At 46.1% G+C, this 286,089-nt stretch overlaps 4 protein-coding genes, 2 long non-coding RNA genes, 4 other non-coding genes and 3 pseudogenes across 15 annotated transcripts; 6 read left to right on the top strand and 7 right to left on the bottom strand.

Moving 5' to 3' along the window:
• Positions 1-11,092, top strand: part of LOC135975735 (paxillin-like) — a 15,296-nt pseudogene extending 4,204 nt beyond the window's left edge.
• A 30,885-nt stretch (positions 11,093-41,977) lies between these two features.
• LOC135975878 (U2 spliceosomal RNA) lies at positions 41,978-42,165 on the bottom strand. The gene has a single exon (XR_010592951.1). It is a non-coding gene; the product is annotated as a U2 spliceosomal RNA (small nuclear RNA).
• Positions 42,166-52,317: 10,152 nt separating this feature from the next.
• Positions 52,318-57,693, top strand: LOC135975804 (uncharacterized). The gene is made up of 3 exons (XR_010592852.1): positions 52,318-53,027; positions 53,511-53,579; positions 54,426-57,693. It is a non-coding gene; the product is annotated as an uncharacterized LOC135975804 (long non-coding RNA).
• Positions 57,694-65,144: 7,451 nt separating this feature from the next.
• Positions 65,145-74,050, bottom strand: LOC135975803 (uncharacterized). The gene is made up of 2 exons (XR_010592851.1): positions 68,005-74,050; positions 65,145-66,233 (listed from the first exon to the last, which is right to left on the bottom strand). It is a non-coding gene; the product is annotated as an uncharacterized LOC135975803 (long non-coding RNA).
• Positions 67,783-67,973, bottom strand: LOC135975882 (U2 spliceosomal RNA). The gene has a single exon (XR_010592953.1). It is a non-coding gene; the product is annotated as a U2 spliceosomal RNA (small nuclear RNA).
• On the bottom strand, positions 72,375-72,565 carry LOC135975872 (U2 spliceosomal RNA). Its single transcript, XR_010592945.1, has one exon. It is a non-coding gene; the product is annotated as a U2 spliceosomal RNA (small nuclear RNA).
• A 1,797-nt stretch (positions 74,051-75,847) lies between the features above and the next one.
• Positions 75,848-76,000, top strand: LOC112060105 (U2 spliceosomal RNA; annotated as a pseudogene).
• An 888-nt stretch (positions 76,001-76,888) lies between these two features.
• LOC135975877 (U2 spliceosomal RNA) lies at positions 76,889-77,071 on the bottom strand. The gene has a single exon (XR_010592950.1). It is a non-coding gene; the product is annotated as a U2 spliceosomal RNA (small nuclear RNA).
• A 14,378-nt stretch (positions 77,072-91,449) lies between these two features.
• On the bottom strand, positions 91,450-91,615 carry LOC135975880 (U2 spliceosomal RNA; annotated as a pseudogene).
• A 1,189-nt stretch (positions 91,616-92,804) lies between these two features.
• Positions 92,805-99,694, top strand: RPLP0 (ribosomal protein lateral stalk subunit P0). Its single transcript, XM_005288699.4, has 8 exons — positions 92,805-92,943; positions 93,404-93,509; positions 95,368-95,543; positions 95,638-95,725; positions 96,045-96,191; positions 97,913-98,098; positions 98,823-98,963; positions 99,471-99,694. The coding sequence occupies exons 2-8, from the start codon at positions 93,456-93,458 to the stop codon at positions 99,621-99,623; spliced, it is 945 nt and encodes a 314-aa protein (XP_005288756.1). The 5' UTR covers positions 92,805-92,943; positions 93,404-93,455; the 3' UTR covers positions 99,624-99,694.
• A 1,702-nt stretch (positions 99,695-101,396) lies between these two features.
• Positions 101,397-159,600, top strand: GCN1 (GCN1 activator of EIF2AK4). Of its 4 annotated transcripts, none has more exons than XR_010592742.1 (58): positions 101,397-101,540; positions 105,048-105,150; positions 107,508-107,571; positions 108,211-108,342; positions 109,980-110,088; positions 110,835-110,933; positions 111,028-111,162; positions 111,670-111,738; positions 111,824-111,932; positions 112,363-112,437; positions 113,080-113,208; positions 113,441-113,491; positions 113,981-114,079; positions 114,714-114,887; positions 116,282-116,434; positions 117,390-117,482; positions 119,645-119,720; positions 119,898-120,057; positions 121,113-121,302; positions 121,436-121,560; positions 122,019-122,197; positions 122,373-122,466; positions 124,300-124,413; positions 124,684-124,882; positions 125,766-125,921; positions 128,552-128,730; positions 129,951-130,031; positions 130,554-130,697; positions 133,357-133,484; positions 133,678-133,867; positions 134,187-134,257; positions 135,494-135,659; positions 136,821-137,015; positions 137,489-137,735; positions 138,430-138,551; positions 138,860-138,974; positions 139,392-139,571; positions 139,969-140,189; positions 140,915-140,983; positions 141,208-141,346; positions 141,464-141,660; positions 142,030-142,172; positions 142,945-143,062; positions 143,205-143,420; positions 144,083-144,247; positions 144,717-144,878; positions 145,370-145,462; positions 145,712-145,855; positions 147,094-147,363; positions 147,648-147,761; positions 148,254-148,484; positions 148,863-149,056; positions 149,598-149,712; positions 151,001-151,097; positions 152,204-152,525; positions 153,193-153,300; positions 155,554-155,772; positions 158,904-159,600. XR_010592742.1 is itself a non-coding variant. In XM_005288700.3 (58 exons), exons 1-58 carry the CDS (start codon positions 101,523-101,525, stop codon positions 159,027-159,029), a joined length of 8,013 nt encoding a protein of 2,670 aa, XP_005288757.2. In that variant the 5' UTR covers positions 101,397-101,522; the 3' UTR covers positions 159,030-159,600. The 4 variants fall into 4 exon arrangements, 2 of the variants coding, with proteins under 2 accessions (XP_005288757.2, XP_065423909.1); XR_010592743.1 differs by having other exon boundaries at positions 152,204-152,577; XM_005288700.3 differs by having other exon boundaries at positions 152,204-152,352.
• A 5,185-nt stretch (positions 159,601-164,785) lies between these two features.
• On the top strand, positions 164,786-183,251 carry RAB35 (RAB35, member RAS oncogene family). Its single transcript, XM_005288701.5, has 6 exons — positions 164,786-165,173; positions 169,254-169,304; positions 170,113-170,236; positions 178,053-178,177; positions 178,275-178,399; positions 180,611-183,251. The coding sequence occupies exons 1-6, from the start codon at positions 165,122-165,124 to the stop codon at positions 180,737-180,739; spliced, it is 606 nt and encodes a 201-aa protein (XP_005288758.1). The 5' UTR covers positions 164,786-165,121; the 3' UTR covers positions 180,740-183,251.
• Positions 183,252-185,607: 2,356 nt separating this feature from the next.
• On the bottom strand, positions 185,608-270,675 carry BICDL1 (BICD family like cargo adaptor 1). 3 transcript variants are annotated; one of them, XR_010592744.1, is made up of 11 exons: positions 270,092-270,633; positions 264,400-264,615; positions 213,864-213,980; positions 210,233-210,379; positions 207,367-207,546; positions 206,211-206,429; positions 204,650-204,793; positions 199,180-199,310; positions 196,688-196,808; positions 195,477-195,585; positions 185,608-187,854 (listed from the first exon to the last, which is right to left on the bottom strand). XR_010592744.1 is itself a non-coding variant. In XM_042841674.2 (10 exons), exons 1-10 carry the CDS (start codon positions 270,503-270,505, stop codon positions 187,654-187,656), a joined length of 1,890 nt encoding a protein of 629 aa, XP_042697608.2. In that variant the 5' UTR covers positions 270,506-270,675; the 3' UTR covers positions 186,170-187,653. The 3 variants fall into 3 exon arrangements, 2 of the variants coding, with proteins under 2 accessions (XP_042697608.2, XP_065423910.1); XM_042841674.2 differs by lacking the exon at positions 195,477-195,585 and having other exon boundaries at positions 186,170-187,854; positions 270,092-270,675; XM_065567838.1 differs by lacking the exons at positions 195,477-195,585; positions 204,650-204,793 and having other exon boundaries at positions 187,522-187,854.
• Positions 270,676-286,089: the final 15,414 nt, after the last annotated feature.

The following is a 286,089-nucleotide window of genomic DNA, read 5'->3' as shown; positions in this document are numbered from 1 at the left end:
GTTTGGTTTTGTTTTTTAAATAATTTTGGTTTCATAAATACAGTAACTCCTTGCTTAAAGTTGCAGTTGTGTTCCTGAAAAATGTTACTTTAAGCGAAATGATGTTAAACGAATCCAATTTCCCCATAAGAATTAATGTAAATGGGGAGGGGTTAGGTTCTAGGGAATTTTTTTCGCCAGACAAAAGACTGTGTGTGTACACACACACACACACACACACACACACACACACACACACACACACACACACACACACACACACACACACACACACGGCTTTAGGCCGATTCGGCTGAATTTGGCCCCGCGCTGCAGATCTCCACCCCGCCCCCAGCTCACTTCCCCGGCCCCTCCTCCCCTCCCCTGAACACCCCGCCCCCTCCCCTGATTCGCGGGAAGTCTGAAAAGAAGCAGGGGCGGGCCAGCAGCACAAGGTAAGCTGGGGTGGGGGTGCGAGAAGGGCTCCGGGGAGGCACAGCCCGTTCCCGCAGGCCCCAGTGGCTCTGGCCCGGCCCGGTCCCCACGGCTCGGGTTCTCTTCCCCCCCCCCCCCCCCTCCGCGGCGTGGCTCGGGTCTCTCCCCGTCCCCCCCGCGGCGCGGCTCGATTCCTGCAGCAAGCCCCGCCCCCAGGAATCGGGCCCCGCTCTTGCTAAAGCCGGCCCTGTACACACACAATATAAGTTTTAAACAAACAATTTAATACTGTACACAGCAATGATGATGGTGAAGCTTGGTTGAGGTGGTGGAGTAAGAGGGTGGGATATTTCCCAGGGAATGCCTTGCTGCTAAATGATGAACTAGCACTCGGCTAAGCCAACAAGGGTTAACACATTGTTGGTAATGTAGCCTCACACTTTTCAAGGCAGCACAAATGGAAGGAGGAGACACAATAGAGGCATGGCAGTGGCCGCAAACATTCCCTGCGGAAACTGAACGTGATGATGAACCCACGCTATCCCGCTGGACCACAGCGCACTCTCCACTTTCCAAAGGGTGGGGGGGGGGGGAGTGTGTGTGTGTGAGAGAGACAGACACACAAACACCATGTGTGTGAGAGAGACGCACATTGCCCTTTTAAGTACGCTGACCCCATTCTAAGTATTCTGCCTTTTTAAGCAGATCAGCAAGTTGAGACAGCAGCTGCTGCCAGCAAGCTCCCTAGGTCCTCTCCCTCCCCCCCGCCCGCTCTGTGGTGGTGGGGTACAGGAGCCGGGGGAGGGGGACACCCTGACATCCGCTCCCACCCCCCTGCACACAGGAAGCAGGAGGCTCCAAGGAGCAGCTCCAAGGCAGAGGGCAGGAGCAGCACACGGCAGTGGGGGGAGGGACAGCTGAACTGCTGGCAATTGATAACCTGCTCGTCTGCTGCTGCACAGGGAACTTAGGGGAATGGGAAGCTGATGGGGGGGCTGCGTATCTGAAACTTACAGCTACTCCAGTGGTGTCGAGACTCCATAAACATCTCCATATCTATTTCTCTTTATTTCCATTATGAGAATGGCCATACTGGGTTAGATCAATGGCTCGTCTAGTCTGGTATCCTGTCTTCCTACAGTGGCTGGTGCCAAATGCTTCAGAGGGAGTGAACAGAACATGGCAATTTATTGAGTGATCCATCCACTGTCATCCAGTCCCAACTCCTAGCAGTCAGAAGTTTAGAGACATCCAGAGCATGGGGTTGCATCCCTGACCATTTTGGCTAATAGCCATTGATGGACCTATCCTCCATGAAGTTACCTAACTCTGTTTTGAACCCAGTTATGCTTTCGGCCCTCACAACATTCCCTGGCAACAAGTTCCACAGGTTGACTGTGTGTTGTGTGAAGAAGTATTTCCTTATGTGTGTGTTAAACCTGCTGACTTAATTTCATTAAGGGGTACCTGGTTCATGTGCTATGTAAAAGGGTAAAAACACAGCTTTATTCGCTTTTTCCACACCATTTGTGGTTTTATAGACCTCTATCATATCTGATAGTTTTCTTTTCCAAACTGAGTCGAAAGACAGGATTCTGGACTAGATGGACCTTTGGTCTGACCCAGTATGGCTGTTCTTACGTTCAGAGACTGCAGAAATCCCTGAGGAGCTGAACAGTGCTTGCCTTACAGTCTCTGGGTTTTTTCTTTGCAGTTCATGGCCCAGGGGAAAGCTGGGGGCAGCTCCCCTCCGTCTGCACCCCCAAAACCTGTCAGCCAGTTGGACAGTATGTTGGGAAGCCTCCAGTCTGACCTGAACAAACTGGGAGTAGCTACCGTTGCCAAAGGTGTTTGTGGAGCCTGCAAGAAACCAATTGCTGGACAGATGAGTCTAAGGCAGCATCTTGTTGCTAAGCCTTGGCTACAGCAAGGAGTAACTGGGAGGGCTGTATCATGAGGCTGAAGGGACTGGCGATGCTGAAAAAACTGAAGTACTCTATTTATCCACTGGCCAGGTACGCTGTAAGCTCCTCCAGTGACCTCTACCCTGCTCTTGAGGGACTGCCCTCTCCTGAGATGATAGGTAATTCAGTTTTCATGCTACCCCAGTCCAGGGCTCCCTTGAGTAGTAGAACGTGTAGTTAGTGCCAAACTCTACCTGGTGTGTTGTCACGTGAGTTGCCACAACAAAGAAGTAGAGTCGTCCCCCATAACTGCTCCATCTTCCCTATAGGTCGTCACAGCCATGGGAAAAACCTGGCACCCAGAGCACTTCGTTTGCACCCACTGCCAGGAAGAAATCGGGTCACACAACTTTTTTGAACGTGATGGTCAGCCCTACTGTGAGAAGGACTATCATAATCTCTTCTCCCCTCGCTGCTACTACTGCAACGGGCCCATCCTCGACGTGAGTCCCTGAGCCAGCGCGTGTCAGTAGGAGTCTCCCTTGGCCATGCACGGGGGAGTCTGGTGCCGTACTGTCGAGTAGAAAAGCGCACATCCATCTACCCCAATAACTCTTCTCTTGTAGTTTTGGGATCCCTATTCGTCCTTCACCCTAGTGCTGTAGGGGAAATAATTGGACCCAGTGCAGCGATCTCCCTCCATCTGCTGTAGGGTCCTGCAATGAGAGGGCAGGTTCTACTGAACTAAATTTGCCCCATTGCAACTCTACTGAACTCAGTATTAGGATCTAGCTATCTTCACTGCAGTAAGGATCTCCTGATTTTCCCCAGTGGGATACCATGGTAGGTGTTGTACTTAAAGTACTGCACAGGATCTTTTCAGGGGGAATAAGACAAAACGCCATATTTATTAGTAATACATGTATTTATTAACACTGTATCATATGCATATAATATATTACACTTACACTCACACTCCGTCTTGTTGTTACCAATTAGTTGCTCCCCTTAAGTTCACTGGCCAGGTGAGTTAGATGGGGGAGGGGGTGGAGCTGGGCTTCTGCCGATCCAGATCGATGCTCCCATGTTGACAAGACGAGACCCGGGGTCCTTTGCAAGACACCTCACTTTTATAGCAGCTTTCCTCTTACGCAAATCTATACCAGATTCAAACTCTGTGTCTGTGTCCATTGGTCCTTTGTGCTGCTTTCTTTTGAGTGTTGTCCCAATGCTGCAAAGAGGGTGTTTCCAAAAGAAGATGCTTGCTTCTAACCCCCGAGGCCCTTGGTATGTCTGCTTGTCTTTAATGAGCCCACTTGACACGTTTTATTGTTCCTGGGTCTGGCTCCCAACCCCTCTCCAACAGTTGAGGCTGTCTGGAGGTGCTGCCTTCCATGCCTGGCTCATCCACACCTCATTCATTCAACAGGGCAATTGATTAAGAGTGCGGGGGGGTGGGGGCAGCTCTTGTTCTACTGCTAGCAAAAAGAAATTTTTCTTCTATCTTATTCTATCCTTAGGGGCTATAACATTATACAAGGGCAATGCAAAGTTTCTAAACGAGGCCTTGACACAAAGTCCCATGAAAACACAGGTCACACGTGGGTAGACCCACCACAAGGCCACATGAAGAGGCACAACGCAAAGTCACATGAAAATCATCAGAGATTTATCTACATAGGAGGCATTCCTGCTGAGTTTCAGAGTACTGCATGGGACTGTGTCCCCTTCTCCCCCGGGTCTAGAGGAAGGGAGTGGTGTGTCTGACCTTGTTAGGGTAAAGGGAAGTGGGGGGGATTGAATCCCCAAGGAGGGGGTTTGGCTCAGCTCTTTAAGCACAGTTGATGTTTGCTGCGCTCACTGTTTGTGGTTTCTCCCAAACAGAAAGTGGTGACAGCCCTGGACAGGACATGGCACCCAGAACACTTCTTTTGTGTGCAGTGTGGCGCTTTCTTTGGACCTGAAGGTACTATTGGTTTTTGCAGAGAGAAGCCACTCTGGTGAAGCAAGTAAGGGGTGGGGGTGGAGGCAACATAAAGGGCTGTGATGGGTCCTTTCCATAGAGCAGTGGTCCCCAAACTGTGGGGCACGTTTGGGGGGAGCGCAGGGCCCGGTCTAGCTCCCGTAGGGGGTGGAGAGGAAGTGCCACTCAGCCCCGCTCTGCTCCCAGCTGTGGCCCTGTCCTCTGGCGCTTGGCCTGGCTGCGGCTCTGAACCTGACAGCAGCTCCGGCTGCAACTCCATTCCCGACCCGGGCTCCAGCCCCATCCTCGCCCCCCCCTTAGCCTGTCCACGCCTCCCTCCAGGAGTCACAGCCCCGCTCCCGACCGCAGCTTCGGGGAGTGGGGCGCGGACAGGGTTAAGGGGGGGCACGACATGAAAAGTGTGGGGACTACAGTCCTAGAGCAAGTGATGTAGAAAACGAGGGGTGTGCGGTTGAGAGGGACTGTGGTGTTACTTAGTGGATGGGAAGCTAACAGTGATTCCTATTTCCACATGGAGACTACAGGAGGTGTAGCATGTGCTCCTCCTATAGCAGAATAAGGGATACCTCTGGTCTGTGACTGGGGATCCCAGCCACCCTGTTAGCCCCATGGAGTCTGGCTGGGTATTCCCATGAAGGAAGGTCACAAGCTGATGCTGTCTGGCTCTGTTTTTTCCCTTGTGTCCTTGGCAGGGTTTCATGAGAAGGATGGCAAAGCCTATTGCCGCAAGGATTACTTCGACATGTTCGCTCCGAAGTGTGGGGGCTGCGCCCGGGCCATCCTGGAAAATTACATCTCTGCCTTGAATACCCTGTGGCACCCTGAGTGCTTTGTCTGTCGGGTAAGAGAGCCTGTGCTGCCCACTGTCACCTGACCCCTCTCCCAAGTCCCCTAGGTGGTTCCCTCGATCAGAACAAGGGGTCTGTGCCAGCACAGGACAGCCAGCCCCACAAAATACATAGTGTGATAGTGACCACGCACCCTCTTGCTTCTCTGCCTGTTTCCATTCAGTTCTCTAGGGGCTTAATTCCCTCCCCCTGCCCCATAGCCACAGTTATGGGCTTCTGCAGCAGTTCACTGATAAGCACAGAATTTTTCCAGTGGTTTCTTAGTAATAGTGAGCTAAGCTTTCGAAGCACTCCGCCTCAGCACCCTGATTTGAAGAGCTTCCTCGTGTGCTCACTCTGGAAATGTCAACTTAACGAGACTGACCTATTTGGATCAACTTGGAAACTAATGAAATAGCTGTAAACTGAATATGCAGCTGCATAATGAACTGTAATGCTGCAGAATAAATACTTAGCACCTCTTCAAAGAGCCTTGCAAATATTTACCCATCTCCCAGGAGCAGTGTAAAGATTAATATCAGCCACGTGTTACCGAGACACAGGCAGAAGGCGGAGTTCAAAATGGGGGTCAGAACCCATAAGTTCCTGTTTCAAATCCTGTGCTCAGACCACTAGTCTGCTTTCCTCTGCTGCACAGCAGCCCGCGTGAAAGGAGTTGGCTGAAGCTGTCCGTTTGAAACTCTCCATCACTCAGAAGGCCCCTGTGAATAGAAATTCTTGCAGTCTGTTGTGAGCAGCTGACCAGCTCCGTCCCTGCCTGGACCTGGGTTCAGGCTCTTCTGCTCAGGAGATGTTGCTGGGCATCCTTCACGCTGCTGCCTGTTAGTGGGGGCAGCAACTTTCGGGCAGATTCTGTCTTTCTGTTGTTAGTCAGGCCAATTTCCAGTGTTTGTTTTCGAATGGAGGTGGATGGCTTAGTAGTCTCAGCGTCAGGCTCCCAGGAGCCTGCTGCCTTTCAATGCTGCAGGCAACTGGAGTTCCTTGCAGTTCACTGTGTGAGAACATGCCTGGATATGCACTTACTGTGGCTGCACCCTGCTGGATGCCTGCACGCAGGGCTCAGTTTGCATCTGCCTGTGACTAAGTAGATGTCCAACCATGCGTGCACTTGTGGTAGTGTGTGTGTGTGTGTCCCTAGGGAGGAAGGATGGGCTGGACGTTCAAGTACAAAACTAGGACTCAGGACATCTGGCTTCTGTTCTTGACTTTGCTGCTGACCCATGTGACCCTGGGCAAGTCCCTTAATGGCTCTATACCTCAGTTTCCCCACCTGTAAAATGGGGGGGATTCCTCCTAACTTCCCATGACTGTAGTGAAGGTACAGCCATTAATACCTGCGTGGGGCTTAGACAGTGATAACCATTATAGAGAGATGGGTGCCTCTTAAAAAATTGGTCTCTAACAGCTTCTCTTCCTAGACATTAAAGACCCAGTATCGCTTTTGTAAGGGTATGGACTTGTCCCCCAGGGTCCTTGCCCAAACTTTCTCCCCCTCCACGTTTCTCCAGTGGCTGTCACCTTCTGCCTGCCACTGTATTTCAGTGGTGAAGTGACTCTTGTATGTGTATAGTTTGGGATGAGTCAAGGAGGAGGGTGCTGTCCCAGGGAATATGCATAATATCTGGCATTCTAAATGAGTAATTTAAAAAAACCCCTACTGGCCATCACCTTCTTTTTCACTGATATGAGCGTAAGCAGGACAGATACAGCTAAAGAAATGAAAACCAGCCCATTGTGACAAGGTAAAAGGTGCTCGTGATGCCCTGGAACATAAGGAATTCTTCCCTGCCTATCACCTGGGTGAGCTGGGGTGGATGGGCTATAAAAGCTGTTATGGTGGCAGCTGTCTCTGTGGAAGGGGGTGTTCTCTTCCCTCCCAGCTTATTGGAAGCAGGAGAGGCTCTGGTGTTGCTTATCAAGTGTTCTCAGTAGTTTTGCTCTTGGGTTTGGATTTTCTTTGTGTTAATAAAGCCAGCCTGGAGTAAAGGGACATGAAGTATAGTTGAGGGCTTTATTTTCCCTCCCAGTTGCTGCATCTGCCTGCTTATGCTCAGTAACCCTGTGTCTGCTGGGCACCCATCATCTTTGCAGCAGTACTTCTGCAGCCCCTTTCTGCTGGATGAAGATGATTCACCCTGCCCACTTCCTGCAGGAGGCAGCTAGGGGCATGGCAGGCGAAGGCATGGATTGTGGAGTTGCCTGTGTCCCCAGCTTGCCATATCAATCTGTTCCCTTTTGCTTCCACCTCCTGCAGGAATGTTTCACGCCGTTCATCAACGGCAGCTTCTTTGAGCACGATGGGCAGCCCTACTGTGAGGTGCATTATCACGAACGCCGCGGCTCGCTGTGTTCCGGCTGCCAGAAGCCCATCACGGGACGCTGCATCACCGCCATGGCCAAGAAATTTCACCCAGAACACTTTGTCTGTGCCTTCTGCCTCAAGCAGCTCAACAAAGGAACCTTCAAGGAACAGAATGACAAGCCCTACTGTCAGAACTGCTTCCTCAAACTCTTCTGCTAGACGCATCCTAGCTGGGAACGGAGCATCTTTCTGCCACCTCACTAGGCAGCCGAGTCTCTCTGAGCATTACTGTGATTTAGAAACCTTGCCGGGGGAGGGGGGAGACGGGGAAGGGGGGTGCTAAGTGCTGCTCCAGAAAGACGAGATGGACCATTAAACTGGAAATGCCCATGCTGTGTTTCAGTGGGGAGATGCTGAGCCCCATCATTAAAGCGTTGTATGATTGTTGACAGCCGAGAGGAGCCTGAAGCGCTAGCGAGGAGATGCCTTTCTCAAGGAGAGGGCTGGATAAAGCCTTGAGTCAACTCTCCCTGAGCCAACATGTGACACTTCCAAGCCAAACGTCCTTGGCTTTGGTGACACTTCTCTCTCGCTGGGGCAGTTAAGTGCTGTGTGACCCAAGCAGTAGCTCTGCTGCTGCACAGCAAGGGCCATGCTCTGACCTCTGCATTGCCCGGGCTGTGCACGGTCGAGTCCTGGGGCACACGGGATTTACTACGATTACAGCAGCAGCCCCAGAAGCTGTAAAGACCCTGCAGTGGAGTCTTTCCAGTTCAGTAACACTGCAGGGAATTGATGCCACTTATTTTTTAGAAAGGGGAAGTAGGGGGCTACTCTGTTTTTCTAGCTTGTGATTCTCTCCCCCTCCTGAATGGAGTGTCCCATTTTGTGCTGGACTCCCCCAACTCCCCAGGAGTGGGTAGGGCAAATGCTCCTAATTCTGCTGCTCCTCGGAGAGGAGGAGGAGACTGGCACCAATTAATTTTAAAAGAAAATGCAGAGAAATTTGAGGGCCCAGCCCTCCCCTCTGAGCGAATGTGGCTTATGCTGTGTGTCTGGCCTGCATTTTACTAAGGGAAGGGCCTGAAAAGCCTCTCTAGGTTTTTTTAAAAAGCAAGGACAAAGTAAAGCTATAGACTTCGTATTCCTTGTTCGTCTTCTTCTCTGCTCTTTGCTAATCAGGCCGGCAGTCCCTCTTCTTTGATACTGTCCTGTTCCTTGCTCTTGAGAAACACGTTCTACTGAGACTCTCTAGAGCAATAACCTTTGATATTGACTGTTACTGGTCTAACAAGTCCCCGAGGTCTGGTGTATCTGACCCTTGGAGTTTTGCTATGGAACTGAATACTGTATGCTTTGATAAAAACTGTAGATTTCTACACTGAGGTTTGAGTTCAGAACTAATTTACTTTTAATCCTCTTCTACAGAAATTGGTTTTGAAGTGATTTTAAGAAAGCTACTTTTATATCTCACACTGTGTTGTTCTAGGCAGTGTACCAGTTGTGCTGGTTACTGCATCTGTAACCTCAATGCTTGGGTCTAACAAACTATTAACATGAAGTATTTTCTTTTTATTGGGGGTTGGGAGGGCTCTGTGTTTTGCAGGGGAAGGGAATGTGACTGGTATTGTTTTCTAGCACAAGCAGGTGAGCTGTGAATAGCTCTTTTAATGATCTCAGATCACCTGGAAAGTTTATTTTGTAACCTGTAAACTGCTGTATTTGACTTACCTGCTTTCTCCAAAGCCCGACTTCCAGGGTAACAAAGTGAGTCTTAATTCAGTGCCACATGCTGCAGAGATGGAGAACCCAAAGTCCACCCTCATAGTTTTATTCCTCTTCAACCATCAGAAATGAGAGCAGAGGGTTAACTCGGGAAGGGGAGTTCTCCCCTTAGGTGGGAAGGATGGTCCTGGGGCTGAAAAAAAGGGCTGGGAGTCAGGAGATCTGGAATCTGTGCTTGATTCTGCCACAGACTTGCTGTGTAACCTTAGGCCAGTCACTTAGCCACTCTGTGCCTCATCTGCAAAATGGGGCAATATTCCCGCCTTGTAGGATTTTGAGGTTGAGTTCGTATTTTCAAAGGCACTTTCAGATCTTCAGAAGGAGGGTGCTGTAGAAGGACAAAGGATTGTGTTAGAAACAACCCTACAGTGTTCTACACTAATGGTGAAAGTGGTGCAGTGAGAAGAGGGTTTTAAAATATGACTCTAGAAGATTCTAGATCTTTGGTTATTAGGGCATGGCACATTGGGGTGGCTACAAAATGCTCAAAATGGAAAAGGCATAGGGAGTTCTGGGATTAACAGTGTAAGAAACAAACCCTCACTTTAACAGAGGGATCCTAGCTTACTATTTTAAATAACCTTAGCTCGATGCTTCACTACCTCCCTTGAATAAGTGGAACTGTTTTTCACTGGTTTCCCATACAAATGAGCCTCAGTCTGTGGTTGTGAAAGCAGGGTTTTGTGGAACAAGTGGTAAAACAAAAAGCTACTCCAACTGGGCAGAGCACAGCTTTTGGGAGGTTCCCAAGGCAAGAAACTGTCTAAATGGTCATTTTGGAGTTGAAATTAGTTTTACTTAAAATTGAGATTTCTGAGCTTCCTGCTGAAACTGACACTTGTTCTGACCCCGCTGCTTGGGAGAACGGTCCTGTGTCCAGTGCACAGAACTGGGAGTGTCTCTGCCACTGCATTTTTGTGTGATACTGAGGGAGTTTATAACCTTCTGTGCCTCAGTTTCCTTATCTGTAAAATGGGGATAATACTTAACCTACCTCACTGGGGTGTTGAGGCTTAATTCACGGATATTTCTGAAGGGCTTTGAGACCCTTGGAGGGAAGGTGCTGTAAAAGGGGAAAATCTTGTTACACTATCCCAGTGTCAGAGCAAAACCGTTTCATCCCCTTTTAATAATGGTTTAGTAGTCTCCATGACCAGTACTGCCTTAGCAAAATGTTGAGAGCTTTCCTGATCAATTGGGATTTAAACTGGTTTGGGGATGGGTCCTATGCTCATTGCTGCCTCCAAATGTTACTTTCCCTCAAGATGGCTGCTGCCAGTAGGAGGGTCAGAAATACCCATTTTAAATTTCCTAAGGTCAAGTACAGTTTAGACTGGAACATTTGAAATGCTGTACAGAGCAAACTGGGGAAAGGGATGTGTTAAGATTGCCCTGGGTGATTTGCAAGCATACTTCACAGATACTGATGGTGCTAAAGTGCAGACCAGCAAGTTGTACTACTGCACTGTTGCAGGTAGTGGGATGTGTCCCAAGGAGTGGTTGGGGAGAGGGGTTAGGCGAGAATGTGCTTTTGGAAGGCTGAGATGGGTAATTCAGGCTTAAACTGGACACAGGAGGCAGGTGTGTACAGTACACAACCGCTGAGGAGCTACAAGACTGCATGCAGAGGCCTGGCAGCTGCCCATTCAGAGGCAAGTTAAGCTCTAGATACACCCCTGTTTCTTTGAAAGGTTTTGTGTTAGGGTTACTATAATGTTGTCTTGAAAGGCCTCAGTGCTCTGTTTACAATGATCTCCTCATCTGATGAACTCTGGCAGTGCAATCAAAGAGCTATCAGACAAGGTGGGTCTCAATCAAATCACACCCCGAATAGCTTGGGGGGATTTCCCTCTGCGTCGACAGTTACTTCATTTGGTTTTCCTTGTAAATGTCTAACTCTGCTTTTTCCGTTTACAATCCCTGTGATTATGCTAATAAAATTGTACCATTATTTTCACTTGACTTGGTTCCAGTCATTTCTAGGCTTGTGGAAATGGTTCAAAGCATCCATCCTCTGTAGCTCCTCTTGCCTTCCACGATGGAGAAACCAAAGGCCACACTGGCAAGAGCTGACGAGGGGGGTGTTTATTAGTAGGGTTTCGGCCGTAGCCTGGACAGGGCAGAGATGTAAAACTGAAACTGTCACTTGTGCAATAAGCAGACGTGAATCCTGACACACTCACTTCATCCTTCTCAGCACAATACGCTGGCGTTGCCACACCCTAGGGCCAATCGGCCTTTGAGGTTAGGTGGGGCCTTCCAGAGAGGACGGAGGCTACTAGTTGTCTCCTGCTATTTGTGCTGAAGGCTGGGGCTACTAGCTAATGGGGCTGGGGGTGATTCGACCTGCACGCTTTGTCAGTCCCTGCCTGTAGCTGGTTTACATAAAGCATCTGAACTGCGGCAAGGCATGTCCAATACAATAGGTATTGTAGGATAAGTCCAGGGGTGTTTCTTCTGGAATATGAGCTGTGACTTTCTCTACATACTGCCCACTAAACACACAAATGGAGTTCAATAAATAATGCCCCTACTGAACACTGCCTTGACTGAGATTTCTAATGCGATGTCTGGCAAACGTTCTCTCACCCCCATCTAATCCCAGTAACAACCGGCTCCAGGCACGTCAAGACACCACACACACAGGTGCAGCATGTACAAGCTCAGTTTGAAGCTGAGGATTAAGACGAGCAGGCCCCAAGCTCTGAATATTTACCTCATGATATCCAGGGATTGAGCCCAGATGCCGCACAGGCTTCAGGAAGAACAAGAGGCTTGTGTTTGCCACGGATGAGAATTTGGTAACCAACCTATTACGAATGGTACCAAACACATTTTTAAACCCAGACGGGCTGATCTGTTGGATTGAGCTTCAGGCTTGACAAATACTGCAGGGGTGATGAGTGGAATACCACAGAGTTTGCTCTGTGTCTTCAGCATGAGCCAGGAAGGAGGGAGATGCTACATCCCCTGTGCAGCTGGGAAAGACCCCTTGCTTTTTTGGTAAGATTAGAAACGTGTCCCTGTTTGTTTGGGCAAAAGGTCTCTTCCTTCTGCAGGGCACTGGCTGTTATAGTGGTGTCATGTCTCAAACAGTGAAACCCTTCGGTCGGAAATGGGCTTTAGTCCTTGTCTACATGAGAAAGTTGCATCAATTTTATCTGTAAAATTATTTTTTTAAACCACAATCACCCTGGGTGGAGACTTAAACGAAAATAAGATGTTCTTATCTTAAACCTCTTCCTAATCGGCTGAATGGCAACAACCACTCCCGCTTTTGCAGAGGTTTATAAATCACACCTTTAAACTGAGTCGCTTTTCTGGTGTAGATGAGCCCATCTAAACATACAATGGTGTTAATAAAAGAGCTCCTCACAAACCAAGCCCTCCTGTCACCTCATGGACTCTTAGCCCAGCACTCAGGTGTTGGGGTGGCTGACCAGAATTTCCAGCTGCATAACTAGATCCCAAGGCTGTTCTAAATGAAAACAGCACCCCAAACCCTTTACTCTCCTGCCCAAACTGCTCCCTGCTTGGCTGACTTCAAATCAAGCCAAAATGCAACAAACCAGTATGCGTACGGAGAGCAGCTGCTCCTCTATTGCACCGGCATCCATCTGACACTAGTTTTAGCAGAAGTGATTATAATGAATGACTGAGCCAGGATCAACTCCGCCCTCCCCTGCTTTGCGCAAAAAAAATAAAAAAAAAATCTGCCTCTTGCCAGCCACTTCCTATAAATCATAAATGTCTGCTTTGCCTCAACATGGATGTAGCAGCAGGAGCCCCTTTGGCCGTGGGTGAGTCTAGTGCCCTGACATTTTTAAAATATTGGGTTTCAGAGTAGGAATCTGGACTGCAGCGACTCAGAAATTACTAAAATTACCAGCCTGCCATGGAGCTAAGACCCATGGATATGTTAGTTCTATTCCAGGCTCTGCCACTGACTAGCTGTTTGGCCTTGAACAAGTCAGTTATGTCTCTGTGCCTCTGTCTCCCACTGTAAAGTGAAAGCGTCTCAGCGCAGGGGCTGTGGTTCCGATGCTGCTCTCACACTAACTAGGTTTACGCGTCACTGGAGTCACTCCTCATTTACACTGGTGTCACAGGAATCAGACTCAGGCTCCAGCTCTTTAGAAAGAGAAAATACACTCTGGACAATGCCAGCACAATATACAACTAGTAATAAAACGGGGATAATACCTTGCAGGCGTGTTGTGTGAGATCATTAGGGCCTAAGGTGCTTTGAAAATGTAAAGCATTTATAGTTGTGCTAAGCCTTATTATTGGAAGAACAGCCCCCGGTCTTAGATGAACTAGTCAGAGCCAGCAAATAGTTTTTCCTAGAGGGAAAAAACCATCACCAACTACTTGAAAGGCAAATTTCCACTGGGAGGGACCCTTTCACCCATGTCGCATTCATTTCTCACCAGCTTCTTTCCTGCCTGTGTAACAAATGACCTATTTGTCTCCACACAAGCAGTGCTCCCTCCCATAGTTATGGTTTCTCCTTGAGCTATAAGTGGAGTCATAAGGCCAGATTGTGACATCATAATCCCTCCTATGCCAAAAGACTATGAGGCCACAGTGACAAGAGCAGTGAACATGGGTTTTGTATCCTCAGGGGAGAACGGTGCCATTTAGTGCTGTTAGTGTGGAGTCTGGGGGCTGAGGGGGCAAGGTCTTATTCCAACTTAGTTATCTGTGATATTGGCTGGGGAAATAAACTGTGTGCGCGTGAGAAAGTGAGTATTGTGTGTGCCAGAGCAATTGCTTAGGCCTCTTGACCCCATTTGGTTCCTTACAGACTCACCCAGTAGAGGAGCCTCAAGGGTCACAGAGCTGTTGTCATGGTTCCTACAGTCTCACCAACCTCAAAACTCGCCAAGAGTTCAAAAATCATGCGAATCTCCCAAATTGGGGTTAATACATTTCATAGTACAATTTAAATATCAGGATTCAAATATTCAGATCCATCCCTCACAGGAAGTTCTACTAGGGGCAACTTGCAGAGAATAAATACGTTGTCCCTCAGTAACTGGGAATTGAAAGTAGGTTGTCTGTGAGTAAATATGATCCACTAGAGAAGAATTTCAGTCCTATGGGCACTGTAGCTCATTTCTCCTGGTATTTCATGAGGTGGTCAAGGGACATTTATTTAGAACGCATCACCAGACATGGGCAATACCAGGAGAAATGAGCTACAGTTTCAATGAGAAGCCAAGACAGGTAAGTAGCCAAAATAATTCTTTAATTGACCGTATTTATTCAGGGACTAAATTCCTGATTACTGAGGGGTAATTTACACTCATGACATTTACTTTTCACAAGCTACTCCTAGTATAACTTTTCATAAGACCAGCAGACTGGCCATACTGGGTAAGACATAACTGTTCGGTTTTATGCAAGTAGAAAGTTGGCAACCCTAGGGTAGGGCTACTCAGGGAGAACAAGGCTTTAAAAAGCCTGCTCCTAAGGCCTGGTCCCCACTAAGCCCCCACTTCGGACTAAGGTACGCAAATTCAGCTCCGTTAATAACGTAGCTGAATTCGAAGTACCTTAGTCCGAACTTACCGCAGGTCCAGACGCTGCAGGGAGGCTCCCCCGTCGATGCCGCGTACTCCTCTCGCCGAGCTGGAGTACCGGCGTCGACGGCGAGCACTTCCGGGATCGATCCCAGAACATCGATTGCCTGCCGCCAGACCCTCCGGTAAGTGAAGACGTACCCTGTGAGACCAGAGGAGCTAGAGAACAGGAGAGTTTTATGAGGGAATTCTCCAGGTGAAGGAGAAACAACTAGGTGACCTTTAGGGTGAGCCTATTGTCTGTAGTGTGTTTGTGGTGTGCTTACTACTTGATTGAAGTATATAGTGTGGTCTGTTTGAGGGACCTTGTGCTGAGGCTAGCAGCCTGCTATGCAAGTGGAGAGCTGCATAAGGAGGCTTTCATCCCCAAGCCCTTTACCACCCATCAACCCCTAACCAGGGGGTGGGGCTACTCAGGGAGAACAAGGCTTTAAAAAGCCCTCTCCTAAGGGATGAGAGAAGCTAAGGAACAGGAGTGGTTAATGTGAGTTTTACGAGGCAGTTAACCAGGTGAAGGAGCAACTCCGTGACCCTTGGGATGAGTTTGTTGTGTGTGGTGTAGTGTGGTTGCTACTTGACTGAATTATACAGTGTGGTTTGATCCTTGGAGGGAACTTGTGCTGAGCCTAGTGGCCTGCCAGGCAAGCTGAGAGCTTTTTAATGAGGTTTTGGTGGCCAAGCCCTTTAGCACCCAACAAGCCTTACCAGCTGGTGGGGCTCCTCAATATGATGTCCCTGCACAGCTTACCTCTTAATTCTTGTTTGCCTGAGTTGAGCACTGGAGTAGGGAGTCAGGTCTGGGTAGGGTGTTTGTGCAGCGGTAACACAAGGAACTGGACTGGTATTGCAAGAAACTGTAAGTACCTTATGTGTGACTGACTATGTTTGAGATAGTTATGTGAGAGCAGAAAAGAGCATTGGGGCTACCGTATAGCGCAGGGGTGAGGGTTGGATTAAGGTGGGGGCTTTCAAACCGGGGGTTGCGAGGTAATTACATGGGGGTCATGGGCTGTCAGCCTCCACCCCAAACCCCACTTTGCCTCCAGCATTGATAATGGTGTTAAATATATTGAAGAAGTGTTTTTAATTTATAAGGGGGTGGGGGCCACACTCAGAGGCTTGCTATGTGAAAGGGGTCACCAGTAAAGTTTGAGAATCATTGGATTAAGGCATATACTAACTAAGCTACAGGTTGGGGCCTAGCACTACGAGGAGTCTCTTAAAAAACAAACAAAAAAATGGACTCCATTTCAAATATTATCAAAAGTGGTTGATAAATAAAGGAGATACAGGAAAAAGAAGATTCTCTCTAAATATAGACATTTTTATTCAAATATGACAAATATATACATCTGCCTACACAAATACCCATACCCATACCCTACCTCTACCCTTCACTAATTGTTCATTATTGACAGGCAGGAGGCCAGGGCTGAGAAAAATCAAGATAATTGCACTTGTAAAATGAGTATTTCTACGCAGGAGTGTGCTATCAGTCTCCTAAGGCAGCATTTTGTTGGCCAGCTGCTGCTGGTAAAATTCTGACCTTGCCTTCAGAACTTATTCATAACTCCTCAAGAGTGCATAGGCTGTCGGAATGGGAGTAGGACCATTCAACTGTGTCCCAGAAAGTCGCATCAATGTGCCTCTGTTTCCCTTAGCTCCTCCAGTTCAGCCACTCTGGTCTCCGAATCCCGTACATGGTCTCTGAGCGCCAGGAGCTCCTTGCACCGAATTCTTACATATGCCACCTGCCCATAGGCCAGCTAATCCTGCATGCTGCATTCAGTGCAATAAACTGGATAGCCCCCACTCTGGTGCTGGACTTCTGCCTGCAGTCTCTTCTGCCGCTCTTTCCTTTCTTGTTGTTTTATTTTTATCAGGGTTTTTTTTATTGCCTTAAGTTTCATAGAATCATAGAATCATAGATTATAGGACTGGAAGGGACCTCGAGAGGTCATCGAGTCCAGTCCCCTGCCCGCATGGCAGGACCAAATACTGTCTAGACCATCCCTGATAGACATTTATCTAACCTACTCTTAAATATCTCCAGAGACGGAGATTCCACAGCCTCCCTAGGCAATTTGTTCCAGTGTTTAACCACCCTGACAGTTAGGAACTTTTTCCTAATGTCCAACCTAGACCTCCCTTGCTGCAGTTTAAACCCATTGTTTCTGGTTCTATCCTTAGAGGCTAAGGTGAACAAGTTCTCTCCCTCCTCCTCATGACACCCTTTTAGATACCTGAAAACTGCTATCATGTCCCCTCTCAGTCTTCTCTTCTCCAAACTAAACAAACCCAGTTCTTTCAGCCTTCCTTCATAGGTCATGTTCTCAAGACCTTTAATCATTCTTGTTGCTCTTCTTTGGACCCTTTCCAATTTCTCCACATCTTTTTTAAAATGCGGCGCCCAGAACTGGACACAATACTCCAGCTGAGGCCTAACCAGAGCAGAGTAGAGCGGAAAAATGACTTCTTGTGTCTTGCTCACAACACACCTGTTAATGCATCCCAGAATCATGTTTGCTTTTTTTGCAACAGCATCACACTGTTGACTCATATTTAGCTTGTGGTCCACTATAACCCCTAGATCCCTTTCTGCCGTACTCCTTCCTAGACAGTCTTTTCCCATTCTGTATGTGTGAAATTGATTTTTCCTTCCTAAGTGGAGCACTTTGCATTTGTCTTTGTTAAACTTCATCCTGTTTAACTCAGACCATTTCTTCAATTTGTCCAGATCATTTTGAATTATGACCCTGTCCTCCAAAGTAGTTGCAATCCCTCCCAGTTTGGTATCATCTGCAAACTTAATAAGCGTACTTTCTATGCCAATATCTAAGTCGTTGATGAAGATATTGAACAGAGCCGGTCCCAAAACAGACCCCTGCGGTACCCCACTCGTTACGCCTTTCCAGCAGGATTGGGAACCATTAATAACAATTCTCTGAGTACGGTTATCCAGCCAGTTATGCACCCACCTTATAGTAGCCCCATCTAATTTGTATTTGCCTAGTTTATCGATAAGAATATCATGCGAGACCGTATCAAATGCCTTACTAAAGTCTAGGTATACCACATCCACCGCTCCACCCTTATCCACCCTTATGTTTAAGGAACATCAAGGAAGTTTATCTATCTCCCCCCCACACTCCCAGCTATAATCTCCCTCAAAACTCTCCTGTTCCCTAGGTCCCCTGGTGGCTTAGGAGCCGGGTTTTAAATACTGGTTCTCCCTGAGTAGCCCCCACCCCCTGGTTAAGTGCTAAAGGACTTGGCCATCAAAGCCTCCTTAAGAAGCTCTCAGCCATGCCTAGCAGGCCCCAAGCTGAGCACAAGGTCCATCAGACAGACAGACCACACTCTAGACTTTAGTCGAACAGTAAGCAAACCACAAACACCCACTACAGAAACCAAACTGACCCCAGTTGCTCCTCCTTCACCTGGAGGAAACCCTTGTAAAACTTGGAGCTAGAGAACAGCTAATGCTCCAGAGAGTCAGCACCTATGGTCCGTAGCTGGTGTCTGGTGTGTGCTTGCTATTAACTGAAGTATACAATAAAAAAGCAGGAGTACTTGTGGCACCTTAGAGACTAAGGTGCCACAAGTACTCCTGTTCTTTTTGCGGATACAGACTAACACGGCTGCTACTCTGAAACCAGAAGTGTACAATGTTGTCTGTTACTTTAAGGGACACTGTGCTAAGCCTAGAGGCCTGCTAGGAACCTTGAGAGCTGCTTAATGAGGCTTTAATGGCCAAGCCCTTTAGCACCTATCAACCCCTAGCCAGGGGGTGGGGCTCCTCAGGGAGAACAAGGCTTCAAAAAAGCCTGTTCCTAAGCAGCCAGAGGAGCTAGAGAACAGGAGCAGCTCACCTGAGTTCTGTGAGGGGGTTCTCCAGGTGAAGCAGGAGCAAGGACATGACCCCTGGGGTGAGTGTGTCTGTATTGTGTGTTTGTGGTGCAATGTAAGCCTACGTAAGGCTGATGTGAAGTAGTGTCTATAGGACAAAGATGTCAAGTCTGTGGATGAAAGAGCTTTTTTTAGCTGATGCCTTCAAACAGAATCAGGCACCTATTGAGGGCAGGCCACAGAAAGAGGGGTTTAAAACTGGGGGGAAGGGAAGGTCCCTGGGAAGACAGAAGGGGGCTGGGACCCTAGAGCCCAGAAGGTGCCATCAGTGTAATTTCACTGATCACCTGAGGAATAAATGCCCTGTGCTAGGAGGAAGCAGGCAAACAATAGCTCCTTAGTTCTGCTGTCCTCAACACAGAATTCCCCCAAACAATTGAAACCTATCACATTGGTTCTGTGAGGTTAGCCTCTGTAGAATCAGCTATGGAGCATGTTAAGGCTGTCTAAATTGCTGGTGGGTAATATCTGGGCCCCTGTATCTCTCTGCCCCAAGTCTCTCTGGTTAAGCAGAGTGTGGTCCCAAAGGCCAATATGTTGCCTGGCCAAATGGCAGTGGTTGTGGGGGTGGGTGAAAGCAGATTCCTCATACCGCTTGCTAAAATCCATGTGGTTTGGAAAGTGTTTTGACTGGGGGCAGGGGGGAGGTAATGGAACACCTCCTATTTGATCTGCTCCTGGGTAATGATTTTTTCCGTCTAGCTCAGGTTAAAGCATTTGCCTGCAGCAGGAGGCAATTTTATGCTGGGATCCCCTGAGGGAAAGGGTAAGGTCTTAGGAACTGCTGAGAGAATGGGAGAGTCTCTCCTTGATTCTTCTGCAGCTGGGGGAAAGCCACATGCTTCCAGGTGGGAGGGTGGTTGAGACCAACTCCTACACTGCAGCTGGAGGCAACACCACATCAGGAAGGGATGGGGGTGTAATGCCTGCCAGGGAGAGAACTGTTCAGATTGCAGCTGAACCAGAGACAAACCCGGCTCTAGGGAACAGAGTGAAATGTCCCAGAGGAGAGCCCAGAGAAGGGGCATGGAATCTCAGAAACCACTGAGGTGGGTGAGGATTCCTGTGTCTCCTAGCACAGAGAAGCAGGGTGCTTCCAAGTATGGGAGGGGCTGAGACTAGCTCCTTTCCAGCAGAAGGCAACATGCCCTCAGGGCCAGGAGAGGTGTTGTCCATTGATTAAGGAAACTGTCCCAGTTGTTAGCTGGTAGAGTTCTGCAGCTGAAGGAGGGGGCCCAGAGGAGGAAACTGGGGAAGGAATAGTCAGGGTACAGGAATGTCTCCTCACTAGTCACTTGGGGCAGGATGCCCAGGACACTAGGAGGATGGCTGGGTCAGCATCTGTTTACCCAGGCACTCAGCCTGTGACCCAGGTTTTGAGAAGGAACCGTGCAACTCTCCTCCTGGAGGGGAGCAGTCACACAGCTGACTTCTCAGGGACAGAGAAAGGGGTGGCAGAGGGTACCCCAATCCAGGTCCCAATTTTTCAGGATGCTATTTCTGAAAAGTTTTTGGAAAGTAACTCTTGCTTTACATCAAGATGGAGTTGAGACCAGGAAATTGCCAGGTGGTAGTCTGTCCCAATAGAAATGACCCAACTGATCAAGAAGGGGTGTGTTTTTCCCCCATGCTCGTGGAAGACAAGGAGCAGTTCTGGGAAAGCTGCTGGGAAGAAGTGCAGGGTAAACACATCTTCAAAGGGTAAACACATCTAGCCCAGATCACAGCCCTCTAGGGGGCAGGGAAGGACTCAGTGCAGGGAGGGGGAAACACAGGGTAACCCCGAAAGGGAAGTAGGATTTCCTACATATGTACAGTTCTGGGGTTGGGAGACGGCTCCCCAAAGAGCCAGCCAATGTGCAGGATCCCCCTAGACCCTTATCTTGCCAGACCCTATCAAAATGCTAGAAATAGGATGAAATTAAGAGCCCACACAAAGTGACTGATTACATGGGAGAGAGTCAAAGGACATCATGGGTAATGAACAAACTAACCTCAAACTACACTAATTGAACACAGGGCATGGTATCAACGATACTTGTAAACACCCATATTTGGTTAAAAAAAAATTGGTATTAATGTTAAGATTTGGGGATAAGAATCTTGATACAGAAGTTAAACCTTATGAAAATGCTATTTTTCAGTTAACACCTGTAAACAGGTTTAAACCTTATCACAGCAGAGAAACCATTAGAAAAAAAACCCTGGATTGCTGTGTGTGAATGGGGAAACTGAGGCACGCAGCCTCATGGCCTTAATGGCTGGATGCCAAGAGAACTATAACAACAAACTGCCTTCGAAATAGTTTACTGCAAGAGGGTTAGTCACTGACTAAGAGGGGAGGTGTGACGCTCTGTACCTCAGGGGAACACCCTACACACCATGTTCGGCTTCGAAAATGATTGTGTGGTATCCAATGCCAAGTTTGTCATGTTGGGTGTCTCTGGAAGGCTCGTAATGCACTGAGCATGGCTGTTATGGTGATGTTACTGTAATTGTTAGAGTAGTGTTATAGGTTATAATTTCATGTCTATATTTATGAGGCTGAAAATGTATCCTCATGGCTTAAAGCAAGCCCATGCAAAAACTCTCCAAGAACAGAGAGGCAGTTCACACCTCGTCAGGGCATGGATGGGGCCTGCTATGCAAGTGAAGAGCTGCATAAGGAGGCTTTCATCCCCAAGCCCTTTACCACCCATCAACCCCTAACCAGGGGGTGGGGCTATTCAGGGAGAACAAGGCTTTACAAAGCCCCCTCCTAAGGCAGTGGTCTTCCGCAGTTTGGGTGGGGGTCCGAGTGCCTTCTTTATTTTATTTTTTTCCTTTGGCTTGGGGTGGCAAAAATGGTAGAGCCAGCTCTGCGGCGGGGCACGGGGGTGCATGCTCAAAAACTGTGTACTGATAGGGGTGCGTGATCAAAAAAGTTTGGAGACCACTGTCCTAAGGGATGAGAGAAGCTAGGGAACAGGAGTGGCTAATGTGAGTTTTGCGAGGCAGTTAACCAGGTGCAGCAGCAACTCCTTGACCCTTGGGGTGAGTTTGTTGTGTGTGTGGTGTAGTGTGTTTGCTGCTTGACTGAATTATACAGTGTGATCTGTTCGTTTGAGGGGACTTGTGCTGAGCCTAGTGGCCTGCCAGGCAAGTTGAGAGCTTTTTAATGAGGCTTTGGAGGCCAAGCCCTTTAGCACCCATCAACCCGTAGTAGGGTTTGGGGCTACTCAGGGAGAACAAGGCTTTAAAAAGCGCGCTGCTAAGGGATGAGAGATGCTAGGGTACAGGAGCTGCTAACGTGAGTTTTGTGAGGGAGTGCTCCAGGTGAAGGAAGAGCAACTATGTGACCCGTGATCAGTGTTTCCTCTACTTTCTCACCCATGTGTGGAATGAATTTTATGTGCACCGATATGGAGGTGATATGACACATGTCATATCACTGCACATAACAAAATTCATGTGGTGGGGGTAGGGCCAAGGGGTTTGGAGTGGGGGATGGGGCTCAGGGCTGGGGCAGAGGGTTTGGGGGGTGGGGGGAGAGCTCTGGGGTGGGGCTGGGGATGAGGGGTTGGGAGTGCAGGGGGGGGCTACAGCAGGGAGAGAGGACTCCCCCTGCTGTCTGCCTGCAGCAGTACCTGGGCAGCAGGGGGAGAAGCACCTCTCCCCATCACAGCAGCTCTGGGGCTGAGGCTGCAGGATATGCGCCCGGCCCGCGCAGGTCCAGGCCATGGCCTGGGCAGCGCTGTGGCCCATGTTCCCTGAGTGCCTGTGCGGCCCTAAATGGGCTGCTCCGTGGCCATGCAGCTGTGCAGTTTACAGGAAACTTAGCCCGTGGGTGGTGTGTGTGTTTGTGGTGTGCTTACTCCTTGACTGAGATATATAGTGTGCTCCGTTTGTTTGAGGGACCGTGAGCTGAGCCTAGCGGCCTGCTATGCAAGGCTGAGAGCATGTTGAGGAGGCTTTCATCCTCAAGCCCTTTAGGACCTGCCAAGCCTTAACCAGGGGTTGGACCTAATCATGGAGAACAAGGCTTTAAAAAGCCCACTCTTAAGTGACCAGAGGAGCTAGCAAACAGGAGAGTTTTGCAAGGGAGTTCTCCAGGTGAAGGAGGATCGACTACGGCACCCTTTGGGTGAGTGAGTTGTCTTTAGCATAGGTGCTGACTTTTTTTTTGGCCGGTGGTTGCTTTTGAAGAGGTGTGTGTGTGTGTGTGTGTGTGTGTGTGTTTGGGGATGGGTGGGGGGGCTGAAGGGGCACTCTGCCAGTTTTGAGGGGAACAGGGGCGGCTCTAAGCAATTTGCCGCCCCCAAGAAGGGCAGGGAGGCCGCTTTCGGCGGCATGCCTACGGGAGGTCCGCCGGTCCTGCGGCTCTGGCGTACCGACTGCCACAACTGCAGGACCGGCAGACCTCCCGCAGACTTGCCGCCCCAGGCACGCGCTTGGTGTGGCTCTGACTGGGAGCCTGTGCAGAGCAGAAGGGCGTGCTGGGGCAGTGGTCAGTGTCTTGGGGCAGTGCTGCGTTTTAGGGGCAGCAGGATGCATCTCGGGGCATCATTAGCTCTTGTAGAGTAGTAGATACAGTGTATTGGTATAGCAGCTCATCAAATAAAAAAGATTAAACTGATAAGAACACATACTATGCATGATCTTAGCCATGAGGTTAGCCTCTGCAGACTCAGATATGGAGCATGTTAAGGCTGTCTAAACTGATGGCGGGTAATACTTGGGGCAGAGGGATTCAGGGGCCCAGATCTCTCTGGTTAAGCAGAGTGTGGTCCCAAAGGCCAGTATGTTGCCTGGCCAAATGGCAGTGGTTTTGGGGGTGGGCGAAAGCAGATTCCTCATACCACTAGCTAAAATCTATGTGGTTTGGAAAGTGTTTTGTCTGGGGGCGGGGGGGGAGGTAATGGAACACCTCCTATTTGACCTGCTCCTGGGTCAATGATTTTTTCCGTCTAGCTCAGGTTAAAGCATTTGCCTGCAGCAGGAGGCAATTTTATGCTGGGACCCCCTGAGGGAAAGGGTAAGGTCTCAGGAACTGCTGAGAGAATGGGAGAGAGTCTCCTTGATTCTTCTGCAGCTGGGGGAAAGCCACATGCTTCCAGGTGGGAGGGTGGTTGAGACCAACTCCTACACTGCAGCTGGAGGCAACACCACATCAGGAAGGGATGGAGGGTGTAATGCCTGCCAGGGAGAGAACTGTTCAGGTTGCAGGTGAACCAGAGACAAACCCAGCTCTAGGGAACAGAGTGAAATGTCCCAGAGGAGAGCCCAGAGAAGGGGCAGGGAATCTCAGAAACCACTGAGGTGGGTTAGGATTCCTGTGACTCCTAGCACAGAGAAGCAGGGTGCTTCCAAGTATGGGAGGGGCTGAGACTAGCTCCTTTCCAGCAGAAGGCAACATGCCCTCAGGGCCAGGAGAGGTGTTGTCCATTGATTAAGGAAGCTGTCCCAGTTGTTAGCTGGCAGAGTTCTGTAGCTGAAGGAGGGGGCCCAGAGGAGGAAACTGGGGAAGAAATGGAGGGGGTGGGGCTCCTCAGGAAGAACAAGGCTTTGAAAAGCCTGCTCCTGAGAGACCAGAGGAGCTAGAGAGCAGGTGAGTTTTATGAGGGAATTCTCCAGGTGAAGGAGAAACAACTAGGTGACCTTTGGGGTGAGCCAATTGTCTGTAGTGTGTTTGTGGTGTGCTTACTACTTAATTGAAGTATATAGTGTGGTCTGTTTGAGGGACCTTGTGCTGAGGCTAGCAGCCTGCTATGCAAGTGGAGAGCTGCATAAGGAGGCTTTCATTCCCAAGCCCTTTACCACCCATCAACCCCAACCAGGGGGTGAGGCTACTCAGGGAGAACAAGGCTTTAAAAAGCCCTCTCCTAAGGGATGAGAGAAGCTAGGGAACAGGAGTGGATAATGTGAGTTTTACGAGGCCGTTAACCAGGTGAAGGAGCAACTCCGTGACCCTTGGGGTGAGTTTGTTGTGTGTGGTGTCGTGTGGTTGCTGCTTGACTGAATTATACAGTGTGGTCTGATCCTTGGAGGGAACTTGTGCTGAGCCTAGTGGCCTGCCAGGCAAGCTGAGAGCTTTTTAATGAGGCTTTGGTGGCCAAGCCCTTTAGCACCCAATGACCCTTAGCAGGTGGTGGGGCTCCTCAATATGATTTGCCTGCACAGCTTACCTCTTAATTCTTGTTTGCCTGAGTTGAGCACTGGAGTAGGGAGTCAGGTCTGGGTAGGGTGTTTGTGCAGCAGTAATGCAAGGAACTGGACTGGTATTGCAAGAAACTGTAAGTACCTTATGTGTGACTGACTATGTTTGAGATAGTTATGTGAGAGCAGAAGAGAGCATTGGGGCTACCGTATAGCGCAGGGGTGAGGGTTGGATTAAGGTGGGGGCTCTCAAACTGGGGGTTGTGAGGAAATTACATGGGGGTCATGCGCTGTCAGCCTCCACCCCAAACTCTGCTTTGCTTCCAGCATTTATAAGGGTGTTAAATATATTGAAAAAGTGTTTTTAATTTATAAGGGGGGGTGTCGCACTCAGAGGCTTGCTATGTGAAAGGGGTCACCAGTACATAAATTTGAGAATTATTGGATTAAGGCATATACTAACTAAGCTACAGGTTGGGGCCTTGCACTATGAGGAGTCTCTTAAAAAACAAACAAACAAACAAAAAAACAGATTCCATTTCAAATATTATCAAAAGCGGTTGATAAATAAAGGAGATACAGGAGAAAGAAGATTCTCTCTAAATATAGACATTTTTATTCAAATATGACAAAAATATATACATCTGGCTACAGAAATACCCATACACATGCCCTACCTCTACCCTTCACTAATTGTTCATTATCAAGAGGCGGGAGGCCAGGGCTGAGGAAAAAAAAGATAATTGCACTTGTAAAATGAGTATTTCTAAGCATGAGTGTGCTATCAGTCTCCTAAGGCAGCATTTTGTTGGCCAGTTGCTGCTGGTAAAATTCTGACCTTGCCTTCAGAACTTACTCATAACTCCTCAAGAGTGCCTAGGCTGTCAGAATGGGAGTAGGACCATTCAACTGTGTCCCAGAAAGTCGCATCAATGTACCTCTGTCTCCCTTAGCTCCTCCAGTTCAGCCACTCTGGTCTCTGAAGCCCATACATGGTCTCTGAGAGCCAGGAGCTCCTTGCACCGAGTTCACACACCTCACCTACCAGCTAATCATTCATGCTGCATTCAGTGCAATAAACTGGATAGCCCCCACTCTGGTGCTGGACTTCTGCCTGCAGTCTCTTTACTTCTGCAGCTCTTTCCTTTTTTGTGGTTTTATTTTTATCACAGAGTCAGCACCTATGGTCTGTAGCTTGTGTCTGGTGTGTGCTTGTTACTTAACTGAAGTATACAGTGTTGTCTGTTCCTTTGAGGGACTCTGTGCTAAGTCTAGAGTCCTGCTAGGAACCTTGAGAGCTTCTTAATGAGGCTTTAATGGCCAAGCCCTTTAGCAGCTATCAACCCCAAGCCAGGGGGTGGGGCTCCTCAGGGAGAACAAGGCTTCAAAAAGCCTGTTCCTAAGCAGCCAGAGGAGCTAGAGAACAGGAGCAGCTCACCTGAGTTCTGTGAGGGGGTTCTCCAGGTGAAGCAGGAGCAAGGACATGACCCCTGGGGTGAGTGTGTCTGTAGTGTGTGTTTGTGGTGCAATGTAAGCCTACGTAAGGCTGATGTGAAGTAGTGTCTATAGGACAAAGATGTCAAGACTGTGGATGTAAGAGCTTTTTTTAGCTGATGCCTTCAAACAGAATCAGGCACCTATTGAGGGCAGGCCACAGAAAGAGGGGCTTAAAACTGGGGGGAAGGGAAGGTCCCTGGGAAGACAGAAGGGGGCTGGGACCCTAGAGCCCAGAAGGTGCCATCAGTGTAATTCCACTGATCACCTGAGGAATAAATGCCCTGTGCTAGGAGGAAGCAGGCAAACAATAGCTCCTTAGTTCTGCTGTCCTCAACACAGAACCCCCACAACCAATTGAAACCTATCACATTGGTTCTGTGAGGTTAGCCTCTGTGGAATCGGATATGGAGCATGTTAAGGCTGTCTAAATTGATGGTGGGTAATATCTGGGCCCCTGCATCTCTCTGCCCCAAGTCTCTCTGGTTAAGCAGAGTGTGGTCCCAAAGGCCAATATGTTGCCTGGCCAAATGGCAGTGGTTGTGGGGGTGGGTGAAAGCAGATTCTTCATACCGCTTGCTAAAATCCATGTGGTTTGGAAAGTGTTTTGACTCGGGGGGGGGGGGGGGGGGAGGGGTAATTTGACCTGCTCTTGGGTAATGATTTTTTCTGTCTAGCTCAGGTTAAAGCATTTGCCTGCAGCAGGAGGGAATTTTATGCTGGGACCCCCTGTGGGAAAGGGTAAGGTCTCAGGAACTGCTGAGAGAATGGGAGAGAGTCTCCTTGATTCTTCTGCAGCTGGGGGAAAGCCACATGCTTCCAGCTGGGAGGGTGGTTGAGACCAACTCCTACACTGCAGCTGGAGGCAACACCACATCAGGAAGGGATGAGGGTGTAATGCCTTCCAGGGAGAGAATTGTTCAGGTCGCAGCTGAACCAGAGACAAACCCAGCTCTAGGGAACAGAGTGAAATATCCCACAGAAACCACTGAGGTGGGTGAGGATTCCTGTGACTCCTAGAACAGGGAAGCAGAGTGTTTCCAAGTATGGGAGGGGCTGAGACTAGCTCCTTTCCAGCAGAAGGCAACATGCCCTCAGGGCCAGGAGGGGTGTTGTCCATTGATTAAGGAAACTGTCCCAGTTGTTAGCTGGCAGAATTCTGCAGCTGAAGGAGGGGGCCCAGAGGAGGAAACTGGGGAAGGAATAGTTGGGGTACAGGAATGTCTCCTCACTAGTCACTTGGGGCAGGATGCCCAGGACAGTAGGAGGATGGCTGGGTCAGCATCTCTACACCCAGGCACTCAGCCTGTGACCCAGGTTTTGAGAAGGAACCGTGCAAATTCTCCTCCTGGAGGGGAGCAGTCACACAGCTGACTTCTCAGGGACAGAGAAAGGGGTGGCAGAGGGTACCCCAATCCAGGTCCCAATTTTTCAGGATGCTATTTCTGAGAAGTTTTTGGCAAGTAACTCTGTCTCTTTACATCAAGATGCAGTTCCAACCCCTGTAACAGCAGGGCAGTTGAGACCAGGAAATTGCCAGGTGGTAGTCTGTCCCAATAGAAATGACCCAACTGACAGAGAAGGGGGGTGTTTTCCCCCAGGCTGGTGAGAGACAGGGAGCAGTTCTGGGAAAGCTGATGGGAAGAGGTGCAGCTGATCAAAGGGTGGGCACACCTAGCCCAGAGAGCACAGCTCACAGCCCTCTAGGGGACAGGGAAGGACTCAGTGCAGGGAGGGGGAAACACAGGGTAACCCCAAAAGGGGAGTTGGATTTCCTATCCATGTACAGTCCTGGAGTTGGGAGACGGCTCCCCAAAGGGCCAGCCAATGTGCAGGATCCCCCTAGACCCTTATCTTGCCAGACCCTATCAAAATGCCAGAAATAGGATGAAATTAAGAGCCCACAAATGTGACTGATTACATGGGAGAGAGTCAAAGGACACCATGGGTAATGAACAAACTAACCTCAAACTACACTAATTGAACACCGGGCATGGTATCAACGATACTTGTAAACACCCATGTTTGATAAAAAAAAAATTGGTATTAATGTTAAGATTTGGGGATAAGAATTTCGACACAGAAGTTAAATCTTATGCTAATGCTACTTTTCAGTTAATACCAGTAAACAGGTTTAAACCTTATCACAGCAGAGAAACCATAAAAAACCCCTGGATTGTGTGTGTGAATGGGGAAACTGAGGCACGCAGCCTCATGGCTTTAATGGCTGGATGCTAAGAGAACTATAACAACAAACTGCGTTCGAGATAGTCAGTGACTAACCGTCTTGCAGTAAACTAAGAGGGGAGGTGTGACGCTCTGTACCTCAGGGGAACACCCTACACGCCATGTTTGGCTTTATAAAATGATTGTGTGGTATCCAATGCAAAGTTTGTCATGTTGGGTGTCTCTGGAAGGCTGGTAATGCACTGAGCATGGCTGTTATGGTGATGTTACTGTCATGGTTAGTATCCTCATGGCTTAAAGCAGGCCATGCAAAAACTCTCCAAGAACAGAAAGGCAGTTCACACCTCGTCAGGGCATGGATGGGGCCTGCTATGCAAGTGGAGAGCTGCATAAGGAGGTTTTCATCCCCAAGCCCTTTACCAACCATCAACCCCTAACCAGGGGGTGGGGCTATTCAGGGAGAACAAGGCTTTAAAAAGGCCCCTGCTAAGGCACTGGTCTTCACCAGTTTGGGTGGGGGTCCGAGCTTTTTTTTGGGGGGGGGGGGGGGGGCTGGGGCGGCAAAAATGGTAGAGCCAGCCCTGCGGCATGGCAGGGGCGTGCATGCTCAAAAATTGTTTGATAGGGGTGCGCGATGAAAAAAGTTTGGAGACCGCTGTCCTAAGGGACAGAGAGAAGCTAGGGAACAGGACTGGCTAATGTGAGTTTTGCGAGGCAGTTAACCAGGTGCAGGAGCATATCCGTGACCCTTGGGGTGAGTTTGTTGTGTGTGGTGTAGTGTGGTTGCTGCTTGACTGAATTATATAGTGTGGTCTGTTCGTTTGAGGGGACTTGTGCTGAGCCTAGTGGCCTGCCAGGCAAGTTGAGAGCTTTTTAATGGGGCTTTGGTGGACAAGCCCTTTAGCACCCATCAACCCTTAGCAGGGTTTGGGGCTACTCAGGGAGAACAAGGCTTTAAAAAGCACGCTGCTAAGGGATGAGAGATGCTAGGGTACAGGAGCAGCTATTGTGAGTTTTGTGAGGGAGTGCTCCAGGTGAAGGAAGAGCAACTATGTGACCTGTAAGCAGTGTTCCCTCTAATTTCTCACCCATGTGTGGAATGAATTTTATGTGCACTGATATGGAGGTGATATGGCACATGTCATATCAGTGCACATAACAAAATACATGTGGTGGGGGTAGGGCCTTGTTCTCCCTGAGTAGCCTCACCCCCTGGTTAGGGGTTGATGGGTGGTAAAGGGCTTATGCAGCTCTCCACTTGCAGAGAGATGGCCCAGAGAAGGGGCAGGGAATCTCAGAAACCACTGAGGTGGGTGAGGATTCCTGTGACTCCTAGCACAGGGAAGCAGAGTGCTTCCAAGTATGGGAGGGGCTGAGACTAGCTCCTTTCCAGCAGAAGGCAACATGCCCTCAGGGCCAGGAGAGGTGTTGTCCAGTGATTAAGGAAACTGTCCCAGTTGTTAGCTGGCAGAGTTCTGCAGACGAAGGAGGGGGCCCAGAGGAGGAAATTGGGAAAGAAATGGAGGGGTACAGGAATGTCTCCTCACTAGTCACTTGGGGCAGGATGCCCAGGACAACCTCAAAACTCGCCAAGAGTTCAAAAATCATGCCAATCTTCCAAATTGGGGTTAATACATTTCATAGTACAATTTAAATATCAGGATTCAAATATTCAGATCCATCCCTCACAGGAAGTTCTACTAGGGGCAACGTGCAGAGAATAAATACGTTGTCCCTCAGTAACTGGGAATTGAAAGTAGGTTGTCTGTGAGTAAATATGATCCACTAGAGAAGAATTTCAGTCTCATTGGCACTGTAGCTCATTTCTCCTGGTATTTCATCAGGTGGTCAAGGGACATTTATTTAGAACGTATCACCAGACATGGGCAATACCAGGAGAAATGAGCTACAGTTTCAATGAGAAGCCAAGACAGGTAAGTAACCAAAATACTTCTTTAATTGACCGTATTTATTCAGGGACTAAATTCCTGATTACTGAGGGGTAATTTACTTTTCACAAGCTACTCCTAGTATAACTTTTCATAAGACCAGCAGACTGGCCATACTGGGTCAGACATAGCTGTTTGGTTTTATGCAAGTAGAAAGTTGGCAACCCTAGGGTGGGTAGGGTGACCAGATGTCCCGATTTTATAGGGACAGTCCCGATTTTTTGGGTCTTATATAGGCTCCTATTACCCCCCACCCCCTGTCCTGATTTTTCACACTTGCTGTCTGGTCACCCTAAGGGTGGGGCTACTCAGGTAGAACATGGCTTTAAAAAGCCTGCTCCTAAGTGACCAGAGGAGCTAGAGAACAGGAGAGTTTTATGAAGGAATTCTCCAGGTGAAGGAGAAACAACTAGGGGACCTTTGGGGTGAGCCTGTTGTGTGTTTGTGGTGTGCTTACTACTTGATTGAAAAAAGCAACAGAGGGTCCTGTGGCACCTTTGAGACTAACAGAAGTATTGGGAGCATAAGCTTTCGTGGGTAAGAACCTCACTTCTTCAGATGCTTCTGTTAGTCTCAAAGGTGCCACAGGACCCTCTGTTGCTTTTTACAGATTCAGACTAACACGGCTACCCCTCTGATACTTGATTAAAGTATATAGTGTGGTCTGTTTGAGGGACCTTGTGCTGAGGCTAGCAGCCTGCTATGCAAGTGGAGAGCTGCATAAGGAGGCTTTCATTCCCAAGCCCTTTACCACCCATCAACCCCTAACCAGGGGGTGAGGCTACTCAGGGAGAACAAGGCTTTAAAAAGCCCTCTCCTAAGGGATGAGAGAAGTTAGGGAACAGGAGTGGTTAATGTGAGTTGTACGAGGTAGTTAACCAGGTGAAGGAGCAACTCTGTGACCCTTGGGGTGAGTTTGTTGTGTGTGGTGTAGTGTGGTTGCTGCTTGACTGAATTATACAGTGTGGTTTGATCCTTGGAGGGAACTTGTGCTGAGCCTAGTGGCCTGCCAGGCAAGCTGAGAGCTTTTTAATGAGGCTTTGGTGGCCAAGCCCTTTAGCACCCAATGACCCTTACCAGGTGGTGGGGCTCCTCAATATGATTTGCCTGCACGGCTTACCTCTTAATTCTTGTTTGCCTGAGTTGAGCACTGGAGTAGGGAGTCAGGTCTGGGTAGGGTGTTTGTGCAGGGTTAACGCTGGTATTGCAAGAAACTGTAAGTACCTTATGTATGATTGACTGTGTTTGAGATAGTTATGTGAGAGCAGAAAAGAGCATTGGGGCTACCGTATAGCGCAGCGGTGAGGGTTGGATTAAGGCGGGGGCTCTCAAACTGGGGGTTGCAAGGTAATTACAGGGGGGTCATGCGCTGTCAGCCTCCACCTCAAATCCCGCTTCGCCTCCAGCATTGATAATGATGTTAAATATATTGAAAGAATGTTTTTAATGTATTGGGGGGGAGGGGGCGATGTTGCACTCAGAGGCTTGCTATGTGAAAGGGGTCACCAGTACAGAAGTTTGAGAATCATTGGATTAAGGCATATATTAACTAAGCTACAGGTTGGGGCCTCGCACTCTGAGGAGTCTCTTAAAAAACAAACAAACAAACCAAAAAACGGACTCCATTTCAAATATTATCAAAATCGGTTGATAAATAAAGGAGATACAGGAAAAAGAAGATTCTCTCTAAATATAGACACTTTTGTTCAAATATGACAAAAATATACATCTGGCTACACAAATACGCATACCCATACCCTACCTCTACCCTTCACTAATTGTTCATTATCAATAGGCAGGAGGCCAGGGCTGAGGAAAATCAAGATAATTGCACTTGTAAAATGAGTATTTCTAGGCATGAGTGTGCTATCAGTCTCCTAAGGCAGCATTTTGTGGGCCAGCTGCTGCTGGTAAAATTCTGACCTTGCCTTCAAAACTTATTCATAACTCCTCAAGAGTGCATAGGCTGTCAGAATGGGAGTAGGACCATTCAACTGTGTCCCAGAAAGTCGCATCAATGTACCTCTGTCTCCCTTAGCTCCTCCAGTTCAGCCACTCTGGTCTCTGAAGCCCGTACATGGTCTCTGAGAGCCAGGAGCTCCTTGCACCGAATACACACACGTCACCTGCCAGCTAATCATGCATGCTGCATTCAGTGCAATAAACTGGATAGCCCCCACTCTGGTGCTGGACTTCTGCCTGCAGTCTCTTTACTTCTGCAGCTCTTTCCTTTTCTGTTGTTTTATTTTTAGCACAGAGTCAGCACCTATGGTCTGTAGCTTTTGTCTGGTGTGTGCTTCTTACTTAACTGAAGTATACAATGTTGTCTGTTCCTTTGAGGGACTCGGTGCTAAGCCTAGAGGCCTACTAGGAACCTTGAGAGCTTCTTACTGAGGCTTTGATGGCCAAGACCTTTAGCACCTATCAACCCCTAGCCAGGGGTTGGGGCTCCTGAGGGAGAACAAGGCTTTAAAAAGGCCCCTTCTAAGGCAGTGGTGTTCACCAGCTTGGGTGGGGGTCTGAGCATGTTTTTTGGGGGGGGACTTGGGGCAGCAAAAATGGTAGAGCCAGCCCTGCGGCGGGGCAGGGGGGTGCATGCTCAAAACTTGTGTACTGACAGGGGTGCGCGATCAAAAAAGTTTGGAGACCACTGTCCTAAGGGACAGAGAGAAGCTAGGGAACAGGAGTGGCTAATGTGAGTTTTGCGAGGCAGTTAACCAGGTGAAGGAGCAACTCTGTGAGCCTTGGGGTGAGTTTGTTGTGTGTGGTGTAGTTTGGTTGCTGCTTGACTGAATTATATAGTATGGTCTGTTTGTTTGAGGGGACTTGTGCTGAGCCTAGTGGCCTGCCAGGCAAGTTGAGAGCTTTTTAATGAGGCTTTGGAGGCCAAGCCCTTTAGCACCCATCAACCCATAGCAGGGTTTGGGGCTACTCAGGGAGAACAAGGCTTTAAAAAGTACGCTGCTAAGGGTTGAGAGATGCTAGGGTACAGGAGCTGCTAACGTGAGTTTTGTGAGGGAGTGCTCCAGGTGAAGGAAGAGCAACTATGTGACCTGTGAGCAGTGTTCTCTCTAATTTCTCACCCATGTGTGGAATGAATTTTATGTGCACCAATATGGAGGTGATATGACACATGTCATATCAGTGCACATAACAAAATTCATGTGGTGGGGGTAGGGACAAGGGGTTTGGAGAGGGGGAGGGGGCTCAGGGCTGGGGATGAGGGGTTTGAGGGTGCAGGGGGGGGGCTACGGCAGTAGCTGGGCAGCGGGGGGGAGAAACACCTCTCCCCATCACAGCAGCTCTCGGGCTGAGGTGCAGGATATGCGCCTAGCCTCCGCAGATCCAGGCCATGGCCTGGGCAGCCCTGTGGCCCGTGTTCCCTGAGTGCCTGTGTGGCCCTAAATGGGCTGCTCCGTGGCCATGCAGCTGCGCAGCTTACAGAAAACATAGCCCGTGGGTGGTGTGTGTGTTGTGGTGTGCTTACTCCTTGACTGAAGTATATAGTGCGCTCCGTTTGTTTGAGGGACCGTGTGCTGAGCCTCGCGGCCTGCTATGCAAGGCTGAGAGCATGTTGAGGAGGCTTTCATCCCCAAGCCTTAACCAGGGGTTGGAGCTAATCATGGAGAACAAGGCTTTAAAAAGCCAGCTCTTAAGTGACCAGAGGAGCTAGCAAACAGGAGAGTTTTGCGAGGGAGTTCTCCAGGTGAAGTAGGAGCGAATACGGCACCCGTTGGGTGAGTTTATTGTCTTTAGCATAGGTGCTGACTTTTTTTTTTTTTTTTTTTTTTTTTTTTTTTTGCTGGTGGGTGCTTTCGAAGAGGGGTGTGTTTGGGGATGGGGGTGGATGAAGGGGGCACTGCCTTTGCCAGGTTTGGGGGGAGTAGGGGCGGCTCTATGCATTTTGCCACCCCGAAGCACGGAGGGCAGGCTGCTTTCGGCGGCAGGCCTGAGGGAGGTCCACGGTCCTGTGGCTCCGGCGTACCTGCCACCGAAACCGCAGGACCGGCAGACCTCCCACAGGCAAGCCGCGGAAGGCAGCCTGCCTGCTGCCCTTGCGGTGACCAGCAGGCCGCCCCCGCCCGCAGCTTGCTGCCCTAGGCATGTGCTTTGTGTGCTGGTTCCTGGAGCCGCCCCTGGGAGGAAGGCAATTGTCAGCATTTATAGGGCACCCTTCTTTCATATTCTAATTACTGAATGTGTTGATCATTGTTATCTTTGCTATTTTAAGAGTTAAATTGTTTTGAACGACAATTACATTATTATGAATGGCAGTATAATAAAATCATTGTAATTACTTAAAAGCTGTCTTCACTAACATCCCAGTTTAAAGATATTCTATATCACTAGCTTTCTCGATGAAACTGTCGGCAATCTTCTTTACATCCAGGTCCCTTGGTATTGTTTTGATGCATGTTAAGGTCAGCTACGTTATTCCGTTGTCTGTCCAATTGATGACTGGAGATAATTTTTAAGTCTTCGGAAGCTGAAGAATGAATTCAGGATGATACAGGCATAGCGAGAAGGCTTCTTACACATTTGCAGTAGGCTGGAAACATAGTGCTTTTCAAGTACTGCAAATGACTCCAAGATCTTTCTTGATGGGTAACAGCTAAATTTAGGCACCATCGTTTTGTGTGTGTGTGTGTGTGTGTGTGTATATATATTATAGTTGGGATTATATTTTGCCATGTGCATTACAGTGGAGTCACATTTTATGCGGGGGTTAGGTTCTAAAGTCAGCGCGTAAGGCGAAAATCGTGTATAGTCAAAATTACCCTTAAATCCCCCATAAAGTACAGTATACTGTACAGGGTTGTGTATACACCCCAGTACAGTAATATGTATACAGTAATGTACAGTATATGAGTACATATGCAAAATAAGTTTACAGTACTGTCTTTTTAATTACAGGGGGTCATCAGGGCTAGATGCCGATCCAGGAAACGGAGGTGACTGAGAACTTGGGTGACGGAGAGCGAGTCGTAGACGAAGTGGTTGGCTCTGGTTCAGCTCGAGAAGTTGATTGCGTAGGCTCATCTGCTGCTGGCTGTTTTTCCTTGAAAAACATGGTGATCGGTAACGGTCGCTGTTGTCTCTTGAGCTACTCAAACATTTCTTGATATGGTCTCAAATGGTCCGTAATACGTGATTTTTGAAGCTTCGTTCCATAGAGGGATCGTATTCAGAAATTAAATCATTCAAGGGTTTTGCTGCTTGGAACTCTTCAGGAAATTTGTGAAGATTCCAACTTGCTGGCTCTTCCTGTTAGTCGTCGTCATAGTCTTCTGTAGACGATTTTATCAGTTCCTCTGACTAACAGACAGTCAATAAAAACAACAAGGAGTCTGGTGGCACCTTAAGGACTAACAGATTTATTTGGGCATAAGCTTTCCTGGGTAAAAACCTCACTTCTTCAGAAGAGTTAATGCTTCTCTATGGCTCTCAATTAATTCTTCAATTTCTTCCTCAAGGATGTCAACGAAGCCATCAGCACCCACTTGCCTGGTCACCTGAACAATGCGTTTCACTTCTTTGTCAATGGTCGAGAAACCCTTAAAATCATTCACACATTCTTTCCATAGGTTTCGCAAACATGCTTTGACTGTTTCAGGCTTGATTGCATCCATTGCCTGTTTAATATAAGTGTTGCAATCAGCAATGTTGAAGGACTTCCAACACTGCATCACATTAAGATTGGGATCAGCATCCATAGTGCTATGTATCCATGATAACGTAAGCCTCCCGTATGTGGCCTTGAAACAGGGAATCACGCCTTGGTTGAGAGTTTGGAGGATAGAGGTGGTATTGGCCTGGGGGGGAGGAAGACGACTTCAAAGTCATTACGTGCAAACCGGAGTGCCGCAGGGTGGCCAGGAGCATTGTCTACAATCAGTAACACTTTAAAGTCAAGTCCTTTCTCTTCGAGGTACCGTTTGACTTCTGGAATGAAACACTTGTGGAACCAATCCAGAAATAATACTGCCGTCACCCAAGCCTTTTTATTTGATTGCCAGAACACAAGCAGGAGATTTTTGTTCTTGCCTTTTAGGGCACGGGGATTTGCACCCATGTAGAGCAAGCCCGGCTTTATTAAATGCCCAGCCGCATTGCCACAAAACAACATAGTCGCATGGTCTTTAGCTGCTTTGAAGCCAGGGGCTTGTTTTTCTGATTTCGAAATGTAAGTGCGGTTGGGCATTTTTTTCCAGAAGAGCCCAGTCTCGTCAGCATTAAAAACTTGTTCCGGAAGACAGCCCTTTTCTTCTTCTTTGATTTTCTTTAATCGTTCGGGATAGGCTTTTGCTGCCTCTTCATTGGCAGATGCAGCTTCACCAGTAGTCTGCACATTTTTGAGGTTGAAGCGGTTCCTAAAACTGTTAAGCCAACCTTGGCTGGCTTTGAATTCCTTCTCATCAGAAGGCTGTCCCTCTCTGGCAGGAGGTTTGAACAGCACGTAGAAGCTAAGAGCCTTTTCTCGCAACGTGTTGCCATCAATAGGCACACGTTTAAGATTCAGGTCTTCCAGTCATAAGTTTTATACCTGTTCAGTCTTCACTAAAGTCTTATCACGCACCTGGCTCGTCACCTTAGCCGTTATTGGAGCACTTGATGCCACTGCTTGACGAATTTCTCTCTCGAATCTTGATGACACGGATGCTAGATTCGTTGCGGCCATATTTACACGCCGCGTTGGAGACCGACATACCGTCTCTCAAGAAGTCCAAGACAGCCAGTTTTTCCTTCAGCGTTGAAACAGATCGCGGTTTCTTCGGTTGAGCACCAGATGAAGTAGTTGGCTTGCATTTAGGGGCCACATAGTACAAAAAATAAGTATCTTTAAACACTAGACTCGCACTCTGTGCAGCGAGCCGCTCACCCTATGAGAGGCACGCGGGAACTGAGACCGATTGAGGAACAGCAGATTCACGTCTCCCACCTCACGCTCACTCCGGGGCATAAAAGCTCATTGGGTGGAATCGCCCGCACTATTTACAGGTATCTTGTTCGTTTTTTTGCCGAGCGCGTATAGTTGAATTCACTTAAGTTAAATGCTCATATGATGTACTTGGCATTTAACATTGAATTTCATCTGCCATTTTGTTGCCAGGTCACCCAGTTTTGTGAGATCCTTTTGGAGCTCTTTGCAGTCTGCTTGGGACTTACAAAACTACTTAAGATAGTTCTCCTCTGCAAATTTTGCCACCTCACTGTTTACCCCTTTTTGCAGATCACTTATGAATAGGTTGGCTAGGACTGGTCCCAGTACAAGCCCCTCAGGGACACCACTATTTACTTCTCTCCATTCTGAAAATGGACCATTTATTCCTATCTTTTACTTGAGTGCCTGGTAATGCTTTCATGATCTAGTGATCATTAATTTAATAACAAGCCTTTTTGTTATCTTAATCCCCCTATCTCTGTTTACAAACAAACTCCCTGCCCAAAGGGCAGAAGTTGTTAGCAGCACAGAATTCATAGACTAGAATAATCGACTATCTGGGTTGGAAGGGACCTCAGGAGGTCATCTAGTCCAACCCCCTGCTCAAACTCATCACATTCCACACTCAAGCTCTGGCTCCTGGGTCCTGAGCACCCAGGGAGTCAGCACCTATGGGCTGTAGCTTGTGTCTGGTGTGTGCTTGCTGCTTGACTGAAGTATACAGTGTGGTCTGTTCCTTTGAGGGACCCTGTGCTGCGCCTAAAGGCCTGCTAGAAAAGCTGAGAGCTTCTTAAGGTGGCTGTGATGGCCAAGCCCTTTAGCACCTAATCAACCCCTAACCAGGGGGTGGGGCTCCTCAGGGAGAACAAGGCTTTACAAAGCCTGCTCCTCAGCAACCAGAGGAGCTAGAGAACAGGAGCAGCTAACCCAGGGGTTTCAAACATGCGGCCCGCGGGGTTATTATCTGCGGCCCGTGAGCCCCTTGCAGCCACCGCGCCCTACCCTGGTGCACGTCTGGGCTAGAACGTGGGGGTGGGGGCAGAGCGGCTGTGTGTTGCTGTTGCTTGAGGCAGCGCCCCCAGCAGCTCCCATTGGCCGAGAATACAGTGCCTCCAGAAATGGTGCACCTCCCCTCGGAGAGCATTGTGGTTATAACAAATAGAGAAACTAATTTCTCTAGCAAGGTTGATTTGTTGTATAGTTTCTTTCAATCGGAGCCTTAAATAACCTTAAATAATTTCTCTAGCGTATTCTCTAGCTCCTCTGGTTTCTTAGGAGGGGGCATTTTAAAGCTTTATTCTCCCTGCATAGCCCCACCCCCTGGTTCAAAGGTGATGGGTGCTAAAGGGATCAAAGTTTCCTTAAGAAGCTCTCAAGCGCTAGGCTCGGCATACAGTCCCTCAAAGAAACAGACCACACGGTATACTTCAGTCAAGCAGCAAGTACACCACAAACACACACTGCAGCCACTCAGCCCAGGGGTCACGCAGTTGCTCCTCCTTCACCTGGAGAACCCCCTTGCAAAATTCTCCTGTTCTCTAGCGCTTCTGGTCACTTAGGAGTGGGCTTTTTAAAGGCTGCTAGGCTCAGCACATGGTCCCTCAAACAGACCATGCTATCGGGGTGGCAGGCCACCCCCCCAATCTCTGTCCCCCACCTGCCTAAGGCTCTGGGAGGGAGTTTGAGTTGGGGGAGGTGGTCTGGGGTGCAGGCCCTGGGACAAACCCACCCTGCCCAGGGGCCATAGGGAGATGCTGGCAGCCACGTGGAGCAAGCAGGCAGGAAGCCGCTCAGTTGTGCTGCGCTGCCTGTGGTCAGTGGGTGGGGGCCTAACAGTGAGGTCGTGTATAGCGTCCCCCTTGGCTGGCGATAGCTGGAAGGGCGCCGTCTTTTGTTTACGGTCCAGCACGCTCAGTCGTATAGTGGTTTTCTTCATTTTCTTAAGTGTTCGTGGGTTTTCTTCTTTTGATCTGTATAGGTACAATTGTGTACTTCAGTGCACGCCCTGCTTTGCGCTTCATGCGCTATCCATGCTTCACATGACTGAGTTTGCAGGTGATCGTCTTATGGACGTGGGTCGAGCGGATCTTGTTTTGGCTTCCCTCCATCAGTTTCGGAAAACTTCACAGTAAATATCACAGAGTCCTGACGAAAGGATAGAGGGTTTTGAGAGAAGCGAAGGAAGATCTATCGATCTATCAATCAGTCAAAATATTCTGAGAATTTGGTGAGCAAGTGATTTCAAACTATGTGCATCTATGATTTGTAGGCTATTAAAGCCTAGAATAGTAGTTATTTTTTCTTGAATATAGGGTAGATTTTCTCACTCTCTCAATGCCTGCCAAACGATTACCATTATCTCTCTTTCACTTATATAGCTTGTCACTTTACGCTACAGGAAATAGTAACAGACTCCTAAAGACACAAAATATAGCCCCAGGAAAGGAAGGCATTTGGTACAACGACTCCTGGGAGGGGAAAAAAAAAAAAACACAGATCCTGGTTGCCTGGCGCTAACTGCTGTGGCAAAGGTACCACTCAACAAGGCAGACAGCTCCATAAGGCAGCTGGCAAAGAAGAGGATGTACCTCCCTGGAGGGCCAGTAACGAGCTGGTGTACGTCTCGCATAGGCAGGGAGGCAGCAACATCCCTCGAAGGGGGTGATCTGGCTGACGCTGCGGCGATCACTTGCGCCTTCCATCTTTCGACGTGCCTGGGTGCTATGGTGAGGAACTTTGGGGCGAGTGCTGTGCGTGACATCAGGAAGCGAATCGCCGTGGCCCCTTCCAGCCAAGATGTCGCCAGGTACCCAGGGGAGCCATATTCGGAAGAGACGACAGCATCATCACTCTGAGAGCGAGAACTATGCTGGAGAGGAACCTGGAGGATACTATCCGTGGGCAGTACATGGGAAAACCTGAGATGGAAGATGATGTTTTTCATCAAAGCAGAGTAGTAACTTTGGGGAACCAAGTTGCTTCTATTTGGAATAGCGTCTCCGTGGGGGAGTTACGCTGGAATAGGCACTATGCTTATAGCTATGATGCCAGTCAGACGAGCCCCTCGACTGCACGTCCCGTGGGTCCCAACAGCCTGCTCTGCTCGGTCTGCAGAGCAGGATTTCACTTTCCTCTCTCTAGGGTTGGCTGTGGAGCTGTGGTGCCACCTGCTGGTTCCGATTTCAAAGCTTGGTGGAAAAAATAAATAACTGCAAGGGCGGGAGAAGCAACTCTCTCGCTGAGTGCCTGACAGGGTAAATCGATCCCCACAAAAACAGAGTTTAAGAGCCGAGTACTGAGCAGCACTTCAGCGGTAAAGCCTGCCACAAACACTAGACAATGTACACTCCATCACAAAGCTCCTGTGAATGAGCTTAATCTTCACTCTGCAAGCACCCACCCCCATTAAGTGGCCTATCCCAAGCCACATCCTAAAAATGAGAAGTAAAGTATAATGATTTAGAATTTACAGTAGGTTTGGGGAGGGGGGGGGAACTGCATGCGGGGCCTCTGGGAGCAGAAGGACACCTCGTGCCTTCACATGATCTCACAAATTAAGATCCATGCAACATATGCTGGGTGGGGAGAAGAATATAACCAAGTCTATCTAATTCAAACTGTTGTTTAATACAAGTAGTATCACTTCATCAGATGCCTGGAGTGAAAAAGACAGCACATGAAAAGATGGGAGTTGCCTTACCAAGTTGGGGGTCAGTGCTAACGACGCAAAGGGGTGAGTATCAACAGAGGGAAAACTACTTTTTGAAGTGACCCAGCCACTCCCAGTCTTCATTCAAGCCTAATGTGATGGTGTAAAGTTTGCAAATTAATTCCAATTCTGCAGTTTGTCATTCAAGTCTTTTTTTATGAGGGGTATTTTTGTTGAATGGTCACTTTGAAGTCTGTTTGAATGTCCAGGGAGATTGAAGTGCTCTCCTACTGGTTTTTGAATGTTACAATTCTTGATGTCTGATTTGTGTCCATTTATTCCTTTGCGTAGAGACTGTCCGGTTTGGCCAGTGTACATGGCAGAGGGGCATTGAAATCAAGTTTACACAAGTTAAGAAGGAAGGTACTAGACATCTGGGGTCAGGCTTGAGTTCTGAGCGATTACAGGCATCGGTTACAAGGTTCACAAGATGCATACAACTGTCAGTGAATAAGTGACCTCTGGTATGCCACTCCTAGAATATATTTATAGTCTAAGGGTACGTCTATACTTACCTCTGGGTTCGGCGGTAAGCAATCGATCTTCTGGGATCGATTTATCGCGTCTTGTCTAGACCCGATAAATCGATCCCGGAAGTGCTCGCCGTCGACACCTGTACTCCTGCTCCGTGAGAGGAGTACGCGGAGTCGACGTGGGAGCCTGCCTGCCACGTGTGGACCCGCGGTAAGTACCTTGTAGTTCGAATTAAGGTACTTCGACTTCAGCTATCTTAGTTAGAAGCGGGGGGTTAGTGTGGACCAGCCCTAAGTCAGTATTGGTGTAACAAATTCAACAGATTCTATTTTTTCACCACAATAGTCTCCCCGAGGGGAGGTGCACCGTTCCTGGAGGTACTGCAATACCAGGTCGATGCGTGGAGTGGATGGAGCAAGCTCCTATTCAATCTCCCTGTTCCAAAAATCCATTTAATATATAGTCCTCAGATAGAGGGCGTATCAGATACTAAACTGAAAAGAACAGATTTAAAAGTTTATTAGATAATGATTAAAAATAGATGATACATAGAGTTTGAGAAGTCAGTTATTGGTCATTGGGGGTAACATACAGAGTATAGGAGGATGCTAGTATTTTGGTGTTGGGCAGCACACATAATATATACAGTCTGTAATGTTCCCAATGGGGGGGTAAACAGTGGGCGAGATCAAGATGCAGTCGACAAGCGGTGAGGGTCCATCATTCATACAGAAAGTACAGACAGTCATGGGTATAATTAAGCGGGCTGGGTAATGGGGATGGGGTGACCCTCATGTGGTGGGGTTCAGTTAGGTTCGGTGTGTTCAGGGCTCAGGGGATGAGGTCCATCAGGGGGCGTTTATAGGTCTCTTCCCCCTTGCGGGTGCACAAGGTCTCCCCGGCTCACTCCCGGTATTGGCAGTGGCCGGTGATGTGCTCTGTGTAGATGTCCCGAGACCAACAAATAGTTTCCGAGAATATTAGGCGTCTCATGAGCTGCGCGTAATGACGGCCTACCCCACAGGTCCTCAGCATGCGTTCGTTACATGGGTCCCAGGCACCCAGGGCCCCAACGAGCAGAGCGTCGGTGTGCACCTCGTAGCCCTTTGTCCGCAGGGCGTCATACAGGGGGGCGTACTTTTCAAGCTTGCGGGCTCGGGCTTCACGGAAGGCTGGGGTCCTGTTCTTGAATGGAATCATTACGTCGACCAGGATGATCTTTTTTTCCAACCTCGTCCGTGATGATCATGTCCGGGCACAGTGGGCTGTCGGTGCTGGGGACGGCGGTTGACTGTGACCTCTCCCAGGCGTGGGTCGATGGCCTTAACTAGGCGGTCCTGGACAGCGTTGTGGCGCAGCTGCCGGGCTCTGGCGTGAGGCTTGCAGCTGCATAGGACATGGGGCAGGGTTTCGGCGACGTACCCGCACTTCCTGTGGCGTTTGTCCCAGTTCCCGTGGCGGACGGCTCTGTTGAGGGGGACGCAATTCAGCCGGGCACGGTGTATGAACCGCCAGTCGGCGAACTGGGTGAAGCTGCCCATGCGGAGGAAGTGGTTGCTGGAGTGCCACTTGCTGGTCACCTCGAAGGCCTTACCCTGGTCCGTTTTGTTCTTCAGGGTGTCCACGTAGACCGCATGGACAGCAGCCTTCAGGGATCTCTCCAGCACGTCTCTCTGGCTCCGGGGGTGATGATGGTGTTGTCCTCCGTCCCAATCCGCAGCACCAGGACTCCCAGCTCCTGTCGTTCCTTGCGCCATACCCAGCAACATCCCAGACGCTTCCCCAGTTGGCGAGTGGCATTGCGGGCGCGGGACCACAGCAAGGCGATGACGCCCCTGTCTCGGGCGAACTCGCCGTCTACGGAGCCGCTCAGGAAGCTGGCCACATCCCAGTCAGAGGGAGGTCTGCCCATTTGCTTCCCTATGACGGCGCGCAGGGCGGTCGTCGCGATGTTCCTCACCTTCGCGTCCGGGCACGTCAGGAGGCGGAAGGCGTGCATGAGGACCGCGATGTCGCACAGGTCTCCCATGCGGGGCACGTTGGCACCACCGTGCCTGTGCGCGATATATACGAGCTCATTACTGGCTCTTTGGGGCAGGGACAGTCATTTCTTGACCAGCTGCCGGATGGTGTTGTCTGCCTCGTTGAGGAGCACCTTTGGCACGGCGGATCCTCTCAGGACGAAGGCGATGCGGGGGATCAGGAAGGTGTTGATGGTGTTGATTTTCTGCCACGGCGCTAGCAGGGATGTGTCGATCTTGGCGGCATCCTGCAGGATCTCACGCATGGTGCCCTCGGGAGTCTGCCGGACGCGGAAGCCTGTCGGCGTGCCGAGGTGCTGGTACGCCTGCCCCTCCGCCAGGGGAATGACGGACTCACCCTGGTTGAGGAACTCCATCGTCAGTATCGAGTCCCCCTTGCTCCCGTCAATGTGGAGGGACGCGCACTTCTTGGCATTGAAGCGGAGTCCCGTCCAGTCTGCGGCTCTCCCGATGGTGTCGAGCATGCCCTGGAGCCTCTCTGGGTCATCCGCGATCAGGACCAGGTCGTCCACGTAGGCCAAGACGCTCACCCTCTCGCCATGCAGGTTGAAGCCGTCGGCGCCATCGGAGATCGCCCGCAGGAGCGGCTCCATGGCGAGGTTGAAGACGATCGGACTGAGGGGGCAACCCTGCTTCACGCCGCTGCGGATCGGTATCTCGGCGGTCTCCCCTTCTACCAGGCGGACGCTGGTGCTGCAGCCCTCGTATAGTTCCCGGATCAGGTGAAGAAAGGTCTCTCGCATCCCAAACTCCTGGAGTGTGTCAAAGATATGGTGGTGGGGGATGGACCCGAAGGCGTTGGCCAGGTCGAGCCACGCTACCGTGCAGTGCTTCTGCGTTCTCCTGGTCGTCTGGGTGACGGTCTGGAGCAGGAAGTTGTGCTTGTAGCACCCCTCTGACGGCATGAAGCCCTTCTGGGTGGGGCTGATGGCTCCCCCGGTCGTCACCCACTCCGTGATCCTGGCTGCCAGGCAGCTGGCGTACAGTTGGTACATGGTGGAGCAGAGGGAGATGCGTCTCCAGTTGCTGGGGTTGTCTCGCTTGCCCTTCTTGTGGATCAGGTCATGGCCTTCTTCCAGGAGGTGGGAGATCGGCCAAATCGCTTGCACAAGTTGAAGATGCTGGGGAGCACGAGGCAGCCGGGGTCTCGCTTCTTTAGGAGGCTGTAGGGGATGCTGTCTTTTCCACGTGCGGTGTTCTTGGTTCTGGAGAGCCTGGCCGTCACCTCTTTAGGGGTGAAGTCGGCCTCCAGATCGTCCGCATCGGTAATGTGGGGCAAGGGGCGGAGGCACTACGGGCGCTGCGCGTCATTCCTGGGCACGCTGCCGAACACTCCGAGGAAGTAGTTGTAGAAGCGCTCGGGCGGGATCGTGCAGTAAGACGGGCCCGTCGAGGACCTCTCTTACGGCCTTGAGGCGGTTCGTCCGGTACCGCTTCTGGATCCTTGAAGCCGCTGCCGGGTCGTAGCGGCGGTTGGCGTTCCTTCTTCCAGCTCCTCTGGTGGTGTCGCGGTGCAGGATGGGCCGCCTGGGGGCAGGCCGGATGGTCTCCTGGTTCGGTGTCCTCCTGAAGGCAATCTCCGTGGACAGCTCGCGGGTGAGTCTGTCGATGAGCGGGTCAAATTCCGTGAAGGAGGTTGCCACTTGAAGCTCCTCGATCCAGGCGACCTGCCAAGGCATGGCTGGCCTAGCCGTCGGCCGCTGGTCCTCAGGCTCCTCGGTGGGCATGGGCAGTGAGTTTGTCGCGTGGTCAATGGGTTGTCTCGCTTGTGGTTTGGGGGACTTTTCGGTTGGTTTCTGGGGCATAGTCGCCCGTGGGGTAATATCATTGTTGGTTGTTGGTGGAATCTGGATCGGGTCAATGAGTGCGGGGGTGATGCTAGGTCTTCCGTGTGTGGCTGTTGTCTGGGGGGTTGCTGTGGAAGCGTGCGACCTTCTGGCGGCAGGGATCGGTCTGGTGTCTTTTGGGGTTGTACTGGCCCGTCTGACGATGGGGGTCTGGTGTTGCAGTCTGGTTGTGGCGTTGACTCCTCTGACAGTGGAAGTTTACAGAGCGATCTGGGGGGTGGACCCCGTAGCCTCAGCAGGTGGGGTTCGCCGTGCAGGCTGAGGAGTCGCGTTGGCTCTTCCTGTGGTTGGTGTTCGTAGGGTGGCCTGAGGGCCGGCGTCGGTTCCGCTGGAGGCAGGATTTCGGGTGGCCACGCGTGGCGGGGCGCTGACCCTTCTTGGGATGGGCGTCAGGAGGACACAGACGTCTCAGCTCAGAGAGCTTCCGGGTAACCTGGGAGGATGTGACAGGTCTCCTGCTGGCAGGGGCTCGGTCGACGTTTCCCGCTGCGGGAGGCGTCGTCTCGAAGGTGGGGCCCTGGTCCACCAGTTCGGGGACTGGAGTGGGGTTTAGGGTAGCGGCTGGAGGGGGTGCCCTGATTCCTTGCGGCGCAGGAGCAGCGGGCCGGGGCACAGGAGGGCAGGAGGCCGGAATCAGAGTTGTTGCTGCTGTGCGGGCTTACTTGCAGCTGGCCTGGTGCGCCTTGCATCTCTTCTGGGACTCGAAGGGCAGGCTGCAGAGGGCACAGCTGAAGGCGGTGGATTTGTTGTGGCACCTCTTCAGGTGCCTGGTGACCCCTCCGAGGAGCGGCAAACAGCAGAGGCTAACAGCGGGAGTTTGCCTGGGAGTTCGCCTAGGGAGAGCTCACTGAGGCTTTCATCTGTAGGTTTCTTTGAGTAGTTCCTGCAACAGGTGAGGAAGTTCTTAAGAGGATGGTGATATGGAAGTTGAGCGATCAGCTGTTGTAACCTGCACAGGTTGTGCCATGTTTGTCTTTCTTCCACAGGACAGAAGCGACTTTGTCTGTACAAAGTGCAAGCTGGTCTCCATATTGGAAGAGAAGGTTCGAGGGCTGGAGAAACGAGTATCTACAGGTACCAATGCGGAGAGTGGACTAGATGACCCATCTGAGGGAAGGGAGCAGAAGGAGACTCCACCGATTGGAAGGCAAAAGATGCACTGTCCTAGGGATGGGGGTTCCACGACCACCACTCCAAAGAGGAGGAGGAGGGTGGTCGGGGACTCCCTCCTCAGGGGGACTGAGTCATCTATCTGCTGCCCCGACGGGGAAAACTGTGGTCTGCTGCTTGCCAGGAGCTAGGATACACGATGTGACGGAGAGACTGCCGAGACTCATCAAGCCCTCGGATCGCTACCCCTTCCTGCTTCTCCACGTGGGCACCAATGATACTGCCAAGAATGACCTTGAGCGGATCACTGCAGACTACGTTGCTCTGGGAAGAAGGATAAAGGAGTTTGAGGCGCAAGTGGTGTTCTCGTTCATCCTCCCTGTGCAAGGAAAAGACCGGGGTAGAGACGGTCGAATCGTGGAAGTCAATGAATGGCTACGCAGGTGGTGTCGAAGAGAAGGCTTTGGATTCTTCGACCATGGGATGTTGTTCCAAGAAGGAGGAGTGCTAGGCAGAGACGGGCTCCACCTAACGAAGAGAGGGAAGAGCATCTTTGCCAGCAGGCTGGCTAACCTAGTGAGGAGGGCTTTAAACTAGGTTCACCGGGGGAAGGAGACCAAAGCCCTGAGGTAAGTGGGGAAATGGGATCCTGGGAGGAAGCACAAGCAGGAGAGCGCAAGAGGGGAGGACTCCTGGCTCATGCTGAGAAAGAGGGATGATCGATGAGTTACCTTAAGTGCCTATACACAAATGCAAGAAGCCTGGGAAACAAGCAGGGAGAACTGGAAGTCCTGGCACAGTCAGGGAACTATGATGTGATTGGAATAACAGAGACTTGGTGGGATAACTCACATGACTGGAGTACTGTCATGGATGGATATAAACTGTTCAGGAAGGACAGGCAGGGCAGAAAAGGTGGGGGAGTTGCGTTGTATGTAAGAGAGCAGTATGACTGCTCAGAGCTCCGGTATGAAACTGCAGAAAAACCTGAGTCTCTGGATAAAGTTGAGAAGTGTGAGCAACAAGGGTGATGTCGTGGTTGGAGTCTGCTATAGGCCACCAGACCAGGGGGATGAGGTGGACGAGGCTTTCTTCCGGCAACTAGCAGAAGTTGCTAGGTCGCAGGCCCTGGTTCTCATGGGAGACTTTAATCACCCTGATATCTGCTGGGAGAGCAATACAGCGGTGCACAGACAATCCAGGAAGTTTTTGGAACGTGTAGGGGACAATTTCCTGGTGCAAGTGCTGGAGGAACCAACTAGGGGCAGAGCTTTTCTTGACCTGCTGCTCACAAACAGGGAAGAATTAGTAGGGGAAGCAAAAGTGGATGGGAACCTGGGAGGCAGTGACCATGAGATGGTCGAGTTCAGGATCCTTACACAAGGAAGAAAGGAGAGCAGCAGAATACGGACCCTGGACTTCAGAAAAGCAGACTTTGACTCCCTCAGGGAACAGATGGGCAGGATCCCCTGGGAGAATAACATGAAGGGCAAAGGGGTCCAGGAGAGCTGGCTGTATTTTAAAGAATCCTTATTGCGGTTGCAGGAACAAACCATCCCGATGTGTAGAAAGAATAGTAAATATGGCAGGCGACCAGCTTGGCTAAACAGTGAAATCCTTGTTGATCTTAAACGAAAAAAGAAGCTTACAAGAAGTGGAAGATTGGACAAATGACCAGGGAGGAGTATAAAAATATTGCTCAGGCATGCAGGAGTGAAATCAGGAAGGCCAAATCACACTTGGAGTTGCAGTTAGCAAGAGATGTTAAGAGTAACAAGAAGGGTTTCTTCAGGTATGTTAGCAAGAAGAAGAAAATCAAGGAAAGTGTGGGCCCCTTACTGAATGAGGGAGGCAACCTAGTGACCGAGGATGTGGAAAAAGCTAATGTACTCAATGATTTTGTTTTTTGCCTCTGTCTTCACGAACAAGGTCAGTTCCCAGACTGCTGCACTGGGCAGCACAGTATGGGGAGAAGGTGACCAGCCCTCTGTGGAGAAAGAAGTGGTTCGGGACTATTTAGAAAAACTGGACGTGCACAAGTCCATGGGGCCGGATGCGCTGCATCCGAGGGTGCTAAAGGAGTTGGCGGGTGAGATTGCAGAGCCATTAGCCATTATTTTTGAAAACTCATGGCGATCGGGGGAGGTCCCAGATGACTGGAAAAAGGCTAATGTAGTGCCCATCTTTAAAAAAGGGAAGGAGGAGGATCCAGGGAGCTACAGGCCAGTCAGCCTCACCTCAGTCCCTGGAAAAATCATGGAGCAGGTCCTCAAGGAATCAATTATGAAACATTTAGAGGAGAGGAAAGTGATCAGGAACAGTCAGCATGGATTCACGAAGGGGAAGTCGTGCCTGACTAACCTAATCTCCTCATAGAAGGCAATAACTGGCTCTGTGGATGAGGGGAAAGCAGTGGATGTGTTATTCCTTGACTTGAGCAAAGCTTTTGATACGGTCTCCCACAGTATTCTTGCCGCCAAGTTAAAGAAGTATGGGCTGGATGAATGGACTGTAAGGTGGATAGAAAGCTGGCTAGATCGTCGGGCTCAACGGGTAGTGATCAACGGCTCCATGTCTAGTTGGCAGCCGGTTTCAAGCGAAGTGCCCCAAGGGTCGGTCCTGGGGCCGGTTTTGTTTAATATCTTTATTAATGATCTGGAGGATGGTGTGGACTGCACTCTCAGCAAGTTTGCAGATGACACTAAACTGGGAGGCGTGGTAGATACACTAGAGGGTAGGGATCGGATACAGAGGACCTAGACAAATTAGAGGATTGGGCCAAAAAAAACCTGATGAGGTTCAACAAGGACAAGTGCAGAGTCCTGCACTTAGGACGGAAGAATCGCATGCACTGCTACAGACTAGGGACCGAATGGCTAGGTAGCAGTTCTGCAGAAAAGGACCTAGGGGTCACAGTGGACGAGAAGCTGGATATGAGTCAACAGTGTGCTCTTGTTGCCAAGAAGGCTAACGGCATTTTGGGCTGTATAAGTAGGGGCATTGCCAGCAGGTCGAGGAATGTGATCGTTCCCCTTTATTCGACATTGGTGAGGCCTCATCTGGAGTACTGTGTCCAGTTTTGGGCCCCACACTACAAGAAGGATGTGGAAAAATTGGAAAGAGTCCAACGGAGGGCAACAAAAATGATTAGGGGTCTGGAGCACATGACTTATGAGGAGAGGCTGAGGGAACTGGGATTGTTTAGTCTCCAGAAGAGAAGAATGAGGGGGGATTTGATAGCAGCCTTCAACTACCTGAAAGGGGGGTTCCAAAGAGGATGGAGCTCGGCTGTTCTCAGTGGTGGCAGATGACAGAACAAGGAGCAATGGTCTCAAGTTGCAGTGGGGGAGGTCCAGGTTGGATATTAGGAAAAACTATTTCACTAGGAGGGTGGTGAAACACTGGAATGTGTTACCTAGGGAGGCGGTGGAGTCTCCTTCCTTGGAGGTTTTTAAGGCCCGGCTTGACAAAGCCCTGGCTGTGATGATTTAGTTGGGAATTGGTCCTGCTTTGAGCAGGGGGTTGGACTAGATGACCTCTTGAGGTCCCTTCCAACCCTGATATTCTATGATTCTATGGAAACGTCGGGGCGGCAAGCAGATGGGGCAGATGAGCGCACCAGCGGCAAGTGGGTATTTCAGGTAGATGTTATCGTCAGTCCCCTGTGGAGCGGGGGTCCCAGTGGTAGTAGAGGTTTCTCCAGTGAGGGTGTCCCGCTGGGGGTCGGGGGGGTCGTGTCTCAGCGGCGGGGACTGCTGGAGAGCAGGGGGTGTGCCTGGTCCCTGCTGGAGGACAGGGGAGCAGTCTTGTGACGGCTGGAGCTGCTGGGAGCAGGGGGCGTGTCCAGGGACCTTAGGAGAACAGGGGAGATGTCTCGTGGCGGCTGGGGCGTAGGGCAGAGTTCCCTTGGCAGCTGGGAGGCATCGGGGGACCTTTCAGTAGTTGCAGCTGCTGTGGGGCGATGGGTGGGTCCCTCGTCAGCATGAGCGTGGAGGGGGTCCCCGGCGGTTGCTGAAGCAGGGGAGTGATTGGGGGGTCCCCCGGTGGCTGGAGCGGCTGGTGGGCAGCGGGGGAGTCACTCAGCAGCTGCAGTGTCAGGTGAGGGGTGGGCAGGTCTCTCAGGTTCTGTAGCAGCCAGCGGGTTGGGTCGCATCAGGGAGCTCCTTGGGCACCGTGAGCGGTGGTGGCTGGAGCGCGGGGTGAGACGTCCCCGGTGGCTCGGGCAGCAGTGGCTGGGGCAGGTGGTGGGGATCCCCTGGCTGCATAGGCGTCAGCAGCGCGGAGCAGGAGATCCCCGGTGGCCAAGGCAGCCGCGACTGGGGCACATGGTGGGGCTCCCTGGGCTGCGGCAGCTGGGGAGCGGAGCAGGAGTCCCCCGGCGGCCGGAGCAACGGTGGCTGCGGCGTGCCGCGGGGATCGGTAGTGGCAGCCGGGGGGCGGGGCAGGCATCCCCCGGTGGTGTGGGCGGTGGGGGGGCTGTGGTAGAGCCCCCTTGTGTGGGTAGGTGCTGGGGCTCAGTGGGGCACTTACCTGGCATCAGGAGCAGCAGTTGAGCGACGGCTGGTCTCCCAGGCGGCTGGGACCCGAGGGGGCAGTCCCCCGGCGCCGGGAGCAGCAGCTGGGCGGCAGCAGGGTTTTCCGGCGTTAGGGGCGCAGGGGGGCAGTCTCTCAGCTACTGCAGCTGCAGGCTATCGGTCCGCGATGCTCCTGTGGTAGGCGCGGGGTGGGGCAGGCTCCCTGCTGCTGGTCATCGGCGCGAGGCTTCCCCGGCCGCAGGAGCGCAGCAGGGCAGACTCCCGGTGGCTGCAGCCGCTGGTGGTTGGCAGGAGAATGGCGGGGCGCCCCCTCTGCGGCTGGAGAGCAGGGTGGATGTTCCTCCTCTCCGTGATGTCCCGGTATGTGGGAGCTTTCTGTGGCAGCATCCCAAGGTGGGGTTCTTCCCACCCTTGCTCTTTCCTCTGCAGCTGCTGGTCCGCCGTGGCTCTGAGACCCCGAGGGTCTTTTTCGGGCAGCGGTCTGAGGAGCACTCAGGGAAGAACTGGGGGGCAACGGCCGGGAGCTTGTGACGTGCTGGGGCAGTGGCCAGTGTTTTGGGCTGTGTTTTAGGGGCAGCGGGATGCATCCCATTAGCTCTTTTTTAGAGCAGCAGATATATTGCATCAGTGTAGCAGTTTATCAAATAAAAAAAATGATGAAACTGATAAGAACAGATTTAAACGTTTATTAGATAATGATTAAAAATAGATGATACATAGTTTGAAAAGTCAGTTATTGGTCATTGGGGATAACATACAGAGTAGAGGGGGATGCTAGTATTTTGGTGTTGGGCAGCACACATTATATACAGACTGCAATGTCCCCAATGCGGGGGTAAACAGTGGGCGGGATCAAGATACAGCCGACAAGCGGTGAGGGTCCATCTCTCATACAGAAAGTACAGACAGTCATGGGTATAAGTAAGCGGGCTGGGTAATGGGGATGGGGTGACCCTCACGTGGTGGGGTTCAGTTAGGTTCGGTGGGTTCAGGACTCCGGGAAGAGGCTAGAACATAAGGTGGGGGGGGGGAGGCAGAGGGGCTGTGCGTTCCTGTTGCTTGAGGCAGCGCCTCCAGCAGCTCCCATTGGCCGGGAACGGGGAACCACGGCCAATGGGAGCTGCTGGAGGCGCTGCCTGAAGCAACATTAACACACAGCCCCTCCGCCCCCCTTCCCCACGTTCCAGCCTCATCCCGGAACAGCGCGGGGCGGGGCAGGGCAGGCAGGCAGGGAGCCTGCCCTGCCCCCGGTAGGCACTGGGCCAGATCCTGCCCCCGAACCCCTCCTGCACCCTGATCCCCTGCCTCTCCACACGCCCCTCCTGCATCCCAACCCACTGCCCTGAGCCCTAGGCCGCACCCCTGCCCTGAACCTCCTGCCTCACCCTGCCCCCCTCCCCTCTGCCCTGAGCCCCCTGCTACGCCCCGACCCCCTGCCCTGAACCCCGCACCCCTGCTGCATCCTAACCCACTGCCCTGAGCCCCATGTCGCAGCCCTCCTGTACCCCGACTTCCTGCACCCTGACCCCCTGCAGCACCCCACACCTCTCCTGCACCCCCTGGGGGCAGAGTTGGGGTGGGGATTTAAGAACATAAGAGAGGCCGTACCGGGTCAGACCAAAGGTCCATCTAGCCTAGTATCCTGTCTACCGACAGTGGCCAATGTCAGGTGCCCCAGAGGGAGTGAACCTAACAGGCAATGAACAAGTGATCTCTCTCCTGCCATCCATCTCCATCCTCTGACCGACAGAGGCTAGGGACACCATTCCTTACCCGTCCTGGCTAATAGCCATTAATGGACTTAACCACCATGAATTTATCCAGTTCTCTTTTAAACTCTGTTATAGTCCTAGCCTTCACAACCTTCTCAGGTAAGGAGTTCCACAAGTTGACTGTGCGCTGCGTGAAGAATTTCCTTTTATTTGTTTTAAACCTGCTGCCTATTAATTTCATTTGATGACCCCTAGTTCTTGTATTATGGGAATAAGTAAATAACTTTTCCTTATCCACTTTCTCCACATCACTCATGATTTTATATACCTCTATCATATCCCCCCTTAGTCTCCTCTTTTCCAAGCTGAAGAGTCCTAGCCTCTTTAATCTCTCCTCATATGGGACCCGTTCCAAACCCTTAATCATTTTAGTTGCCCTTTTCTGAACCTTTTCTAGTGCCAGTATATCTTTTTTGAAATGAGGAGACCACATCTGTACGCAGTATTCGAGATGAGGGCGTACCATTGATTTATATAAGTGCAATAATATATTCTCAGTCTTATTCTCTATCCCCTTTTTAATGATTCCTAACATCCTGTTTGCTTTTTTGACCGCTCTGCACACTGCATGGACATTTTCAGAGAACTATCCACGATGACTCCAAGATCTTTTCCCTGACTTGTTGTAGCTAAATTAGCCCCCATCATATGGTATGTATTTCCGGGAAGGGGTTGGAATGGGGGCAGGGAAGAGGCGGGGCAGGGGTGGGGCCTCATGGAAGGGGTGGAGTGGGGGCGGGGCCGAGGGCGGCAGGGGTGGGGGTGGGAGGTGTCAGTAATGCGGTCCTCGGGCCAATGTACTAATCCTCATGCGGCCCTCGTGGTCATTTGAGTTTGAGACCCCTGAGCTAACCTGAGTTTGGGAGGCAGTTCTCCAGGTGAAGGAGGAGCGACTACATGACCCTTGGGGTGAGCTTGTTGGCTGTAGCACAGGCGCTGACTCTTGTTTTTGCCAGCGAGTGCTTTTGAAGAGGTGTGTGTTTGGGGAGGGTGGAGGGGGCACTGTGCTAGTTTTGGCGGGGGGTGGAGGCTATTTTCAGAATCTTTATATACTTTTCAGATTCTAGTTACAGAATGTGTCTATCGTTGGTATCTTCACACTTTTAATGATGATTAAACTGTTATGAACTATATAACCAGGGGCTAGGGCTACTCAGGGAGAACCAAGTTTTTAAAAGCCTGCTCCTAAGCCACCAGAGGAGCTAGGGATCAGGAAAGATTTGAGGGAGATTAGAGGAGGGGGTAGATAAACTTCATTAACGTTCTTTAAACTTAAGGCAATGGAAAAAAAAACCCTGATACAAACAAAACAAGAAAGGAAAGAGCTGCAGGAGTAAAAAGAGAATGCAGGCACAAATCCAGCAACAGATTGGGGGGCTATCCAGTTTCTTGCACTGAATGCAGCATGGATGATTACCTGGCTTATGGGCGGGTGGCAGACTGCTATAACATGGCAAGCCATGCAGTAAGTTGTTGGACCGTCTCTTCCTGTTGTAGCTCTGAGGGAGTTGAGTGGGATGGAGGACAGAATCCTTCAATGACTTTGACCGCCTTGTAGACAGGCTCACTGAAGACCTGTCTGCAGAAATTCCATGAGGAAAGAATGGAAATCCAGGGAACACAGCGACTTCTCACAGAACCCCTGCGTCTAGCTATAACTACAGCCGGGAAGCCGGGAGAGGAAACACCCAAGTTCCGGCAGCAGATTCCAGGATCCAGAAGCAATAATGGTCAAACTGTCCTAAGGCGATGAGGAAGATCCTCGATGGGCCCTCATCCTACTGTGCCATCCCACCCGAGAGACTCTTCTCCTACTCCATGGCTGTGTTGGACCGTGTAGTCCAGAATGATGCACAGCGTTTGGGATGCATTTTGCCCCTGCCCCAGCTCAGCCATGAAGAGGGTCTGGAAGAACACTTTACGCTACAGGAAATAGTAACAGACTGCTAAAGACACAAAATATAGCCCCAGGAAAGGAAGGCATTTGGTACAACGACTCCTGGAAAAAACACAGATCCTGGTTGCCTGGTGCTAACTGCTGTGGCGAAGGTACCACTCAACAAGGCAGACCGCTCCATAAGGCAGCTGGCAAAGAAGAGGATGTACCTCCCCGGCGGGCCAGTAATGAGCTGGTGTACATCATGCATAGGCACTGTTACCTCGAGGGGAAGAAGGTAACGCTTCAAAGGAAATACTAGAGAGATGGTAGAGGGAAGATATAACAGGGAAAGCCCCTTTTCTCAGAAGCCCCTGCAGACTCGGCTCCCTTCCGTGTCTGTCACCGGTGGATTTAGCTACCCATAAAATATAATAAAATAAAGAAAAGACAAGATAATACAGTGCAAATAAAGGTAAGTGAATTAGGGATAAAAGGTACAGAAAAACTAGGGAGAATGCTGGGGAGAAATACAAGAATAACACAGTGAAACAGCAAAACCATAAATCAGTAAAATAGTGGATCAGTGACTGACTCTGAGAGCTTGGAGCTCAGGCCCATACACCCTTCCATGGGATTCTACAAAACAATAAACAATACCCCAACACGGAAACCTTTCTCCTATTGCTCTGATGCAGCAGATGTCACGTACAGGCGTGATGCCCAGGACCTACAACTCTTGGACTGATTTAGAGTCCTTGAGAAGGAACACTGGGGAGTCCAGATGACTGATGGTTCTCATCGCGGGCGAGGAGACCCTCTGGGATGATGGACACCAGGAGATGCAGGATATAGGAATGACGATGACAGGACTCCTCTTCCTCAAACACACTACGGGATAGATGTTGTTCTTCGATCTCGGCTCTGAAGCTCTGCGAAGACCCGACCGTGTACGAACTGTCGCTGGAATGGACAGCCCCGCGCAGGCGCTGAACAAGACCTTATAAAGCCTTTTTGGCGGGGAGAGTTCTGAGGTGATGGAACACTGAGGGTTGGACTTGGCGGGAAAAAACGGTTCTGACTGGTTTAAGCTAGAGTCTGTGTAGTAAATAAGTCCCCTCTCAGATGGAGTTCAAAGTTAGAGTTCATGTACTCCATTTTGAATTTCAGTTCAAAGTCAGTGATTCATTTCAGTATTTTAAAAACATCTTATTAATAGCTAATTGAAACAGTACATTCCATCTAACATATCCCCACCTTGGGACCTTTTTCCTTAACTACGGACACAAGGTTCCAAACAATTTAATACAACATCAAACATTAGTAACATGAATTACAACAATGCATAGGATAAATATTTACAGAGCATTCCAACCAGAAATATTGAAAGGAACTTGCTTATACTTGCTTTCTTATGTTTGCATATTAACACAGTTAACATAACCACATACACGATTAGAATAAATTGAGTAATTAAAAGAACCACAACTGGATGTAGAAGAATATACCACATTGATCTTATACTTCCCATGTCGGTATACAGGATAGATTCCCACCAATGGGCGGAGGTGGTTTCATCCTTAATCTTTTTTGTAATTTGTTTAATCTCGGAGATAGAATGTTGCACAGTGAGAATAGTTTTACTTCCTTCCAATTTCAAATTATTCAAATACTGAGCCAATTTTTCATGGTGTAACAACTTTCGAATAACCTCCAGATTTGCTCCAACATGGATGGGTGTCAACATATTGTACAATTTATATTCATCGAACACATCTTTGATATATACATTATGTACAGATACATTGATATCACAACCCATTAAGTGTATGACCTTACATATACATAAATTTCCTATTCCTGAATTATTAACTTTATACAAATTATTAACCAAGAAATATGGACATAAACTCTGGATACAAAAACAACCAGTATCCACTTGTACTATGGCAGAGGCTTTACTGAGGGAATGGTGAAACACTTCATAAAAGCAAGTTCCCTCTACAGGGTCTAGGCATGCAGAATCCTCCTCCCACACTTGGGTAGTGCAGGTATATCCCAAGTTGGGTTGATAGACGCATGCTTGCAGATTTATAGGGACGTACGAATTATTAGCGTTAACATGTACTCATTTATGGTCTTCTATAGGGACTAGTAGGTACTGGTTAGCATATGTCCCCAAAGCAACAAGAGGATATATGGTTTCTTGATTAGCTGATTTTAAAGTAAGAATCAAGGCCATGATCGTATCGTTGTGCTGGCAGTAAGTGAACGTCAATAATTGCCACCATTGGTGATGTATTTTCTCAAAATCATTGGCGTCCTCGTAGATGGTTTTCTTCAATTCCAAAGGTAGCTGCTGGTTAAAACCATCTCTGATGATAACCTTGGCTACCGTTATCAACCATTGCTGAGCTTCTACACATGCTAGGGCTTCTGAGATATTAGATTGGAGAATATTTAATGCTCCCAGTATTCGCGGGTGGTCTTGCTCTTGAATTTTAAGCCAATACGGAAGAATTTTAGTGATATCAAATGTTGTAGTTCCTAAAGCGTGAAATGCAGACGTCAGTGGTTCGGCAAGGGAGGCGGCATCATGACCTACCTGACCAATTCGATTTGCTAGTATGTGTTGGTCTACTGTGTTTAATACGCTTAATCCAGCTCCAGCTCTCCCTAGCACCTTTGCCACTAAATCACGTTTCTGCCTAGTAGACGAGTTGGAAGAAGGAGGGAGTACTCCTTGAACCCAGGCTCTCCATCCTACTAAAACTGGCTCTGTATATAGGGCACATTGATTATATACTGATGTTCTAGATAATTGTAGAGGTATGATAATCCTTTTGATTGAATATTGAGGATCTATCATTAAAGTTCTGGTTACGTCCTTTTTAATGGTTAGTGGTCCTACATGATAAATGGGAGGTGGCGTTACCACATGTATTTCCTTTGTATATTCAAACTCCAGCGGGCCTCTCACAGTCCATAGTCCAGAATGATTGACCATAACATTTATAGTATAATTTAGTTACACACAATTCCCTGAATTTATTCATGTCATTGTCCGATATACAATATCTTGAAGTAGTATGTTGTTTCAATGAAATGTTATAGCCCAACAAAGAGGAATTACAGGTTAATCTTAATATAGTAGTATTCTGATTAGGAGGTTTTATGGAAATATTTACAAAATCTATATGGGTCTGTTGATGGTACATTTTTATTGATATGTTCAGTTTTCCGGGTTTAACTAAAGAAGGAGATAAGATGTCAAATGCGACACATTGATAAAGGTCTTTATGGCAGTTGTCAAACGTCACTTCAGGCATACTCCAGGTACAACCATATCCTGGACGTATAGGTCCGAAACGCTGTACTGGGTTGTGGGTGGTAACAGTGTCAGGTAATATAACCGACTGATTCTGAGAATACTCAAAAACATCTAGGTAGCAACGTTTTCATGACCTTACAGGCTCTAAGGGTTACCCATTCCCAATTTTTATGATCGTTTGCCTCTCTTTTCCCTCTTCCGTGATATCCGATTCTGAAAACTTTAACTGTTTTTTAGTAGTCGCTGGAGGTACCTTTGTTGTACTACTTTTTGTAGAGCTTTCTTGTTGTTTTCCTTGGTTTTGAGGTCGTCTTGCATTTGGTGAGATTTTATCCTCCATTGATATATTATTTGTGGGTTAACCTGACATCCTAAATATTTGTTCATCTTAATAGGAAAGAATTTACTTCCTTTCAGAGTTACATTGAAAGTTGGTGGTAGATCCCGTTTCCTCCGGCGTCTGTAAATATTCTCTGGAAATGGCTTTGTAGGAGCTTCAGATGGTGCCATTCCTCTCATTTGAGTGTTAGTTCTTTCATTGACATATTCCTCATTTTCCTTTTGTGTTTCCAATTCCTTCCCTTGGTCATGCATGAAAGAGAGTTTTCTGTGTGCCTCGCATATCCAGTATTCATTTTTCTTAATTATTAAACTTAAACTTAACCAAGTTATAACTATGTACATCAGAAATCTTCCAGTAGTCTTCATATTTCTTTTGTTCAGCATCCTGTGGATGAAAACAAGACAATTAGTTGATCCTTATGGTGGTTTTTCATCACTCGTCCTATTACTTTCTGTTCTAGAGGGATTAGTACAGATGTTTCCTTTCCATAATTTTAATAGTGAGCTATGGAACCACTTTTGTACTTTACGTTTTCCGGTCTTCAATTCTAGTTGATAAGTTGTTGGACTGGCTTTATTGATGACAGTTACTGGTCCAACCCATCTTGGGCTCAATGGATGGTTCTTTTCAGAAAAATACTTAGAGAACTTGATCCCCTATGTTCCACTCTAAATGTTTTAAATTGTTGTTCAGTCTTTGATCCATCTTATGAATATTTCCTTTTAAATTAACCGCCACTGCCCTTTGCACCTCTGATATGGTATTTAACACTGATTTTATGTAATTGTCCGTCACCGCTCTAGGTCTATACTCGTCCGGTGGCACCCCTCCTGGCATCCACCATTGCTCAGGCGTTACCGTAGGTCTTCCGAAAAGCGCTTCATACGGAGTGAATCCATGGACGCTCGCTGCGGATCTGATTGCCGTCAGGATGAGAGGTAGATGTCTGTCCCAATTCTTTCCTGATGAATCAATTACCTTCCTTAGTGCAGTTTTTAAAGTGCGGTTTGATCTTTCTACTAACCCAGAAGCTTGTGGGTGACCAGCTACACGAAATCTTTGGTGTATTCCTAAGGCTATACACAATTGTTTAGTTAATTCACTGGTAAAGTGCGTGCCTTGATCGGAATCAATAATCCGAGGTAGTTCGAATCGACTGAACGTATTTTCTAACAGTAATTTTACTGTCGCACCTGCAGTGCAATTCCTAGTTGGGTACCCTTCTATCCACTTGGTAAATGGATCTATTACCACCAGGCAGTATACATTTCCTCGGTTAGTTCTAGGTAAGGGTCCTATCTGCACTCGAATCCATGGGCCATCTACTGGTTGATGAAGTAGAGGTCCTTTTTTTTTATCCTTATATCAGGATTATTGTGGGCGCATCTTAAACAGTTGTTAATAAAGTGCTCAGTATCTCGGATTATCTCAGGCCACCATCCTACCGTAGCTAGCCTTTGTAGGGTCTTTTGGAATCCAAAGTGTCCTTGTTGATGAGCCAGTTGGATTAACTCTCTTCGCAATATGTTTGGAATCACTAATATTGGAATCAAGGTATCGTTATCAGTATTTTCATGACTATCTTTTGTTGTCATGATTAGTCCAGATGTATGTCGAGTGATGAGGTATGTTTTGTGTTTTCCATCTTTTAGCAGCTTCTTAATTTCAGGATCTTGTTCTTGTAATTGCACTATGTCTTGATGATCTGTATGGTCCACAGGTTTATTTGCACTTATATTAGCTTCTACCTTGTCCCATCTTGTTTCAGGTCCCATTACCGCTGCTTGCTTTGCTAACTTATCCACTTTGCTGTTTAATATGGATATCTCTGCCTGATTCCTTCTGTGTGCTCTTACTTTGAATAGATAAGTATCTCCCCTCCTAGCTTCTGCTAAGTTCCATGCATGCATGAGAGAGCCAGCATATGCCACTGGATGATTATCTGCGGTTTTCATATCCCGCTGTTTCCATACTATCATCCAGTCTAACAAGGCCCTCGTAGCCCAGTCAGAGTCTGTACAGATGGTGATATTGGCAGTCGATTCAGCATTTTCTAAAGCCACTATGATGGCCACAACTTCAGCCGCTTGTGCAGAATGGTATGACACGGTTCCTTGCTAGATCTTGTCCAAAGCGACATGAAGCGCTGCATATCCGGTAGCAGCCTTCCCATCTTTAAAAAGGCTACTGCCATCGACTACCCATAATTCTTTCTTACTGGCTTTTGCACTTTCATAGCATGATTCAAATTTAAAGGGGGATACAATTTCTGGAATTTTGAAGTTAGGTAGAGGACAATCATGATTATTTACATATATTTCCTCAGTTATTGGCGGGCAAAGTGCGAAAGGTGCAGAAATAGGTGTGTTGATCTTCTCTACTCGTACCTCTTTATTCAGGAGGGCAAGTGTCCAATTGGCAAGTCTAGGGTGGCTGACTCGCCCGGCATTAGCTTTACCCGATAGAACATATTGCACTGGTGTATGGGTGGTTTTTAGTACAATAGGGGCCATTCCTATTAAATACTCCCAATGGGAGATGGCCCAAACTAATGGAAGTACTTCCTTTTCACAGGTTGTATACTGTTTCTCTACTTCTGAAAGGACCTTAGATCCATATGCCACTGGTTTTAAGGAGGATCCACTCTGTTGTAATAATATTGCACTAATCGCTGTCTTGGTTGTTGCCAATTGTAGATGGAAGGGCTGGTTGATTTGAGGGTATGCAAGTGCCGGTGCAGTCATCAAGGCTTGTTTCAGGTCTATCACTGCTTGCTGCTCTTCAGTTCCCCAAGTCCATTTCTGATTTTTTTTTTTCTTAAAAGTTTATAGAGAGGTCTGGCCTTTTCGCTATAGTTTTTGATAAAATCCCTTGAAAATCCAACCAATCCAAGGAATGATCGTAAAGTGCTTACATCTGTCGGGGCAGGCAGCTTAGATATGAGTTCTATTTTCGAAATATCCGGTTTTCTGCCTGTGGGTCCAAGCTGAACTCCCAAGTAAGTCACTTGCTGCTGGACCAACTGAGCCTTGCTAGGATTGATTAAGAATCCAGCTTTCTTCAGTGCTTCCAGAATCTCATCTAAAGCAGCACAATTATCTTCTCTGGTCTGTGTGGCAATTAGGATGTCATCTACGTAACTTATGATGTTGCTGGAATAAGTTAGATTCTTCCACAGGGCGGCCACCAACCGATGGCATAGACTTGGGGCGTTCTGATAGCCTTGTGGGACCCTGGTGAAGGTTAGCTGTCGGTCATCAAAAGTAAAAGCAAACTTGTAAGATGAAGAAGGGTTGAGAGGTATTGAAAAGAATGCATTTGCAATATCCAATACAGAAAACCAACAGGCACCTTCTGTGATTAAAGCCATCACCTCAGGGAATTTTGCCACTACAGGAGCTAGTCTTGGGGTAACATGATTTAGCCCTCTATAATCAACAGTAAGTCTCCATGATTTATTATCTGCCTTCCTAACAGGCCAGATAGGCGAATTGCATATGCTTTGGCACTGGATTAGCACTCCTTGTGCTAAAAGTGCATCGATGGTTGGTTTAATTCCCTCCTTTGCCTCGATGGAATACTTATACTGTCTTAGTGGTTTGGGGTCTGGTCCTTCTACCTTCACAGAAGCCTCTACTTTTCCACAACTGAGTTTAGTTGGAGCGAAAACCATGAGATGTTTCTGGGTAATCCGTTTGATGTCCTCTTCCCATTCAGGAAGAATCGGTTTATCTTAAACTCATATATCCTATGGGCTGCTGGAATTAGAAGACCCGCCTCTTCATCTTTCACTTGACACAATATGTTGTTTGGTAAGTCCACCACTATCTGTAATTTCCTTAATAGATCTATTCCCAAGATGCCACTTCCGTCTAATTGTTGTAAACCAAAGGAAGCTTGGGTTGACAGATGTCCTACAGTACAAGTAATAAAGTCAGTGAAAGGTATAGTACTTTCCTTTCCATTGTATGACGGAAGAGATTTAATATCCTTAACTGGAATATTCCTGATGATTGAATTTGCTTTTGTGCACAGTAGGCTGGTAGATGCCCCGGTGTCTACCAGTGCCTTTTGTTTAACGCTACCGAAACTTCCCTTTAATTGAATTTCTACAGTGGGTCTACCCCAGTAGTCTTTAAGTAGGGGGGCCACCAACCCAGGGGCTTGGGAAGCCCGGCCACCTCAATTAGATTGGAGTGAGGTGGATGCTATAGGAGCATTAGAGTTCTTACTTGCTGATCCTTGTGACGTTTCATACTGTGCTAATTTCAGGAACATGTCCTCTGCTGATAACCTCTGCTTCACTAGACTGTCCCATGATTCATATTTGCTGAGTCTTTTTAATAGCACCTTTTTCATGATTTTCATTTCCTCAGCAGAGCCACTGAACATTTTGTTAGTAAATTATGGGGGGTTATATTGTTTCTGCATTGGAGTTTTGCCTTGGCTGTTGTCAGTAGATGGTTTGTTATTGAAAGCTGCCACCCTTCTCTTAGCTCCTCCACCAGGGTAGGCTAGCTGTTGTAACTCGTAAACCTCTCTAGCCCTGCCTTCTAATTCAGCCATAGATGTAACACGAGCAACCACAGGACCCATTCCCAACCGGATATTAGGTGTTAAACCTTGTACATCTAATTCTCTTAATTCAGGTACATCATAATCAATAACCCCTCCACGATTGACTCCCAAACCAGCTAACCAGAATAACAATTTTTTTCGCACCATATACCTTTCTGGTCGTTCATCTGGCATTTGCTTTTCAGCATATGCTTTACCCAGTAGGTTGTCATAAGGAAAGTACAATTTAAAAACCCTCTTTTATATAGGGTATGTTGTTCAGTATTGGTATCCACCATGATGCCATATGGTAATACTGCAAAATCCTCAGCTGACATGCATTCCCTTAAGAGTGCTACCATCTCCTCCTGGCTGACATTAGGTGTTGCTGATAATTTTGCCAGCCAGTTCAATACCGTTTCCTTGTTACAAATTCCCATTTGCTTTCCCAAAGCTCTAGTTTGTTCTGGGGTCAAAGCCCTAGTTTCATGTTTCACAGTTGGGGGTCTGTTGTTATCATATTGGGTTACAGTGGTTACAATAGGAGCCAACGGGCATCCCCTGTCTACCAACATGGCCTCCTCACTACTGTGAGGTGCTGAGGGTTCCAATCTTTTACCCACTGAGGGACCTGGTGGTGAGTCCTCAGTTTCCGAGTCGGAACTTGACTCTTGAAATTCAGACTTAAAAGCTGCCAAAGGATTCATTTCGATGGCACTCATAACACCCTTGGCCAATTGTAGCTGCTTCTGCGGCTTGTCAATGCGGCGATTGCAGGCCACATGATTGACAGACCCTAAATTAACATGATGGGCTTCCTTTAGGAGCTGGCGCACTACTGCCTGCGATTCCTGAAGTTCTCTGCCTTTTATTTCAGCAGCAGTTTCTGCATCTGTAACCCTCGTATTAAGATTCCTCAGCTGTTGTTCGAGCTGGGAAACCTGTAAGGTCAGGCTATTTATCTTGGCAGTTGCCAGTTGCTCTTCGGCAGCCTGCCTTTCACCTTGTTGTTTTAGCTGCTGCTTTTCAGCAAGTGCTTGCTCTGTCTGTTGTTTAAGTAGCGACACTTGTGAATTCGGTTCTCGGCTGAACATAGCCCCGCCGTATATGAGAGCACATTTTTGTGCTTTCTTGTTAGGGGTAGGTTTAGAGATGGAATACCGAGCCCATAAGGTGGAAAACTTGTCCAAGGAATCAACCCCTGCCAGTGACTCCTCCTCCTTCCAAGGATTTTTGCCCTTTCCAAATAAATCCACACTAAAGTCCACTGAGTTTTTATTTGTCTGGGACGTCCATCCTTGGAGGCTGAAAACTTGATCCATCTTCTGCTGCTGGGTTATAGATTGCTTACCCAATCCAAGGAAAAAGATTACACCGTTTGAAAATAGAGAGACCTTAGAAAAGAGACCGCTTCCAGCTGCGGCTCTAAGGCCTAGGCAAAGGCAACCTAAATTTTTCAGAGAAGGCCACAGCCGCTCCCCTGCTAACTGTTGCCTTGCCAAAAGAAAGAGTGGCAACCCTTTTGGGGCCCGGTACCACTCAGTGTTCGGTTATTAGCAACCGGACACTGGCGATGCTAGTATGGGGCCTACTAGCCACGCTACCTGCTTCTGGGCGGGGGTCCAGGCGTCCCTGCAACCCTTATCGCCGATAACAGGATTTCCCAGGGCGGAATAAATTCCGTCCCTCACCCAGGGAGTAATGGAAGGGGGGCTCTCACCCGGACACTACACTTTCCCTCGGATCGTGCTTCCGTGGGGGGGGGGGGGGGGGGGGGGGAGGGAATAGGCACAGTTCCAATTAAACACGAATTCCCTCCCCGAGTCAATTGGACCATCACAGTCACTGTCACAAATAAACAAGCTAAAGCATAACAGGACTCTGATGGGGTAACTAATCCCCAAGACAGTCCTGCCGCGGTCGCCAGAAATGTTACCTCAAGGGGAAGAAGGTAAGGCTTCAAAGGAAATACTAGAGAGATGGTAGAGGGAAGATATAACAGGGAAAGCCCCTTTTCTCAGAAGCTGCAGACTTGGCTCCCTTCCGTGTCTGTCACCGGTGGATTTAGCTACCCATAAAATATAATAAAATAAAGAAAAGACAAGATAATATGGTGCAAATAAAGTAAGTGTATTAGGGATAAAAGGTACAGAAAAACTAGGGAGAATGGGGGGGGGGGGAGAGAGAAATACAAGAATAACACAGTGAAACAGCAAAACCATAAATCAGTAAAATAGTGGATCAGTGACTGACTCTGAGAGCTTGGAGCTAAGACCCATACACCCTCCCGTGGGATTCTACAAAACAATAAACAATACCCCAACACGGAAACCTTTCTCCTATTGCTCTGATGCAGCAGATGTCACGTACAGGCGTGATGCCCAGGACCTACAACTCTTGGACTGATTTAGAGTCCTTGAGGAGGAACACTGGGGAGTCCAGACGACTGATGGTTCTCATCGCGGGCGAGGAGACCCTCTGGGATGAGGGACACCAGGAGATGCAGGATATAGGAATGACTATGACAGGACTCCTCTTCCTCAAACACACTACGGGATAGATGTTGTTCTTCAATCTCAGCTCTGGAGCTCTGCGAAGACCCGACCGTGTACGAACTGTTGCTGGAATGGACAGCCCCGCGCAGGCGCTGAACAAGACCTTATAAAGCCTTTTTGGCGGGGAGAGTTCTGAGGTGATGGAACACTGAGGGTTGGACTTGGCGGGAAAAACCGGTTCTGACTGGTTTAAGCTAGAGTCTGTGTAGTAAATAAGTCCCCTCTCAAAGATGGAGTTCAAAGTTAGAGTTCATGTATTCCATTTTGAATTTCAGTTCAAAGTCAGTGATTCATTTCAGTATTTTAAAAACCTCTTATTAATAGCTAATTGAAACAGTACATTCCATCTAACAGCAGGGAGGCAGCAACATCCCTCGAAGGGGGTGATCTGGCTGACGCTGCGGCGATCCACTTGCGCCTTCCATCTTTCGATGTGCCTGGATGCTACAGTGAGGAACTTTGTGGCGAGTGCTGTGCGTGACATCATCAGGAAGCGAATCGCCATGGCCCCTTCCAGCCAAGATGTCGCCAGGTACCCAGGGGAGCCGTATTTGGAAGAGACGACAGCATCATCACTCTGAGAGCGAGAACTATGCTGGAGAGGACCCTGGAGGATACCATCCGTGGGCAGTACATGGAAAACCTGAGATGGAAGATGATGTTTTTCATCAAAGCAGAGTAGTAACTGTGGGGAACCAAGTTGCTTCTATTTGGAATAGCGTCTCCGTGGGGGAGTTACGCTGGAATAGGCACTATGCTTATAGCTATGATGCCAGTCAGACGAGCCCCTCGACTGCACGTCCTGTGGGTCCCAATAGCCTGCTCTGCTCGGTCTGCAGAGCAGGACTTCACTTTCCTCTCTCTAGGGTTGGCTGTGGAGCTGTGGTGCCACCTGCTGGTTCCGATTTCAAAGCTTGGTGGAAAAATTAATAACTGCAAGGGCGGGAGAAGCAACTCTCTCGCTGAGTGCCTGACGGGGGTAAATCGATCCCCACAAAAACAGAGTTTAATAGCCGAGTACTGAGCAGCACTTCAGCGGTAAAGCCTGCCATAAACACTAGACAATGTACACTCCATCACAAAGCTCCTGTGAATGAGCTTAATCTTCACTCTGCAAGCACCCACCCCCATTAAGTGGCCTATCCCAAGCCACATCCTAAAAATGAGAAGTAAAATATAATGATTTAGAATTTACAGTAGGTTTTGGGAGGGGAGGGGGGGAACAGGATGGGGGACCTCTGGGAGCAGAAGGACACCTCGTGCCTTCACATGATCTCACAAATGGAGATCCATGCAACATATGCTGGGAGGGGAGAAGAATATAACCAAATCTATCTAATTCACACTGTTGTTGAATACAAGTATTATCACTTCATCACATGCCTGGAGTGAAAAAGATAGCACATGAAAAGATGGGGCTGCTTTACCAAGTTTGGGGTCAGTGCTAACGTATCAACAGAGGGAAAGGAAGTACAGGAGTACTTGTGGCACCTTAGAGACTAACAAATTTATTAGAGCATAAGCTTTCGTGGACTACAGCCCACTTCTTCGGATGCATATAGAATGGAACATATATTGAGGAGATATATATATATATACACACATACAGAGAGCATTTGGAGTGAAGTCTGTTTGTGAAGGGTTTGTTGGTTGAAGAATGGTCACTTTGAAGTCTGTTTGAGTGTCCAGGGAGATTGAAGTGCTCTCCTACTGGTTTTGAATGTTACAATTCTTGATGTCTGATTTGTGTTCATTTATTCCTTTGCGTAGAGACTGTCCAGTTTGGCCAGTGTACATGGCAGAGGGGCATTGAAATCAAGTACACAAGTTAAGAAGGAAGGTACTAGACATCTGGGGTCAGGCTTGAGTTCTGAGAGATTACAGGTATCGGTTACAAGGTTCACAAGATACATACAAGCGTTGGTGAATAAGTGATTTCTGGTACGCCACTCATAGATATAGATATATAGGCCTTGTCTACACTCAGGACTTCCCAGCGGCAGCACTGGGAAGCGTGAGTGTAGTCGCGCCTCCAGTTGTAGCTCGGAGGAGGCAGGGGCGTTTTTTCACCCCTGAGCGCAGCAAGTTGCAGTTCTGTATGGCACCAGTGTAACCAAGGCCTTAAAGTCCAAGTCTGTATTGGTGTAACAAATTCAACATTCTATTTTTTTCACCACAATAGTCTCCCTGAGGGGAGGTGCACCGTTCCTGGAGGTACTGCAATACCAGGTCGATGCGTGGAGTGGATGGAGCAAGCTCCTATTCCATCTCCCTGTTCCAAAAATCCATTTAATATATAGTCCTCAGATAGAGGACGTATCAGATATTAAACTGATAAGAACAGATACTACACTTGATCTTAGCCAAAAGGCCGAGAAGCGATAAAAATATGCTGCAAAACGAGACAGCCCTACCTCCGCCACAGCTTTTTACATCACGACGAGGAGCTCCGAGACAGGGACCAAATGCCATCAAGGAGACTTGGACAACTAGGAAACGCTTAAGTGACAATCACTCCCCCAAATGACTCCAATGTAATAATTCAAAGCAAGAACTCCAGACACAATTCTGCTTAAAGACCGAGAAATCTTTCAGTCTGGTCACTTGGGTTCCTCTCGCTGCTTTCCCTGGCTGCTGCTGCGTACTCCTACATTGCATAAACCCACCCACTTCCTGTGACGTACTCCGTCCCTGTTAACTCTCGCAGCAAAACAGAGACAAGAAAACGTGTGCAAGCGCTATCCCGGCTGGCCACACCGCATGGGGCTCTTCTACAGTTAGTGTGGCTCCTGGAGTTCTGCCCCCATTCTCCACCTACCAGACTGGCGGGGAGCTCAGGGGTTCGGCCCTGCGGCAGGATAGTGGGGCTAGGGGCTTGTGCTGGAGGAGACTGGTGCCTGCCACTTTCCATGCACCGAATGCTTAGGGCAGATTGCCTAGAAAAATGCTGCAGGAAAAGCTGACACCTCTCTCTCTCTTAGTGTTCGCTTCTCTATCCTCTGTCTCGCCCAGGACCGCTAATTAATTTCGAGGAAAACACCGCGGACACACAGACGACAAGCTCTATAGGTGAAAGAGAGAGAATGGTAATCGTTGGGCAGGCAGTGAGAGAGTGCTGGTGCCTGGAGCCGGCCCTGTTTTAAACGGCTGGGACCAGGGCAGCTGCTCCCTTTGCCCCGCCCACATCTCACCCCCGTTGGCAGCCAGGTTCCAGGGGAGGCAAACTTTTGAGGGAGATTAGAGGGGGGAGTGTGGGGGTAGATAAACTTCATTAATGTTCTTTAAACTTAAGGCAATAAAAAAAACCCTGATAAAAACAAAAGAACAAGAAAGGAAAGAGCTGCAGGAGTAAAAAGAGAATGCAGGCACAAATCCAGCAACAGATTGGGGGGCTATCCAGTTTCTTGCACTGAATGCAGCATGGATGATTACCTGGCTTATGGGCGGGTGGCAGACTGCTATAACATGGCAAGCCATGCAGTAAGTTGTTGGACCGTCTCTTCCTGTTGTAGCTCTGAGGGAGTTGAGTGGGATGGACGACAGAATTCTTCAATGACTTTGACCGCCTTGTAGACAAGCTCACTGAAGACCTGTCTGCAGAAATTCCATGAGGGAAGACTGGAAATCCAGGGAACACAGCGACTTCTCACAGAACCCCTGCGTCTAGCTATAACTACAGCCGGGAAGCCGGGAGAGGAAACACCCAAGTTCCGGCAGCAGATTCCAGGATCCAGAAGCAATAATGGTCAAACTGTCCTAAGGCTATGAGGAAGATCCTCGATGGGCCCTCATCCTACTGTGCCATCCCACCCGAGAGACTCTTCTCCTACTCCATGGCTGTGTTGGACCGTGTAGTCCAGAATGATGCACAGCGTTTGGGATGCATTTTGCCCCTGCCCCAGCTCAGCCATGAAGAGGGTCTGGAAGAACACTTTACGCTACAGGAAATAGTAACAGACTGCTAAAGACACAAAATATAGCCCCAGGAAAGGAAGGCATTTGGTACAACGACTCCTGGAAAAAACACAGATCCTGGTTGCCTGGTGCTAACTGCTGTGGCGAAGGTACCACTCAACAAGGCAGACCGCTCCATAAGGCAGCTGGCAAAGAAGAGGATGTACCTCCCCGGCGGGCCAGTAACAAGCTGGTGTACATCACGCATAGGCACTGTTACCTCGAGGGGAAGAAGGTAACGCTTCAAAGGAAATACTAGAGAGATGGTAGAGGGAAGATATAACAGGGAAAGCCCCTTTTCTCAGAAGCCGCAGACTCGGCTCCCTTCCCTGTCTGTCAGCGGTGGATTTAGCTACTCATAAAATATAATAAAATAAAGAAAAGACAACATAATATGGTGCAAATAAAGGTAAGTGAATTAGGGATAAAAGGTACAGAAAAACTAGGGAGAATAGGGGGGAGAAATACAAGAATAACACAGTGAAATAGCAAAACCATAAATCAGTAAAATAGTGGATCAGTGACTGACTCTGAGAGCTTGGAGCTCAGGCCCATACACCCTTCCATGGGATTCTACAAAACAATAAACAATACCCCAACACGGAAACCTTTCTCCTATTGCTCTGATGCAGCAGATGTCACATATAGGCGTGATGCCCAGGACCTACAACTCTTGGACTGATTTAGAGTCCTTGAGGAACACTGGGGAGTCCAGACGACTGATGGTTCTCGTCGGTGCCAAGGAGACCCTCTGGGATGAGGGACACCAGGAGATGCAGGATATAGGAATGACGATGACAGGATTCCTCTTCCTCAAACACACTACGGGATAGATGTTGTTCTTCAATGTCAGCCCTGGAGCTCTGCGAAGACCCAACCGTGTACGAACTGTCGCTGGAATGGACAGCCCCGCGCAGGCGCTGAACAAGACCTTATAATAAGCCTTTTTGGCGGGGAGAGTTCTGAGGTGATGGAATGCTTCTGAGGTGATGGAACACTGAGGGTTGGACTTGGCGGGGAAAAAACGGTTCTGACTGGTTTAAGCTAGAGCCTGTGTAGTAAATAAGTCCCCTCTCAAAGATGGAGTTCAAAGTTAGAGTTCATGTACTCCATTTTGAATTTCAATTCGAAGTCAGTGATTCACTTCAGTATTTTAAAAACATCTTATTAATAGCTAATTGAAACAGTACATTCCATCTAACAGCAGGGAGGCAGCAACATCCCTCGAAGGGGGTGATCTGTCTGACGCTGCGGCGATCACTTGCGCCTTCCATCTTTCGATGTGCCTGGATGCTACGGTGAGGAACTTTGTGGCGAGTGCTGTGCGTGACATCATCAGCAAGCGAATCGCCGTGGCCCCTTCCAGCCAAGATGTCGCCAGGTACCCAGGGGAGCCGTATTTGGAAGAGACGACAGCATCATCACTCTGAGAGCGAGAACTATGCTGGAGAGGACCCTGGAGGATACCATCCGTGGGCAGTACATGGAGAACCTGAGATGGAAGATGATGTTTTTCATCAAAGCAGAGTAGTAACTTTGGGGAACCAAGCTGCTTCTATTTGGAATAGCGTCTCCGTGGGGGAGTTACGCTGGAATAGGCACTATGCTTATAGCTATGATGCCAGTCAGACGAGCCCCTCGACTGCACGTCCTGTGGGTCCCAATAGCCTGCTCTGCTCGGTCTGCAGAGCAGGACTTCACTTTCCTCTCTCTAGGGTTGGCTGTGGAGCTGTGGTGCCACCTGCTGGTTCCGATTTCAAAGCTTGGTGGAAAAAATTAATAACTGCAAGGGCGGGAGAAGCAACTCTCTCGCTGAGTGCCTGACGGGGGTAAATCGATCCCCACAAAAACAGAGTTTAATAGCCGAGTACTGAGCAGCACTTCAGCGGTAGAGCCTGCCACAAACACTAGACAATGTACACTCCATCACAAAGCTCCTGTGAATGAGCTTAATCTTCACTCTGCAAGCACCCACCCCCATTAAGTGGCCTATCCCAAGCCACATCCTAAAAATGAGAAGTAAAGTATAATGATTTAGAATTTACAGTAGGTTTGGGGAGGGGGGGGGAACTGCATGCGGGGCCTCTGGGAGCAGAAGGACACCTCGTGCCTTCACATGATCTCACAAATGGAGATCCATGCAACATATGCTGGGTGGGGAGAAGAATATAACCAAATCTCTATCTAATTCACACTGTTGTTGAATACAAGTATTATCACTTCATCACATGCCTGGAGTGAAAAAGACAGCACATGAAAAGATGGGGTTGCCTTACCAAGTTGGGAATCAGTGCTAACGTCTCAACAGAGGGAAAATTACTTTTTGGAGTGACTCAGCCACTCCCCGTCTTCATTCAGGCCTAAGGTGATGGTATCAAGTTTGCAAATTAATTCCAGTTCTGAAGTTTCTCATTGAAGTCTGTTTGTGAAGGGTTTGTTGGTTGAAGAATGGCTACTTTGAAGTCTGTTTGAGTGTCCAGGGAGATTGAAGTGCTCTCCTACTGGTTATTGAATGTTACAATTCTTGATGTCTGATTTGTGTCCATTTATTCCTTTGCGTAGAGACTGTCCGGTTTGGCCGCTGTACATGGCAGAGGGGCATTTAAATCAAGTTTACACAAGTTAAGAAGGAAGGTACTAGACATCTGGGGTCAGGCTTGAGTTCTGAGAGATTACAGCTATCAGTTTCAAGGTTCACAGAGTACATACAAGCATCAGCAAAGAAGTCATCTCTAGTATGCCACTTCTAAAATATATTCGGAGTCCAAATCAGTATTGGTGTAACACATTCAATAGATTCTATTTTTTTCACCACAATAGTCTCCCCAAGGGGAGGTGCACCGTTCCTGGAGGTACTGCAATACCAGGTCGATGCGTGGAGTGGATGGAGCAAGCTCCTATTCCATCTCCCTGTTCCAAAAATCCATTTAATATATAGTCCTCAGATAGAGGACGTATCAGATATTAAACTGATAAGAACAGATACTACACTTGATCTTAGCCAAAAGGCCGAGAAGCGATAAAAATATGCTGCAAAACGAGACAGCCCTACCTCCGCCACAGCTTTCTACGTCACCACGAGGAGCTCCGAGACAGGGACCAAATGCCATCAAGGGGACTTGGACAACTAGGAAACGCTTAAGTGACAATCACTCCCCCAAATGACTCCAAAGTAATAATTCAAAGCAAGAACTCCAGACACAATTCTGCTTAAAGACCGAGAAATCTTTCAGTCTGGTCACTTGGGTTCCTCTCGCTGCTTTCCCTGGCTGCTGCTGTGTACTCCTACATTGCATAAACCCACCCACTTCCTGTGACGTACTCCGTCCCTGTTAACTCTCAGCAAAACAGAGACAAGAAAACGTGTGCAAGCGCTATCCCGGCTGGCCACACCGCATGGGGCTCTTCTACAGTTAGTGCGGCTCCTGGAGTTCTGCCCCCATTCTCCACCTACCAGACTGGCGGGGAGCTCAGGGGTTCGGCCCTGCGGCAGGGTAGTGGGGCTAGGGGCTTGTGCTGGAGGAGACTGGTGCCTGCCACTTTCCATGCACCGAATGCTTAGGGCAGATTGCCTAGAAAAATGCTGCAGGAAAAGCTGACACCTCTCTCTCTCTTAGTGTTCGCTTCTCTATCCTCTGTCTCGCCCAGGACCGCTAATTAATTTCGAGGAAAACACCGCCGACACACAGACGACAAGCTCTATAGGTGAAAGAGAGAGAATGGTAATCGTTGGGCAGGCATTGAGAGAGTGCTGGTGCCTGGAGCCGGCCCTGTTTTAAACAGCCGGGACCAGGGCAATTGCTCCCTTTGCCCCTCCTACATCTCACCCCCGTTGGCAGCCGGGTGCGGTGGGAGGCAAAGTGGGCAGGGACATTAAAGGGGCTGTACCGGCAGTGCTGCCGACGGGGAAGGGGCCGCAACGTTGAAGCACTGCTGTGGCAGCGCTTTAATGTGGGCTGTGTACGTACAGGCTGGTACCGGCTTCTTACTGGTTTCGTACCGGCCCATATTGGCTCACTTTCACCTCTGCCCAGGGCCCGACTCCAGCACTGTTTGAGGCTGGGTCTCTCCCTTGGCCCCGTCTTCCACCCCTGGGTTCTCCCCCACCCGCACGCGATTTAAAACGGCCCAGGGCCCGCACCCACCACCAGCAGCACAGCAGAGCTGAGCGGCTTCCTGCCTGCTTGCTCCACGTGGCTGCCAGCGTCTCCCTATGGCCCCGGGGCAGGGTGGGTCTGTCCACGCGTGCTGCTCCCACCCCAAGTGCCCCTGTGGCCAGTAGTGAGGTGTGGGGGCAGTGCCTGGGGGTAGCAGCATGTGGAGCCCCCACAGCCCAGGAACCCCAAGTAAGCGCTGCGCTCTGCCTGCACCCCCTCCCTCCGCACCTCCTCCCACTTCCTGTGACTTACTCAGTCACTGTTAACTCTTGCAGCAAAACAGATACAAGAAAATGTGCAAGCGCGATCCGGGGGGACTAAACCACATGGGGCTCTTCTACAGTTACAGTGCGGCTCCTGGAGCTCCCCATTCACCCCCCCCCCCATTCTCCACCTACCAGACTGGGGGAGAGCTCAAGGCTTCTGCCCTGCAGCAGGGTGGTGGGGCTAGGGGCTTCTGCTGGAGGAGACTGGTGCCTGTTGAGAGAGGGCGGGCACAAGTTAAGATTTAGCCCTCCCCCTTCCCCCTAAACGGCTCGAGGCCCACAGCCCCTCCCTTCAGCTCCCAGGTTTTAGCTCTGCAGGGGGAAACACCAGCAAACAGTTGGGAGCTGCAGGACCGGGCCTCTGCTTCAGTTCCTTGGAGAGAGGCAGCAGCAAACGCAGCAGCTCTCCCTGCAGCTCCCAGCTGTTTGCTGCTGCCTCTACCCAAGGCGCAGCCCCCAGCTTTCCTGCTCCAGAAGCTGCCGTGCAGGGAGGGGGCCCAGAGCCTGCGCCCAAACTCCCTCCCGGAACCTGCACCACAACCCCAGCCCAGAGCCCACACCCTGCCCCAGGCCAGAGCCTGCACCCAGCACCTGAGCTCCTTCCCTGAGCCTGCACCTAAACTCCCTCCCAGAGCCCAGTCTCTCACCTCTCCTGCACTCCAATCTCCTGCCCCAGCCCAGGGCCTGCACCCCAGACCACTTTCTCCCCTCTCCCCCCCCACTAAACTCCCTGAGCCTTAGGAAGGTTGGGGGGGGGGCAGACTCTGGGCACCACCAAAATTTCTACAAACCTGACTCCCCACATAGTGTGGTCTGTTTGTTTGCGGTACCATGTGCTGAGCCTAGAGGCATCTAGGAAAGTTGAGTGCCACAGGGAAGGGGCCCAGTGACACCATGTGACCAAGCAGGGCCAGCAAATAGCAAACTCTGGCAAAAATCAGTGGGGGACACCCCCATGCACCCTCCTCTCATATTGCTTCTGGCTTCTGCCCAGCATGGAGGAGGCTCTGAAGACCCGAGCCCAGGGAGGCATCTCCCATGAGACTGAAGCCCTGAGCCCCCAGGAGGCGCGTCCCGGCTCTCGAATGTCTGAAGATTGTTGTATGTAGCTCGGAGGGTCAGTAGGTTTGGCCCACCCCTGCCAGGGCCAGATGATGACATTCTGAGGCCCTAAGATAGGTCAAGTGTAAGAGGCCCCATTATTCTCTCAGGACATTGAATATATAGAAAACCCCTGGGGATATCTCTGCAGGGAGGCCTGGCGCCAGGAGGACGGCTCTTCCGGACCTCACAGCTAGGAGCAACAACATCTCACCACCACTTCAGGAGGAGGAGGAGGACCACCCACGGAGAACCTCTACCTGGGACCCAGAAGCTGCCCTTCGCCCTGCTGCTCTGGAGAAGGCTGCTACCAGAGGACACCCCGCCCCCCCCCCGATTACCCAGGACCAGGATGCTGACTGCTGCTCCAGAGAGGGAGGCTCCCGAAGGAAACACCTCCTCGACCCAGGACCCCGAAGCTACTGATCACCCTGCTGCCCGGAGGAAGGCTGCTCCAAAGGGAACGCACTCCACAGCCCAGGATCTCGATGCTACATGCCGTCCTACCGGGCAAAGAGATGTCGTAGCCAGCAAGTCCAGCCCCACCCCAGGAGCGGCGTCACCTCCTCAAGCTTCTCTGCCAGACCGAGAGGAGCCACCCCGCGAGTCTGCAGGCACAACAGAGGGTGAGGCAGGGGAAGACGACTGCATCTAACTCTGATCCCCACTGACGCACCGGCTTCCCCAGAGCCACAGCACGTAAGGGAGGACCAATCGTCTGCCTGACCCTACCTGTACAGTACCGTCCCTCTGAACTTGTTTAAAATCAAATTTACACATTCGCTTTAATAATTTTAAATGTGTTATCAGTTTAATATCGGCTACGTCCTCTGAGGACTATATATTAAATAGATTTTTGGAACAGGCGCTTGCTCCATCCACTCCACACATTGACCTGGTATTGCAGTACCTCCAGGAATAGTGCACCTCCCCTCGGAGAGCATTGTGGTTATAAAAAATAGAGAAACTAATTTCTCTAGCAAGGTTGATTTGTTGTATAGTTTCTTTCAATCGGAGCCTTAAATAATTTCTCTAGCGTGTTCTCTAGCTCCTCTGGTTTCTTAGGAGGGGGCTTTTTAAAGCTTTATTCTCCCTGCATAGCTCCACCACCTGGTTCAAAGGGGACGGGTGCTAAAGGGATCAAAGTCTCCTTAAGAAGCTCTCAAGTTGCGGAGCAGAGCACTCCTGTTCTCTAGCGCTTCTGGTCACTTAGGAGCGGGCTTTTTAAAGGCTGCTAGGCCCAGCACATGGTCCCTCAAACAGACCATGCTATCAGGGGTGGCAGGCCACCCCCCCAATCTCTGTCCCCCACCTGCCTAAGGCTCTGGGAGGGAGTTTGAGTTGGGGGAGGTGGTCTGGGGTGCAGGCCCTGGGACAAACCCACCCATGGCTGAGGGGCATTGAAATCAAGTTTACACAAGTTAAGAAGGAAGGTACTAGACATCTGGGGTAAGGCTTGAGTTCTGAGAGATTACTGGTATCGGTTACAAGGTTCACAAGATACATACAAGTGTTGGTGAATAAGTGATCTCCGGTATGCCACTCAGATATTGTATGTATGTATGTATGTATGTATATATGGCTTGTCTACACTCAGGAAGTGAGTGTAGTCGTGCCTCCAGTTGCAGCACTGCAGGCTCTGATTACACTCGTGTTTTACAGTGCTGTACTCGGGGGAGGTAGGGAGGGTGTTTTCACACCCGAGCGCCGCAAGTTGCAGTGCTGTGCAGTGCCAGTGTAGCCAAGGCCTTAGAGTCCAAGATAGTATTGGTGTAACGAATTCACCATTCTATTTTTTCCACCACAATAGTCTCCCCGAGGGGAGGTGCACCGTTCCTGGAGGTACTGCAATACCAGGTCGATGCGTGGAGTGGATGGAGCAAGCTCCTATTCCATCTCCCTGTTCCAAAAGTCTTTTTAATATATAGTCCTCAGAGGACCTATCAGACATTAAACTGATAAGAACAGATTTAAATTTTATTAGAGAATATTTGAAAAATAAACAATACAGAAAATTTAAGGAGTCAGTTATTGGGGGTAACATACAGAGTAGAGGGGGGATGTTAGTGTTTTGGGGTTGGGCAGCACACATAGTATATACAGACTGCAATGTCCCCAATGAGTGGGGGGGTAACCGGTGGGCGGGATCAGGAAACAGCAGATAAGCGGTGAGGGTCTATCACCCATACAGAAAGTACAGACAGTCATGGGTATAAGTAAGTGGGCTGGGTAATGGGGATGGGGTGACCCTCACGTGGTGGGATTCAGTTAGGTTCGGTGGGTTCAAGCTCAGGGGATAAAGTCCAGCAGGGGGTGTTTATAAGTCTCTTCCCCCTTGCGGGTGCACGAGGTCTCCTCGGCTCACTCTCTGTATTGGCGGTGGCCGTTGATGTGCTCCGTGTAAATCCCTCGTATAGTTCCCGGATCAGGTGAAGAAAGGTCTCCGGCATCCCAAACTCCTGGAGTGTGTCAAAGATATGGTGGTGGGGGATGGACTCAAAGGCATTGGCCAGGTCGAGCCACGCTATCGCGCACTGCTTCTGCGTTCTCCTGGTCGTCTGGGTGACGGTCTGGAGCAGGAAGTTGTGCTCGTAGCACCCCTCTGACGGCATGAAGCCCTTCTGGGCGGGGCTGATGGCTCCCCCGGTCGTCGCCCACTCCGTGATCCTGGCTGCCAGGCAGCTGGCGTACAGTTGGTACATGGTGGAGCAGAGGGAGATGGGTCTCCAGTTGCTGGGGTCGTCTCGCTTGCCCTTCTTATGGATCAAGACGGTCATGGCCTTCTTCCAGTAGGTGGGAGATCGGCCGAATCGCTTGCACAAGTTGAAGATGCTGGAGAGCACGAGACAGCCGGGGTCTCGCTTCTTTAGGAGGCTGTAGGGGATGCTGTTTTTCCAGGTGCGGTGTTCTTGGTTCTGGACAGCCTGGCCGTCACCTCTTCAGGGGTGAAGTCGGCCTCCAGATAGTCTGATTCGGCACTCCGGGCGCTGCGCTTCTTTCCTGGGCACGCCGCCGAACACTTGCTGGTGGGCTGGGTCCCCTTGGCACACTCTCGTTATCGGCGGTGGCCGATGGGGTTGGGCGGGTTCAGGGCTGGGGGGGGAGTATGGGACCCCTCCCCCTTACAAGTGGGCAAGGTCTTCCTGGCACGCTCTCAGCACTGGAAGCGGCCGGTGGGGTTTAGTGGGAAGGGGCTCAGGGGGTAGGATCTCTGCCCCCTTGCCGGAGGGCGAAGACTCCCTGGCTTGCCCTTGGCATTGGCGGCGGCCAGTGAGGTTGGGTGGGCGGATTCGGGGCTCAGGCCCAGCGGGGGGAGGAGGGGTGGTAGGTCCCTTGTGGGTGGGCGAGGTTTCCCTGGCTCGCCCCCGGAATTGGCGGTGGCCGGTGAGGTTGGGTGGGTTTGGGGCTCAGGGGGTAAGGTCCAGTGGGGGGAGGAGGGGGGGGTTAGCAAGTCCCTTATCCCTTGCACATGGGAGAGGTCTAATCGGCTCGCTCTTGGTATTGGCGGTGGCCGGTGATGTGTTCCGTGTAAATGTCCCGGGACCAACGGATAGTGTCTGAGACCATCAGGCGTCTCATGAGCCGTGCATAGTGACGGCCCACTCCACAGGTCCTCAGCACTCTTGTTGCACGGGTCCCAGGCGCCCAGGGCCCCGACCAGCAGGGCGTCGGTGTGTACTTCATAGCCCTTTGACCGCAGGGTGTCAGCCAGGGGGGCATATTTTTCAAGCTTGTGGGCTCGGGCTTCACGGAAGGCTGGGGTCCTGTTCTCGAATGGGATTGTTATGTCGACCATGATGACCTTTTTCCCCGACCTCGTCCGTGATGACGATGTCTGGGCGCAGCAGGCTGTCGGTACCAGGGACGGTGCGATTAACGGCGACTTCCCCCAGGCGTGGGCCAATGGCCTTCACCAGGCGATCCTGGACGGCGTTGTGTCGCAGCTGCCAGGCTCTGGCATGGGGCTTGCAGCTGCATAGGACGTGGGGTAGGGTTTCGGCGACATACCCGCACTTCCTACAGCGCTTGTCCCGGTTCCCGTGGCGGACGGCTCCGTTGAGGGGGACGCAATTCAGTCGGGCTCGGTGTATGAATCGCCAGTCGGCGAACCGGGTGAAGCTGCCCGTGGGGAGGAAGTGGTTGCTAGAGTCCCACTTGCTGGTCACCTCGAAGGCCTTACCCTGGTCTGTTTTTTTCTTCAGGGTGTCTATGTAGAGCGCGTGGACGGCGGCCTTCAGGGATCTCTCTAGCATGCCTCTGGCTCCGGGGGTGATGACTGTGTTGTCCTCTGACACGATCCGCGGTATCAATAGTCCCAGTTCCCGTCGTTCCTCATTCCACACCCAGCGACAGCCCAGGCGTTTATCCAGCCGGCGTGTGGCATTGCGGGCGCGGGACCACAGCGAGGCGATATCGCCTCCGTCGCGGGCGAACTCGCCGTCCAAGGAGCCGCTCAGGAAGGTGGCCACGTCTCGGTTAGAGGGAGGTCTGCCGATTCGTTTCTCCACCACGGTGCGCAGGGCAGTCGTCGCGATGGTCCTCACCTTGGCGTCAGGGCACGTCAGGAGTCGGAAGGCGTGTGTGATGACAGCGATGTCGCATAGGTCTCCCATGCGGGGGACGTTGGCGCCACCGTGCCTGTGTGCGATGTAGATGAGCTCGTTGCTGGCTCTCTGGGGCAGGGACAGCCAGCTCTTGACCAGCTGCCTGATGGAGTTGTCCGCCCTGTTGAGAGGTACCTTTGCCACGGCGGATCCCCTCAGGACAAAGGCGATGCGGGGGATCAGGAAGGTGTTGAGGGCGTTGATTATCTGCCATGGGGCCAGCAGGGATGCGTCGATCTTGGTGGCATCCAGTAGAATCTCCCGGATGGAGTCCTCGGGGGTCTGCTGGACGCGGAAGCCCGTCGGCGTCCCAAGGTGCTGGTACGCCTGCCCCTCTGCTAGGGGGATGACTGGCTCCCCCTGAATAAGGAATTCCGTCGCCAGAACTGAGTCCCGTACGTTCCCATCGATGTGGAGGGATGCGCACTTCTTGGCGTTGAAGCGGAGTCCTGCCCAGTCCGCGACTCTCCCGATGGTGTTGAGCATGCCCTGGAGTCTCTCGTGGTTGTCTGCGATCAGGACTAGGTAGTCTGCATAGGCCAGGACGTTCACCCTCTCGCCGTGTAGGTCAAAGCCGTCGGTGCCGTCGGAGATCGCCTGCAGGAGCGGCTCCATGGCGAGGTTGAAGATGATTGGGCTGAGGGGGCAGCCCTGCTTCACACCGCTGTGGATCGGTATCTCGGCGGTTTCCCCTTCCACCGAGCGGATGGTGGTGCTGCAGCCCTCATACAGCTCCCGGACGAGGCGAAGGAAGGTCTCTGGCATCCCGAACCCCTGGAGTGTGCTGAAGATGTGGTGGTGGGGAATGGACCCGAAGGCATTGGCCAGGTCGAACCATGCTATCGCACATTGCTTCCGGGCCCGTCTGGATGACAGTTTGGAGCAGGAAGTTGTGCTCGTAGCACCCCTCCGACGGCATGAAGCCCTTCTGGGCAGGGCTGATGGCTCCTCCGGACGTCGCCCACTCCGTGATCCTGGCTGCCAGGCAGCTGGTGTATAGTTTATACATCGTGGAGCAAAGGGAGATGGGTCTCCAGTTGCTGGGGTCGTCGCGCTCTCCTTTCTTGTGTATAAGGACGGTCATGGCCTTCTTCCAGGAGGTGGGGGTTTGGCCGAATTGCTTGCAGAGGTTGAAGATGCTGGAGAGCACAAGGCAGCCAGGGTCACGCTTTTTTAGGAGGCCGTAGGGGATGCTGTCTTTCCCGGGCGCTGTGTTCTTAGTTCTGGAGGGCCTGGCCATCACCTCTTTGGGGGTGAAGTCGGCCACCAGGTCATCGGAGTCTGGAATGCGGGGCAGGGGGTGGAGGCACTCCGGGCGCGGCACGTCGTTCCTGGGCACGCCGCCGAACACTCCGTGGAAGTAGTTGTGGAGGCGTTCGGGCAGAATCGTGCAGTAGGACGGGGGCCCGTCGAGGACCTCTCTCACGGCCTTGAGGCGGTTCGTCCGGTATAGCTTCTGGATCCTCGAGGCCGCTGCCGGGTCGTAGCGGCGGCCGGCGTTCCTCCGTCTAGCTCCGCTCGTGTTGGTGTCAGTCTGAGGGGTGGGCCGTCTGGGGGCAGGCTGGGTGGTCTCCTGGTTCGGCGTTCTCCGGAAAGCGATCTCAGCGGCCAGCTCATGGGTGAGCCTGTTGATGAGTGAGTCGAATTCCACGAAGGAGGCAGCTGTTTGGAGTTCCCCGATCCAAGTGGCCTGCCAGGGTGTGGCCGGTCTAGCTGCAGGTCGCTGGTCCTCGGGCCCCTCTGTCGGCGCGGGCGGCAGGTTGGCTGCGTGGTCGACGGGATGTCCTGCTTGTGGATCGGGGGAACCTTTCCTCTGGGTCCTGGGGTGTAGTTGCCAGTGGAGAGGTGATGTTGACAGCCGTTGGTGGGGTTCGGATTGGGTCAGTGGGGGCATGGGTGGTGGCATGACCTCTGTGTGCGGGTATTGACCGACGGGTCGCTGTGGGAGCGTGCGACCTCCTGGTGGTGGGGATTGGCCTGGTGGCGCCTGGGGCCGTAGTGGACCGTCTGGCGATGGGGGGCTGGCGCTGTGGTCTGGCTGTAGTACTGGCTTCCCTGGCACTAGCAGTTTGTGGAGTGATCTGGGGGGTGGGCCCCGTAGTCTCAGCGGGTGGGGTTCGTGGTGCGGGTTGCGGGGTCGCGTCGGCTCTTCTGGTGTTTGGTGCCCGTGGGGTGGTCTGTGAGCCAGCATCAGTTCTACTGGGGGCAGAGTTTTGGGCGGCCACATATGGCGGGGCACTGCCCCTTCGGGCGATGGGGTCGTGCTGGTTGAGCGCTGGGAGGGCACTGAGGCGCCTCAGCTCAGAGAGCTTCCGGGTGACCTGGGAGGATGTGATGGGTCTCCTGCCGGCAGGGGTTTGGTCGACGTTTCCCGTTGCGGGGGGGAGACGTCTCGGTGGTGGGGCCCTGGGCCACTGGCTCGGAGACTGGGGTGGGATATGGGGTAGCGGCTGGGGGGGGCCCCCGGCTACCTCGTGGTGCAGGAGCAGCGGACCGGGGCGCAGAAGAGTGGGAGGCCGGAGCTGCCGCTGCGCGGGATCTCTTGCAGCAGGCCTGGTGTGCCTTGCACCTCTTCTGGGATTCGAAGGGCAGGCTGCAGCAGGCGCAGCAGAAGGCGACGGATTTGCCGTGGCATCTTTTCACGTGCCTGGTGCTGCGGGGCAGCGTGGGGGTCTCTCGTTGGCTGGGGCAACAGGAGCGCGGGGGGGGGGTCTCCAGCTGCTGGGGCAGTAGTGGAGTGGTTGGGGGGTCTCCCGGCGGCTGATGGGCTGTGCGGGGATCGCTCGGCAGCTGGAGCGACGAGTGGCGGGTGGGCGAGTCTCTCTGGCTCTGTGGCAGCTGGCAGGCGGCGGGCTGGGGGTCTCATCTGCCGGGGCGCATCAGGGATCTCCACGGACGTTGCGTGTATCGGCGGCTGGAGCACAGGGTGGGAAACCCCGGGCCGCTCGGCGGCCGGGGCAGGTGGTGGGGGTCCCCTGGCTGCATAGGCGGCAGCGGCGCGGTACAGGAGACCCCCAGGGTCTCAGGCAGTGGTGGCTGGGGCAGGTGGTGCGGCTCCCCACGTGGCTCGGACAGCAACAGCTGGTGAGTGTGGCTGGGGTCGCTCGGCGTCCTGTGGGGCGGCGGCGGCTGGAGCACGCCGTGGGGCTCCCCAGGCTGCTCCGGGAGAGGCAGCCGCGGGGCGGGGCACGGGTCCCCCGGTGGCCCAGGCAGGGGTGGCCGGAGCGTGCCACGTGGATCTCCGGGCTGCCCGGGGAGCAGCGGCCAGTGTGCGGGGCAGGGGTCCCCCGGCGTCCCGAGCGGCGGCAGCGGAGGGAGAGCCCCGCAGGGCTCCCCAGACTGTTCGGCCAGCGGCAGCCAGGGAGCAGGGCAGGGGTCCTCCGGCGTCCCGGGCGGCGGTTGGGGCACGCCGCAGGGCTCCCCGGACCGCTCCCTCAGTGGCAGCGTAGTGCAGAGTTCCCTTGGCAGCTGGGGGGCATCGGGGGAGCTTTCAGTTGTTGCAGCTTCTGTGGGGGGGGTCCCTCATCAGCTGGAGCAGCAGGAGCGTGAAGGGGGTCCCCGGCGGTTGGGGCAGCAGGGGAGTGGTTGGGGGGGGTCCCTCGGTGGCTGGAGGGCAGCGGGGGAGTCACTCGGCAGCTGGAGTGTCAGGTGATGGGTGGGCAGGTCTCAGGTTCTGTAGCAGCTGGCGGGTCGGGGTCTTGTCTGTTGGGGTGCATCAGGGACCTCCTCGGGCACCGTGAGCAGTGGTGGCTGGAGCGCGGGGTGGGAGGCCCCTGGCGGCTTGGGCAGCGGTGGCTGGGGCAGGTGGTGGGGATCCCCTGGCTGCATAGGCTGGAGCGGCACAGGACAGGAGACCCCTGGGGGCTCAGACAGCAGTGGCTGGGGTGGGTGGTGGGGATCTCCTGGCTGTATAGGCGGCAGCAGCGTGGAGTAGGAGATCACGGTGGCCAAGGCAGCCACGACTGGGACACATGGTGGGCTCCCCGGGCTGCTGCAGCTGGGGAGCGGGGCAGGAGTCCCCTGGCGGCCCCGGCAGAGGCGGCTAGAGTGCGATGCGGGGATCCCCGGACTGCCCAGGGAGCGGCAGCGAGGGCGTGGGGCAGGGGTTCCCCGGTGGCAGCTCGGGCAGCAGTGGCTGGAGCGCTCCGCAGGGCTCCCCGGGCTCTTCAGGCGGCAGCAGCCGGGGAGTGGGCCAGGGATCCTCTGGCAGCTCGGCCAGCAGTGGCTGGAGCGCGCTGCGGGGCTCCCCAAGCCGCTCGGGTAGCAGCACTCGGGGAGCGGGGCAGGAGTCCTCAGGCGGCCCGGGCGGCAACGGCCGAAGCGTGTCGCGGGGGCAGGGTCTCCGGGCGACGGTGGCTGAAACGCACCACGGGGCTCCCCGGGTTACTCAGGCAGCAGCGGCTGGGGCGTGTGGCAGGTGTCCCCAGTCTGCACACGGAGCAGCGGCTGGGGCACAGGGCAGGGATCCCCCGGCGGCTCAGCCAGCAGTGGCTGGAGCATGTGGCGGGGTTCCCCGGGCCGCACAGGCAGCGGCAGCCGGGGCACAGGGCAGGAGTGAAATGCATTGTTCAGGTGGCCAGGCAAGTGGGTGCTGATGGCTTCGTTGACATCCTTGAGGAAGAAATTGAAGAATTAATTGAGAGCCATAGAGAAACATTAACTCTTTGTTAGTCAGAGGAACTGATAAAATCGTCTACAGAAGACTAAGATACGACTAACAGGAAGAGCCAGCAAGTTGGAATCTTCATAAATTTGCTGAAGCGTTCCAAGCAGCAAAACACTTGAATGATTTAATTTCTGAATACGATCCCTCTATGGAACGAAGCCTCAAAATCACACATAGTATTACGGACCATTTTGAGACCGTATCAAGAAATGTTTGAGCAGCTCAAGAGACAACAGCGACCGTTGCCGATCACCATGTTTTTCAAGGAAAAACAGCCAGCAGCAGCAGAGCCTATGCAATCAACTTCTCGAGCTGAACCAGAGCCAACCACTTCGTCTACGACTCGCTCTCCGTCACCCAAGTTCAGTCACCTCCGTTTCCTGGATCGGCATCTAGCCCTGATGACCCCCTGTAATTAAAAATACAGTACCATAAAATTATATTTTGCATATGTACTCATACTGTACATTACTGTATACATTATACATATTATACACAACCCTGTACAGTATACTGTACTTTATGGGGGATTTAAGGGTAATTTTGACTATACGCGATTTTCGCCTTACGCGCTGACTTTAGAACCTAACCCCCGCATAATGTACATGGCAAAATATAATCCCAACTCATAGATAGATAGATAGACACACACACACACACGAATTACCATAAGTCTGGATTTTTCCAGACATGTTGGCTTTTTGTGCCTCAAATCCCCGTCCGGGAGGAAATCCCCAAAAGACGGACATGTCTGGGAAAATAGGGAGGGAGGGAGGGCCCGGCGGTGCTCGGGCTGGCGGTGCGGAGCGTGCTCGGGCCGGGGCCGGCGGTGCGGAGCGTGCTTGGGCCGGGGCCGGGGGTGCTCGGCCGGGGCCACTGGGGCTGGGGCCAGCGGTGCGGAGCGTGCTCGGGCCGGCGGTGCGGAGCGTGCTCGGGCCGGGGCCGGCGGTGCTCGGGCCGGGGGCTGCTCGGCCAGGGCCCCAGGGCCCGAGCCAAGCTGGGAGACGCCGGGGCCAGAGCCTCTTGGCCTGGGCCGGCCGGCCACCGGAGGGAGCCGCTCGGCCGGATTGGGCCGCCCAGCCCCAGCCTCAGCTTACCTGCTGCCTCCCTGTTTCAGGCTTCCCGTGAACATTTGATGAGGTGAAGGAGCAGGGGGCAGAGTGTTCAGGGGAGGGGGCAGAGCTGGGGCGGGGACTTTGGGGAAGGGGTGGGGCGGGGTCCCCGTGGAGTGTCCTCCTTTTTTAAAATTAAAATATGGTAACCCTAACACACACACACACACACACACACACACACACACACACACACACACACACCGATGATGCCTAAATTAGCTGTTACCCATCAGGATAGATCTCGGAGTCATTTGCAGTACTCGGGAAGCACTATGTTTCCAGCCTACTGCAAATGTGTAAGAAGCCTTCTCACTGTGCCTCTATCATCCTCAATTCATTCTTCAGCTTCCGAAGACTTAAAAATTATCTCCCGTCATCAATTGGACAGACAAGGGAATAACGTAGCTGACCTTAACATGCATCAAAACAATACCAAGGGCCCTGGATGTAAAGAGGATTGCTGACAGTTTCATCCAGAAAGCAGGGCCGGCTCTAGGCACCAGCAAAGCAAGCAGGTACTTGGGGTGGCAAATTTGCAGGGGCACAAGAATCCAGCCTGGGAGCTGAGAACCAACAGGGGACCCTGTGAGCTGTAGTTCCTTGATTAGCTCCCTGCCTATAGAGCCAGCCCTGGAGCAGGGAAAGAACTACATTTCCCAGCATTCCCTTGGTTGCAATTAACAGGAAAAGGATGGGGAAGGAGTGTGGAACTGAAACCTCATGCTGCAGCTTGCTGTGAATGATAGGGACAGAACCAGCTCTAGGTTTTTTGCCGCCCAACCCCCACCCCATCCCTGGGCTCCCCCCGGACCCTCCTGCACCCCCAGCCCTGACCCCCACCTGCACCCCCCTGCCGCCCCAGCCCTGGGCTCTCCCCCCATCTGCATCTCCTGCCACCCCAGCCCTGGGCTCTTCTCTCCCCCCTGCACCCGCACTCCCTGCTGCCCCAGTTCTTGCCCCTACCTGCACCTACTGCACCCCAGCCTGGGCTCTTCCTCCCCACCCCCCTGCACCTCCTGCCACCCTCATGCTGCAGCTTGATATGCAGTCATATCACTTCCATGTCGGGTGCATATCCTGCAGCCTCAGCTCCAGAGCTGCTGTGATGGGGAGAGGTGCTTCTCCCCCTGCTGCCCAGGTACTGCTGCAGGCAGAGAGCTGGGGGAGTCCTCTCTCCCTGCCATAGCCCCCCCTGCACCCCTCATCCCCAGCCCCACCCCCAGAGCTCTCCCCCCAACCCTCTACCCCAGCCCTGAGCCCCCTCCCCCACTCCAAACCCCTTGGCCCTACCCCCACATGAAACTTGTTATGTGCACTGATATGACATGTGTCATATCACCTCCATATCGGTGCACATAAAATTCATTCCACACATGAGTGAGAAATTAGAGGGAACACTGCTCACGGGTCACATAGTTGCTCTTCCTTCACCTGGAGCACTCCCTCACAGAACTCACGTTAGCAGCTCCTGTACCCTAGCATCTCTCATCCCTTAGCAGCGCGCATTTTAAAGCCTTGTTCTCCCTGAGTAGCCCCAAACCCTGCTACGGGTTGATGGGTGCTAAAGGGCTTGGCCACCAAAGCCTCATTAAAAAGCTCTCAACTTGCCTGGCAGGCCACTAGGCTCAGCACAAGTCCCCTCAAACGAACAGACCACACTGTATAATTCAGTCAAGCAGCAACCAAACTACACCACACACAACAAACTCACCCCAAGGGTCACGGAGTTGCTCCTGCACCTGGTTAACTCCCTCACAAAACTCACATTAGCCAGTCCTGTTCCCTGTACAGAGCGTCACACCTCCCCTCTTCGTTTACTGCAAGAGAGTTAGTCACTGACTATCTCGAAGGAAGTTTGTTGTTATAGTGCTCTTGGCATCCAGCCATTAAGGCCATAAGGCAGCGTGCCTGAGTTTCCCCACTCACACACACAATCCAGGGTTTTTTTATGGTTTCTCTGCTGTGATAAGGTTTAAACCGGTTTACAGGTATTAACTGAAAAGTAGCATTAGCATAAGGTTTAACTTCTGTGTCGAAATTCTTAGCCCCAAATCTTAACATTAATACCAAATTTTCTATCAAATATGGGTGTTTACAAGTATCTTTGATACCACGCCCTGTGTTCAATTAGTGTAGTTTGAGGTTAGTTTGTTCATTACCCATGGTGTCCTTTGACTCTCTCCCATGTAATCAGTCACTGGCTTCTCTTTCCCGCCAGTGTTTCCCTTTGTGTGGGTTCTTAATTTCATCCTATTTCTGGCATTTTGATAGGGTCTGGCAAGATAAGGGTCCAGGGGGATCCTGCACATTGGCTGGCCCTTTGGGGAGCGGTCTCCCAACTCCAGGACTGTACATCTGTAGGAAAACCTAACTCCCCTTTTGGGGTTACCCTGTGTTTCCCCCTCCCTGCACTGAGTCCTTCCCTGCCCCCTAGAGGGCTGTGAGCTCTGCTCTCTGGGCTAGGTGTGCCCACCCTTTGATCAGCTGCACCTCTTCCCAGCAGCTTTCCCAGAACTGCTCCCTGTCTCTCACCAGCCTGGGGGAAAACACCCCCCTTCTCTGTCAGTTGGGTCATTTCTATTCGGGCAGACTACCACCTGGCAATTTCCTGGTCTCAACTCCCCTGCTGTTACAGGGGTTGGAACTGCATCTTGATGTAAAGAGACAGAGTTACTTTCCAAAAACTTCTCAGAAATAGCATCCTGAAAAATTGGGACCTGGATTGGGGTACCCTCTGCCACCCCTTTCTCTGTCCCTGAGAAGTCAGCTGTGTGACTGCTCCCCTCCAGGAGGAGAGTTGCACGGTTCCTTCTCAAAACCTGGGTCACAGGCTGAGTGCCTGGGTGCACAGATGCTGACCCAGCCATCCTCCTAGTGTCCTGGGCATCCTGCCCCAAGTGACTAGTGAGGAGACATTCCTGCACCCCGACTATTCCTTCCCCAGTTTCCTCCTCGGGGCCCCCTCCTTCAGCTGCAGAACTCTGCCAGCTAACAACTGGGACAGTTTCCTTAATCAATGGACAACACCTCTCCTGGCCCTGAGGGCATGTTGCCTTCTGCTGAAAAGGAGCTAGTCTCAGCCCCTCCCATACTTGGAAGCACTCCGCTTCTCTGTGCTAAGAGTCACAGGAATCCTCACCCACCTCAGTGGTTTCTGAGATTCTCTGCCCCTTCTCTGAGCTCTCCTCTGGGACATCTCTCTGTTCCCTAGAGCCGGGTTTGTCTCTAGTTGAGCTGCAACCTGGACAGTTCTCTCCCTGGCAGGCATTACACCCCCATCCCTTCCTGATGTAGTGTTAGGGTGACCAGATGTCCTGATTTTATAGGGACAGTCCCGATTTTGGGGGGCTTTCTTATATAGGCTCCTATTACCCCCCACCCCCATCCCGATTTTTCACATTTGCTGTCTGGTCACCCTATGTGGTGTTGCTTCCAGCTGCAGTGTAGGAGTTGGTCTCAACCACCCTCCCACGTGGAAGCATGTGGCTTCCCCCAGCTGCAGAAGAATCAAGACCACTCATTCCTATTCTCTCAGCAGTTCCTAAGACCTTACCCTTTCCCTCAGGGGGTCCCAGCATAAAATTCCCTCCTGCTGCAGGCAAATGCTTTAACCTGAGCTAGACGGAAAAAATCATTACCCAGGAGCAGGTGAAATAGGAGGTGTTCCATTACCCCCCCAGTCAAAACACTTTCCAAACCTTCCCAAAGCACATAGATTTTAGCTAGTGATACAAGGAATCTGCTTTCACCCACCCCACAACCTCTGCCATTTGGCCAGGTAACATACTGGCCTTTGGGACCACACTCTGCTTAACCAGAGAGATCTGGGCCCCTGAATCCCTCTGCCCCAAGTATTACCCACTATCAATTTAGACAGCCTTAACATGCTCCATATCGGATTCTGCAGAGGCTAACCTCACAGAACCAATGTGATAGGTTTCAATTACTTGGGGGGGGGGGGGTGTTCTGTGTTGAGGACAGCAGAACTAAGGAGCTATTGTTTGCCTGCTTTTTCCTAGCACAGGGCCTTTATTCCTCAGGTGATCAGTGGAATTACACTGATAGCACCTTTTGGGCTCTAGGGTCCCAGCCCCCTTCTGTTTTCCCAGGGACCTTCCCTTCCCCCCCAGTTTTAAACCCCTCTTTCTGTGGCATGCCCTCAATAGATGCCTGATTCTGTTTGAAGGCATCAGCTAAACAAAAGCTCTTACATCCACAGACTTGACATCTTTATCCCTTAGACACTGCTTCACATCAGCCTTACGTAGGCTTACATTGCACCACAAACACACACTACAGACACACTCACCCCAGGGGTCATGTCCTTGCTCCTGCTTCACCTGGAGAACCCCCTCACAGAACTCAGGTGAGCTGCTCCTGTTCTCTAGGTCCTCTGGCTGCTTAGGAACAGGCTTTTTAAAGCCTTGTTCTCCCTGAGGAGCCCCACCCCCTGGCTAGGGGTTGATAGGTGCTAAAGGGTTTGGCCATCAAAGCCTCCTCCTTAAGAAGCTCTCAACTTTCCTAGCAGGCCTCTAGGGTTAGCACAGGGTCCCTCAAAGGAACAGACAACACTGTATACTTCAGTTAAGTAACAAGCACACACCAGACACAAGCTACAGACCATAGGTGCTGACTCTGTGGAGGAGCTAGAGAACAGGAGCTGCTAATGGGAGTTTCGCAAGGGTTTCTCCAGGTGAAGGAGGAGCAACTAGTGTCTGTTTGGTTTCTGTAGTGGGTATTTGTGGTTTGCTTACTGCTTGACTGAAGTATAGAATATGGTCTGTGCTAAGTCTAGGGGCCTGGTAGGCATGGCTGAGAGCTTCTTAAGGTGGCTTTGATCCCTAAGTCCTTTAGCACTTAACCAGGGGGTGGGGGCTACTCAGGGAGAACCAGTATTTAAAACCCTGCTCGTAAGCCAGGGGAGTTAGGGAACAGGAGAGTTTTGAGGGAGATTAGAGGGCAGCCTGGGTGTGGATAAACTTCATTAATGGTCTTTAAATTTAAGGCAATAACCCCCCCCTCCCCCGATAAAAATAAAAGAAGAAAGGAAAGAGCGGCAGGAGTAAAGAGACTGCAGGCAGAAGTCCAGCACCAGAGTGGGGGCTATCCAGTTTATTGCACTGAATGCAGCATGCATGATTAGCTGGCCTATGGGCAGGTGGCATATGTGTGAATTCGGTGCAAGGAGCTCCTGGCTCTCAGAGACCATGTACGGGCTTTGGAGACCAGAGTGGCTGAACTGGAGGAGCTAAGGGAGACAGAGGTACATTGATGTGACTTTTTGGGACACAGTTGAATGGTCCTACTCCCATTCTGACAGCCTAGGCACTCTTGAGGAGTTATGAATAAGTTTTGAAGGCAAGGTCAGAATTTTACCAGCAGCAACTGGCCAACAAAATGCTGCCTTAGGAGACTGATAGCACACTCATGCGTAGAAATACTCATTTTACAAGTGCAATTATCTTTTTTTCCTTAGCTCTGGCCTCCCGCCTGTTAATAATGAACAATTAGTGAAGGGTAGAGGTAGGGTATGCGTATTTGTGTCATATTTGAATGAAAATGTCTATATTTAGAGAGTATCTTCTTTTTCCTGTATCTCCTTTATTTATCAACCGATTTTGATAATATTTGAAATGGAGTCATTTTTTTTTTTTTTTTTTTTTTTTTTTTTTTTTTTTTTTTTTTAAAAGAGACTCCTCTTAGTGCGAGGCCCCAACCTGTAGCTTAGTTAGTATATGCCTTAATCCAATGATTCTCAAACTTTTGTACTGGTGACCCCTTTCACATAGCAAGCCTCTGAGTGCGACACCCCCCCCCTATAAATTAAAAACACTTTTTTAATATATTTAACACCGTTATAAATGCTGGAGGCAAAGCAGGGTTTGTGGTGGAGGCTGACAGTGCGTGACCCCCCCATGTAATTACCTTGTGACCCCCAGTTTGAGAACCCCTGTTAACATAGACAACACAACAGATTTCTTTGCTGTTTTTCAACTATGACGTGTACCATTCCTGGCGATACTGCAGTACCAGGTTGAAGCATGGAGTGGCTAGAGCAAGCTCCTATTCCTTCTCCCTGTTCCAAAAATGCATTTAATATATAGTCGCCAGATAGAGGACATATACTGATAAGAACAGATTAAATTTTTTTATAAAAGCTAATGTTAAAATTATCTAAAACACAGGATAATAAAAAACGTTTCCAATCATTGGGGTATAATGCTTAAATTATCCAAAATAGCAAGTTTGGTTTAAAAAGTAATAAAATGCTATACTCCATAATCTGCAATACGAGTTGTTGGTTTTTTAAAAGATTATGCTGGGTTTTCCAGTCTGTCTCTGATCGTTGAACTCCCTTTGCTCAGCCCCACTAGGTGTCTGGGACAATTAAAAGTTGCCTACTTACTGTCCCAAATTTAATTGGGTTCTGTGAATTTGGCATCTGCTTTAGGTGCGCTCACCCCCACAGATGCCTCTTCTTTGACCAGCAATTAATCCTGTCCCCCCCAGCCGCTCCTCAGTTCAGCACCCCCACCTAGCCTCAACTCAGCTCTTTCTGGGGGTACACACACACACACACACACACACACACACACACACACACACACACACACACACACACACACACACACACACACACACACACACACACACACACACACACACACACACACACACACACACACACCCCGGCACAGCTAGGTTCTTTATTCGTTTCTTCCCCCTCCTCTCTTGTGAGACTGGTGAGTGGTGGGGAGAGACTCTGCCAGCTTCTAGCAGGGCTGACCTTCACAAGGCAGTTGGAGCATCTCCTGTCCTCTCCAGCCAAGCTCCTGACCTGTCTGAAATCCTCTCACTTGTGAAAAACTCATGAGCGCGGGTGATATCATTCCTAGGTCAGCCCCATCGCCATTGTCCCTCTGCAGGGAAATAGGGAGTGTGGCCAGAGTGGCCCCGCTGCCATTGTCATCTGAGCAGCTCAGAGAGCAGAGCGTAAGTTAGAGCAGCCCTGAGGCACAGCAGGGTTACGGCTGTCGTATGTTTGGCATTGGGACTGAACTCCCCTTCCTGGCCTCACCCCTGCCAGGCATCAGAGGGATGTCGCAGATGATGTCACAATACTGGCTCCATGCCGGGGGAGGCTGCAGGTGGTCCCTAGACCCTGCGGCTGCGGCCCAGTATCCCAATAGGCCGTGGGAGGGCGGGAATAGCTCTCATCCAGCAGGAGGAGCCCTAGCAGGAGTCAGCTTTCTATGTGCTGCTACTGCCCCTTTAAATGACAGCACCTTCAGCCGTCTGCCTTGTGAATGACAGGCTTTCTGTCCAATAGGAGGGAGGGACTCCTCTGGTATCCGGGATTGACGTCTACAACTATCCAATAGATTGAGAAGGGCCGGAGGTTACCAGTCGCTGATTGGCTGTGGCTCGGAGTATAAATAAGGAGAGGAGGCGGGCGCGCTCCCTTTTCTTTCCCGGAGCTCTCGTGGGAGGTGGGTGTCCGGAGTAGGGGCGGCCCGCGGGGGACTCGGCCGCACTCAGCCCCCGGCCGGGGAGCAGATCACGGGGATCCGGGCGGGTCGGCCTTACCCCGGGGCTTCCCGGCTGGCTGGGCCCCGCCGCGGTTCCGGGTGTCGCTAGGCCTCGGGCCTGGCCACGCGGGGCCGACTCAGCACCGCGGCAGGGACACGGGGCCGCGCCGGGCGCTTCGCCCCGGGATCCCGATGCCCGAGGGGCCCCTTCGTCTGCTCTACGGGATCCCCTCAGCGCGGGGTTGGAGGGAGCCGGGGGGGCCGGGGCCCATAGACGCCCCCCCACTGGTTCCCGTTTATCGTTCGGGAGGCCGGGCCAGCATGCGGCGCCCCCCTTTCGGGCGGGGGTGGGAGGCCAGGGGATAGGATGTGGCTGCCGTGATCTGGCTGAACCCTGGTCTCCCCACCTTGTCTCCTGTAGGTAACAGCTTGTCTTTAAACCCTTTGTGGCAATCCTTGGAAGCACCGTCGAGATGCCCAGGGAAGACAGGGCTACGTGGAAGTCCAACTATTTCCTGAAAATCATCGTAAGTGTCTCCCTTGGGGTGTGTTCTGGGTAGTCTGGACCCGGGGCTGGGATGGACGCTTGTCACTCATGGCTCAGCCTGCCTTGGCCATTCTCTGTGTTACACCTGCAAACGCACCCCCAGGTTAATCCTAATGCACGTTTGGAGCCACAGACTTAATGGGGGGTTGTGTTAGACAGCAAGGCAGGAGCCAGCCTCATCATGAACATGGAGCTGCAGTTTGCAGAGGTTACATGATCAAGGAGGAGCAAGCTATGCTGGGACCGTGGTCTCCATAGCTCTAGTTACCTACTGGGATTAATGGCTGTTGTAGCAATTGGCTCCATTGTATACCAATGAGGTGAAGCCCTCAGGCTCCTGGAAAGTTGCCAGTGAAGTTGTTGATAGTGTTGCTCAGTTTTTGCCCAATTACAGCTGGATCTAGAGCAGTGGTCCCCAAACTTTTCATGGTCATGCTCCCCTCTTACCCTGAGCCAGAGCGGGACCGAGGGAGGGGGGAACGCGGACAGGGTAAGGGGGCCTCAGTTGAGGGCAGGAGTGGCGCTCCGGCAGACCGGACCAGGCTAGGTGTGGAGTTGAGTGGTGCTCCCTCCCTGCCACCTGTGGGAGCTGTCCCGGGCCTCAGCTGTGCTCCCCCAAAAGTTCCTCCACGCCCCCCACCTCGCAGTTTGGGTACCTCTGATCTAGAGCCTGGTACTCCACATTTCCCACTGGTGGCTGCTGTTATGAGACTCTCAAGACTCTTCTAGATGTTACCTCCAAATTTTATCAGAAGGGGTCTCAGTAGGCTCCTTCAAGTGAGTTTTGAAATAGACACTTGCACAGCTGTTGTCTCTCTTACAATGACTATACTAGCCATTGGCAAGTTTTTGAACATTTTAAAAGCAATTGGGAAGCCTGAGTAAGATCCCCAGAACACTTGGCTCTGGAAAGAATTAAACCATGCTACTAAGAATGGAGTCCACTGCAGTCACAAATAAATCATTCAGAAGAGCCTTGTAAACGTTAGTGCTGCTTCCTAGTTGAATATAATTTGTGTTTTTAATGCCTCAATGTGTTGTGTAGCAGTGAGATACTGCTCACAGTGACTGAGTAAGCAAAAGTAGCATCTGCAAAAGAGTCACACATCCAAGCCTCCTTAATGGAGAGCATTACCAAGTTGTTGACTCTTTACCAGGGAATCTTTCACAGAAACTGCATTAACATTTTTACACGCATAAACATCACATCTCAGCTAAGCTCCTGGTACGTCCTGACTGTACTTTATTTGGAGGGTTGAAATGCATCTCATTTAGCATGTTTGTTTCCCTTAAATGTGCTTTGGGACGCCTCTATTTCCTCTCTGAGGGTCATCAGACTGCTGCTGGTATATAATTTTTTTCAGAAAGAATTGCACTCTGCCTTTTCTGTAGCATTGGGTTGGCAGCCTTGTAACCATATGTTTTAAGCAATGGCTCCCTAGCAACCTAAAGAGACTGAAAATTGTCACGTCAGGGTTGGTTTGGAGACTTGAGGGGGAAGGGAGGAAGTACCCCCGGAGTGGTAGATAGTGGGACAATTTATTTGATTAGTGCACATGCTGGTTGCTGGCTGGAATGTGTACCAATGTCAGCTGTTTAAGAGCCCTAGTCAGGTGAGAGGGATTTTTGGTTGCTTTGGGACAGGTTCTGGTTGGTAACGTTAGGTCAGATTTCTCAGCTTAGCACACAGTAGCTCCCATTTATGCACCTAAACAGAAATACTGGGTGCTAAGGACTTGTGGAATCGGGCCATTTAGTTAACGTGCCTAAATGGGACCTAATATTACTCTATACCCTGGTCTAGGTTTCTTCGTAAAACTCATTTGTTCTTTCTGTAGCAACTCCTGGATGATTATCCAAAATGCTTCATCGTGGGAGCAGACAATGTAGGATCCAAACAGATGCAGCAGATCCGCATGTCCCTGCGTGGGAAGGCTGTCGTGCTGATGGGGAAGAACACCATGATGCGCAAGGCTATCCGTGGTCATCTGGAGAATAACCCTGCTTTGGAAAAGTGAGTAAAATACTGTGATTCCACACTGTTTCCTGGGGAAGAGACTGTATGTTCCCTGAAGGAGTGAAACTGAATGGTGCTGTCTTTCCTCCAGGCTGTTGCCTCATATCCGTGGGAATGTGGGCTTTGTGTTCACCAAGGAGGATCTGACTGAGATCAGGGACATGCTGTTGGCTAACAAGGTAAGGGAGGAGGACACTGTTGTTATAGTGCGTCTACTCAGGGAGGTTTTGGGGCCTGATCTGAAGGAAGGAGAAAGTGTAACACGGAACATTCTCTGTGGATGTGTGATTTTTAGAAGGGAGCAAGAACTGGGAACCAGGCATTTCCTGTGTTGTACTCTGAGCGCTGCCACCGACTTGCTGTGACCTCAGTTTCCCCATGTGAATAATTGGGAGATGCCGATCTCACAGAAGCGCTGTGAGGATGAATTAGTGTCTATACAGTACTGTCTGAAAGCCAAGCATTATTTTGCTTTCTCTTCTTGCACTGTTATGTTAGGTGCCAGCTGCTGCTCGAGCTGGTGCCATTGCCCCTTGTGATGTCACCGTGCCAGCCCAGAACACTGGTTTGGGTCCCGAGAAGACCTCCTTCTTCCAGGCTTTGGGCATCACCACGAAGATCTCCAGGGGTACCATTGAAATCCTGGTGAGTGCAGAGCAAAGTTCAGTGTGTTACTAGCAAGTGAAAGGTCATTCACAGCTTTCTAGCTGCTCCTATATACTGGGTGGCCCTGGTTGGACAGTTTGGCAATTCCACTGAAGTTAGGACTGTAGATTTGTAGCTACTTCATCCCTACATCCCCATGTCTTGTGCTGCTTTCCATGGCACAAGATCGATCCCACCTTCTATTGAGGACTTTGGAGGCATGTCTCTAAAGCATCTTAAGAGGAAACTAGCAGAGTAATGTGACAACAATAGGATATTGCATGACAAAGAGAGCCTGATTAAATAGGAAGCTGTCAGAGAAATTGGGCTGGGTAAGTTCTTTCTGCCTCTTGCCAAGCCGAGTGGGAGGGTTGTCTGAGCAGCTGATCTCCCATCCCTGACCTCTCAGATGCCTTTACCAGATGGCAAAGCAGGTCTGATTTGCTGACTGAGAGCCTGCAAATGCCCTCATCAGTGGCCCACTCATTCATCTTTATGATTCCATGCTGTAATTGAAGCGTAAGTCATGGGCTTGATGCAGGAATGACTGGTGAGGTTCTCTGGCCTGTGTTGTGGAGGAGGTCAGACCAGATGACCATAATGGTCCTATTTGGCCTTAAAATATCTCCCAGCAGCCCTCTCCCTTGTAAAACACTCTTGGGAGAGGGGGACCCGCTTACATGGAAGAACAGCATTGCCAGTCTCCTGCCCTGCTTAGGCTCGGGAGGCCAGTGCTTTCCCTCCCTGTGAAATACAGCGGGTGTGGTGACAAAGGGGAGCTGTGTGAGGACCTGGACTGGTATTTCACTGTGGAGCAATTTGAGGGAGAAGTTCCCTGCTCTCTTGCCACTTTTGGAGGCGGGGAAAGTGGGGCCTGAGGCTGCTTCTAAAGGCCAGGGGTGCCTATCGGGTTATTCCCCTTCATCAGGTCAGGTACATCTTACACTTAGTGGCTTAGTATTGGCAGTTTTCTCATTTACCTGGAAGAGCTGGGAGAATAAAAGGGGTAACTTCTGCTAACTAATGGTGTAGGTAATAGTGCATGTTCAGTAACGTGAGAGAGGAATTTCAAGCCCAAGTCTGTTAGTTTTGGCAAAGGGTTTTTGAAAAAAGATGAATCCCTGAACAGTTTCAAGAAAGGTGGGATTTTGAAAGGCTTATCAGTGAGTATCGATCCATTTTTGACTAAACTGCCCTCACAAATTCAGACTATTTAGGTTCCATTCCTCACAGAGTAGCAGTAAAGAATAAATATTAAGACTCCTATAAAAACTGACATAATCTTAACTGCAGTGGTGTTACTGCTCTACCTTAAGTAATCTTTAAAGCCAGATGTCTAATTTGACTCCTGTGGAGAAGAAGGGTTTAGTTCCATCTAGCTGGGCACACCAGTATTTTGGGTACGAGAAACTCTGGTTTGAGTGTCTAATGGGACAGCCTAGGTCTAGATGATGTGTTAAGTGTAGCTGATTCCATTTGCATGTCTCATAATTATGGACCTCGCTTTGAAATGTGCCATCTGCTGGGTGGGCTGCTCCTCATACTTCACACAGATTGCTCAGCTGAGCTTTGAACATGTTTTGATACAGAATCATTTGTGGGTCTAACTCCTTCCGTCCCATCTACAGGTGTTTGTAACGTGAAGTTGAACCTTGTTGCGTCTCTGTGCCTGAGTTTCCCTGTAGCAGTGCGTTGCTCACTTTTTCCTCTTTGACTCTCAGAGTGATGTGCAGCTGATCAAGACTGGAGATAAAGTGGGAGCCAGCGAAGCGACCTTGCTGAACATGTTGAATATTTCCCCATTCTCCTTTGGGCTGATTATCCAGCAGGTGTTTGACAACGGCAGCATTTACAATCCTGAAGTGCTGGACATCACTGAGGAGACTCTGCACAGACGCTTCCTGGAAGTAAGAGCTGCTTGCCTGTGCTGTATGCCATGTCTACTGTATTCCATGTAGTTATGGGGATAGATTAAGTGCTTGGGTATCTAATCTGAAGTTCTGGAGGGCCGTGTGTGTGGTGTTTTCTTTTTCTTTTGAACTGTGAATGAAACCAGCACTGAATTCTAAAAGTGATTTTACAGATCTACAAACCTGAATAACAAGGTTATTGGCTTGGCATAGTCCCTTTAAAACTGGTCTGTGCCATTTCATTGCACTCCAGAGTTGGGAGATCCAGATGCAAGTGTGTGTCAGCCTGTTGGCCAGCACCCCAATTTTCCCAAGCTGTTTTGATGTTCCCTATCACCTTTGGAAAATTGTGGTAGTGCGAATCATGGCTTTGCCAGACAGTAGTCTTCTTGGTGGGTTGTATCATGCATCCCTGAATGCTGGGAATTTTGATTTGCAACATGGATGTGTTTTCTACTGGGAGCGATGTTCCATTCTGCTGGCTATCAGTTATGTATGAAATGCAGAGAATACAAAATCTGGAAACACCTTGTAACAAGTGTTAAAGGTATGTGGTTAAGGCTGCCTCTTGTTTGTCTCCTTTGCCAGAACCAGGCAGTTCTCTCACCCATAATACCCTTTATTACCTTTGCACATATTGTCATGGATGGTTGTGTTTACTTGCAATGTAATTCTCAGAGCTGAATGCTTGGAACATGAGCTTTCTTTCCCTCTTCCCCAGGGCGTTCGTAACGTAGCTAGTGTTTGTCTGCAAATTGGCTACCCAACCATCGCTTCTGTGCCTCACTCCATCATCAATGGGTACAAGCGAGTCCTAGCTGTGGCTGTGGAGACTGAATACACCTTCCCACTGGCTGAAAAGGTAAAGTATGAGCTAGACAGACTGGAATAGATCGTGCGCTGACTGAAGGCTCACAAACCAGCCTTTGAGCACGAGCTCTTAAAGATCTAGAAGGTTCTGCACTGAAAAGAGGCCTTGAACAGTGTGAAGTGCATGTAACAGCAGTGAGGCAGGGGGAATTCCTTGCTTTGTGGAGGTGCAGTTCTGCCTCTTCACCCTCAATCCTAGGAGTAGCTTACTGGCAAGGAGGGTGGAGAGCGTGCTTTCAGAGAGCATCCCTGTCCTCTTGTATGATAAGGCAACATTGCCCTCCTATTGATTGTCTTCAGTTTGTTTGTATAATGCATCCCTTGGGTTGCTGGCAAGTTGCTCGCATGGCCTTTGGGGTTGCAAAGGTTGTGCTCCCTGCTCTTAATTCCTGTGGAGACCCACTAATACGCCATCCGTTTTCAGTCTGGCAGTAGGATAGTAGATGTAAATTGTGACCTGTTTGTTCCCTGAAATTACTATATGCTTCTCCTCTTACAGGTAAAGGCCTTCCTAGCTGACCCCTCAGCCTTTGTGGCTGCTGCCCCTGTGGCAGCTGAAGCTGCAGCTCCTGCTGCTGCTCCAGCCAAAGAGGAAGTAAAGGAGGAATCCGAGGAGTCTGACGAGGACATGGGATTCGGTCTCTTTGACTAACTCCTGCGACGCGCTAACCAACCACTTCATCAACTGGTTTAATTAGAGAAATAAAGTGCTATTTTACACCCTCTGTTGTGTGTTTCTCGTGGGGGGTGGGAGGAGGAGGAATCATCATGCATGAACTTTCCACTGGTGTGAAACTTAATATGGATTTTGATCCTAAAGATGTACTTTTTTTGATCTTGCCTTCAATCATAAACACTTCCTAAAACAGCCATAAAATAATTTCAAGAAACCTTCAAATAACTTTCCCCTGCAGGTGAGAGCAAGAGGCTCCACACATGTCAAATACTAGTCATGTCACTTAGTGCACTTCTGCCTTGGCTACACTGGAATGTTAATGTGAATTAAAGTAGGGTGTGAATTTAAAGTGCAAGAGATATTCAAGAATCACTTCATGTGTGGATGCTATAGTTACTCAGTTGTGTAGACAAGCCCTGAGGCTAGCAGGAATTGAGCTAGTGTACTGACAATAGCAGTGTGGACATTGTCTCAGGTGGCAGCTCAGGCTGTCAATCTCACAAAAAACCCTGCGGCTGAGTTTAAGTGGCTGGCCTGAGTCTGCTGGAGCCATGAAGCACAGCAAATGTGCTCAGTGAATCACTGATAACTGCAGGCAAATAAGCAGGGTCCCTGTCCTGAGGAGCAGGCTACATTACTAATTACACAATGAAAACTCAGTCCATTGTTGATAAATTAGATAAGCCATGACTGGATCAGTTTAGAGACCGGTCTTATGAGGTTTACTAGGCTGCCCGTTGCTGCTTTAGAACTGTATGGGGCCAGCAGTGGAACATTCTCCATTGCAGGTGTCACCTCCTCTTCTGGAACTTGATTGCTCTGGTGAGCTTCAGATTATGCTGTAAGATTTAGCAATTCAACAGTCTGTTTTCGTTTTGCGGCCAGGGTAAGCTGGGTGTGTCCTGTGTGTTATGAAAAATGAGCGGTTGTGATTTTTGATGCTGTGGGCCAGCTGAGTTTTCATTATGTAAGACCCAGGCCAGAGTGTTAAGCCAAAACAAACAGGCCTGATTTTCAGAGTTGTAGAACGCCACTCCTTTGAATTCAATGAGAATCATGGGTGATCGTCACTTCCGAAAAATGACCCACGAATGGGTAAATGTGGATTTAGGAGCATAACTTTTATGCACCTGAGTTGTGATAGTAGGTTTAAAATAATTGTTTCTTAATGGCCTAACCTACAATTGCTATTTGGGAAACTGTCCATTTTCCAAGTGTTGTCATCTTGGGACTGGCTATTTCCAGGGTGCTCCCTGTGCTGTTAATTACTTGCTTTCTAATCCAAAAATCTGTCCCCCATGGTGATTTTATAAAGACATTGCAACCTTCTGCAAAAAGAGCTGACCTTCCCCCAGGCGCTGTGGAAATGGGATTAAACTCTTGGAGCAGGGACTGCCTTTTATGTTAGCACCGGCAGCACCTCGCACTATGGGACGCAGTCTATTACTAGGTGCAACTCTACCCCAGCAATTGAAGAGGGCTCGTGTTGCTACAATGTCAATATCTGCCTTTGTCAGCCTCTGAAGAGCGGTGCCCGGAGGCAAGTGACCAGCAGCATCCCCGTGGATAGTGGCGGAACCATCCAGGGCAGGGAGTGGCTCGCCCGCTTGGGCTCGTTCACAGGGCCCCGGCTGCCCTGGTCAAACCCCTGCCAGGCCGGATGCCGTGTGCCCGGCGCTGCAGCTGGGGGAGAAGGGGCTGTGCCAGGGACATGAGCAGCTCCTGAGGCCTCTCCGCGGCAGGACCTAGCCCCGCTCACCCGGGGTCAGACCCCGACCTCCAAGCATCGATATAGCCACGAGCCCCACCCCGTGGCCGGGTCTGCGCGTGACCCGGAACTGAACCGTGTAGTGCTTCCGGGGTCAGACCGGCGCGATGGCGGCCGACACGCAGGTGAGTGCGGGGGGCTGGGCCCGGCAGTGGCTCAGCGAGAGCCGCTCCCGCGGGCTGGCCGTGGGGCGGGCCGGCTCCGAGGCCCGGTTCCTTAGCTTGGCCCCTCTCAGGCGGCCGCGTCACGGGGAGGCGGCGGCGGTTCCCGGGATGCGGCCTCTGTCACGGGGAGAAGGGACGTGGCAGTCGCGTCAGCCCCATCCCTCGCCGGGCGCCGACACCGAGCCTGCTCCCCCGCGCTCTTCCCGAGCGGCCGGCCCGGCCCGGCCGAGCGCGGCCTGTCCCCTTCTCCGGCCCGGGACAGGCCGAGCGAGGCCGCGCTTCACAGGCCGGCTGCGCCCGCGCCAAGCTCTCGCCTGCCCCAGGCAGCCTCGTGTGGTGGTGCGAGCCCGGCCCTGCCGCGGAGTCCGGCCTGGCCGCGCAGGGGGTCGGAGCAGCCGCGGCGCCTCGCCCTGCGCGGGGGATGGGTCGGCACGGGAGGCGTTTGTAGAGCGTGACTGTCGCGTCGTCTGTGTGTCGGGGACGGGAGCTGTCTGAGCCTCAGAGCCGGCGGGATGAGCCTGTCTCTCCTGCTGGGCCAGGCTCAGGCAAAGGTCGGGGCTGGCCCAGCGTTTAACATCCGTGTTAAAAAGGTCCTTATCAAGTTGAAACTTACTCAGGTTCCAGAAAAAACAACCAGCTCTGGGCACCATCCCAGCCACGGAGACCCTCTGTCTGTTTTTGTGGTTCTACAGTCACGGTTGTTGTATCTTTTAAACAAATCTTTTTGTTGCCCTCCAAAACCTTCACACAAACAATAGAGGAAATTGACGGCTTCTGTAAGGGAACCAGTGAAACTGACTATATGGAAAGACCTATCAAAAGTATAAAGTGAAAAATATTGATACATATTTTCTCTAGTTTTCCAGTTTCTCTGGTCTTGAGTGCTACTTGGAATATGACTAGGTTTAAAAAAATTGAGTAAATGTCCATTTAATGGCAAAAAAGGCTGTCCCTAATTCACTGAAAACAATTATGTACATAATAAAAATGTATTCCAATTTAATCACATAGGATATTGCAATAAAACTTGCATGCTCAGCTATTTTTAGGTGGAATCGGAACTGCTCCACGGTGTGTCAGATCCTATTATGTCGAACAGCTAGTGAAGATTTATCAAGTGGTATGGGCTTAGGCTTTAGGAGTAGGAGAGTGAGTTCTGTCCCTCATATTGCAGTGAAATTATAAATAGTTGTGATGTGCGGAAGAGTGACAGCCATACAGTTCTGAGCTGATTTGTTACAATATTTTCCTCTTTTCTCTTTATGCTTGTGGTGATGCACTTTCCACTATTTTGTGGGGGTTGCTTCAGAGAGCCCCTCCAAAGTCAGGTCTTATCTGGCTTGATATGTATATGTTTAGACTTCACTTTTTCATGGAACTTTTCTCTTGTATAATTTACTAACACATGTATGTCTATATAAATCTTAATAAAAAGAACAGTGGTGCATGAGACCTTTGCACAATGACTCCTCACCACTGAAGTTGCATGAATGGTAAAAACTGCCCATTCCGTAGATTAGTGGATCAATTGGGAACCACTGGATTATAATGCAGATTTAAAATTATCCCAAGTGTCTGAGAACTGAGGTGTATTCATTGTAAATGGCTGTCTTACCTATATATGGTCCATCAGTACTTACTAGACATCTTGGGTTTGTCTTTAACAATGGAAAGTTTTTTTAAAAAACAATTTCTCACATGTTCGTACCTTAACTGGTAGGCTGACAAACAGTTAATATTGATGACTACCATCTCTCGACAAATTCTGCAGGTTGCTAGCCAGATTTACCCTACCTTTTGCCCATCCTTGGAGAGAAGCACAGGGATTAGGATGGCTGAGTTGGAGGAAAGGAGAGGTAGGAATTGCCTGGAAATTCCAGACAGCAATTTTGAGGGGTCTCATGCACACAGACAAAAGCTTCATTGAGATCAATGGAGGCAGTTCATACTTAAGAGCAAATCCTGCCGTTTCCATGCATATGAAGGGACCTTTTATTACAAAACCAGTGGAGTTCTGCTTTGGAGGAGATGGATCAGGATTTGGGGAGTCCATGGAGGGGATGTATGTGTTCCTTGGAGTGCAGGGCACAGTTCAATTGGGCTCCCTGTGTGCCCCAATATAACCGATGTTGTGGCGATGAGATGCAGGCAGTATGGAGGCTATTTCAGCTTTGAAGCTGGAGTATTGTACATGAAGCATCTGAGGACTGCGTGCTGGGGTTGGGATTTTATATTTAGGTGGTTCTCATGCATCTACTGTCTCAGGTTGTCTGCAGATGCAGGAAATTGACAATACATCAATTGTTACTTGCCACCAGATGTGCCAAGCCCTGCTGTCAGCCTGAAACAAATTTTTGTTCATACATATTTTACAAAACTTTAATATTAAATGTTCTAATACATTTAAAAATTAAGGAAGCAGGTTATTACTGGGATTGGGATTTAAACATTCTCCTGCAGTGTTTTCAGTCCAGACATCACAACATGGTGCTAGTGCATGAAAACTGAAAAGTGAAACTGATTATACACCAAAGTGAAATTGAGTTCTCTAGTTCAACTTCTGAAACTGGGTTAGGTGTAAAAAGTAAACAGACAGTATAAATGGTGAAAATTAAATACTGAAACAAAAAAATTAACAATCTAATCTCCACTTGTGTGGTAACATAGGAAAGAGTTTTTTATAAATAGGATGTGACTTTTTAAACCTGATAGACATTTCAGTTTAAAAGGAGACGAACCCACACAAACTCCATGAACATGTGACAGGTGTCTGTTAAGGTACAATGAGAAACCTTTCACTTGTTGTTCCTCTTACATAATTTCAGTACGAAGTCATAAGTGAAACACTCAATATATGAAATTAAGCCTGCAGCATAGACTCTCATGGTGGAAGCTCCCCTTAAATGAGTGAGTGAGTGCGGTCTAGGGGCTAAAGTGCACCACTGGAAAGCAAAAGATCTGCATTCTATTCTGGTGCAAATTTTTCAACCTTTAAAGGTCACATGTACTAGGCAATTGATTTTACTGGTTCCTTAAGTGATTCACATGAGACACATTGCATTGTAAATATAGTCTGTCCACTTTATAAAAGGGTAATTGGAGTCTAATGGTACTGTATATTACTGAGTGAAGATGCAGTACCACATAAGCAGGTTGAAAGTCAGAGAAAGGTCATCCTACTGTATATATGAAAGAGATTTTGAATTATCAAACAAGTAGAGGAGCTTCACCTTGTATGAGACACTGATAATTCTTTCTTTTCATGGATACAGGTAGGAGTTGTTGATTTGCCTAGTACCATGGTGGTTTGGATGACTGTGTCTAACCACACCGGTCAGTTAGTAAGAGGAGTTGGCTGTCTGCAAAAGGGCACATTCTCCCTTCCTGGTGCTTCTGTTTGTTCTGGTTGTGCAGTCCAGTCCATATGTTGATGGTGACAACTTTTTTTTGTGTGAATGGTTGTTTTAGGTTTCTGATACACTGAAGAGGTTTGCTGTAAAAGTGACCACAGCCAGTGTGAAGGAGCGAAGAGAGATACTTAATGAACTGGGAAGATGTGTCACTGGGCAAGGTACTTGTATTTCATCTATTTAAAGCATTTGTATGCTATTTCTTTCACAGAGAGTGTGGAATGGGTTTAGGCATATACTAAAGCAGTGGCTCCCAAACTTGATTGGTTCATATACCACCCTCTGAAAAAATTGTGGAGTGAATGTATGAAACCTCAAGCTCATGTACCATCAGTGGTCCATTTACCACAGTTTGGGAACCCCTGCAGTGCACTTCATTTTAAAAGACTGAAATCTGTGGCCCTTTTTTGAGGCCGTAGGGCTGTAGGCATTGGAGTAGGTGCTTTCTCTTATAAGCAATTCTAACAATTATTTGTCTGTGTCTGTCTGTCTGTATACACAAGTACTGAGGTTCATGTCTCCTTTAGCATGGCTTGCTGGTCCTGGAGATTTTGCCCCATTTTTCTGTTCTGCCCCTCTCCTCCTCCTAAACAGTTCTAAACACCAGCAGACCTCGATGTTACTCATAAGGAAAGACCACAGGCTCTGTTCAGTGGCAAAGGCGCTTGGCCAGGTTTATTGCTGACAAAGCACAGTATTCACATAGGAGCTAGAGGTACATTAACACATGTATGCCTGCCACAAGGCAGCCACTCAGCACACCAGGATGCAGTCCCCTCGGCAAGTACAAAGTTGCCCCTCCTATGCCTTCCCCTTTTATACATCGCTACAAACAAGTTACATATTACACTCCATATGTTTTTCGTTACTGCCCTGTACCTTGTGCCTGCTAGTTCAAACAAAACATCCCCAACTGTTATCTTGTCATCTCATCCTTCTCTTACGAGAGGCCTGTGTGTTCCTGTACCATCTCCTAGGAATGTGTTTACTCCATTACTTGAGAACACTGTACCATCCTCTCAGGTCAGGAATGTGCTTACTTGGTGTGCTGCTATTTTGCCAAGGCCAGGCTACTCTGGTTCATAGCCTTTGGTTCGCACTGTTAATTATGCCTCGGGCTCCAGCAAAGCCTAAAACAGGCATCTCAGATGAGAAGTGAAGATGTAAAGTGGGATTCCTGCTTATTACATATTCCCATTGTAGAGGTGTCTTTGTATTTGATCTCACAAAAATTTACCTTTTGCTTAGATGAAATTGCAGGAGTGATTTAAATTTAGTTTTTCCACTTTGTTTTAACATGTTGTGTGGTGGTGTTGTGTACTTTTAAACAGCTGCTGTGAACCACCCCAGAGGTGGCTGTTTTTCAGTGTTGACTGAAATGTTTCCTTTTTACATGAAGTTCATTGGGATCCTTCAAGGTGAAAGGTGTTCTGTAAATGTGATGATAGTATTACTGGGCATGATAGCATACCTCTTCTGAAAGGTGAATAAATCACTTCCAAAATGCTCCTGATCTAAGAGCAAGCAACCGATAGCTGATTACTCATCTGGGTCTATCCTGTGGCATAACTCTTCCCCACTGAGTCTGACCATAGTGAAAATTTATTCTCTACATTTGGAAAAAGGTAACTAAGAGGGTGATGAGGAAACATGCAGCAGCAATTTGAGTATCTTGTTCAGCGTAGACATAAGAAAAGAGGAGGAATGAAAATATAAAGGTTAAATCCTTCAGCAGATACTCATAAAATATTTGTGGACACTGAGAAGAGGAGGGAGCCCTGTTTGATGCTGATGTCCAGTTGGTTTCACTCAAACTAGTGTTACCATATTTCATGTAGGAGGCTAGATCTTCTATTATGCTTCTTGATTACAAAGCAAGCCTAGAATTTTTAACTTGCTCTCTACAAATGATTAAGGACCTGATCCAAAGCTCATTGAAGTTGATGGAAAGACTTCCTTTGTGTCTATGGACTCTAGATCAGGTCCCAAGGTTGTATGTCACAGCCATGGCTTTTAGGGTTTTTTGTATAAAATCATGCTCTTTATCACCCTGGCTAGTCTTTTACTAAATAAGACACCTCCATGAATGATTAGTGCAAATGTAGCTTTATATCTGTCCAGAGTTGCAGAGTATGGGATTTTCAAATGCTCTTAAATAATTTAAAATGCATTTAATGATTAAAAATGAGGGTTTTTTAAAAAAATAAGATATTTATTTGACTTTTCTCATAATCTCTGATGACATACAATTTAATATTAAAGTATTATGTGCTCTGATTTTTTCCCAACTTCTAAAAATTGAAATTCTGATCCCCATTTTTTTTGTCATGACAGTCAATCAGCCTTGGGCCCTGATCCTTCAAACAGTTACACTCATGCGTAACTTCACTGCCATGAATAGTTTCACTGGAATCAGTGGGGCTACTCACAGTAGTAAAAGGAAGCATGTGCATGTTTGTGGGATTGGGGCCTTATTGATGATTCCCAGATAAACGCTTTGGAATCCAATTTCTTGCAGATCTGCCAGAGAGTGCGGTTAAAGGCCTTTGCAAACTATTCTGCCTCACCCTGCATCGTTACAGGTGAGTATGTGGGGCTGGGAAGTTGAACTTGACTGTAGTATCTTCCATATGGAAATAGTGTTGATGTGGAGTGTGTAGTATATAGTGAGATTTGTCATAAAAGAGTGCTGTCCAGTAAGGTAGGCCCAACATTTAGAATCTGTAGAAAAACAAGTTTTACAACACCAAATAACAAAAATTCATCTTTTCAAATTAAAAACAAATTAAGATCTTGATCCTGCAAATCACTGTGCATGAGTGCATCCCTTTGCCCTTGCAGAGCTCCATGAGTTGCAGGATCGGGCTGTAACTGAGCAATTTTGGGTTCGATTTAAACTGTGGGCTGTAGTAAAGAAATGGTTGAAACCCCCCTTTGGGCCTGCCAGAATGAATTGTTAATCTTGTGTCATGGGATGAGAATTGTTGTGGTGGTCCTCTGGTCAGGTCAGACTGTCTGTTGAGGTAGGGAATGGGTCATTCTGCCATGAGTGTAGATGATGTAGACCCTTCTTCACCTGTTGGAATGGTAAAGAGATAATGGCTGTTGGCCAGACTGATGGTAAGAGGAGGCAGAACCCTCTGTGTGGAATCTAGAATTTAGTATCTGAAACACTGACAAGATTTGTAACAGTTACAGAAAATGTTTCCTTTTCCCTATAGAGATGCAGCATCCCGCAGAGCCCTGCAGTCAGCTCTCCAACAGCTTGCAGAGTCCCAGCCAGAAGCAACAGCAAAGAACCTTCTGCAATCCCTGCAGTCTTCAGGAATCAGTGGCAAGGCTGGAGTTCCAAGGTGAGGGCTGACTATTCCCATTGCTGTGCATGAAACCATGTCGTGAAATCCTGCCAGTCAGCCTCTTGCATCCAGAATGGAAGCTTTACCGCTGAGAGGGGGTAACTCTTACTTTTCCAAGCAGAATTAGGGAAAATTGATGGATCGTATTTTATTCTCATTGACCACGTCAACCATCTTGCCATAAAAGCAACAGCATTTCCAAGAGGGTGACTCAGAAACTTCTGCTGAAGCCTGTTTTGACTCTGATTGGAGAGTACTGCAGCTAGTACTTCTTTATGCAGACCTAGCACACTGAATGCCCATTGGGAAGGGAGAGGCTTACTTCTAGTGAAATTCAGATAGCAGGGTTGGGCTGGATTACAGTTTCCTTTCAGTAGTCTTCAAATACAGGATGACTTCTTTTAAGCTACTTTATCAAGGAATGACCAGGAAAGGGACACTTGTTCAGCTGTTTAATTTCAAGACATTATTAGCTTTGGTGCTTTAATCTGCTTTGGGTTGATTCTCTGGTGCAGGGGTAGTCAATAGGTGGACCGTGGGCCAAATCCAGACCACCAGATGCTTTACAACAGACGGCGACATCTTTTTATTTACTTATTATTACCAGTATTGTTATTGGTTTTGTATTATTTTTCTCTGGAGTCTGGACCTTGACCAAGAAATTTGGACCTTGAAAAAAAATAATTGGTTACCCCTGCTGTGGTGTGTTCTTGAGATTCATTTCTAAAACACTTTATTGCTGTTGTATTACAGTAGCAACCAGAGATCCCAGTTAGGGAATGGGTCCAGAAGGCCAGAAATGACCAACACAGACCACAGCACTTTACCCGGTGATTCCCGCATCAAGCCCAGTAACTAGGGATTTGAATTAGAATATGTCTTTTAGAAAAAATGTCCAATCTCGATTTATCCATGCAATGTAGTATTTACTCCTCTAGTTACTGTCTGGTAGCAACTGGTTTTTAAGGGACTCTGATCCTGTTATTGTCTGTAAGGATGTTGGCTATGACATTGTACCTTGAAGGAGAGAGAGGTCAAATGGGGGTATGATTATTAGAGCTCTGACAGGCATGTGAAAGATCCATCTTCTGCCATCACCTTGGGAGAGAGCTGAGGATTACAACAGAGATAGAAAATAGATCTGGCACAAATCAGAAATAAGTGTGTTGTGCCAAAGTGGCTGAGGGTGAATGATAAGTGAGTAGTCATTCAGAAATCTGAGACCATGCAGTCCAGTCAGCCTGTAGAAGAGAGCAACTGATGAGAGAACTGGGTTACTTGCAGCCCAGGGATTCAACTTGCAAAATGTTTGCCTCTCCCTTCTCTACTGGCCTTAGGGATCTCCACAGATCTTAGGGATCTTTCTCATATTGTGGTTTGACATCCCCAGAAGGCAAGGGTTGGCCTTTTGATGTGTTGTTCAGAGGATTCTGAGTGTTTAAAATGTGCTAATTAGTGGTGCTGAGAATTGATTTAAAACCTGAGACGTCAGCTGTTTTTCTCCAGTAAAGATGCTTCACTAACAAGGTGACAGATTCCAGTTGGGGCATAATAATGTGTGTGTCCTGGGTTAAGGCGGCTGAGCAATATCTCTGGAGCTATAGACTCACTCCCTTTTCCCCGTTCTGTGACAGTAAGAGCAGTGGATCTGCAGCTTCGCTGGCTCTCTCCTGGATTTGTTTGCTTGTGCGCATAGTCTTCCCAACACGTGACAAGAGAGAAGGAGAAACATGGAAAAAGCTGGTAGGTACCTTTGTGCTCTGGAAAGGTATCTTGCCTCTCAGGGATAAGGAAGAGGCTTTGAAGTATTGCTGTGTATTTCCAGACTAATGTGGCAATGAAGAATCCTGAATGTGACTGTGGGCTTGGTAGTGGTGATTGTAACAGCTGGTGTTACATTAGAACCCACCTTCATAGGGCCTTTCTCTTCCCTTTGTTTACCCTATACACTTTGTATAGTTTTTGGTCTCCCTTATTCTGGTAAAAGAGGCAGGAGGTATTGAGATTAATAGCCTTGGCTAGAGCCAGGCAAACTTGCTCTGTACACTTCTGTCTGGAACTGCAACAAAATTGTTGTTCTCGTCTTGGATACCCCCCCCGAGATCTGTTAGTAATGCAGCTGAACCCCAACCCTGCAGTATCCTATGCTGGTCTCATCTTGGGTGTCTCCTAAGCAGGTTGCCAATTATATCACATTTGGGATGGTGTTAAGAAGCTTTTCACTTTATTTTCTCTCGATTGGTTGGTCTGTTCTGTGGACCTTATTCCTGCCATCTTGGAACACAGTACCAATTGGAGATGTGAAACTGCTGTTCTCTTTACAATGCTCACAGGAACATTTATTTGAAATCCTGTTTAAAGTCATTTGTGGTGAGGAAGTTGCTGATGAAGATCCTAGAAGCCTTACTCAGAGTTAGAGTGAACGTTATCTATTTCTATTTCTCAAGTGTTAAGTGTGTGAATGTGTCTTTTCCTATTTCTCTTGGCAGGTGGAAGTCCAGTGTTTGCTTCTGTTAGAAGTTCTGGGAGGTTCTCACAAGCATGCAGTGGCTGGAGCTGTGAAGAAATTGAACAGGCTTTGGAAAGAGGTGACACATGGTTTGACACAGTGTGACCTAATTCACTGACTTTTCTAGTGTCACTTGAGTTTGAGTTAATGTATCTTCTGGTTCTTCTCAACAGAACCCAGGGCTGGTGGATCAGTACCTGTCTGTCATTCTCAGTCTAGAACCAAACCAGAGCTATGCTGCAATGCTGGGGTTTCTGGTGCAATTCTGCACAAGCCAGAAAGAGATGGATGTTATTAACAGACACAAGGTAAATAAGAACACTGGCTCCTCTTTCTCCTCCATAATAATTAGAATGATTTTCCATTGGGAAGGGGTAGAAATGTTACAGCAAGGCTGGTGCTTTACATCTGTCAGTCTGATAGTAAAGCGAGATTGGTCTGATTAAATCAGGTATCCTGATCTGAGTTGTGCGTAGGGAGACTGTTGGCACACCCAGCTCTTCAGTGTATCTCTTGCTTTTAGGGAGATGGCCAAGACACCTGCTTTCCCTATCTCTATATCCCCATTTCAGGAATGGAGCTGAGCACTTAGCTCTCTGTAGGTTTTTTATATTCAGGCTGGCAGATAGGGCAAAGAACCATACTTCCTAGTGGAGCTGTGTGTGGGGGAGTGGTAAGAGAACTGAAATTCAGCTTGAATGGGGCTTAGTGTTTTGGGGGGAAACAAGACTGGGCGTGATCTTTGGCTCCCTGCTGGCATTCGGGGAGTATGAGCAGGTTGTGACATGACTGTAACAGATGTTCTGGTTGTTCAGAGTGCCCTTCTGGATTTCTACATGAAGACCATCGTGATGAGTAAGACAAAACCTCAGAAGCACTTGCTGGTGAGACACATGGCACTGTTTATACTTTTGTCCCATGTATAATGTTTGCTGCTGTGTTGGGTGCCTGACGGTGTTCTCTCTGCAGGATAACTGTGCCCCCCTTCTCAGATATGTGACTCACTCTGAATTCAAGGACCTGGTCCTACCAACTCTGCAGAAATCCCTACTGCGGAGCCCTGAGAACGTGATTGAAAGTGAGTTTTCTCTAAAGCAACATGGGGTGGGAACATGAAGGGTTGTTCCTTGGAGTTCAGGAATTGGTGTGGGTAATAGGAGAATGCCACCCATTGGACTGTGCTCAGGCAGACTCTTTGCCTGTGAGCAGAGCTAGGGGGCAGGCTGGCTGGCTTCTACAGGGTGGATGTGGAGGGGTCGCACTGGTGATGTGATCCCAAGTGGCTGGGTATGTGGTATCTACTGCTTGTGGGGAACAGACTTTCAGAGCTGAATGTGTAGAATAATTCTGACTAAATTTGTCCATGGGAGGCAGTTTCTGTGGTTTTCTTTCCACTTCTTATGGCAACAACTCCTCTCTAATGGTCTCTGAGAGCTTGGACTGTGTGAGGTTACTGCCAGGATAAAAGCCAGTTGTTGTTTAATACATAACTTCTTTTCTGTCCCCAGCCATCTCCTGCTTGCTAGCATCCGTGACCCTTGATCTCAGCCAGTATGCTCTGGACATCGTGAAGGGACTGGCCAGTAAGTGCCATGACCTCTGGATGGGTTGACAGATTCTTAGCAGGACTCCCTACAACTCTGACTGTGCCTGTGTGTTTATGATTGCCATATTGTTAGTGCCATTCTTAACTATGAAGATGTCCTTGTTGTGGGTGGGAGGCGATACTGTGATACGGAATTGAAATATTGCACATTAAACTTCTGAATTGGGGTTTCAGTTCTAGCAATCTTGTGGCTGCCTGAGGCCTGTTGTGCAAAGTGGTTTAGTACCAGGAGGACGGCTCCTTTTGGGGTAAGGCATGGAACAGGGAGTTAAGAGACTTGGCTTCTGTTTCCAGCCTTGCTACAGACTAGCTTTGTGACGCTGGGCAATGCACTTAATTCCATGTGCCTCGGTATCTCCATTGGTAAAATAGGGAAGTATCATTCCAATCTCACAGAGGAGTGGAGTGTAAATTTGTTAATGTCTGTAAAATGCTGTAGAACTGCAGCGTTAATAGTAACAATACTGATTATATGCCCTGCCAAGATGGAAGGGAGGAAATTCTCACTTGGCCAGAAGCTAAGGCAGGCCACATGGATAGCACAAAGATGACGTCGCACCCTGTGGAGGAAATGTGCATAGCTCTTGAGTAACTCGTAGCTTGCACATTCCATTTTTAGGTCAACTGAAATCCAACAGTCCACAGCTGATGGATGAGGCAGTGGTGGCATTAAAGAATCTGGCTCGGCAATGCAGTGATCCATCGGCTGTGGAGTCACTGGGGAGACACCTGTTTGCTATTCTGGGGGGTAAGTAACTTCTGAGTCAGTCAGTGCAGATCAGCTGAAGTTTGCTTGCTTTGAGGAATGTTCCATATTGTATGTCGGCTGTAAAAGTTGAATAGAGCCAGCATGGTCTGGATCAGATGGAAGGCTGAACAGTTTTCTGGTAAAAATAGTCTGTCTCTCTCATGGATTTAATAAATGCCCCAGTTAGATTGCTTGCTACCAACTCTCTCACCACTGTGTTTTTTGTTCTCAGGTTCTGAGGGGAAACTGACGGTTGTGGCTCAGAAGATAAGTGTCCTTTCAGGTAAGGCTACTGGAAGAAAGTAGAGAGGTTTATTCTACAGTGGAACAGATTTAGCGGAAAGATGAGTATTTGAGGTGTCAGTGTCTGGGCTGAGTGCTCCCAGCCCAGTAATTCTTAACCAGCCATGGCTGGAAGGTCTTGGGTGATAGTACATATTATTGCCTGCAGGCTAATGGCCTTCTGCTCTTTAAGTAGGTTGATGGCTGTTGGTGGCCATTAGAGACCAGTGGAAATTCAGAAAGCTTTAAAATGTATAGCCAAAGGAGGAGGATTAGGTGGTTGCAGTAATGATTGAAATTTAGAGAGAGGTCCACCAGGTTCTGTAGCTGCAGGACGGCTAAATCCAGAACTGGTGCAGCGATGGAGAGAAATTTGGACAGGCAGGGATGAATGGGATTGAGCTATGAGGTGTCGATTGTAGCCTACATTGTTTGGTTTGCAGTAACTCTTGTAGTAGGGCACTAACCAGGGAGTGTTTTGTCATTTTAGGAATTGGTAGTTTTAGTCATCATGTGGTTTCTGGATCTTCAAGTCAAGATCTGAGTGGAACCATGGCTGAACTTTTCATCCCTTTCCTGCAACAAGAAGGTGAGGACACAGTTTTCTTTGTTCTGAATCCTGCCCAGCTTCATTCAAGCCAGAGTAGGATTTTGGTGCAGAGCATATTTCGCTGAAGATAACTCTGATACACAGCTGTTGAGTTACGGGATCCTTTGTGTACACTAGGGGTTCTCAAACTTCATTGCACCACAACCCCCTTCCGATAACAAAAATCATTACACGACCCCAAGAGCGGGGACTGAAGCCTGAGCTCGCCCACCTGGGCCCCACTGCCCTGGCGGGGGGTCCAAAGCCAAAGCTCAAGGGCTTCTGCCCCAGGTGGGGAGGCCTGTAACCTGAGCTGTAACCCTTGGGCTTGGGCTTTGGCCCCGGGTGGTGGGGCTTTGGCTTTGGCCTCGGGCCCCAGCAACTCTAATGCCAGCCCTGGCGACCCCATTAAAACAGAGTCCTAACCCACAGTTTGAGAACTGCTGGTGTAGACCCTCATTCTATAGTGATAAAGCAGCCTTGTAGAGAGAATATGCTATATAAGTTCAGTTTGAAGTGTAGTGATGGATGTCCTTTCCATCACTCCTAAGCATCTTCCTGCTTACCTGCTACCTTCTCAATGCATTCATGGGTTTGAGATAGCTGTGCTGACTTTCTCTGCATTTCTTCCCAGTCCACGAAGGCACTTTGGTACATGCTGTCTCTGTCCTTGCTCTTTGGTGTAATCGGTTCACCACAGAAGTTCCCAAGAAGCTTGTAGAGTGGTTAAAGAAAGCCTTCAGCCTTAAAACCTCTACTTCAACTGTGAGACATGCCTACCTGCAATGCATGCTAGCCTCTTTCAAAGGTAAACTTTATGATCATAACTCTTAGTATGCAGGGTAACAGAAGGGTAATTGAATCTCATGCTTCTAGGTGTAAACTGATCATTGCAGGGATATAGGTAGATTCTGTGTGACAAATTGTTTCTGAAGTAAAGGTCTTCAGAAACCCCAAACTTTTGGTACTCCTTTGAGAATTGCTTCTACTGGCCCTCATCATTGTGGACCCAAAATTTGATCCCCATACTGTAGAGTAACAGGCTCTGTAGTCTAAATAAAATATATAATAGATGTTTAAATAAATCCACTTTACTGAGACTGTATAAACCAAAGAGATGATCAGTGTTGGTGTGGCTGAACAGTTAATGCAAGTATTACACAGATACTGTGGAACTGCCTTCATTTCTCATTGTGAGTGACTGAATTTGGACTTTCTAAGTGAACGCTGCATTTCTGTCTACCAGGAATCTGTCTATTGTTATGAGGGCAGAAGCAAATACTTCGAGAACTAAATTAGTGGTGAGGGCCAGGATCCTGCATTGAGACCTTTGTAGCCAGACCCCTGAGGTTGTTGGGGCTTTATCGGGGTGCATGGGTCTGCTTGTGTGCAGCTGCTCATGGGATCAGGGATCAAGACATCAGTATTACAAAAATGGAAATTACCCATTCGTCTTGCTGATTGTGCCATTGGTTTGACCTACCTGGCAAACCTTGAGAATTTTTTTTCCCAAGCAACTGATAAATATGAAGAATATAAAGATATTTGATCTAATTCTTGGATTTTTTTATGGTTAAAATACTCTTTCTTGACTGACTTTGAAATTTGGTGATGTTACATATTTGGAAATATTTCTTTTTGTTTATGGTATTTTGTGTTACATCTTGTATTGGAAATGTAAAAAAGGTAGTTTTGAATGTTAATTTAAAGGATATTTAAATTTGAAAGCCAAAGGTAGAATCCTTTGACTTTTGATTATTTGAGATGAGAGAGGTGCTCACAGACCTTCCAATGAAGTCTGCTTTGCCTTGTTTCAGAAAATGTACTCTGTTCAGGAAACATTCTCTGTCAAATGCAAGGAAACTGGGTGGAAGTTGGGTGGATGAGTAATTGTGTAGCATTGGATCGGAGTCTTCTTTCATTCTGAACAGAAATTCAGAGAGAAGGCAGCATGTTACTGAGGAGGGAGGAGTGGGAAAGTGCCTCTGTTTGCTATGGGTTAAAATTTAATTACAGTGGTGATGTAAGGAACTAGAGTCCTTTTGGCAGATTGTCTGTTCTGGAGATGTAGACCCTTCTGAATGGTCTCTGTAGTTCATTTCCATAACTGGATTCATGACAACAGAAGAGCTGTTAGAATTTTTCAGTGTAGATCCACGAAGTCCACCTTCTCTTGCCTCTTATCTCTTCCTTTTTCCTCAGGTGACACATTATTACGGGCAATGGACTTATTACCAATGCTTATCCAGACAGTGGAAAAGTCTGCATCTCAAAGTACGCAGGTTTCCATGGTAACGGAAGGCGTTGCTTCTGCTTTGCTGATCTGTAGGATGTCTTTGGCTGATGCCCTAGCTGGTAAGATCCCACAAATGAACAAGTTACCAGCACACTGACAGTGGATTTGTGATAGTCTCATATTCTTAGTCGGTCTGTTGCTTCCTCATAGAGAATCCTTGTCTGTTTGTAAGCCAGTTAAAGTATAAACCATGGTAAGATTTATCCCATGTGGAGCAAGGGCAGGCAGATCTCATGTAAGTGAGACTAAGCAGAATTGTTACGGTGCCAGTGAAAATCTCAGACTCCAGTGCCTTAGGTTGGTGCAGCATGCCTTTTTAGTGGTCTCTCTCATTACAGAAAATCTTCACTTAGGTCTTAAATTCCCATAATTTTGACTGAGGCATTGATTAAACCAGCATTAAGAACGTTCTTTTTCTTTTGCAACACTTTTTCTCTTTCTTTGGAGCGTGGTGAGATTGGAAAATTGGGAAATGACCCTCTAAAGAAGCAGTTGGGGACCCCCACCATCCACTAGAGTAGCAAAGGTGGTATGCTTCCAATTAAATTCCACCACCAAAGCCTCCTTCCAAGAACTGTCCAAACTCGGGTATCTGCTAGGGCAAAACTCCTCTATACAGCTTGCTCCCTGTTTATCAAACATGACGTGCAAGTTCCCTCCTCCCCTTCAATGTTTGGATCACTTGGAAGACTTGTCCTAGGAAGGTCTGGATGAGACAGAGATGCAGGTGTAAATGGGGCTTTCTAATTATTGTAATCTCTTGGTTCATAAGTAAATGTCTGTAGTAGAAAGTGCTGTTTGTAACAGGGCTGTGGGTGGGTGTGTAGGTGGTATACAGTCTGAATGCGATAGCGGGAAGTTGTCGAAGCTTTGTACCTGAAGAGCAGTGAAGGTAAAGAACCCCAGTTTAAGAGACAGGATTGAACTATGTTTCAATGAAAGAAATTATTGCATGGTAAATCCTGGTTTATTTTGAATTACCTTGATGGAAAAATCTCTCCCCCTCTCTCTCAGAGTCCAAGCTGAGTGGCTTCTGGCAGCTGATTCTGGATGAGAAAAAGCAAATATTCACTTCTGAGAAGTTCTTGCAGTCTGCATCAGAGGAAGGTGAGTTGTTAAATGTGATCAGAGTTCATTGATACACATCCAGTTCCTGTGTAATCCTATTATTTGGGACTTTACAAGAGCTGCTGCTGCTTATTAGCCATATTGTCTGACACTAGGGTCAGATTTCAGACTAAAGTGAACAGATTGCTCTCTCAAAGGGCCTGTCTAGTCTGCTCATGATCCTCTTTTAACATGAATTCGTTGATTACTTTGAGTTATCAAACACCTTGTTAAATGCTAATCTAGACACTTCACAAATGTTGTTCCGTGACAAAAATAATTGTGGAGCATCTACAGTCAGTAGATTATCACAAGTTTTAGTCTAGAGAAACCCAAAGAGTGAGGTCTGGTGGAGGAAAGAGAAAAAGGGGAGAAGTAATGGTGTGTTGGGAAGGAGAATCAATGGGAGAAATTGAGAGATTTGTGGAGGAGGAATAATGGGGGAGACAGAAAATCTGTTGCGCTATGAATTATAGTGAGTGCTGTCTCCATTTTGTCCCCTCATGTTTAAAATGAATTCAAAAGATTTAAAGGAAAAATTAACAGAACGTATCCAGACAAACATGACCTTTTCAATCAAAATTTTTGAAAATGAGATGATTAATTAGTTCTCAAAGTGATTTTTATCTGTGCAGAGCTTTGAAGATGTAAATCTTTCTAAATTTGAAGTAATATTATTTCTCCTTTACTCACTGTGATCACAGTTCAGAAGTCAGAGTTCTCCTTTTCTCCTGATGACATTAGTATTGCTGAAAGGTGCTGTACTTGTTCCTGTTAAGAGCAGAGCTATGCGCACAACAACTCTTTGAACATGGCTGTCACGAACAAGGTGCTAGTGTTGTTTCCCTGACTAGTATGGACAAGGATTTTTTTCCCCAAGACAATGATAGCAAAACAGTATTATAGAGATGTGATGATAGCCAGGGCGCATGTGTTCTGTGCTGCTGCAGAATCCACCCTTTACTATAGAATTATGCTTCAGAATCTGAGCTTTCATTTAAAAGAAGAAGTTTCCTGCTCTTGCTGTTGTGAAGGAAACTTTGGAAACATGAACAGAGATCCTCCTGAGTCTGCAGACAACCTGAAATAATATCCCTCAGATACTTAACAGCCACTGTTCATTGCAATTACATTTCAACTCTGGAGCCTAATGCTGACAGTGTAAGTCCAGGTCTACACTACCCCCCTAATTCGAACTAAGGTACGCAACTTCAGCTACGTGAATAACGTAGCTGAAGTTCGAAGTACCTTAGTTCGAACTTACCTTGGTCCACACTCGGCAGGCAGGCTCCCCCGTCGACTCCGCGGTACTCCTCTCGCCGAGCTGGAGTACTGCAGTCGACGGCGAGCACTTCCGGGTTCGACTTATCGCGTCCAGACTAGACGCGATAAGTCGAACCCAGAAGTTCGATCGCTCGCCGCCGAACTACCGGATAAGTGTAGCCAAGGCCTAAGTGACCAATTGTGAAATGTTTCACTACAGATTATGTAAGCAGAAATAGCACACAAAGTTGCTTAACAATGCCAAACCATTTCTGATGACTTTCTGGTTGCCAAAAATCCCCACTTCCCCCTATCCAAGTGCCAAAACCTCCAGCTTCTCTCAACATCATCTATCATGCAGCTATATGTTGTTGAGACAAAAACCAGGGGCATGCGGAAACAGAGAATCCGAGAATGGCATAAATTAAGGAGCACAGCCTATTGTAGCAATAGTATTATATGCTCATTTTTGAATGAAGCTGCACCAGAATGCCACAGATACTAGGGCATTGCTGCGGAATTTAGGTCCATCATGTCTCGGGGTACACAAGGTCTTGTCTATAGCCCAGTTTCTATAACCTGTTATCAGATAAAAATTGTCCCCACTCACATTGCTCGGGGGAGTCATACTAGAACCCTGCTAGTAAGAGTCCTGTTCAGTTACATTTGGTACTTCCAGTATGGACAAAATCTTAGTTGCTTGCGATACTGTTACCTCTTACACAGGATCAGTAGAGGATGTGTCTTGGCAGCTATGGAAGGATTGTTTTTTCAGATATGTTGTTCTGAAGTGTCCTGTGCGCTCTTTGTCTGCTCATAGGTTAAGATCCAGCCTCTTTAAACCCACAGCAAGTAAACCCTCACACTGTTTGTCTTACATGTCTTGTGTTTCTCTACAGCCATGTGCACGGTATTGCAGCTGACAGAGCGCCTCCTCTTGGATCATGCGCATCGGCTCCCTGAAAATAAAGTTCAGTACGTAGAAATTGTCTGTTTTAATTGGATGCAGTTAACTTGCTGAAGTACTAATGCAGGCAGTGGAGACGGGGGTCCTGGGACTTTACACAGAGAGGCTGGACTTTTTGATATCTACATGTCTGAATGTTCTGCCTGACTAGCTCCCTTGCTGAACTTGTTTCTCTCTGTTTTCAGACAGTACCACCGAGCCCTTGTTGCAGTACTGTTGAGCCGGAACTGGAATGTTCGTAGGCATGCCCAGAAGACGGTTAGGAAACTCTTGTCCTCACTTGGAGGGTACAAGTTGGCCTATGGGATCTTGGAGGAGCTGAAAACAGTTCTCAAGTCTCATAAGGTGAATGATCACCAGGTCTATTCCCTTGCCACTAGTTCCTGGTGTCATGCGGATTCAGCCCCTGTAATTCCCTTGCTATTAATGTTGCTGCACAACATGATGTCAAAACCAGAATTTTGGCTTTATAAAGGCTGTTGTGTTAATGATCCCACATAACACCACTCCTTCCTTACTAGACTTCCATAAGTAACTGTACAGGTGTCCGGGTCATTTACCTTTTCTTGTGACCATAGTTGTCCTCACCATCCCTCCTGTGCCTCTGTTTGGGGAGGAAGACTTCCAGCTTCTATGTGCCTGTGTTCTTTTGTCTAAGTAGTTACCTATTATTTTCTCTGTCTCCTTTGTAAGGCCAGAGTACTCTGTTCCCTTTCTCGATGTGCCGGTTAGTAGCTGCCCTTAGCTAATAGTTCAGATGCACTGTTCAGGCTGTCTTTAAAAATTATGTATAATATGCACATTTTATTGGTAATTATTTAGAAATGAAAAAATAATAAAATAAGAGACCAAATTAAACACACTATTTGCTAGGCTGTGACTGTGTGTAATTATAAAGTAGATTGATTTGCAGTATCCAACCACCATAGGTGGGTTTTGCAAAAGCACCAACATGACTGTCAGTGAGACTTCTGCTCCTAAGTCACTTAGGCACTTCCTCCCAATGTCAGATGGATCCAAGATGCTTAGCAGAAGTTTTTTTGGTAAGGACGTTGCGGGGAATTACCCATTATACAGATTGGATGTATTTGTTAGAGTGAACGTCCCCAAATCCATCCTCTAGGAGCGTGACTTATTTTATCCTGCCTTTCCCCACTGGTTGAGTTCAGAATAACCTTCCTTTCTCAGAGTTTCTCTTCCCTTTACATGGTTCTTAGTTCTGTGCTTCAACCACAGCCCCAGCCTTTATCTCTTCTTTCTTCCATAGTCTGCAGGTTCGCAATATTATCTAAGGCAGTTTATTGTTTGTTCCAATACAGTTTTTTTTGTGCTGTGGAGAGAAGTGGTAAGGCCTTTAAAAATGTGCTCTGATGTGTTAATTGCAAGTTCTGTCTGTTCAGGTGCTGCCCGTTGAGGCTCTGGTGACAGAGACTGGAGAGCTGTCTGAGCTGGGGAAAACATACATACCCCCTCGTGTGCTTCAGGAGACACTGTGTGTGATCTCAGGTGTAGCAGGGCTGGAGGTGGACCGTACTGAGACAGAAAATCTAGCACTGGAGATGCTGTTAGTGAGCCATCATCCTTCCTTGGGTGAGTGAAGGGACAAGACCATCCTACTGGCTACTAGGTGTTGATGAGGGCTGCCTGGGGGGTTGCTTAGATTTCTTAGCAGTCCCTGCTCTGTATTTATTATGCCTATGTATTCCCATAAACGTCTTTCCAGTGGAGGTGCAGTCTGGGCTTTGGCCAGTCCTCCTTATCAAGATGAAGATAGACCCCGAAGACTTCATTACCAAACAGCTGGATAAAATTCTACCCAGAATCACCACCCAGTCACCCATAAACCAGGTGACTAGCTTTTGCTTTTCCTGAACTATCTCCAAGGACATCTCAGTGGCAAAGGGTGGAGGTGATGAGAGAGGGAGAGTGGTCCATAGGGAGGGAGCTCTGTTCTGCCATGGGTGGGAGGGAAAGAGTGCAGGAATGAAAAAACCTTTTCCATAGGAGGTTGCAAGGGAAATGATGGGGCAGTGGCTGAGCTCTAGGCCTGGGTGCGGTGTCAGGAGCACCTTAGACAAGGAGCTCTTTGCTCGGAGAAAATGGCCTAGGAGAAAAATAGTTTGAGCCAACTCAGCAGGGACATAGTCTTGTGAATAAGATGGTGAGACTGTTTCAGTGAACATGCATCCGACGAAGTGGGCATTCACCCACGAAAGCTTATGCTCCAATACATCTGTTAATCTTAAAGGTGCCACAGGACTCTCTGTTGCTTTTTACTGACCACAGTGTTTTTTTTTTCTTGGCAGTCGTCCATGAATGCAGTGGGATCGCTCTCTGTACTTTCACCTCGCCGAGTGCTCCCTCTGCTGATCAGCACTATCTCAGCTTCTATGGAGAACCCAGCTCTGCGCCATGTGACTCGAGAAGAGTTTGCCATCATGCAGACACCAGAGGGGGAGCTGTTTGATAAATCCATCATACAGAGGTAAAGGCTTTTAATTCCCTGTGTAAATTGGAATGTGGAGGTCAGTTTCCAGTGGCTTCCAGTCTTAGGGTAAAGGGCTTCAGCAGCTGCTCATAGATGGGTGTTCCTGGGTTTTTAGCAGGAACCTTCTCAGTGTGCTTCATTGTGCTGATTCCTCTAAATACCTTTTTCTCAGTGCACAACAAGACAGCATGAAAAAGGCCAACATGAAGAGGGAGAATAAGGCTTATTCCTTCAAGGAGCAGATCATTGAGCTGGAGCTGAAGGAGGTGAGGCGATAGTAGCAGGACAACCCAATGCTGAAGGTTTTAATGACCAGCCTAGCTCATCTGTTTCATTGCATGGCTCTGTTGTGTGTGGGTGTGTGTATGTGTATTGTAGAAATGTAAATTTTTGGTGTCCAAATACCAGCTGTTAAAATTGATTTAAATGCATTCATATGCTGTGCAGTTTTAGTGATGTGAACATGATTACAATGCAACCAGTATATAGTGCATGTGCAAGGGTCTCTTCTATCCTCATCTCTTATTTCATGCATCTTGTATAACAGTCGATTAATAGGTTCTCAGTAGGCATTAACAGGACCTTGCGTTTTGGTAACAACTAGCAGATCCATTCAGTATGTACAGAATATGCTTCATGGGGAAAAGAACAGAGTAGAAGGAATTATGTCAGATTAATCAAAGGGCTCTTTTCGGACAGGTTGCCATATGTTTGATCGATGACCTGCCCAACTCTCATAGGAACAGGATGAGTATCGGTTCTGTCTACATGTGATATTAATGTCTGGGAGAGTGCCTTTACAAATCTGACTGATGTACACAGTACATATAAGGATCACTTTATGGATTGAAATGTGTTGGCTTTAATAGCATCCAGCAATAATCAATCAATTCAGGTGACCCTAAAAGACCCGAGGTAACCCCTTCTCAACTTGTAAGAAAAAGGGCCTTTAACATTCTAGAGCTAATGTATCAGCCTTCCAGAGCCCTCTTGCAGCTATCTGGCCTGACTTTGTGACAACGGGTAGTGCTGAGGTGGGGAGAGGACATCTCCAGCAAAGATCAGTGTAGAACCAGTCCAAATGCAACCGAAGACCAGAGCTCACACCGCCATTGGGACTAAATGTGATAAACTGAAATTGTAGCAAGCAAATTAACACTTCTTGTGTCTGTATGAGAGACTAATTCCCATTATAAGAACAGGAGTACTTGTGGCACCTTAGAGACTAACAAATTTATTAGAGCATAAGCTTTCGTGGACTACAGTGGGCTGTAGTCCACGAAAGCTTATGCTCTAATAAATTTGTTAGTCTCTAAGGTGCCACAAGTACTCCTGTTCTTTTTTGGATACAGACCAACACGGCTGCTACTCTGAAACCCATCTAATTCCCATTATTGTATGGGACAAGTGGTAAATCCTGTTTAAATTGGGTAGCCGTATTCAAGTGTGAAAGTGTAATTTGCTGGAAAAAATCCCCCAGATTTATTTGGAGGCCTCTAATTTCCCTGATCTAGTCAGTGGAAATACTGCATACAGCTGTTGCCACTGAAAGGCAGTTCATTGAATAATTCCTTGCTGAACAAAAGCTGGGCAAGACTGGTGCCTTGCTGCTGATGGGATGCTCTGTTGTGTTGTGAATTCATGGAGCTTCGTTCTGCATTTTAGGGCTTGTCTAGGTTTGAAATGCTGCAGCGCTTCAGCGTAGACACTACATATGCAACGGGAAGTGGTTTCCCATCAGCATAGGTAATCCACCTCCCCGAGAGTCGGTAGCTAGGTTGGCGGAAGAATTCTTCTGCTAATCTAGCGTTGTCTATTTGGGGATTTAGGACAGTTTAAATACGTTAGGATTAGGCATGTGGAGCTTTCAGACCCCTGAGTGAGGAAGCTGGGTTGATCTAATTTTCAAGTGTAAACCAGCCCTTTGGGTAGGAGTTGTATGTCTTTGGAGCAGTGTTTTGATGTTGCCTTATGAGTAGCTAATTTTGAGTTGATTGCATTTTCTCTTTGTCTCCACCTCCTTCCCTCCCGCCCCACAGCCTGTGTGGAGAGGATAGTGGTGATAGTTCCTAAATAATGTCAATAACTCTCTCCTACAGGAAATAAAGAAGAAGAAAGGAATAAAGGAGGAGGTGCAGCTGACTACTAAACAGAAGGAGTTGCTGCATGCACAGCTGGAGAAGGAGTCTCAGATCAGAAAGCAACTGAAGGAGGCAAGTTACTGAATTTGCCTGAAATTGGACCTCTGCTCGCTCTAGGGTGGGGACAGGGGATGGTATTCTGATACTTTTGACTCAACACACTTTTGTCACCTCTGCAAACTGACATGAACAAATCATTTCAATTAAAAGAAAAGTTAATGAAAATGCAAGAACAACCAACAACAGTCCATTTGCAGTTTTTCATCAGAAACAAAAGATTAAACCTCTTCCTTGATTTGCAGATAGTCTGTGGAGTAACCATTGCAATGATTTCTCTTGCAGCTTGATGGCGAACTGGAAGCAGCTCTAGGACTCCTGGATGCTGTTCTAAAGAGAAACCCTCTTGGTCTAACCCAGTACATCCCGGTTCTCATAGGCTCCTTCTTGCCACTGTTAAAATCCCCATTGGCTGCTCCCAGAATTAAAATCGCTTTCCTTTCCTTAGCTTCCTGTGTCATGCCTCCCCGACTGAAGACTTTCGGTTAGTGTCTGCAATTTGTTGTGTGTTTGAACAAGAAATCTTGATACAGGGAGTGCTTCTGTTATATGGGATTGTAAATGGTTTCTTCTGGAACTCTTAAAGTGAATATTGAGTGTGAGAAATATGTTAGCTAGATAGCTCTGAACACTGCTTTGTTTTAGCAATAGAACAGATATGTCTTTCTGTCCTGGAATGGGTGTATCTGCCCCAGTGTACTACTTTGTCCGCACGCATTTATCGTTCAGTCCTTGGCTACCTTGTTGAGCTTGCCAAGCGGGGTACCAACTAATGTCAAACTTGATGTTTGTTCATTGGATGTGGAAATGGTCAGTAACTAGCAACTCATAGTGCCATCTGATGGCCTGCTAACAACTGACCTATGGCCCTTATGTGGAGAACTCTGAGAGAAACTTTGAATGCACAAGGCTTCTTTTCTTGGATTTCCTGATGGCTCTTGCAGAAACCAGCTCATTTCTGATCAGAGAATTAAACTAAATCTTCTTGGCTTAGCCTGAAATCTGATTGAAATGCACATAGATGGAGACATCTCTCATAAGCTGGAGAGCTTGTACTCTGTTCCCCCTACTCTCATCCAGCTGGTGTGAGAGCCCTTAGCTCTCTGGGTAGCAATTCCTTCTCTCTGGAAGTTTGGTAACAGGTGCTGGAACGAGGGGTGCTGGGAGTGCGGCAGCATCCCCTGGCTGGAAGTGGTTTTCCATCATATACCGGGCTTACAATTTTGTTCAATGGCTTTCAGCACCGCCACTATAAAAGTTGCTCCAACGCCACTGGTTGATAATGTTTGGGGATTTATGTTTTACCTCTGGGAATGACTTTTATTGTTTGTATTTAGTCCACTCAAAGACTGTTTTATTATATTTAGGTACTTTAGTGAGTCATGTGACCTTACGCCTGATGAAACCGGCGTGTGAATTAGATGAATCCTGGTGCCAGGAAGAGTTGTCTACTGCCATTAACAGAGTTGTTAGCTTGCTGCATGCACACACCACCCCCAGCAGGACTGGCAAGGGAGAGCCAGGTGAGAGATGCTAGGGGGGTTTTCCAGATGGATTTTTTTTTAGATATTTGTACAGCCTCTTGTGAGCTAAAACTTCACATTTATTTTCCCCAGATTAGATCGAAAAGCTCCTCTACTTACCAAAACCCCCAGTCTTACTCTCTAAGATTTTTCTGGTTGCAGTAATAGCAGTAACACATGTTGTCACAGGTACAATAAGTGCAAATATAAAATTGCTATCAATTATTCCTTTTTAGTTTTTCTTTAAAAAACACAACTAAAAACCCATAATACAAACAAATAATGCTACCCCAGAGTTCATACTAAGGCCCACATCCTGCAGAGGAATCTGTAAGCATGGTTCATAAATGTGTGCAAACATAGAATAATTCTTAGTATTCAGCACTGCTTAACAGAAGTGTTGACTAAGTGGCAAATATTAGACTAAGCAAAAAGAGGAGTGTTCATGATATCAAGGGCCTGAGTTGCCCCAGCTTGCTTGCTGTGTGAGCTGTGGCTCATCCTGGCTTCTAGGTTGTTCACCATCTAGCTTAACCTTTCTATTCCTGTCCCATTATGACCACTGTAATGTCTTGGGATACAGCCTTACAGTTCTTTAGAGGAAATCTGGGATACAGCTTTATTAATATTTTTAAAGACCTTGTTACCCCAGTGCTATAGTCCTCCACCCACCACGGTCAGCTTTTCTGTGGTTGCAGTACACTTATTCCTTACAGTTTAGTAATCAATTGACCATGATGCTTTCCATTTCAATACATTGTTTAACATCTCAGTGATATTGCGACTCTGCAGTATATCATCCGTTTCAACTGTACTGTCTCATTAATATTTAGATCCATTTTAAAGTTTCTTTCCTGAAAGCGGCCATTGCTGGATACAACCATGATACACATTTGTCCTCCCACTCAGCAGTTATTTGAACAAATGTCTGAGAACTTGCTCATTAGTAGATTGTTGTGCAAATCCTGTTGCATTGATAAATGCTTTCCCAGCTTTTCTGTTTGAAAATTGGATTTAATGCCTTTTCCCATTAGATTGAAGATTTTTAAACGCTGTAGTGCTTTAATGTCTCTTAATATCCAAAATATTTTTAATCTTTTGAATTCAGATTAATTCCTTGGTTTACCATGAAATTACCCCTTCAAAAGTTGATGTAATCATCTGTTTCTGAAGCATCTGGGCATATTTTTACATACTTAAATACAGTAATTGTTGTTGTCTGCAACGAATGCAAAATAGCTTTCCTCCCTGATAAAGCCCCTTCCTTCTAACTGTAAAGAAATCAAGAACCTCCCCTTGCTTAAACCCATAGTCAAGCCAATGCTTGATCCATGATGAGATATGCCCTGAAGTTACCGTATTTTGGCTCTAGAGGGCTGCTAGAGAGAGCAAATTCCACAGCTGTGGCTTCGTCATCCATGCTCCTTTTGTAGTAGTGTTAAATAATCAGCAGCTTCACAAGGAAAAAGGGTCATTAATAATTCTTCCTTGGAATGCTCTGACAGCTTGTGTGTCCTACATGAGAGAAACTGGCTATAACACTGCAGTGCTGTCTCTGCACAGCTCTTCATTCTTCCGTTTGAAATTAAAATCTGCATTCACTGATAGAGCAAGTAGAAGGCAGACGTGTCTTCTGGGTATTCACGCTCTCTAACCGCTATCTGTTTTTAGCAATATTTGGAAAAGGACTGTAACTATGGTCCCGTGGGAGGATTCTTATGAATACTGGTCCCTACCTAACCAGTGACTCTATTCATGCTGTACCCTGCAGTAAATAACACTTGACAGTATAGCCTGAAGCTGGGGATTAGGGTTATTTATTTTGCTAGCCTTTCTAATGCTTTATTTTCTAATACCTCACTGTTTTGGACTGGCTGGGAGGAGTGTGTGTTTCACACTGTTCTAAAGCTGATTCACTATGAGAGAGAAAGACCCAGCTGCCAAACAACTGGAGTTCTAACTGCTTTATTTGTCGAGCCTCAAACCAGAGTTAACGGAGTCTTGTCCCCTGGAATCCATGTGACGGCTTTGAGGCAATGGTCTGGCTAGGATGTACTGTGTAAAAGCAGGACAGCTATTGATGCCGAGCTCAGCATCTCATCTTTTTGCCTCTGAATTTCAGTGATTCCTCTTACTCTTTGTGCTTTTTCTGCACGGTCCTAAGTGTCTGACATCATTTGAGCTCCTAATGTCACTCAATGAAAAGCCCAGCACACTAATACAAAATGCACCAGCACTGAGAGCAGGCATCTCAGACTTGCCCAATACTGGGGCCTGAATGCCACTGCTGTTGAAGTTAAACTGCAGTGTGACGGTGGTTAGGCAGGTGGTAAGCTGTGATTGCTGCTTTAGAATAGCTAAGAATTGTGCACACTTTGCACCTGTCGCACAAGTCCACTTGTTACATCTTGTCTCTTTTAGACTGTAAGCTATTTGGGGCATTTATTGTGTGTGTTTGTACAGTGCCTAGCACAATGGGGCCCAACTCGGTTGTGGCCTTTAGGCGATACCACAATATAAAAGTTAAAGAATAATAAATTAATCTCTTACATATCTACAGAGTAAATGACTGCCCAAGAGAACTGCCGTGCTCACAGGATTTCTTCTTTCTCTCTCCCTACCCATTGCAGGCACTGCATCGTTATCAGCCCCAGCATTTTCCTTAGTCTTTCCTCTCTTAAAGACAGTGCTGACTGAGACGCCCAATGATAGTGAAGAGAAGGAGGCACTCATGGTCAAGATCCTGCAGATCCTTACAGTCCATGCTCAGCTGAGATCAGCAAGTGGCCAAACGTCACTGGTGGATGAGGTCAGTGTTCATCCATTCCCCAGGCCTGCCAACTGGAGGAATGTGAGGAGATCACTTTGAAGATAATGGCATTAAAGATTAGAGAGTTGCCAAGGAGTGGTTAATGGGGGCACTGATACTTTCAGCGAGAAACCCTGGGATGAAGAGTTCTGTGCAGCTACTAAGTTGTTCCTTCAGCAGAGCTTGCTATTTATTGTATGTGAAAATATCAGTGATTGTATGCAGTTGTTGTGTCAGTCCCAGGATAGTAGAGGGACAAGGTGGGTGAGATAATATCTTTTATTGGACCAACTTCTGTGGGTGAGAGTGTGTAAGCGCGAAAGCTTGTCTGAGCTCTTCCTCAGGCCTGGGAAAAGTATTCAGAAAGTCTCAGCTAAACACAAGATAGAACAGATAGTTTCGCGTAAGTAGTTAGCACCTATCTATCGGTATTTAGCTGTGATACTCTGAGTGCCTTTCCCAGACCTGAAGAAGAGCTCTGTGTAGCTCGAAAGCGTCTCTCTCTCCCCAACAGAAGTTGGTCCTGTAAAAGATACTCCCTTGCCCACCTTGCGTCTCGAATATCAGTGAAGCAGTTTCCCTAGCTCCCTGCTGCTGACTTGCTCTGTATCCCCTGTTCTTAGACAATCAGTCTGAGACTTGTTGTTTTGACAGAATTCACAAGCTGGCAAGTTGATGAGGGTTTATAGGGAGTATCTGTTTCTTTTTCACAGCCTCTTAGGCTTTATGTGGTAGACTTTAGCACACATTTGGTGCTACACAAATAATCTGATTTCTCCTTGTTCATATACTTTTCTCATTTGATGGTAGAGGACCTAACCATCACTACTTGCAAATAGCTTAGTCACATATTACTTTCCCTTCAGAAGCCCTTCAGTGTCTCTGTCGTAGATATTTTGAAGGTGTCTATCCTCTTGGTACTGAATTGCCTAGCTAAGCTCACTATCCCAGCATCTGCCAGCTGGCTATTTTGTATAGGGATTAGTTTGAATTAATCCCTAGGAGTGTTATGGATAAAGCAAATTCCTACTGTGTGTCAGATGTAATGATTCAAGATCTTTTTCTCACTGGTGTAGGAGGAGTGCAGCTGGCATTGGAGTGGGTGTCCTTCCTGCCCAGCTAACTTGCTAGCACTGGATTTTCTCTGTTTGTTAGCTTTTGGGGTTACAGTTGAACAAATTAGAGTGGCAAGATGTTATTTTTTTCCTCCCCCTTCCTAGAATGGCCCGGAGTTACTGCCTCGCACAGATATGCTGCTGTTGCTGACCAGGGTGATTGGAACAGGTTCTCCACGGTTACAGGTGAGCTGTCCGCTTGGTCTAGCAGTATAGACCCAGCTAAACCTAAGAAATATATCCATCACTTCTAAATCTCTGAGGCTGGATGTTCACGTACCACCAGTTGTTTTATATGGTGTCAGTATCCGAGGATAACAAGCCTTTGTTCTTCCTCTGTTGGACCAACTAGTTCTTCCCCATTTCCCCCTGAGTTTGTCCCTTTTATTTCCTCTCTAAGGCCTTGTGTGGTGGTCCTTGTCCCTCCAGCAAAGCAGTGTAGAAGTGGCTCCCTTCAGAGTCCAACTACACTGCTCATTCTGTATTGGCCAGGATGCTGATGGGGAGGAGAGGCAGAAAAGCCTTTCCCAGCTAGAAAGCAAAGCACCAAGTCTCTTCCTGGCTGCACATTGCACTGCCACTGGACTGTCTGTTAGATTTTCTCCTTTGTTGCAGTGTAGTCAGATCCACCTATATTTTATTTATGATGAGTGCAATGGGACAGAAGGCTAGCAATAGGATCTCTAATGCTTTGTAATCGTGTTTCAGGTTCTGGCTTCCAATACACTGACAGCTCTGTGCACCAGCAGCAGTGGAGAAGATGGCTGTGCCTATGCAGAACAGGAAGAGATTGATGTGTTACTCCAGGCCCTACAGTCTCCATGCATGAATGTTCGAGATGCTGCTCTCAGGGTAGGTGTGAAACATTTGTTCTGACTTCCCACTTAAACTCGGAGCTCTCTAAGTCCTTTGTGCAGGCTGCCAACCTCCTGATTGGGATAGTTGCCATCATTTGTTAAGCGGGTCTTTGGGCTAAGCTCTGTAGGGGGAGACCGTGACTACTAAATGTTCCAACTATGGACAGTCAGAACGTTATTAATTGCATTAAAGGGTCTGCACTGGGTTTGTGGTTCAAATAGCAGTTTTGGCTTATCCTTGTCTCCTTCCCCATACAGCTGTGTAACGCTTTAACGTTCTGATTGCCCTTAAATAATGATAGGAGGAGCTGGTAGCTCTGCCTATAGTAAAGGTTGCCTGATGCTTCACATTGCAAGACCTTATTTCTGGTTGCTTATAACTTTGCCAAACTTTGGGCCATTTGGGCTGAAATTTTCCTTGTCTGCCTCAGCCTGAATGTTTTTAGAAAGTTTCAGCAAAAATGGGTCAGCCATTTCTGAGACTGGGATAAGGGGACAAGAGGTTGTTTTGTCCAAGTTAAAAATTCTTACTGCAGACTTGCTGAGAAGCTCAAGCACCTCCATGCTTTGGAGCAGGGATTTGAAATTTGGCAGGAAGGGGGTCCCTCTGGTATCAGGGATGTCTCGCTTACTGTTCCCATTTAAAAAAAAAAAAACCTGTCCAAATTTTGGCCAATTGGAAGAAACTGTTTGCACATGCTCAATAGAGACTGGTTAGCATTTTGGCAGCTAGTTTTCTGAAGAGTGTGTTTGCACGGGGCATGCTGCATCCCTGGGCTGCAGGAGCTGAGCAGGCCTTTCCATGCAATTGCTGCTCATCACTGTGGCACCAGACACAGGAACTGAGAGCAGAGAGACTTTTGTGCTCTCAGTGCTTTCCCTGCTGGCATCTGGGCAGCGTGGAGGAGGTGGCTTCCTGACTCAAATGCAGAAAGGACAAGAGCTGGACTGGGTGTGGGGTGCAAAGGGTACAGAGGGAGTAGATTGGGATGAAGAGCATGAGGAGTGGGCAGAGGACTGGATCTGGGAACTGGTGCAAGGAGTGGGTGGATACTGGGATTGGTCAGACAAGGAGTCAGGGTCTGGGAGAAGAGACGGCTGAGATTAGACAATGGTGGGAAATTTGGGATGAGGAGCCAGGATTGGGGGAAGACTGGGATTTGGAGGGAAAAGGAGACTTGGACTGGGATGAGGGAGGGGCAGAAAGAGTCAGGGTCAAGCTTGAGGATGAAAAGGGTCTGTAGTCACTAGAGCTGGGGTTCTGAAACTTCATTGCACTGCGACCCCCTTCTGACAACAAACATTTCTACATGACCCCAGGAGGGAGGACTGAAGCCTGAGCCCTGCTGCCCCGGGCCGGACAGCCAAAGCCAAAGCCCAAAGGCTTCAGCCCCAGGCAGGGGACCTGTAACCTGAGCCTCACCACCCAGGGCTGAAGCCCTCGGGCCCCAGCAAGTCTAATGCCAGCCCTGGCAAACCCATTAAAATGGGGTCATGACCCGCTTTGAGGTCCCGACCCTCAGTTTGAGAACCGCTGTACTAGAAAGCGCTTCTCTCCAGAACTTGAAATGTAACTCCGTATTCCTGAGTTTTTGATATTTCTTTGTTGTCAACAAGTATCTGTGAAACTCACTGGCAAAGTGTATGTCTCAGGTTGCACACACAATCTTAATTCTGACACCTCTGAACTTTTGAGTGCTTGACTTTGCAATCCTTTTTGTGTAGTTTATGTTATGCTGGTGTTTCGTTATCCAGCTCGAGAGCACAAGTGTTCTGAAGGAAGAAAGTCTAGTTGCCTTGGTGCTTTTATTCCCCTTGAATCCTGACATGGACTTACTTTGAAGAATAAATTTCCTCCTAGCATAGTATAAGAGTTGTCCCCAACCCTGGAGTCCTGTCCAGTGCTAGACACCTACTAGAACTCTACTTCTTGGTGCTCTATTGTGGAAAAGCAAGTTCAGGCAAGCATCTTCCTCCGAGTGTGCACAGCATTACTCGGATAATTCTTTCCCCTTTTATGGGATTTCTCACCATGGTAACAATTGCAAATGGTTGTATATTGTCCTATTCAATGTAGGTGTGATTTCTGTCTTTTATTGGGCTCCTGATCTAGGCAATTACCTAGGCCTGGACTTCTAAGCAGCTGAGCGCTATTGCTTGGCTGCTGTACCTAATTATATTGGTTTTATGTTCTCCTAATCCCTCCTTCTTAGTCCTCAGTCACTATTTTACTGGTGATTATTGAGCAACTGGATGGCAATATAACTTCCCTGTTAAATTACGAAGTGTGTTCTTCAGAAAGGTGAATGTAACACTTCTTTTGTGTGAGAATGCTGAAATGGTTCTTTAATCAAGTGTTAGTCTCTTTGCATGGCTGCGAGATGGCACTCACAGTAAAATTGAAATAGTTTCCCCCCCCACTATCCTCTTTGCCTATCTATTACCCTGTCTCTGGCACTCATTTTGTGCAGTTTGCAGCAGCTTTTGGCAAAATGAAAGAAGTGTCAAGACGTTCTTCATTAGAAAGTTAATTTAATCGATCCCTAATTTTCCTTTACATGGAAGATTTCCTGTATTATGATTGAAGGTCATCTCTGCCAAGGATGGCGGTAGAGCCCAGACTTTTGCACTGAATGTCCTATCGTTTCATTCAGGGACTAATGGCGCTGCAGATGGTGCTACCAACACCTGACAGTGATGAGAAGAATGGATTGAATCTGCTGCGCCGGCTCTGGGTGGTCAAGTTTGATGTGGAAGATGAGATTAGAAAACTGGCAGAGAGGTGAGAACTGTACTCTATTTAGTGGATTGTAACAGTGATGCTTATTTGCCTTCCCACATGGGGTCTTACACAGAGGATCTGTGTAGGTCTTGCCCCCAAAAGGGTGCAACTTTAGATCTGTCTGATGTTCTGTGTTTAGGGGGATCTCTAGTTGTCTGAAGAATGATCAATCACCTCTTTGTGTTACTTGCAGGCTGTGGGAATCTATGGGTCTGGAGTTGCAGCCTGATCTCTGTTCCCTGCTGATCAAAGATATTATCTACTACGAGGAAGCAGTGCGTCAAGCTGGTGCTGAGGCTCTTTCCAAAGCGGTAGAGCAGTATCGAAACCAAGCAGCTGAAGTCATGAGTAAACTTATGGAGATTTACCAGGAGAAGCTCTATGTAAGTAACTGCTCTTGTGTGGAGTTACAGGCACAAATCACACATGCTCAGTGTTATGTCCTTTTCTTACTCAGTCTGTGCACTTACCACATTCTTCTGTTAGCACCGTCATATATGTCCTTTATTTTTTGTTAAATGTGGCATTGCAGATGTGGGAGGCATCATGGATCTAAATTCTGTAGGCTAAAGAGGAAACTAGACCAAGCTGCTAATAAACTTCTGCTATAAACTTTGTTTTTTTCCCTTCATGTTTTGTGTGTGTGTGTATATATCCTTGGAAAGGCATGCTGATTAAACGTATCCATTTCCCCACTCGCAGAGGCCACCTCCAGTTTTGGATGCTCTGGGACGGGTGATATCTGAGTCTCCACCTGACCAGTGGGAAGCAAGGTACTGTCTCTCTTCAGATTCTGCTCTTCACTTCCAGTGCTTCCTAAATGAGATGCTTCAGGCTTTTGCTCATGTTATTGTAGGTGAGAGGGCAGTGTATGGTCCAGGGAAGTGTTTGAGGAGTAAACTGCATTTGTACCAACTGGTGATTGTGTGGTCTCCCCTATTGTGGGACACTTGTCCCTCTCAGAGCAAACCGTGCAGACCAATACAGCTTTGCATATTCTTCTGGAACATTTCTAGATCCATCAGACCATGGGTGGCATGTGGATCGCTGGCTGCGGGAGGCTAGCCCCCAGCTCTGCCCCTTCCAGCTGAGGCCCTGCCGCAGCTCAGAGCCTCCCACCCCAGCCACCGGCCCCTGCCCCAGGCTAGCGGCCCCAGTTCCGGAGCGCCAGGCGGGCAGGCAGTGTGGCCCCAGCCCCAGAGCGCCAGGCGGGCGGCCGCGGCCCCAGTGCCATCCTGAGCTGGAGCCGCTCCACAGAGGAATTGAAAAGAGCAGGAAGTAGGAGGGGGCCTGGGGGCGGAACATGGGCAGAGCCACACATGGCTGTTTGGGAAGGCACAGCCTTCCCCAGCCTATGATACCTGCCACCCATGTATCAGACTGTTGGTCTTCACAAATTTATCCCTGTCAGTCTCATAAGAACAGAATCTTTTCCTGTCAAAATGGCTCGTTTGTGGTTTATGTCAACAGATTCTCAGTCTCTGTTCCATGCTCAATCATTTGTGTCAAGAATAACAGTGCTAGCCTTAGTGAACTGGATAAATTCCAACTTGGATAATTCTATTCTGCCTACTTAAACGCTTTCTGTAGTTTTAATTGGACAGCGTATTGGTCACTGCTTCCCTTAAACGAATCTGTTCTTTAGTGCTTATGTGCACTGTTATACGCCTACTGCCTGTCAGTGGTAGATTAAGTGATCCTTGTGTTTGGGTTTGGGTAAAGTGCTTGAGATCCTTCAGCTGAAAGTTTCTGTATGAATGCCAGATTATTGTTCCTTTGGGAACTTGCAGCAGGGAGCTGAAAGTGAAATGGTGGTTGCTGCTCTGGGATAATCACTTTGGGAAAATTGGCACAGCTGCTGAACTATCTGAAATGTTACGGTTCCATGACGTTCTCTCTGTTAACTGTTGGAATTGGAAGTGTGATAGCTGCAAAAAACAAGCGCTTACAAAAGTCACTGGTCTGAATCATGGAAGTCCAATTCATACAGAATACATTTTTTTATACAGATGTGGCATAGCCTTGGCCTTGAACAAACTCTCTCAGTACCTGGATAGTTCTCAGGTGAAGCCCCTTTTTCAGTTCTTTGTACCTGATGCCCTCAATGACCGGAATACTGAGGTCCGGAAGTGCATGCTAGATGCAGCTCTTTCTACACTCAATACCCATGGCAAGGTAAGCTCAAATTCTCCTTCCCTTAAAGATGGGAATAAACATGAGTGGGACTTGGATACTGTGGTGAAGCCTCTATATTAGATAAAGCCATTGGTACAAAGTAACTGTTGAAAACCTTCATCTAATGAGAACTTCTTTCTCAAACAATTTTAAAATACATTACAGTAGTGACCAGTACAGACTAACAGCCTAAGATTCTCCTCTCACTTACACTATGATAAATCAGAACTTTAAATTTAGTTGAAGTGACTGGAATTGAAATGGTGTAAAACTGGTGCAATAAAAGCAGAATTGGACTATACTACTAAACAAAGGTAAGTAGTAATAACTGCTGTGAAGATGTGGCAGTGAGCACCATCAGAGGCTGGCTGTGTCTGACAAGATGTCATGTGTATAACTTTAATCTCATGATGCCAGCATCTGAGAACTGTATATATAACCCCCTATATATATAATGTAGGAGGCCTTGCATACAAATCTTAGACCCTTTGGCATTTTAAAAATGAATCAAATAAAAAAACCCAAAGCTAAAGAAAATACATGTTTAGTGTAGTAAAAATATATGGTATTTCACATGTAGCTGGTGTATGGATCTGTCAAGAAAAGATGAGTTGTCAAACCCAAAGCACTGCGCCCTGGATGGATTTGGGAGGGGAGAGTTGGAACTCCCTCATCCAGGCTTCAAGGGGTCTCTTTGTGATCACCCCGTTCCTGCAGTCAAGAAGAACTTGAGTATTGTCACCACTAGCTAGTGCTCTTAGTCGTCAGATGAGCAATATGAGGTGCACTTTCCTCTTTCGCTCCCAGCTCCTACTAATTCAGGGAACACGAGAATGGGTGCTGAAATTCAAACCAGCTCTCCCACATGGTAATGCCCACCATTTCACTGGGCTGGCAGGTTTGTGTATCTATCTTTTTTTAATATTTAAGAACTAACTGCTCTTTCACAGGAAATAGCCAGAGCCTGTAGGATACCACATGGTCCTAAATGCTGTAGTGTATGTGATATCTCTGTATGGAAAACGAACTGTAAATTGAGACTCTCATAATTGCATAGTTTTAGCCTCTGATAAGGATAACAAGTTCTCGCTGAGCAGAGAAAACCTTGCTCTGAGAGTGGACTTTAGTAGCAGGTGACCTGTTCTACATTTTATTTTTCAGGACAATGTTAACTCTCTCTTGCCGGTGTTTGAAGAATTCCTGAAAAATGCTCCAAATGATGCCAACTACGATGCCGTCAGACAGAGCGTGGTCATTCTGATGGGCTCCCTGGCAAAACATCTAGACAAGAGTGACCCTAAAGTGAAACCAATTGTTGCGAAATTGATAGCAGCCCTGTCTACTCCATCCCAACAGGTACCTCCTTTCAAAAGTTCTCAGGAGCCAAGCAGAAGCAGGTAATTCTCTGACACGTTCAGGGAATTCATCACTCGCTGTCATCCCTGTTCCTGGAAATATGGACTCCAGGCACAACAGGAGTAGTGAGTTACAGAGCAATGGCTTTAGAGTGTTATAAAGGGAATGTGTATTCTCTAAGCCAGCGGCTTTCAGCCTGTGCTCCACGGACCTCTGAGGGTCTGTAGACTGTCTAAGATTTCCAAAGAGGTCCACACCTCCATTTGAGATGTTTTAGGGATCCAAAAATGAGAAAAGGTTGAAAACCATGGGTCTGAGCAGTTACACTCTGAAGTCAAACATGGGTTCAGATTCAGAAACCTGTCGCGGGGGACACATACCAGTGGCTCAGCAAGGTGAGTGGTGGGGACAGGTTATAGTGTTAGTGACATACACCTTGTGATATGTTGGATAACTAGTGGGTTTTTCCATAGGTCCAGGAGTCTGTTGCCAGCTGTTTACCACCTCTTGTGCCTGCAATTAAAGACGATGCAGGAGGAATGATACAGAAGCTAATGCAGCTGCTTTTAGAGTCTGATAAGTACGCCGAGCGCAAAGGTGCCGCGTATGGACTGGCAGGCTTGGTGAAAGGCCTTGGCATCCTTTCTCTCAAACAGCAGAAGATGATGACCACACTGACTGATGCCATTCAGGATAAGAAGAACTTCCGCCGGCGAGAAGGTGAGTGGCAGGCCCTCTCCTCTCCATCTTTTTGAAGTTTTCTATATTTGATCTGCTGACACTTGTACCAGACATACTGATGCCTGTACTTGGGACTGACTGACTTGCCTAGGAAATCCTGTATCTGGTTACTCTTTTCCCCTCAATTGATACTGTTAAAGTGGGGAATGTGGGTCTCCTGAAACCTTGATTTTTCTCTTGTACAGTATATTTTAAAACAAACAAAAAACCCCACCTCACAATGGAGTAGAGGAAGGGGTCTTAGTCTCTGGAATGTGTCCTCGCTTTCATCTCAGAGAAGGGTGTTGCTAGGGAGGTTCTTGTTTCACTCAGGGCAGTAAGGATAGGCGTGTAAGCTGGTCCAAAGGTGGCGATGGGTTTTTAAAACCTCTTCATTGCATTTGCTGCTGAATGTTTTCCATCCTTATTTCTCTTTCCTTCACTCTGATCCTAACTTACACTGGGACTCAGAAGGCTGCCAAGCTTCATTTTTAATGCTATCAGCCTCTGCGCCTTCTTTGGGGAGCAAAAGTCCCCAACACAATCCTTCCCTCTGGTTTAAGGAAGGAGAATGAGATGCCCTGGAGGTTTCCGGATTCAAATTTCCCACAAAAAATTACCTCTTAGCTCCTCAGGCAAATCTGATCCCACCTAGAGTGGTGTATTATTTCCTGATTATCCTGTCTTTTTCTAGGGGCTCTGTTTGCCTTTGAGATGCTCTGCACCATGCTTGGGAAGCTCTTTGAGCCCTATGTGGTTCATGTGTTACCCCATTTGCTGCTTTGTTTTGGAGATGGAAACCAGTATGTGCGAGAGGTGAGTAAAAGGTTTCTGAGAACCAGGAATGTGAGAGGTGGTAGCAAAAACTATTCTTATTCTGAATAACTATTTAAATAAAAAAAAAACCCTTGTACAAACCATGCTAGTAGAACTTGGTTTCATTGATAACCAATAGCATCGTATTCCACTGGGCATTAACTCTAGGTTTGGGCTGTCTTTTAACTAGCTGTACTGTTGGACAGTCACACTATTTTACCCCAGGGCCATGTTCCCACTGGCTCTTTAAAGAAGTGGGAGAAACCAGCAGTGAGGCAGATTGTAAATGTCCTCTTTCCTCCTTCGAGGCTGCAGACGACTGTGCCAAGGCAGTGATGAGCAACCTCAGCGCGCATGGCGTGAAGCTGGTGCTACCATCACTTCTGGCGGCACTTGAAGAGGAGTCTTGGAGAACCAAAGCTGGTATGCACTAGTGTTTGACTCTGCTATAGTTCAGAGGAGCTTGAAGTTCACTGAAACACCACTTGTCTGGTTTATTCTTTCATCCCAGTGAATGCTGTGAGATCTTGTTCTCTTTGTTATGCTACAGCGGAGCATGTAGCTTTTGGAATGAATGCTTCATTTATCATCTGTCTCCGAACATATTTAAGCAGCATTTTCTTGTGACTGGATTCTAAGAAACGTTCTCTTGCAGCTATAGAGGTAGCTGAAGAGCAGGAATCTTGCCCTGCCGCCCCTTTTTAAAGCTTCCCATTATTTAAAAACCTCAGCGATGTGTGCGTTTTCTGGACTATTGCTCTGTGCGGGGCTGAGTTTGAGTTGAACACTGCCATTGCCAGTCTCTTCCGTTGCATTAATTTTCTCTTACTCTGCGTTCAGGGTCCGTGGAGTTGCTGGGGGCTATGGCATACTGTGCCCCAAAACAGCTCTCTTCCTGCCTGCCAAATATCGTGCCAAAGCTCACTGAAGTGCTCACGGACTCCCATGTAAAAGTGCAAAAGGCAGGACAGCAGGCTCTTAGGCAAATTGGCTCTGTTATCAGGAATCCAGAGATCCTGGGTAAGAACCCTGTGCCTGTTTGTGTGTGTGTATCTGTTGTTTGATTGCTCGAAGCATCCTGATATGAGACCCTAGTTCATAACCATGGCCTAGAGCCAGGACCCTTTTAGTTTATGTTCACATTGAATTATATAAACTTGAAACAAAATCCACTTTTAGAAAGATATAACCTGAAAACTGCAACCCAAGTATCTGTTTTTATGCTTTCTAAATGTTCTCTGAATCTTCTCAGCTAATGTCAATAGGGCTCCCTTTGCCATTTCTCACTTTGTCATTCTTTAGAAGGATTAGCACTTCTTTGGGTGGGCGCGAGGACACCTGCTGTGGCTGAAGCTGTCTCACTTGTCTGTTCCATGTACAAACATAGCATTTTTCTCTCCCATTTTGAAATGTGTAGCAATTGCTCCAGTACTGTTGGATGCACTCACTGACCCATCCAGAAAGACCCAGGAGTGCCTGCAGACCCTGCTGGATACCAAGTTTGTCCATTTCATTGATGCGCCGTCTCTGGCCCTCATTATGCCCATTGTTCAGAGAGCCTTTCAAGATCGTTCCACAGACACCAGGAAAATGGCTGCCCAGATCATTGGAAACATGTACTCCCTGACTGATCAGAAGGTATAGTGCTGGGGAGATCTTCGCTTACTGTGGAGAGGAGAAATAGACTAACAGAGCAAGAGACTGGGAATATTTTATTGGTGTCTGGGGTTTTGTTCTTGGTAAGGGTAATAAGAGAACTCTGAACAGTTCCACTGACTAAACATGGATAATATGTGAGCAAGTGACTTCTGCAAAGATAATGAAAATCCTAGCATAGTTGAGACCATCAGCTTATAAACTTTCTCCTTTGATCTACTGTATAACTCTGGTGCCATATACATTCCCCAAACAAGTCTTGTAGAAGAATAGGTAAATATCAGTGCTCTGAGAGATGCCTCCATAAATCCACTACTTCTGAATGAACAGAGATTTTCAGTGTTGGTTCACAGAAGGAAAAGTTGAAATAGTGTAGAGTGAAGAGCAGTCTTTGATTCCTTGATTGCTAGTTACTCTCTAAAATTAAACCTTGCATTGAGGGGAAGAGGCTGGATTTAATTTAGGAAACAAAAATTTAATTTATGAATCCGCATGAAAGGGTTTTGAGTGACCTGCCTAATGTGATAGTGCTCTGTAAGGACCGTGTGGGAAAACTGAGTCAATTTGTGTATTATCAGTGCTGTGGAGACAGTGTATTAAGCTCCCAGGGTACAGCTGTATCCAACTGTTACCAGACAAAGATGAGATTCTGATGGCTCAGTTTTCTTTTTGAACCCAGCACTTAAACACTGGGCTTTTTATTTCAGGATCTGTCTCCTTACCTACCCAGTGTGACCCCTGGACTGAAAACCTCTCTGTTGGACCCTGTGCCTGAGGTAAGTCTTGGTAGAACTACAGTTCTAATCAGTGTGAAGAGTTTCTGCCTGATAAATTAGGATTAATCCTAATCTTTCCACGAACTAGTTTGTGGTTAGAATAGTGAGAGAAGCTGTGAAAAGTGATCAGGGAGGGGAATTAAGACCTCCATATCGCTCTGTCTTGATGACTTTCATTATGACTGGATATCTTGCAACTCCTACACTTCTCTCTTGCCTGTTAGGTGCGTACAGTATCTGCGAAGGCATTAGGAGCCATGGTGAAGGGCATGGGGGAGTCGTGCTTTGAGGATTTGCTTCCATGGCTGATGGAGACGCTGACGTATGAGCAGAGTTCAGTGGATCGATCTGGTGCAGCACAAGGTGAGTATAACAGGAGCTGAGCAATGGTGTTGGAGTTCCTTAGCTTGGACGAAATAGTAGTTTGCATGTGTCGTCGTTGTGCGTATACCAGTTCTGAAATCAAGTGTTGTTTTTCAGGTCTGGCTGAAGTCATGGCAGGGTTGGGGGTAGAAAAGCTTGAGAAACTTATGCCAGAAATTGTAGCTACAGCCAGCAAAGTGGACATTGCACCCCATGTCCGGGATGGTTATATCATGATGTTCAACTACCTGCCCATCACCTTTGGAGACAAGTTCACCCCCTATGTTGGGCCAATCATACCGTGCATCCTTAAGGTAGGAAGCAGATGGCAGGAAGTTCATGTTGTAGGGAAGGAAAGTTCTCAGGTATTTCTAAATGCCTAATAAAGTAATTGATATTTGCATGGCATTGTCCATAGCGGATTCTATTCCTTGCTCTTCCAAGGTCCTTGATAGCATTGTTTGCTGGGTTTTATGTGTGGCTCTTAGTAAATCCTTGACTTTGGAGATTGTGGGAAATGGGAAGAGGTCTCCACTGGGCAATCACTGCTTTGTAACTCATTACTTTTAATGGATGAGGGGGAGGAATGCACCATCTCACTGTGTGGCAATCAAGTGCCATCTATTTGGTATTTTCCTCCACATTGAAAACCACACTTTATTGTGATTTGTCTCTTGGTCTAGGCTCTGGCAGATGAGAATGAGTTTGTGCGAGACACTGCCCTTCGTGCTGGACAGAGAATCATCAGCATGTATGCAGAAACTGCTATTGCTCTTCTCCTGCCGCAGCTTGAGCAAGGCCTCTTTGATGACCTTTGGAGAATAAGGTAGGGAATAAGTTTTTAGCCCTGCAGTAACCATCCTTCCATCATTGGAAGATTGGATGGGTTTAGAGCCTCTCAGTGTTGCTCTTTAAAGAAGTGTAGGAGCTGCTTTGAAACAAGAGGCTCTCCCTTCTACATGTGGACTAAGTGTGGTGCCTTCGTAGTAGTGCTCTCTGACTCAGAATATGGAGTGGAATATGGATTTTAAATGCTTTTGCACAGCAGTTTCTCTGGTAATATTTAGCACTCACATATGCATACTGCATTTCTTTTTTCAAAGTGCTGTCTCAACAATCATTCCCCCTCGTGTGGAAACATGAAGTGGAAAGAACCCTGGTCATAGCTAATAATGATGTCTAAAAATTAGTTCTATAAAATGGCTATTGATAAGTGCAGTCATGTGGCATCCCGAGTGTGTATTCATATCAACACAGAAGCCAGTGGACAGACAGTGTGCAAATGATTTTACCCACAGGCTGTTTTGCTCCTTTTCATCATTTAGATCAAGGCTTATTTGTCATTTTGCTGTCCTAACATGGGGGCTCTCTAATCTCTGTTTTAGTTTGGATTCCCTCCATCCCATCATCTTTATAGTGCTCTTTCTCACTCAGATTGACGGAACGATCTTTATGGCATCTCATATGACAGTTCACATTGACCTGGTTCTCTTCCTCACCATTTTCTCCCATGGTAATGTCTAGGATAACAGTTTGGACAGGTACCCCTTGTTTTCTTTTTTTTCTGCATGTAACACTGAACTTACTCCCTTTGTCAGGTTTAGCTCAGTTCAGCTCCTTGGGGATCTTCTATTCCATATCTCAGGAGTCACTGGAAAAATGACAACAGAAACTGCCTCAGAGGATGACAACTTCGGAACAGCCCAGTCAAACAAGGTAAGTGCTGTTGTCTGTTGCTGTGTTCCCATTTGTGGGGAGCTCCTATGGGGGTGACCTTTATGATGGCAATACCTCTTCTAAGTTTCATGTGGTGAAAAGTGCAATGTTGGCTTCACTGGTTTCCTTTTATTTATTTCAGGCCATTATTAGTGCTCTTGGTGTGGAACGGCGGAACAGAGTTCTGGCAGGTCTGTACATGGGCCGATCAGACACCCAGCTCGTAGTTCGTCAGGCATCCTTGCACGTCTGGAAAATTGTGGTCTCAAACACACCTCGCACACTGCGTGAAATTTTGCCAACCCTCTTTAGTCTTCTGTTGGGGTTCTTGGCCAGTAATTGTGCAGACAAGAGAACGGTAAGGGTTCTGCACAGGTGGTACTGTGCTAACAAAGGTTACTCTGTTCATAACTGGTGTTTGATGAATGTGGTTACTCTTTGTATAAGCCGCCCCAAAGCTGCCACTAACCTAACCTTCTTAAACACACATGCGTGTCTACTCTACGCAGTCCCTTTTTATTCAGAGCAGCTATGGTGAAATAAACATTTTTTTAAACCTCCCTTTTCATAGCTGTGTTCCCATCTCCACTGATCATTAACTGTGCTATGAGCACTTGCTTATGGATAAAATATGGCATATAAGAGTACAACAAATAGAGATTAAAAAAAAAAAATCACCTCAGCCATTAAGTTTCATGCGACTAAGAAATGGAAGTGTTGGGTTTCAGATGTTTGCATTAAAATTTTAAAAGGAAGTGAAAATATGCACATGGTTTTATACTGTCTAGAGTGGCAGTATGGACTGTATTTAATGAATGTATACGTAGCATGTATACTGTATCTAGATGCAGTCTGTATTCGTCTGAAACACTCTGATGGACTGAGGTACATAGTGCTAACTGCCTTAGATCTCTTACTAGTTAGAATGAAATGTTCCAGTTCAGCTGGGGTTGACACGTTCTAACTAGTTGCTTGTGATAACAATTCAGAGTGACCCTGTTGTATGATTGTTGGGGACAGGTTGCAGCACGGACGCTGGGGGATCTTGTTCGAAAGTTGGGAGAGAAGATCCTTCCAGAAATCATCCCTATCCTGGAAGAGGGTTTGAGGTCAGAGAAGAGCGATGAGAGACAAGGTGTCTGCATTGGTTTGAGTGAGATCATGAAGTCCACCAGCAGGGATGCAGTAAGTTAAATTCCAGAGGGTAAATTTAAAACTTCTTAGCCTGTGTGATATTATAAAAGGATGAAAATGTAGAAAACTTGCTTTATGAACTGCCATAAAAGAAACTGAATTTCAGGACTTGTATCTAGTTGGAACTGCTGTCCAGATGAAAGTGTGTGTGTATATGTATATGTATAAAATATATATATATAAATTTGTCTGCAATTGGCAGTCTTAAAACAGCGCAATCTGTCTTCAGATTATGAGGCATAAGAGTTGAAAACTTCTTTTACATTAATCTAGCTCATTGTGGATGTTACAGATTTTCACACAAATTAATCAGTCTAAATTTTCCATTAATTAATTTCAAGTAAAGAGCAATTTATTTTCTGTTGTGTAAGTCCTGAGTTCCCAGCTGTTGTGTTCAGGTCTAGCTATGCTCCAGCTGTCATGGACAGATGTCCTGTAATTATATCTATATATCTCGTAGGTGCTGTTCTTCTCAGAGTCCCTAGTTCCTACAGTGAGAAAAGCTCTGTGCGATCCTCTGGAAGAAGTCCGAGAGGCTGCAGCCAAAACATTTGAACAACTGCACTCAACAATTGGATACCAGGCTCTTGAAGACATCCTGCCATTTTTGCTGAAGCAGCTGGTAAGTGTTTCAGACATGATCCAACACATTTAAAAAAAAAAATCTCACTGTAGGACAAGTTTTGAGATTCTCGATAGAGGCTGAAGGAGGAGTTGGTCTGTAATGCTAGGTCTTTAGGGGAGGGTCACAAGTCTAATGATTTAATTTCTTCCCTGGATTCATTTCTTCTGCAAGAGGGGAAGGGAATGGTCTTGTAGCTAAAGTATAGGACTAAGAGTTGGAACATCTGAGTAATCGGGCTCTGCTACATGTCTCCACTGTCCTTTGGGAAGTTGCTTAAACTGTGTGCCTCACTATGGAGATTCTTCCCAACCTGGTAGGGAGGTTTGATTCAGTGTCTGAAAAAGGCTTTGAGAGCCCCAGGTAGAAGGACTTATATAGGTGCTGGTTGTATGATTATCCCAAAATTGTCACTTGAAACAAGGTCTAGGTTGCTATGGCAGAAATAATCTTGTAGGCGAGCTGGCTAACTCCCTGTACTATCTTTGTAGGATACTGAAGAGACATCCGACTTTGCTCTGGACGGTCTTAAGCAAGTTATGGCTGTTAAGAGCCGTGTGGTGCTGCCTTACTTGGTGCCAAAGGTATGTTTTGAAACAAATCTAAACTTTGTAGAATGTTTTATTTCTTCTTGCTTCAAATATTGTCTACACTGATGTTCAAAAATTGGGAGCAAAATTTCAAAGTCTACGCAGATTACTTCCCAGAAGCACTCGTAATTTCGGTTATGATGTACCCATGTTTAAGAATTGTTCATGCCTATGTATTATGTGAGATGCCATCTGAAAAATCTTACTGGTGTAAAATACTGTTGCTTCTCCTGTTTCCTTTAGCTAATTTCTCCCCCTGTAAACACCAGAGTGCTAGCATTCCTCTCATCTGTGGCAGGCGATGCTCTGACACGGCATCTGGGTGTAATCCTACCTGCTATGATGTCTGCCCTGAAAGAGAAGCTGGGCACCCCTGATGAGCAACTGGTAAGTGGCATAGTTCATTTTTTGGTAAGTAAGGAAGACTAGTATTTTAAGTTTAGTTGTAAACAATGTTTCAGGGTTTTTAGATAAATTGATGGTAAGTTTTAATTCAATCCATTAGCCCCTTGATTCAATGATCTTTTTGCTGGTGGTATATCAGGAGTTGGGAAATTTAGACTACCTGAATTTAAATGGGTTTGGCCAACAGTGTGTCCAATTAACGAGATCTGTTTGTAGCATTAGAGACTGGGGCATTAGATGAGAGACTTAAAAATACATATACACCTCTACCCCTATATAACATGAATTTGGATATAACGCGGTAAAGCAGTGCTCCAGGGGGGCGGGGTTGCGCATTCCGGCGGATCAAAGCAAGTTCAATATAACGTGGTTTCACCTATAACACGGTAAGATTTTTTTTTTGTCTCCCGAGGACAGCGTTCTATCTATCTATATTTTCTTACAGTTCTTACTAGGAGTGTGGTTCTATTTCTACACTGTTTCTTGATATTTCAAAAATATATAATATGCAAAGTCCAGAGTGTTTCTGTCCCCAAGAGTTGATTGTTTTTGTCTGTCTGTTTAGCCCGGTGTAACTAGAAATTAAAGTGATGGATTCATTGTCCATTCTTAGATGTCTGTTAGCTGATCTTTCAGTCTCCTAGCACAGAGATTCCCATGGAACTATCTAAAGTTGTCCATAGCTGACTGTCCCTATGGTGACACAGACCATGGAACTGCTTGGATTAAGCTGAAGTATTGTGTGCTGGGGCCTGTGATCTCTAAACCTTTGCATTGAAGATGGAGCAAATTGCAACCACACTCATTTTATGTAAATTAAGTGCAGCCCTTTGACCCTTGGGAAGCTACCTATGCAGCTTCTCAGTTGGGCAAAGTTGGGCAATTCTTAGGTTTAGAGAGAATCTATCATGTACTCTCCTCTCCATCCTTCAAAAATGGTGTTCCAGCTTTAGTTTATGCCCTGGATTAGTCGTTAAATAAGGACGAACTACTGTTAAAATTAGTTACTAACCAATAAGAAATTGATTTGGGCTCTAGATGGACTACAAGAACAGAAGACCTGTAGGTGATGTGACTGGTTTCCATGAACAGAAATTGTACAATTGTTTGTTAATCCTGGAGGATAATGGTCTATAGGGCAACAGCATTAAGTAAGGCTTTGAGACGTGTGGCTTTTATTCTGGTTGAAAGTTAACATAAAGTTCATTCTGACTTTGTAGGAAATGGCTAACTGCCAGGCTGTAATCCTGTCTGTGGAAGATGATGTCGGGCAGAGAATTATCATTGAAGATCTCTTAGAAGCCACTCGCAGCCCTGAGGTGGGAATGAGGCAGGCAGCAGCTGTCATTCTAAACATTTACTGCTCCAAATCCAAAGCAGACTGCACTGCCCATCTCAGGAACTTGGTCTCAGGCTTGATCAGACTTTTTAATGATACCAATCCCGTCGTTCTGAATGAAAGCTGGGATGCTCTCAATTCCATCACCAAGGTGAGCTATGGGCCAGGGTTGTTGCAGCGATACAGACTGGGAGGGAATGGACTTGGTCAAATACTCCTCCAAGAAAACACTCGATTTTCACTGGAAATGAGGTCTTTGCAAAGGTTGTAGTATTTTAAGGACTGCACGAGACTAGTAGTATGGGTGAAAGGCCAGACATTCAGAGAGAACGGGAATAGATAGCAGTGGCTTATCTCTTGGTAAACATGAGGAATTCAATAATTGTGGGGATTGATGCTGTTACACAGTCTTTGCCCGTTCTGTCACTCCTGCAGAAATTAGACGCTGGGAACCAGCTTGCCCTCATTGAGGATCTGCACAGGGATATTCGTATGGTAGGGAATGAGGCCAAAGGAGAACACATGCCAGGATTCTGTATTCCAAAGAAGGTAAATAAGTGTGTAGTGTGGGGCTGGGATTTACCACAGTAATACTGTTGTGTCTTTCCAGTAACCTAGTTAATGTGATTTTTGTAGCTATCAGAATATTGTATTACTGGGGCATTCCAAACTTTTAGGTGTAGAGACTTTCTTTAGGTTACTGCTGTTACTTGATACCCCAGTTTGGGTGTCTGTTGTAAATAAATATTTGACAACTGTATAATGCACATGAGTCATATTAGTTGTCTTTTTGGTGGAAATGTGAAACTGGACTTTCCTGCCAGATCTTTCAGGAATAAAACTTAATAAGCAACAAGCAGTTTAGTGAGGCATAACTGCATGAAATCAAACTGAGCAAAAGTACTTATAATGGAAATGAAGATCAGTAGGAAGTTAAGGTATTTCCAAGTTTGCACTTCCAATGGGAAGTGGGGGGGAAATAGGTTAGGTGTTGTTGTCTGCATTGTTGGTTCTAGTTTTCTTGTTTGATTCCTGTGACAGGGAGTGACTTCTATTCTTCCGGTGCTGCGGGAGGGAGTTCTAACTGGTAACCCAGAGCAGAAAGAGGAAGCTGCAAAGGCCTTAGGACTAGTTATTAAACTGACCTCTGCCGAAGCGCTGAAACCCTCCGTCGTGAGCATTACTGGACCACTTATTCGGATCTTGGGAGATCGGTTCAGTTGGAATGTCAAGGTGGCTTTGCTTGAAACATTAAGCCTTCTGTTGGCCAAGGTAAGATTCCAAATCCCTGGTAAACGTCTTTGTTTTTCCTTTTTGTCAAGTCTGAACTCTCCAGATCTGTTAACCTTCTCTACATAACCAAGTTGTACTGGGCTTTTGCGTACCATGTTTAGTTACAAAGAATACTCATGTCATGGGTGTGAAAACCTTCAGTGCTTATTTCTCTGCTTTCTGACAACTGAATTCAGTCCTTGCATGGTTTCCCCATTTTTTTAGCTGTGTATTAGGGAGATTCTTTATCTGGATGGGCAAGTGCTGATTTTATCATTATATCTAAGTGCTGTTAGAAGCTACCACACTTTTTCGGATCTTTCCTTTCTAGCTTTTGTTTCACATTTGAGTACATGTGATTCCCTCCCGCCTGTCCAGGTTGGGATTGCCCTGAAACCATTCCTGCCTCAGCTACAGACTACCTTCACCAAAGCACTACAAGATTCAAACCGTGCTGTCCGCCTTAAGGCTGCTGATGCACTCGGTAAATTGATTGCCATCCATAGTAAAGTGGATCCTCTTTTTACTGAGCTGTTGAATGGAATCCGTTCCAGTGGGGATTCTAGCATCAGGTAAGCTGTGGGAAATGGGTAGGGTATGAACTACTTGGCAGCAGTGGGAAGAAAGACAAGTTTAACTTTTTTTAAAACACTCAATTAACATCAGAGATTAGTTGACTGTAGAGCAGAAGCCAAGGTTATATATATGCTATGAAAGACTCCAATAGTGTGTTTCCTATTTAGCATTTGTTTCAGTCCATATGGACTTGGTATTTTTTCCTAGTTCCAAGAATAAGTCCACCTATCAGTAAAATGTCCAGCTCCCTAAGAAATGAGCCTCCTACTGGAGAAGATTTTCCCTCTGTGAACGGTCAAAGACCCTTCCCAGCAGTAAGAATGACAATCAGGTGTGAACCAATGCAGGCATTGTTTGGTGCTGATGGTTTCCTGCCATTAGAGAAGCTCCATCTCCTTCAAATTTAGGCACACCCACCTTTGTGTTGTTCATTGTGTATGTGAATCTGTTGTTGGCAGCCAGCTTCTTGTACTTCGTTGACATTCTGTTTGGAGAAAACTGCAGTCTTGAATTGTAACTTGTGGTTGTTCACTGCAGAGACACCATGCTGCAAGCTCTGCGATTTGTAACACAAGGAGCTGGTGCTAAAGTGGACGCAACCATTAGGAAGACCATCACCACAGTGCTTCTAGGAATGCTGGGACATGATGAGGTATTGCTGCAAAGGGCCCATGGGGGATGTCTCATGCACACTGTTTGTTTTTTAATTTAAACTCTGAGCTTTCTAACAGAATTGTTTCCTAAAATAACTTCCTGGAGGAGTTACTAATAATACACTGGAAAGAGAGCTTATATAAAAGCAGGCTGAAGCTATGCATTGCTCACTAAACTGAATTTAATCTGTAAAACTGAAATCGCTTCAACACCTTACAGTATGTTGACTGAGAAGCAAATTTTATCCAAGAATAAAATACTTCCCTGGTCAATCTATTGTAACTCTTAAATTTTGTGAAATTAGTGTTTCCTTGGTGAGAAATGGAAGGTCAAACACACAAAGAAACCAATATATTTGTTTAGGCAGCTAAGAACTATTCACTTACCATCAGCCGAAAGTAGAAAATATACCAGCTGCAGTGTAAAAGCATATGTCCCCGTCAGTATAGATAACCTCAATGTGGTAATGCATTTCCCTTTTTTTGGAGGGGTTACATTCTTACTGACAAAGAAATTATCCAGTTTTAAAGAGGCATGTTCTGCATATGGCAGATTGCAACACTGACTCTGGAACCAACATAATATTGCACCCAAGATCAAAATTCACATTCTGTAGTGACTGCCCCCTTACTCTACATCTGTAAAACACAGGTTGCTGGCATGTCAGAGATGGAAAAATTCTCATTGCAATGTAAATATCCTAGAATCATAGAATATCAGGGTTGGAAGGGACCTCAGGAGGTCATCTAGTCCAACCCCCTGCTCAAAGCAGGACCAATCCAATCAATGTGTGGAGAACTGCAATGGTAAACTCATCATTTTGGCAAGCTAAAGTAACAAACTGGTGCTAAAAGTTTTGAAGCAGGACATCTTCACTAGCAAGAGGGTATTTTGCAGGCAGACAGCAGGCACCACTGCTCCATTTCCCAGCCTGTAAATCAAGAACTTGACCTTTCCATGTCCACAAAAGGCCCTCTTAAATGACAAAGGTGAAAGCAAATGTGTTTTCCATGTGTATAACTCAATGCTTATGTCCAGTCAGTACTGTAGTGCTACATTCTGCCCTGAGCTGTGGGCTTGATTTTGAATTCTACTGCAGTGTACAAGAAAACTTGGAGCTGACTGAAATCAACAAATGGTGGGAGTCAGGAGCTGGTTGTGAAATCTTCATTTTCCTTTGTGGTTTTGTTTCAGAGCTTCTTTTGTCACTTGGCCTTCTCAGTGGAAATTGTCTGTGTATCAAACTCTTCTAATCTTTGCCTTTCTCCCCCTCCTTTCCTTTTTAGGATGCTACCCGCATGGCGTCAGCTGGCTGTCTAGCAGAGCTGTGTGCATTTCTGTCAGAAGAGGAGCTCAGCAGTCTTCTGCAGCAACACTTACTGGGTATGTCTAGCAGATAGTTATAAATGTGTTCTGAAATAAATAGGGTGTTTTATTAATTATGAAATCTTAAACTGTGGAGCAGACCCTGAGTACTATAGAATAGCACTTTCAGCCACTGGTCCCAGAGGCTTTCCTGACTTGTGTTCTAGATTCTTAATGTTGAGCCTCTATTCTAGGGCCTCTATTGCACATTCCTCTGCTAGTCTCCCCTTCATTAGTATGTACTCTCATCCGCAGTGGAGCCTTGGATTACTCCTGTAATAGAGGCAGCCAATGCTCCATTACCCAGAGGGCATGCAGAGTTGAATTGGGGATACGTAGAACATGCAGAGTTGAATGGAGAAGCTATAGGCACTAACAGATACAGCTGAGGTCTTAGTGTAACAGACTGATACAGCAGACCAAAAAGGTTAGAAACCCGTGTACTGTAAAAATACGTTTTTATAGAAAGTTTTGAAACCACTGCCATTTTTTGTGTCGTTTGGCTGTAACATTGAAAGATCATGGACTACTAATGCCCTAAGACTTCGAACTGCTTTTGGCGAATTAACTCCGTTGTCCTGGTTTCTGGCAAAAATATTAATTCTCCAGGAACGGTTAGTGGTTTAGGGGCATTACTATAGCATTCCACTCTGAGGAGTTAAAATGGGAATCTAGTGATTGGTTGCTATGAATCTATGAATTCCGGCAAATGTGTTTATTTCATTGAAGAGATGTAGCTTCACTAGTGATGACAAGATCCTTCACATTTTTAAATTGTTACATGTCAGAGAATAATACCTGATTGAGATCATCAGAGGCAATGGGATGAGCATGGGGCTGGGAACCAGGAACTGCTAAATTTAATCACAGCTATGCCACAAACTCATTTTATAGCCTTAAAATAAGTCACTTATTTGTTCCAGTTTCCATAGCTGCAGAATGGGTCTCACATGATAGAGTTGTTGGGTTTAATTTTAAAGTTTTGCACAGAGCCCTCTAAGCAAGGTATTATTGAAGTGTTTGTTTATTTTTATGAAAACAGAGATGAACATCAGCCTGACACAACTCATTTATATCAGGTATACTCGGTAGCAAGGCTCAATATTGCTCTCTCCCTCTTGCAGCGGATGTCTCTGGGATTGATTGGATGGTGAGGCATGGACAGAGCCTTGCACTGTCTGTGGCTATAAAGGTAGCTCCCAGCAGACTATGTGCCCCCAAATACTATAACAGCGTTCAGGAGAGGATCCTGAGCAACGCCACAGCAGACAGGGTAAGCACTATCTGAAGGCCATCCAGAGCATTTCCCAAGAGCTCTGTCTGTTGCACTGTAAACAGTTTAAAGCTTTGCAGACTCTCAGTGCTACCTGGTAAAACTGGGACAACCCTCAAGCACACTCTGAAGAATGTACCATGAACAGAGAGACAGTTCTGCACTTGAGCTCGGTGATTATTCTGATTCTCATCTGATTTCCACTGTCCCTGGAAGTGTGTGTGTGTAAGTTGTTGAAAGTGTTCCTGATTGTCTACATTTTAAATTTCACACTACTGCAGTTCGTTTATGTGCTGAACCCAGAGCATGTTTGGAAAGCACTTCAAATACAAGCTCGTTCCTCTTTCCTCCAAACGTACTGGAGTGAAAGTTGTTACATTGCTGAAGCAGTTTTCAGCATGAACACACAACTGTCTGATTCTCCTATGATAAGTGCTCAACTTAGGGCTAGCGTTACTAGGGAATGAAGGGGCTCTTTCTTATTATGAAGAAGGTCTCTATGTGTGGCTAATTAATACTCAGGAAAAATAAAGTAATAGTTGTGCATATTTAGCTTTGAGAGGCAGTGTAATCCTTAGCGATGGGACTCTGGATATATGGTTTCTATTCTCTGCTTTTCTAGTGACCTGCTGTGTGACCTTGGGCAAGTCATTTGACCTCTCTGTGCCTCTGTTTCCCCTCCTTTCATTTATCTGTCTTGTCTGTTAGATTGTAAGCTCGTCAAGGCAGGGACTCTTTTTTACTCTGTGCATGTACAGTACCTAGCACACTGAGGCCTCTACACACTACTGTAATAATTATAATAATAACGAAAGTGTCCTGGTTCTCTTTGTGCTGCAGATCCCCATTGCAGCTAGTGGTATCAGAGGAATGGGCTTTCTTATGAAATACCACATAGAAACAGAAGGAGGAAATCTGCCTCCCAAACTCGCCAACCTCTTTATTAAGGTGAGCCTAGGACTGTCTCATTTAAGTTTTGTGCTACCTGAACTATTCTACAATGACCTTAACCAATGGAATGTGGCCTGTATTTGGGTCAGCTGCAGAGGGTCATTGGCCAGTTGATGGCTTGGTCAATAAAATCTCAGTACTAGTTGTAAAAGAAAGTGAAAGCAGTAAACTTGGACAGCTTATATTTTGAATCTATGAACCCTGGGGTGCTTGAGCATCTAGATTTGTCTGCAACAAAGTACAAACAAAATGTTTTTTGATATTTTTAGAAGTCTTTGTAGGTTCAGATACAGTTAACACCACAAAAAAGAAAGAGGCTTTACATTCAAACTTTAGCCTACCTGGTTATGCTTTTACTAGTGCAGATAGATAGCAGGTACATAATATACATGTTGCAATAATGGTGACTTATAAAGGAATAAGTAAAAGAAAAATTGAGCTTTTGTAATTTTTTGCTGCTGCTTGCTGTATGAGGAAGACTTGAAAGTGCTTCTCCCACCCCCTTTAAATATTTCTGCCTTTTTACCTTGAAAATATCCAGAATGTCAATTCTCTCCTTCCCTGGTTTTGCTGCAGCACTTCCCATGTTTTGCAGCTTTCGCCTCATTCTTACTAGAGAGGCCGGGATGCTAACAAAGATGTATTTTCTCCACAATGTTAGTCACTGAAGTTAAATAAATACTAACAAAAAAACTCAAGCAAACCAGAGTTTTAAAAAGTCTAAAAATCCCTTTCACTCTGTTACTCTGGTTTCAGTTTCTTAACGTGTCACCTTTTTACCAGGATAGACAGGAGCTCACTTTCTAATGTGAAAACCAAGTAGAAGCCCTCTTGTCCCTTTTTCATTGGAAAAAAACCCTCTCAGGACTTCTTTATACAACATAAAGAAGCAAAAAATGAAAAAAAGACACAAGACCAATTGTTTTCTTTGCCAGTCACCTTTAATTGGCAATAAAAGCATTTATTTTTGTTTTCAGGGTTTATTTTTTTCTTTTAATTTAAAAACTCTGAAGCACATGATTAGGGCCCTACCAAATTCCCGGTCTATTTTGGTCAATTTCATGGTCATAGGATTTTAAAAATCATAAGTTTCATGATTTCAGCTATTTAAATCTGAAATTTCATGGTGTTGTAATTGTAGGGGTCCTGATCCAAGAAAGACTTGTCAGGGGGTCGCAAGGTTATTGGAGTAGGGTCGCGGTACTGCTACCCTTACTTCTGCGCTGCTGCTGGCGGGGCGCCGCCTTCAGAGCTGGACGCCCGGCCAACAGCCGCTGCTCTCCGGCCACCCAGCTCTGACGGCAGCGCAGAAGTAAAAGTGGCAATACCACAACCCGCCTAAAATAACCTTGTGACCCCCCTGCAACTCTCTTTTGGGTCACGATCCCCAATTTGAGAAATGCTGGTCTCTCCTGTGAAATCTGTATAGTATCGGGTAAATGCACACAAAAGACCAGATTTCACAGGGGAAGACCAGATTTCACGGTCCATGACACGTTTTTCATGGCTGTGAATTTGGTAGACCCTACACATGATACAGAGCACAGTGGCTTCAAAGCAGCTCCCGTTATGTGAAAGCATATCAGAAAGTACTAGACATCCAACATTTGTAGCCCTTACATTTAATTGGTATGACATATTACCGAGTACTGTGGTATAAATGTGCTGTTAATACACATGAATATTATGATTAAAAGCAGTGTGGTGCACACTAAATCATAAATTGGTTAAGGTTAAAAAGAACAGAAGGGCCACGTTCATATTAAAAATGAGAGGTTGTAAAGCTAATTTAAAAAAGGCAAAGGTGTCCCATAGCCACTGCTCTGACATGTCAGGTTTCAGCCTGTCCCAGGCTTTTACTGGAAAACGAAAACGACCAAAAAAGGACATTTAATGGAAACACTAAAACTCTCAACGGTTGCTGTGCTAGTGGTCATTGTTGTTTCCTGAAATAGCTGCAGGGAAACCACATGACCTGCAGACAACCGCAAGCTGCAAAACTTTTTTTTTTTTAAAAAAGGTGCATTGTTGTCAAGTTACAATCCTGACTTATTCTCATTTAACAGTTTGCTTAAACTTGTTGATAGATAATGAAAAACAGAAATGTATGTGGTGAGAATGAGGAGCATCTGCAGTTCTATCAGTGCTTGTATTCGTTAGTTTAGTTTCACTATCAAAAAGGTAAATTGGCACTCTGAAAATTTGCCTGTGCTGTATCTGAAATTAAGGATGTCTTTGTGTCTCATTCAGTGTCTCCAGAATCCATCCAGTGACATCAAGTTAATTGCAGAAAAGATGATCTGGTGGGCGAATAAAAATCACCTCCCATCTATGGATCCGCAGACAATTAAACCAATTCTCAAAGCACTTCTGGACAATACAAAAGACAAAAACACCAGTGTGAGGGCCTACAGTGACCAAGCCATAGTTAACCTCCTGAAGATGAGAGAGGGCGAAGAAGTGCTTCAGGTATAAACAAGAAACACTTTGCTACCTAGTGGAAGGCCATATCATGCTGTCTTGCATACGAGTAACCTTAAATATTGTTGTGGGTGGAGCCTTTTATCTTTGAATATATAAATGAGTATCTTGCAGTATAAAATATTACAAATGATGGGTTGGGGGACAGAATGGGGACTGTTTCGTGGGTTAGCATCGAATTCTTCATCCTAGATCAATATTCTCATGCAAACGTCCATATTTCTCCACTTGGCTATCTTGGGTATACATGGTTACAATGCGGTAATATGTATTACTAAAATGCATCAAGCTAACTCCCCCTCTATAGCCAACAATTAATAGCCATATCTTCAGAATGCTATGAGCCTTTGCCATGCTGTTGATTATAATAAGGGTCCTCAGTATATGAACATATTTCTGTAGTAGTTGCACTATGGGCTGTTGTAGGGTGGATGAAATACTCCTTTGCATGTCAATGTCCAGAATTCTTTTCCAGCTCTAAGCTATTTTTATTTAGTGCTTATGTCAGAATTTGTGGAACCAGCTGAAATGCTTTGATGTGCTTGTAAGAGTGTAAGAATTTTCTTTTGTGTGTTTCTTGTTTGAAATTCATAGACTTTAAGGCCAGAAGAGATCATCATAATAATTTAGTCCAGTGGTCCCCAAACTTTTGAGGGTCACCCACACACACACACCTCGTCGGGGCTGGGAGCTGGGCCGTGGCTGGGGGGAGGGTTGGGGGGATGCAGATGGGTAAGGGGACTGAGGCTGGGGTTGGAGCGGAGCCGTGGCCAAGGCTGGGGGTAGGAGCAGAGCTGAGGGTGGGGAGTGGCTGGGTGGCGCTCCCTTCCCGCCCCCCCCCCATGGGGGCTGGCTCAGGCCCCCCTGGACGGTCCTCCATGCTCCGCTAGGGGAGGCATGCCCCACACTTTGAGGACCTCTGATCTAGTCTGAACTCCTGCACATCACAGGCCACAGAACCACCCACCCACTCCTGTAATAGACTCCCATAACCTCTGGTTGAGTTACTGAAGTCCTCAAATGTTGATTTAAAGATTTCAAGTTACAGAGAATCCACCATTTACTCTAATTCAAACCAGCCAGTGACCTGTGTCCGATGCTGCAGAGGAAGGCCAAAAACACCTAGAGTCTCTGCCAGTATGACCTGGGAGAAAATTCCTTCCTATCCCCAAATATGATAATCAGAGCATATGGGTGAGACCCACCAGCTAGCCCCCGGGGAAAGAATTCTCTGTAGTAACTCAGAGCCCTCCCCATCTCTGGCAATTGAGGATATTTGCTACTAGCAGTCACAGATGGACCATGTACCATTGTAGGCAGTTTCATCATACCATCCCCTCCATAAACTTATCAAGCTTAATCTTGAAACCAGTTAGGTTTTTTTGGTCCCCTCTTCTTGCCTTGGAAGGCTGTTCCAAAACTTCACTCCTCTGATGGTTAGAAACTTGGTCTGATTTCTAGCCTAAATTGTTGGTAGCCAGTTTATATCCATTTGTTCTTGCATCAACATTGGCACCTAACTTAAATAACTCCTCTACCTCCCTGGTGTTTATCCCTCTGCTGTAGATATAGAGAGCCTCCCCTCAGCCTTCCTTTGGTTAAGCTAAACAAGCCCAGCTCCTTAAGTCTCCTCTTGTTAGCTAGGTTCTCCTTTCCTCTGATCATACTAGTAGCCCTTCTCTACCCCTGTTCCAGTTTGAATTCATCTTTCTTAAACATGGGAGACCAGAATTGCACATAGTATTCCAGATGAGGTCTCACCAGTACCCTTGTCCAATGATACTTCCTGGAAATACATCTGATAAATCGTAGGACTGCATTGGCCTTTTTCACGGCTGCATGACATTGGCAGCCCATAGTCATCCTTTGATCAACCAATACACCCAGGTCTTCCTCCTCCTCTGTCACTTCCAATGCCCCAGTTTATAGCAAAAATTCTTGTTGTTGGCCCCTAAATGCATGACTTTGCACTATTAAATTTAATCCCATTTCTATTACTCCAGTTTTCAAAGTCATCCAAATCTTCTTACATAATATTCCAGGCGTCCTCTGTATTGACAATACATCCCAACTTTTTGTCATCCGCAAATTTATTAGTACACTCCCACTTTTTGTGCCAAGGTCATTAATGAAAATGTGAAATAAGATTGGTCCCAAGACTGATCCCTGAGAATCTCCACTAGTAACCTCCCTTCAGTCTGACAATTCACCTTTCAGCATGACCCACTGTAGTCTTCTCTTTAACCAGTTCCTTACCTATCTTTTAATTTTTTAATCTCCATCGTCTCCAATTTAACTAATAATTTCTCATGTGGAACTGTATCAAATGCCTTACTGAAATCCAGATAGATTAGATCTGTATTTCCTTTGTCTAGAAAAATGGTTATCTTATCAAAGAAAGAGATCAGGGTAGTCTGGCACAATCTACCTTTTGTAAAACCATGTTGAATTTTATCCCAATTTCCATTTACCTGTATGTCCTTAACTAATTTCTCTTTCAAAATTTGTTCTAAGAACTTGCATACAATTGAAGTCAAATTAATGGGCCTGTAGTTTCCCAGAGCACTTCTTTGTTCTTTCTTAAATTATACAATATTCAATTGCAAAGGACTTTGTGTCCAGTGGTATTCTTATCTGTTCATATTAGACTTAACCAAAAGAATTTGTGGCAATGTTGAGTATTTCCAAAACAGGTTTTATTTAGTCTGTAACCCTGAATCTTGCTCTCCATACCAAGGATATCGTTAAACTCTGAACTCTAATCCTAAAGGTGAAAAAATTAAAAATGCACACCCTGTTTAATTATAAAGAGGTAGAACCTTGAATGCAAGAAGCTAGACAGATTAGTTATGTATGAAAAGCAAGATTTTTATGTTTGACTCATAACTGAATTTTATTCATTAGATCTGTTTGGGAGAAGAATTACAAGTGTTTTCTTCAATACAGCTGTAAATCTGGATATAAATTTAGCCAGTGTTTCTCTTTATGTTCTGACACATACCCTGTAAGATACTGAATTTTTTTAATGCTTTTTTTAGCATAGAATAAAATAGATAAGGGCTAATTTAGCATTAGGAGTGAATGCTTTTATTGGTATTATCTTCTTCCTCTTTCCACAGTCTGTCTCCAAGATCCTAGATACTGCCAGTCTGGAACTGCTGAATGAGAGCTGCAGGAGATCTCTGAAGAAGCTGGCCAGCCAGGCTGATTCTGTTGAACAGATTGATGACACTATATTGACGTGATATTTAAGATCCCGAAGAAAAGAAAACATTGAACCAACGGCTGCATCAGCATTTCAACTCAAAAACCAATGTTAAATGTTTTCATTTTTGAAAATATATTAATTCTGATGGGGGCTTATGAAAAGGGCTCCCAGAGAGTATTTTAATATCAAAAATATACCAGAATAGCCTTAATTAGACCTACATTCACTAAAAATTGAAAATTTGGTCCCCTTTTTGAAACCGAATGCGCAAGAAACCAATCCGTATCAGTTAATTGTAGCTGATTGTGAGGTGTGTCTTGAGCATCAAGCCTGTGCGTGAAACCCGTTTCCTTCTCAGAAATGTGTAAAAGCTCTAGGAAAGGAGCTAACGCTGGTCTTTTCCACAGATCTTGTGCAGAGGAAATAGAAATCTGTGAAAGTTAAAACTTAATGTTTTTGTGTACTAACTTGCGGCTTGTGATGGTTCTGAAGACTGAAAATCCCTGTAAAACTACTATTTAAAATAGCCTTAGAAATTTCAAATGCAAAAGGGGGATTAAATGCAGATTGTTTGAAGATGGCACGTTTAATAAAGGCTTTGAATTTAATCTTGATGATGAAAGCACTTTTCTTTCTACAAAACTATATTGTTTAAATGTAGAGTCATCTTATGCCAGGTATATGGGAAAAGTTTTCCTATGACGTGTTTACTTTTTGATCCATTTTTTCAAGAGAGATTTGGAGTACTCATTTTTTGTGTACATAACATTGCAATGAACAAAAGACCTTTCCAATATTGAAACAACCTGGGGGGCTTTCAACCAAGGCAAGATTAACACAATTTAAAAAAAAAACCTGACAAGGATTGGTTCCAACTCAACTACATTCCCTAACTCCCACAATTCTGTTGGTCAATGGCATCTTGAACATACCATCTTCAGTTGCCCAACTGTTGAACATAACAGGCCTCCACTTTTGTGACCTTTAACACTTCGTAGTGAATTAAGATTAGTATTAGTCTTAACAAGATTGGGTTTTTTTGTCATTTTTCTGGTCATTAAGCTCTGTTGATGTCAGAGTTATTTATCTGGCAAGACCACTTCAAGGTTTTATAGTTCACCAATACTATTGGGCCCCATATACAGAGAGACATCAGAAAGCTCTGGTAGCAGGAAGCTGAGGTATTTTTTTGGAAGGTAAAGTGAGATTTTTGTGTCCTCTAAGATTGTTAAACAAACCATATCTATTTTATCAGATAAACTGGCGAAGCCTAAGAAATGCAGAACACTAATAATTTTTTTGAAATATGAAAAGAGACTGCTTTGACTCCTCAAAAAGCAATGAAATTTATGGGCTCAAATCAGGATGAAGGGAGAAGTGTGTTTAGTCCCATACATTGAAGTTATTTATCTGAGCATACAATCTGGAGTAATCCCATGGGGTTATTAATGCTGATCTTCTGTAGCTGCCATTATGATGGGAGTAAGTAGGAAAGGGCTTGATCTGGGCCATACCAATACTGAAACTTAATCAGGAATTAAAAACAGATACTCAAATAGAAAGAAATATCCTCTAGGGTGGCCTTTTTGGAGGGTTGGGTTTTTCTGTTCGAGTGTATTGCTTCAAAATCTGACAAAATGATCTTACTCTCCCCTCAAGTGTCCATAATATGATTTGTGATCCTGCAGAATGAGATGTGTGCTATGTAATTTAATTATCTGACTCACCTATGGTGACTTTATTCTATATCCTGTTTCTACTTTGTTTTGGTAGAAGTTGGTGAATTGTATGTTTCTCGAATGAACAGAAATGTAATGGACAAGACTAAACATTAACATAGTCATAAAAGGGTGAAATTCACCCTAGTGCTGTGAAGGGCCTAAGTGATAAGGTCTTTTGCAGGCTCACTGCTTTAGAGTGAATTTCACCCATTATGCATGGAGTTGTATTTTGTTAGAAGATGTCATGCACTGAAACAGACTTTAAAAAGTTAATATCATCCAAAAGGTACAAAACAGCAGACAGCAAACAATGGATGTACTGAAAGTGCACCTATGTCATTCTAGTAGAGGCAGAAAAGGGAGGAGAATGCAGCAGATTCCTTAAGAAGGGTTGTTAGATCATTCAGTAATTGAGGGCCCTGGTCCTACACACAAACCATGCACACTCTTCATGATTTATCAGTTAGTCTCCACTTGCAAAAACAACTAAAAGAAAATTATACTTATTTAAAAATTACTGTTGCCACGTGAGTAAAAGTTGGACATGGTCAATGAAGAACAGCTATGAATATTCTCATTAAGTTATAGCTTGTAAATTAAGGGATACAATTTTTATTGGCTGAATTAAATTTTAAAGCCACCACACACACTTTTCACCTTGTATAGTGTCAAGTGAAAAAATATGGTGAATGACTACAGTCTCATTTCAGGAAAGAATATATTAATTCAACTGTATTTTTAAGAAGATTAAGTCAACTTTCAATATTCTATTCAACTGTTTAAAACAAAGTTTAAAGCTGGCTTTAGTGATCTTGATTTGTCTTTCTGACAGTGTATAATATATTATGATGAATAAACAGATCATGTATAGTCAACCAGAAATAAAAATACACTCTCAAATTTTACCATAACACACAAATTAAACCTGATCAGTGGGTAAACCTGATGCGAACTGGAGATGAGAGAACCATTTATTTCACATCAGACTTAGATGTCTTGCAAAAATCAGTCTTCAATAGAAGAGAAGATATTCCTACCACTGATTAAACTAACAGCCTTGAACTGCCAAGTTACTGTCACTTAGTGGCAGCTGAACTATATGCGGATCAAGACAAGCACACAGGAATGTATGGGAGAGATATTTAAACTTGCAAGATACTTAATCTTTCTTCAATGGAAAAAAGAAAAAAAGTGGTGATAGTGTGAAATCTTCAAATGTTTGGATTTCTAAATAATTGAGTCTCATTTTATGGAAAAGCTGTTCTGTAAAACTGATACTGTTGTGAAATGTCTGTGTTGCAGTAGTAATGGTATTAACAAGCCCCAAGCATTCAAAATCATGAGGCAGGCTGTATGAGATTAAAAATAAATACATTTGGGAGGCTTTATTTGCCTCTTGGTGTTTGAGCATTTGGGATGTATGTTGGTCATGTTTTCAAGCTTTTCTCCGCAACTATAAGGTCTTGAAATTTAATTTAAAAAAATTAGAGCTGAGATTCTCAAGACTCCGGGAACTGGGGCTTTACAAAAAACTCCAAATAGGGCAAAATTTGTAATTATAATCACAAGCATTGATGACACTGCTAAAGAGAAATATACAGTGGGAGCTGTTTTTATGTGTCAAAAACCTCCACTACTGGAGCTGCCTTTCTGTTTCTTGATGGGCATGGTTAATCCAGTAGTCCTTTCCAGAGTAATTGATTAACTGCATACAAATAGGAAAATACTGGCAGTGCCATTATAATATCTGTCTCATATAGGTGATAGGAAAAGAATCCTAAAGGTGCAATGTATAATAAAGGCAACAAGATTCTGATCCTTCATGAGCTGAGCCGCTTCATACGAGTGTGATAGAAGAAATTTAAACCTCTCAAGTGAGCATTTTGAGAAGCAAGCATAGAAACAGCTATATTTTCAGTAAACATGTCATTTGTAGAAACATCTTATTGATCTGATTTCAGAGATATTGAAATCAGTGGGAACTGCAGGTGCTCAGCACCTCTACAACTCAGATCTTTTTTCTTTTAGGCCATTAAGTGTGGTATGGTCCTACTACAAAAAAATCCTCAAAGGTAATACAATCCTGTTCCCTAAGTGACACAAGTAGAAGACTGATTCAACTATATTCTGTTTCTCACAAATGTTATGAGTCAAACTGAAAAATGGTATAATTCTCCTTATTTGCCAGGCCCTCTAGCTCTTGTCAAGCTGTAGACACTTACAACCCATGTGTCACTGAGAGGTTTTTTTCAGTGCTAATTATACTTGTTCCAATTTTAAATAGTATACATAAGTAATGTACTTGTGAGGGTTAATAAATTGTAAACATATAGGGTTAAATCCAGTAAAATCAGCTCAGTTTATTGAAATACTAACTTGTGTCAATATTTTGGCTTGAATCTGTGCTAAACAAAATTTGACATTCCTGTAATTGCTTTGAAGACGCATGCAGTACCTAGGCCATTGGTTGTAGCTGTTTCTTCATCTCCTGCTAGTGCATCTTTGCAGTGTACGTCTAAAAATCTAGAAGTGAAAATAATCCATAATAAACGCTAAGCCAAGACACAGACTCACAGACTTTAAGGGTCTGACGGGACCATCATGATCATCTAGTCTGCCCTCTTGCACATTGCAGGCCACAGAATCTCACCCATTCACTCTTATAATAGACCCCTAACCTCTAGCTGAGTTACTGAAGTTCTCAAATCATGATTTGAAGACTTCAGGTTACAAGGAATCCACCATTAACACTAGTTTTGGCTCGAACACCAACAAGAACAATATTTCTATAGAAAAGTAACTTGGGAAAATACTGTTAAAGCTAAGGTTTCTGTGAATAATTTTTAAATTTTTGTTAGGCTTTGTCAGTTCTCTGTCCCAGCTCTACCTGAAAGTTTTAGGGCATGTGTGAACCTTACTTTGCAAGTGCAATAGTCACGACAAGTGTGCTCATACAGAAGCCTCATTGTGAGTTACACTAGCAGCAAAAACCAAATACCCCAGGGACCTGCGTCTCTGAAAAAAGAAGGTGGCTACAGGACAGATGGAACTCCGTCTTGTATACCTCTCCATGGAAGATGGATGACTCATTGTACAGCTGCATAGGGTGCAGCTGCATACAAAAAAATGACAGCTGTCAGCCTTACTGGACCATATCTCCACACAAGAGTAGGCATAGCCTTGCACTTTACCATAGGCCCCACCTGTTTAGCAAAAAGAGGAGCAGTCCCTGGGCTCCACCTGCATATTGGATTATTGCAGAGGTGGGTCTTCTTCATGCTCAGTGGACTTCAGCTGTAGATTTCAGTTGATGGAAAATGAGGTATCCACAGGCATAGTTGCAGAGCTATGCAGGAGCCAGGCGTTGTCTCAACTGCACAGGGATGCATCTTTCTATTAAGAATGAGAACTTCATTCCAGAGCTGCCAGGGACCCCTTCACCGTATGACACATGAGGGCATTCCAGAAGCTGTCGGGGGCTACGCTGCCTGAGAGAGAAGGGTAGGAGCAGGCTTTGGTGTGGCCTGCCTGGGAGGGAGGCTATTCCAGCATACGGAATGCAATGGCAGCTGCAGGGCTGCCAACTCTTTCAATAGTTGGTGTCTTTTCTTAAATCCTCAGCTCCTGGAGTCATGTGACTGGTACTCAGCCCTCATGGCTGCTTGAAAACGTGACCCCCCCCCCCCCAAGGCTGGGAAGCCAGATGGCAAATAGAGCCCAACAGTCAGTGTTGTTAAAAATCCCACCATTTTTTAGCCTCTCTCATGTTTGACTGGGGCCCTGTCTCAAGGCCGGGTGAGGCAGGTGGGAGCCATGGGCCTTGTCCTCTGCAACCTGTCATTGGGCAGCCCACGCATCAGAGCGGAGGGGTCCTTTGGGGTGGCTCCCTGCTCTGAGGCAAAGATGGGTAGGGGCCCTGGCACATCAGGTCCAAGGGCTGGGGGGGGCCTGTCTGAGGAAGACAGAGGGATTCCTGGGGGGCGCTGTCCCCTGACTGTGAAATGGGCGCCAAAACTACTGAGGGGACTTGCGCCCCTCACTACACATGCGCAGGAACACAGCGGCGTCGGGCGTCAGAAAGCGCATGCGCCCCATAGCCCCTCGCTAGCCTCGGAGTGACACGGGCGTAAGCGCACAGGTAGAGGGAGGAAGTGAGCGTTGGTCCCGGGGGCCGAGAGGACGGGGAGGTATTGCGCATGTGCAGTGCGATAGTCGAGCGGCTGGCGGTCTCCAGCTGCAGAGCGCGGCCGAGGTGGTGCGCGTGCGCAGTGTGAGCCCTCGGGGTGTTGCTGCCGCCGCTGTCAGTTCCGGCTGTTTGTTCGGGAAGTGGATCCGGCCCGGAGCCGCTGCCGCCGCCTGAGGAGACCCCACCTCTCCCGCCGCCCGGAGCTTCCGCTCCCCACCGGCCATGGCTAGAGACTACGATCACCTCTTCAAGCTGCTCATCATCGGCGACAGCGGTGAGGAGGGGAGCGAGGCCGGGCCTAGGGGCGGCGGGGCTAGGCCTCTCCCCGGGGCAGGAGCCCCCCGCGGCCCTGGCGGCGTCTGACTGGGCGAGAGGCCTGTGGTGCCTCGCGGGGCGGGGGGAGGTTCGGCGGGTAGTGCCGGCCCGGGGGGCTGGGCTGTGCAGGGGGCGCTGCCGCCGGGCGAGGGCACGGCCGGGGGGCGGGGGAGGGGGAGGCTGGCGTGGAGGGGCCGGTCTGGGTTGTACCTGGCTGACCAGGCCGAATGCGGGGTCAGATAGTGCCTAGGAGGGCGACACTCATTCAGCAGAGGCTTGATGCAGAAACTTCTATAGCCGGAGCGGCTGCCCGGCCGCCTCCTAATCCTGTCTGAACTGTGCGGTGCTGCTTGTCCGCCAGCGAGCGTTAAAACACCCCCTCTGGGTGGACTCCTGCAGGCTCGCCCTCACTCCGTGGGGCTAATCGCATCTCCCCACTGGCCCACGAAGAGGCCTGCTGCCGCTAGAAGGAAAGGGTCGGTTGTCTCCTTTGTTTTTAGAGTATCTGTTTAACCTGTGGAACTTGCAGTCACAGAGTGTTGAGGCAAATAATGTAACAAGCTTCAAAAAAGGATTAAACACATGGATAAGTAAGGATAACATCAGCATTTACACCCGCTAGGATAGACTTTACAAGGGCAATCAAACCTCATGTTTTCGGGGCATATGCTGTTATCTAGCTGGGATCAGGAAGGAATTCCCTCATAACAACATACAGTTAAGTACAGTCTAGAGGGTTTGGTCTCGGCTCAGAATGCCCTAAGGACTGTTGTTTCCAATGTGTCAATTCCTGTGTTTTTAACATTTAAAATAAAAATGTTCTTTAATATTGGTCAAGATATGCTCTGTTGAAGCTTTGTGTATGTGTTCATCAACTTAGAAATAACTTTGGGTCTTGTTTAGATCTTTAAAATGGAGGAGGAGTATGTGTTGGATGTATATGTTCCATCTACTAATCATGGATGCCCGAAATACTTAACCTGTTGGTTGAAGATAGGGAAAATGTCTGATCTTTGAATTTAAAAGGCTTTGCAGAGCTTGAAACACTTTTGAAGGGCAAATAATTGAATTTACCATCTGTCATGTCAGTTGATCTATTTTGAAGTGCACCAGAAATGCAGGTGGGGTATGTCTACTTTTATATAGGTGTCCCCAAACTTCACCCAGTTAAGTTCTATAGTCGCAACCCTTCAAGACCCTGAAACTTAATTTAAATAAAATGGAGTATATGTTATCCACCCTCCTCTTTTAACAGAGGTGTGACCTGTAAAGACAGCAGGTCCCAGTATGCAATGTGGGATGACCATTTGAATATAAATGGAACGCTGCATGATCCTAGGAACTGTCATCTCAATAGGCTTGCAGCTCCCTATCAAAAGTGGTTGAATGTGTACTACACTGTGTCCCCCTCGTTGTTGCAAGAAAGATAGGGCTTGTGTTTACAGAGTCCCTATTTTAAATGAGGTCCATTTTTTTTTTAAAAGGGAAATTATTCTAAAACCGAAGGAGAGGAGGGCACATGTGGTAGCTTACTGATCGCTTTACTAGAGTAGAGTTTAAATACGGTCTTCCTTGCCTGCCAGTAGGTTTCAAAACAATTTAGGCAAGATTGGTAATTTGGAGAGAGCACTCTATTAGAGAGGAAGATTTTTCTTTTGATCAGTTAAATCCGTTTGCTGGCATTTCTTAACTTGGGCAAAGCCTCTAATCACTGAAGAGTGTCCAGTGCGAGAAACTGTGCATGATCTGATTGTGAGAGGACTGGATGCCTGCAGCTTGGGGTTCTAACAGTTAAATCCACTGTAGAGCTACAAGTATTGATAGTTAATGTTTTCTCTTTAATCCCAAGAGGAAGGCTTTGTCCCAATTTCCAGAAACATTTCATTTGCATTGTTTATTGATCCTTACAGAAAAGCCCAGTGTTAGGAAATGCAATGTTGTTGGATGGATTGTTACATTTCATCTGCTTTTCCCAATATGAAATTGTGACAGTAGATTTTTCGTGTTTAAAACAGGTCATTTTGAAAAGATGATTGTAGTCTTAGCTGTCCAAGTTGTGCCAAAAATTTTAAAAATGAAATATACAGATAGTTAGTCTATCACTTACATGCCTATGTCTGTTCTTTCATTCAGCTAGAGCTGGGCTTGTTTTGAAAGCTGTGATAGGGAAATTTATGCACTACTAGATTTCACAAAATTAGAAGACAAGGCAGTGCTTTTGAATTCTTTCTTTTACATGAGTGGAAGAAGTTCTACTGACTCTCTGTCTCTTCCCCCTTCCCCCCGCCCCCCAAACTTAAAATGTACGTGCATAGGAGGTGGGGGCCATGGGGAGTGTGGTTTCTCTGTATATGAGCAGTGTGCTTTATAGACAGTGTTCATTCAGTGAGATCTGTCATCTGGAACAGCTAGAATTTCCTGAATTCCGGAGGCTTGGCTTCTCTTTACAAGCCTTTTGGTGATTGCCCATGGTCAAGACATTGTCCACCACTGAAGTAGATCCTCCTGACAACATGCAAGTCATTTGCTCTCCATGGAGTTCTACAGTGTTGTTTGCAGCTGGTTTTGTCTTAAACATAGAGATGCAGTCTAACAAGACTATAAGACCCAACATGTTGTGTTGAGGCCACTTGGATCGAGATGACAAGCTGCTCATTGGGATCTGTAGACTTAGCAAGCTGCATCTTTTTGAAAGTTGGCAGTGGTTGCAACAGCGTTTGTTATATAAATTATATGAAGCCTTTGGGCTCTTGGCATGTTGCTAGTGCAGCCCTCTCTGAAGTTTGGGCAACTGCTATCAACCACCTTCTCAGAGCTTGGGGTGTTCAGCATTTGGCTACTGTAACCTGGTTGTCAATATTGCCTTCTGTATAATACTCATCTTCTGTGAGAGGCTACCTTTTCTGCTCTTGATGTTTAGACAAATGCTGGCTAGGCTTATGCTTTAGGCCTATGAGACATGGATTTTTGGGATGGCAGGGAAGATAGATACTCTGTTTAGTGTTATGGGAGGTTGGAGGAATCTGAAAAGACTGTGAAGAACTATAGGAACTCTGTGCAGTCATCATACAGAAATCCTTGCAGATTTGTTAATAGTGACTGTGTTAACCAGTTTCTCAATGAGCAGGCAACTTAACACGAGTAAGCGCTGACCTGACAGACCCTAGTTTTAAATGAGAGGAAATAACATTGGTCAGTTACTGTGATCAGGTGAGCAAACTGGAGCTAAGGGTCTCTTCTAAGAAGCAACAAAAATGACTACCTGTGGTTTCCTCATGCCAAAACCCAGTGGGTTTGTTGTGAAGGAGTCAGTTCTTTGTGATGGATTTTATTGGAAGCAGGTGTGTGCAAGATGTTCCCATGAAACTGGAAATGCTGGAATGTGACTGCAGATTGTTTAAGGAAAACCTGAATGAAGTACTGTTCAAAGCATTCAAAATTGTTACATGAAACATCTCATGCAAAGGGTGCAATTTCAGAGTGATCCTGCAGTATGGAATACTTGCTGCTTCCTATTAGATGACAATATAGAGCAATGGTTCCCAACCTTCTTGAGCAATTGCACTAGTTTACCTTGGCTGTATTAGTCAGTGCTTGCTGTCTTCCATTAAATAATGCCCATTCTAACCCCAGCTTGGCAGCACCAAACCCTGATCTCAAGGCCCAAGTAGCCCAAATTTCACCGTGGGTTCAAGTGTACATGATTGAATGGGAGATAGGCAGTGGTGTTCAGGCATGGCACAAAAGCTCATAGAGATGGGATGTTTTTAGAATATCTGCTGGGGATGCCTGCTGGGTCATTATTGGTCCAAGAACTGAAAGTTGGGGGGGGGAATTGCAATGGATCCCTTGAGATCTGACCTGCAGTTCTGTTCATGCCAGTTTTCTCCTCTGAGGCTTTGGTCAGGAACTGATAGAACTAGATTATCTTCCAGAAGAAGGAATTAAATGGGATTCAGAAAATACAGTGAATGAAAGACAAAATACCACCATCTGTTACTTCTATTCCAACAGAACTCAGCATTTTTTTCTCTCTCAGGTGTTGGCAAAAGCAGTTTGCTGTTACGCTTCGCAGATAACACTTTCTCAGGTGAGTGTTCCCTTTTCTCCAGTGGTGAATTGGCCGAGGGCTTTCCTAGCACTGCCCCATCGCTACAGAACTCTCATCCTGGGAGTTCACTTAACCTGGCGCTGCTAGCCATATTAGAAATCTGTTCTCTTCCCAGCTCCATTTCTGTTGGCATGCCCTCACAAAATCCTTCCATTTTGATTGTGAAAATCCCATTGTGTCTAGATCAGCGTGAATCCTGTGGAAGAGTTCAATTTGTTAAATGTCTGTTGCACCATGCAAACTTCTGCCCATTGTAAAACCTCCCATTCATCCTGTGGGATTAGGATTGATGGAGGACTATAGTTAAATCATGATAATTTAATTCTTTGTAACATGATTCAGAGTTACCAGGAGGAGATTAATAGAATAGATTGTAGCCAAAGGGAAGAGAGATTCCACTAGCAGTTAAGATAAATTTTTGCCCTGCAAACTCTCAAGAATAAAATATTTGTGTATTTGTTACCCCTCTTTTGATGAATTTGGTGCTTATTCTCAACCACTGGTATGGTGTTGGAATAGCTTTCTTGAAATAGCTTTTTTTGCCACTGGATTTGATTTTTGGCATCAGTGGTGGAAAATAGCCTGGACTCATGAATAATTATTATTCAGATAAAAATGGGGCTTGAGATACCTGTCTAAAAGGAGTCCAAATAGATTGGGCAAAGTGACAGAGTCCTCCTGCGGCTACCGCCAGCTGCAGCCTAGACACGTGTCCTAGTGAATGTCGATAAGTCTAAAGGGAACAAGGTTTGGTGTTCTCACTTGCATACACACTTCCTCTCTGTAGGCAGCTACATTACCACAATTGGAGTGGATTTTAAAATCCGGACAGTTGAGATTAATGGAGAGAAGGTGAAGCTACAGATATGGGATACAGCTGGACAAGAGCGTTTCCGGACTATCACATCAACGTGAGTATAGTTGGGCTCCTTTGAATGTGGCTCCAAGCTTAGATATTATGGGCTTCTTGGAATGTAGCTTGGCTATTATAGCACGGGAGTTTCTCAAATATGTGGTCTATCTGTGTTTGTGGGGATTCTTTTCCAAGCTTTCCCATGACAATTAGGGATAAAGGATTTATGGTTAAGGCCCAGGACTGGGAAGCAGGACTCCTGGATTCTTGGCTATGCAACAGATTTTCTGTATGATCTTGGGCAAGTCTCTTAATTCCTCTACCTCTAGTTTCCCAACTGTAAAACTGGGAATGTTTCTCTATTTTTTATACATCAGTAAATGCAGCCTCTCAACCTTCTACAAAATGTGCTACAGAAGTCCAACATATTAATCCTCTCTATCAGTTTTGTAGTTTTAATGATTCGTTTGAGGTTTAAGAATTCAATGTCAAATATATGGATTCTTTTTGGAATTGCTAATGGTGAAGGGACATTCTGATGGTTAGATTAAAGTACATAGTGTTCTGTTGAAACGGACACCAACAGAAGCTTAACCTTCTTCTTGGTCTGAGGTCAGTTCAAGCTCATTGTCCTTTGAACAACTGCAGTGCTTTTCCTGTTCCTGAAGAAACCACACCCTGAGCTGCAGCTGCAGCACTGAAAGCTCAGGAGAATTAAATGTTTTTGCTCTAACTGGTTACAGTGGATTTGGGGCTGCTCAGAGGGTGTTGGGGGAAGAGGAAGGAAGACATTTGGAAATGGATCCTTTGTTTCCTTTCTGTATAAAATACATTTGTACTGGGAGGACCCAAGTGCCTGTTTTCTCATACACTTTAAGGCCAGAAAGGCCTAGATTGTGATCATCTAGTCCTGTCCTCCTGCACGTTGCAGGCCACAGAACCTTGCCCACCCACTTCTGTAATAGACCCATAATCACTGGCCGAGTTACTGAAGTCCTCAAATCATGATTTAAAGACTTCCAGTTACTGAGAAGCCACCATTTACTCTAGTTTAAACCTGCAAGTGACCCATTCTGCAGAGGATGGTGAAAAACCCCCAGGGTCTCTGCCAATCTAACCTGAGGGAAAATTCCTTCTTGACCCCAAATATACTGATCAGTTGGACCCTGAGCATATGGGTGAGACCCACCAGCCAGACACTGGGGAAAGAATTCTCTGTAGTAACGCAGAGCCCTCCCCATCTAGTGTCCCATCTCTGGTAGTTGAGGATATTTGCTATTAGCAGTTACAGATGAGCTGCATGCCATTGTAGGTAGTCGAATCATACTGTCCCCTCCACAAAACTTACCAAGCTCAGTCTTGAAGCCAGTTAGATTTTTTGCCTCCACTGCTTCCCTTGGAAGGCTGTTTCAGAACTTCACTCCTGGATGGTTAGAAACCTTTGTCTCATTTCAAGCCTAAACTTGTTGATGTCCAGTTTATAGCCATTTGTTCTTGCGTCAATATTGGCACTTAACTTAAATAACTCCTCTCCCTTCCTGGTATTTATCCTTCTGATGTATTTATAGAGGGCAATCATATCGCCCCGCCTCCTTCATTTGGTTAGTCATTCATAACTGACTTCTCCTTTGGCTTCTGTCAATTAACTGAGGCAGGTCATTTTTCATATAACATCAGGTAACTACCCCAAATTAAAAAGCCGAATGGGGTTGGCTGCCTTTGGGAGAGGTTTAGATGTTTAGAAATCGGTGAATAGTGCTCCATCCTTTTCCTTTGCATTTCTTCACTGATACTGCTGGAGACTTGTTTCATAAAAGCATTGCAGACTTAGTGTTCCTGTGCCTGACATCACTTCTTGTTTCAATGCTGTGGCAAGCTTCAGAAAGGAAGTGGTGAGGGGGAGGCAGTAAGACACTGCTGAAGTTCTTATCAGCTGTGCATATGGGCCACTTGTTGTGGCTGAATTTGTGCTGAGTCAGCAAGGCACCTTCCTGTTTTCAGAATTCACAGCCACACTGCAGCTCTTAGTTAATGAGCCTTGGTTCACAAGGCTGTGGGGGCTGATGCGAGCTAGATCCGAAAACCACAATGCCCAGCAATTAAAGGGGAATTCCAGGAAATGAGACTTACTTTTGAGGACAGGAATAGCTGCAGAAGTGACTGTCTAATGTAATGTGTAAACCTTCTGCTTCTCCTTCCATTCTCAATCATTTAAAAACAAGAACTTTTGAGAATCATAGAGGATCCTTTCTACATGAAGGTTTTTGGACTTCCTGATGCATGTAAAGCTGCTGCTGTTACGTCTCTGAGAGAGCTGAAGACAAATTGTAATGTGTGGGGGAGTAACAAACCCCCATGTTTTCCCATATTGTAGAGTTTTCAGGGTAGTTACTAGCCTGCCACAGAACCTTCTGCAGAGAAGCAATAAATATGTTCAGCTTTACACGCAACTGAATGGGCATTTTTGCTTTCAGCCCCTCTGGGACATTGATGGCAAATACTTAGGGAAGAAGTGAAAAAGCTGCTCCAACACCCTGTTTTGTAGTAGAGAAACTTTTTCCTCCAGCTAGGTGGGCTGGCTGTGGCTTCTGGAGTACACTGCTACTTCCTCTTTAGATGGCCAGTAGGCATGAGGCAGCCTCCTCTGGCGTGGACCATATTCCATATATAGATAATAAACTACAAGATTGTGGATTCAGAATTTTATTGTCAAGCGAGTAACTGATTTGCTTAGACCAAGACATTGAGTAGCAGATCAAATTACCAGGTTATAGAGTGTACAGAAGGGCTTGGCCAAACAAAGCATGGGTAGGGTGCCAATACATTGTCAACAGAATGGTTGAAACTTTAGGTTGCTGTAGCAGTGATTGTTTGGATTGAAAGGGAAAAGGTGATCCTTGGCTATTGCTATAGACCAGTAAATCTTTTTTGCAGATAAAGATAGTCTACAGGTAGATGTCAAGTCAAGTATGGTAAACAAGCTTGAAGTCTGAGAGCATCTGTCGTAATCGTAATGGGTTTGAAGTGCTGCTGGGAAGACTTAGAATTGCAACATGACTGAACTGAGTGCAAGTCTGTAGTAGAAAATGGGAAGACACAAGCTGCAGTAAAGTCATCTCTGTGTAAAAGCCCAACATACTTAAGTTACAGAAGCTGAATAAGACACAGAAGCTGTTGAGGAACGTAAAGGAAGCTGAGCAGGAGAATTATTTTTTATAAAGTCAGGAAAAGTAAAATAGACTGAACAAATCCTGCAGTAAATAGCAAAATGTCAAAGGCAGCAAGACTGTGTACATATGAAATAATCAGGGGTCTTGGGGTTATTGGTGTCTAGGTGGAGCAGTGACTAGTGCACTAGCCACTTAACTTTAGAGAGCTGGGTTGACTTTCTCCTAAATCCAAACAGAATTTTAGTTTTGATCAGATAATCCCATATGTGCACATCACAAACCCTCTGGGGATATTGCAGGTCACGAATAAGATATGAGAGTTGCATGCGCTGCATCTTTCCATGCTTGGTCTGCTCAAGTACATTTGTGAACATAGAACAGTTTTTAACGGGGATGGTGGTTTATATCCAGTCTCCTTAAGGACAGTGTGGCCTTAACTCAAGGGTGAGGTAATTATAGAGTGATTAGCTACCGTGCATTTGTAGAAGAACAGGGTGGAGATATGTCCAAGTCAGGGATCAATTTTCCAGGGACAACAGAAGTAGAGTTATGGTGTACTGAACACCAGATATGGTTATTAAAAGGTTAGATGTACTTAGTCAACAAAATTCTGATTGCAGATGATATGCATTCGTGCATCTGACAAGAAATAAGCAAGGAAATGGCGAACTTTAACAAATGTTGAATTCACTACAGTCAGGTGAGATTCCAGAGGACTGGAAAAGGCAAACATGTAAACTATAAACCAGTGAACTTACAATATCAGCTTTAGAGATGCCATATTGGACTAGACCAACAGCCCACCTAGTTGGGTGTCCTATCTTTGACAGTGGCAAGTTTTGGATGCTAGAGGAAGGTGTTAAGCTCCAGGCTGTATCTAAGTGTATGGTACAAAACCAGCAATTAGAGGGAGATTTTTTTTCCTGATCTCGGGTGGTGATCCGCTTATATCCTGAAGCATGAGATCTGCTTCTGCTCGTAATATAAAACAGACTACTGTAACTGCAGGTGCTATTGATAAATGTCTAATCCCTTTCTAAAAAATGTATTAAGCTTTCTGACTCAATAGTATCCTGTAGCAGAAAGTTCCACATGCTAATTCTAAAATGTTTCCTCTTTTTATAGGCGTAGACTTGGAAGAGATGTAGTGGGAAGGTGTAGCGGGTTGATTTAAGGATATCATTGTTTAAACAACCAGCCCTGGAGTTTTGTGAAGATTTATTACTCTGTTGTGTAATGATTCAATAATAATGTACTTACAGCTTAAGATTTTACAAAGTTTTGTAGAAAAGATCAGGGTAATGTTTATAATGCATTTGTGCAGCTGTATAAACTGCAGGATTCTCATTCTTTTATTTGAATTTCTTATGATGCAACTCCAGAATTTAAGCTTTTGTACATTTAAAGTCTCTAGTTTTGTGGTTGAAAGATAACCCAATAATCTTTGTCTGCGGACATTTTGAAATAATAATTTGGAGGTGTGAGTAGCCCCATTCATCTCAATAGGACATTAAATTGGAAAACCAGTGATGCTTTAAACATCAACAGCTATTTGATGACTGTTCTTTTTAGGAAAAACACCAAGTTACTATGCTTCTCCACTGTTGGATGTTGTGGCAGATATTGAGTTGCAGGGGGTAGCTAGTTGTCAATATTTGCAAGGATGGGGAATGAGGATTTCATTCCTCCTTCCTTCAGTTTAAAATGGCCTCTATCCTACCCAAAATAGGGAGGGGGGGGGGGAAAGGAGATGCATCTGCTCCTTGGTATCAAAAGCCTCGACTGCCTCTTAATTGTCAAAAACACAAAACTGACTCCCACTCCTTCCCGGGTGCCAAAAGCCCCGTCTGTCCCCTACCCATCTGCCAAAGCCAACAACTTCCCCCAGGCAATTTCTATAAAGCAGTTATGTGTGTTTAGTGCAGCACGTGGAAAATTGAAAGTATGACCACAGTGTAAATCAATATAAAAATGAGATCATATAGTCACAGTATGTGTTGCACTTGGGCGGCATGAGTTATGTCTAATGTGCCACTTCAGACACAAGGCCTTGGATAAGATTCATGGATAGTGTAAAGCGGGGCGACAAGCTTTATAAAAAGAAAAGGGGAGGGGGGGGGATTAGTATCCGGAAATAAAGGTAGTGATAGATTAAACCATCAGGTTAGTCAAATGTTGAGTGAGATCTCAGACAATGAAGAAAATTGCAGTTTAGCATAGACAAATGTAACTTTGCGGGGGGAGAAATGGGTCAACCAAAGAACATCTGTTACATGAGTCTTCCAGTTCAGAATCAAGAAGAGGATTTAGATGTAAACCATCTGTCCATTGCTCAGCCCCAGCAAAACCAAACCAGATACAGTACTAGGTTTGTGAGCAGGATGAGAGAGCACAAAATGGGAGATGCTAGGCCTATGTAAATTAGGCCCAAATCTGGAGCAGAGCTTGTTGTACAAGTCACGTTTCACATGGAAGAATATTTTTGATGTGGACTGCAGTCCCCGAGCATAAAGATGTTATGTAGTCTAAAGAATCTAAATTATAAAGGAAATTTCATATTTTTTTCTGGTTGAGGAAAAGATGAATTGGCCTAACAAGCTTCAAAATCATGAAAGGATTGGTTGAGAGAACTGGTTAAAGGGTTTAAAAGTACAGCATAATCTAGAAAAAACAGTCTGGGATTAAATATTCTTGGTCTAAGCTATTTCATGCCAAGGGACTTGAACGTATGGCATATGTTTCTGAGAAAGCAATGCAAGAAAATTATGATATGCCTGGGTTTCTTTCTGGAGAACGTAAGAGTAGAGATGAGAACACATAGATAGGCAGACAGGTTCGCATGTTGACCTTCCATACTTCTGAATTGTGATGATCCTATGCTAAAAAGTTGCTCAACATCTAGTTGCTGCCACCACCACTACCTGGTGATGTGAAACAGAGGCTAAGACAGAGCAATTAGTGGGGAAAAGCATAGCTGAAAAGCCTTCTAGAGATAGCAGCACTTTGCACTTCAGTGGGTGAAAAGCACTGAGTGTGCTGCAAAGGTCTGGTATCATTAATTCTAGTCTTACAGATGAGGAGACTGAGGTAGCGATGTTAAGTGACTTGCTCAAGCTGTTACAGTGAGTCAGTGGCAGAGATGAAAATATAAATCGGAACTAGTCTGAAGTGTAGCCCAGTTGGTCTTGCTCAGTGTCACAGTGCACAGATGGATTGGGGTGAGTTCTGTCTGGGGAAGGATTGATTCAGCAAAGGGAGAACTAGATTCAAAGTGTTGGTCGCAGCTGTCATCTCTGATGAGCAGAGGGAGGAAGAGCCCTTGTGGAAATGCTGATAACAAGAGATTGGTCTCTGGAAATCTTGAAACGTATTTCTAAGGGAAGTGCCTCAGTTTGGCTGCTGTGAACTTCCGCATTTGCATTAGTAAAAGCTAATCCTAGTCAGACACAAGAAAAGGAGGAGGAGGAGGGGAAAGACAGGTAAACGTGAAAAGTGCACCTCGTAAAATAATTCTTGGAGTGGTTCAACAAAGAAAACCATTTAAAAAAACAAAAATGCCAAACCATTGGGAGGGATCAGTGTTAATTGTCTCAATGATTTGCAGAGCAAATTTGCTCAATTCAAAAGTGAAAGGTTTCTTTCTGAACTGCCAGCCCTGCAAACTCAACTGGGATCTGAATATTAAGCTGAACATAAAGGTTCTTTCCTTCATGCACATCATTGTACTAAAGATTTTGCAGGCCATAAAAGGTCTTCATTGATGCCTGCACTGCTCTATTTTTTTTTCAGAGTTTGCACAGGTGGAACAAATTGGAACATAGTGAACAATTCTGATGCACAAAAAGAAACTGAATCCATCTCCTTTTCTTAGCTGTGTTGGTTCTGCAGGACTAACGAGCTTTGACTGCATTTCACTTATTTTTAATCACTAAAGGTAGCAGCTATGACTCTGAATGCACATATGGAGCAGATCTGTTGAGTAGGAAGGTGCCATCAGTACACAGTTGCTTTTCAGAGTAGAATGAGACTTTAATGCAAAAGGAGTAACCGGGGGCTAAATAGCAAAGCAGACAGATCTCTGACTAGTTTATATCTGGAGAGCTGATCACAAATTAGACTTGTTCACATGTTAGACCCTAATGAGCATTTTTCACATCTCAAAACTGCTGCACAATTTGGCATGATTTAACGATCTTTGCTGGAAAGCCTATGGCTGGAATAGTGGGTGCCGTTGCCAGAGAGGAACTGGAGGCACCTAATGATGGAGGGGAGCTTGCAAAATTCCTTTCCTGACTGCAACCATTGATCGGTCTTTAATTTGTGCAGGAACCAAGATTCACATGAAATGGGCAGTGGAGGATGGATTGCCACTGTCTGCTCCCACAGCTGGAAGCTCATGCTTATCCTTGTTTGGGTCCCAGGCAGCCCGGCAGGACCTGTAGGAGGTTTATCAATATAGGGGCTCTGAAACTTGTTCATATGGGCCAACTGAGCAGAGAACTGTGCATGTTTAGGGGCAGAGCATGAGCTGACAGTTGCACATTAAATGACTCCCAGTGGGGCGAGGGGGATGGGGACTTGTTTGTTCAGGTTTGGAGATTTATATCTAAATAATCTAGAGGCCCATTCCAAAGGAAGGTGTGAGGATAAGGCCAAGCAGCCTGAAGTTTGAAGTAGCATCTGTGTCCTTTTCCCACCCCATAGGTATTACAGAGGGACGCATGGAGTCATTGTTGTCTATGATGTCACCAGTGCAGAATCCTTTGTGAATGTAAAGCGGTGGTTACATGAAATTAACCAAAACTGCGATGATGTCTGCCGGATACTGGGTAAGCTCCTACTCCGCGGCTGCTTGTTCTGGGAAGCCTTTGCTATGGCAGCCTGGCCAGCGTAGGACGTGGAGCACTGACCTTTTTTCCTTTTTAGTGGGAAATAAGAATGATGACCCAGAGCGGAAAGTGGTGGAGACGGAAGATGCCTATAAATTTGCCGGGCAGATGGGGATCCAACTGTTTGAGACCAGCGCCAAAGAAAACATTAATGTGGAAGAGGTAATACCCTGAAGCAGTGGTCCCCAACCTTTTTGTGGCCAGTAGCACATTCATGTTTTCAGAAGAGTGTGGCGGGCGCCCACAATTTTTCAAGGTTTATTTTGTATTTGTACATTAAATAATACGAAAAACATCATATTTAATATTACATAATATATGAATCCGGAGAGAAGCTGCAAGGACCGAGAACACCAGTGCCTGCAGCCCCGGAGTACTCTGTTCCTAGCAGGTGCGGGGCCTCTGGTTCTCTCTCCTGCTGGGCACTAGGCGGGCCCTGCATCTGCCGGGGCAGGGCTGGCTCTAGGTTTTTTGCCGCCCTAAGCAAAAAAATTTTTGGCTGCCCCCCACCTCAGCCCTGGGCTCTCCCCCCCGCCCCCCTGCACCCAAATGCACGTGGAAGGCATAGGGACTAACCCTCAAACTTTGTACCCGGAAAGGGATGGGGATCTAGTAAAGAGAGTTCATGCAGAGGAGCGGGTGTGGGGTGCTTGGGGGCTCTACACTGGCAGAGAAGCGGGGTGTGATGTACTCATGGAGGAGGAGAGGGGGTATCAGGAGAGGTGCAGAGGAAGGGGGGAGGTGCAGGAGGAGAGGGCTGGGGGAGGGTACAAGAGGAGAGGTGCAGGTGAAGGGAGAGTACAAGGGGAAGGGGTGCAGCAAAGGAGCGATGGGGGGAGGTACAAATGAAAAGCCTGCGAACGGGATGGGTGGTGCAAGGGCTGAGAGAGGCAGGCGCTGACAGCTGCTTCCCCAGCCCCGTGCAGGCAGAGCCGAGGGGACGGACACTGACCCCCCAGGTGCCAGAGCCGCAGGGATCCCCCGGTGGGGCAGTATCCTCCGCTCGGAGCCGGGCTCTGCCTCTCTCCACCCCTGGCGCTGTGGGGGCCCAGGGCAAGCAGTGCGGGGCTGAGGCAGGGGAGGTGCGCGGCGGGCTGGGTCCGGGGGCAGCTCGAGCTGCCCAGCCACTTGCCCCATCAGCGTGCGAGCCGGGATCCGCGCCCCCTGCGCAGCCCACTCGGGCGGGGAAATGCCGCGCCACCCTGGGGAGACTCAGAGCAGAGCAGTGGTGGTAGCGGTGGTGGCAGCAGGACCCCTCCTCCCTCCCTGCATCCCGGGCCCCACTTCCCTCCCTCCCCGGCTCCTCATGCACTCCAGGAGCCCCTCTCGCCGCCGCAGCCCGGGCTCGGCTTCAGGGGACGATGCTCTGGCTCTCCAGCGGCAGGGCTCTGGCCAGGGCCGGCTCCCGGCTTTTTGCCGCCCCAGACAGCCCTGGAGTTCTCTGTCCCCGGCAGGCGCGGGGCCGCGGCTTCTCTCCCCTGCTGGGCACTAGGCGGGCACCACGTTGGGGACCACTGCCCTGAAGGGAATAGGAATATGGCTACTTTTCAGAAGTAACAGGCTAGGAATGGCAAAATATTGCATCTGTTAAAGGGAGACGCAACTTTTACTGTTAGGAGGCCACATACCAACAAAAGTAGGAGGGGTTTTCATTGCTATTAGCATTGATTCTGCCTCCGTATATGCAAGTGACCCCCCAGGTGCCAGAGCCGCAGGGGTCCCCCGGTGGGGCAGTATCCTCCGCTCGGAGCCGGGCTCTGCCTCTCTCCACCCCTGGCGCTGTGGGGGCCCAGGGCAAGCAGTGCGGGGCTGAGGCAGGGGAGGTGCGCGGCGGGCTGGGTCCGGGGGCAGCTCGAGCTGCCCAGCCACTTGCCCCATGGGAAGTGAGAGACAGGGAAGGAGAGAGCCAGGGTCAGGTGGAGAGGTGCTGCAGAGAAGATGACTTTTCTTCAGTGCAATAAAGGTTAAAGCTGGAGGTGAAATTAATAAAAATGCTTCAGCCTTTTAGATCTTTTCCCCAACAGCTCTTTTCCCACTGGAAGTGCCAGCCTCAGTGGCAGGGAATGCTAGACCCGGAGTCATTGGCCTTGGTGGTGCTGCGGGCAAGTGAGGGTTATGCCAAAGCCTGACTTGCTGCGCTAGACCCTGACTCACTGGGTTTAGTGGGGGAGGGAAATGTGGGGCTGGAGGATGCTGGACCCCAATTCACTGGCCTTTGGAGGGGTTGGGAGAGAATATGCTGAAATCTGACTTGTTGGTCTTAGTGGCATCCTGGGCTGCTTGTGACGTTTCATCTACTTCTCTGGAGGGTACGCCCTCAGCAGCCAGCCTGCACTCCCAGATGGTCTGAACTTGATTGTGTTTCTCTTGCAGATGTTTAATTGCATTACAGAGCTGGTTCTGCGAGCAAAGAAAGAAAACTTAGCAAAGCAGCAACAGCAACAACAGAACGACGTGGTGAAGCTAACTAAGAACAGTAAAAGGAAGAAGCGGTGCTGCTAATGCCATTTCCCTATTGCAGAGACTCTGCTCTGACAGATCAGCCCCTCCTAGACTTGGGCTACTTCACTGGGGCAGGCTTTGGGAGGACTTTCTCAGTTTTGTGCCGTTATTTAAAGATTTTCTCCATGTTTTCTATCAAGAGGCGCTGGCACCTTACCATGTTAGTGCCAAGAAAGTATCGGATGGACTCTTGCCCCTTCTCTCCTCCCCTGCTCATTCCAGTGCGCCTTGTAGACAAGAAAGGACGTTGCCTACCAAGTGGACTGATTAACCCAAGAGTTTGTACATAATGTATATTGCTTTAACCATCCGCACCTCCCTCTTGTCACTTTGGCTTATGCCTTCTTAATGTCAACCAATCATGAACTGCAGTTATCTTTTTAAAGATAGAATACAAAGTTCTTAACTCGAGCAGGCTCCAGGCTGGCAGCGATTGCTGCTGGGGCCTTGGGCTTCAGTTTGTTTGGGCTCCAGGCTGGCAACTGGTGCCCCTGGGGCCTTTGGCTTCACTCTGAGTTCCAGACTGTTACTGGGGCTTCAGCTTCATTTTTCTAGGTTCCAGGGTTGCTGCTGGAGCCTGGGGTTTCACTTTACCAGCCCTGGGCTAGCGGCTGGTGCTGGGTTTCACTTTGCCATACTCCAGGTTTGTGGCCAGGGCCTTGGGTTTTACATTTGCTTTGTGGTGCAGCCCAGCTGTACCTGTGCTCTTTAGTTTGTATCGAGATATTTAAAAACAAACCTGCAAAAAATGGGATTTATTTGGATTTAAACTTTAAAAAAAAAACAAAATGAAACTAAACTCCTGTGACTTCTGCTTCTGGGTCTGCTGGTTGTTCCAGGCGAGGGTCCAGACACTTCTTGAGAGCAACAAAACAGAGTGAATCTGCCAAAAAAAGCTCTTCGTGTTGCCCTGTCCACAAGTAGATCTGAATTCAAATGTGAATGCTGGTGGCAGAGCATTGCTTTCGAGAGAGATGGAACATGTGGAAGTGAATCCAGCTCTTTTGGTTGGTGTCTGGATCCAACAGTTGCTGCAGGATCATTCCCAGGACTCTCCTGTCCGAGAGGAGGACTGCTCTCTCTAATGGAAAGAAATGGAAAGCGATTGCTTGCATTATGTGGTGATGGTTGTGGGGAGGGGTTCTCTTTGGTAACGTGCTCTGGTCTCACTATGCTGAACAAACAGCATTCCCCTGGCCTTCATTGGCTTTTGTGGGAAAATAAGGGCTCAGTTCATTAGTCCCTGAATAGATATGCTCAGAGACTGAGACTGTCGTAGCAGGAGCAGGATGTCCTTGGGCTGCTGAGTAACGTGTTCATCAACTGATTCTCTAAGTAAAAAAGAAATTCTCTTGAAATACTGACTGGAAAGGGGTGGGGGTTTTGGCTTCTGGCTTCATACTTGACCCTGAAGATGACACAGCACTTGGGTGTCAGCACATGGTCCTCCGGAATCACTGGCCTTAGGTTTGGTAGGGCATGTCCCACTGACATCCGTGAGCTTGGAATCCTCCCAATCACACCCAGGAAAGGCTAAATTGAAATCACTTATTTATTTTGCCGGCCTTTTTAGAGTCTTATGGTTTGTGGTAAAAGCCCTGATCATACAATCACATCACAGATCAGTCTGACTTTAAAGATTTTTTTTTTTTCATGCAAACCATGAATGTGTGACAGGTTTTTAACCAGTGCAAGTGTTGGGAGTGTATAGCAGCTGCCTTTTCCCATCCCCCATCTCTCTTCTGCACATATCTGTCCATGTTTCAATGGTAACCCAAGAGTAAAAATGAGCTGGGGATAGTGGGGTGATACTGCTAGAGTGAGCACTGCATGAATGCCAAGACGTGCATTGGTTGCTTCTGCAGGTGGCAGCAGAAATTACACTAGGCATCCACCAGATGTGCTTCCGATGTGGAATGTAGCATATGTACCAGGAAGGAGCTCTGTCAACCTTCTCTATCCTTTCCTGTTGAACTGGAGCTGGCTTGTGCCACAGTTCCCGCTCTGTGGGCTCAACTTGAATTACATTGATGGGGCTCGTGTGCTGAAGAGTTTGTAGATCTAGGTAGGGGTAAAGGGTATAGGCAGAAGTAAAGGGGAAAACTGAATTTGTTGGAACTGATGCAATAAAGTGAGGAAATGGTGCACCTGATCTGGAGTGTTTTGATGTGGAAAGGTTAGTTCTCATTGAGTCCAGGTATTTGTGGCCGCAGGTGTGAGCTTTGCCAATCCAGCAGTCCAATTTCCTGGCTTGAAGTGGGATTTTTTTTTAGTGCTGCCTCTACTGGCCGTAGAGGAGCAGCTGTCTACCTGCTGCTGCCACTAAAAGTATTAAACTGAAAGAGGGTGGGGGATGGGGACTGCGTCTCTAGTGGTGCTGATGTGAAGTTTCCTAATGTTAAGCGATGGGATGTCTAACTGGTTTGCTAGGATTATTTCTGTATTGACAGTTTCTAATTATGCTTTTTAAATAATTTTAAAAAACTAAAAATAAAGGTTACAAGCTGCCAAATCTTCCTCCTTTTGAAGGTCTGTTTCCTCTGCTGTCCAGCATCTGGAGCTGGGTTCTCCCCCGACTTGCCTCCATCCTCTTGTTATATGTGCCGCTTTGGGTGTTTGGCAAGGGGCAATGGCTGCCTTCAGTCATCTTGCTGCCCTGGGATCTTTCACTCTGTTTAGTGGAGCTGTGTATTAAATCTTTCTTTATGGGTTGAAAATTGGTGATTTGCGCTTTATTCCTTCATTCCTGTCTCAAGGTAAAGCTTTGAAGACTTCATTTGCAATTACACAGGGTAGAGCTGGAGACTCCAGCAGAGTTTGGAGCTCTTTGTTAGAGGCAGGAGAGGACAAATATTAATTAATAAAATAAGAGGCTGATTTCCCTCCCCACCCACACTGCAATTTTTTACATTGTGGGTCTGCCTCCAGTTACTGTCCCCCATTTCCCCTCTTCCCCCACCCCCCGTAGTGACTCATGGCCATGGCTGTACTTGTTGCCCTCGGTATTTAGTTTCTCCCCGTGTAGACAGTGTTACATTGACGAGAGAGCTTCTCCCGTCGACATTGCTACCGCTTCTCGGGGAGGTGGATTAACTGCTGATGGGAGAAGCTCTCCCATCAGGCTAGGAGCGTCTTAAGCACTGCAACTGCGCCAATGCAGCGTTTTAAGTGTTGACCTTCCCTTAGGTTCCCAGACAGCTGAAGGTGTGAATACTCCAAATAGATGGGTTACCACTGCTTCTCTGCCCTATTCACCTGGAAGCGTGCACATGGTTGAATTGCTTGAGATTGTGAGAAGTACCGAGTATGCAGTCAGGGTGAGGTGGCTCTCCAGGGTCGCAGAATAATCAGGGATCAAAGCCCAGAGACAGTACCGTAGAAATGATCCATTTTATTCTGAAGAGAACTATTTACAAAAGAAGCTGTGGAGCATTGTTTTTACTAAAAATATGCCTTTATAGATTTATATAATACGTATCTTATAAAAACCATACACTTATTTACATTACTTCTACGTACAAAAATTACAGCACTGTGGTATGTACATATCTATAGATACATTCTTTCAGTTTGTCCCTGCTGTGTGCTTTTTCACTTTCAGTCTATGGGGACTGTCACTTCACTGTCTTACCCAGGCACGTCCCTTGTACCTCTAAGCTTTTGGTTAAAACAATTTGCTTTGCAGTGGTTGAAGTAGGAATGGTAAAGAGGGTTTGCTCTATTCCAGAATCCACCATCAATCCTAGATAGGGTAAGGCCCACACACATCACCTGAAGTCCTTGTGCATGCACTGTTGCCTGTAAGCCCACTTTATTGCTGCTCTGCACAAATTGTGCCATAGACTTCACTCCTCAGTTTCTTTTCTTAAATTGATCTCATTTTCTTGCTTAATGGTACCTTGCTGATCTAAGTGTGTGTTAAGATAGTAAAGTGCTAGTGACTTGACTTGCATCTACATTTATTTGTGTTTATTTTCTGTACTATGCTCGAATCTCATATATAACAGTAGGTCCCAGCTGTAGACTTTGCTAAAGGGAGCTTCCCCTTAGCTAGCAAAAAAATTTGCTTGTTTTCCCACAGCGGCAGTGAGATTGCTTTGTAATTGTCGTGCAGTTGTGTGAAATGTGCAGCCTCCATCCTTGAGCTGTGCAACTGTTGTACCAGGTGCAAGTCTCATCCCTGCCATATTGCCTGGAACTCCCCCTTAAGTACTGTCGGGTGAAAATATTTTGTACTGGCGTTGACTGCTGCAGATCCAACTCCTGTGCAGTATAATCCCTGTATGCTGATGCTTGCCTGGGATACAGAATCTACTCTGCTGGGCTGCTGTGCTTCCTCAGTTAGCGTTCTCCCTCCCCATGACCTTTTCCAATAGGTTTGTAAGTGTCAGCTGCCCTCAGGGGAGGGGCGCTGGCATGTTGAACCCCTTATAGTGGATTAATTCCAGGCTCCTATCAGCTGTGCTGTCTTTGATGGTGAGTGCTCAATGACAGTTTAAGGCAGTGGTGGGCAACCTGTGGCCTGTAGGCCGCACGCGGCCTGTCAGGGTGATCTGCTGGCGGGCCGCGAGACAGTTTGTTTGCATTGACTGTCGGCAGGCACGGCCGCCCGCAGCTCCCAGTGGCCGTGGTTTGCTGTTCCTGGCCAGTGGGAGCTGTGGGGAACGTTGCGGGCTGCAGGGACATGCTGGCTGCTGCTTCCCACAGTGCCCGTTGGTCGGGAACGGCAAACCGCGGCCACTGGGAGCTGCGGGCGGCCGTGCCTGCGGACGGTCAATGTAAACAAACTGTCTCGCGGACCGCCAGCGGATTACCCTGGCAGACCGCCCACGGGCCGCAGGTTTCCCACCACTGGTTTAAGGGACGACGAAACATTTAGGACACTTAAAGCACAGCATTAACAACGTGACGTTTTGGGAACGTCTTGCTGCGAGATTGTCCTGAGAGACACTGCTTTATGTATCTGGTGTTAAGGTAGTTTCGTTGCAGTTGAGCAACAGCAGCTCAGCACAAGGACAGTTTCCTCTGACCTGGTCCCTGGTTCATAAGCTTTGTTTTGCCCATTTTCTGGGCTGAATAGCTCCCATGCCCAGATGGAGTTGCACTTTAAGTCCAAGAGAACTATACCCCAACTGTCAGCTCGAAATACGCTTGCTTTCCTTTCCCAACAGCTATCAACCTTCCCCCTGAAAAAAATATTGCAAAGAGTTTAAGGACTTGCTCCTTCCTTAAATGAAGAGACTTGTGAATTTCAATTACTGGCCTACACAGCTGTGACTCACGTCCACTCTCCCCTCCCAGCGAACATGCAACAAAAGGCACCTTTCTTATCACTGCATCTTCATTGCATAACTTAAGCCCCTTTCCTTAGGATGGCATATATACATTACATCATGGCTATAGGTTTCCCCTCCTCACCCACACATGTGCTGGGTATGCAGCTTGGAGAGGACTGTAGGAGACTGGCAGTTGGGAAATGAAAAGGTGACAGCAGCATAAAACCCTAGAACAGGCTGTTGCTTAAACATGCCAGCGGCCGCTTTCTCTAAAGGGGAAATGCTTATTTTATTGGTGGTAAAGTAGTTGTAAAGGAAGAGCTCTAAGTGGTAGTAATATGGCCTGCAGAAGGTACCAACCCTACTAATAATCTCATACGTACTGCAGGACTTCTAGCACCAAAGTGTGTGCGTATGTGTAGAGCAGCAGCATGTCCATACTCCTCACCCCAAGGGGAGGGGTCTACAACCACACTGAGCATAAGGGGATCCGACCTTCTACCATCAAGGCCTGAGTAGCAGAAAACGTATACACAGGAGCTATGGGTTGGCCCTGAAGATCAGCCCTATAACTAAAGCTACTGCAGCAATGCTGAGCAGTGGAAGAGCTACACCTAGGACCTGATTTTCAGACACACAACAACCCATTTCTATTCAAATCCATCTGTTTTAGGTGCTCAGGACTTTGAGATGGCAGGTCATTGGAGCCCAGTCCTTAGTCCCATTGAAGCGATTTAGATTTTTGGCTATTGATTTCACGAGGAAGATGCACAAGGCCTTTGGCCCTAAGGCTGAGCTACACTGAACTTCCACAGCTAGGCGAAGGGAAGAGTCGGTACCTGAGGAGCACTGAACATTCACAACTCCCATTCCCTGCAAGTTGAGTTGTTGTGCTCAGGCTCCCCGAGGATCAAATCCTCAATATTCCGGGGTCTGAAACTGACCAACGGGGACCTAGATTCACCTCCTAGCATTAGCAGATTTATAACGGTACTGAGCTGGAAGGGATCTGGATTCCTGATGCGGTATGAGTAGCTATGGAGAGCACCGGGGGAACAAAGACTTCCAGTCATAAGCAGAGGACAATAAGGACTTCCCCCACAGAGTAAGCTACAGCCATGTAAACATGTTACGTTCCCAGGACCAGTGCAACTACAGCCTGTGTAATCTGCAGGACAGCCCAGCTGCCAGGACTGGAGGTTGTATGAAGGCCACAACTTACCCCTACTCTTACTGTGACACTAGTAGTCAGTCCCCTGTATTGCCTTGTCCTGGGGTTGCTTATTTCCTTCTCCAGCATGAGAGAATGAGTTTAAGACAATTGGATTATTCTTCATAGCAGAAACTGAGTGGCCTGTGTCAAAGCGCCTAAAACGTACCCTGAAGTTTATCACTTTGCCTAAGGAATAAGAAAAGTTGCTCTCAGTTGGTATCACATTGTCAAACTGCAAATCTCCAGTTCATGTAAACTTTTTGTTCAGACCAGGTGGATTGTAAATAGTGCAGTCTCAAGGGTTAATTCCTTCACCCTTTGGGTTTTTCCTTTTGGATCAGATTCAGGTCCATTAGGAAGCTGGACAGTTGCCCCCAGCTTCTCAGCTCTAAGCAGGAATCATTGGAAAGATTTCTCCTTTCACATTAATTTTTCTTGAAAAAGGAAAAGAGACGGTTCCTTTCTGCCCCAATGGGCTCATCCCCCTGCTGCTCCGGCCTGAACACGGGGGAGGGTCTTGCAGACCGCTTTGCTCTGTAGCCATTGGAGAAGGAATAAGCAGGCTGGCTCCATTCCTTCAGATGTTTGTCCATCAGCTGCTGGTCAATGACCCTGTGCATGTCGTCCTGTAACAGAAGGGGAAAAGGATGTTCAGTCAGAAGCACAGCCAGCGTGTCAGCAGAGTTTACTCATGGACATGGCTAAAATGGGATTCTAGAATGGCCATGATGAAAGGAGGAAGGGTGGAGGGTACAAGGACCTCATTTAGCCACACAGCATGGGCCTGCATCAGCATCACTCCTCAAACACCAGGCCCTTAAAGAGACAACGCCCCACCATTATTCAAATGGAAATCAGGCCATTCACAGTTTAATATAGTTTAAGGGGTGGCTGTTTTCCAAGGTTTTTGCTGATGCGTGTGAAATAGAGCACCGCTTCTGGTATCCTTCTCCCAGGTCCCTGGCCAGTCTTTTCAGAGCTGGCTTGCTGCCATCTCCCCTCTCTCTGTCCAGGAAGCTGCACAGATGAGGCATGTGACTGAAGCAGAGGCCAGGAAGGGACAGGACTGTAGTACTGAACCTAGAGTAGCTCTGTACTGAAGAGTAGGCAGGCCAGATGGCAGAGAGAAGGTGAGGGTGGCCACATACATGAGAACCTCTTCAAGAGGGAACTAAGGTGGTAAGGCTTCTATTCATAATCAAAGAGAAACTACTGTCCTGGGTTGTGCTATGGATGAGTTATACGGCATTAGTACAATTTAGTGAGGAGTATTACGGTGTCTTTCTTTCCGATCAGTTTTCAAATAACATGGCACAGACCATCTGCAGCTGCCTGATCAGCAGGAGATCATAATTCGCCACTGGATCATCCAACACTTTTAAAGTATAAGAAACCTTCCTTCCCCCAAGTAACGTTCACAGCATTGTAACCAACAGGACTGCCATATGCAAAAGGATTCAAGTCAACCGCCAACTCTGACTTCATCCAGCAAGACATGACATGACAACAGGGAAATCGTAAGTTTAATAACCCCAAACCCAGTTCTGCTGCAATTGGCCCTAATGTCGTATACAAGCAGGAGGCCATCTTGTACATGTTTTACAACAAAACAGGATCAGAATTATCGTCTTGTTTGAAATTTCAAGTATGTCAAATCCACCCAACTGGCCGAGGCTCCTTGCCTCTCAAAGGGGTTGCTCACCCTTGCAATGTCCACGGGGGTCAATAGAACTTGAGGCTCTGACTAGTTAAACACAGCACTACAAATACACAGCACTTCCGATGCACAGCTCTTCGAACAAACACTAGTTCCTCAGATAGACACCCTGCTGGAGGCAGGTGCAATCAGAATCCCCAGTTCACGGATGGGGAAATGGAGGCTGTGTGGTGATGTGGCCTGCCAATCTCAGAGCAAATATTCTGTTCATGCCTGTCTCCTACTGCACATCAGCTGACTCAGCCCCTACATCCTTCAGAATTCAAAACCAAACACAAACAGCTACCCATCACTCATGGGAATGACGGTCTGAAAAGCCAGGACAGTCAGGGTTGAGCTTTCACATCTGGCCTCTGTTCAGCCTACTGTGTCCAGGCATTGCCAAGGTCGGGGGCTCTGTCTTCTGATAGCTGCTCTCACTCCAGCCTGCTGTCTGATAGTCTCTGCCAGCAGCAGGCAGCATTAGGCATCCTCACGCTAAAAGTCCTATTTTTGCGACACACCTGAATTCAGGCTCTGCTGGGTTAATCCCGGAATGAGGTAATGTGACGGCTGACGACCTCACGGCCCTCAAAGCCCACTGAGTGGTGGGGTCTGATTATGCAGAATGACTTTCTAGCCAGATGGCTACATAGTTTAACAAAGATTCGGCACTAGTCAGACTCAGGGTTGCGTGAATCCAGAAGATGACAATTTCCAACCCACGCACATTCTATGCAGCATAACACTCTAATGGGGGTTGGTTGCTATGGGCGACCATCAAATGCCAGTGGACACAGATGGCACATGCTCCATCACCCACCATCACAGCAGGTGCAAGTGCCAGCTCTGATTCGGGATGTTCAGGCAGTTCATGGCTCCGGAGATGTGTAACGTGGTCAGTGATTCAGTGAAGGCACTGGGCTCCTCAGACTCAGGTAAACAGCCTGCAGACACTTAGGGCGCCATTCACTTTTACAGTGTCTTAAAATAAGCCCATTATTTCCAGGATAAGAGGAGGTGATGTCCCACTTTACAAGGTGATCTGGTTGGTTGCCTGCTAGGTAAGCAGGAGTGGGTACGTTCAATAATTTAGCCTGAAGCGATTAGCTTGTTTTCAGGAGGGAAAATACCTGCCTTTCTAACTTTTCTAGTACATGTAATATAGCCATGTTCATTTTAAATTCCTTCTGACTCCAAAATATTCCCCCGCCACCTCTTCCTAACTCTCTTTTCAGGCCAGTTTTAGAAATATAAATTAACCTAGGATGTGCCGTACACAAACCCGCTGCAGTTCCAGTTAGTCCACTAGGTTGCCTCTGCCCTACGTATCTGATGGGTTTAGAGGCAGATGATCAACTTCCAACAAACACACAAAACAACACACCTGGGAATCTGCAATGCTAGCTCCTGGTGTGTGGGAGAAGGGGGAGGATTGCCCCTTGTGGTCTATTCACCCAATATCTGGAGGTGGATGGACTGATATCCCTTGTGATGTACTTACCCAAAGCCCAGCCCTGTTATCTGCGCTCTTTAGGAAGCAGATGCAGTGAGCTGGAAGTAGCAGGAAGAGTGACAGGGCTGTTAGGGGGCCTGAAGCAAGGTTAGACTGAAGAGTTCATAGTTTTTTAAATTAGGGCTGAAAAAAAGGAGGCTGTGATGGAAGAAAGTGAAGGGCAAAGGGGTCAAGATGAACTTCAGTATTAACTAAAACAGACTCCAGCAGCTTAACATACTTTAGGTTTATATACCCAGCTTTTCAAAGGGCATCTTCCCCCGAGCAGATGAGAAAGGCACTTAGCCATCTCACTGGCAGATTTGTGCCCTCCTTTAACTGGGGGGTACCATTATATATAATGCAGCGCAAAGGATAAAAATAGGGCAGCTGGCTAAAGAGCCCTTTAAAAGACCGTCCCAGGAGACCTTACATCTTGAGGTCGCTGACTAGACAATACGGTAGGTCAGAGGTCAGAAGTTCAGTGACTTGCCCAGGCTCTCACAGAGAGGCCATGTCTGCGCTGGCATTAGAAGTCAGGAATCTGTGGCTCCTAGTAGTTTGCAGCAAGGGATACACAGGGATGGAGGGAGTGGAGAAACTGGGTGAAGGGAGCGGTGATGTATCAGTTTCATTCAGTAAACCAGAGTATACAGAGATAATTTGACGGTGCTTGTGTATTCTGATTGGCTGAGGGGGAGCCTCCATTTTTAGAGTACACTGTTCGCATACAGAAACACAGTGATCTCTCTGCTTCTCCTAGCCAGGAGACAGGCAGCACTTTATCATAGACTATCAGGGTTGGAAGGGACCTCAGGAGGTCATCTAGTCCAACCCCCTGCTCAAAGCAGGACCAATCCCCAGACAGATTTTTTTTTTTTAACCCTAGTTCCCTAAATGGCCCCCTCAAGGATTGAACTCACAACCCTGGGTTTAGCAGGCCAATGTTCAAACCACTGAGCTACCCCTCCCCCCATGTAACAAAAAACATGTATCGTTTGGGGCGTGATGTCTATGGACTAGAACACTGCGCCAGGACAATATCCCACTGCTAGAGACAAGCCCCAGGGAAAGCACACGCATTTATCAAAGCTAACCAGCAAACCTAGTTAGACTCCCTATTATCCAAACAATCTATTCCATTGACTAGCTCTCATATACACATGATTAATGGCGTTTGCCTAGTGCAGTCGTGACAGTTGTTCACCACAGCATTGTTGGACAGCTGCATGTGGATGTCTTAGAGCTCATGAGGCTGATTCTTTGCTGCCTTTCACCTGGTGGAGTCACTTACACCTGTGCAAAGTGGCTGTAACATGCTACTCTAGCAGAGTTCTGCTCTCCCTCCTGCCAGCTGTAACATTTCAGCGCCAGCTTGCAGGGGAGTAAAAGCCTTCACATGGTGCAAGGCACCAGAGAATCAGGCCCCGGGTTTCTTTCAGCCCAGGTGTTGTGGGCTTCTCCTACTCTACTGGGGTTTCATGCAGCTTGCCAACAGCCAGGCATGTCTTATTTAATAGTGAAAGCTAAAGGGAAGCTGTTGCATCTCTATTTGAATAAGCAACACAAAAACTCCTTTCATTATCTAAATTTTTCCCCATTTGCTTTTGGGGACACCACTGCTGCTCCTTATTCAGATAATGGTAGGCACGGGTAAAATCAGTGACAATATCTAGTGACCCATAGAGTAAGAAATGGCACTTATTCTCACCAATGTCATATTTTCCCATGATATGTGTTCAGTGGCAGATCCTGGGTTCTCCCGTGCAGAGATGTATGAATAAAAGACCAACTGGAGTGTTTAATTCCACTAAGATCTGCTGTTTCCATCCCCAAACTGAGATGAGAATGGTTTACCTTGATTGCATGCATGTGTCTCTATAAATGCACATACCGTAAATAAGCTATCCCCAGCACTAGGAAGCTATGACATATGGCTATTTTTGTCGAGGGCCTTTGGTTAAAATAGAGACTATGAGAGCAAACATGTAGTTTGGACCCCTCACCAGCACCAAGATACAATTATGAATTAAACACAGCTAGAGTAGTGGGAGAGTTAATTTAATTTTCTAAAAATACTTGGGGTCTTGGGGAACCCCCCCCCATACTTAAACTTCATTTATATTAGATGGTTATCAGACGCGAATGACTTTTTAAAAAATCTTTCAGTAAATCAGGCGGCTTGGCAAAAACTTACTGCAGTATAGGAATATATATTTTTTTAAAATGAGGAGTTCCATTTCTGATATAACCTTCTGTAGTGGGCCGCATTCTGCTGCCATTAAAGTCAATGGGAGCAGGATTGGTCCCGCTATATTTCTGCTGTTTGACATTATACACTATAAAATATAAAAGAGCAAATGCCTGTTTATAACACTACAATTTAGCAAAGTACTACACATGGTAACTAAGAGTGGTTGACCACATCAGTCCAAGTTCCAGTAGAAACCAGGGATGTCCATATAAGCCTTATCTGCAGCCTTTGGTATCTGTTGGACTGTCAGCAGTCAAAAGATAAGACTACAAATTAAAAAAAACAACAATTTTATTTCAATTACTCTTCTAGGTATGCGAATGAGACTGAACGCATTTTTAGCTATTAGCGGCAAGAATTTCTAGTGTGGGCATACGAGGTCAGAGTCCCACTGCCTTCCACTTTTTGAAGTCACATGCATGCAGAGTGGGTACAAAACGCTACCCAATCGGAAATCTCCACTCACAGGGGTGGTGGAGCTTAATATTCGCTTTGCACAGATTTAAATGACTGCACAATGGGAGAATGGGCTCATGGTCCTTACCAGAGGCAGGGACACCTTGAATAGTCCAGTTTTTCCATGTAGCTTTTGAAAGACTCCTATCCACTAGTGTGCGGAGTTTAAGTTCACTTGATACAGGGCATGTCTTCAGCTTTAACATGGCTGTGTAGTCACGGCCAACCTCCACAAGGGGCACAGCTCCCACTGTCTACACTGGCACTTTACAGCGCTGAAACTTGCAGTGCTCAGGAGGGTGTTTTTTCACACCCCTGAGCGAGAAAGTTGCAGTGCTGTAAAGTGCCAATGTAGACAAGCCCTAAGGGGTTTAGTCTTTGTGAGTTTGGGTCTGTACCTAGGGGGCGTCTCAGTTCTCAGTGAAAAGCAGCAATTTTTTTACTCCCAGGTCAGTAGCTGTTCTCATCTAGAGCCCGTTTGGTGGTCCGTGTAAAGTAAGTCTCCGTCCAGGCTTTACTGGGTAGATACCCCAGCGCTAAACCAATCACCACCTTGGCCATTTTAGAGATGACAAGGACTGAATGGATCACGGAGACTGAACTCCCTTCAACCCTAGAGAGGATCCCTCTAGGGCAGGATTGGGATGCACTGATCGGGCAGCGTCCAGGAGTTTGCTCTATCCAAGCCTGTGCTACCTGCTCTGTGAATAGCCAGAAGTTTTCAGTTGCAAGAGCTATCAATCCAGCATCCTCCACTACTAAAAACAGAGGTAAGTTATCTACTGTGTCATCCCATCTAGGCAAGATTCCCTGGTAACATCCATGGAATAGGAATTTTTTTTTTAAACTAACTAAATGTGGGATTTTTTTAATGTATCTTCTAATTTTTGTGTATGCAATTGGAGGAGTGTGATATGTGTTCTCAGCCTAGAAGGAGAGAAAAGCAGTTTCCTTCATTCTCAGGCTTGGTCTACACTTCAAAATTTACATCGGCAGAGCTGTGAATGCTGACTAAACTCCCAGTGTAGCCACAGCTATGCCAACAGAAGAGGACTTCTGAAAGCACACGTAATGTTGTTTGGAGAGGTCATGTTCCTACACTGGCAGAAAAACCCCTGTTGGTGTCGGTTGTGTCTACACTAAGGGGCTGTCAACATTGCTATGCCGGTATAAGCTTTGTAGTGTAGACACAGCCTGAGTGGGTCGTGTTATGGCTTTAAAGTTTGAGTCTTTGCCCAGCTGTCATTAACTTTGAATTGGCTTCCCAAATGACTGCTTCAATGTCAGATGGGCAAGTGTTGTAGTGGCTTGGAAAGCTAGTTCTATACGTTCTGATCAGGAAGAGAGAGGGCAATGCCTGCAATGGCTTTTCTTGCCAAAACGTTTTACACGCTAAGGGCCAAATTGTGCTCAGTTACACTACTGTAAGTCTCTATGGAGCAGTTCTGGGTTGACTCTGGCATAACCAAGAGCAAAGTTGGCCCTACGATGTAAAAAGGTTTTGCTTTAACTTTAAAACCCTTACCATGAAGCGATGTTTTGGCTTTACAAAGCTTTTCCAAAGGCTGTTTGTTCTCGTTCATTATTATTCTACAAAATTAACTCAGTTTTATAGGCCAAATTCATGCCTGCTGTAACTCCTGAAATCAATGAAGTTACACCAGGAGTTACAATAATTCTGATTATTTAAAATGGTAATTACCTGCTATGTTTTCTTGTTCACAGCCAGTTGTCCTAACACACATCAAACTCAGTGAAGTTTTCAAAGCAAAAGGACTTCAGGATTGGACAAATGACAACATACTCTTCAGAAAAGACTATTTCCCGGACAGACTCTATTAGCTTCACGAAAATAGACCCGACCTTTCCATTCATAGAGCTGTTCACATCCTCAGAAAGGAACAGCTCATTTCACCTGTTTAATAAGATTTGTGCACGTTCCAAGTGACATTTGTCATCAGTTTACCTGTGCAACCTCACTGAAGTCAATGGGTTGTGCAGGTGTAAGTGAAGGTAGAATTTTACCCTTATAGACCTGTTCTTGCTCCTGTTAAAGCCAATGACAAGACTCCCACTAGCTTCAGTGGATAATCATACCCTAGCTTTGGAGAGGAAAACCGGTGTTAAAAGGAAACAGCTATAGGAGACAGACAGTGGATTCCAATGGGCACCTTGCACTGTGTGGAAATGATCATGGAGGACGCCATGTGTAATGAAAGTAGTGAATGGAACAGAGGCTAGTGTAGTCTGTGAGACACACTTTCCTTCAGCAGAGAATGAAACACCACTGGACTTGGATGTGATGGGAGAGTGAATGAGGTGGGTGGGATGGAGCGTGGGAGCTCACCTCAAAGGCAGGAGGGGTGTACGACAAAAGCTGTTGGTACGGGAACTGAGAAAGGCCACTAGATCAGAAACCAAAGGAGCCAGATAGTAAAAAGCCCTGAGGAAGCAAACTGTAAGCAGGAGAAAAAAGAGAAACGAGAACACAATGGAGTTGAAATAGGAGAGAGGTTGCATGGGAGAGGTTGCTACTGGTCAGGTTGGATAGTCAGTGCAGTCGTCATCATACTAGTTCTGTAACAACCTACAACAAACCAGGGATCCATCAATCTCTGCCTTGAGCTTTGTCTCTCCTTCCATTTGTTTGTATCTTTTTTCACACATCCCTCCCTCCATATTATTTGTCCAAATAACTACTGTATCTTATTTCTCTCAAGCGATCTCTGGCTTTGTGTGACTTTGGTGCTAGTGGCTCCCAAACTGGAAGAACCCAGGTTAGCCATTTTACCCATACTTTGGAGTGGGACTGAGTTTTCACCTTTCCATCTAGCTAGATTTTCTGACGAAAAAGAAAGCATTTACATCTGTGTCCTGAAATGGTAGAGCCCAAATGATCAGTAATGGCTTCATTGCCTCTGTTCCCTATCTGAAAAGGAGGCACAGGAGACTGACTGAAGTTTTTAGAAGATTTAGTGCTGCTACATGTGGGTGTCTTCAGTCAGTATGTTACTCGGATAGTAATCTGATCTGAGATGGTCAATGTCTCTGATCTATGGACATCGGAAATCTAGAGAAAGGAACCTTTGTCCCGCCACAGCAAAACTTTTCCACGTCCACATCCCAGAGACTGAGCCAGGTCGAAGCTGTTAGAAAGAAGGAGCTGAGTTTTGAAAAGGAGGTGTCCCTGTCACCAGGGCTATGTGCAGCTGTGAAATTAGAGTTGGTTCCTTTAGTTGCTCTGTCCCCATATTAAATAGTTGTTTCTTTATAGTACACTGTCTGCAAGGGTCCAAATCCAGAGATCACTCCCCTGCTTTAACCCTGGGGCTCTCTGTGGCTTGTGCCCTTCACACTAGTGTTTTATTACTTGAGAAACAACAACTTTTGTATTCCAGATATATTCCAGCTTCATGTGTGATATGAGCTTACAGACCAGAAGGAGTCAACCTGTGGAACTTTCCCTTCCTCAACCAGAATACCCCTCGCCTTGAGCCAATGATCTGTAAGTGCTTCCTGCCAATGCTCCACTTTGCACCGATGTTGGGCATCACCTACCTGCCATGCCTCAAGCTGCTGTGAGAGGTTCAGTTTCTGTTGAATAGCATCCAGCAGCTGACTGTTCAGAGACATCATGTCGATCTTGCACTTGGCTAGTTCCATTTCCACGGCATTCTTCCTGGGGGGAAAAAGAGAGACATGGACAATCTCAGAGCACAATTCAATTTTATCTAGATCAATTCCTGCAGGTCTTCAAAACCACCTCACCGGTGTTCACTGATTTCCATTCAGCAAAATCAGGATATGGAACCTGAGATCAGATCTGCCAAAGGACTCTGAATATTCAGTGGGTGACTAGCTCCAGCTTCTACTGGGACAATGAAAAGGAGATGTATCCTGCCACCAGGTGAGCAGAGCCCTTATCATATGGAGAATACTTCTCTGTAGAGGGGGAATGGAAAGTGGGACATACTCTGATAAATTGTTGTGTAGGCTTCCACTGTTAAGACCCCGCCCAAACAATTTACACTTGTAAGTCTTTATTCAACCATTTCCTGTGCCTCATATGCCCAAGAAATAATATAAACTGGTAGGGAATATCCTGGCTGCTAATTGTAGCTGCAAGTTTGTTCTGATATTTGTATTAACCGTATCTGATTCATCCGCTACCCTGCAATAACAACTTTCCCCTGCTTTTCTGCAGAAGAGTGGTCTAGGAATTAGTTTTTATGTTATAGGCAGAGCTAGTTGCACCGCCTACGCTTAATGATGCTCAACACCTCTCATTAAAACACTGTTCTCAGTTGCTTATAACTTTGCCAAATTAACTGTTCAGGCTGAAATTTTCCATGCGGGGTGTCTGCCTGAGGCTGAATTGTTTTGGAAAGTTTCAGCAAAACTGGCTTGAGACAGGAGGGAAATACATTTTGCCCATGTTAATAATATTCTTGCAACTGCTCCTCTGAGACGGTCCAATGCCTCCAGTCTTTGGAGCAGGGTTTTGAAGTTTGGCAGGGGATGTCACCCTGGTGCTTGGGATGTGCCTTTTACTGTTTTTTATATCTGTCTGTGTGCGCACAAACACTCTTACCGAAAGCACCATCCCACCCTTCCCTTGTCTGCAATCGGTCACAGTCACTGTACACCCTCTCTCCAGTAATAGCTCACACACCCAGTTCCACACACCGTAAATATTAACGGCTTGTCCCATGTGAACTACTAAGGTCACCTGAACAGCAAAAAATCTGCAGATCTCCAGTGAAAGGCCCCAGGTCTGAGTGTTTCAGAAAAATATGCTTCTATTGTAAAACAGCTCATCACTGCTAGATATTAACAGTGGAATTTATGCATCCCCCGAGTGGCATAGTTGCCATAGAGACAGCAGAACTGGCAACCCATACTGCTATTAAATGTCAAAGCAAGCCTTTTGCACCAAACATCAGTAGCAGGGATATTCCCTACTTCGGCCAACAGATGGAGCTGTTACAATGGCATTCTGAAGGGATTTGGTACCTTTTGGGACACTGTAAAGAACACTTGACAGATCATGTAATTAAAAAAAAAATTGAGCCGTTGTGTATGCCTGCTTATCTGCCCTCCCTCCTCATATGCATGCATGATTTGATGTGCTCTGCTCCTCTTGCCAACCCAGCAAGGATTAGGCGTTGCTGTAAGGAAGTGGGCTGCATTGTGTTCTGTCCTGTCTCACTTCACCGGAGGTCAGAGAGTCTCCTCTGATCTAGAGTAAGCAGAATACAAGTGCTTTTGCCCTTCTCCCCTTCCTCCAGAGCCTGGTGTCCTGCACTTCATGTTCCTCCCTCAGGCTGCCTAAAACTGAGCCCGCAACGATGGGGAGGGAAGGGGCAGACTGGGAAGGTAAAAAAATGAAAAAATGTGGCATAAAGACTGGATCGAAGTCATGGGAGGGGAAGGACAGAGGGATGCGGTAAGAGGGTTGCACAGAGAAAGTAAAGCAGGAGAAAGGGAGAGCAGAGGGAAGGTGGAGCACAGAGGCTAAGGGCAGAGGAACAGGACAGAGAAGCATAATTGAAGGACCAGAGGATTGCAATAACAGAGATTCACCAGAGCAAAATGGAAGAGGGGGGCTGGAAGAGCTATGGAACAGGTTAGAGAAGGTGCAGTAGCAGAGATACACAGAGGAACTGGAAGGGAGGCTAGAAGAGCAAAAGAAAATAGGAGGAGGAGGAAGGGACCAGTTCCAATATTTGTATTCCCTTCCCAAATGGGGCAATAGCCATCCCTTGGCTTGATGAAAAGATCTGTCCCCCAGAGTTGCTAAAATAGACTGTATGGAGTTTCTTTTAAATGAGAGCAGAACTGCTGGTTCCAGGAACTTCCCGGGATCAGGACCCCTGTCACAGGCACTTAGCAGGACTCCTCAGCACTCAGAAGTGGGCAGATCTATCACTTTACTGGCAGCAGCCTGGCAACAAAGCTGCCCCCAAAGTGTCTGCTTTGAACAAACTGATGGGTAAATTCTGAGACCACAACCCAAACCCATCTCTGTTTTTCAATAGAATTCTAGTTACTTGGCAATGGCCTCATCTCGATCCCTGATGGCCTTCAGAAGCTGTTCATTTGTCTCCTTATCTTCAGCTGACCCTCGGAGCCTGTCCCTTTCTTCTTTCAGCGCAGTCATCTCCACACTCAGCAGCGTCACCTGTCAGGAACAGGAAGAGCACTGACAAACATTTCTCCTCTCAGGGTAATAATTAGCACTGGTGGAAGGTGCCCAACTGGCAGCTTGAAGAGAGAAGTCCTCTAATCACAGAGCACATAGCATGAGCAGTGACGGCTACCACTGGACATGTGCCTCATCTCTCATCTGAATGAACCACCTTGTAAGGGTGAGAGTTTCCAGTCTCCGGGCCCATCAAACCTTGACCTTTACAGAGGCTGCCAACAAAGGTGATAACTGAAGTGGTGGCTCCTACCTGCAAGGCCTAAGCTTTGCCAATTCACTTGTCATGGGCTGCCAAACAGCCATCAGATGGCAATGACTCCATTCCATTCCATTTAATGATCACCATGGATAATGTTAAAGGCCATTTTAAAGGCTCCACTGCAGCCCCTATGATCCACCATAAAGGAGATGAGTTGTGATCCTGCTATCTCAGCTACATTACAGCCACTGAAGGTTCACTGTCAAAATGTTACTTCCTCACCAAGAGACAGTCCTCTATTGATCCAATGTCCTTTCAGCCTGCACTCTGGTCTCTGATCTTTCCTTGACATCACTTGGGTTCATAAATTTTCAAGTGCCTCCCACCCCACCTCAATACGTTTAAAAAACTAAAAAAAATAAAAAAACTCATTTTCCTGACTGTCTTTTCTTTAGAAGTAGTGAGCCGTTAAAAACAAACCTATGCAAGAGTGATGATGTGAAAAAGGCCACTCAGCTCTAAGGTTACTGGCACTCATCAGAATTTGAATTAGACTTTAAAATACATGTAAAATATTTAATAATCTGAGAATCTATTTACCCTTTATCCCAGTCCAAAGTGAATTAATAGCTTATGAAATCATGAGGGACTCACTCTATCACAGCTCTGCAAACCTCCATAGGCATTTGGTGTCTTGGTCTGCTATATGCAGGAATTCCATTACCAACATACTGCACTACCACCTTGGAAATCTTTCTGAGATGCAACAAACTGCCCTTCTCTAAACCTCACTGGTGGTGGGAAGACAGCTAAGAAGTTATCGACCACATCGATATTTCCAGTGACCGTAGAAAAGTATCTGCCATGAATCCGCTTCTGGGCATGGACCGATTGTGGGAGATGAATGTACACAGAGAAACTGCTTTTGAAGATGGAGTTCTGATGCCAGGTTAAAATACAGTACTGGCTGGCAAGTCTTTCTGGGAGGCTGAAGGAGAGGGTGAGATATGTTCACTAGGCTGAAGTCCTACACAGCATTGGACTCTCCGTGTCCAAGTAAAAAATACAGAACCATAGAAATGTAGGGTTGAAAGGGACCTCAAGAGGTCATCTAGTCCACCTCGTATGCTGTGGCAGAACCAAGTAAACTTAGACCATCCCTGACAAGTGTTTGTCTGACCTGTTCTCAAAAACTTCCAATGGTGGGGATTTCCAAAACCTCCCATGGAAGACTATTCCAGAGCTTAACTACCCTTATAGTTAGAATTTTTTCCTAATATCTGACCTACATTTCCCTGGCTGCAGATTAAGCTGATTACTTCTTGTCCTACCTATCATTTTTGCTGTTCTCCTGTGGACTCTCCCCCATTTTATCCACATCTTTCTTGCAGCGTGGCACTCAGAACTGTGTGGCACCCAGAACTGGATACAGTACTCCAGCTGAGGCATCACCAATGCTGATCAGAGTGTGACAATTACCTCCCAGCTTTGAGAGGTGAGGTAGTGGGTTGTAATGGAATTAACTGCAAGAAGCTACCCAATACTTTGTTTGAAGTATTGCTGGGAGCATCTCTAGGAAAGGCTCTGGCTTTAACTTGAATCTTCTCCGTGTTAGCATATTCCTAAGAACGAAAGAGCTGTTCCCTGTGAGATTGCCACACAAGCACTAGGGAACCCTTCGAAGATATTTCTGTGTATTAATCATTCATACAGCTCCTCATTTGTGTTTGTTCAACTGGCCCTGATTGGGAAAGCCACCACGCTTATTCCCAGGAAGGGGAGGGTTATACAGTCCCAATACCTTCCTCCAAGTGGCAGTGGTCAGAAGTCCTAAATGAGCTGTAAGACATTGCATTAGTTGTTCTCCCCCTCACCCCCCATAGGAGCGGAACACAGTTCAGAGCATGTGGCTGGGGAGCCCACGCTATTTCATCCATCTAAAGCAGATGAGCTTCCAAGCAGAGGTTTGAACAGTCTTTCAGCATGGGACAGTCTATAAGAATTGATTGGTTTCTTTGCTCATAGATTGCACTGCATGGCAAGCCCTGTAAATATGCCAGTTAAACATATCCAGAGGTGTGTTAGAAGGCACTGTCCTGTAATAATATCTGTAGCTGTGGATGTACAGAGGGGTGTACAGCATAAAATACACCACTTGGTGGGAGTAGAATGGAGCAGTCATTCCCCTGCCCGGCAATTTTCTTTAGCATTAAACAAGATTTTCTGATTGTTTCTCCCATGTGGTTACTTACCCCGTGGAAACTGTGGTTCTTTGAGTAGTCAATGCGGACCCACTCTAGATGTGCATGGGCCTGATCAGTGAGAGAGTGGATTTATTTTTTAATAGCAGCGTTCACTGGGCAACATATTCATGCTGTGCTGCCTCATGCTCCCATATGGGGGCAGAAAGAGTGGGGTGGCTGTGACGATTCTCAGTTCCTGTGTTGCTGAGGATTCTGAAAAGCGGTGACAGAGGATGGGTTGTGGGAGCTGCACTGACAACAACAGCATCCTGAAGAACCACAGTTACTATAGAATGGTGACTTAGTCTTTCTTCTTCGAGGTTGTCAGTGTGGATCCCACTGTAGGTGACTGGCCACCACTACCCTCCCTGAATGGTGGGAGTGAGGGTTTTAACTGTATCAGTCAAACAGTGATTGAAGTACCGCTCTCCTGAATTTGGCATCCGACCAGGCTTCCTTATCAAGTGCATGAAGTTACTGGGTTGCTCTGTGTAGCCTTATAGATTTCAGAGATCACCATGTTCCTGAAGCAGGTGGAAGATGCCGGCTGTACTCTGGAGAAGTGTGCTTTGATGTCTGGAGGGAGATGCTTGCCAACAATGTGCTAGCAGGTGGATCCCGTGTGATGAGATAGCTTACCCTTTTGATGTGCTGGATATGGCCTGAAAGCCTTGCTTCTGGTGAGGTAATAGACAGAACAAAGCACTAGAGAGGTCTAAGTAGGCTCTTCCTTTCTCCTGGCACCGAGCGTGGCTTTGGGAAGAAGGCTAGTCAAGCAATCCATTGGTTTAGTGGAATTCTGAGACCACCGTAGGGATGAACTTGGGATATTGTATCAGTACCACCTTGTCCCTATGAAAGGGTGTGTAAGGCACTCTGGCCATAAGGGCTTGGAGTTCATTAACTCTCTGTGCTGAGATAATGGCCACACAAAAGATGATGTTAAGGTGGTAATCAAAGCACTCGGACAGTGTTTCAAAGGGGGGATCCAAGCTTTAGAAGGAGGCATTGAGGTCCCAGATGGGAGTTGGGTCTTTGACTGGAAGGCAAGCCCTGTAAGGGAGGCCTTTGAGGAATTTTGATACTGTAGGGCTGCGAAGACCAGCTATGAGTGTACTGGAGTGCGACAAGCAGATATTGCAGCAAGATGAACCCTGGGAGAGCTGAATCCTAACTCTGCATGATCTTGGATATTATTCAGGGGATCAAGTCATGCCAAGACCACGTGCCTTGCATCTGCAGGTGGTTCAGGTGGGTGCCCCAGCTTGTCCTTTAAGCGTCCGTAATAAGCGTTATCAGGAGGGAAAGGACAGAAAATGGCACCCCTTTTCTTATGTTCACTAGGTCTAGCCACCAAGTGAACTCTTGCATGACCTGAGGCACTGAACAGCTTTCTGAGATGTCTGGACAGGAAGTATACAGATGTCAGCCACAACTGTAAGGGCTATAGGTGAAGTCTGGCAAGTGGCATATGCATGGACACTGACATGTAGTCTAAAAGTCTCAGACACATATGCACTGTCGGAGGTAGGCTCTTGCCAATCTGGAGTCAATTAAAGCTCCTCTGAACTCATCTGCAGTGGCATGAGAAACAATGTCTCATAGTTCACAAGGAGTCCTATTTAAGAGAATAGGGAAAGGAGGTATTCCAAGACTTAGAAATCTCGTGTTGGAACATGCCTCAGCCAGTCATCCAGGTATGGGTGGACATGGATTCCCTACCTCCTTAAATGCTCTCCCAGCACTGCTAGGCATTTGGTTAATATTCCTGGTGTTGTGGAGAGTCCAAAGGGCAGAACCTTGCATTTTTAATGGTTGGGCCCCACTGTGAATCTTAGGTACTTCCACAAAGCCATACATCTGACTCACAAGAAGTACGCATCCTACAAGTTGAGAGCCGTGAGCCAGTCTTAAGCGTAGAACGACGGAATGATGGAGGCACGCTGAACCAAAGACAACATATGTATTTGTTGAGTTTCCTCAGATCTAGGATAGGCCAAGACCCCCTTTCTTTTTCAGAATGAGGAAATACTGGGAGTAGAAGCCTCTTGCCTTAAGATCTGGTGGAACCCGCTTCATCTAGGAGCCACAGAGCAAAGAGGCCACTTCTGTTAGTAGTTGGCTGTTGTGAGAAGGATCCCTGAAGAGCAAGGCAGAGGGCAAAGAGTGGAACTCAGTGGGGTGGCTATGGGACCAGTGACTTGATCTCCAAAGTCTCGGCAATCCTCACAAGGAACTCCTAGAATGTTTGAGTCATCCTTTGCAGGTGCCGTTGCCATTGGATACCACTTCATCTAGCAGCGAAGAGTGAAGACCATTTAGTGGTGAGATGAGGCACTGACATTGCTCAGCTCCTGGATCTGTCTCTTCCTAGTATTCAGGCATCAGTGGTTTGGCCGGGGATGCTGCTGGGGAGAGAGATCTCTTCCTTTTCCTCAGTTCTGGAAGGCTTTGAAGAAGTGTTTAGGTTGAGCTGAAAATTAGTGTGTTGGATACTTGCCGGGTTCTGTCTTGCTGCCACGGCCAGTAAGAGGGAATCAAGACACAGTTGCAGCCATCCCACCTTTATGCTCTCGGATGGGGCCGCACAGGGTGCATACATGGCTCCTGCCACTCCAGTTCCAATCTTGCATGTGCATGAGGCACATGCACACCTACAGAGGGATCCACACTGAGATATACTTGAAGAACATTGGGTTAGCAAAAATGGACTCATACAGGACTCTGAAAGGTGTTGCCAACAGGTCTTCTCAGGATATGACTAGATGACCTCTTCCAAATAAGCAGAGCACCCTGTGGGAATGTGCCACAATCCTGTCTTACAAAGCAACATGCATTTCAGAAGGTCCAGGGAATCTGCATGGATTGCTCACCTGGCTGTGAAGTCTCTGCAGTTCCTCCAGGCTCTGCCTCAGTTTCCCTCTTTCTCCCTCCATTAACTCCCTCAGGGCCCTTGAGTCCTCACTTGTTTGCCTGATCTGTTCTTCTAAGGCATCATCATCACTTCTCCGAGAACTCTGGCAGCAAGAGAGAAACATCTTGCTCAGCTTTCATTTATAAGTTACAGTTTGCATTAATTTTGTACTGATTTGGGGCCAGCTCTAAGAAAGTACGAGCAAAGTGGGAACGTCACTCTGCAAGAGCTCTGAAGTTACAGTACACGTTCACATACATTTATAGTGTCCAGAGGGCTCACAAAGCAGCCAGTCACAAATACATCAACTAAGACGAACACACAGCCCCTAAGCCTGGGTAGAAAGAACACACACAGGTTACTTACCTTAGCATAAAGATATACAGACACGCTCCCCACTCTGTAATACTCTACCCGCATCTCTGACTACAACCCAGCTCCGATATTTACCTCTTCATACACTTATTCCTAACCAGCTTTCCATGTTTAGGCCTTTATATGTTATCTCCATTCTCCCTTGAACAAATACAATCTTGTATTCTTTCTCAACCTTTTATGATTCAATCCCAACTCCTACAGGCATTGAAACTGGTTGGGTCAGGGTTCCCATTCATGTCTGAGGTTTGCAGGTACACATAGCCTGCTGGCTTATTTCTGGAGGTGCCATTCCAGAATGGAGCTGCCTTCAGGTTGGCTGTTTCCTTGTGGGGAACACACAAGTCTTGAGGATGAAGCAAATGGAGGGCCAAGATGTGACTTTTGAGTCTTTGTGAAAGGCTACACATTTCCCCACTACTTTACTCTGTCATGGAGGTTGTCCCAGTTCTCCAAAGAGAGGATCTGCAGGTCACCTCCAGCATGATTCTATTCAATCACCTATTATGTTAAGTTTCTGAGCTCTGCTTCTATCCTCAGTACTCCAAGACAAAAATAGGTGATATGTTGCTGCAGGAGATTCTCTCTCCCATGCATAGGGGACACCTCTGGTGACTTATCACAGGAGGGTTTGTGTCTACTCTATAGGACCCCAATTCTCATGATAACTCTTACCTTGCTTTTCACTCTCACTGATCTCTTTATATCATTGCAGTTTAAAACAGGGTCGGGAGACTTTAATCAGAAATGATGGTGAAAGAATCAAAATACCATGAGAAAGTTTGCAATATTTTCAAGCTGGCTGAAACTAACACTAACTAGAACTCTTGCAAGAAACCCTGATGAGTTCTCCAGAGTGATTTCCAGACTGGAGAGATTTAGATGAGTATCTGAACAGAACCTTGATACCTTTTGAGGTCATAAGCTTAAATCCCTTGCGTTGGCATGTCTAAATACTGGCCTACTTGTGATATGTGAGATTGCTGGAAATGGGTTGTGCACCCTGATGTCCCATCTTCAAAGCCACAAAAGAATTCTGAAAGCCCACAGAATTAAGGATCTAAAATAACTCATCCATACCAGACTCTTCCTTGCCTAGCACCAACACTGACACCGAAAATCCTTCTCTGTGTCCAGCTACCTACCGGGGAGTCCGTGCCATCTAGAACACTTTGTATCAATCTCTTCAGCTCATTGAGACCGGCACGTAGACTGCCAGCGGGGACATCTTTGGCTGATGAGGTTTCTGAAGACTCATCCATGGAGGAGTCTGTGGAGACTGCAGAGTCTGCGCTGTCATTTCCTCTGAGATGAGAGCAGAGATATCTGACTTGGCAATAGGCCTCCCAGAGCTGCAGTCTCAGCTGGAACAAGATAGCATTATATTAGTCCGTGGTTTCAGGGACCCATGAGATTCTATTGCTTGTAGACTTCCAGGATGTGACCATGCCCTGTTAGCTAGAAAAGTCCTTTGATGCACCCTATCCTAGATATAATATTAATGAAAAACAAGTACTTATCTAGTGCTTTTCATCTAGAGGTCTCAAAGTATCATTACCTGCATTGCATATATAGGGAAACTGACACAGAGAGGTTACTTGGTTTGCCTAATGCTACATGGTGAGTCAGCATAGGAAATTGAGATAGATTTCCTGACTTACAGCCCAGTGCCCTGTCCACTGGATCACACAGTCTCCTTGAACAACCAGGACTTGTGTGGCCCTTGCTCTTTTCATCTGTGTGCACGCGCACATGGATTTTAAGTGTACTTTACAATATTGTCTCGTTAGACTGACCTCACACTTGGTAAGGCAACTCCCATCCTTTCATGTATTTATACCTGCTCCTGCATCTGATGAAGTGGGTTCTAGCCCACGAAAGCTTATGCCCAAATAAATTTATTAGTCTCTAAGGTGCCACAAGGACTCCTCGTTGTTTTTGCTGATACAGACTAACACAGCTACCACTCTGAAACCTTTACAATATGTGTTAGCAGTGCAGCCCTTTCTCTCTCTCCTAACTGGTGTGGTTTTGTACCCCTAGGTAAGTTCACACCAGCATGTGCACATGTATTAATGCAGTGCTATATCAGATAAAAAAAAGTGTTGGATGACTACGGTGTGGTTTGCAATAGGCTGTGACTGTGGGTTTCTTAACTGATATCAATAGCAGCTTTGTGGAATGTGTGGTGTGATTCATTGCCGTTTGCACTAGTCTGCTATGCTTTCCAGCTATGTGCGTTCATATGGTGCACATTTACAAAGGTTCATACGCTTCCCCAGTGTGCAAGGATGATCGTACCTGCTCTCTCTCTTGTTCCAGTTCTTCTGCCTCCATGCTCTGCTCAATCTCAGATAGCAGGGATGTGCTGGTTGTGTTGAAACTTTGGAGACTTCTCTCCTCGCTAAGCTCTTCTACCTTTCCCTGGAGCTGCCGACAGGACAGCCGAACCTCCTGGAGCTCCAGCTGACTTTGATGCAGCTTCCAAAGGAAATCAAAGGAAAAAACAAAACTAGTGAATATGACTGAAGACTAGATGAATCTCTCAGCTCATGAAGGACCTTGGTGGGAGCCCTGAAAAGAGGGTTTCCCCGCATGTGGGAGGAACGGTCTTTGCTGCTTGTCTAATTTCTAAAGCTTAACAGTCTAAGACATTATTACCAAAACTTTACTTGCAGCTAAAACTAGACATGGGCTGGGATCTAAAATATGCTGAAGACTCGCAATCACTAGGTTAGTTATGGCTAAGATGTATTATGAAGAATTCCAGAAGGAGCTAAGGAAAAATTAGGTAATTAGACAACAAAGCAACAACTGAATTAAAAAAAAAAATCACACAACCATTTGTGTTTCAAAGAGATGTAGTTAAACCCTGGTCATTCAAACCCCAGTTAACCAAGATTCACATATCCACTGCATCTAAAATTCACAGAGAACCATTTCACTAATTTGAAATTCCAGTTATCTGAATGTTTCAGATATCCCTCAAGGTATTTAAATCAGGGCAGCATATCTGTAGTGAGAGGGTACAGTAAATGATTATTTACAAAAATATATGTGACGATATACTTGTAAGTGATGTAAACGGAAAGTAACACAAATATATTAGGTCTCTTGTTACACTGCTGGTACAAAGTCAAAGCAGTAAACCCTAGTATGGGTGCAATCACTTTCTACACAAATAACAGGCAGACCAAAATTCAGTGGACACAAGTGCATGGGAGATAATGTACATTAAAAGGAACAGTTTAATCCATCTGTTTACACTGGCAGGTTCTGAATTAGTGATAGCCTCTAAGGAAAAAGATCTAGGCATCATTGTGGATGGCTTCGTGTACAGAGGTGTTCAAAAAATCTAAGATGCTAGTCTGTACTAAGTAGGGAATAGAGAGAAGTATGAAAAAAATACTATGACACAACGATGGTAAGTCCTCACCTTGAATACCGCATTCTGCAATGGTTCCCTCATCTTAAGAAAGACAGCAGAAAAGGTCCAGTGGAGGGCACCAAAATTAGTTAGAGGCATGCTGTGGTGGGGGCGGGGTCCAGATGTGGCAAGATGAAAAAGGACTAGGAGTATGTAGTTTGGAAAGGAGAAGAGTTCTGATAGATAATATTTTTCTAAATACTGTATACTACAAAAAAAGCAGTTGGGAGCTCCTATTTAACTCTCTCCCATTACATGAGAACTAGAGGGCACTTGCTGAAATTAAGAAGTGGAAAAATAAACGAATAAAGGAAATATTTGAATGCAATGTATAATTAGTCTATGAAACTTACTTGTGCAGATTGAGGCACATAGCTTAGTAAATTTTAAAATCTGATGAGATTTTATCTGTGAATAAATGACATTAATTAGAATAAAATTATAGAGGCTGGTGAAATGGACAGCTCAGGATGTTAGTAATGGCAGAAAAAGTCTTTCACTTCTAGGTCACCAGTTCAAATCCACACCAGGCTGGTAGCAGATTACTGAGCAGCGCTCAGATTGTAATGACTTTCATCTGCATAAAATGAATTGGTGGGTTTCAGTCCAGTTCCCGGTGGACAGGTGTCCAAGTCAAAAACCCACCCTCACAGCTCACATTAACTGGCCCCCAAAATGGCAGTCTCACAGCAGAGAGGCCAAGGAGACTGAGCTCCCGGGATGGAGTTCCTCCAAGCCCGGATTGAGGAACAGTGGTAGGGCAGAGTGAGAAACTTTCAGTTTCCAGGACTGTTGACCCTGAGTTCAGGAAGAAATTCTTCCCCTCATCTACTATGGTAAATCATGGTTCTAATTAAGTGCATTATAGGGGATTTTGCACCTCCTGCTGAAGGAGCAGCCAAAGTCAGACAGAAAATACCAGTCTGTTTGTGTAGCAGTTCCTATATTATTGTATTCCACAGACTGGCAGAGAAAACAGGGAGCTAATTGCCAAAGAATAAAATAGCTGGTATAGCCACAAACCTGCAGTGGGTAGGGTGAATTGAGAAAAGAAACCATAACAGATCACTCACCACCCAGAAACAGGCCCTATAACACTGACATAGCAACTTGTTCAACATCATTCCAGGAGTAATGTTTACTAAGGTGAGCATTGGCCTGCTAAACCCAGGGTTGTGAGTTCAATCCTTGAGGGGGCTAGTTGGGGATTGGTCCTGCTTTGAGCAGGGGGTGGGACTAGATGACCTCCTGAGGTCCCTTCCAACCCTATGAAGAGATGCTGAGAACTCCATGGGTGTGTCATGAACCTTTTGAATAGTGACAGAGGCTGGCTGCCATGCTCTGGACCTCTGGCCAAAATAACCATAAGCGGACCTTATTGGAGTTAGTCCCAGTAAGAAATCAGCAGATATGCAACCAGGTTCCTCAACCTCCTTTGAAGTACCTGTTTTCCTTGATCAAATGTTCTCACTCCTTGTTCTAATAGTTCATTTTCTCTTCCTTTAGTCTCCTCTGTGAGAGTTCCCATTCTCTGCAGGCCATATCTAGGCGCTACCCACTCTGTTGTTCCTCTGTCATCATAAGAGTCATTTTACTCTTCCCTTTGGTCTCCTATCTCCAAATTCCCATTCTCTTAATTGTAGGTCCTATCCCAGAACCCCTCCTTTAACCCTTCTTAGCTTTCAGAGTTCCATTTTCTCTTTCATTTGAGACTTTCTCTCCACCTCGTGTTCTCCTCACCTGCAGATCCTTATCATGGCTTTGTCTTTCCAGGACCAGCACTCGCTCCTGCAGTTCCTCCACGGTTCCCTGAAGCAGATCGTTTTCCTCCATCATGGCACTAAGGCGACACTCCAGCTCCCGCTTCCTATCTGTAAGCATCTTAATCTGAAAGGGAAAGAGAGCTCGAGTTGGGCTCCAGGCTTTGGGAATTTTTTTTTCTTTCACAATGTGGTAAGAGAAAAGCAGCAGGAACCAGAGAACGTCTGTGTCTGCACCTGTATGAGAGAGACTGTGCCTCTTTATACAACTCAGAGCTTAGGAAGAGGCTGAAAGAAAACGCCTCCCACCAGAAAACTCTGTGGAGCAGAGTGGGAGTGCAGCTCCTGAGACGCTGGAATGTGCGTTGCCAGGCAAACGTAGAGGGAGGGAAGGGGAGAAAACATTGTGTACCTTGGAATTTCCTAAGAGCTACAGTAAAGCATGACCCTGCCCTACCCCCCTCCTAAGGATTCACCCAGACCATAAAATCTGCAAGAATGTGAAAAGCTAGTTACTCAGCCCAGCTTTATTAATACTCTGTTCCTGGTGTGAGCAAATGTTGGAGTTCCCAGGAAGGGAACTCTCCTGCGTTTTTACAGGGCCACTTACTGGAATCCCCAGGAGAGAAGGGGGTGTGTGTGTGTGTGGCGTTGTGATCGTACACCTTGTTCTTTGCTGTATGTTTGCTTTGATGATTTCTCAACACGAGATAATTTTATGCTTTAAAAAACAGCCTGATAGTTTTATGCAACAATTACTGATATCTCCCCAACAATTACTTGCTTTAAAATAGATTCAGGCCTTTCAATTGTCCAGTGCAGCAAGCGCAGGTGATGAGGGGCAATGTGCCAAGTCCATTCACTTAGCAAGAAGCTGTATATAGGATGATTCAGCACTAATAAAGGCCACTGTTTATTTAACCAGGAAAGAGAATACATTTTCCCATCTAGCTATCTATCCAGGTTCTTCTACAGTGCCTACCACCATGATACCTGAGTGCTGGGGGTATGTTTTGTACGCTGTCCAATGCCATCAGCTGTTCTTCAACTATGCTCACAGACCTTTGATGCTCCCAGTACTTCCTGGTCAGTTCCTACACCATCTCACATGGCTTGGTCCAGCAACTCATGTTCCCTAGGCCTATCTGATACCCACTCTCTTAGCTGCTCCCCAGTAGTGTCCGGGGTCCTTTCAGACCTCTCCGATAGCTTGGGGAATATGCGCAAAGGTCTCTTCAAATCTCCTTTGCAGCTCCTTGAATAACCTGCTGGTTCTCTCCAGGTTGCCCTCCCACGTGTTCTGGATGCACTCCTAGCCCCCATTAACACATGCCCTAGATGCCTTAAACCATCTCAGATATTGGTCTAGCCATTCTATGGTTGCCTTCTAGACTCTCCTCTAATCCCCTCTGCCTTACTGTTCTCTAGGTCTTCTCCAGTACACCCATGTTAGTTGCTAACTATCCTCCAGGCTGTCTCTGATATTCTTCCACCTGGCTGCCTTCCAGGCCCTATGTTTATGGTTATGTACCTAGTGTACAGATGGTACCTGGACACAGATTAACTAGACAGTCAGCTGTCCTGGAGAAAGGGGGAATGCTGTATTCATCCAGGGGAATCAAGTGTTTGGAAAGATGATATAATAATAATAATTAATTATTATTATTAATGGAGATATCCTATCTCCTAGAACTGGAAGGGACCTTGAAAGGTCATTGAGTCCAGCCCCCTGCCTTCACTAGTAGGACCAAGTACTGATTTTGCCCCAGATCCCCAAGTGGTCCCCTCAAGGACTGAACTCACAACCCTGGGTTTAGCAGGCCAATGCTCAAACCACTGAGCTATCCCTCCCCCCATAAAGAATATTATGTCAATTTTGTATATCTGCATTTCTCTATTTATAGAACACCTCCTGTACATATTAGGACATTATTCTTCTATGAGTAATGATTGCTGAGAAGTCTCTTCCCCTACAAGCATGACTTCAATGTAATGGAGAGAAGGGATGCAATAGAGAGAAACACAGAACAAACAGAAGGACTGCATTTTACATTAGTACTTGTTATAAAACTCAGTAATGAACACCCTGTGAATAAGTAAAAAAACAACCCACAACTGTCCTGCAGGCCTTGGGCCAAGGCAAGGGGGTGAGGGGAAAAAATGGGCTGAAAGCGCAAGACAGGAAGGACCTTAACAGGTGGGGCATGCACAGTGATGGTAACAGACATGCATTCAAAACTCAATCAAAGCATCTGTACTTACTTCAAGGACCTGCTGCTCCACACCAAGGGGAAGAGGACAGGAAGGGAAAAGGAAAAAAGGGGGTAGGGAGGGGAAGAGAAGCAGAAATTTAGGAAAAACTCTTCTAATCAGTTAAAAAGTAGTAGGATTGTACAATAGGGTTTTTCCCCACTCCTCCAGGTCCTTCATATTCAAATCTCCCATCCTCCCCAGATCACAGAAGGAAAAGGAAACAAACAACATACTGGCCAAGATATCCAGAGCTAAAATAAATATAAAGGACGGCCTCATGTTTCCACACACGTCTCAAATGCAGGAGAGGATTTCTGCTTTCTTCTCAGCCATTCAGAACAGCTCCCTCCTCAGAAGTGGAGTGTGTGTTTGGATGTGGCCCACTGGAACATACCCACATTTTGTCTCTAAAAGCTCCTCCTTGCTGTCTCCCCTGCTTTACATCTTCCTGACAGGATTATCTTTTAGACAGGGGCTAAAACAAACTGAAACAGGATGGGGCACTCTCACTGCACCAGTCAGGAAGAAGGAGCTGTGTTTTCCAGCTGACTGTATATACCCCTGCCTTTACAACATTATCCATACTCAGAGTTGAATGGCAGGGAATGTCTTCCACTGAGCTCTCAGAGAGACATGCTTCTTCCAAAACATTCTTTCATGACAGTAGCTGTGCCTGTATGACAGTCACCACCTTAAAGAGGGTAAACTTAAAGGCCTTTAGGTGACTAACACTTTTGTACATGCAGTGTTGTTGTAGCTATGTCAGTCCCAGGATATTAGAGAGACAAGGTGGGTGAGGTAATATCTTCTATTGAACCCACTTCTGTTGGTGAGAGACACACGCTTTTGAGCTTACACAGAGCTCTTCTTCAGGTGACCTGAACATACCCACATTTTGGCTCCTCAGAGATCCACCTCACTGTCTCCCCTGCTTTCCATCTTCCTGATAGGATTAAGTGACCTGAAGAAGAGCTCTGCGTCAGCTCAAAAGCGTGTCTCTCTCACCCACAGAAATTGGTCCAATAAAAGGTATTACTTCACCTACCGGGTCACACTTGGGTACAGTAACTCAGGCTGTTTTCAAAACAGGAGACAACTCTGCTACTTATATACAGGAGTCTTGTTGGTGTGAATGAGGAGCATCAGTTGAGAGAGAAACACAGGTGGCCAACTAAATTAATTAGCTCCTTCTGCCCTCTAGCTAGCATCCCTTTTTCTTGCTGGCACAAACTATCATGATTAGGAATTTGGTTTTGTTTACCCAGTTCAGAGGGGTTCATTACATAAGATTAAAATATCACCGAGTACCTTGAGAGACGTATCAAACCTTAAACCACCATGATCAGAAGGCCACTTACCTCAGCCTGGAGACTTTCGAGTCGTACTATATGTTGACTGGTTGATGAGTTCTTCTCCCGGAAGTCCTCTCGAAGGGTATGGACCTGCATTGAGAGTTGTCTCTCCACCTCTGATGCCTGCAAATGGGAGGCCACACACAATTACCTCGAAATGAGAAACAGGGGCAGGAAAAAGTCCGGAAAGTGATTAGCTTCTCCCACCCAAGGTGGATTTTATAAACGTGAAGGAAACCCCTAAATTGATGTTATTTCCCAACAAAGTCTGGAATCACTAAAAATTCAGAAAAGGGGAGGCACACTGTGAGCTGGCTAACCCCCCATACACAGCTGCTGAAGATGCTTGAGTTGCGTAGGGTTATAAATCAGTGCAGAAGTCTTCCCACCCAGCCTCCTAGAACCACTGCAATTAGCAACCATCTGTGAAAGTGAAATGAATTATATTAAAGAAATAGAATGAATTAAAGAATGCTGTATGTACCTTTTAGTAGAAATGAGAAATGCTGCAAGCCAGGGGGGCAGGAAAGCAGACATTAACTGCTTAACTTGCCACTTAAGGGCAATTGGTGAAGCATTAGTCTTAGATTGATAAGAGTTAACAAGGAAGCAGGATATGCATATTGTGCTCCATGCATATTTTACAATTTTGCTCTCTCTGTCCCTTTGTTTAGTTCGCACCCTTTTATCTGTATAAATAAGACTGTTTGAATCTTGCATGGAGGCTCACATTATCTGAATGTATTAGCAGAGCGCTGTGCTAATAAAACAGAGTGGTCTGACAAACTATGAGTCCTGAGTCTAACTTTGACAATTTGGAGGTTCCACCGAGATGGCAACCGTCTTCACTGGGGCTGTGTGATTCCTGACCGTTTTTGTAGGACGACCGTGGTAGCCGGCACCTGGGCATTTGGCCCGAGCGGTCCTCCTTCTGAACGGAAGGGTGCACGACCACAGTGAGGTCTACGCCATCGAACCTGTTGGTTCCCACTCTGTTCTGGTAGGGATCCCGGGATCTGACATCAGGAATCTGGTCAGGTAATTATTTCTGTGTTTTGTCCGGACTGAGGACTGTCCTGTCTCTGTGTCTATCCGTCCTCCTGTGGAGTGTTTGAGTCTGGGTGCCATCTCCGTCCGGGGATCGGCCGACCAAGGGGTTCCTGTCCCCGCGGTCTGAGTGAGTGAAATCTGCACAATCGCAGCCGCACCGCACCTTGGGTAAAACCCTTGGTGTGAAAGCAAGGGCGATTGAGTCAGTAGCCTGTGGGCTCCTTTTGTGTGTTGCACCGGGCATCGCTCTGACGAACCCGAATTTCCTTCTTGTGTGATTGGTGTGTGTAAAGTCCTCCTGTATTGGTAACCAGACGTCTAAGTCGGGACAGTTCCCTAAAGGAATGCCGGCTCAGTTTTAGGAAGGGTCCGGACTCCTGTAAATTTCTGGAAAAATGGTCTAGGCTAACTCAGGGAGATCCCAAAACTCAGTGGCCACTGTTAAAACCTTGGAACAAGGACCAAGTGGACATCTTAAAAAAAACAAACTCGGTCAGCCTAAAACTAAATTGGCTAAAGGAGAGGTTAATTGTTTCATGCAGTGGTGGGAAGAGGCAAATCGTAGGTGGACAAAATCAAAACTCACCTCTCTCAAATATTCAAATAATAAATTAAAAGCTTTATTAAAAGCCTCCTCTCCCACCACCAGACTGAGCGCTCCCCTTCACCCTGTTCTCTGACAAAAAAAAAAAAACAACAACAACCCCGGATCGATCCCAACTCCCTTCATACTCCCCTCTCATTGTAAAAAGGATAAAATGCCCCTTGTTCTGTTCCCCTTCGTTGTCTGCCTCAGAAACTGATTCTTTAGTGTTCCATTACCAATTCAGCAAGGAGGGTGGGCTCCTCAACTAGCCCCCACCCTTCTGGTCCCTTTCCTTAAGCATTTATTTCAAAATTGTGAAATGACCACAATATCACTCACAAAAATGGTTCATTGGAAAAAGCAGGATTGGGCCCAGACAAGCAGGCAAGCAACAGATAAAGAAACTAAAAAAAAAAAAAACAGGTTGGAAGCCCTAAGGGCATAGTGTCAGGAGTAAGTGCAAGTATGAACCCCTGGAACAATACTTAAAATGGTGAAATCTGAGTTAATAAAGGTGTCATTTTGGGAAATAAACAAGTGATTTAAGGAAAGAGTGAAAAGTTAACTCTACAGAGGCTGGAGAGAATTAAACAGTTAAACTTTGTGAAAATGTTAAAAAGGATCTTGTTAAAAGAATTCTTGGTTTCTTTGCAGCCATTCTAAAGGAAAAATGGGCCCTTTTCCAGAGGAATGTCTGTAAATAATCCAGGTAAAGAGACTATCTAATTAAAATCATTTGACTATGGACAATTGAGTCAAATTTGCTAAAAGAACATAGGGGGGGTTCTATTGGAACTGAACTGCCCCAAATGTATAAAGGTAATGTAATCTATGTACAGCTATGTAAAAACAAAGCAGTGTAAGAGGGATGTTAAGGGAGAGAAAATGTGTATGTATCTGTCTGTCTGTGGGAATATGTGAGGTTTGTAAAACTCCTGTTTTGTAAGTTTAAGATAAATTGGTTTTGTTTTGTTTATAATGCCACTAAAAATCCATTTGACTCTTTAATTCAAGGTTGCAAAACTGACAGACCTTTTTGCCAGACACAGGTAATCAGTGTTGGTTGACTTTGAGATTTGGTATTTAACCCTTAAGGGGTAACTTGATTCTTTACAAAATTTAAATGTTCTCAAATAAAGACCAAGTCATGACTGCAGCAGGACAGTCAAAATCAGAAAAATAGGGAGAGATTCTGGATTCTGTTTTTGTAACAAAATAGCAAATGAAAGCTGTAGGAAAAGAATAAAATCAGTGGCCCTCTGAAGCAACAGCAGGGGTGAGGTGCACAAAACAAAAAGAAGAAATGTTAGAAACACTGAGCCTTAAAATGGCTCTGTGTAATCAGACTGTCACTTTGATAAGGGTAAATAAAACTCTGTAAGAACAAAAGAAACAGTTACACTTATGTAAAAATTAATATGGCTAATGTTTTAAAAGTTAAAGTATAGAAGGAATGTGCAGACGTGTGCAGTGTATATTATAGAGGGGGTAAAAGAAATGCAAACGAAACATGCTACTTAATTAAAATCCTATTCGGGCTCCAAAGGAGCCACAATAGACTGTTCTTTTTCAGATCTATGTGTGTTTTGGAAGCAAGAGTTAAAAGTAATCAAAACTCTGGTAAAAGTTAATTGTGTTCCTTTTAAGACAGAGTCTCTGAGCTCTGCTAATGGTTTTGAATCCAAAAGCCAAGCCTGTGTGGATGCAAATTATCTAACTGATAAAGGAAGTGAGAGAACTGCCAGCACAAAGAAGTGGCAGATAAAGAACATACCTGGTCAGCAAACAAATTGTCTAAATAAAAGGCACGGTATAACACTGTGACGTTGTGCAGTCTATATGGTCTTATAAAAACTTGATAATAAGTCAATATAATGTAACTGAGCAGGTTTTAGAGAAAATACGGTAATAAGTGAATGTAACGTAACTGGGATATGCTTCATGCAAAAGGTCTCTTGTAAGGTATCGTTACAAAGCTTATAATCTACTGAGTATGATCATCTGATTTGTATAAATGTACCACTCTTGTAGCTAAAACTAGAAATATAAAATGTAACTCTGAGGGCCTATTGTAATTGTGTAAAGTGTGGACCATTAATGATGGTTTGGAATCTTGATGACTCCCATTGTCTGCAGATGGCTGTATTTACCTGTGAGTCTTCCTGTATATGTGTGTGCTGGCAAATGAGTAATGAAGTCTTGCAGTGACATGTGATCATGTCACCTGAACTGGAATCCATCTTTAACCTGGTGCTTTTCCAGTGAGGGGGGGTGGAAACCCAGAGAGACAAAGAGTTCCCGCCTTATGCAAAAGATATATAAAGGGGGGAAGAGAAGAGAGGGGGAGAGAAGCCATCATGAAGAATCCCCTAGCTACCACCTGAGCTGCAACAAGAGCTGTACCAGGGGAAAGAATTGTGCCCAGGCCTGGAAGGTGTCCAGTCTGAGAAAAACTTACTGAAACATCTCTGAGGGTGAGATTATCTGTATTTAGTTTGATTAGGCATAGATTTGCGCATTTTATTTTATTTTGCTTGGTGACTTACTTTGTTCTGTCTGTTACTACTTTGAACCACTTAAATCCTACTGTCTGTATTTAATAAAATCACTTTTTATTTAGTAATTTACTCCGAGTATGTATTAATACCTGGGGGAGCAAACAACTGTGCATATCTCTCTATCAGTGTTATAGAGGGCGAACAATTTATGAGTTTACTCTGCATAAGCTTTATGCAAGGTAAAACGGATTTATCTGGGTTTAGACCCCATTGGGAGTTGGGCATCTGAGTGCTAAAGACAAGCGCGCTACTGCGAGCTGTTTTCAGGTAAACTTGCAGTTTTGGGACAGGAGATTCAGACCCTGGATCTGTGTGTGGAGCCAAACAGGAGTGTCTGGCTCAGCAAGACAGGGTGCTGGAGTCCTGAGCTGGCAGGGAAAACAGGAGCAGAAGTAGTCTTGGCACATCGGGTGGCAGCTCCCAAGGGGGTTTCTGTGATCCAACCCGTCACAAACACGATACCTTTAATTAAAATAAATTTAATGTTACTACATACCCCTGTAACAATGTATAGTGTGTATGATTTTTGAAGAAAAAAAATCCTTTATGGTAATGATGCTTTTCAGCTGTTACCTGTGAACAAACTTAAAGCTTAATACAGCAGGAAAGACATTGTAACCTTGGTCTGCTGTAAAGGGAAAACTGAGGTACACCACCTCATGGATTTAATGACTGAACAGTGGGATAATTTCCCCATAACTCTTAAAAGATAGAAGCCATTAAAACCTGGCCTGCCTATAGAACAAAAACACAGGAAAATATGGAGGTAATTCCTCTTGTTTTGCCTGCAATCAGCAAGGGTATTTGTAAAAGAAAGGAATATTTTAAGCAATAATGAATGCCACCCCAAAAAGGGTAGAAAAAATATTATTTTTGTCTTTCAGGAAAAGCTAATATCAGCTACAGGACAACCTAATAAGAAACAAATAAAAGTGGGTATGCTTATCCATCCATGCCTGTTGCTCCAAAGCCCTGTAGTAAAGACATCTCACTAGGATCCTGTATGTGGGATAAAATGAATAATGAGACCAAAGTACTGTATAATGGGCTATGTGTATGTGTTAATTCTTGGGGGGGAAAGTGTTTTAAAAGAATGGAAGTGTTAGCAACCTTCCAATAGACAAATGTAAATGTAATGTAAGTACTGTGTTTACAAAAGATAAAAAGGTAATATAGTTCCTAAAACAAACAAAAGGGCAATGTGGGAAACCGAACCATTCATATTATACATGCAAATGGCAACATGTTAAGAATTGCCACTGCAGAAAGACATAACAGCTTACCATTGGTATAGTGTATTTTCTGAATGGTCTCCCACAACTACTGGCGTACTAATGTTACTAACCCTAATTGGTTTTGATTTTAAATTGTATGTGTTTAATTGTAACGTTTAAAATGTGCTGTTGGATAAAACAAATGTATGCAAAGCTAGAGCCACAGGCCCAAATCACCTCCCAGTATTTTCTATTACGTGGACTAAATAAGAAGTGACACTGGCGATTAATAATCTTGGTGTCAAAAGGGGGATATGTAGGAGCAGGATCTTATAATGTCCCATAGGAATTAATGTATGATTTGATTTCATCCCTGTCAGCCACCCTTTTTGAATAGCAGAAAGGAATGACAGACCAGAACAATCCTTATGACTGATTATGGTCACCCTTTTGTTTTAGAATAAGTTATAATGTCTACTATGGTTTCCTATATGTATTACAAAGTAGGCCTCTAGTTAAATATACATATTGTGTCTATGTTAAGTAGATTAGAGGAACATTGAAGGCCTGGGTCTCAATGTAAATTGTCTTGGTTATTGATTGTAAAACTTAGCAAGGTTTAATTTGCAATGCCTTTTTTGCTCCATATAAAATACTACTGTTTGTATTCTCAACCTGTGTGAATAAGGAATGTATGCATCAGGAAAAGATAAGGTGTGAAGGCCATTGTTATAGCCAGAGTCAAGGAAGAAGAAGTAAAGAGACTTAAAGGACATCAAAAAAATCATCAGGTACTGCTTACTATCCAGATGGCTGTTAAACTGTCTGGCATCACAGCGTGCATACATGCTTCGCAGTGTAAGAAGGCACCCCCCAGCAAACCAATCACCTCAGGACCACGCAGAGTCAATTTTGACTCCAGAAAAAGACGTAGAGGAACAGCCTGCAATACCTTACCATCTACGCTCTCGTAAGGGTTGCCAGAAGCAGACGAGGACCTAAAGCAAGGCCCAAAAAGAAGCAGTAGTGAGCCTAGCGCCTGCTGCCTGGTGGATGTAAAACCGTGACTGCGGTTCCCTCAGTTGAGGTTGTCAGAACCGGAAGGGCCTTGCCTGCAACATGTGCCTCTGGTGGCGCCTGTTCCTCAGCTGCTGGTGTCTGAAGGTCTGGGGAGTCCGCAATGACAATTCTTTTATCCAGCAGCAAGTGTGGATAGCGCAGACTCTTAATATTTCTAATTGCTGGGTCTGCAGCCACATCCCAGCCCACTCTCAAGCTGGTGTTCCTGTCCTGGCAATCCCACTCAATTCCCCAGACCTCACTGGAGGACCTCGTCCATTTAACAGAACATGGAACAATAATGACACTTGGGAAGCAGTGGGAATAAATGTATCTAAATGGATAAGTGTGGTGGAGGGAAAAGGTCATTGGTGTTGGGTGTGTAATGGGACAGGGCTGGATCTGGGAAAAAGTCATTGCCTTCAGCATATTGTGGTCAATGGTGTATGGGATTATTCAAACAAAACTAAAGAGTGGTGGGCCGGGTATGGGGATATGAATTTTTTTCTCAACCTGGGATCAAACAGAAAAATCAAGCTCATGTTCCCCCTACAGTAATCTTAGTGAAAACAATACAATCTTTCAATGCCATGCAAATAACACCACTCCTCGTAAGGAGAATTACCCTGTGCCCTTCGGAGGATATTACTCCTCCTTTGTAGGCACCTATGTGACAAATGGGTGCAACCGATCCTTCCCAGCCTTAATAGGCCATCATTGGGTTTGTGGGACCAAAGCTTATACTGTGTTACCAGCTAACTGGTCATCCCGCCCGACTCTTCCCACAATTCCGAGTGCTAGGGTCCTTCCCACGAGAACGCCTCCGTAATTTCAGGCGAAGAAGAAGGGACTTATCAGATGCCCAATGGTATGTAAATAACATAAGCCCCTTGACCTGGGAAGAGGCCATTGGCGGTTCCCTTATCCCACTTGGGGGAGTAATACACCATGCAAAAAGGCTCCTAAGGTTACAAGCAGTAGTTGAAATAATGGCAAAAGAAACCGGAGAGAGTTTAAAGACCCTGGCCAAAGAAACAGGGGTGATCCGACAGATGGCCCTCCAAAACCGTCAGGCATTGGACATAGTGCTGGCGGCCAAAGGAGGGACCTGTGCTCTCATTGGAAAGAATGTTGTGTGTTTATACCTGACGACACCAATGAGGTAATAGATCATGCTAGTCACTTAGAACAAATTGCATATCTTCCCCATGAAGAGCCAAGTTCTTTATGGAAGTGGCTAAGTAACCTATTCAATTTCTCTGGCACAGGAAACTGGTTGTTTCAGGGAGCCCTGACTATCCTGTTTGGAATCCCAATGATTTTTGTATGTTTTCAGTTAATCTCCTGTTGTATCCAGAATTGTGTAAGGTATGCCACCCAGGTGACTACCCCAAAACAGAGTGCTAATATGATGATGTTAAATATCACTGATGAATGAAGAGATAAAGAACTATTAATATGTGGAACCCAGTAATTGTTGGTCTTTGCGTAAGCTTGACCAAAAGGAGGGATTGTGAAAGTGAAATGAATTATATTAAAGAAATAGAATGAATTAAAGAATGCTGTATGTACCTTTTAGTAGAAATGAGAAATGCTGCAAGCCAGGGGGGCAGGAAAGCAGACATTAACTGCTTAACTTGCCACTTAAGGGCAATTGGTGAAGCATTAGTCTTAGATTGATAAGAGTTAACAAGGAAGCAGGATATGCATATTGTGCTCCATGCATATTTTACAATTTTGCTCTCTCTGTCCCTTTGTTTAGTTCGCACCCTTTTATCTGTATAAATAAGACTGTTTGAATCTTGCATGGAGGCTCACATTATCTGAATGTATTAGCAGAGCGCTGTGCTAATAAAACAGAGTGGTCTGACAAACTATGAGTCCTGAGTCTAACTTTGACACATCTCAAGGATGGGGACAACCGAAGAACACAGCCCACAGCTTTCCTCCATTTCACTTCGCACACTCCTACGGCATCCAGGGGCTGTGCTGAGCCTCAGCATTAGTAGACCAAATTTACCTCATTTGCATCTATTTATCTATAGCTTGACAGTGAGGGTAGCCGGAGGTTGATTTCTCTGGGTCAATCATGTTGTTTCATTAAAAGATTTAAAGTGAGCTCCGGCACACCACACTAAGCCCTGGGCCATCTCTCTACTGGTATGGTTCTAATAATCTTTGCCTTAGGTCTATGGCCTGATAAAGGGGGAGATGCTTCAGGTGCATCTCTGAATGGGGTTTGTTATGCTCTTCCCTTTGGTTTTGTCAGCAAAGATGGCTCCCAGGTTGGTATGATGAGGCTTGAGAATAGTTCCAGAACATTCAACCAGCCATTCCTCGGAGACTACTGCAGACCTTCAGCTGTAGTAATAGCCACAGAACAACCCTACTGCCACTCAGAAATTCAAAACGATCCCTGAACATAGCCTACTAAAATCATAAACAAGGAAAAAGAGCAAAGCCACGTTTTCCAGATTGGAAAAAAATGGTGGTAAATCGGAAAAAGCTAGTTTAATTGGTTCTCTCAGGATTTCCTGCCTCCCTGTATGTCAAACCTAATTCAAAGAAGCCACTCCCTGACCCCTATTAATAAGAACCATAGCACCCAAAGGTCATGTCTATATCTGTCAATAAAAAAGGCTCTGTTGTGGGCTACTAACTGATTTTAGTGTCCATCCTGGTTCATTTCCAGCTTGGAAAAGAGGAGACTAAGGGGGGATATGATAGAGGTATATAAAATCATGAGTGATGTGGAGAAAGTGGATAAGGAAAAGTTATTTACTTATTCCCATAATACAAGAACCTAGGGGTCACCAAATGAAATTAATAGGCAGCAGGTTTAAAACAAATACAAGGAAGTTCTTCTTCACGCAGCGCACAGTCAACTTGTGGAACTCCTTACCTGAGGAGGTTGTGAAGGCTAGGACTATAACAGTGTTTAAAAGAGAACTGGATAAATTCATGGTGGTTAAGTCCATTAATGGCTATTAGCCAGGATGGGTAAGGAATGGTATCCCTAGCCTCTGTTTGTCAGAGGATGGAGATGGATGGCAGGAGAGAGATCACTTGATCATGGCCTGTTGGTCCACTCCCTCTGGGGCACCTGGCATTGGCCACTGTCGGTAGACAGGATACTGGGCTAGATGGACCTTTGGTCTGACCCGGTACAGCCGTTCTTATGTTCTTATCCTACCCTGTGCCAATATATTGTGTTTCTGGCTCTTGCTTCAATTGTCACTTCTGAATGACACTGCAAATCCCCCATTTTATTTGTCTTTTTTAACCATTGTTGTTACAGGTGCAGCACGTACCCACTACAATAAAAACATAGCGATATGGAAGACAGCCTTAAGAAGCAGATGCAATGTTCTCAGCATCTTGATCAGTTATCAGATTAACCCTAAACAGGGTCAATGAATTGCAGGTTTTGCATATGATTAATTAGCCTTGTAAAGATGCTTTGGCGTACTTCAACATGAAACACTGTATACATATAAGACAACCATCCTCCTCAGATGAAGGATGCTATAAAGGTCTTTTTCTGTGAGTATGACACACTCAACTTCCACTGATGTCAACAGGAATTTAAGAGACTAATAGGTACAATTGGTGCTACACAGGACGGGGCTTTAAAAGAGCAATATATTATGATGCTATTATCTGAGGGCCAACAATAGTATTAAGCAATGTAAACTCAAGTTGTGCATAAAGATAATTAATTCAACATTAACTCAGTCTGATTTTCCATGCGTATCAGCTGACTCAAAACATGGTTTTGTATGTGTGTATGCAGGTACCCACACCCAAGTTCTGCAAGCACTCAGAACTCCAGGAACAACAGTGTTTCAGAAGATATGCATAGGATTTGATGTTGCAGAGTCTAGTCTAGCTGTAGGATGATGAACTATACAGACAAATAACATGGTACTAATACAGAGAAGAAGAAATAATGCAGCAAAAAGTAATTCAGGTAAGAGAAAAAGAACTTGTTGCAATACACCCAGCTGGTTTGGGTAGGCCCATTAGAGACCTCAGAAGTCCACACATTTTAATTACCTTTACATCATGAACTTGTAAAAATTTGAAATGCAATAAAAAATGCTTTGGCATGGGCCCCCTCGCCATGCTGTTTCCTAGAAAACAATGTTTGATTTCCAGTAAGTGATTTTTGTTAACGAGAAACAAATCTCTATGCCATTCAGCTATGCAGATGTCATCTCAACCAGGAATCTTTTATTACTTATTATTATTATTTTTAAAAATTTAATATGGAATATTATGTGATGAGTGATGGTTTAGCATGAAATCTACATGGAAAATGGCAAAGTTTTTTGTTTTTCTCAAAACAGAAGACAAGTTGGCTTGCTGAAAAACGTGATGGATGAAGTGTTCTGCTTTAGCAGATAGTTATGATTGAACTGGGGTTGTGGTTGACTCAATTTTACATTGCAAGGAAGGAGGTGAGAAAAGTGGTTCATGGCATTGTGTGATTTCAGTGGCTACAATTTAAAGGGGATTTTACTGCACTGCAAATATTACTAGCATAGTATGCTTTCCCCTCCACCCACCCCATCCCAGAACAAGTTCCACCGGGACTCATGCATCCGATGAAGTGGGTTTTAGCCCACGAAAGCTTATGCCCAAATAAATGTGTTAATCTCTAAGGTGCCACAAGTACTCCTCATTCTTTTTGCTGATACAGACTACACAGCTACCACTCTGAAACCTGTCACCAAGACTTTGTGATTCTTTTAGCTTTGTGGTAAGCTTGGACATGGAAAAGAAAAGCATATCCACTTTGACTATCTGCTCAGTGGTAAATTATGTCTCTACCACTATTCTTTGAAAATGTAAAAGGTAAGGCAGAGTAGGCTATTTATCTGCTGAGGCCTCAAGCTGACTGATATGCTTGATTGGGCTGAATCATCCGTGCAACACAATCCAACACTTACACAACAGAGACACAGACTGATACATGCCAGGTTGGGCTTTTTGGGGGGTTAATATGATTACTATATTAACATAGCTCACAAGACTGAAACATAGTTTTAAATCACCTGCTAAGAATTTTTTTTTACTACTTTGTGATGAGGGAGAACACAAATTCACTGTTGTCATGGGGCATGTCTACACTAGTAAAAACACGTGTATTTGTACAATGTGATAGCTAACACACAAAATCTTAATGTAGACATGGCAAGTTGTAGTTTTAGCTCGATTCACCTGGCTAAGGTCATCTCGTGGAGGTGAGTAAAATAACACCTTCCTGAGCCACATAAACTGTGGGAAACGTAATCACCCACCAATAGCCTAGTGGAGATAAAAAGGAAGTGACCACATCACATGTTTCTTTATTTCTCTCCTCAACAGCATGGAGAGAAATGGTTCCAATCCAGAGTCACCCTTAGCTAATCAAATAATTTATTTTTACATTCCCAAATTTTCCAGCATTCACAGATCCAAGAAGATCACTTCTCAGCTGGTCGCTGTGTATTGAGATCCATTTGTCACTGTTGAATTTTCGTGCCAGCTTGGTTCTGGAGGTTATTAATCCTGCTGCCAAATTCACTTCTCCAGATATGGATTGAAAGGGACTGAATTTTCCTCCTACATTTAAATTATTTTATAGAAAAAAATCTCAATAGAATCAAATGCTCTAAAGGTTACAGAGCAACACAAGTTTCAGTTAAACAATAAGTAGAATCAGAAAACCTAAATATTTATTATTTTGATTTATAAAGTCCCCAAATTGCTCAGCTCATGTTCTGCCTAACATTTAACAATGTCTGATTTTAATATGTCCATTTACCTTTAGTGTTCTCAAAGATCTTGTCTGTGCTCTACCTTTTCCTTCAGAGGTGGATTAAGGTTTCCTGGGGCCCTGGACCAGAGTAAGTGGGAGGCCTCCCCCAGCCCTTCCACCTGTGGCCTCACACCTGTTCCGCCCCTTCCGCCTGTGGTCCTACCCACAGCCCCACCCCTTTCTGTCCCTTCCACCCAGGGTCCCCTGCCCACTGCAGCCCTTTTGCTCCTTTCTGCCCACCCCGCCACTGTGGCCCCAAGACCAGAGAAGCTCTGTCCCTGTACCATGGCCCCATGATGTGCAGTGGGGAGTGAGAGCTCCTCCAGTCCCAGGGCTGCAGCAGGGGTCCAGGTGCTAGAGTTTTCCCCTGCTGCCCCCAGTGCTTCTGCAGGGGATCAGGGTCAGGGCGCTGGGGCTTCTTGCGTCCCACCTGCCCAGCGCTTCTGCCGGACAGCGGGGTCAGGCATGGCGGCTTCCCCTGCCTCCTTGCAGCTTCTGCTGGGGATGGGTGGGGGTGCTGGGGCTTCCCCCACCCAAGGACTTCTGCCGGGGATGGGGTCGGGGGCTGCTGGGGGAGGGACTTCCTCTGTTCCGCCCACCCAGCACTGCTGTCGCAGAGTGGGCTTGGGGTATGGGGGCTTCCCCGCCCGGCACTGCTGCTGGAGAGCGGCATCATTCTGAGATCTGTTAGCAGGAGTGTTGTAAGCAAGACACAAGAAGTAATTCTTCCGCTCTACTCAGCACTGATAAGTCCTCAGTTGGAGTGTCCAGTTCTGGGCCATCACACTTTGGGAAAGATGTGGACAAACTGGAGAAAGTCCAGAGGACAGCAACAAAAATGATTAAAGATCTAGAAAACCTGACCTATGGGGGAAGAGTGAAAAAACTGGGTTTGTTTCGGCTGGAGAAGAGAAGACTGAGGGGGGACATAACAGTCTTCAAGTATGTAAAATATTGTTATAAAGAGGAGGTGATAAATTATTTTCCTTAACCACAAGGACAGGACAAGAAATAATGGGCTTAAATTGCAGCAAGGGAGATTTAGGTTAGACATTAGGAAAAACTTCCTAACTGTAAAGGTAGCTAAGCACTGCAACAACAGGGAGGTTGTGAAATTTCTTTCACTTGAGGCTTTTATGAACAGGTTAGACAAACACCTGTCAAGGATGGTCTACATAATACTTAGTCCTGCCTCACTGAGGGGACTGTACTAGGCGATCTACTGAGGTCCCTTTCAGTCCTATATTTCTATGATTTTGGCCTCAAGTGTTTAAGTAAAGACTTCCTTTTTTTACTAGATGCTTTCTACTGGAGCCCTGATGAATGTCTCCGTTTTTTTCTTTTTAACTGCTAAGAAATAAAACCAAGCAGATCATGTAGCAGAAAAATGTGGTTTATGAGATAAAATAATCCCAAGAGCTTTAATATTGGAATTTATGAGAACTGCCAGGCTCAGAGGAAGATACAAACTTTCCTAATGTTTGGGGAAATTTTGGATCAAATTTTCAAAGGACCATTTCTAAAAATAAGTCCTATATAGAAAGCTAACAAGACTGTAAGAAGCCAGCCTCTCTACCTAATGTACTTTTATAAGGAAGACAATATAAATTTAATGAAGACTATTCAAGACAAATGTTAGTTTACTAAATCATATATAATAGGAGAGACAGCTCTTAATTAATGGCAAAATGAAAAAAAATTAGGAAAGTGACTGAGTTACTCATTTACTAATTTGCCAATAGCTGAGTTCAAGAGCTCTCCTTTCCTCTGTCACTGCTCCTGGATCATTAACACTTACAGTTCAGCAGTTTCATGCACTGCCTCCATGGCTTTAAGGTACCTGCAATATCTCTAATTTTTAAAGGGGACGGCAGAGGAACCATGAATGTGGGTCTTGAAAGGTAAGTAGAAAAGGAAATTATTAAATATTTTGTTTTAAAATATATTTCTCCATCATAATAAAGTTTTTTTATAGATGTCCAGTTATTGATTTGGGAGCTTAAAGATTTTTACCAATGCTTCCAATTCATGTCAATTCATTTATTCAGGTCCACTCTGAACAGTGACTCTAAGAGCAATATCATGGAGTTCCTTGTTTATGGCCTCTCAATAACTCCAGATGAAATGTGCTCATTTTATAAGTGAAATGAAGCCTTTCCTAATTGCCAGCCACTGCAACTCAAACTGTTAACAATTGTGTTGACTAGTTAGCAGTTATGACTTTGAACACACAAAGAGAAATCTTTCCACGCTTTCTCTGTAGCACCTGTTATCGTAGTTTCTAAGTGCTATATAGTTAATTTAGAGCTGTGACGTGTTTCTTATTGTGGCCTTGCGTGGATTCTGTCCTTTGCCTCTCCAAGGGTACGTCTACACTACCTGCCGAATCGGTGGGCAGCGATCGATCCAGCGGGGATCGATTTATTGCGTCTAGTCTATACGCGAAAATCAACCCCTGAGTGCTCTCCCGTCGACTCCTGTACTCCAGCTTGGCGAGAGGCACAGGCGGAATCAACGGGTGAGCGTCAGCCGTCGACTTACTGCAGTGAAGACACCGTGGTAAGTAGATCTAAGTATGTCGACTTCAGCTACGTTATTCACATAGCTGAAGTTGCGTAACTTAGATTGATCCCTCCCCCCCCCCCCCCCCCACTAGTGTAGACCAGGGCCAAGATTACAGAATTCAGGGGCCAGATCAGCTCTTTCGCGCCCCCCCCCACCCCCCGCATAGTAAGAAAGTGCCATTTCTACATAGAGAACATGGTGGGTGAGGTAATATCTTTTATTGGACCAACATCTGTTGGTGAGAGAGACGACCTTTTGAGCTTACACAGAGCTCATAATTATCTCTCTCACCAACAGAAGTTAGTCCAATAAAAGACCACCATTTCTACATAGTCACTTTGCAGTGCAAAACCTGAGTAAAAGGTTAATCTCTATTACATAGTTCAATATAAATTATACAGTATCTTGTGCTAGATATTGTGGCTTTCTATGTTAAAAAATTACACTGGAAAAATTAGAACTTCTGTCTGTATCACATGATGGAAGCAAAAAAATTCCTAACACTATTTGAAAACTCTTCTATGGTAAAGGCTTTAAGAAGGGATTTTTTCACACAGTTGAAGGGCTGTTAGCATTGCATAGCAGGTTTAATATCCTAGGATATTTTTAGAACATTGGCATTTTCAGTGTCCGTGAAAGTGTATGTTTGTCTTTCTATCCACAGTTGGGTTGTTGCACTGTTGCAGGTATATTTCATACAGGAGCAATGGGTGAATATGCCCTATCTGCTTAGCTAATGTGTGGAAGTATTTCATTTTCTGAAAGAGGTTTCTTTCTACCCAGTATCAACTCCCTTAATGTCTGCAAGCAACGCCTGCAAATATGGAGCATCACCCACTCACCTACAGCTGCTCTTTCATCACCTGCAATTTGAGTCAAGCTGACAGGTTCAGGACTCCTCTAGCCTGGCAGGGAGTCTTAAATCTTGAAGTTCTGTCTTCTGGTCTATGGGGTACGATCAGAAGCCAAGTACTTAACCTAGACAGACCTAAGGGAAGCCCAATTGATGGAAGTTCCAGAAAGAATAGCCGTGGATCCTGTGCTTGGAGACAGAGGCACTTGGTAAGTGGTGTGTTTAGTCCATCTGTTGTTTGCTTTGTTTTCCAAGAGGGTCAGGTGACTGGGCTGTGGGCTCTGAATAAGCCAGGTAAGACAGGTTTGTTTGTTTATGTCTTCGTGAGAACCATGTGGCTGTCATCCTGGGGTCTTTGATCAGCTCCAGTGTCTGAAGTATGAGTGAGTAATTCCTCCCTGTTATTTAGGGGGTGGGTTTAAGCAGTGAGGTTTAGTATATAAGTCAGTTGCCTGGCAAACAGGAGCAGCAAATGGGAGTTTCAGCGGGAGTTTCGACAGGGAATATGCTAGGCTTTCATTCTATATGAAGTTCTATGCTCAGTAGCGTGATGGAACAGTGCTGACCTGCAACAGATATACCACGTTTTCTTTCCTGCCTGAAACCAGAATGAACTTCCTCTGTATGAAGTGTGAAATTATGACTGGGTTGGAAGAAAAAGAACAGACACTGGATCATCAGAGAGGGTGAGGAGATTTTGGATAATCTGATTTGGGAAATATCACCACACCAGATTCAAGAAAGAAAGGAGCTGGCCGCCAAGGAGCCAGAGTGTGTGGAAACCAGAAAGGAGGCTGGGCAGTTTGTAACCATCAGAGACAAGAGGACCAGGCAGCATTCTATATGTGTGGAGGCAGATGAGGATGGGCAGGCTGTGACTATGAGAAAAGAGGACCAGGAGGACTTACTCATAGCGAGAAGTATTTAATCATTGTGTTCTTAGCATGGAAACTGCAGAAAATATCTCTGAAGATCCAGTTGGTTGAGTGGAATGCAGAGATGTATGGGACACTCCTGTGGATGGCTACTCAGCCTAACTCACAAGACAATCAAGCAAGTCTGCAAAGAGATCTCCAACTATCAAAGGAGATTCTATACTAAGGAGATTGAAAGAAAGTTCTGTAACGGACAGATGGACATCAGATGGTGTGCTCTGTTCCTGGAGGCAAGATGTATGTGACCTTGCTCAAGTCGTTGAATTTCTCCTTGCCTCATAACTCACTGAAGATTTGATAGGCTTCTGAAGTCAGTGGACAATGATCCACTGGTGGATATCCAGTGCATATCCGCACTAATGACATTGTTTCATGGGATACTTCACAGACTTCAGGAAGTCTGTAGGGTGCTAAAGGAGAAGAATGTCCTTGTGATTTTTTTGGAGATACTTCCTGTCCAATGAACAAAGGAAGATAGAAGGCGGAAGATTCTGGAAATGAATCACTGGCTAGGTAAGTAGTGTTAGGATTGAGAGTTTTCATTTTGAGGAACGTAGGTCCAGCTTCTATGAGTAGAGGGGGCTGTACAGTTTGGATGGCCTCCACCTCAGTAGAATGGGAACCAATCTTCTAGGGAACAGACTGGCTAGACTAGTCATGAGGGCTTTAATCTAACAACAAAAAAGTAAAGGTGAAAATTGGAAACAAATGAACATTCATTTAGCACAAAATCAAGATGCTGAAAACAAAATTAATCAGGCATCAAGGGTCATGAGGAGAAGAAATTATTTAATTGCCTATATGTCAATGCTGGGAGCCCAAGTAATAAACAAGAGGAATTAACATTGCTCATTTATGAGAATAAATTTGACCTAGTTGGTATTACTGAAACCTGGTGGGAAAATTCACATGATTGGAATTTTAAAATATACAGTTATAGGGAAGGGATGAATGGGCAAAAGATAGGGGAGTGGCATTCTATATAAAAATGGCATTAATGGTTTTTGAGTCACGGACACCTCAAAAGCAAATCATTTTGAATGTTTATGGATCAATATTCTAACAGATGCATAAGATAAAGCACTAGTTGGTGTCTGTTACGGGTCACCAAATCGCTTGAGAGAATATGATAACCGGCTTTTAAAGCACCTGGATACAATGTGTGTATGTGGGGGGGCGGGGGAAACTGCCTTACCATGGGAGATTTCAATCTGAATGATATATGCTGGAGACCTCCTGCTGCCAGTGCTAAAATGTCCTTGGAATTTCTAAAAACCTAGATGACAATTTCCTAACTGAAAAAGTGCTGCATCCAATGTGGGGGAATTCTATATTAAACCTCATCCTGACAGATAAAGAGGAATTGATCACAGAACTAATAATTAGTGGATGCCCATGTACAAGTGATCATGACTTGATTACATTTGTTATGTGCAAACAGAATAAAGTCCAAAACAGTAATATAGTTAAATGTGATGATTTAAAGGGGCCAATTTCACAAAGCTGAAAACAATTATTTGCCAAATCAGGTGGAAGAAGGAATTTAAACTGAAAATTGAGAATGATAATTAGGATCCGTTTAAGAACATTTTATTAGATGCCCAAAAAGACACAATCAAGAAAGAAGATTACACTGATTAAAAATCCAACCTAGCTTAGCGGGAAGTGAAAGCAGCTATAAAAAAAAATGGAAAAAAGAGAAGTTGATAGCAATGAATATAAACTGGATGCTATGAAATGTAGAAAATTGATAAGAGAAGCAGAAGGACATAAGGTGAACTCTTTGGCCAACGGAGACAAGGACAATAAGACGGAGTTAAGTATATTACCAAGAAAAGGAATCCTAATAATGTTGTTGGTCCATTACTAGATGGAAATGGTAGGACTGTCAATAATAATGCAGAAAAGGCAGAAGAGATCAATGAATACTTCCGTTCTATATTTGGGAAAAGGTTGGATAAAGTAGTGCTATCCAGTGATGATAAAACACTTTCCATTCTAACAGTAATTCAGGAGGATGTTGAACAGCAGCTACTAAAGTTAGACATTTTAAAATCAGTAGGTCTGGATAACTAGCATCCAAGAGTTTTGAAAGGGCTGGTTGAGGAGCCATTAATATAGATTTTCAATATGTCTTGAAACACTGGAAAAATTACAGGGTACTTGAAGGAAGCTAATATTGGGACAATATTTAAAAAGAATAAATGGGATGACCTGAGTAATTATAGGCCTGTCAGCCTGACATAGATCCTGAGCAAAATAATGGAATGGCTGATACAGGACTCTATAAATAAAGAATTAAAGGAGAGTAATACAATTAATGTCTAATGAGTTTATGGAAAATAGATCTTGTCAAACTCGATACCTTTTTTGATGAGATTACAAGTTTGGTTGATAAAGATAACAGTGTTGATGTAATATTCTTAGACTTCTACAAGGCATTTGAGTTGGTACCAGATGACATTTTGATTAAGAAACTAGAGAAATACAAAATCAAGGTCGCACACATTAAATGGATTAAAAGCTGGCTAAATTATAGGTCTCAAAATGTAATAATCATCTGGTTGGAGTGTTTCTAGAGGGGTCCCACCAGGGTTAGTTCTTGGCCCTAGTATTCAGTCATATAGGTTTAAAAGCAACAAATGCAACTACAACAAAATACAACACATCAATACTTGCTAATGTGCTCTTGTGTATGACCTTTTTAATAGTAATGATGGATTTTCCCTGTGCCACTAAACACTACAACATTGGAGAATGGATGGGTTAGGAAATCAGTAATAAGGGGGAGGCTAGGGGAATTAAAAACAAAAGGTGTTTTGAGCTTCTCAGGCCTTTCACCTTTTCTTTGGACTCTACAAAGTGTCCATAATTTTCTTTGTAAAGGTGAGAGACACGCAAGGACTAGTTTGCAAGGTAAATCTCTGCATTTTTTTTAAGTGAACTCTCAGAAACCAGATGCAAAGCAGCAGCCTTCATCTTGTGCAAAACTGCATTAAAGAGGGCCCAAATCCTTCTCCTATTAAAATCAATACCCCCATTTTGGACCTACAATAGATTGACATTAGAAGTCCAGACAGAGGACAAAAATATGATAAGAAACAAAGCATTGTAGTGCTTGGAGGACATCCAAAACTACTTAGTGCACAGTATTGCACGTTTTGCTCTTGTTCTGCATGCATAGGTTCCACTCATGAAAGAAATGCAGAACATCAAATATAGGGCTCAAGGGCAGCAAACTTATTCCCAGTTATTAGAAAGGAATAAGACTCTACTACTGTTATACTTTAACTATATTAAAGATTATTTTAATTGACTTGACAGCATTGTCAGTCTTCATATGTGACCTTGCGCAAGTCATTTAATTTCTCCTTGCCTCATAACTCTACCTGTAAAATGGGAATGGATACCACCAACCGCACAGGAGGATTGAGAGGCTGAATTCATTAAAGGTCAGGTCTAGTTTCACTGAAGTCAATGGGAGCTGATTTCAACGGGACCAGAATTTGGCACCAATTGTTTGTAAAGAACTTTGGGATCCTTAGCTAGAACGTGTATTATATCTTACTGCAAGGATGTCAAAGATAGATCCCAAATGTCCTCAGCTTTATCATCTGGGCTTGACTTTAAATGAAATACCTGAATGATACACACCAAGTCAGTAGAGGTCAAGGTCATTGTTAAAAGATCAGTGTGCAGTGTTTTATACTATGGAAAAATGAGCCTCTCTCTAACAAGGAAGGCAAATCTGTACCTTTCCAAGGAATGAGAAATCTGGGAAAGGAGACTATCATAAACCTAATATTTCAAACTCTAGGATAAGTGGAATTTTAACATTTAAAGCTTCTACAAATAACTACTGTTTCCCCAAATAGGGGCACGCTTGGAGTTCTTAATATGGACTGTGGCAAAAATCAGCTTGTATGTGGCCTCTCTAGTGTAAAATCCAAAAGTCAAAGACATTCCTTATAGCAGAACCACGAATAAATCATGAGCATAGACCAAAAGATACTCTAACGGAAATACACAACATTTGAACTCCTTTTTAGGGTACCTCTACACTGCAATAAAAAAACCTCATGGCAGTGAGTCTCAGAGCCCAGGTCAATCAACTCAGGCTTGCGGGGCTATAAACAGCAGTGTAGATATTTGGGCTGGAGCCTGGGATCTGAGACCCTCCCGCAAGGTGTCAGAGCCCGGGGCTCCAGCCCAAGCCTGAATATCTACACTGCTATTTTCAGCCCCGGAGCCCGAGTCCCGTGAGCCCAAAAGCTGTGCTGTGGGTCTTTTATTGCTGTGTTGATGTACCCTAGTGACTAGCTGGGGACATAGGACCTTCCAAATATCTTCAAGAGTGTTTATTTTTAAATGAGGAATAGATATCAGTGTGGGCACAAACATGAAATACTTCTTCAGAAAGAGAGAGGCTCCAAGCTCCTAGCTGGCAATTGGAACCCAGGGGACTCCAGCGTCTATTCTCAAAGTCAGTACTGAAGGAAGTATCTTAGGCTGAAGTCTAGCTGAGAGACTGGCCATCCAGGTTAAAAAATATGATTTCTATCCTCTCTCTTAAGATGTATCTATGCCTAAAAGTGGGTCACAATGAGAGGCCCAAAATGCGGGACTGCTGGAAGCTTAAAATGATTTGACATCCATTTCTTTAACATAAATAATAAAGGGGAGAACACACCAGAGTTATTTGGGTCACATTTAATGTGTGACAATCAAGGCAGAGTTGTGAAGGATGGGAAATGAATTCTAACATTTTCACGCATAAAGTGCAGAGATGCAATTTCTACGTTTAAGGTAAACTCTATTCTGGATCTTAACATGCATTAATCAGAAAACAAAAGAAAATCCATTAGATGGCCCAAGCTTTCAAAAGCGTTTTTACACCATGTTTAAATTTGTGCCTGCAAACAGACTGTTGACCTCTGTAGGTGTGTATGATCTGTAGGTGTTAATATGTCAGTGCTTGCAAACTGAATAGGTGGATGTCAAAAGTATATTATTTGCACCTGCAAATAGATGTGTGCCAAGAAATGCAAACACAAATTCAGTGGGTGTTTTAGAAAACTTGGCCCATAACTTTTAAGAAACTGACTGGCAAGTAAAATCTGAAAAAACTCCTCCTCACCCCACCCCCAACTGAAGAGAACAGTCTCTAAAACAGAAAAGGGAAGGAAGAAAATAACTTTTTCTTAGTTTGCAGAACAAATCAATATATCTAAACAAAGGATCAGGAAGGAATTTTCCTCCAAGCCAAACTGTGGTATGACCTTGGTTTTATTTTTCCCTCCTCTGCAGTATGTGGTGCAGGTCACATACCAGGATTATCTGAGTATATCTCACTTAATCAATTCCCTGCCTTTGCAGAGGCCTCAGGCATTGGTGCATGTCGGTCCCTCCTGTTCTCTGCCTGTGGCACATAATAGTTTAGTCTCCTATGGGTGTAATACTTTGGTGGTCTAATTTTGTTTGTTGGGTTTAGCGTGCAGGTGCTGGGTGGTGTTGGTGGCTTGTGCTATACAGGAGGTCATACTTGATGATCTGATGGTCCCTTCTGGCTTTAAACTCTACATATGACTCTCTGAGACAGATTTAAATCAGATCTAAGGGTTACAAAGCCAACCATTCATTAGGCTCAATTTCTGTCTTGTCACTTACATCACAGTTCAGTTCTAGAATAAAATGTTCAGTTGACACTCATGCTGATTTTGTTAGCTTCTCAAGTGTTTTTTTTTCCTCAAATCTTGAAGCCCCAGAGCTGATGAAATTTTCCTTGGACTTGAGCACAGACTGTTGCTGGATAGTGAACAAAGCCTCCACCCCAATCACTGTAAAAGTTCACTTTAGTAGCAGGAGTTTCATTTTAACTCACACAATAAAACTAATTTTTGGCTGCATACATAACAAACCGTGGTCATAAACTTAAAATTAATACTTTGGCACAGGGAATCCAACTCGGGACTATGCACTCAATAAATATACAAACTCCTCTTTGGGCTAATGGGGAATCTCTGCCCACTGACAGTCACATGAGGACAGAATGTTTTTGTAGGCCAGCCACTAAAAGGTGAAATATCCTAAAAACAGCTCCGATTCCATCACACGAAGAAGTGCAGTAGTACACACACCAGTACAGTACAATTGTAGGTTCACATTAAAAAAAACAATCCCCCCCCCAAAAAAGTGTCTCTCCTTTGAAGGAAAGCATCATCATGCTTTCTAACTGTGCTGGTGGACAGGCCTTTGCCTACCAGCAATACTCCCTGGTCAGTCAGTGTCCTTTTTATTCTCCCAACAACCTAGAATATTGCTGACCATAGAACTGGGCTGTTAGACATCCAGGTGAAAAGCTTTTAGATGTCTATTAGGTCTGTCTCCTCCATGCATGTAACCTAGCATCCGAATACTTTTCCTTCTATATTTTCATCAGCCTCCAGACACAATCCTAAACTGTTGTTCTCCTTCATGATAGCAAAAAATGGTCTGTCTGTCTTTTAGATTGGAAGCTCCTTGGGGCAGGGTCTGTGATGTCTCCGTTTTTGGTTGGTTAGTTGGTTTTTTAAATGATTAACTCTAAAGGTGAGTGCATTATGGAGATCCTGGAGGCTGCATCATCATGTCTTTTCCTTTATCCTCCCCACCCAACCTCCTTTCTATGTTGTCTCCCCCTGTGCTTGACTTAACTTAGCGTTGAACACTGCAAACATTTTACAGTAATGCATAATTTTACACAGGTGCATAGTCCCATTGATGTACGTGTTTACAGGATCCGGCTCTTAGACTGTAAGCTCTTCAGGGCAGGGACTTGGCCTTTGTTTTTTGAAGTGCCATGCATCGCTATAGCATCATTTAAGTAATAAACAAAGAAATAATTGCAGCAATAAACTCTAATTGGGGCTAAAGCTGCTGCATTTGACTGCATTAGGTTACTCTATAATGAAGACTCTCTTAATAGCTACTTATACAACTTAGGGTACGCCTACACAGCAAAAAAGACTGGTAGCAACAAGTCTCAGAGCCTGGGTGAACTGACTTGGGCTTGTGCAGCAGGGCTAAAAATAGCAGTGCAGACATTTGGGTTTGGGTTTGGGCTGGAGACCTGGCTCTGAAACTCAGCGAAGAGGGAAGGGTCTCAGAGCCTGGGCTCCAGCCAAGCTTGAACGTCTACACTGATATTTTTAGCCCTGCAGCACGAGCCCTGCAAACCCGAGTCAGTTGACACGGGGTCCGAGATTCAGTGCGGTGGATTTTTGTGTGCGCGCGCTATATAGACATACCCTCTGAGCCTAATGGGCCAGATTTTTGAAAGTGCTCAGCACCCAGGACTGGGACTGCTGAGTGATGAACACTTTTGAAAATCTGGTTGTTTATTTAGGTGCCAATGTGAGAGGAGTTGGGTGAGGAACTGTTTTGAAAATCTGGCCTTAGTGTTCCTATGACTGGTTTGAGCTCATCAGGTTTTTAGTCAATTTTCTTGAGAAGCAATTGCATAAATTCTTCAGAAGATGTGGGAGACTGGAGGCAAGAGCATGGAACCTTTTTTGGAAGCTTGTCCTCCCACAGTGGGATTTTAAACAGTTTCTTAGAGCAATTATTTTTAAAAATCCGCTTTCGGCATATTTTCCTGTGTTTCTGCTCTCAAGCTATGTCCTACAAAAATATGTGCTTGGAAAGACCAAAAATAAAATCAGTAAATTAACAGAAAGGACAATTTGTATGAAAAATAAAAAGAACAAAGCTTATTTTAAAGGTGCACCATCCCACAATGTTTTTACTCACAGTCTGAAATCATACACACGTTTCAGAGCATATGATCACTGCTTGAAAAGAGGTTTTTACTCATTTTTTCAATTTAGGTTACAGGATGTTGGGCACCAAATTAGGGACATCCCTTCATATGCTGCATGAGTGGTCACCTGTGCTGGAACAAGCCACTTTCGTGTCATATACAAATAATTGAAGTTTTTGTTGGAGGAGTGGGGAGGGAAATAAAATTCTGGCAGGAGAAAAGAAAGGGCTACTGAGGTGATGTCACTGCCAAAGGTTGGGGATAGTGTAACTACATGTGTAAATCAGAATGCACTGAAAGGATATTGTAATCACAGACCTTTTTGTGCCTAGCTCTGTACTCTGAATTTGGGGCACCAATGTCCTAATTAGATTTATGAGGGCAGCCACGGTTTTGAAAATGTAGGTCAGCCTCTGTTATTGTTTAATGTAAAAACCTCCCCGGAATGGTTCAGTAGGAGCAGAGATCTGCTCTAGAAGGATACATTGTAATTGTTTTTGAACTGTTTTTTCTTTGGCACTAAATTTGCTGCTTCTTGACAACACTGAGCGCAGACATATTGAGTGTTTTCAGTAGTCACAGACCAAACAGGTTCAGTTTGGAGTGGGTGAAAGCGGCACAAATGCTCAAAGCAGCATGACCGTCACCTGCACTCTAGCTTTCTGTGTAATTATCAGCAGTGAAGTCATTCCTATCAAGGCAAATCCAAGTCAATTGGGTAGAGAGGAAGCTGAAGACACTGTCCAGATCTCAGATTAAAAATATTACCAACCCAAGCACAGTGGGGATTATACACAGAGGCGTCTTTGTTTTATGTCACCCTATCTGCCCACTTCAAAAAGGATGGTCTCCATCACTCTATTGCTGCTAACATACTGTCCTTTCCCAGCAGATGAAGATTTGATAGCACGTGCTCCAGTCCCTGACCAAGACAGCTTCCTGGCACAGCTGGCAAGATCAGACTGAGGAATATGATTTATATTCCAAGAGCTCCACCTACTTGGACTCTGTCCTGAGGTGGGGACCTCAGAGTACATCTACCCTTTGAGCTGGGGGGTGTAATTCCCAGTTTGAGGTCTGATTGAGCTAGTGTACTAAAGGTAGGGTAGTTGTGGTGCTGCAAGTGATTGGAGGGCTAGTCGCCTCAGGTATGGGCCTGTAGGCTACAGAATTTTTAGCACACTGAGTCAGAGCTTGCATGGGAATTTCTCCTCCCACTGGGAATTACACTCCAGTGCAAAGTGTAGAGATACCCTATGAGTGCCACTCAGGCGAGAGTTTTTATTGATGCTGTCACTACCAAAGCCTTGTGGAAGGGAGTGAAAGTAAATATATAAACACCCTCTCCTGCACCTGATACAGCTGGTCTGTCCATTTGGAGATGGGAGCAGAGTTAGCTAAGCAGAGGTCCTGTCGAGTGAGGTCCCTTCTAGTGTTTATAGGGATGGCATGTTGGTGATCTATATCGGCTCCCCGTGGATTTCTGGGAGGATTTTAAGATATTAAGTTTGACCTACAAAGCCCTAAATGGCTTGGGATCTGCCTATCTGAGAGACCACCTCTCTGCCTGAGCCATGCTGCTGCTGTTGAGATTAGCAAAGGCACCTGAGCTAGAATTCCCTCCGTATAAAAGAGCAGGAATGGCTGGCAGGTAACGCACTCCTCCCCTTGGTCTGAAGTAGTTCAGTCCTGTTGCTCTCCAGGGCATGCTGCAAGGTTCCTCATTCCATGGTGGCTTTTGGGGAGTAGGATGTTGTTCAAGGGGCATTGGGTATTTATAGGGAGTATGGGGCATTTTCCTCATTTATTCCTTTGCTGCAAGGTTTAACCATTTGCTGTTGTAGTAGATAAAATCCGCAGCAGCTTCCTCTATCTTTGTGTAGTTGTGCTTTTAAAGAATTGTCAAGGCTGCCTGGAGCTTAGGATAGGAGCCTCGTGCCTGTTTCTACAAATCAAAATAAATAAAAAGAAATATTTCAAGAGGACAACAACTGAAATGAGCGCTGAATAAAACAGACAAAGTAATTGTGTGGCTGTGTCAGCTCCTCTTAACTGGGAGCAGGGAGATTTCATGCTCACATACAGTTAGAATCAGATTTAGTTTTGGGAAGGTTTTTTTTTTTAATTCTGGCAATTTGCATTTTCTTTGTCTCCTTTTCCAGGCAAGTTCATTTATGGTTACTATTTTTATTTAAATGGAGAAACAAGGCTAACCTCATAGGGGAGAGCATGCAGATTATTCCATGTTTTGAGAGCACACTGATCCAGTACAGTAATTCTTAAACTACAACAGGCTTTTAAACTGGGATCTGACATAGCAATGCTGCATTTAAATTAATATTTTTCTTTTCCTCTCATACTGTATATCTCCTGATAGTGAAAAGCAAGATTAATGTGATCAGTGTCAGAAGAGAAAACTTTATTCTGCATCCCAGGCTGGGATGTGGCTGATATTTCTCTTGTACATGCATGAGGTTTTGGTAGGAAGAATAAGTGTATCATAGCACTGCGTGCCCAAATATGGGGTTGAATGAAGGAATGCATCTAAGATGGTGTAACTTACTCTTTCTTCCAGCCCTTCAGCATGCTGGTTACAACAATATAGGCCCAAGCAACATTAACAATTCTAAAAGCACCAGTGTGTAGTTGTTTGTCACAGTTAGGTGCATCCATGTTCTAGCACAGCTGATTTTTGGAGTGTGAACGGGACAACAGGCTTATAGAACCACGCTAGGAAATAGAATTACAGCTCCCTTACACTCAGACTCAGCCTCTTTTATGCCTACTCACATGTCCCACTTATCAATATGCTGCTTACGTCACATTACGTGGCAGCCCCATGGTTCTGGCCCCTGACTGGACTGTTTTTCTGGCCTGGGGCAAACCTGGAGTCCTCTCTCTCACTAGCTCAGAAATTTGCTCTTGGGGGAGATTTAAATGGGCATAGGCTTCCCTTACCATGGCCATCCAGGCATATCTGTGTAATGTGTGGCTATGTATAACCTTGCTACCTAAGGGGAGGCTTATTTTTAACAAACCATATTACTCCTAGAAAACTGGAGTAAATAATAGGTCTCAGTGTATAGACTCTCTGTTATGGTACTTCTTTATGGGTACAATCTGTATTTTCAAAACTTTGTCTGGTTTCAGTTGCTTTAACTCCTCTCTATGTTCCCTCACACACTTTGGTTTCTCCGCTCTGTTCCTCCCTCTTTTTTTTTTTTTTTTTTTGCCTTCCTCCCCGTTTAATTCTTTTCTATCCCTATCCCCTCAGATAATCCTCTTTCTGATCTCCTAGTTTTCACAGGCACTTCAGGTGCCATTATTCCATCTATTTTCATTCTCTCTTTAATTTTAAAGGAACAGCACCAACACCACTTTTTTGGGCCCAGTACAACCAAGCTGCATTCAATGAATAGGGTGACCAGATGTTCCGATTTTATAGGGACAGTCCCGATTTTTGGGTCTTTCTGTTATATAGGCTCCTATTACCACCCACCCCCTGTGCCGATTTTTCACACTTGCAGTCTGGTCACCCTATCAATGAAGGACCTGAGGTGGAGGCAGAAAGGTAGATTTATGCCCCTTTTGCATTTCCTGGGACAGCCAGGCCTGGTTTGGCCCCTACTGCAAGTTTCAGAGCTGCTTTATCTTACATTGCCATTAATGGCTGAGGATTGCTTTCGCAAAGCATGCGCCAGTGATGCCCCCTATGTCATGGGCATGATAGTGGCAGACAGACAGCTACTCCAACTTAACACCACCCAAAGATTCCCCCAGGCTGGGGAAGACCCTGACCATGGTAGCGTTCTGGTCCTTTTGTGCCACCAGACCTGTGGGAAGCGTCTGCACGGGGGTCAAGTATATGGCCTATTTTGTTTATCTAGGTTTTTACATGACTCATCATCTTGGGAGCTGAAGAGCAAGAGAAGGAAAAGGAATATTATCCATACTATAGTTCTTTATAGGAAGATAGATACTGACTAGACAGACCATGGGTCTGATTTGGTATGGGAATGTCTATCTCCAACATTGGCCAGTACCATATCCTTGAAAGGAAGGTGCAAGAAAACCTGCAATAGGCAATTACGGTATTACTTGCTGTGATGGGGTGCCTACTGCACACAGGTGGTGAAAGAGTTAATATGGGCTGGAGAGGCCAATTAACTCACTCGGTTGCACCCGGAGGGTTGGCCAGACCTAATTAATGATGAAACAGAGCTGCTGAGAAGCTGGGTGGTTACTATAAAGAGAGAAAATGTGGCACAGATTGGGCTAATAGGGAGAATCTTTGCAGTCAGCTTCCTGGTAGGGAATAGGAAAGCTCTTGCAGGGTGAGGAGATAGGTGTGGTAGGTAGATGTCCAGCGAGGTGGCAGCAAGGAGTCTGCTGGAGTGAACCTGGGCTGCCTGTGCTAGGGTTCCTGAGCTGCAATCTAGTGTTGTAAGTGGGCCTGGGTTCCTACCAGCCAGCAGTATGGTGGCGTGAGCCCCCTTAGAAAGGACTATAGACTACTGGAAGCTCTGAGAAAAGCATGTACAGACCCCTGGGTCCAGAACTGAGGGTGGCAGACCAGTTGGAGAAATTAGAAATTTGTTTTTGTTGAACTTTTAGATATCCCTGGACTAAATGTGACCTGGCTGGAGGACTGAGTCATGAGAGGAGACAGACCAATGTAGGACCAGAGTGACTGTTGGCCGAGGGTGCCAAACAGGAAAGAGTTGCTATGCCCAGCTGTGAGGGGTATACTAGCAGTGAGTTCCCCCTTCTATATTTGCCCACAGAGACCGTTTCTAAGCTGCATCGGTTAGAGGCTGGTTTATGGCCTTAGAGGTGAGGGCTTACATCCTTTTCTAAGTACTGAAGAAAAAAATCTTTCCTATTGTAACTTTGGACATTTGAATCATCAGTATCAAAGTCCAATTCTCTTTAGAATCCTGGTAAACTCTGGCCCTCAAAGATATCTGGGTGGCAATAAGTTCCATAGGCCAACTGTGCATTGAATGAAAAAGTAATTCCTTTTTATTAGTTTTAACGTTAGGGCCTCTCATTGTCATTGGTGGTTTCCTTTTTCCTGTATATGGAAGTGTGTGTACTCCCACCAGGGCAAGTGTGTAAGAGGTCTCACATTGAAGGGGTGTGTGGGAGAAACCTCTCACTCCTCCTTCAGCTATGGACCTTTGTACCCATGAAGACCAAAGCTTTACCCTGAAGAATATCAAACCCTGTCTTTCTTTCCTTTCCCCCTGCTCCACCCATAGTAGATCGCTTAGAAGTTAGAACATTGTGTCTGGTCTCAGGGTCAAGATGGGTGATGTTAGAATAAAATCACCCTGATAATAAAGTGTGCATACAACAGCACTTTAACTTTTCAAAGTGTTGTCCTACTTTAATTCCCTCTCACCTGGGAGGCTGACTAGATATTATGGCCATTTTACAGATTAGAGAACAGACAGAGGTTAAGGGACCATGAGACTTTAGTGGAGAGGGAAGCATTACAAGATCTTCCACACACACACACACACACACACACCCGTTCCCTGGAGTGTTCCAGCAGGTCACTCTAGGGCAGTAGTTGGAGACAGCAAGCAGCTGGCTGGGATTAGTTAGGCTATTCCTAGAAGATGATTTCATTGCCATGATGGCCTGGGCATGGGCACCAGGTTTGTATAATTTTTGGTAGTGCCCAGAATAGGTCCAAGCAGAATTGTCCCGTCCATAGGATGGACCAGGGTAACTTCCCCAGGCCCCGTGCTTTGGGGGGCCCACGCTTCACGGGGACGTGGGGTCCAGGGTGGCCTGGAGGGTTAGCTGGGGGCCTGGCACCAGCAGCAGTGAGTGACCTGGCCCCAGCCCGCCCCACTCTGCTCTGCCCTCCTGGCTCCCGGCATCGCTTGGGGGAGGGGATGTAAGCCAGAAAGAGGTGGGGCAGGGACTTGGGGTAAGGGGTGGAATGGGACGGGGAGGGGTCAGAGCAGGGGAGGGAAGAGGTGGGGTGGGGGCGGAACAGGGGCCGGGATGCTCGCTGCTGCTGGCACCAGGTACCCTGCTAACCCCTCAGGCCGCCCTGGACCCCGTGTCCCCCTGAAGCACGGGGCCCCCCAAAGTTCAGGGCCTGGGTCGGCTGCCTTGGTCCATCCTATGGACGGGATGGCTCTGAAAATATAAGCCCAAATATTGGTGGAGCCAGTCCCACGGTCCTGAATATTGTGGAGCACAGGCATCACGGGCCCATATAACTCACCACCCATGGGTCTGGGGTCCAGGCAATGAATCTCAGCAAAGTCTAAGGCTGTCTGCAGCAACTCTGCTGAAATCAGAACATGAATAGCACATTGCTACTCTTGTGCTTAGACTTAACATTTAAACCACTTAATGCAGGAAGTGCCAGAGAGGTCCTTCACTGTGAATGAGGGACCTTTCAATATATGTTTCTTGGATATGATTAGCTGGATCTGAACCATCCTAAAACCAAACACCCCAGAAATGTAGTTCAATCACTGAACAAACAAAAACGTCATCGGTTCCTGTTGTTGCAATAAAGCCATCCCTGCCCAGGGCCAACTCAGAAATGCACTCTTCTATTGTCAAGGATACTAAGTACACTTCTACCCCGATATAATGCAGCCCGATATAACACGAATTCGGATATAACGCGGTAAAGCAGTGCTCCGGGGGGGTGGGGCTGCACGCTCCGGTGGATCAAAGCAAGTTCAATATAACACAGTTTCACCTATAACGCGGTAAGATTTTTTGGCTCCTGAGGACAGCGTTATATCGGGGTAGAGGTGTATGTCCAGAAAAGGAGAACAAAGACACAAATGCCATGTAGGAAGACATGTCTGTCTGGTGGAGTTGAGCACTCCACAGTTATCTTGAGGGATGTCCCAGAAACGTGCTTCTTCAATATGGGACATAGTATTGGAAAGTCACTTTGTTCCATTATTTTAAAATGGTTTAGAACACGAAGTGCCAAATAGCAGCAACAGACAATGGTTTAAAGAGCCTCTCACTTCTAGGTCAGGTCAAATGGTCACCAATAATATAGAGTTAGTGTTGTCTAGCTGTTTGATGCCCTATATGAAATTAGTTTGGTGGTTTCAGTCCAGTACCCAATGGCCAAGTGTTCACGTTTCTACCATAAATTGTCCAACATTGTTGGTAATGTCAGCAGAGAGAGACTGATGAGGCTACAGAAACTGAACAAAATACTCTCAGACTTAAAGCTGGTCCATTCAGGTCAGGATTTATGAATGTTGGTAAAACAGTGGGGGAGGAGGAAGGGAAACTTGCACTGCTACTGCCCATTCTATTGATAAACGGGGGCTAGCCATTTCCAGCAATGTCAATCCAGCATCAAATTCCCATGTGCGAACAAAGCTACATAGGAACTCCTCAACTGGTGCTTAAATTATAAAGACACTTCTTTTAACATTGCCAAGGGAAAGTATTTTTGATGAAACCAAGGTGTTCTTTCACTTGTCCTTGTTCAAAGAGTTTGTAGTTATGTCAAATTATAGTGAATATCTCCAAGCTGAAACATTACAAATGAAGACACAAATAATACTGAACAAAAGGGGAATAGATTGTGAAGAGGAGACAACTAGTTTAAATACTTGTGCACCACAAGCCATGTTTGCTGTCACATTATGTATTTAATAAAGGCTGAGATGCCTATATAATATTTTAATTCTTGGTTTGCTTACCAAGCTGTTTTTCCAAGAAGAAAAATTCAAGAGCTTCATATCTTAGCAATGTTAACCTACAGTATGTATACTAGAGGTGTGTGGAAAGCGGACTCTTGGCTGAATTCACTGGTCTGCTAAAGTCACTTTGCTCTACTTATTATGCATCTCAAAGAGTCCTTGAAACTGGCTGGTCATAGCCAATGAAGAAATCCTCCTAGGCAGAGGAACTCTCTGCTGGTGCAAAGCTGGCAGAGGAAGTTCTGTCATCTTCTGAGCCAGCCACTCCCTTCCTTGGTGTAAGGAAAAGGAGGGGGCACATCAGGAAGGGGTCGTTGTGGAGTGGAACTCTGCTATGCCTGATCTTCCACTGGTGTAAGGTCCCAGAAGGACTTTACACAAATAGTATCAGTCAAGGCTGCTCCTGTGCGCGTATTACCGAGGAGTGATCCAAACCCAGACTGAACAGTATTCAGAAATTAACAGGTTAAGGGGGGAGGTGGGGAGAAAGGCAGCATCCGTTCATTAAGCCCTTGTTGTGGGGATTTGGAACTTCCCAGCATGATACCCATTGGCACCAAGGGACTAAGGAGATAAAGATATTAAAGTCCAACTTTTCAGCACAAGCCTTTTGTAAAGTGCTGGTTCAAAATTAGGGTTACCATATTTTGTGCCTCCTAATGGAGGACACTCCCGGGGGCCCCGGCCCCGCCCCCAGCCCCCGCCCCCGCCCCAACTCCGCCCTCTCCCAAAGTCTCCGCCCCCTCCCCTGCTTCCCGCGAACATTTAATTCGCGGGAAGCCTGAAGCAGGTAAGGGGGGGTGTGTGGGGGGGAGGAGGCGCGGCCCCGGCCCCGGCCGACCACCCCCGGCTCCCGGCTCCCAGCCCCGCGGGCCCGGCTCCCCGACCCCGGCCCGGCTCCCAGCCCCGCGGGCCCGGCCCGGCTCCCAGCCCGGCTCCCCGACCCCGGCCCGGCTCCCCGAGCCCGGCTCCCCGAGCCCGGCCCGGCTCCCCGAGCCCGGCTCCCCGAGCCCGGCCCGGCTCCCAGCCCCGCGGGCCCGGCACCATGCCCCCGGCCCCGCGACCCCGGCCCCGCACAAAGAGGCCCCGGCTGAGCCTCCCGATTTTCCCGGACATGCCCGGCTTTTGGGGATTTCCCCCCGGACGGGGATTTGAGCCCCCAAAAGCCGGACATGTCCGGGAAAATCCGGACGTATGGTAACCCTATTCAAAATACACCTTTACCAGTCAAGCTGTGAGGCACTAAGTATATCCACACAGCTCGAGCCTGATAACTTGGAGGGCAGGTGCAAACCCTAGTTTTTGGAAACAGAATACTGGCTTTCCCCTCTTTCATTAAGTTTACAGAGCTTTGGAGTTGGTGGTAGTAATAATCTCACTGCAGCATTTTTTAACATAACCTGGTGTAGTGAGGAGACACGGCCTCCCACCCTGTCAGAAGGGGAAAAACCTGAGATCGCCCCCTAGTGGGCAGAACCAGGCCACCTGTGGCCACCCCACCGGAAGCAGAGGGGCGGGACAGGAAGCTGGACTATAAAAGGCCAGCCTTCTAGCTCACTAAGAGAGGGCTGCCAGAAGAGCAGGATGTCCTTTCCTTGCTGCTGGGGCCAGGAGCTAAAGGAGCCAGCTGCCTGACCAGAGGAGTTACCTGAATTGCTGGAGACCAGCATTGCCAATAGACTGCTGGGGCTGCCATTGGCTGTTTATCCCAGAGAGACTGAGGATGACCCTGGAACCCAGGTGCCCCAAACTGGGGAGGGTAGAAAGGAGCCCAGGGATACTGAATAGGGTTTGGCTGTGGAATTATTGTGAACTGGCCAGCATGTTGTGGGTGGATCCTCTGCTGAACTAGTGGTGAACTACCCTGCCACTAACAGGGCCCTGGGCTGGGATGCAGTGGAGTAGGAGGGCCTGTGTCCCCCTACCCTGGGCACCCCACCAGTGGAGGGTGGCCACTTCCCCACTTGGAGGCCTGAATGGGTTAGGCACCTGCCAGAGCTAGGGCACCAGGCACATTTGCTGTTGCTCCCAGTTGAGAACTAATTTCCCCACCCTGAACTGCTGGGCTGTATTGCTAGGACTTAGCCTGAGCTATAAACTGTGAATTGCCCGGACTGAGGTGGAAAGACTAATTAAGGCCTGGGCTGATTGTTGGCCAGGCCCACTAACTGCTCACTGCCCTGATTGGGGATTGGGCAGAGGGATTAACTGCTACTTGGATTAATTGCCACGTGGACTCACCAGCTGGGAGCTGCCTCCTGCTTGAGAAACAACGAGGAGGCATGGCCTCCTGCCCTGTCAAAAGGGGAGAGAGATGTGTCCCTCCTTACACCTGGTCAATGCTCTTCTTTTCCAGTAACTTCACAGAGCAGGAATTTACACCAGGTTATAAGGCTCATTGGGGCTAATCCCTGCTAGTATTACACTTGTGTCCATGGTAACTGTCAGATGAGGCATAATCTTAGTGTGATGAGATGTGAGAAGGGTATTTATGGATAGTTGCCTGATGATGCTGGTTTAAATATACCCCAAATAGATGATGTGAACAGCTTTTACTTAGATGTCTCTCCTCCATGGTGAATTTTGGAAGATATATTTCAAATTGAGTCCAAGTCACTCATCTGCCATGTAAAACAGCAGCTAGTTGGGGGGAAACCATCCCTGTCATTTCCAAGTTGCCCTTCGTTGCCTTATCCACTGTAATGCAGCTTGGGGGACAAAGCATCGGTGTCATGAGATCAGTGACCATCTGTTTGCTCTTTGTATAGTACCGAGAGAGAGAGTTTGTGTGTGTGCGCGCCTGTGTAAACATATACACACAGCTAAATTAAATCAGGCATAGCACTGACATGGATTTTTATTAAATCCATCTACCATATGTACCTGCATATATTATGAGAAAGTGTGGCCACTGTTTCAAGGCAGGTTTTTTTGGGGTGGGGAGTGCATATGAATGTTGGTTTGGAATCTCTTTAGGAAGCAGTTTATCAGCTACTATATTTCTCCCACCTACCTGTGAGCTGGGCAGCTCTGGGCACTAACTTTGCAATTTCCCCCCACCAAGGTATGTGGGAGGAGTTAACTTTTATAATGGGTGGGTGGCTTGCATGCAAGTATGTCCAGTCAAACTAAGCTACCCACTCTCCTGACTTGAATAGTCTCTACTAGCACAAAGCTCACTATGGCTATAAAGTGAGCCAGTCCCCAGGCTGGTAGTTGGTGGGAGTGCCCAGGAGACAGAGCTCTCAGGCTCCGGCAAGACAAGAATGCATCCTGTCAGGCAAATGCAACTTCTCTGGCTGATTAAGGAGAAATGCTGGTGAACAACAAAGAATTCACTTGTTTTCCTCAGCCCGTGATAGAGGGCCTTGAGTATGGATTGTAAAGCAGGAAAGAAATAGGGAGGGGATTCCCCAAGTTTAAGACTCGATACAAATTACTCTCCTGGAAGGGGGTGGCGGGTAGGAGGAATGTGTCACTAGCAGCTGGTCCATCACAGACAATCTCTGTCACTGCTAATCTCAGTAAGCAGCAGTGATGAGCTGGTGGGCTGGATAACACCTTCTATTGTGGGAGGCTTCAAAGTAAATCAGCTAGTTTATCCCTGTACTTGGGTTAGGAGGAGCTTTTCAGAAGGCTCATAGCAGCAGCTGCTAATCTCAGTTCCACGGTCTACAGCTGCCCCCTCACTCCTTCCATTTTAAGGGGGTTCAAACAAGGGGGCTAGACCCAAAGTCTGCTTTACACAGTAGTTTAAACACTGGGCAGTGTCACTGGACTCAGCTGACATTGAGCAGGATTCCCATCTATTCCTCAATTCTTCTTTCACGTCCTAGAAAACAAGTCCTTTTCCGTTCACCTCTTTGGAATTCATGTCCAATAAATGTCCATTATTCTGAACAAACAATGCATCCCTTGGAAGCATCACCTTTTGTGAAGGGCCATAAAATCTGATCCACAATGTGGAGGCAAGAGTGAAGGGTCTTGAGGTAGGTTATTTTGAATCTTTAACTTCAGATATTTAATCTCAGCCGGTGTGCCTAGGAGTTGGCTTCTAAAGGTTGAAAAAACATAATTTTCCTTTTGTGTGTGGGCATCCTTTTAGCCAAAATGTGTCTCAGCATCTCTGGTGCAGGCTTTATGGGCACCCATTGCTTCAGCTACAAGTGCCCTAAAGATGTACAGGTTTGTTTTGCTCTGAAACAGAATGAGGAAAAGGAGCCAGAGTTGCAGATGGAGAGTCTAGCAATAGACCTTACTGGGTCTAGAAGGAGCTTCAAAACAACAAGCAGGCAGAATCTGTTTTGCATCTCTTCCAAAAGATCTACTTAAAGTAGATATGTCCCCATTGTGAGGTGCTCAGATCCTCTGATAATCTTGAATGTATTATCCTTTCAACACTCCCTTGAGGCAGGGCAGTGCTATTATCCCCATTTTACAAATGGGCAACAGAGGTGCAAGAAAAACTAAATGACTCACCCATGGTCATATAGGAAGTTGGTGGCAAAGCAAGGACTTGAACCCAGGTCTCTCAAGTCCTAGGTTAGTGACCTAACCACTGGACTAGCCTCCCTCAAAAAGCTTGACCTTGAACAGTGCAGAGCTCCCTAATGCCATAGTGGGACAGTGGTTCAGTACTGAGGGTTTTTTATTTTTAAATCTCACTTACCACTTCCTAAGAGGTCCCAAGGAGGGGTGGTACAGCTGCAACAATCATTTTCTTTAGTAACCAGCCCCCATAAACTAATATCTCAAACCTATAAAGCCAAGGACCGCTAACCTGGTATTTAAATCAGAACCATTTAGCTAACTGTTTATTTTTTTGGCCATCCATGCTAAGGGGAAGAGAAGACGAGAGTGTGTGACAGGCAGCAAGGAACAAACACTTAGCCCATGAAGTACAACAGTCAATAGAAATCTACATTTTTCTAGACAAAGGCAGACTGACACTATTGACTGCAGTGAATGTAGTAACACTCTGCACCTTTATAAAAGGTCAATGAAAGCTACTTAATAAACATTGTGTTAAAGAGAATCAACCTGTTAACTTTTAGAATAACTGCCATTTTAGGAACATTTTTCTTGTCGCTTCATGTAAATGAGTCAGAACCAAAATGAAGCTGCTACAGAGGGCTTATAATATTCCTCAAGAGCTGGTGGAACAATCTGCCTTGGAACCTTTCCCTGCGTTTCCATTCACTTTTACATCCCAGGAAAGAGATGCTTTATGCCTGTGTACTTTATTCTCAGCTTGGCTGGACAAAATATTTCCAAAGCGCATGTCCTTTTAAAGGAATAGAGTTGTGTGTGGATTAAAATTTTTTTTTTAAAGGTGTCTTTATGACAGGGCTGATCTGTTTTTGTTTTTGTTTCCACCCCGCTACCCCGATTTCTTTTTGTATCTTGGAACTTTCTGGAATGTCAACTCTGGTGATCTGTGGTTTTGCTGAAGGATCAGATTGATATTTCAGATGAAGTCTATTGTTAAGCTTTCACAAGATGACTAATGGAACAAGGTGGTTGTATCTTTGACAATGGATCTCCTTTCTCCAAAATGTTAGTTGTAATTAACTACATGTTCACAAAACAAAGAATTTTGTCTAAAGGCCATCCTCAATTGCTAGTCTTTCATGCACAATTCTTGTGAGGTCATTTCACTAGTTCTCCACTCATCACAGAATCTTCCAAGGTAAAAGGACCTGAGTTTTGAATAAAGAAAACAAACCTTGTTTTGAAGAAATATCCCAATATCTTTTAGACCCTATGGTATGTTATGAAACAAAAGGGCACAATTGCAATGCCCTTTCTTTTCAGGGCACTTTTAGACAGATTCTGCTGGTCCAAAGAATACTAAACTTATCACAATGTCCATGTTGTATATAAAAATACTAGTTTCTTTGTGACTTCATTAAGAGAAGTCTGTCTTAGTCTATAGGCTGTCTCTTCATTGCACCCTGTGTAATATCTTTGGTGTAAAGGTTTAAAAAAAATCTTCCTCCTGGATTGGCCGGCATGCCTGGAGATGTACCCTGGAGCTATGCGCCTGGTTTTCTAATATCTCCGATTTAAAGGCAAGGGTGTCATTAATAGTTGTAGGTTAAAAATCCAGCAAGATGTGTAACTTCTGTGTTCTTTAATCCTATTACTAACTCAATCACAAACCTAGGCCAAGTTGTCCCTGTAATTTCCCACTGCAATAATGATGGGTGTCAGTCTATGCATAAATCATCTTTGTATTGTGTTCTTCCATTAATTCTTGAATATTGTCTTGAAGCTACACTGATCAGGAAGGGTGATGGGTCACTAGGTTTTCTAAACTGAAGTTTCAAAATGGCTTATCCATAGCCTTTTCTCCTAGTGTTTATAGGTTAAGGAATTTATGTGCATTTTTATATATCTATCTATCCAGGAGATCAAGAGGAGAATTTAAAAAATTGTTTGAAACCAATACTTCCTCTTGGTCTCCCAATGCATCATCTTATTGATGTTGCACTAGGATCTATATAAGATTCTAATCTATGGCAAAATGTATCAAGTACTTATAAGGCCCTCATCGGATGAGTATATGACCCCATTACCAAAGTATCCGAGCACCTCACAACCTTAAAATATATTAATCTTGTGAGATAGGGAAGTGCTATTATCCCCATCTGAGTTTGTGGGCTACCACCCTTAGGTGGTGGTGCATTTTGGAAAAGAATAGGCAAACAACTTAAACTAAATGTGGTGCTAAACAAAACCAGTTTCCTGAAAGTGGCTGCCCCTAATAACCTACAAAAATGGATATGAATTTTGGAAGGAGATTCATGCTGGGAAAACTTTCCCTGACTAAAATGACTGACACATGGGGCCAAACTCTCCCCTCAATTGCACCCTGAAATCTGATGTCAACCTTACTGACTTAGCCAGGTCACACCAAAGTAAATGAGAGTAGAGAACATGGTCTTCTGTCTGATTACAGATAAACAAATCAGTTAGGTGAGGTTAATTAACAATCAGCCCCAGGCTAATATAATCTAATTCTGAAATTAGCCATTTTGGGAGGGGAAAACTGAGGCGGTTTTGGGCATACTGGGGAAAAATAAGCCTTTGAGGGGCAAGAGAAAAATGCATAGCACCTTGAATGTTCAGAATAGCTGAGTCCAGAATAGGTTTTAGAGAACTTGGATGAAAGTGATAAGGTAGGAAGGGATGTATGTCCAGGACAAGATGATGATGTAATGGCTAGGAAGCTAAGGGCAACCAGTGATTGGCTCACAACACCTGCTTCAGAGCAAACTACCGTACTACTGTTAGTGATCTTCCAAATGGATCCACTAATTGCTATATGAAGGGCAAGTTCAGATGTGAATGGCACATTTTAAGTGCCTGAATATTGGGGGAGAAAATTCCTGCGCCAGATGTATAAACAGTTTTCTTGTGACTTCTCTTCATATACATCATGATCTGTGCAAAAGATGGAAAATTCCATAATTTTTTCTTAAATGTTTAAATGAAAAACATTTAAGATAGACAATTAGAGTGTTTTAGGGACTAGTTACCAAAGCATTAGAACTTTGCTCCCGCTGGGGGTTCTCCTCCTAGTTTTGATCTCTTCCATCCCCCTTCTCTGGACCTTGCATCATGGCAATCCTCCTAGCCATCAAGGAGGGCTGGATGCAACTCCCACCAGAGTTAGTACATGAAGCTCATGTCAGCAGCACTTCCACATGGAGGTGAGCAAAACTGCCTTTGCAACATTTTCTACTGGCTGGGTTGTGAGCTCTGGTATCATAAAGAAATTGCACCAGGTCAGTTTTGTCATTAGCTTGAAAAGTTCTCTTTTCTATATTCAGATTCCAGGGCCAGTTCTAGGCACCAGCAAACCAAGCACGTGCTTGGGGTGGCACAAGTTCAGGGGCGGCATTTCGGCCACCATTTTTATTTTATTTATTTATTTGCTTCTGCAGTTGCGCTCCCGGAGGTGTTTTTTGTGTGTGTTTTGTTTTGGTTTTTTTGCTTGGGGCAGCAAAAAACCTAGAGCCGGCCCTGTCAGATTCTACTCCTAAGCCACCACTATCCATGCAAGTTACTTGTGTCCCCACGCATTTCATTTTGTTCTATAAAATCTGTGTGTCAGACTCCTTTCCCACCCCATCTTCCTCTGCATGCAGTTAGTCTCTCAGATGCACAATAGAAACCTGTCAGATTGCAATACCAGTAACACCTAAAGAAAAATTAGCCTCGCAACCCACCCATTCCCAAATTGCACCACTCAAAAGTGACAGCGCCTTGCACTTTCAGTCAAGTGTACGCTGGCAGTCTTACCCAGCAACTGTCTTGTCTTTCTGTGCCACAATTAGTGTTGCCAATATGTTGGTCTAACTGAGCTCAATCCAGTTCTATAGTTAAATAGTTGTGGAACGTATATCAAAGGTCTGAAAGAAGCTCCAGTTAATCCTATAAGAGTTTCAAATAAGCTGTATTGCTAAACATGATTCTATACAAACAATTGATTAAAGGTTTGGTCTTCGTGCAAGACGACTCTCGTGTTTCATAAGTAACTAGAACACTAGAAGTGCACTCAATAAAGCCAATGGAAAGGAGACCTCACTCTACTCTTGAACTTTTGTGTAGTAAGCTATTTTTAAAATTACTTTTTTATTAAACTAGCCGTTTAAAAGGCCTTTGCTCTCTATATAGGCTCTTTTAAGAGGTCAAATGCTTTAAGTAGGCTCTTCCATAGAGATCTTGGCAAAGCTGAGTTTTGAATAGCCCTGGTTTCAGCTAGAATTGCAATGTGTGGACTCAACACTGTCAGTTTTCTAGAATTTGCTGGAGCAGATTTACAACTGCAAGTATGAATAAGCAAAAATAATATTTTAAAGATTTCCTTTCCTACCCACATCTGATATGCTGCACAAGACAATCCCTATAAACATTAAAATTAGACACGGATTCAAATGAGAACTGCTGAATTTGTTTGGAATGAGAAGGCCAGTAGGAAATTATTTCAGGTCAAAACCCAATTCAATTTTGGTACCAGGTCAGATTCCAAAAGGGCCTATTTTCCAGATGTGTCTCAAGGGGGTAGAAATCTGAAAGCCAGCTCATCCTATGCAATTTCCATCATATTGGGGCAAAAACTCATAAAACTAGCTGAGATTTCAGCACTAAACCCAAACTCTAAGCCCAGATCCAGATTTAGCCTCTCCAACCACTATCTAAAGTATTAGAAAGGTCAGTGAGCTCCAGTTACAGCCATTTATCAGTGAACTACCATACAAATTATGTATGTGATATATCTGCTACTTTGGAAACTAGCACTCAGATGGGGCATACCCCAAAAGAGGCAATGGCTGTGCTCAAGGCAGGGGAGTGGGAATCAGGAGTCCTAGGTCCATCACCAGTTCTGAAAATGTTGTGCTGTGACAGTGGGGGCAAGTTACTGTCACCATTTTGTGTCTTGGTTTCCCCAGTCTACAAAATAGGGAATATAGAAATGCTGTGAGGCTTGTTGGCTCAGCACTGATTCTTGGAGCAAAGGCACTTGTATATAAGTGAGATACGAGACCAAATTCAGCCTGATATAACCAGGTGCAGCTCTCACTTAAGTGAAAGAATTTGCACCTTCTTATCCCAGGCTTAATAGATTTATTATATATAAACAGAAATTCACCACCTTCTTTGTTGTGGGTGGGGAAAAATGCACTTTATCAACGTATTTCAGTAAGGTGAGCCTTGCTAAATTCTACTTGGCCACTTGCCTGGAGCAAATAATTATTTTTGACAGGTGAATAAATTTTTTTTTTCCCCCATCACCTGTTACAATAAGGTATGGGCTTTCGATCTTGGGATGGCAAATCTCCATGACGATTTGCTTTAGGCTTCCAAAAATTAAGGAGAACCTGTTTTCAGATGCAGCCCTACAACATGCACACGTCTAATTCAGGAGATGGGGATGTGCCACTTCCCTGCAGTTATTCATTTAATAGGGATGTCAGACAGTTCCTCACTGACCAGCTTAGACGTCACAACTGCGTCTTCCATGCACTTGCAGCCTGACCGCAGCGGACTCACAAGTGGAATAACAACCTTGTCACCATGGCAACATCACCAGACTGGGACAATGTAATATGCTGTAGCCTAGCAACTGGTGACGGGGCTGCTGAGCAGCTCTGGAAATGGCAAATAGACAGCGTAGAGTGAGATTGATCATCCCCAGGCAAAAGCTGGGATGACGCTGAGCTGAGTACCCTCTCACCCCCGTAAAGCCTTGCTGCAGGAATCCGCTGGGAAAACACCAACATTCCCCCCACCCCGATGGTGCCCAGTGGAGGGATGAGGATGGAAAACACACCTACTACAATCAGCAAACACTCAACACTCCTCCCCTAGAATGTCATCCTGTAAAATCTACCGATCTCCCTCTCCTTTGCCACAAGGCAGGGTGCAGCATTTGCCTAGTTACTATCCTGCCTAGGGATTATCATGAAAATAATAGCACCTTATAGTTACATAGGCTGAAAGGTACTGAAACACTTCACCCAACCTCAAGCTTACATGCAATACCCCTGAAATTCAGCCACAGCTGGGATGAAGGGAGTAGCTATCTGTGCACACAGGCCAGGGAGGACTGCTCCTCCTACCCCCTGTTAAATTTCTCCACTCTGACATTGAGCGCTTTCCCCAAGTATATTTCAATGGAGTTAAAAGATGTGCCCCTGGGGGCTCCGAGAGAGGAAAATCACTCGTTGCTGACAAATATGGAGGCAAGTAACACTTTGATTAAGAAAACTAGGACAAAACCATAAATTTACATCAAGGGCCATGGGATCCTGAATGCCCAGAATGAACAGACAGGACCTCACTTTAAAGGTCTGAGCTGAAATTCATCCTATGCAGTTTACTGAATTTATTTACCTCAAAACAGAGGGCTAACCTGACCCTCCTGGAATTCAAACCTGTGGTTGCAAGCAGTCTCAATACTTCAAACTAGAAGTTTAGATAATTAAGCCATCCCCCATGTAACCAACAGCAAGCCTTTGTTAAGCACACCAATAGGGAGAGATCTACAGTGATCTTAAAAAGAACAGGAGTACTTGTGGCACTTTAAAGACTAACAAATTTATTTGCGCATAAGTCTCTAAGGTGCCACAAGTACTCCTGTTCTTTTTGCGGATACAGACTAACATGGCTGCTACTCTGAAAAGTGATCTTAAAGTGTCATTAAAGCAGTTTATAACCTTAAAACTCCTCTGCATCTCTCTATGAACACCATTGCCTTTCTGGACAGACAAGTGCACAATTTTCACTTACAAATGATTTGAATGTTTCTTAGCATCCATCTATGGCACTGAATCGGCTTGGGGAAGGGCTTTCCAGGAAAGCACACAGCTGTGGCAATGTCCCACAGTTACAGCTTTAGTATAGACAAGTCCCAATAGTCTGATCATGACATGGCATGAAGCGGGATTATTATCTTGGAGTCTTTGCCATGGTGTTAATCAGAAGCCTTTTCTGGCATGGTGAATTCTGCAGAAAATTCCATGTGCATGGAATAAATAGGGTCCTGTAAATGCTGTGGGGATTTTTAGCTATTGGGGAATAGTGGGGCAGTCAAACAGTCCCATACAATTCATAAAGGGCTCGAGCCAAAGCTCAATGAAGTCAATGGGAGTCTCAGTGGCCTTGGATCAGGCCCTTTGACAATGAATATTTTTACTTTTGCAATCTTACCCCCGCTCCCATGTCTAGGCAGAAGTGTGTCCCTTATTGCATATGCAGTATATCAGAACAAGACTTGTCAAGATACACTGACTCAGGTCAGGTGACCTTCAGCCTCTGAACCCAACTTCACATCAATTACAGGCAATGTATACCTGTAGATCAGAGGTGGGCAAACTTTTGGGCCCGAGGGCCACATCTGGGTATGGAAATTGTATGGCGGGCCATAAATGCTCACGAAATTGGGGGTTGGGGTGTGGAAGGTGGTGAGGGTTCTAGGTTGGGGTGCAGGTTCTGGAGTGGGGCCAGACATGAGGAGTTCGGGGGGTGCAGGAGGGTTCTCTGGACTGAGGGGTTCAACAGGTGGGAGAGAGAATCGGGGCAGGGGATTAGGATGCAGCATGGGGTCAGGGGTTCAGACTCCGGGTGACGCTTACCTCAATCAGCTCCCAGAAGCAGCAGCATGTCCCCCCTCTGGCTTCTAGGCGGAGGTGCAGCCAGGCAACTCTGTGCCACAGTTCCCAGCCAATGGGAGCTGCATGGGTGGTGCTTGGGGCGGGGGCAGCACACGGAGCCCGTTGGCTGCCTCTACACATAGGAGACGGAGTGGCGACATGCCACTGCTTCTGGGAGCCGAGTGGGGCAAGTCCCCAACCCCACTCCCTGTTTACAGCTCGAGGGCCACATTAAAATGTCTGGAGGGCTGGATGTGGCCCCCGAGCCATAGTTTGCCCACCCCTGCTGTAGCGCTTCCTGTGCGAAGATTCAATACAAAATCTTCAGTAGCAGGCAGCTGATTACTGCTTCATTAAAACAATTCTAGCCACAACAAAATTAAAACGGTTCTTTAAAAAACAAATCAATGATTAACTTGCAAGCCCCAGGATGCAGAACTGGTAATTCACAGGAAGATCCTTCCAGGGCTGAGGCAACAGAAGTTTGCTCTCCTGTTTTCAAAAAGCTGTGCTAGTCTGAGCTGCCTTAGTAACAGAGGGTAGGTGCCACATCTCCAGATACGTTCTGTCAGGTGATTTGAAACAACTTCATACACAAGACCTAAGAGGCTTCTATTAAACATGTGTTTATGGAATAAATCATTAAACACTATGGATCAAATTCATTCCTGGTGTAATGTCTCCATAACTTAATGGAGTTACACCAGGCCCAACCTGTTTCCCCTAATAATTAGCAACAATGCCAAAAAATGGAAATGCACTCCACAAAGCCAACTTAATATGTATATGTGAACCTAGATGAATTACCTAAAACTTGTATAGTTCCTATACTGCCAGAACCAATAGAAACAAACATTTAAAAAACCCTTCAGCTTACTAAGTGCAAACAGAAAAGTCCACGCTGCTCTGAGTAGGGCAAGGGTAGCCAGAAAAGGTACTCAATAGAAGCGGTTGAGAAAGGATAACGTTATCTGGCCTGCAACTCTGGAATAAAAGCATTTCGCTCCAAGCAAAGGGAAGGCAAAGGGCAAGAAGAGACCTTCACTTCTACTCCAAGATGAAAGTGGGCTGGTACGGACCGGTGCAGTGTACCGGTAAGAAGTGACCGCCGGTACGGGCCCGTACACTGCCAATGATAAAGACTGCCACGGCAGTGCTTTAACACCGCTGCCCCTTTTGCCCCCCTCCTCTCCCAGTGCCACTGGGAAGGGGGGGCAAAAGGGGCAGCTGCCCCAAGGCCCTGCAATTTAAAAGGTCCTGGGACTCCTGGCTGCTGCCGTCGCTACCATGGCAGCGGCCGGAGCCCTGGCCCTTTTAAATCGCAGCCAGAGCCCTGGGCAGCACTGGCTGGGGGAGGCTGACCCCCCCCCCCAGCCCCGCCCCTTCTGCCAGAGGTTCCGCCCCTTTCGGGGGCCTGGAGCCAGGCCTCCATACCAGTAAGACTTTTAAGTTACTTTCACCCCTGCTTCTACTCTTATGAAGCTTCCATCTCTTAATACAGAATCTGAAGAGGAAACACCCATTTAAAAATTGAGACAGATTAGTCACCGAAAGGACGGCACGTGGCTAGTAACTAAAACCTCCTTTGGAGACTTGTACCTGAAGCTGATCTTTCCCAAGTTTTTTCTCTCTACCCTAGAGGGATTGATTGAAATAGTTCATTCATTATAACACCATGTCAGCAGCAAATGTTGTCAGAATATAAAAGCTACAGTGACTCTACTGAAGAACTATCCTAGAGGGAAACCAAGGCAACTTAAGACTTAGCTTTCAGTGTTTAGAGAAAGTGATTCCAGCAACACAAGATAATACACGCTTCTTCCTGCCCCAGAGAACAGATTTTCATTGCAAAAACTACTGGAGCTTGATGTTGTTAAATTACTTCTTAATGCTCCGTGTACTGTAAAAGAAGCTTAACTAAACTGGGAATGAAGCATCCTCATCCAAACTGTAGATGCAGCAACAGGCTACAGCAGTCCATTGCTTGGTAGCAGGAAGTATGTGGGAAAGCCATCTGGTAAAATCTATTTCCGAAACAACACAAAGATTCCTTCAATCACTTCCTGACAGAGGAAGAAGCTAATACTTTCATTCTAAGTAGAAGGTCCTATTATTATTTATATTACAGAAGCAATTACAGGCCTGAGCAGAGATTGGGGTCTGTGTGTTGTTTGCTTTAGATGCACATAGGAAGAGACAGTCCCTGCTCCAGAAAGCCTACCGTCTGAATAGACAAGATAGGAAGTGTAGGAGAAAGGAATCTGTTCACAGATAGGGAACTGAGATAGATTAAGCACCTTCCCCAAGATCACAGAGAGAACCTGCAGTGGACCTGAACTTGGATGTAATGAGCCTGTACCTTAACCATAGTACCATCCTTTGTCTCCTACACTTCATATTTAAACAAACAAATGTTATAATGAATTTCTAAGTCATATTTATGCATACCACTCCCCTGCATTTAGGCAGAATCAGAACTAATCAACTATGTGTCAGACATTTTACTCCTAACAGATATTCTCCTTTACCTCATGTTGGGGCCTGTACCAGATGTATTTCACACATACAAAGTATTATTGTATTAATCCAACATACAACTGAGATTTTAATCCCAAATCAGGAAATTCAGAGGCAAGGTTGCTGTGAAAACCTTAAACTTTCACTTTTGTAATGTATGTATCACAATAGTCTTTCATTATGATCTCAATACTGCCCACCTAAATTCTCCATGAATTTCAAATGGATACAATATTCTTTTTCATTTCCCATTTTAAGCTGCTGAGTAGTGTTGCTCTGTTTTGTAACAAACAGCTACGGCATCCCCCAAGGAGCTACATTTCAAGGGTAGGTTAAGTGCCCGTAATATAATAATATTAACTGTTATTAGTAGAACTTTACACACCTATACCACTTTCTCATCTGAATATCTCAGATCACTTTACAAACATTAATTTACCCTCTCATCACCCCTGTGAGGAAAGAAAATATTATCTTTAGTTTTACAGATGCGGGAAAACTGATGTACAGAGAGCTAAAGTCTACAGCAAAACTACGAACAGATCTTCTGACTTGCAGTCCTGTGTTTTAGCCATAAGACCATCCTTCCTATGTCCTTTAGCTACTCCAGAGCCAGTGTAAGACTCAGTTAATGTTGAAATCTCAGGATAAAAGCAATACAAAGTAATGTAATGCTTGGCACCAAGATGCTATTTAGTAAATGAAATATATAATCTTTCATTCCTATATCTTTAGATGCACATAAAATATGTACAATTTTGTATTGCAATGCAACATTTTATTTTGTTATTTTCTAATTAAAGACCTTAATGGGATAGAAATATTCAAGGGGGCAGAGTTAAGGCTTCTGTGGAAAACTTTGCTCTGAATTTCCTGATTATTATGCAATTAAAGCTTCCACCTTATTGTTGCATTAACATTCTAGTATACGAATCTCTTTTGGACGAAGAAATTATTAAACACACAGAATAAAAAGGCATGTGAAAACCTACAACCAGCCCTGCAGTAAGACTTTATATAGTACTTGCGCTCAAGATCGCAAAAGACACACCTCTTCCTAGAATCTTTTTTCACTGGATGTCTTCCAGTTGACCAGACCTAAGCTTGCTTGGCTCATGAGAGCCCATAGCACTATGGCTCCTGCAGGCTAGTGTTTTTTTTGTTATAGTCACTGAAAGCCTAGGAAATAACATGAACAGGAATCAAAACCAGGTCACTCACATAACACTGCAAAGCACTTCTCCCAGGTCAGATATCACATATATATATCTTCAGAATAAGATACGGGATCATTAAGAGCAACAGTTAGATTACAAAGGAACAACAAATGTAGAACACTAAGCATTCTTAGGTAGTCACTCATCCCTATACTAATCAGGCTTAGATTAAAAAACAGAAATTGGATAAGATGAGAAACAATCTAATTTCAGGCTATTAGACCCTGGCACTTCAACTGCAATTTACCAAGACTCCCATGGCTTCATCCCAGTAAAAACTTATAACAAAAGATGATGATCTAAGATGTATATTAAATGTCAGGAACCGTTGCACAGGTGCCAAACTGAAATGCTGAGAACTACATTGCTGATTAATATCTGAAGTTCACCCAATAAGTTCTCCCCATAAATCCACATTCTTTATCTCTAAGAAGGGGGCTGATTGTCACTGCATATGTGAAGTTCAGCACCAAGACTGACCTTCTAAAGAGATGAGTGGCCCCTCCTCTTCCAGTGTCTTTGTGGGACACACAGGTTCTGTAGAAATGGGTAAGGAGGGACACCAAGCATAGATCTCTGGAAGGAGCAGGGATTTAAAGGACCAAAAAGACCAGTTAGGACTTGGATGGTGGTGGAACACTGTGACTCTTTAGGAAAGGAACTGCCATATGCTATGTTTGTACAGTGCAATGGGGCCCTGACTTAGTGGAGGCCTCTAGGTGTTCCTACGCTATAAATGCTATATAATTATCATCCTGTGTGGCCCAAAGCCCAAGGAAATGTTTGTCCTTTCCTGAATTGTCTTTCAGCTTGTTTTGATGCCTGCAAGTTACAATCCTTTATGTAATTGTCTTAATGACTGGCTGTGAAAAGAGCATGGCAGTGGAAAAGTGATCCTGAAGCTGACAGAAATCTGATTGGGACTAAGTTGACAGCCTGACTCATGTGAAGTCCTAAGCCTCTACCCCCTGCAATATCAAACCTACCCTCCAGAATGTCTCTCTAGTCCTAGATGAAGATCTCAGCCATGGATTCATACCTCTCCTTGACAGAATTGTCAGTGTATGAGCTACAAAGAGCAGATTCTAGATCACTAGGTACTTCTATAGCCCTGTCAGTGTGGTATGAGAGTACTTCACAAACATGAATGAATTTCTCCTCTACACCCAAGGAGCTAGGGAAGGATTATTACACCAATTAAAAATAAAAACCACAGATGGGGAAATCAAACAGATTAAGTGACTTGCCCAATGCCACACAGATAATCTGTGGCAGAGCTGGGAACAAAACCCATAATTTCCCATGTTGCAATCCAATGCCTTAACCACAAGCTCATCTTTTCTCTCATACAGAGACCTTGCAGAAGCTACATACACAAAAAGACAAAGTAAATGCACAGCTGCAGCCGGAGCCCCTGTGTGCAGCTACTGATATTCTCCTGGTGCCAGCGCTGTGGCTCATGCCTTATTTTTCCCTTTACCAACTACTGTGTTCCTATCAGATCTAGACAACGACAGCCTGATCCAAGCCTACACTTTGAGCTGCTGCTTCCCTACTGACCCCAGTTCTGGATCTTTAGCCTGAATCTACACAGTACACTGTACTGCTCCAAGTACTGCACTTGATATGCTGGAGTAATTTATCCCATTCACACGAGACATTCTTGCAAGGGTACTACCATACAGACTATTAGATTTCTATTGGTTCTCTGGGAGTACCATGGAATAAAGGAGGACAAAAGATACAGATTCTTAATTTTCTAAGACAGGTTAGTTTTGGGGCCTGACAACCTTAATCCTCCTTTAAATTATTGAAGGTATGCATTCAATCTAGAAAAATTTCTCATCCTAGTTTTCAGTTTTCAATCCTCCTTCATGCAGCGGGCCAAATTATGTATTTAGTAAAAATCATGCAACCCCAATGAAGTTAGGAGGGTTTTGTATGTTTACCCCTGGACAGAATTTGCCTCAGTGAGGGCATGATCTCAGGGTGACCAATTCTGCCCTCAGTTCTAACAGTATAGATACCATTTAGCTCAATAACTGTCACACCTGGATAACTGGAGGCAGAATTGGGCCTTTGGTGCCATCATTAAATTGACAGTAGATTAGTCTTGCCCTGCATATAGTAAAATATTAATGACACTTCAAGCTGATAGCTGTTTAGAAGTCTTTTAAGTTCCTGGAGAGGAAAAGAGAAGTTGGATGAAAAATATCCATAAAATAAATAGAAAACAGCCTTGATTGCACAACTAACAATATGCGATTGTGTTGTGGATCACCTTGAAGAGCCCATTTTCAGGGTATGAAGTGCAGTTTAAGGACAGTACATCTTGTTAGGGGCACTGATGTAGTTTGACTAGAGACATGGAATAGATTTTTTTTTTTTAAGGGAAGGGTCTCACTCATTTGTGTAAAAGGTTGATTACAGAAGAGTTCAAGACTTTTCCGAATGACAGAGTTGACTAACGATGTGGGGACTTCCACCTCCCCTGCCCCTGTCCCTGCTAGAAGGCCTCACCTTGCTGAGCTGATCCAAGAGTCTTTGGTTCTGTTCAGATAATTCCTGGACGGCTCGTGTTTTCTCTCGATCTGCTTCACGAAGGTGAACCTGCTGCTTCTCCAACTCATCCTGTAGCTGTTTCACATCGCTCTCCAACTCAGACACCCTTCCTTCCCATTCCCCTTCTCTGTTCTCAAACCGTCGCCTTAATTCGTGTTTCTCTTGCTCTAGATGCTAGGTAATAGAAAGAAAGAAAAAGATTATGAAAGCAGAAAAAAAATCAAAGGATGCTGCATGTTCCTACCAGATTCTCCATTCCCAGATATCCCTCATGTTTTCATCAGCTCCTCCCTGTACGTTCATGCAGCAAACACAATATAAGAATTTGCTACTTCTATATGACTTGCAAATCTATATTAGAGTCAAGAAACAGGTACTGAAATCTCTCCCTATTCCAATAATAAATCTGTCCATGTGCTTTGTAGATAAATGGAGGAAGTCAAAAATGCCAAATTTTGTTTTGAGTACCAAGAAACAGCAAAGCAGACTCTGAATGTCAATAAGCAGAAAATTTAGGTCACACAGACCAATTAATAATTTAGACAAACATGAGTCAACCAACAATTTTTTGGGGGGGTCAATCTAGTACCTCCTGTCATTCTTATTCTGCTCTCACAATCAGAGATCTTTAAAACCAGTTCTGTGGTGCTTTAGGCACCCTGCGGTAAAATATGCTTCTTGTCAAGTGGCTCTTACTGTCCTAACTAGGTACATAGTATTACTGCATGCTGTAAAACAGCTATTGTTTTCCACACTAAGGGGGGCGGGGGGGGGATGTATCAGTGGCTGGTGATGTGACTTCTGTACCTAATATATGTATACATATATTTAGGACTAGATTTTCAGAAATTGACTTGACATTTGCAGGCACAATTTTGCATCCACAATTAATTGTTTGTAAAAATCAGATAGTTAGAAGTCTATTAGAATTTGCACGTTTTGCAGGGCCAGTTAACTGAAGGTCTAAAAATGGAGGCTCAGCTAAAGTAGAGCCGAAAATTAGGTCAAACTCCTTCCATAGTATACCCTTTTGCAGAAAAATCCAGGAGGGCTAAAGTTGCTTGGAAAACTCAAGTTCTGAGTGTTTCTGGGGTAACAGAGGCCACATTTGCTTGCCTGCAGACTGGTTCACAGAGTGAAGCCCTTTCCTGTTGATGCTCCAAGATTCTTGGGGAAATCTTGGGTATCCTGAAGGGTGACAGCCTCTTCTTGCTACTCCCTGGGTCCCTTTGTCCCACATGGCAAGCTGGCTCCATCAGAAGCCATGTTGCCAATGCCTCCTCTCCTGAATGTGGTCCTCCTTTCAAGAAAATGTGACAGCATGGGACAAGAGGCCACTGGGATTAATACAGACAGCAATTCCCCATTTTTCCCAGGACACAATCCCACAGCGAACAGGTCACTATCGCCCCATCCCTTCATGTCCATACACCTATGGGGAGAAAAATCACACAGTATATATGTGGAGTGGCTTCTTTGGTGTCTTTAATTCTTTCATTATCTGTACCGTGTTAGCACCTGAGTCTCAGTCATGGATCAGCCCCATTGTTCCAGGAACTGTACAACCGAATAAAGAAAGACAGTCCCTGCTCTGAAGGCTGCCATCTCGATTTTAGAAAAATCTCATGAGGAAAAGTGTTTCCTACTATTTTAACGATGCTACAGTTGCTGCAGTCTATGGGATATATTCTAATTTTAGCAGGTGAGGGGGAGTTATGCATGTATATACCCACACATCAAGCCAAAAATATCCTCCTTTATAGTTCAATATCTCATTCATTGCTAAGCACTGTTCAGAAGGATATGGGGGTGTGTGTTGTGGATAGAAGACTGAACCTCAGCATGGTGAGTATAAGTAGTGCAAACAGATTACAATCAAAATTCTCAGGTGTATAAAGAAAGATATTGAACATAATTCAGAAGCAAACTGTAAGCCTATATACAGGACCAAAATGACTATTTTAAAATATTGTGCTGATTTGCTACAAAAAGATTAAATAAATGGAAGAGGTGTACAGCAAATGGGAATCATATTGATTCGGGGAATGTAGTTAGTAGGAAGACCTAATAGCTCTAGCCTAGTTGTCTGGTGAAGGAGATACAATAAAAGGTATTGTGGGATACCACTGCAGAGTCAAAAGAGTGGAATCCATCAAGATGGGCTGACTAGATTTGTGTTTGCCCCTATCATTTTTTTTTTTCATTTTTACATTTTTTTTGTCTCAATAACAGACTCTTCCTATAATCAATCCTTCCCCAAACCTGGAATCCTGTAAGTTGGATGGAGATCTCCAGTGCATTTCCATGCTATTTAGTACTGACAGGAGTGAAAGAACAGACTGTTCTAATTGATATTTCTTTTCTAGCATTTATTTCTACTCAGAACTGAATTCTAGAAAACATTCCATTCTGAAAGTGTGCTTCCTCATCCAATTAACTGAGTTGGGTCTGTCCTGACTTAAAAAGACAGGAGTAAGTGCGGGGGTTGCCTTATTGACAATGAGAAGCTGCACTGCAAAATGCTGGAAAAAGGACACAGAACAGGAACAGAGGCATTAATTAATTGTTTTAACCCCTTGCAGAGGGTAACAATGAGATTCGGAGAACATCCCAACTATAAGAAGATCTGGATTCCATATTTGGAAATGAATGTAAACTCTGACTCAGCACTGAGGTCTGTCAAAGTAGGTGTGCTTGGTACCAAATGCAGAACCTTAGTAAAACTAGGCCATCAAACACACAGAGAACACTTTTGGAGATAACAAAGAGCTAATTGTGCATTGTGTGTGTGTGTTTTCAGAGAAAAACAAACGTATGAATCTGCAAAGAATCGAGAGAAAGAGCGTATATAGATTTATAGCTGTTTTGGTGACGCCAGAAGAGCAGACCAGTGCATTGTTAGCTGGGAAATGGATACACTGGAGAAACTGCACTGAATTCTCAGCATTAGCTCTAAACAGTTAACTTGGGAGGAAAGGAGGAAAAGTTTCTTGAAACTTGCTATTTAACAGCAGTAAATCTGGGTGAAATGTAACTAGGGTGATTCAGCTAACAGCTCAGTTTCAAAAAGCAGCACTAATAAATTCTACAAAGGGAGAGAGAAAATGCAATATAGGGAAATGGATAAAATAAGCACAGATCTTTTCCTTTCCCTGCCCCCCAGTCTGCTCCTGCTCCCATTGAAGTGAATGGAAGTTTTTCAATAGACTAACTTTTAGCTTGATGAACACAGGATTATCAATGTTTTTTGCAGTATTGTGTAGCCACGTTGGTCCCAGGATATGACATAGTCAAGATATTATCTCAAAATACCCTGTCTCTCAGGTTAAAACAAAAGCAAATCTAACTATTAAACAATGCACTGGGAGTGAAAAGGGCTAAATATTAAAAACACGTACTTGGGGGAACATGAAAGTAATAAATAGTGTAATTAAACAACATTTTGAACAAATGTCACCTTCACTACTGTTGCTATCAGAAGAGTAAAATTACTGAAGTTTTACTATGGAGATAAAGTTATTGGCTATAGTAAAGTATTGGGTTTAATAACAAAAAGACAGATATCCCTTTCGGATGAAAAAGCTCACAGAACAAAGGACTTTGGTACTTACAGTAAATTCACAAATCTGCTTGAATTTGCAAAGATATATGACTCCACAAGGAAGACAGGAATGTGCTGAAGTGTACACACAGGGTCAGGGTCGGGTAATGGTTTAAATTAGAATGTTGATCTGTCACTGTTCAAACTAGCTCTAAAATGGTGTTCCCTGGGTTTAGTATTTTCAACAATATTCACTGGTGAAATTAGAAACTTCTAGTGTAAATCTCTAAGCAAAGAACTGGTGTAATAGTAATACTTTATAGAGTTGCGTAATAGAATTGGTCCAAGAGAAGCTGCCGGCACAAGCCCTTTCATTTATAATCACTCCATTTCAACCTAAAAATCAATACATAGCTCAATCCACTGAGTTCCTAGCAAACAGCTTTTCCCAGCTATTTATAGGTATTTTCAAAGCAGACAGTTCACACACACATATACCATTAAGGTTATCTGCTGGCATATGTTATCCATAATAGCCAATTGCTAAGGCACAAAGATTATGTACACAGTACCTTCTACTTTAAGTTTCAATTCTGAAATATTCCTGAATCTAGACTTTAAAAAAAAAAGTGGGTGTGTCCACAGTTAAAATGTACCTACTGTTCTACCTCCTTGTGCAGGGTCAGCACCTACTTCACAGACCTTTAAGCACATTATGTTGTAGTCTGAATTGGTACAAATTATTCAAAGTTCTACACCATAAACAAAATTGAAAGGAGGACTAATTTTCCCTTTATTGCATAATTAATTTTTTCCCAAATAGTTTTTTTCCTATCATCAGCATGGGGGATTTTCAGTTGATGCCTTGTTGAAGGCCTTTCCAGGTCTGTCTTGGGTTCTCCCTATATAATAACCATGTGCCTCATCTCCAGTAAACACGAGAAAAGAATTACTGTTTCCTAGAAGACCAACCACTCCAGAGAAATGTTTTAAAGACAGCAGGTGGGCATAATTTGTAACTGAAATGCCTTCATGCAGTTCCATATGTTCCAGTAGACTATCCAGGTGTTCAATTAGATACAGGTTATACAAAACCGCTACAAAATTAACCTCAGATGATTTCATTTCCATTAACTATAGTTCCCATGTCAGGTTCTGGTAGGGCTGTAAACAGATTTTTGCAATGTTGTATACCTTATCTTTGGGCAATCAAAGGTATTCATGGTTTCCTCCCATCCTCCATAGCCCTAAGACAGGAGGTCAAGGCAAGAGCATCTCTAGGTTTCAATATAGAAATCTTCTTTTAGAAATAACTAACCCTCGTAGTATAGAGTTCATATGTATACATATTCTACACATTAACAGCACAGTACACGTTCAAAGTAAATTAGATAAAAAGGACTTGTGCCTGAAACCTACAAACAAGTCCCCAAAAGTTACCTTTAAAGAAAAAGTAATCTGGGTGAAGATGGAAAAGGGAGGACGTTCTTTACTTGTGCCTTTACAATACAATAATCTAGCGGTGCCCCTGAATTTAGCATTGCCAGCTTGTGGCCAATGAGCAGCTGAGACACACAAAAACTTGCTGCGAAGAAAGGCCTCCTCCATGCTTTTTAAAGGAGCTCAAGTCTCCCTGCTCCTCCGACCTCCCGCTGCCTCTCTCTCTCTAGTCCTTGGATCCGGGGTACTTCCCACCCCGAGTGCCAATGCATCTCCTTCCTTTCACCAGCCAGGGCCTGCAACTTAGGTGAAACGCTCGTCGTTATCCCTGGAACCCAGGTTTCTCCCCCTCCCGCCTCCTCTTACAGAGTCCCTCAAGGGCAGGTTTCCAGAACCAAGTTCTCACTTGCTCCCACATTACTGTCACTGGAGACTAGGGCTTCTCGCCCCACCCGGCACGCGGCTCCGAAGCTCACATCTTCTGCCCCCCAACCCAGACAGTCAGTGAGGCTGGAGTCACCCCAGCTCACCCCCCTGCTTGTCCCTGGAGCGCAGCTCGCCACCTACCCTGCCTTGTCCCGCATGCGAGTGTCCCTGAGGCCGGCTCTTCCCCTAGCCCAGCTCGTCCAGCGCCCAGGTCCTGCTCCCCCCCGGCCCCCAGCCCCTCACCTCCAGCTTGTCGGTGAGCTCCTGGTGCATCCGCTCGTACTGCCGGCTGATGTCCTGGTTCCTCTCCAGCAGCGCCTTCCCGAGCCGGGCGGCCAGCACCAAGTCCTTCTCCTTCTGCCTGATCAGCGAGAGCAGCTCGGGCTGCTGCCCGGCCGGGGCAGGCCCCGCGTCCTGCTCTCCGGCTTGCTGCTGCTGCCGTTGCTCCCCGGCGGCGGCCAGGAGAGCCAGCTCCTCCTCCAGCGCCAGCTCCAGCTCCCCCGGGCCGCCCTGGAGCGGAGCTAAGGCGGCCGCGGCGGCTGCGGGGCTCCGGGCGGCTCCTGCTCCCGCGGCGCCCTGCAGCTCCATGCAGCAGGCGCTGTCCAGCTCCGCTGGTGCTGAAGCGGCGCCCGCCAAGCCCAGGCAGTACGCGGCCATGGCCCGCCCCTCGTGCGCTCCAGGCTGCGGGGGCAGGCGAGCCCGGCCCCCGCCGCTGGGGCTGCCTCTGCCCCTTCTCCTCCCGCACGCTGGGCTGCGCCAGGAGCCTGCCCCGCGCTCCGTGCCCGCGCCGAGCCGCCGCCGCGCGCGCCGCCTCCCGGGAGGACGCGGGGAGCCGCCTTAGCCGCCCTGTTGCCGGAGCCGGGCTGTCTCAGCGCGCGCGGGGCGCCCCGCTGCTGCTGCTGCTGCTGCCGCCGGCCGCGCTCCGCAGCGCCGCTGCCCGCGCCCCATCTCCGCCGCGGCGCCTGCAAAACATCGCGCTGCAGCAGCGGCTGCAGGAGCCTCGGAAGCCGGCGGCGCGGCCACCCCCCTCCCAACCCCGAGCCCTGACGACAGCAAACACCTGTTCTCCGAGGGGCTCTGATTCGCCGAGCCGGGTAGCTCCATAGGCCGGCACCCAGGTGCTGCCCTGATTAACCCCTCCGTGCCCCGAGCCTCGCCGCACTGCTCAGAACATTCCCTCCCCCAGACACACGCAGGCGCCGGGGCCCCTTCCAGACAGCCCACCTTGGACTGACACCCAGGCACAGGCTGCCCTCGGGGTGGGGCCGGAGTACTCGGCCCTTACCCTGTATATAGTGCGCTAGGTCTTCTCCAGCCAGCCCATAACGAACAGCACAGCACAGCCCTATGATGGGGCCCCTTAGCGCCCCTCGCAGTGCCCGGGGCTGTGCTGTCTCACTACGGGGCCTTCAGCTCCGGAGTGCCTACGGGAAGAGATGAGACTGAGCCTAAACCTGCCACTTCATACTACATAGGAAGCTATTAGTGAGCAAAAACAGACAAAAGCAAAGAGTTCAAGCCAGCCCAAGGCAAACCTTACTGGCAGTATTTGCCATCTAAGATGTCGTGATGTCAGGTGCCCTCAAAATTACCTCAGATTAGTTTTTAAAATGCCCTACAGATATTTCTTTATAATAATGCTACTCACTTTAACAGGGGTAACATCTCCAAAGCACTTTACCAATGTTACCTAATCCTAATATTCTGCATTTACATAGCAGCTTCCATCTGAGGACTCAAAGCACTACATTACCATTGGTAAATTAAACCTCACAGGCCCCCTGGCCTAAATGTTATTCCCATTTTACAGACAATGAAACAGGCAGAAAGCATTTAATTTACTTGCCCAATACTACACAGCAAGTCTAAAACAGAGTCAAAATTCCTTCTCAAGGAGTTCTTCACTCCCAGGCTTGCTCAGTCCACTAAACACGACTACTTCTATTGTTATAAACCACAATCCTCTTAAAACCTGCCAGATTCCAATAACAGCCCTAATGTTGAATTTCATCCTGCCTAAGATTGGTTCCTGAAAATAAGAATCTTTATGGTTCTCAAATCATTCAGAACTCATCTTTGGATGAATCATAATCTAAAATATTTTTCTTAGACATGGTTCTTAAAGCTCAGGCAGTATGGTTTACTGGTCAAAGCAGGGGACTGGGATTCAGCAGGACTCCTGGGTTCTATTTCCAATTTACCAGTGACTTGCTCGTTATGCTGAAGCAAACTACAGAGGTCCTCATTTTCAAAAGTGGCCTCTAGTTTTGGATTCCCAACTTTGGACAGATACGGCTCAACTGGAATTGTACCTACTCAGCCTTCCAAAAAACCACAATTTATGTGTCTGAAGTTGAGCAACAAAAAGCGAGGCACCAAAAGCTAGAGGCTACTTTTGAAAATGTGGCGCTTATTCTCTCAGTTTATCATTGTATTGATCTGGAAAATTAATGACTTAACAATGTCTACTTTGTAGGCATGTTGTGAGAATTACTGTAAGAGTGTCTCTGATTTAGGATACTAATGACACAATCAAAACACTAATCTGTTAGTAGAACTGCTGTGATGGGGCATCTGCCCCACACTGGCATGGAAGGGGTTAATAGACCCCTAAGGAGGCTGTGCAGGAAGCAGCCAATAGGGAGAGGCTGTGAGAAGTAGCCAATCAGGGCCCAGCAAGCCCATATAAAAATAGGGCAGGGGAGAGTAGAATTAGTTACTCTCTAGATCTCCAGGAGGGAGGATTGGGGGCCTTGTTTGAGCGAGCATGTAATCTGGACAGAGTAGTGCTAGGCAGGAATAGGGGAGTGGGAGGGAGCTCCTGTCTGCTAGGAGTGGTATGCTGTGCCCCTGGAGTAAGGGTGAAGAAGATGCTGGTGCTGTGGGGAAGTGGCCCAGGAAAATGTACTGAGGAGTTGGAGGGGATGCGACATGTGGCTGCTATCTACAGGGTCTCTAGGTGGCCCTGGGACCTGCCACTCACCACTGGGGAAGTGGCAGGACAATTGACTGCAGTTGCCACTGGTGAAGTGGCTGGACAGTTGACTGCAGGGCCCCTGGAAGGGGGGAAGCACAGATTGTGATGTGGCTGGAGGGCTGTGTCATGAAGAGGACACTGCAGTCCTGGGAGTGACATGGATCCAAGAGCAGATGTGATGGTGGGCCAGGCACCATTGGGTGAGGGTGTACTGACTGGCAGAGCTCATCTCCAAGATGGCCAGCAGGCGGCACCAGCATGGTGAGTGAAGCCCTGCCACAATTGCCTTTAATGAATTAGGGGTGGGAAAGGCATTTCAAAAAAGCTTATAATTGTAAAATATAACATTCATTAACTGAATACTAGAATTTCTTTAAAGAATTAAAACAAATGTTTGGAGAATCCCATTTCATCATCTTAATAAGAGTGTGTGAAAAACTAACACTATTGGCTAAACCAGTGGGGCATCACACATGTACAAATTCACCAAAATGTGGTTGACATTTCTTTTTTTAATGCTGAAAGGAAGAGTTCACAAGTAGAAACAGACTTTTTTACACCCACAAATCCTCTTCCATATCTGGCATAAAACTGAGATCTGATCCTTGTAGGTCCCCAAGCCAAGGAAAATACCATCCTACCCAAATATCTCTAAGAGAGCCTTGCACCCCTTAGAGTGCCATTATGTTATCCTAAGCCCTTCTTGCCCTTTTGGAGGCCTTGGTTAGGCTTGCTAGGCTAATGAGGTGCCCCTCAGCATCTTTATGGCCAGCAGTTTAGTTTGGATAGCTGACTACAACTCCCAACAGCCACTGGGGCTTGCTATCAATTGAAGATTATTACTTTTGTACTAGGATAAAGTTCATTTTAAAGGCAGCCTCAGTGACTGCTGGGAGTAGTAGTCAACTCTAGGATTAAGTTTCCTCTCTGGAAGGAGACACCGCAGAGGAGTCGGGAACCATCAAATAGCCAAACACCCCAATAAAGATCTCAAGGGAATTTTGCTAAGGGCCCAGGCCCCACCCTTTTTGGTGGGGGAGGGGAAGAAGGAAAGTGGTGCTGAGATTTCAAATTATCACCATTTAAAAAAATGGTGTCATTTTAGCTGTGGTTGAATTGAGACCCCTTTAAGGAAGACTACACTCCTGTAGGAAACAGGAGTTTTACACAGTTTTATCCCGTTAAAGGTTGCCTCTAAATTCCCAACCCGTCCAGGGGACTCACTTGAATTCAGTCTATCTCTATACATAACTGCATATATATGAATACTAGGACATAGAATTAGCCCCACCCTCCAACTAATTACATCTCACAATTGAGCTATATCTCTTCCTAGTGCTCATGAAGGTGTCAGATTGGGAGCCCTAAAAATCTTCTGTTTATCCACAGATAGGATATAGCATGAGTTGTGGAAATGCAAACTTCCCTCTAGCTTTCTGCCAATGGCCCTTAACTCTGCATTAGGAGAGTAACTTTGAAGGTAACTTACCCAGCATGCCTACTCAGTCCTTGGGCTTTTTCCTAACAATGTCAGTTAATGTGAACTGTGGTGGAGTTTGTGATATGAATACCTGTTCACTAAGAACTAGACTGAGATGCTTTAATTCATTTCATACAGGCCACCAAGAGCCATCAAATGGTATTAACTGTTGGTCATTATTACCCAGAACTATATTCGAACCAGTAATTTAGAGGTGAAAGGCTCTGTATCCCATTATCAATTTTCAGTCATCCAGTTCCTAAGACCTGTTTTTTAATCAACAGAAGTTTGATTGGCAACCAGGGCTCACTTTACTGCAAAATGATCCTGTACAATATTATATTCCTTAAAAGAACCTCTCCCCAGAACAGAAACCATACCATTACTAGGTAGGCTAGGTTTCTTCTTAACTAGGCGAGGTAATTTAAAATCCAAACCGATGATGTGCACCTTCTGCTGGAATAGCCTATTATAACAAAGCAAGCCTTCTGGTGTGGTTAATGAAATCCATTGTGGCATTCCTTTTCATCTCTAATGCCTCCTTCAGTGTATAAAATAAAGAGATTATACTGAGAAGATATTAATCCCCCCAAAAAGCCTCAAACAAAACTCTTAACTCTAGCTGTTGGATACGTGGGAGAGATGACTGCCTGGGAGGAGAAATAGACACACCTAAACAGCATTTATTACAGATATGTTAACGCCATACTCGTACGTTCTAGTTCAACATGCTCAGTTTTCATTTGTGCCCAGCTAACCGCACAATGTTCTATGTAATACATTTGACTCAGTTTATATTAATGCTTTAACTGCTTGGCTATCTATTAATCTCCATGTCAGAAAATCCATCACTGCCCTCAGAATTTAATTATTGATTGCCATTATTAGAAGTAGATTACTGAATTGCTTTAACTCCTTTATTCATTACCCTTCCTTTATTGTATCGTGCACACTGTTTTAATGGAGTAAAAATATTTACATAAAAAGCAGTTAAAGATAATTTATCTTGTATTGTTATAGTGGCTTTCATCCAGAAGGATTCCAAAGTACTTAACAATCTAGAGCTGGGATTTTCAAGTCTATGGGAGTTAGGCACTCAACTCCCACTGACATTCAAAGGGAGTTGGTCCCTAACATTCTTAGTGCCTCTGAAAAATCCTAGCCTAGAAAAACAAGAAGCATTTAATGGAAGCAAGTAAAAACATTTTGGGAGCCATCAATGCCCATGTAGTGAGAATTCAAGAAAATTGGTAAACTGGATTTTGATCCAAGGATTTCTTCAGTGTCCAGAAGAAGCATGAAATGTGCCTGCACATAAAACTGCAAATATTTTTAAACATGGACATTATTACACGGGTGATAGTAGCAGGCAGCCACATTCCCTGAAGAGACAGAATGGGTTGGCCCATTTAACTATGCAGAGTTGATGCCAAAGTGAGAAAGAGGAAATTATTTGCCAGTTAATTTTGTCTGCTGTAAATGACATCTTCCTCATCATACAGCTATATAATTTTTTTTGGTCCAGAGAGTAGCAAGTCTCAACCTATGGTATAAGTAAACAAGGATGAAAATATGACATCTGTCAGTTGGTGTGTAAGCAACAGGATATTCGCATCCTTCTTAGTCAGAAACTTCCACTGGTGTAAAATTGGAACAAGCAACAAGGTAGGCTAACCTGGAGCGGGTGGGGGAGAAGAGAACCACAAACATGGCTAGTAATCAGGAATTTCATCTCCTTTTCTCCCTGGGATAGATATTGCAACCCCATGCAGTGTCTTTTGGGACCACTGCATTAAATTTATTAATGTTTTCTGTATGATCCAGGAACTGGAAAATAATAGGGGGTGGGGAGGGTTGATTATCCCTGGAGTTCTTTACAATCCCAGAGAAGCACCACCCCCTGTGGTGGTTTGCATATAGTGGTTCAGGCTGGATTTTTCCAGAGACTAGGAAACAAAGGGCTTTTGATATAAAAGAATAAGTATTAGAGTGTATAAAAAAGTGTACTACCCCCTTCAGGGATAGGCTGGAGCCTGCAGCCTTGGGATAGTCAAGGAGGAGATCCCTGTGCCCTGCCCTAGGGGCTGAGCCATAAAAACAGAAACGGGAAGTAGAGCAGTGGATGGGAAGGGGGAGTAGAAGTTGAGCTGCCTGAAGCAGGTGATAGTTGTGCTTGCCTGTATTAGGAGACAAACTGAACCTGACACAGGGACTTTGGTGTAGACTGTAAGTGTGGGAGCCCCGTATTGGAGTCCTGATGAACTGTTTGTTGCCAGGATTTCTGTTCTGAAACCTGATTATTATATGTCAATGTGTTGGCTTTTCCTTGCCCTGGGTGGTTAAAGTGAATCCACTGTTGCTCCACATGGGGAAGCGAAGGTGAGGCACACCTGCAGTGCCTCACTGTTCGGCAGAGGTCTGATTAGCAGTTGTCTACGTCTTTCCACTGAGCTTGAACTGACTCATGAGTCTTCCTGTTGAGTCCCACAATGGACAAGCCTGCGGGTCCTAGGGGGAAGACCACAACCTTTGCTGAAGGGTTGGAAAGACTGGCACATCCTACTCCTCTGTGCTGGAGTTGGGAGTGACCTCTGGTAAACTTTCAGTAAACATATTGGAACTTGTGTTGTCTTTTGTTTTCTTGTTTTTGTTTTTTGTGTTTTTTTTTTTTTTTTTTTTTTTTTTTTTTTTTAATAAATGTACTCTGTCGAGAGCTGTGGGACACTGGTAAAAATGCTCTTTGTCCATGGAGAGAGATCACAGCTGGGCTGTAGGAAGCCTGGCTTGATGGAAACATTTAAACCTCTCCCACTCTTCAGAAGGAGTGGGATGAGGGTCCACAGCCAGAGACGAATGGTGGCTGAAGACCTGAGGAAACCCCTTGAGTGAAAATATATGTACAATTACCCTGAAACTGTGATACTCCATCCTACAGTATACAATTCTGTAATTAAATGGGGCGTTTAGGGAGCATGGGGGGTGGGGGGCTTAGGGCTGGGAGTCTTTCTGGCTGGGCTGATGCTGAAACTCACTTCTGACACAGCCACTTCTGAAGGAAGCAAATCTGGAAGTGGGCAACCTAGCCTAGGACACTGGTATATAACACATGTTCTCTAGAGGGGTCAAGGAGAAATAAACTCCAAGCCACAGAGGCTCTTGAAGGCTGATGTCAACCCTTCCATTAAGGCACGTTTTGAAATTAATATTGTCCTGCCATATTCACAGGAGAAATGAAGTGGTAGAGTGATCCTACCCCAATTTATTAAATAGTGAAGCAAGCAGAAAGGGTTATGGCTTACTAAGTATCTGACACGCTTCTTTACCTCTCTGCTTCCTAGCAGCTAGATCACAGCTTTCTGTATACAGGATTGTATGATTCAGAAGGGGTCAAGACAGACCTACTAAAAACAAGTATCAGAGGGGTAGCCGTGTTAGTCTGGATCTGTAAAAAGCAACAGTCCTGTGGCACCTTTAAGACTAACAGAAGTATTGGAGCATAAGCTTTTGTGGGTGCATCCGACGAAATGGGCATTCACCCACGAAAGCTTATGCTCCAATACATCTGTTAATCTTAAAGGTGCCCCAGGACTCTCTGTTGCTTTATACTAAAAACAGTCTCACTGTTCTAAATTTTTAACCAGGACATTTATCTTTACTATTAAAGCAAGCACTCGTATGTGTCAACCTGAAGTGAATGGGTAAAATATTCTTTAAACATCAAGGAAAAACTGAAAATTCAGTAGGCACTTTTGCTTCAGTCAATACCTCCTCCTCAGACATAAGAGGACAACACTCAGAAATTAAAACTATAAGTGAACACCTCCTCTCCTCCAGAGGAAGAAAGGACACGTGGGAGTCTAGAATCTAGAAAGCCTTAGCCACATCAGTGAAAATGTACTTTTGTTCCATAATTTGAACTTTAATGTCACTGGGATGAGAGGAAAATTTTCTTAGCAACCCTCAGCCTCCTTTTAATATGGTGAAAAAGCCCTGCTGTGGGGGTAGCAGACTTCTGTTGCAGCTCTGCCTCTGGTCTTCTAAAAATGTTAATTGCTGTATTTTTTTCATCCACTTATCACATTTTAGAATTTCTGCTTCTAATATGCCTCAGAGCAAAGCTGAACTGGTATAATATGCCACTCTTCTACTGAAGGTGGAGAGACTAAGGTAGAGGTGGTCAAGTGCAGGCCCTTGAGTTCAACGTGGCTGCTCAAAAGACCAATTCAAGCATATGAGTTTCCTTTACATACTGGGCCTTAGCTGTGAGGACCAAGGTTCAATGTGTTCTCCCTCACAACTGTTCCAAATTTCTATGCTCTTCAAGTTGCAGATATGTGTTTATTGCTATTGGATGGGAGAAGTAGGTAGTATACACAATAGGAATGTATATTTATGAAGGCAGGTAGGGGAATAGAGGATGGAGAATTCCTATTAAACAGGAGGCATCTGCTATATGCCCCAGCCAAAGCTAAAATAAAAAGGCAGACAATCCAGATTCTCCACAAGGCTCAAATGATCACCACAGTGATCTTTGCAAGCAAGGAGAAGCAGATAGAGGACAGATCACTCAATAATTGCCCTGTCAGCCAGTCACACTTCTAGCAGTCAGAGGGCTAGGGGCACCCAGAGCATGGGGTTGTGTCCCTGATCATCTTGGCTACTAACAATATCTTCCATGAACTTATCTAATTCTTCTTTGAACCCAGTTATGCTTCTGGCCTTCATAACATCCCCTGGCAACAAGTTGCACATGTTGATTGTGCATTGTGTGAAGAAGTACTTCCTTATATTAGTTTAAACATGCTGTCTATTAATTTCATTGGGTGACCCTGGGTTCTTGTGTTATGTGAAGGGGTAAATAAGTTTCCCTATTCCCTTTCTGCTAGCTGTCTCTTTTCTAAGCTGAACAGTCCCCGTTTTTTAATCCCTCCTCATATGGAAGCTATTCCATACCCCTGATCATTTTTGTTGCCCTTCTCTGTACCTTTTCCAATTCTAATATATCTTTATATAAAATGGGGTGACAAGAACTGCAAGCAGTATTCAAGGTGTGCGCATGGATTTATATGGTGCCATTATATTTTCTGTCATACTATATATCCCTTTCCTAACATTTGCTAACATTCTGTTTGCTTTTTTGACTGCTGCTGCACACTAAGCAGATGTTTTCAGAGAACTATCCATGATTCCATGATCTTTCTTGAGTGGTAACAGCTAATTTAGAACCCATCACTAAGTATAATTGGGATTATTATTTCCAATGTGCATTACTTTGTACTTATCAACACTAAATTTCATCTGCCATTTTGTTGCTTAATCACCCAGTTTTGTGAAATCCCTTTGTAATTCTTCCCAGTCAGTTTTGGACTTAAATATCTTGAGTAATTTAGTATCGTCTGCAAACTTTGTCACCTCACTGTTTAAACCCTTTCCAACTCATGTATGAATATGTTGAACAGTACAGATTGCAGTATAGATCCTTGGGGGCAGGAGCGGCGCCAGGGTTTTTGGCGCCCTAGGCGGGGGTCCTTCCGCGCTGCCGGTCGTCGTTGGCAATTCTGCGGCGGGGGGTCCTTCCGTGCTCCCGGTCTTCAGGGCACTTCGGCGATGGGTCCCGGAGCGAGTGAAGGACCCGCCGCAGAATTGCCGCCGAAGACCTGGAACGCGGAAGGACCCCCCGCTGCCGAATTGTCGCCCACCCAAATCCTGGTGCCCTAGGCAACCGCCTAGGTCGCCTAAATGGAAGCGCCGGCCCTGCTTGGGGGACCCCTCTATTTACCTCTTTCCATTGTGAAAACTGATAATTTATTCCTACCCTTTGTTTCCTATCTTTTAAAATCCTTTATTAAAAATAAGCACTAATCCATAAAGCAGATGAAACAGAAATCTGAGAAAAGGTAAAAATGTCTAGACAGTTGGGTTTACATATGGTCTGAACTGGGTAACTCAGCAATGTTTTTCATAAGTGGCTATCAGGTATCCTGAATTTCTGACCCTGCTATTAGAATGCTCTTAGCCCATTGACTAAGTCCAGCTCTGAAAAACAAGTGATGAAAGTGGAAAGGATATTATGTTAATGATTACAAATAAGACATAGAATCATAGAATATCAGGGTTGGAAGGGACCACAGCAGGTCATCTAGTACAACCCCCTGCTCAAAGCAGGACCAATCCCCAACTAAATCATCCCAGCCAAGGCTTTGTCAAGCCTGACCTTAAAAACCTCTAAGGAAGGAGATTCCACCACCTCCCTAGGTAACCCATTCCAGTGCTTCACCACCCTCCTAGTGAAAAAGTTTTTCCTAATATCCAACCTAAACCTCCACCACTGCAACTTGAGACCATTACTCCTTGTTCTGTCATCTGGTAACACTGAGAACAGTCTAGATCCATCCTCTCTGGAACCCCCTTTCAGGTAGTTGAAAGCAGCTATCAAATTTCCCCTCATTCTTCTCTTCCGTAGACTAAACAATCCCAGTTCCCTCAGCCTCTCCTCATAAGTCATGTGCTCCAACCACCTGCTGAACTCTTCCCAATTTTTCCACATCCTTCTTGTAGTGTGGGGCCCAAAACTGGACACAGTACTCCAGATCCCTCACCAATGCCAAATAGAGGGGAATGATCATGTCCCTCGATCTGCTGGCAATGCCCCTACTTATAGAGCCCAAAATGCCATTAGCCTTCTTGGCAACAAGGACACACTATTGATCATATCCAGCTTCTCGTCCACTGTAACCCCTAGGTCCTTTTCTGCAGAACTGCTGCCTAGCCACTCGGTCCCTAGTCTGTAGCAGTGCATGGGATTCTTCCATCCTAAGTGCAGGACTCTGCACTTATTCTTGTTGAACCTCATCAGATTTCTTTTGGCCAAATCCTCTAATTAATCTACTGAGCGTGTTCATCCTATTTGTATGTATGTATCATTCTTGTATCTGAAGCTAGAAATATGAAGTATAACTTAAGTCCTATTGTAATTATGCAAAGTGTGGGCCATTAATGATGGTTTGGAAGCTTGATGGCTCCCATTGACTAGGACAATTGGTTGTAAATGGCTCTGTTTACTTGTAAACCACCCTGGGTACGTGTGGGCCAACTCTGGAAGAAAGAAGAATGTGGTCTCACAGGACATGTGACCATGTTGCTTGATGCTGAAATCCATCTTAAATCTGTTACTTTTCCATTTAGAAGGAGGGGTAGGGACCCAGAGAGACAAAAGACTCCTGCCTTAGGCCAGAGCTATAAAAGGGGGTGGAACAGAACAAAGGGGGCTGCCAATCATGATAAATCCCCTGGCTACCACCTGAGCTGGAACTAACAAGGACTGTACCTGTGGAAAGGATTGGGCCCAGACTAGGAAGGCGTGTAGTCTGTGAAAAACGCTTATTGGAACATCTCTGAGGGTAAGATTTATCTGTGAACAGTTTCTTAATGTATTAGGCTTAGATGTGCGTGTTTTGTTTTACTTTGCTTCGTAACTTACTTTGTTCTGTCTGGTTTCAGAGTAGCAACCGTGTTAGTCTGTATCCGCAAAAAGAACAGGAGTACTTGTGGCACCTTAGAGACTAACAAATTTATTAGAGCATAAGCTTTCGTGGACTACAGCCCACTTCTTCGGATGCATATAGAGTGAAACATATATTGAGGAGATATATATACACACATACAGAGAGCATGAACAGGTGGGAGTTGTCTTACCAACTCTGAGAGGCCAATTAAGTAAGAGAAACAAACAAACAAACAAAACTTTTGAAGTGATAATCAAGATAGCCCAGTACAGACAGTTTGATAAGAAGTGTGAGAATACTTACAAGGGGAGATAGATTCAATGTTTGTAATGGCTCAGCCATTCCCAGTCCTTATTTAATCCTGAGTTGATTGTATCTAGTTTGCATATCAATTCTAGCTCAGCAGTCTCTCGTTGGAGTCTGTTTTTGAAGTTTTTCTGTTGTAAGATAGCCACCCGCAGGTCTGTCATTGAATGGCCAGACAGGTTAAAGTGTTCTCCCACTGGTTTTTGAGTATTATGATTCCTGATGTCAGATTTGTGTCCATTAATTCTTTTGCGTAGAGACTGTCCGGTTTGGCCAATGTACATGGCAGAGGGGCATTGCTGGCACATGATGGCATATTGGTAGATGTGCAGGTGAACGAGCCCCTGATGGTATGGCTGATGTGATTAGGTCCTATGATGATGTCACTTGAATAGATATGTGGACAGAGTTGGCATGAGAATGCATAATGAGACTCAGTGGAATAAGCATTCTAAAAATGTAGTCCATTCTCTCTCAGAACTTTTTGTTGTGTGGTCAAGTGGAAGACAGAGCAAGTAGCATTTTCTTCTGTCTTGTGGTTTATTTATATGAAACAGTTATGCCCTAACTTTCTGGGCTGCTGTATTAACCTGGTTAGAATTGTTCTGTGGTCATTAAATGCCGAGACATGACTTTATGCGTTGTTGTGGGGGAGGGAGAAGGAGGAGAAAAGTTTTGTTTTTAGTGTCTGTCTGCTTGCTTATGCATATACTGCAATTTGTAATCACACACTGCTGTTGCTACTGTGAGTCATCTATCATTATTGTGTTATAAGTGACCATGCTGACATGAAGCAATCTTGATTTTTATTGCAGCTCCTTCAGGAAGGACCACTATTGAGGTCAATTATTTCATGATAATGGCAACTCTGCCAGGTATTTGTGCTTCATTGAACAATCATGTTGTTATGGCAACTAGGGTTCTATAAATTATCTGAAAACCAGCCTGTGTTGGGTGCAGCAAGTGGAAAATACTGTTTTTCTTTTTAAAATTTCATTTGTATTCACAAATACAGCCACCAATTAACAATGTAATCCAAATGTTGCAGCCATATTCACTGGCACAGTAACTGCTCTTTGGGGCAAATCCTCTTTGCTACTGATCACAAGTACACAGGCTTGACACTGGAGGCCCAACAGAAGGGAGAAGGGATCCTCCTTGAGTGGCAGCTGAGCTACATTGGCCATTATTTTAGCTTCATCAGCGTTTGGTCAGTTGGTACCCCATCTTCTGAAGCGATATATGACCAGTACTTCAAGATCCACTGGCTCCTGCCTTTCGGTTCCTTGAGGCCCCATCCGTAGCCATGCACTGGTAATTCCGAGGCAGCTGAGCTCTGCAACATGCAGGCAGCATACACCAGGCTCCTAAAATCTTGTCCTGTCTATGCAATTGAACCAGACTGGCTGTGCTGTGGGCCCAGGCTGTCTGTGGCTGTGGAGAAGCAGGAAGGATGTGCTCCTTTAATGTTGAGAGATGGGGGACTGGAGAGCTCAAGGGATTGGTTATAGGGTACAGAACCTTTCTCTTCTACATAGCTAGTTAAAATCGTGGTGGCCTTTGTGAAATGAATTGATAGCCTTGATTTTTTTTGTCCACAGTACAAAAGCACCTTCACCTGCTGGCTTGAGGAGACTTTACACCACCAGTACATCTTTCGATACTATCTCTGGGTTAGAAGTTCATTTATTCACTGCCTCTCCCAGATAAACTCCTCTAGGAAAGGATATTAAACATATATAAGCCCTTTAACCCTCAGATGCTCTGCTTATTAACCAGCTCATAGGAAATAACATGCTTTGGGCTAAAATCAGTTTTCAAAAGTTACTGAATATTATTCAAAGCTGAGAACTCAACTTAATCTCTGAATAGAATAGGGAAAAGGGGTTTAAAATAGTCTTTTGTCTGAGCAGTGTCAACTTCAAAAAGTCAGATCAGACAGTCTTGGGCTGAAAGGGTCAGTATACAGCCAACTACTGCTGGCTTTAGGATCAGAAAGCTCCCAGTATTTTTTGTGTATTAAAACTACTTTTGAAATAATATGTTTAACCTGATATCTTGTGCAAACTATGGAATTGAAACACTATATATTGCTTAATATGCTATCTTTTAAAAATAGAAAGAATAGTCCCTTTATGCAAAAGTGTAATACTATTGAATAAATTGAATCCATGATGGTTTTAAGCAATCTTGAATGCTAAAGGTAGTTGGCCTGATTTATTTATATATAAATACAGTTAGATATGTCTGTAATGGCTCAGTCCTGCTCTTATTGACGTCAACAGCAAAATCCCCTATTATTTTTAATGGGGTAGAACATGGGCCTTTAAAGTCATAGAGGCTGGAGCCAGCCAACTTTTAGTTACTAAGTAGGCACACCTGAGCAAGGATCAGGTGATTCCCCTATAAACAGCAGCAGAAATCTGCTGAGTTAGAGTCCCAAAAGTTCCAACCTGTCACATGTTCCAGGGGCCAGAAACCCTCTATACAATCCACAAAATGCCCACCACAGGGATCACCTCTTAACACTGAATGCTGTTTAGTCCCCAAGGTATTGAACACTGGGGGATGAACTAGTGTCCTTTGGGGATAAGACATCACTGTTAAGAATGTAGTCCTGATATGTAGCCTACTTTTTTCCTTTGTTCAGCTCCTTCCTATTGTCCCATTATACCCTTTTGTACAATTCTAAATTGTTCCCCTCTCTACTGTGGTAACCACCTATAGGAACTTGAAGAAAGTCAATCATGCTCACCTTCCCCCTGGCCTTCATTTAGGCAAGCCATATGTATTTGGTTCTTTTAATCTTTCCTTGGAAGCAAAACCCCTCCATGTCATTCTTGTTGCTCTTCCCTTAATTCCTCCGATTTATCAACACCTTTCTGGTTTCATCAAATGAATAGTTGCCACTGGCAACTTGCCGGGCTGTGGGATCATATTCCTTGGGCCTGATGCCTGAATCACAGTCCCTGTGGCTTTATCAGAGTCAAAATACCCAGCTTTTAGGGGAGCAATCCGCTTCTGCCCAAGGTAAAAGTATATTGTTTATTAAAAAATAAATTGGAGAGCTACAAGAGGATGTTTCACCATAAAATAAGATTTATAATTGTCTTCAGTTTAAGCCAATATTTACATATATAAAAGTTTGTAGGGAGAAAACCAAGTATTGCTAAATAATGCATTACAGGGACATTGCCAACTTAATTTCATTGGGTTTGCTGGTGTTTACTATCCATTGTTTGTAATATTCTCTTAGAGATGTGAACACACAAGATTTTTACACTATGATTCTGGCTCTTCCATTCGGCAAAGGTTGCTTTTTTGGGGACAAGGCAAAAACCTGAATATATAATGATTGAAATAAACCTACATTTTCCTTGACACCTTTACTCTTTATTTAGGTACCAGCATCACTAATAACATCAGCACAACCTGGAAAGATTTGTTTGTGATATTGCTGCAGAACTAGGTAAAGGAGAACAAGGGAAAACTATTAATTTGTGTAGAATCTACCCAGTGACTATTCTTTTATAAAATGTTTTGGTTAGACCAGAACTTTTCATGAAGAGATACAACTGTAAGATTTCAGTTAAAGATTTTTTTTAATCACAAAATTGGTGTTTTGTGAGCAGCCCTATTAAGTTGTCTCAGGCCAATTCAGTACATTGCTGTATAGCAAAGTCATAAAACAAATATTTGTTATAAAATATGCTGTGTTCTCTTAAGGCCTGAACATGTCAAGTGCTAAGTTGATGGTGCTCAGCACCTCATCTGATCAAGCCCAGTGAGATTTGAGGGCACTTGGCATGGTGCAATACAGACAATAGTCATACATGATCTTATACCATTTTTAAATTAATGACCCCAAATAAGCACAACACTGAAGCATTCAAGTGGGGAGGTATTTAATTATCTTTAGATGTCAATTTGAAAATGAATTTTCTATCATGCAGCCTAGATTTTCAAAGTGTTA

Source organism: Chrysemys picta, chromosome 15 (assembly GCF_011386835.1).
Source record: "Chrysemys picta bellii isolate R12L10 chromosome 15, ASM1138683v2, whole genome shotgun sequence".
Lineage (NCBI taxonomy): Eukaryota > Metazoa > Chordata > Testudines > Emydidae > Chrysemys > Chrysemys picta.
The sequence above is the reverse complement of the archived record's forward strand: the minus strand, read 5'-3'. Positions and strand labels throughout refer to the sequence as shown.

Excerpts from the sequence above, each read along its gene's own strand:
- RPLP0 (XM_005288699.4), top strand. The coding sequence starts at position 93,456 with ATGCCCAGGGAAGACAGGGCTACGTGGAAGTCCAACTATTTCCTGAAA. Across the intron at positions 95,544-95,637 it reads AATAACCCTGCTTTGGAAAA|GCTGTTGCCTCATATCCGTG; the intron begins GTGAGTAAAATA and ends TCTTTCCTCCAG. Across the intron at positions 95,726-96,044 it reads ACATGCTGTTGGCTAACAAG|GTGCCAGCTGCTGCTCGAGC; the intron begins GTAAGGGAGGAG and ends CTGTTATGTTAG.
- GCN1 (XM_005288700.3), top strand. Across the intron at positions 130,032-130,553 it reads CAGGTTCTCCACGGTTACAG|GTTCTGGCTTCCAATACACT; the intron begins GTGAGCTGTCCG and ends ATCGTGTTTCAG. Across the intron at positions 133,485-133,677 it reads ATTAGAAAACTGGCAGAGAG|GCTGTGGGAATCTATGGGTC; the intron begins GTGAGAACTGTA and ends TGTTACTTGCAG.
- RAB35 (XM_005288701.5), top strand. The coding sequence starts at position 165,122 with ATGGCTAGAGACTACGATCACCTCTTCAAGCTGCTCATCATCGGCGAC. Across the intron at positions 165,174-169,253 it reads GCTCATCATCGGCGACAGCG|GTGTTGGCAAAAGCAGTTTG; the intron begins GTGAGGAGGGGA and ends TTTCTCTCTCAG. Across the intron at positions 178,178-178,274 it reads TGATGTCTGCCGGATACTGG|TGGGAAATAAGAATGATGAC; the intron begins GTAAGCTCCTAC and ends TTTCCTTTTTAG.
- BICDL1 (XM_042841674.2), bottom strand. The coding sequence starts at position 270,505 with ATGGCCGCGTACTGCCTGGGCTTGGCGGGCGCCGCTTCAGCACCAGCG. Across the intron at positions 264,616-270,091 it reads AGCTCACCGACAAGCTGGAG|CATCTAGAGCAAGAGAAACA; the intron begins GTGAGGGGCTGG and ends TCTATTACCTAG. Across the intron at positions 210,380-213,863 it reads TCGAAAGTCTCCAGGCTGAG|ATTAAGATGCTTACAGATAG; the intron begins GTAAGTGGCCTT and ends TTTCCCTTTCAG.